This window comes from Schistocerca cancellata, chromosome 2 (assembly GCF_023864275.1).
Source record: "Schistocerca cancellata isolate TAMUIC-IGC-003103 chromosome 2, iqSchCanc2.1, whole genome shotgun sequence".
NCBI lineage: Eukaryota > Metazoa > Arthropoda > Insecta > Orthoptera > Acrididae > Schistocerca > Schistocerca cancellata.
In genome coordinates this window covers 1,006,014,252-1,006,302,609 of record NC_064627.1, presented here as the reverse complement: position 1 = coordinate 1,006,302,609, position 288,358 = coordinate 1,006,014,252, and the positions used below count along the sequence as shown (strand labels likewise).

Below are 288,358 nucleotides of genomic sequence, written 5' to 3'. Positions count from 1 at the left end.
TTCCCTGCTCTCCCGCCCGCCCAGTTTGCTGTCGAAGTTCCTAACGTGACCATCAGTATGGAAGTTATTACAACGAACAAGGGCAGGCCTCCTGCTCATTAGAAAGGTTACGCGTATCTTAAACAGAGGGAATCTAAAGAGGGTGTTGTTACATGGATGTGCTTACGCCGAAAAGCGGATCATTGCAAGGGAAAGCTGCTTTCGAGGAACGGAGGAGTGTTAAACGTATTAGAACATCTCTGTGGACCGCCTGACGATGCGGCTCTGAAAGTGGAAAGAGCGAAGAGAAGGTCTCGAGAAGAAACTACACAGTTATCGGAGATATACGCGGATGAAATGGGAAATCTACATAATAAAGTTTATGATTTTATTACAGTGATGCCTAATTCAGAATCTATAAGAGAACCATGCGTCGTCGATGGAGTCAAGAGCGGGGGAAACAACAAGAGCCTAAGAACTCTTATGAAATTGATCTTCATGAAGATCTATTAAAAATGGGAGATAGCAGTAGTTTTCTTCTGGAAGACGATATATTAGAGGTGAGAATAATGATTTTTAGTGTAAGCAAAGGAAAAGAAAGTTTAAAAACATGTTCACATTTTTTTATGGATGGAACATTTAAGAGATGCAGCAAACAGTTTGCACGGATCTACACCATACACGTAGACTTAGGAGGCCCGATTAAAGAAACAAACATTCTTCCTACTGTATTTGCACTGCTCCCTAATAAGAAGAAAGACACGTATGTTCGTCTGTTTCGTCTGATAAAACAGGTAGTCTCTGAGTGGTGTCCTAAACAAGTTGAGGCAGCTGCGATATCGGCCATTCGTCAAGTTTTTCCCACAACTGAAATAAATGGATTCTGTTTCCATATGAAGAAGAGTTTATGGAGAAGAACTCGAGTTCTCGGTCTAGCTGAGGAGTACCGCTAGAACGAGGATTTAAGACTTCACGTCAGCATGTGTGCAGCGCTGGCAGTTGTAAAACTGGAGGACGTAAGCAATGGATGGATTGAGATTCATGCAGAAGCTCCTGATAACGGAAGGTTCTCTCAATTTTTTGACTACTTTGTGGATAACTGGCTAGACAATGAGGATATCGCAATAGAAATGTGGGATTGTTACGGAAAAAGGCATCGAACGACGAATGCTGTTGAAGGGCGGCACAACAAAATAAATAGTGCAATTTGAAACCCTCACCCTAGAATCAACTATTTGGTGGAGTTCTTGAAAAAGGAAGTACAGCTCACAAACTGTATGTACATGAAATTGGAAATGAATCTTGAAGGTAAGAAGAGGAAGAAGAAGTACTTGAAGCTGGACGGCAGGATAGAGAGAATCACAAAGAATTATGAAGAGACTGGCAACATTAGGCCTTGCTTGAAAGCCATTGCCCATATTCAGAAACTGGACTAAAATACGTTAAAAATAATGTATTAAAAACTGTGAAGACCACCGAGTCCTCGCAGGTTACTGAGATAAAATTATTAAAACATTGAAGCAGCATTATCGGAGCTAATATTAAGTTGTAATTGTAAACAGAGTGTACATTAGTTCAGCGTGCTTAGGCTGATTTTACACACGCCAGAATGGTAGATGGTCATTTATCATTTTCACGGTCCAAAGCCTGTGCAAAGTGTGATGCGAATCAGCCTTTAATGTAAAAATTAAAAAGTGTTTCAAGCCTCACAAAAGTATCCTTATTGTTGTCACGTTAAGATAACTTTTTTCTGCCTTCCAATATTATGACCATACTGTTAAATAATTGTGAGTTCTAAAATAATTTTCTGAAGCTTCAGAATCGCAACTATCACCTAAAATATCATGGTTTGTTAAACTGATAGTATCCGCTTTCGTAAAAGAAAATGGGAACTGAACCTTTGACTTGCACCTAAAATTGACATCCGAAAACTGATCTGATGCTAAGGTAGACATTTTGGCACCTCAAATATTTTTTATTTAAGTTTACCTGCAAACATTTATAGTAGATGTAAATCTACTTAAGTACATTTAGATATAGTCCTTTAAAAATTAAAATTTCTTACTAAATTGTTGATTATCTTTAAACAGGTCAGTAAAAGCAAGGAGCTTACTACTGAAAATTAATTGTTACTAAAGAACATCAGAAACAAATGTATTAGACCTACTTTTCTTATACATTAGAGACTTTTTGAAAAGATATTTGATCATTTCCTCTGTCACTGACAGTGTAATTTCAGTTGCTTTGCAACACCAGGGATATCTACTTCTAAATTATGTTTGCAGCTGTTCTCATTTCGAATTCTGGAATATTTCATCGTCTTCTTTGGTGAAGGAATTTCTGAGAATGCGTTTACTAACTCCACTTTAGTGGCACTGACGTCAGTAACATTACCGTCGCTGTCGCGCAGTAAAGGTACTTATTGAGCCTTTCCACTGGTTTACTTAATATGGGACCAGTATCTCTTTGGATTTTCCGCCACATTTCTAGAGCGAGTTTCGTTGTGGAAACTATTAAATGCATCTCGCATTGAAATCCGCACCAAACTTTGAGCCTCAGTAAAACTTCACCAATCTTGGAGATTTTGCGTTCGTCTAAATTATACGTGCCTTTTGCGGTGCTCCCGCAACAGCATTCTGTCGTGTTTTGTGTACCATGGGAGCCGGCCGGTGTGGCCAAGCGGTTAAAGGCGCTACAGTCTGGAACCGCGTTACCGCTACGGTCGCAGGTTCGAATCCTGCCTCGGGCATGGATCTGTGTGGTGTCCTTAGGTCAGTTAGGTTTAAGTAGTTCTAAGTTCTAGGGGACTGATGACCTTAGAAGTTAAGTGCTCAGAGCCATTTGAACCATTTGTACCATGGGAGATCAGTTCCGTCTCTTATTAATTTATTTGGTATGAATATCTCGAGTGCTGTTGATACTATTTCTTTAAACTTAAGCCACATATAGTCTCCATTTACATAGTTTGGAAGGATTGGAGACTATCTCTTAGAAAGACGTCACCTGAATTTTTAGCTGCTTTTTATAAATAGATATATTTCGCGTTTAGTTTCGGAGAATTTCTTTGTTACGGAAGTGAGCCTCTCTACGACTGCGTGTTCACTAATCCCTGTATCCGTCTTGATGCTCAGGATTATGTGTGGCTAAGAGGTCAAGTGTGCTTTCGTAACCATTTACAATTTGAATGGCCTCATCAACTAATTGTTAAAAATAATTTTTAAAAAAGCATTTAGAACAATTACGGAAGTTGTTTTCTATTTACAATAGGGTATGAAAATGTATTTTTGTCGACATGGGGAAGGTAGATTGAAGTAACTGCCAACTATAATTGTATGAGCAGGATACCTATTTGTGATGAGACTCAAGTTTTCTTTTCTTTGAACCGTTCAGCAACTGTTTCATCTGAGACAGGGGGTCGTTAAAAGGAGCCAGTTATTAATTTATTCCGGTTGTCGAGTATAACCTCTGCCCATACTAAATCACAGGAACTATCTGCTTCAAAGTCGATAGTGAGCTCACATTATTTTTCCTTAAGTTGTCCTCCTTGTTTCTGTTGTAGCACAGATAATTACAATTACGGCTTTTCCCTCCAGAACCTAAGATGCTTTCTCTGTGACCCTGTAAATACCAGAGCTAAACAATGTAGAACAACAACGTACGTTACAAGCGTAGCATTCTGTATTACTTCATTTCCTTATTTCTAACATTTTAAAATTGTAAGTCGACTTTAGATGACATGTCAATCATAGATGTTCTTATCTCTATTTAGTGAACGTGTTTTCTGTTGTTTTGAACATTTTCCCGCTACACTTTATTAACTAATGTTTTTAGAGAGTAAATTAATATGGAGTATGTCGTTCTTCTTTTCAAACATTCACATACCCATTTATTCTTTCCCTAGTGTCTTTTGGGTATGCAGTTGTAGTAATTAAAGTAGGCACAAATGCAGTGATAAAAAAGAAATGATTAGCGTACATTTGCATTCTCGTTTCATCGTTCCTTTCTTATTGCTCCCATGCCAATGGACTGTTTCTATCGCAATCAGGAAGCGTGAAAGGAAGCTACCGTACAGACAGAGGAATCTATATTTATACTTGGCAGAACTAATTACATGCTGACTTGATCGTCGGTATTGCTTTCGTTTCCCAAAAGTTATAAATATTTCTATTTCGGAAAAGAAGCTCTGTATTTGGCCAAGATGTCGAAGAAGAAGGTCCCTTAGGTACTGGTTGTATCGAGTAAGATGTGGAGACGCCGGTTTGAAAGCGGACAGAGGTAGTGCGGGGAAGGGCGTCCCTTACCTGAGGGATCGCTACTCAAGCTACCTGGCGAAGGGGCAAGTGTGGCAAATGTCCGGCGTGGCAAATGTCCGGCGTGGCAAATGTCCGGCATTCGGTCTCCTCTACATACACTGATCTGCCAGAACATTATGACTACCTACCTAATAGCCGATATGTCCACCTTAGTCACGGATAACAGCGGCGACGCGTCGTGGCATGGAATCAGTGAGAGCTTGGTAGGACGCTGGAGTGTGTTGGCACCACCGCAGCACACGCAAGTCAACTAATTCCCGTAAATTCAGGGGAGGGGGGGGGGGCTTGGGCTCTGATGTTACGTTCAATCAAATCTCAGATGTGTTCGATCGAGTTCAGAGCTGGCGAGTTGGGGTGCCAGCATCTCAACAGGAACTCTCCACTTTGTTCCTTGAACCACTCCAACACACTCCTGGCCTTGTAATATGGAACACTGTCTTCTTGAAAAATGCCTTTGCTATCGGCAAATATGATCGTGATGAAGGGGTCTTTGTGATCTGCAACCGGTGAACTATGCTCCTTGGCCGTCATGGTGCCTTGCACGAGCGCTTATTGGATCCATGGATGCCGGCGTGAATGTTCCCCACAGCATAATGCAGCCGCCGCCAGTTTGTCTCCGTCCGGAAGTACAGGTGTCAAGGAGCTGTTCCCCTGGAAGACGACGGATTCGCGCCCTCCCGTTGGCATAACTAAGAACGTATCGGGTTCCATAGACCATGCGACGCTCTGCCACTGCGCCAACGTCCGGTGCCAATGGTCAAGCGCGCATTTCAGTCGTAGATGCCGATGTCGTGGTGTTAACATTTGCACATGCAGGGATCGTCGGCTGCGGAAACCCTTCGTTACGAGCGTCCTATGCACTTCGTGTTCAGACACTCTTGTACTTGGTCCAGCATTAAACTCTGACGTTATTTCCGCCACTGTTTTACCAGTCTTCCCAGCCTATGACGTCCGACACCTGTAATGAGAGGTGGCCGCCCAACCCCACGAAGTCTGGACGTTGTTTCACTTTTGCTTCGCCCCTCGAAAGCCCGATAAGTTGTGCAGTTCCCGAAAATCTGAAGCTGACTTGCAAAAAGGTTCTGCCGCCGCCGACGTACATATTGCGTAAGGGCCACGAAGATACGAGAAATTAGGGCTCATACGGAGGCACACAGTCGTTTTACCCACGCACTATCTGCAAGCAGTAGTAGTAAAGGGGGTACCCACCGCCATGTATCGTACGGTAGCTTGCGGTGTAAAAAGTTTTGCATCACCCCGGTTATCAGAACTCCCGAAGATACACGTTGACTGTGGATATTGTATCACAGTCCCTTTGACTGTTCAGAGATGACATTAAACGCGCCCAAAGCTGAAAAACAATCATGCACCGTGCGTACGTCTAGCAGTCTTGCCTCGCCAGTCGACACTGTTATCGCCTGGACGGGTTTATATCAGAATCATAATGCTCTGGTACATCAGTGTATCTAGGCATAACGTTGCAAAACTACGTAAAATGGAACGAGCACATTAGGTCATTTATAGGTGTAAGGTTTTGGGGTCAGAACAACAACTGTGTAAGCTGTAAATATTTATGGTTTAATGTTGAAATCTTATCACAGAAATACACACAATTACACCGTTGACAATGTGACAATGTTACGACAGTTGTCAAACGAACGTATCTCGTCCTCACAAAGTGAAGTAATCCTATGTGACAATGTTACGACCGTTGTCAAACGAACGCATCTCGTCCTCACAAAGTGAAGTAATCCTAAACATTACAATGGTCAATTTTAACTAGAAGTTTCTTTACAAAATTATTCTTATGACTACGTCATGGTGTTGGCCAGCACTACGATAAATCATCCTATTCCGGTTCAAAGATTGGTACTATTTAGGATGACAATCAAGTCTACGGAGAATGGTTAGTTCTGTGACAAGTTGAGCAAAAGATTACCCAAGGTCGCTCGAGTTTACAGTGGACGCAAGCTCGTGAGCTGTCATCTGCATGGCTGCTCTCGCCCACTGAAATTCCTATTAAACTAATTAAGCCTTTGCTGATTTTTTCAGCAGAAACTCTCCCTGTGTTTCTCGTGATGCAAGAAAACATGTACTCATCCCTAGTCTTGGACTATGGCGATATGCACACGCATGGCTGGAGCAGTGTGTGTATTAAAATGCCCTCTCAGTCCTCACAAGAACAATTAACTAACTGGGCTGGTTCGTTCCTCCACAGTTGGAACTCAACGACGCTACAGCTAATATCTAGCTGAATGACAGCCGCAGTGAACGCAGTCTTCGCTCCAATTTCTCCTCTGTGTCGTACAGAGCATTATCCGCCCCGTTCTGCACTTGACGCCACTTCAGAAAAGAGTCCTCGAAAACTTCGCTCTCATCTTTCTCGTAGCCGAACTGTTTCCTCACCTCGGTTCTTTCGTTCTCCATGTCAAGGCTTTTTTCGACCAATTGGAGCGTTCCTCTTATTTTGTGGGAACTCAATCGCAAGTGCCCTACCATTGAACTGCGTCGAAATCTCGGCACTTTACTCCTTCCTAGTTAGTTTCCGCCAATCGGACGTTTTGTGCCCACTCCAGATGCCTAAAACTTACCTGCGTACATAACATGTGTACCATTCGCTGTTCACGTGATCAACTGCATCACTGGTTTTGTTCGTATCCATTTGGAATTCAGAAACGCTGTTTTCTAAAGATTCTTTCTGTCCTACTTCTGGTGGCCCGTTAATTGCTCCCCAGTATGTGTCACCCGGTCGCTGGTTCCCACCGTGGGACGCCCCCTAAGAGCTTTTCATGGTGCCTCCCGTGGTGTGGCCTCTGCTTCTGCCCGCGCTTGCTTTCACACAAAACGTTTCCTCTCGCTGCTTATTTCACCTTCTGCTGATTGACATGCATTATACAGGGTGTTAGAAAAAGGTACGGCCAAACTTTCAGCAAACATTTCTCACACACAAAGAAAGAAAATATGTTATGTGGACATGTGTCCGGAAACCCTTACTTTCCATGTTAGAGCTCATTTTATTACTTCTCTTCAAATCACATTAATCATGGAATGAAAACACACAGCAACAGAACGTACCAGCGTGACTTCAAACACTTTGTTACAGGAAATGTTCAAAATCTCCTCCGTTAGCGAGGATACATGAATCCACCCTCCGTCGCATGGAATCCCTAATGCGCTGATGCAGCCCTGGAGAATGGCGTATTGTATCACAGCCGTTCACAATACGAGCACATTTGGTACCGGGGTTGTGTAGACAAGAGCTTTCAAATGCCCGCATAAATGAAAGTCAAGAGGGTTGAGGTCAGGAGAGCGTGGAGGCCGTGGAATTGGTCCGCCTCTACCAATCCATCGGTCACCGAATCTGTTGTTGAGAAGCGTAGGAACACTTCGACTGAAATGTGCAGGACCTCCATCGCGCATGACCCACATGTTGTGTCGTACTTGTAAAGGTACATGTTCTAGCAGCACAGGTAGAGTATCCCATATGAAATCATGATAATGTGCTCCACTGAGCGTATGCGAAAGAACAAACTAAAATGAGCTCTAACATGGAAATTAAGCGTTTCCGGACACATGTCCACATAACATCTTTTCTTTATTTTTGTGTGAGGAACGTTTCCTAAAAGTTTGGCCGTACATTTTTGTAACACCCAGTATAGGAGCAGTGTGTTAATACCGTCGATTGAGTGTCATCCCTTTTGCATTACATACTTATGGGCAAATCTGCTCATTCCTGCTGAAGTAAGTTAGGTGTCATATTCACCTTGCCGTTACGATGTATAAAACTCCTATGTAAGGTGCGAAATTGATCTTCATTTGCCGGCTGGGGTGGCCGAGCGGTTCTAGGCGCTACAGCCTGGAACCGCACGACCGCTACGGTCACAGGTTCGAATCCTGCCTTGGGCATGGATGTGTGTGATGTCTTTAGGTTAGTTAGGTTTAAGTAGTTCGAAGTTGTAGGGGACTGATGACCTTAGAAGTTAAGTCCCATAGTGCTCAGAGCCATTTGAACCATTTTGACCTTCATTTATTGTGCCATCTAATATAGGGAAGGCGAATGGTCGAGTTTGATTTATTGGAAAAGGAAATTGTAGCTCGTCTCTAAAAGAAACGAGTACAGGACACTTCTAGCTCCCACTCTCGAATACTGCTCGAGTGTTTGGTACCCCCACCAGATCGGAGGTGTGCTGGTAGATTTGTCACCGGCAACTACTACTATCTGTGGAGGATGCAAATTATGTATGTAACAATTAGCAGTGCAATATATATATCTGGGGTTTGCAGAATAGTAGTCGAGAAACAGTGTATCTTACTAATGAACTGCATGAATTGTACATAGATCGGGGAAAATTCGAGAAGGTCAACTGTTTCTCTGACCTGGGGTCCATTTTCGGAAATGATGGAAACTGAGATTTAGAAATTTGAGATGTTCAGTTCAATATTATGAAGCAGGAATGTGATCAATAGAACGAAAGGAATTTTGAATCGTTGCGCGATCGATAGCTCGTGCCATTTCCTGGAACACAATCTTTGGAGTGAAAGGGGCGCGGCACGTTGCCGTGAGTGCCGTCAGGATTGCGGGAGAGGCAGTGTGTGGAGCGGCACGTACAGCCGAGCCCTGCGGGGCAACGTGCCTGCTGTTTGTTCTGCCGGCCGTGTCACTACCGAGCTGGCGAGGCGCAGCATCTTCCGGACACGAGGGACCTGCACTGGAAACTGGAGTAAACACAACATTTCGTTTGGTCGACCAGGTGGGAGGCGAGCAGCGGGTCGCCGTCATCCACACATCTTCTGGCGGCTCCAAGTTTTTTCACTGTTTTGTCACCGCACAGCGGCTTTGAATGCTCGGAGAGCTACTTCTAGTTAGTTGCTTCGATGTCGAGACCGCGTGGCGTTCGTGAAGATCACGCTGTGAGCGTGATATTTGTGACTGGTTCCCTTCCTGCTCGTGTTTGTGCCCTGCTGCTTCTCTATCGGATTCGCTTCAGCCTTATGTTGTTGTTGTTCCCTGTTCATGTGCCTGGTTAAAGGCGCTACAGTCTGGAACCGCACGACCGCTACGGTCGCAGGTTCGAATCCTGCCTCGGGCATGGATGTGTGTGATGTCCTTAGGTTAGTTAGGTTTAAGTAGTTTTAAGTTCTAGGGGACTTATGACCACAGCAGTTGCGTCCCATAGTGCTCAGAGCCATTTGAACCATTTTTTTCATGTGCCTGGTCAGACAACTTGAGGAACGCATCACTCGTATCAAATCATAATAGCTTCCATTTGGTAATGGTGATCTGATGGTGTGGTTTTGTAAATTGTTTTAAAGTTTAATGTGTCATAATTTAGGGCGTTTAAAGAGCATTTTTCCTACTACTGGTACGTTGAGTACTAAATGGCCAAGTCGCTTTCTTTAGTTATTTGGAGCGCGCAAGCTTATGTGCCTTACCAAGGCAAATCTTGTTGCATGTATTCCGGTGTGTTATATTTTCAAGCCAAGCTTCTGTTTTCGCGTCTTCCTTTCACTCTCTGATCGGGGTATGACAGGGTGACGGAAGAAAATGTTGCACTGGAAAGTAGTAGACAAATGGGGTTGACTGCAATGAATAAAGCATACACTGAAGCTTCTATTGGTATTTTGTTATTGAAAAATATTAATATCTTCACTGTGTAATTGGGTTTTTCCAGAGGCAGCTCTGAGAGGAAGTAGATCGACGGTTGTCGCTGTAACTTCGGTTGTGGTTATCTGAAACATGAAATTAACATATCACCCTGATCGTTACAGGTGTAATTTCAGTTTATCGTAGCGACATGAAAAAAAGTGAAATTATAGCTATTTGAAAAAGAATTGAGATTTTTGGAGCCCTCTTTCTTGCCCGAAAAAATGTAAAATATCAACACAAAAAAATATCGGCTACAATGAACTGAAGAGAATTCAATCTGCTTCAAGGCAGACGAAAAATCATTACAATCATAAAAATTGTAGCATTGGTGACGACAATCATGTCGAAAGACATGGTTTTGAGAGAAACGCGTTTTAAGTTTGACAAGTATTTATCATATAAAAAAAGGGACAAGGCTTGAAATTTACGGGATACCATTGATGCCTAGTCCACAGTAACTATCGCCCCGAATATTAGATGGCCACTTTCAGCTACTTTGACCTGATAGGCCCTCATTTTCATCCTTAAAGCCTTTTCGTCGCTTAGCGCATCGCCGCTGGTGTCTCTATCTTCGCATAATCGACGCATTTCGTAGCCGATTTTTATTTGAAGAGCATTTGCCATATGCGTTAATGCAGTATTGCCTACACTGAATAGGAATACGGCCAGATGTTAAGTAATGTTGATATTTTCGCCTCGGCTGAATGAATTTTTGGAGCGTTTCTCTAAATGAGACTATTGAAACTTTCGTTCGTATTTTGAGTAAAGCCGCCCAAACAATGCTCTAGCAAATCAAGTTTACTCAACTGAGTACAAATAGGGGTGACGGCATCGATAACGATTTGTGGAAATGGCGTTTTGTGCTGTGCCCTCTCAGTTTCAAATGCTCTCAGAATCGTTACTTTTTGGAGTTCGAGCATAATATTTTGGGGAATAATTCTTCAACGTATATACATTCCAATTCCGCAGTAAAAGAAAAAATGAAGTTTTTCGACCGCCACGCTATCGTTTCCCCTGAAGCATTTACCGTTACCGCCTCGTGGCTTGATTTGAAGTTGAATTTCGGCTGGCCGTTGAACTTTTTTACTGTCAGGTATACGTGGGTGCCTTGACCAGTTATCTCGTCTTTTAGCGACTTTTCACAAATCTTTTGTCGATGCTACCAGCGTGTAATCTGATGTCTTAGGTTATTACTTGTTTTATTTAAAGATTGATTCTCTGTTCATGAGGCTATTATTGTATGTGTGCTGTCACCGCCAGACACCACACTTGCTAGGTGGTAGCTTTTAAATCGGCCGCGGTCCGCTAGTATACGACGGACCCGCGTGTCGCCACTGTCAGTGATGGCAGACCGAGCGCCGCCACACGGCAGGTCTAGAGACACTGACTAGCACTCGTCCCAGTTGTACAGCTGACGTTGCTAGCCATGGTTCACTGACAACTACGCTCTCAATTGCCGAGACGATAGTTAGCATAGCCTTCAGCTACATTTGCTACGACCTAGCAAGGCGCCATTACCAGTATAGATATTGAGATTCTATTAATGTATCATCAAGATCGATGTTCTACAAATGTGGATTAAAGTTAAGTATTCCAGAAGCTACGTACTTTTCTTTATAGCATTCATTACGTATCCTGTTTCAGACCTCACGCCAGCCTGCGTGAGTTTAAGCGCGTGCCTTTCGGCTTCCTCTCATTGTGTCTAGGCTGTCTTGTCTAGACACAACAGTATGTGTGTGCCTTCAGGTGTGTTCCCACTGGTTGCTTAAAAAAGTTGTATGTTGAACAACGTATCGGGCTTGACCTAAGTAATTTCGGGTCCGTTTGTTCTGACCACATAGCCCGACGTATGGTGGTTCTATATCAAGGAGCTTTAATTGTTTGTTCTTTCCTTTTAATGAAATCCTTCTTCGGCAAACCTGAATCGCTTGTTGTATTTTAGTCAAACACATTCTATAGTTGTTTGAGACCCGCCTGTTTTATAGACTGTTTTCTTAGAACCTTTGAAGAGATTGTTATCTAACTTCAGTTGCTGAAAGATTATCTTGCTTCTGTTATTGAAACTGGCTGTAAATATTTCAACAACAGCAACCAGTGGCACACAAAAATTGTATATTCTGAAAAGGGAATAACATTTGCTGTAAATTTAAATTTCCATACTTCATGTTTCTATGAATGATCTTATGGAGAGTTGAGTACAAGTATTTCAATTAGCACTGTAACCTTTTGTCATTTGATCTCACTGAAATATTTTTTAACGTTGCTGGTCTTTTGTCAGTAACTGTTCTTAAGTAGTTTTGTCCAATTACATAGTTTCGTCTTAATATGTCAAGGTCCTGTTGACCTAACTTGTAAAGTTATTTTGGCTGAGGAGTGTTAATTAAAGTCTTGACACGAATGATGTTCAGCGCTATTTTGCCCAGTCCCCCATTCCCAGGCAACTTTATGCCAGTAGTGAGAACCAAATTTATTCCAACCCGTTCTGGCCATGGTGCTACAGCAACCATTTGGAATTACTTCTCATTAAAAGACAGTCTGGGTTGCAAGGTTATTTATTTCAGTAACACGTTCTGCCCTTTAGGGACACCGTTAGATTGTGTAAAAAAAACTGGATATAAAACCCATCCTTCATATTCGTACTAAATGAGAGGTGGACCTTAATCACACCAACCAATTTCGCCATAGCAACACAGCACAGGACCACCCTTACGGAAGTATAGACGCGGTATCGGCTGTGCGCGGCACAGTAAGTCCGTTTTTGCGCTCAACAGATATGACTCTATGACGGTTGGTTTTATATCGGGTTACTTTTACACAATCTGATAATGCCCCAAAAGGGTGACGCGCATAGTTGAAACAAATAACTTTGCAACCCGGAGGACTTTTAATCTGGAAGAATGTAAAGACTCATATTCAAGTCGACATTTGTATAGTCCTGTATGGAGCAGAGATACAGCAACTGACCAGATACACATAAACAAGCGGAAAGCATTAGCGATAGGTTTCTGAAGAAGATCAGAAAGGATATCAAGGCAAAACCACGTATGTAACGCCAAAGCGATGAAGGTAATGAGAGTATGTGATGTTATTACAAGGCTATTGACATGTAAGAAGAATGGAGGAAACAAAGATACCAAAACTGATACGGGGGTGAGAAACTGAGAGAAGATGACAAAGCGGACGATAAATGTTCAAATGTTCAAATGTGTGTGAAATCTTATGTAACTTAACTGCTAAGGTCATCAGTCCCTAAGCTTACACACTAGTTAACCTAAGTTAGCCTAAGGACAAACACATCCACCCATGTCCGAGGGAGGACTGGAACCTCTGCCGGGACCAGCCGCACAGTCCATGACTGCAGCGCCTCAGACCGCTCTGCTAATCCCGCGCGGCGGACGATAAATGCCCACCTGGTTCCAAAATTTATACGTAACAATGAGGAGATTTGGTGCAGATGAAGAGAATACATAAAATGTACGTACCTGGAGCAACAACTGGGAAAGATAGTGTTGTGCAGTACTCATCTGGTGTATTTTTATGTTGGAGAGAAATCTCTGAATAGAAGAAAGTCTCGATAAGTAATAGTAATAGCTTCGATCAACACACGAGTATTATAAAAATGCTCTGTGATCTGAAATGCGAATTATTGGAAGGAGCAACATATTATTTTTGCGAAACACTATTGAGAACATTTAGAGAATCAGGATTTATGACAGCGAGCAGAACGTTTGTACCGTTAACGACTACGTCTCGCTAAAGACCGCAAAGAAAATTGAAATTATCGCTCGTAAGGAGAAGTATAAACTGTCATTTTTCTCTCGTTGTATTTGCGAGTTGAACAGGAAATGGAATGACTATCTGTGATACAAGGTAACCTGTGCAATGCACCGTATTGTGGCTTGCAGAGTATGTATATAGTAGGTAAAATGTGCTGACCACCAGAGCAATCAGCGCTAAGAAACTCGTGAAAATGCTACCGACGCATACTAGCGAAATGTCGGAAAGAAGAAATGCTAATGGACGACAGTCAAATGCCTCAGTATTAACCACAAGGTGAAATCCTACAAAGATGGCCGCGAAAAGCCTGAATACTTACGTCACGATGTCTATAGTTTCGTCAGATTCATGTCTTAAATGAAAGAAACACAAGAAATTTATTATTTTCTTTGTTTCAATATTGTTTTGTTTCTGCTACCTTAAGAGGGCAGCTATGTATACATCAGAATTCAACTTCGGCAGTTAGAAGATTCGGAAAGAGATGGCCTGAGGGTTTTGAAATCTGACATGACTGAAGGATAATAAAAAAAGGCAAATAGAAAAGAACAGGCTTTGATAGCGAAAGCAAAATAAGAGTGTTGCATTAAGTTTAGCAGAGAGCGATACAAAGTATACTGGGCTAATTAGTGCGCTAATATAAAAAGCAATGCAAGGTAGAAATTGAAGGTAGAAATGAAGAGGAAGGCTATGTAAGAAGTTAGCTCGGGTCGCATACGCAAATTGGTGCAACGAAAGCAGAAAACGGTAGACTGCATCCTGCATCCAACCTTAGTGAAAGCATGATATCTTTTTAAACATGAAAGAAATTATTGAAAAAGCAAACAAATTTTCTGCGATAGATGGTGGCAGATGGCTCATTAAATGAGTTACTAGTCACGTCTGTGAGGTGTGATCTTTCCGTCTATGAGAGACAGTAGCTCTAAAGGGAGCTTGCGGTGGAGAGGGAAAAATAGCAGCAGGAGAAGGGGTGAGGCAAGTGGAGAGCCGTCCCGCTATTCCTGTGGCGACTTCACTTCAAAGTCTGCCAGACGCGATTTCGTTTTTTCGGTCTCTAATGATCTGTTTGTCGAACGGGCGGTAAAACCAGTAGCAAAGAGGTGTATTCAGTTGAGTTGTGAAACGGCGCACTTCGATACAAAGCTACAACGGTTGCGATATTTATGAATCAATGCGGAAGTCACTGATTCCTGTGGTGGTCGCACTGCCCGGACGTTCGCCTATTAAGACGAGTGCTCACCTCTCTCCCAACATATGTACGTTTCTAACATTTATCGATTCAGAAAGGGCTTTTGACTGGAATACGCTCTTTGAAATTCTGAAGGTATCAGTGACAAAATACTGGGAGTGAAAGATTCACTGCGAGATGTACAGGAACGAGACTGTAGTTATAAGGGGCGTAGATGAAAGAGAAGCAGTAGTTGAGAAGGGAGTGAAACAGGATCCCACAGTATTCAATTTCTACACTGAGCAAGTAGCAGAGGGCGTCACATACGGAGAAGAAATTAAAACATTATGTGCTGTCTATGAAACGTTTGCGCTACTTTAAACTTTAACCTGTAAGTTCATAAGAAACAATAAGATAGGTGTGTATAGCCTGTAGCATTACCTCCGTATAGGTAATCTGTCACATATGTGAATGAACGCGAACTGAATAGCGTAGCTTCGTTTTAAGTTTCTTAGTGGCAAGAACTTTCTCTTAGCGCAACGGAATAATTCGCGGGGTCTAAGGTGTAATTCGTGCGATGCGATTTTGTTTGCACTTTTTGCCCTACAGCGCTTAGTAAATAGAAAAGATCTGAGCTAGTGCGATAGCAGAACTTTGTCTCGGAGTGTCAAATGGTTCAAATGGCTCTGAGCAGTATGTGACTTAACTTCTGAGGTCATCAGTCGCCTAGAACTTAGAACTAATTAAACCTAACTCACCTAAGGACATCACACACGTCCATGCCCGAGGCAGGATTCGAACCTGCGACCGTAGCGGTCGCTCGGTTCCAGACTGCAACGTCTAGAGCCGCAGGCCACTCCGGCCGGCTTCTCGAAGTGTCCATCTCCGCAAGGACATGTCTTGAACTTCAACAGCTAAATTAATTTATCAAGATACCTGAAAATTTCATCCCTGCTTAAGGCAGTCGGCTTTAAATGTAAGTAAAGCGGGCACAGTATGGACGAGAACCTAGTTCTTAAGTGAAAAAGTAGCGATCTGAGTAATAATCAGAGGACTGGAAATAAGTTCGTAAGAATCACAAATTATATGAGAACTTAATAATTATATCGCTCGGAAATCGAATACACAGTCTCACGTTTCATGTACAAAAACCCCTCAACTGATTACGTGCCTTTTCATGACCATTCATACACAAAAGACAAATAAAATCACGATATATTCATATTAACGCACAATATCTTGTGTGATTGAGTGGAACAGTAACTAGATAAAGAACCTGAAAGAACTACTGAATAAAAATTAGGCACTAATTCGCACATGTTCTAATGAAGTTGTGAACTCGAACAAAGACCAAACGTTGCCCACAGTAAACACGTCTGTAATTTATCTCTTGGAAATAAATCTAGTGCTGCAGAGTCTGATGACGCACTTAACGTCTTCTTAGCTCTTCAAATATCAGGTTTGTTACCAGCAGTTCGTCATTCATTTCTGTCTTCGGCCTTCTACTTGACAGCGGTATTAGATGGAAAGGTAAGGTACAATCACGTAAATGCAGAGCAAGCAAGCAGCCATAATCCATAACGGAGCCGCTTTAATGTGGCTCCTTCCTTATCACAAGACAAAGCGTTCACATTGAACATGACTAGCAGATCCCCGCGCCAACAAGCAGAAGAAGAAAGGGTCCGCTGACTATGCGGCGACGCTAACAGATTCTGGAGCCGAGCATTTGCCCGCCTTATGTCCAACTTTAGGCGACTCGCTGAGACAAACTCACAGCTTACCCTCGAACATAACAGACGCTCATAGATAAAGATATGACTACAGATTCTTTGAGACTTACAAGTGACGATCGACGTAGTCGTCAATACGCGGCGTGAAATACACTCCTGGAAATTGAAATAAGAACACCGTGAATTCATTGTCCCAGGAAGGGGAAACTTTATTGACACATTCCTGGGGTCAGATACATCACATGATCACACTGACAGAACCACAGGCACATAGACACAGGCAACAGAGCATGCACAATGTCGGCACTAGTACAGTGTATATCCACCTTTCGCAGCAATGCAGGCTGCTATTCTCCCATGGAGACGATCGTACAGATGCTGGATGTAGTCCTGTGGAACGGCTTGCCATGCCATTTCCACCTGGCGCCTCAGTTGGACCAGCGTTCGTGCTGGACGTGCAGACCGGGTGAGACGACGCTTCATCCAGTCCCAAACATGCTCAATGGGGGACAGATCCGGAGATCTTGCTGGCCAGGGTAGTTGACTTACACCTTCTAGAGCACGTTGGGTGGCACGGGATACATGCGGACGTGCATTGTCCTGTTGGAACAGCAAGTTCCCTTGCCAGTCTAGGAATGGTAGAACGATGGGTTCGATGACGGTTTGGATGTACCGTGCACTATTCAGTGTCCCCTCGACGATCACCAGTGGTGTACGGCCAGTGTAGGAGATCGCTCCCCACACCATGATGCCGGGTGTTGGCCCTGTGTGCCTCGGTCGTATGCAGTCCTGATTGTGGCGCTCACCTGCACGGCGCCAAACACGCATACGACCATCATTGGCCCCAAGGCAGAAGCGACTCTCATCGCTGAAGACGACACGTCTCCATTCGTCCCTCCATTCACGCCTGTCGCGACACCACTGGAGGCGGGCTGCACGATGTTGGGGCGTGAACGGAAGAAGGCCTAACGGTGTGCGGGACCGTAGCCCAGCTTCATGGAGACGGTTGCGAATGGTCCTCGCCGATACCCCAGGAGCAACAGTGTCCCTAATTTGCTGGGAAGTGGCGGTGCGGTCCCCTACGGCACTGCGTAGGATCCTACGGTCTTGGCGTGCATCCGTGCGTCGCTGCGGTCCGGTCCCAGGTCGACGGGCACGTGCACCTTCCGCCGACCACTGGCGACAACATCGATGGACTGTGGAGACCTCACGCCCCACATGTTGAGCAATTCGGCGGTACGTCCACCCGGCCTCCCGCATGCCCACTATACGCCCTCGCTCAAAGTCCGTCAACTGCACATACGATTCACGTCCACGCTGTCGCGGCATGCTACCAGTGTTAAAGACTGCGATGGAGCTCCGTATGCCACGGCAAACTGGCTGACACTGACGGCGGCGGTGCACAAATGCTGCGCAGCTAGCGCCATTCGACGGCCAACACCGCGGTTCCTGGTGTGTCCGCTGTGCCGTGCGTGTGATCATTGCTTGTACAGCCCTCTCGCAGTGTCCGGAGCAAGTATGGTGGGTCTGACACACCGGTGTCAATGTGTTCTTTTTTCCATTTCCTGGAGTGTAGGTCTGACAGCACATGATTTTCACCCACGACACGACAACTCTCGTCAGAGACGTCAGAGTACTGAACGGAATAAATCGTTTCTTCAAAAGAGGCTGTAGGGTAAACAACAACAAAAGTAACGACTGTAATATAATATGGATGAACTAAATCACTCGATGCTGAGGCAATCAGATTAGGAAATGAGGCACTGAAACGAGTAGGTGAGCTTTGTTAACTGGATACTAAAATATGTGACTAAGGCCGAAACAGGATATAAAATGCAGACTGTAAATAGCAAAGAAAGAATTTGTGAAAAGAGTAGTTTGTTAACATTGAATATAAATTTAAATCTTCACAATGAATTTTACCCTCTGCTGTGGCTTGAGTGCTGTTTTGAATCTTCTTGGCGGATTAAAGCCGTGTACCCCACAAGCATTACATTTATCAGAGTATGCTATGCAGGAGTGACTAGCGAGAAGACATTTTTACGCAGCAGTCTTTCCTCAATGGAATACTAGCCTCAAAAGGTACGCAGGAAAACTTCTGTGAGGTTTGAAACAGTACAAACGTACTAGTGGAAGTACAGCTCTGAGAAAGTGTCGTAAGTCGTGACTTGATATCCGTATTGGTAGAGCATACGCCGCGAAACCCAAGGTCTCATGATTCGAATCACCATCCGGCACTGAACTTCTAGGAAATTTCATAAATTTAATTCTGTGAAGGTCTGTGAGTGAGTGCAGCCTCCTATGGGAATGAAACGTGACCGGTAAACAACTAAAAATAAAAAATGTCGTGTGACTAGGGCTTTCCGTCGGGTAGACCGTTCGCCGGGTGCAAGTCTTTCGATTTGACGCCACGTCGGCGACTTGCGTGTCGATGGGGATGAAATGATGATGGTTAGGACAACACGAACACCCAGTCCCTAAGTGGAGAAAATCTCCGCCCCAGCCGGGAATCGAACCCGGGCCCTTACGACTAACATTCTGTCGTGCTGACCACTTTTTTTTTATTTTTGTAATCTCATTTTGTTCGCTTCTGTTCGTTGAATCTGCTCGAGGCGGACGTCGTAAGACATCCGTTTAAGCTTGTTGTTGATCGATTAACTCAGTTTTTTTGTTACAGAGGGCTGCTAACCCTCTGACCGAACACGCTGAGCTACCGTGCCGGCAAACCACTCAGCTACCGGGGCCGGACGGTAAACAACTGAAACAATGGGAGTTTCTGAATTCGTCAAGTGTAGTACTTACACTACAGTTACCAATATGACAAGTGAAGATGAGACGTCGGTGACGAGGATCCATTCCTAATGTAAACATGGAATATGACGTCCACTTTGTATGTGTAAAGAAAAATAATTTGATAATTACAATATGTTATACGTAACGTCACACATGTGCTTGAAACTGACAAGTTGTCGAAATTAGGTACTCGCCCGATTAAAATAAAGTTCGTTCACCTTACAGCCTGTTACAGACCACGTTTCCTTTTATTTTTGAAATTTGTTACAGGAGAATTATATATATTACATAAAGTGTCCAGTCAGGTCAATGTAAGCACCTGTCCAAAGCCTCAATCACTACCTGCTGCAGCGCTAGACGTGCAGGAACAGGTTCTGGAAGATACCGAAAGGCTGCGGGTCCATCTAGACTCCTCTGCCGTGGCCAGCTACGCTGAGTTTCTCGAACAGCCCGATGGAGGTGGTCCCACAGATTCTCTATTGAAGTTTGTCGAGGGAAAACAAAAGGAAACGTGGTTCATAGTATGATGTAATGTAAACGAATTTTATTTAAAGTATCACGTGATTTGTTTCATCTACATTGAATTACAGTTCATTCTACAGCCTCTTTTGAGGACAAGATTTATTCTATTCAGAATTGTGCCGTCGCTGATAGAGTTACCGTGTGAAATCGTCTGCTGTCAGACACATTTCACGCCAGAGAAGTACGGTAAACCCATCCTGTTCTTCGAACTATGCACGTACACTGTGAGCTGTTTGACACGTTGCATTGTCCTCCTGGTAGACGGCATTGTGCCGAGGGGGAAAAAAACTGCATATAGGTGTGGACATGGTCCCCAGGAATAGATGCATACTTGTGTTGATGCACTGTTCCTTCCAGAATGACGAGATCATCCACGGAATGCGACGAAGGAAATATCCGCGATCATAACGTTCTCTCCTGTGGTTTCAGACGTTTCACGCCATAGGCCAACTTGCCCGATGGAGAATAAAATTTGACTCATCTGAAGGACCACTTATCGCCATTCAGTGAACGTCCAGTTGTGATAATGTGTCCAAAAGAACAGATACCATCGTTGACCTTGCAGCTCTCTAGAATGAAATGATAACTAAATCAAGACACTAAGCTGCCGACAGGCGATGATATACATCAACGGGGACAGTTGAAAATGTGTGCCCCGACCGGAACTCTAACCCGGGATCTCCTGTTTACATGGCAGACGCTCTATCCATCTGAGCCACCAATGGCACAGAGGATACTGCGGCTGCTGGGATTTATCCGTTGCACGCTCCCCGTGCGACCCACATTCCCTACTTAAGTCCACACACTACATTCGTAGTGCCCCTGCCCATTACACTCATTACTCGCGGCAGACAATCTGACTGAGTCCCGTAAGAGTTCGGGCAATGCGTGTGCATCCAGCACAGAAGAAGAAGGTCAATGGCCGGTTAGCCTTAACTTTACGAAGATGGTATCTGTTCTTTCGGACATGTCCAAAAGAACAGATACCATCTGTGACCGTGCAGCACACATTTTCAACTATCCCCGTTGATGTTGAAACCTTCCCGTCTCCTCTATATCTCTTTTGCTACGCAACCTTCCCTTCTACAGTAACCTATGAAAACTTCCCTTAGGATTTCTATCTCTTGCTTAATAATAACACGTGGAATCTTCCCTTTGAAATTAATTCTCTTTTTCAATCTTCGCATACAACTTTAAATGCTGCTTATTAAAAGTGATTTTCTGATTATTGCGTTGAAACATAGAATGTGTCGTCGTCGTGGCCCTCAGTCGTTACCTGCAATAACCCAAAACTGTTCCTTACCTTTTTTTACTGTTACTGGATCGCCATCTGACTGCTACATCGAACTGCGACATGAATATACTTATTCTGGTTTACTATACTCTATTAGCTGCTGGTGGGCTGTCATAATAAGTGGCTGTATTTAATACCAAAGCTGACGTTATTCTTTAATTAATTTGACTGAAGTTACGTAATTCATAGTTAAACTTTTTCTTGACAACAATAGTTGTTGCAAAGTTCTACGTTGATGGTTTTTGGGATGGATTATAATCAGTAATGCAATATTGCTGGCAAAAATTAATTATATTCTGAATGAAATGGTTTTACAAACGTTCAAATGGGACTTACTTTTTACAATAATTTTACAACTAGCATTGAGCAAACATACCTTCAGTAGTCTTGAGTTTCGCAAAAAAATAATTAAATAATATTAGTTCCTCTTATGATAATAGTTAGCTGATGTCTCTGTACATCCGTTTATAATCTCTTGTAAATCATAGCTGGTGGCTGGCAGGCACACCGCTCCTCTCAACCTCTCGCTTCAGACCTGCTACCGACTCGCTTCACTTCTCGCTTACTACTGACTTCCTACGAACGCTAAAGTGCGGTCTCTCCCGCCAACAATGCTTTCTGGTGCAGACAATCCCTGCTACCATTACAAAATATATCAATGCGCGGTCTTTCCCGCTCTTTTCTTATAATGCATCCATACGCGGTCTCTCCCGCCCTTTTTAAAATTATATCAATGTGCGGTCTCTCCTGCCAACAATACTTTGGTGCAGACATTCCCTGCTACCACAATTATTTCCAACATGACAAATATTAATTATACCTACTTAATCGTATTAATGAAATGTAAACATGTTTCATAAATTGTGGTTTGACAATAGAAATATACACGTTTTACAGTGTGTATCAACTCTTGTAGGCAGCTTAGGGTCCTGATTTAATTATCATTTCTGTTGTGATAATGGCGTGCAAATTACAGTCTTCTTTACCGATGAACAGTTGTTAGCTTGGGTGCACGAACCAGGCGCGTGTTGCGGAGGCCCATACACAGTGACGTTCGCTGGACGGTCGTTGACTAGACACTATTGGTAGCCCCTTGTTTCATCATGGAGCTCAGTTGCACGTCTATTCGCCCGTACACATCTCCACAGCAGTCGCTCACCCATGCCACCTATGGCCCGTTGTTGTTGTTGTGGTCTTCAGTCCTGAGACTGGTTTGATGCATCTCTCCATGCTACTCTATCCTGTGCAAGCTTCTGCATCTCCCAATACCTACTGCAACCTACATCCTTCTGAATCTGCTTAGTGTATTCATCTCTTGGTCTCCCCCTACGATTTTTACCCTCCACGCTGCCCTCCAATACTAAATTGGTGATCCCTTGATGCCTCAGAACGCGTCCTACCAACCGATCCCTTCTTCAGGTCAAGTTGTGCCACAAACTTCTCTTCTCCCCAATCCTATTCAATACTTCCTCATTAGTTATGTGGTCGACCCATCTAATCTTCAGCATTCTTCTGTAGCACCACATTTCGAAAGCTTCTATTCTCTTCTTGTCCAAACTATTTACCGTCCATGTTTCACTTCCATACATGGCTACACTCCATACAAATACTTTCAGAAATGACTTCCTGACACTGAAATCTATACTCGATGTTAGCAAATTTCTCTTCTTCAGAAACGCTTTCCTTGCCATTGCCAGTCTACATTTTATATCCTCTCTACTTCGACCATCATCAGTTATTTTGCTCCCCAAATAGCAAAACTCCTTTACTACTTTAAGTGTCTCATTTCGTAATTTAATACCCTCAACATCACCCGACTTAATTCGACTACATTCCATTATTCTCGTTTTGTTTTTGTTGATGGCCCGTGGTGCACCATAGATGCCTTGACGCCGGTTTTGGATAGCGTCAATTTGCTGTGCACGGTATACGTTAAACAGGACAGCTCACGAACAATATCCAAAGTTGGCAGTTTCAGAAATGCTTCCACCCTTGTCCAGAAAGCTAATGATCACGCCCTTTTGGACGTCAGATAAATCGCTCCGTGTCCGCAATACGACAACGATTGCACTCTTTCCAGTGCCCCCCCCCCCCCTCCCAGACACCCCTCCCCTCCTCAAAAGCCATTAAACATCCTTCACTGCTAGTGCTACCACCGGCGGTCTGTGACTGGTTATTGCACGTTGACGTCAACGTATGGGGTGGTCACATGAATTTCGGTGGAACGTCTAAGCAGACATAATAACTAAGACTTTTCGCTACTATACTTGCCTCTGGCGGTTTGCTCTTGCACGCGGAAAGGAGCTGAAAACGATGAGCTGGGATTCCCTAATCCTCCTAAACGGGTGGCGGTCGGAGCCGTCTAGGCTTCTTTAACGTCGAATAATTTCCTTACGACAGCCGGTATTTTCCAAAGCGTTGCAGAAAAATTCTTAAAGTCCTGTCAGAAGCACTGTGAACAGGAGCAGCGAGTGGCCGTTGAGAATGTGCCTACATTTCTCCTCCTGATTCGGATTGGTTGGAAGTCCTGAAAGGTACATAATTTCATGAGGATTTATGGAGCTGAAGAAGTGAGGAGTCAGCCGGCGGCCCTCGTGAGGTTGACGCGGCAAGTCACGGGCGCTCTGGGGAGGCGTTTGGATTTGAAGGGTTTACCATCTGGGAGATCTGTAGTTATCCTCCGTGATCAACGAGATTACTTTCCTGGTACAGAAAACTTACAAGGTATTTGCAAGTGCGGTCCCTTGCGTGGACGTCGAATTGTCCTTGGGTAGTTTCCTGCTTTTCTGAGTGAGTCTGGTTGATTTGAGCGTCGAGTCGTTCAGTCGAAAGAGACCTCAGAGCGGAGTGCTGAACCATCACCCCTCTAATCGTGGTGCTTGGTAAAAATGATACCAATAAATTTCAATTACTTCCGGGCAAATTTGAACCTGTTGTTTTTGACTAGCCTTTCCCATGCTGACCTTAAACTGTGTTCCTGTTTTCTTGTTGTGGTAATTATCAGTGACCATTACTAATGGCCACTTGAAGGTGGTGTGCTGAACTACGAGCGGTAAATGTATTCCAATCCAAGGGTCGTACATCGGAATCTTTTTTTGGAAGTACACTGTTCTGCAAAAGTTGATGACTTTACAGATAAAGTAACATTACATATTAACTACTCGGTGGTAATAAATGTCACTGCGGGGGCATGCTGCTAGAGACTTCTGCGTCGTGCACAAAAGTTAGACTTAACAAGGCGTGAGCGCCACCTGGTGCTGTATCAACAACACGAGGCAGTTGAAGGTACGGGAAAAGACAATGTGAGCCAATCAGTGAGCTGTTACGGTGCATATGGTAGTGTACGTCGTTACAACAGGGCCTGGAGACAACATCTCGGAAAAATCATCGGGAAATTGGACCAAATGTGCTCCTGTCGCCCAAGAATTTGGTAGTGTTCACAATGCTGTTTCACTTACATGGTGAGGATACCGGACCACAGGCACTGCTGCCCGAAGTACATGAGGTCGACTACAGCAGCAGACGACCACTACCTTCTACAACAGGGGCTCTACTTGAAACATCGGGTGCAACTGTAACAGCATTTAATAGCACTGCAAGACACGCAATCTCACGCTTCACACTTGTACGGCTACTGCATGGGGTGATCTCTTTGCCCGACGATCAGTACTTCAATTCTCAACAGCACGTGGGCGGCACCGTTTATGGTACCCTCACCGGTCAACGTTGTTGTAATGAAATACTCCTTCATGCGGTGCGTCTTTTCGGGGGTGCATTCGGCCCTGGCTTTATTTTTACGAATTACGATGCGCCACCGCATCGAAAATTATAGGTGCAGGAGGTCTGGGAACCACACGATATTCGGCGAACTGACTGGCCTGACCGATCCTCCGAATTAAATCCCATCGAGCACACGCAGAATACGTTGGGGAGGGGGGGGGGGGCATATTGCAGCACGACCATGTGCAGCAATGAAAATTCAACAGTTGTCAACCGCGAAGATGGGGGATTGGAACGCCCTACCATAAGAATTCACCAACCTTGTAGCAAGTGTGGGAGTACGTTGCAGTGAAAGCATTGCCATCCGTGGTGATCGCACATCCTGTTACGAAACCGTATTCCGCATTCTGTTATGTCCAGTCCAGCATGATAAATCAGTATAATTATTGTTCTACATCTACATCCATACTCCGCAAGCCACCTGACGGTGTGTGGCGGAGGGTACCTTGAGTACCTCTATCGGTTCTCCCTTCTATTCCAGTCTCGTATTGATCGCGGAAAGAAGGATTGTCGGTATGCCTCTGTGTGGGCTCTAATCTCTCTGATTTTATCCTCATGGTCTTTTCGCGAGATATACGTAGGAGGGAGCAATATACTGCTTGACTCCTCGATGAAGGTATGTCTCGAAACTTCAACAAAAGCCCGTACCGAGCTACTGAGCGTCTCTCCTGCAGAGTCTTCCACTGGAGATTATCGATCATCTCCGTAACGCTTTCGCGATTAGTAAATGATCCTGCAACGAAGCGCGCTGCTCTCCGTTGGATCTTTTCTATCTCTTCTATCAACCCTATCTGGTACGGATCCCACACTGCTGAGCAGTAATCAAGCAGTGGGCGAACAAGCGTACTGTAACCTACTTCCTTTGCTTTCGGATTGCATTTCCTTAGGATTCTTCCAATGAATCTCAGTTTCGCATCTGCTTTACCGACGATCAACTTTATATGATCATTCCATTTTAAATCACTCCTAATGCGTACGCCCAGATAATTTATGGAATTTTTGAATAAAAGTGTCATTTCTGTTCGTCTCATTGCTTGCTTCTTTTGAAACGTCCCCTTAGAAAAGTTAATTAATTGTTGTGCTGATAAACCTCTTACATTATATGCTTTTCAAACAGCTGAGCAAAACTGAACGTACTCAAACATTCACTAAAGTGACACACAATATTTTTAGCGCAACGCAATCTGACTTTCAAAAATCCCTACAAAAGAGTGGCCCTGACTAACATTAACCTATACCTTTCACAAATCACTTACCTCACAAAAATCTTCGTTACTCGAACTACTGCAATACAGCGAGCGCCACTACTACCAGCTAAATAAAAGATTCAAACTACTGAAGGCACTAACTACAGATAGGCATAGTTAGCAAATGAAAGATTTTAATAGAGAACAAACAATGTATTTACCTTAATAATCATAATATATATGCCATCTAGTCTTACAAATTTCAAAACTCCGCCATTTCTCTCCCCACATCCGCCACTGCTGGCGGCTCACCTCCAACTGCGCAACGCTTCGCGCTGTTCACATCCAGCTGCCGCTGCCCAACACTACAATGGCAGACAACAATGCAAACTAGCCACAGACTGCACACAGCACAGCCAGTGATTTTCATATAGAGCGCTACGTAACGTTGCCAATAAGAAAACATAAACAGCCTACTTACATAAAGAAAACATAAACAGCCTACTTACACTTTCAGTTACCTTCTGTACTATACTGTAGAATTTCTTGGTCCAACTTTCATCGGGATGTTACTTCGCAGCGACCCATCATGCGAAAGTTACTTTGGACCTTAACGTTTTGCACACGACTGTATATCACCCCCTAATCGTTCATCACCCGCCTTCAATTGAAGGAGACTGATTGTAGAAGGTTTCTCGGCTCTTACATCTGACGCGACTATGTTTAATATCTATTCCACTCCACTGCGCTGTGATTTTCGCAGCAAAATTGAGGCCTCTCCCCGCTCAGCAGGTGGCGCCAAAGCCGCAGGAGTTTCCTTGCTGAGGGCGAGAGGGCGTGGCAATTATCTAGGGAGCATGCTGCTGATATCGTCGGCATTTCGTTACAGAGTAGTAACAGTATTGTCACCTCCGTTTCATGTGATCTGTCGTTTGTCATCCCCAAGCGAGTTATAAATACGGGATTAGCATTGAACCTCACTCTCTTATTGCTATAAGGCAGGGGCGGGCAAACGTTGCACGCGGCTCATGAGCGCACAGCGCTGCTCGCGTGCTCGCGTGCAATCGCCGACTGGGGCAGTGGCGACAGCCGGCAGGTTGCTGCAGTGTAGTACCAGGCTAAGCTGCGGACGTTGATGCGTAGCGACCACTACGTAGTCAACGTTGTATTTCAAGAACCGGAAAATGCAGAGTGAAACAAGGAAACGGAGAAGTGGAGATTTGCTATGTTTTAAAAAGTAATGGGAGAATCACTTTTTCTTTGTGCAAAAACGTGAAAATTCAAAATGTTTAATATGTGACAGTATTCTCGCTGGTCAGCGGAAGTTTATTATTGAAGGCCATTATAACAAATTTCACAAGGACGAGTACAATTTATTGTCGGATTCTGAGCGGATGGGGAAATTGACTGAGCTTAAGAAGAGCGATCTGACGATACTAGATGAATCTGTCGTAGTTGTTGTGGTCACGAGAGATCTGCGACTTCCTTTCGTCACGTCTCTCATGTAACTGATTTAACATTTTATGGAGCACCGTTTTCAGTTTTTCAGGACGACAACAATAATAGCCCAGCGGTACGAGCTTAATATAGCGAGAGCTGGAAAACCATTTGCTGAATTAGTAAGTGTCGGTTAAGAGCAAACATCAGTGATGAAAATTTAAGTAACTGCTTGCGTTTGTCTGTATGCAGAAATTTTGTTCCACTCCACCTGTGATAATTAAATAAAACATATCTTAGGTAATAGGTACTCTTTCAAACCATGATATCTTTCAAGCACTACTGCTACTAATCTTATTCCTACATTCAATAAAGCAAGCTAGGAACCAAAACACATTGCAGAGGAATGAGCGGACAGAAGGTATGGTGGGGAGGGGGGATAAGCGGGTGGCCAGCTTGCCCCTGTGTGCACGCAGAACACCTGTTAACTGCACGCGTGCAAGTGCATCGCACACGTGCAGGATTCCTGCCCGCCCCTGCTATAAGGAGTGTGTGGAGAAAGCGTGAGTGTGATTCTAAACTTATTCGTCACCCACTGATACCTCTTAATGGGCTCTTCACCCTATAAACCTTCCTGAATAAATAGATGAACGAATGTGTTTTAAAATTTCTGTGGGCACCAGACATTTATCTCCACCCTGCGCGAAGTACAGGAACCTTACAGGATATTGATAGTCATAGAGCAGGTTGTGCCAAAGATGTTCCATTGCTTGGAACCTCACCGTCCTGCAGTTGTCAGGGCAGGCAATGGGGAAAACTATTCTCTAACCCCACCCCCAACCCCCATACTACGAAAAGTGTCCAGTTAAACTGGCGGACTCTCCATCATTTTCCGAGCGGCTTTCTTGTGAATATGATACGGTTTTTGCCTTGAGATTACTGCTATAGTTTGGGCTTATGTTTCGAATCGTGACTTCATCGTGTAATACTTTCATCCGATTTCCACTTTGGTGTTACAGTTCAGTTTGTTACTTCCTTTGTTGCATTTTCAGTTATATTTCATCAGTTTCCACTTTAAAAAGGTGCCTTAGTGCCTTTGTCTGTAATGGAATGCTGCCACGTGTACTTAAAAGAGTAGTGAACTTTGTGTTTCATGTTCCAGATTATTTCTAACTTCAAATACGTGTTAGTTCTGTAAAATGATGATACATTTTCTATCGAAATTGGATTGGTTTTAATTAATACACTCATGTCTTAGTGTCGGTCCTCTCCTAGTTACCACGTCATCTGGTAGAGTAGTCGATCGAAGGACACCCTGAAACGTTTGAACGAAGGTCTTAAGCGACTGCTTTTAGTCGTTCCATGGCTATTTCTCTAGCGATGTTTTATCTGAGTTAGGGGATTTTCGCTCGATGTCGAAAGTAAGTCTGGCTCATGTCCTTCGGTTGGAATCCAATGAGCAGTACCACCATGCTTCGTATTGTCCTACATAAAATTACGAACCGCACAAGTGCCAATAAGGCTACAGATATTTCTCCTCATTCGATATTTGCAGAATTTAACACGATTTTCGTCGGTTCGGTACCTAATGGATGACATTCCTGCACTAACCCTATTTTGTCCCTCGTGAACTTAATCGTAGTATTTGAGCAATTGTAAGTCCTTAGTAGTTTCTATCGGTGAATGTGAGCATAGTAAATTACGCGAATTAAAATGTTTGGTTCTGTTAACACAATTTCATTCCACTGTCCCTATCCATCATGCATCTAAAATAAGCTATACCTGCAATAACATCCCCATGTTGTCGAGTGTGAATTACTAATCTTTTTAGAGGACCTTATAATTTTAATATTTTCCACAGTTCACACGTTTCATTGGCGGAAGCCGCCTTTAGTGATCTTTAATTGTTAAGATTAATGCTCATAGTTCGCGCTTAAAGGTAATAAATTTCATTATTGTGATTATTGAATTACTACCTTTCGTCAATGAAGCAGATAAATCCGAACTATGCCCCTCCCAGCAAATCTTGACGTAATGAATGGTTGAACGGTCAATGATAACAATTACTGACACGTCCAGTAAAATTTCCTCCACATACATCCTTGTATTCCTAAGTTCGTGAAATAGTGACAGCATCCGTTACTAGTAAAATGTTTACCATGACATCTGTTACCAAATCAAAATAAAGCAGATTTATATCCTTTACTCTTCCACTTATAATACGCAAGCTTGCGGATAAGTTTGGTATACATTTAAGAAATGAACCCCATCCACGTCGCATTGCAATCCTGGCGAACCGCTCATTTTATCAAAAATAAATGAACGACCATACGAAGTTTAAAATAATATACCTCCCGTTCAATATAATTATGTTTTTTTTTTCAGTTTGTTAACCACGATACCACTGCTTCCGTGGAAATACCTTCAAAACAGTAAAAAGGTTGAAATGATCAAATATGCAAACACAAAACAAATGGCATAATTGTGATACGTTGCCGCTTATTGCGAGAATAGCTCTGCATAGCGACGTTCTGCAACTGTTCCATAGGATTCAGTGCACGCACACGTGAGCTGCATATCGGGAAACTCTCCGCCAGTAAACCTATTCATACATATGTGTATTACTGTCAATACCCAACTAATACAGCCAAGAAAACGAACTCTAGACGAAACTCAGCAGCACGAAATGCGAGACTGAGGGTAGAGAGTAAGGTGAGCTTTACTGTCGTTAACACAAAGTACAGTTTTGAATGAAACTAGTTTGTCTGCGAACAGTTCCTGCAGCTCATACCTTCCGCATTACCATTTCAGTGAAATGCGGATACAATCATAAATGGTGGTAAGAAGTGAAACTAAATACAAATACCTTGGTACGAGCCACCGATGACTACTTCCTTTGTTCATCAGTCTTCTGACTCGTTTGATGTTGCCCACTACGAGTTCCTGTTCTGCGCCAACCGCTTTGTTTAATAGTAGTACTTGCATCCGGCGTCTTTAATTATTTGTTCGATATATTCCAATCACTCTCTTCCGCTACGGTTTTTACCGCCTACAGCTCCCTCAAATGCTGTTATAGTTATTCTTTGATGTCTTAATACATGTTCTACTACCCTGTCTCCTATGAATGACACTATTATTGACATATAATTGCGTAGGTTTCCCCGGCCAGAGTCTGCAAACATAAAAGTTTTCCGGGTATGGTACCGCGTCATAATGTATAAAACTACTGCTGCTGGAGAAAATCCAACGTTTCGGCCACGGTTGGAGCGGCCTTCTTCTGGGTCTACTGGTGGGTTCTATCTGTGCAGTGTCCCTTATATTTTGTTGTTACTTGTCACTGAGCATGCCATTACGTCATAATTTGAAATGATAGTTTCATTGGTCACTTAAGGAAGAAGGAGAGAAAATTTCATTTTAATAGGTTATTGCGGTGGAGGGAGAACGTGACCTCTGTTGTCTATTGGCTCTTGTGTTACTCACATTTTCCTCTCTTCGCCTATTCTCCTATTCTGCAGAGAACCTCATTTCTTCCATCAGTTCACCAAATTTCCAATATTCTTTTTTTCTATGACACCACATCTCTAACGATTCGATTCCCCCCCCCCCTCTCTCTCACTCTCTCTCTCTCTCTCTCTCTCTCTCTCTCTCTCTCTCTGTCTCCCTTTTTCCTTCATGGAATGCAGTGGTCCAAACGTAGTCTCTAATTAAGCTAATATTTAATATCAACAAACTTCTTTGAGCCATGAATACTCTCTTTGCCCTCTGTAATCTGCATTTTTACGTTCTCCTATCTGTGTCCTTCGCGTGTTATTTTGCTTACAATGTACAACAATTCCATCACTTCATCTACTTCGTGGTCACCAGTTTTGATGTTAAGTTTATTGCTAATCTCTTTTCTGTTACTCGTCGCTTCTTTCGTCTTTCTTCGGTTTACTTTCAATCCATATTCCATGCACATTAGGTTGTTCATTCCATTCAACAGGTCCTGCAATACAGTTTCACGAATGACAGTAATGACACCAGAGAATCTCGTTCTTGATAAATTTACGACGTGAATTTTAACTCCACTACTGAACCTTTTTTCTATTTTTCGTCATTGGTTCTTCAATGTATAGACTGAACTGTAGGGTCGAAAGACCATGGGTCCTTTATCCCAAAATACTGAGAGAATATTGGTTAGGAAAGCTTCAAATTGAAGAAAGCCATTTTTATAGCCATCAGTTGTACACATTCAACTTTATTCTTTACCGATTTCTGTTTTTATAACAACAACAGAAAGACGTAACTAGTGGGTGCAAACAAAGAGAACGAAAATTCTTAGAATTAGACTTCTGTAGATCAAAATCATTATCGGTACTTACAAAGCAGCACCATGTGGATCAAAAGTGCGTAATATTAATAAATCACGCAAGTACATTACAGTCCAATGTATAAAAGGTTTCGTGAAGACTGCTAACAGTTACCAAGTACATGACACGGCTAAGATCATCAAAGAGTATAACATCAAAGCTTAAAATATATGGAAATATATACCATAGACAGTAGAGGAAGTCAGAGAGTACAATTAAATACTAGTTCTGTGTTGGTAGCATGTTGTGGTTACTGCAAATAATCGAATTATATTAGTAGTGTGTGACAGTGTCTGTAGAGTCGGATGGAATGTCAAAGAGTAAAGCATATGAAGATCTATAATACAATCAGTGGAAGAAGACAGAGAGAGTAATTAAAATAAAACTACTTCAATGTTGGTAGCATGTTTTGCTTACTGTAAACAATCGAACTACATTAGTGCAGTGTCTGTATTTGATAGTGTCTATAAAGTTCGATGGAATGTTCCTTCAGACATATGTGCATATCTGAAGGAACAGATAATGCTGCTTATTTGTAACCATTTTAAATGGTTGGTTGTTTGGGTGAAGAGACCAAACAGCGAGGTTATCGGTCTTATAGGATTAGGGAAGGATGGGGAAGGCAGTCGGCCGTGCCCTTTCAAAGGAACCATCCCGGCATTTGCCTGGAGCGATTTAGGGAAATCATGGAAAACCTAAATCAGGATGGCCGGACGCGGGATTGAACCGTCGTCCTCCCGAATGCGAGTCCAGTGTGCTAACCACTGCGCCACCATTTTAAATCATGAAATGTATTCGCAAACGTCGAAAATGGTACCATCACAGCTATACAATAACTGGAGAGAAATTAAAATTTGTGCCGGACTGGGACTCGAAACCGGATTTCTCGCTTTACGGAAGTGGTCGCCTTAACAACTTCGGCTACCCTAGCACACTTCACGGACAGACCCAAACTTCCGTATGTCCCTCTGCCTGCTACCGACAATGGCACAATTATGTGATTCCTGCACAGGGCGGGACTTGTTTAACTGTCTCGCGTGCGAGCACTGTGAGTAGCAGACACTGGGAAGCGTTTCCATATTTGGGTCTGTCCGTGAAGTGTGTTCGGATAGCCAAAGTTGTTAAGGCGACTGCTTGCGTAAAGCGGGAAATCCGGGTTCGGATCCCGGTCTAGCACAAATTTTCATTTGTTTATTAAAAAACTAAAAACCCGCCTCGATTGCGAAAAAAGCACCTAGTGTTAAGTGTTAAGCCAAGTTTCGGCGTAGATAACTACACCTTCTTCAGAACAACAATAAAACCCACGAGTGCCTAAGAAGACCTTTGTCAATGATTAAAAGAACACTATAGCTATACATTTATAAACGAAAAAGAAAAGAAAAACAGTACATATGTACAAAGTCAAAACCATTACTTAACTTAATGGATCAACGTATATCAAAAAATGAAATGGACAGAACAAGAGACGAGCTAAATAGGAGATAAAACCTAAAAATAGCTCCACACGGTTGCTTATGCTAGTATAAAGCCAGAAGCTAGCCTGGGGGCGGGGGGGGGGGGGGGGGAGGCTGAGGGGACGTAATCTAAAGACGTCGTCGTAACAAAGATATAGGGATAAAACGTGAGACGTTCAACGGGCTAAAATCACCTTCATCGTAAAAGGAAAATGCACTTGAGAATATTGCTATTGTTGGGAATATATGGGCTATTTAGCCCCGACCCATGTATAAACTTTCTCATATTCGTATGCGCATGAGCATTCAAGTAACTTGCCTTGTCTTGCGCTTGTGCATAGATAGCGGGTCAGGCTTGTAAGTGAGCGACCGTTTGTAGCTGCAGTTTATGGCGGGTCATGGCCCATGGAACGTAGGTCGGTGTGAGGTGCAGCGTACACCATTAAGTTAAGTAGTGGTTTTGCCTTTGTACATATGTACTGTGTTTTCTTTTCTTTTTCATTTATAAATGTATAGCTATAGTGTTCTTTTAATCACTGACAAAGGTCTTCTTAGGCACTTGTGGGTTTTATTGTTGTTCTGAAGAAGGTGTAGTTATCTACGCCGAAACCTGGGTTAACACTTAACACTAGGTACTTCTTTCGCAATCGAGACGGGTTTTTAGTTTTTTTTAATATATTAACCAACGATTGCTGACGCGCAGCGATGTTGAAGGTTCATTCATTTGTTTCCTTTAAATTGTATAGCTGTGGTTGCACGGTACTCGTTATCTGGAAAAACATTTCACAATCGAGCTATGGTGAGTAAAGTAACAGGAGAACTCGGAGAACTCCAGACTGCGTTGGTAGACTATGGTTCACCCTGTAGAAAAGGCGAGAGGTTAATAACTGCGTCGATGAGTCCCGCAGGTCCCACGCTTTAAGGGAATGCAGATTGGTTCACGCTGGTTTGTTGAAGTAATTCCTTGCGGACGGCGGAAGCTGACCTTCAGCGCCGGCAGCTGATGCAGACGCCGCGTGGTGGGAGGCGGCCGTGGCTAGTAGAATCATTACTCGCTGCTTGGTTCCTAATGAGGAGTGCGGCCTACTTCCCCCTAATGACGGCCGCGCAGCTGCAGCGCCGCGTCGAGAGCGAAAATCTCGTCTGAGGGCGGCGGTCGCCGGCCGCCCTCGTGAGTGGGAGCTGCGAGGTTAGGCGGGAGCGCCGACCGCTGCAGCCACCACCGTCGATACGAGCAGCGCGTAGAAATCCAGACACTGCCCGGACACTGTACAGTGCCGAGAGGCGGTTACAGGGGCAGCTGCTAGCCGACCACGTCATTGCGGCACGTAATCAGCGTTTTTGAAGTAATCCGAAAGGAGGAAAGAAGACCGGCGTCTGATGTTCCGTCGATGATAATATCATTAGTGGCGTGGTGCAAGTTCGGCACTAGGCGTAAGTCAGATTGTCAAATACGTTTCATTCGTCTACTTTCCACACTTACACTACCGGTCATTAAAATTGCTACACCACGAAGATGACGTGCTACAGACGCGAAATATAACCGACAGGAAGAAGATGCTGTGATGTGCAACTGATTAGTTTTTCAGAGCATTCACACAAGGTTGGCGCCGGTGGCGACACCTACAACGTGCTGACGTGAGGTAAGTTTCCAATCTATTTCTCATACACAAACAGCAGTTGACCGGCGTTGCCTGGTGAAACGTTGATGTGATGCCTCGCGCAAGAGAGGAGAAATGCGTACCATCACGTTTCCGACTTTGATAAAGGTCGGATTGTAGGCCTATCGCGATTGCGGTTTATCGTATCGCGACATTGCTGCTCGCGTTGGTCGAGATCCTATGACTGTTAGCAGAATATAGAATCGGTGGGTTCCGGAGGGTAATACGGAATGCCGTGCTGGATCCAACGGCCTCGTATCACTAGCAGTCGAGATGACAGCCAATTTATCCGCATGATGTAACGGATCGTGCAGCCACGTCTCGATCCCTGAGTCAGCAGATGGGGACGTTTGCAAGACAACAACCATTCGCACGAACAGTTCGACGACGTTTGCAGCAGCATTGACTATCAGCTCGGAGACTGTGGCTACGGCTACCTTTGACGCTGCATCACAGACAGGAGCGCCTGCGATGGTGTACTCAACGACGAGCCTGGGTGCACGAATGGCAAAACGTCATTTTTTCGGATGAATCCAGGCTCTGTTTACAGCATCACGGTGGTCGCATCCGTGTTTGGCGACATCGCTGTGAACGCACATTGGAAGCGTGTATTCGTCATCGCCATACTGGCGTATCACCCGGCGTGATGGTATGGGGTGACATTGGTTACACGTCTCGGTCGCCTCTTGTTCGCACTGACGGCACTTTGAACAGTGGGCGTTACATTTCAGATGTGTTACGACCCGTGGCTCTACCCTTCATTCCATCCCTGCGAAACCCTACATTTCAGCAGGATAATGCACGACCGAATGTTGCAGGTCTTGTACGGGCCTTTCTGGATACAGAAAATGTTCGACTGCTGCCCTGGCCAGCACATTCTCCAGATCTCTCACCAATTGAAAACGTCTGGTCAATGGTGGCCGAGGAACTGGCTCGTCACATTACGCCAGTCACTACTCTTGATGAACTGTGGTATGGTGTTGAAGCTGCATTGGCAGCTGTACCTGTACACACCATTCAAGCTCTGTTTGACTCAATGCCGAAGGGCAAATTCAAAACGTTGCTGCGGATCGTGAGGTTTCAGTAATTGTACCATCTAGATCTTGTATGGGAATCAGTGTAAAACAGAACGCAAAACCTTCCGTACTGTTGACCATGGGATGGACAATTGTCGTCACACTGCACTAGCCCTGGTACTACCCAGGGCACTTGCTGCATGGTCAGTTATAGCAACAGCGTCCTCGTCATCTAACTTCCACCGGGATAGGACGCCTACCTCTTACAGATGCCACACCAATGTCACCTGCGTTTTAGAATTCCTTATGTTCCTTAAACCATTTAATAACATCTTACCTCTCCTCAGACATTTCATTTGACAATAGTCTCCCAGGGCAGCACCGTTATTTCTACGGTTCACATAAAACTGTATCATTAAGAGCGCACCGTTTCTTCTCTCGACAGTCATACTTGTCACTCATTTTCTGGCTTGTGATATCATACCGTCATAGAAACAGTGAACAGCGCCAAATTTGCAACTGGTGGTCAAAATGTGAACCAATTTTTTTTCCAGAGATATCGGTTCTGCATTAACGCGTTAACATGTTGACCAAGTTTCGCTGCCATATGATAATTACAGCCCACGCTGGACTCCAGTGAGTAGCTGCATCTTAAGTACAACCAATCCGGTGTTACGCTCTCTATGTTATCACAGACACAGTCACTTTGACTGTTCAGAGGCGTCACTAAACTCGTCCAAAGATGTAAACCATGCATGCGCAGCGCCTATTAGACACAGGGGGTGCGACAGCCGATCAGTTCCAGTCATTGCACCAGGAAGGAAGTACATGGCTAGTGTTTCCTGGAATTCAACCATGCCTAGACGGTCAATACCGTGGCGTGATCGCTTCCGCATTGTTTCTTTGTGCCAGGAAGGGCTCTCAACAAGGGAAGTGTCCAGGTGTCTCGGAGTGAACCAAAGCGATGTTGCTCGGACATGGAGGAGATAGAGCCAGGAACTGTCGATGACATGCCTCGTTCAGGCCGCCCAAGGGCTACTACTGCAGTGGATGACCACTACCTACGGATTATGTCTGAGAGGACCCTGAAAGAAACGCCAACATGTTCGATAATGCTTTCCGTGCAGCCACACTACGTCGTGTTACGACTCAAACTATGCGCAATAGGCTGCGTGATGCGCAACTTCACTCCCGACATCCACGGCGAGGTCCATCTTTGCAAACACGACACCATGCAGCGCACTACAAACGGGCCCAACATCATACCTAATGGACCGCTCAGGATTGGCATCACGTTCTCTTCACCGATGACTGTCGCATATGCCTTCAACCAGACAATCGTCGGAGATGTGTTTGGAGGCAACCCAGTCAGGCTGAACGTCTTAGACACACGCAGTGCAGTAAGGTGGAGTTTCCCTGCTGTTTTGGTGTGGCATTATGTGGGGCCGACGCGCGCCGCTGGTGGTCATGGAAGGCGCCGTAACGGCTGTACGATACGTGAATGCTATCCTCCGACCTATAGCGCAACTATATCGGCAGCATATTGGCCACGCATTCGTCTTCATGGACAACAATTCGCGCCCCCATCATGCATATCTTGTGAATGACTTCCTTCAGGATAACGACATCGCTCGACTAGAGTGGCCAGCATGTTCTCCAGACATGAACCCTATCGAACATGCCAGGGATAGATTTAAAAGGGCTGTTTATGGATGACGTGACCCACCAAACACTATGAGGGATCTACGCCGAATCGCCGTTGAGGAGTGGGACAATCTGGACCAACAGTGATTTGATTAACTTGTGGATAGTATGCCACGGCGAATACAGGCGTGTATCAATGCAAGAGTACGTGCTACTGGGTATTAGAGGTACCGGTGTGTACAGCAATCTGAACCACCACCTCTGAAGGTCTCGCTGTATGGTGTACAACATTTAATGTGTGGTTTTCGTGGGCAATGAAAAGGGCGGAAATGATGTTTATGTTGATCTCTGTCCCAATTTTCTGTACAGGTTCTGGAACTCTCGGAACTGAGGTGATACAAAACATTTTTTGATGTGTGTATATAACATTTCTAGAGTTCCGAAGTGATCAGCAAAGTTACTTTTCCAACTAACAAAGATATTGTTGGCGAGGTCTGACAAGGGAACCTCCCAATCGCACCCCGCTCAGATTTAGTTATAAGTTGGCACAGTGGATAGGCCTTGAAAAACTGAACACAGATCAATCGAGAAAACAAGAAGTTGTGTGGAACTATGAAAAAAATAAGGAAAATATACGAACTGAGTAGTCCATGCGCAAGGTAAGCAACATCAAGGACAGAGTGAGCTCAGGAACGCCGTAGTACCGTGGTTAGCGTGAGTAGACGCGGAATGAGAGGTCCTTGGTTCAAGTCTTCCCTCGAGTGAAACGTTTATACACTTTTTTTCGAAAAGTTATGATCTGTCCCTTCGTTCATTGACGTCCCTGTTCACTGTAATAAGTGTAGTGTCTGTGTTTTGCCACCGCACCGCAAAACTGTGCGATTAGTGGACGAAAGGACGTGCCTCTCCAATGGGAACCCAAAACATTTGATCGCAAGGTCATAGGTCAACCGATTCCTCCACAGGAAAACACGTCTGATATATTCTATACGACACTGGTGACGGCATGTGCGTCACATGACAGGAATAAGTTGTCGACCCACCTAACTTGTACACTTGGCGAATGGGTAAAAAGATTGTTCTACCTTGCCCGATTTAGGTTTTCTTGTGGATGTGATAATCACTCCCAAAAAAGTGATGAAAACATAAGAGTTTGTCACATAAACTGCAACAAATGAATGCAACAGTTTCACAGTCTCACAGGTTTCCCTGTGCTCTGTCAAAACATATGTTTTTAACGTTTTCAAATTTTTCCGTGTGCAGACCGTCAAATCCTGCATATGTCCAAGCAAATCTGAACATATCCTGGAATTTTGGAGAGCGAAGTTGATTATGTGTGAGTGCCTGAACTTTTATAATTGACACGGACGGACAATTTGTCTGAAAATAAAAAATTAAAATTTTCACACAAGGAAAGACTTGAACTATGAACCTTTCGTTCCGCAGTTGCTCATGCTAACCACAGGACCACGGCGTTCCCGAACGCATAATCTCCTTGATGTTGCTTATCTTCCCCATGGACTACTAAGTTCGTATATTTTGCTTATTTTTTTCATAGTTCAACACAACTTCTTGTTTTCTCGATTGATCTGTGTTCAGTTTTTCAAGGCCTATCCAGTGTGCCAACTTATAACTAAATCTGAGGAGGGTGCGATGGGGAGGTTCCCTTGTGAGCAACGCCTCGTGTAATTTACGTTGCGCATCAATGAGGCGTGTATTCTGGACAAGGTCACCAAGAGACTTCCCACTACCGCAAACCACCTCCAGGAACGAGGCGAAAGAGCTTCCAGGAGGGTAGACTGTCAACTAGAAGTCAGTAGTTTGAAGCCCGAAACCAAACAGCTCCGCATCAGTATTATGAGCTTTAGAGTAACATTAAACAGTCTTCCTGTATCACTGAGTTGTTAAATTCGAAGTATCCGTGACACAACTTTCTGTTTATGATGTATGAGAATCTCGTCACTCTTTATTTTTTCCAGTAATGTGTATGCCACTGCTATCCATACCTTCTTTACTTTTATGACATGTAACATGAGGCGGCCGAGTATGCTTTCTTTATTATCATGTGCTTTTTGACAGGCATGTGTGTTAAAATAAATTATTGTGGAAATTCTGCCTGATGCAAAACATCATCCATTTACTTTTTTTCACGTTTCAAGACAATTCTTTGCAATTTATAGGAGGTCGATAGCTTAATTTACCTTCCCGATCACTTCCTATAACTGGGAGCAATTTTGAAAAGTTCAGTTTCGTGAAAGTTAATTCTAAATACTTTGTACTGTCTCATTTCTATAACAGGTTGTTAAAAGACATGTTGCACGTTGCATAGATTAATGTCAGGCGTTTGCTAAAGGCAACAGCTTCACGTCTTTAAGGTACTTATGAATACCATCTTTTTTTTGGAGTTAGATTTAGAATTAATAATATGGACATTTATGAGAACGGCAACATTTTGTCAGAATTCTCAAGTAGTACATATTAAATTAAAACCCGTTTAAACGGAGCAAAAATACAGAAAAATGAATATTAGCTTTCATGAGGACAGTATAATAGACATTTCAATTCTATTTTGCAAGCACGAAGTCCAAAAGATGATTAGTACGTAATAAAGTAACAGATTTTGATTTGGGTGCACGTATGATCTATAATGTATTTACTTCACTAGGTGTCTTAAGGCACATCCCTCGCATCCAGGATGAGCGAGGTTCAAGTTTAGATGGGCAATCCACATATAAAATTTTCTGGCAAATTAAAACTTAGTGCCAGGGCCTGAGCCCGGAACGTTTGTTTTAGCAGGTAGTGCTCTTACCCACACAACTATCCAGGCATGCGATATGAGACAACCTCAAATTTATGCTTCGCCAGTACCTCCATCGTACTTTTCTAACTTCGGAGAAGCTCGTCCGCATACGTCGCGAGACTACACTTCTGCGAGAAAGAATACAGAAAGCAAATGATTTAGTCTAGAGGTCGTTTCTACGTCGAAGTTTTCACTCAGCAGTGGAGTGGCTCTGCTTCTGAAACTTCCCGAGAGAAGACGGGAAAGCTTAGTTGGTATCGGCGATTGAGTACTTCATATGCCGTGGAAATATTTTCAAAGTAAAATACAATTTTAAGGTGATGGGATTGGATTAATAGATACTGACGCAAAATGCAAAGCGTCGCAAAACATTCAATCCTACAACAAAAGTGCATTTCGGCCAGAAAGCGAAATGGCAAAATGTATCCAAAGCTCAGCGTTTTTAGAATGGCCGTAGTCGACAAAAGCCACGTAACGCAGAATGTCGAAATCTGGAATTAAAAGAAATGGAACCACCATATTAGGAAAAGATCCGACCCTAAAAGAATGGAAGCTAAACAATGTTCTTGCCAATTGGCCTAAAATGTCGAAGAACATTTACAAAACCACCTTACATCACAAGTTTGGATAATAAGGTGTAAGACATCAAAAAATGGAATCCAGTGGGCACAAACGATATCCGTCATGCGGACTCACCCAATTGTGAAATGTGTAATAAAGAGGATACGCTTATAAAAATGACATGTCACCATGAACGCGGAATCTGGGAATTTACGCGGCAAAGACTTTATGTCAAAAAATGTTTATTTGACACCTCAAACTGTGGTCTAGCCACAGTCACTAAAAAAAATATAATTTTTAAAAGGTTACATTACTAGTTTCGACGCACTGAGTCGTCATGTTCAAATGTAATCACTAACTTGGAAAACAGCATATTAAATTTCATTCAGTCACATTCCTTCGTGAGAGTTATGTCGAAATACAAAATCTTTGTCACTTTGTATGATATCTTTGCATCTGAGATACTTATGGCAAGTGTATAGATTGCTGAGTCCTGTACATGTCATTTTGTCTTTAAGTTTAATATTTTACCCATAAAGTTACTTGTATTTTAAATGTAACTTACGTACTCGAAGTAGGCTAAAGGTGGTAAAAAGAACAGAATGCTATAACGAGGGTGGAGAACTTTAATTATTTATTTCCTTAACAAGAACGATCAACTTTCCTTTTCTATACATGACCGCGTGCTTCGATTTAGGAAAAATGTAAGTGTTTTTACATATATAAACAATCATGAATTTAATTTTTAAAACAAAGAGAATGACGTAAAGGATTGGAGAAGAAAAAGAAATCAGTTCACGTTTGAATAGCGAAGAAAAATGTAGTTACCGAAAGTGAGTTTACTGTATTAATACTTTATTTTCAATTCCACAAAATGGAAAATTTTCTATACATTTAATTTACAATTCGGTTAAACTATAAATTATGCAAATGTAAAGGCTGTCTGTTCAGCTGACTTACAAACAACTTAAATTGCAACGATCATACATATAATGTTGTGGGGAAGGCGAACCAAAGCCTGCGTTTTACTGGCAGAATACTTAGAAGATGCAACAGGACTACGTAAGTTACCGCCTACGCTACGCTTGTCTGTCCTCTTCTGGTGTACTGTTCCGCAGAATCGGATCCTTGCCAGATATGATAGACGAATGACATCGAGAAAGTTCAAAGAAGGGCAGCTCGTTTTGTATTATCGCGAAATAGGGGAGACGAAGAAATCTTTGAGGATGTGCGTTTGGAACACAGCACTGTATGGTAGTCATTCATGGACAGTGGCAAAACCAGAATAGGGGAGAATCGAAACGTTTGACATGTGAAGCTACAGAATAATGTTGAAAATTAGGTGGCCTAATAAGGTAAGGAACGAGGAGGTTCTCGCAGAATAGACGAAGCAAGGAACATATGGGAAACGTTGGAAAAATAAGGGACAGGATGATTGGGCATGTTTTAAGACATCAGGGAATAACTTCCATGGTACTAGAGGGAGCTGTAGAGGGTATGAACTGTAGGGGAAGAAGGAGATTTGGATACATCCAGGAAATAATTGACAATGTAGCGTGGAAGTGCTACTCTGAGACGAAGAGGTCAGCGTAGGAGAGGACCGCATCAAACCAGTCAGAAGACTGATAACTCAGTTAATAAATAAATAAAAGAGAAATAAAAACACAAAGGAGACAAAGTGTAACGGGTATGTTATGCGAGTTAAGGCGGCAGACATTAAAAGAAAGGTGTTCCGTGATTTTTCCAAGAAATTTCAATATTCAGCTTTCTCCTCCTAATGAGAAAATATTTTTTTGAAGCCCGCATATAGAGGGAGATTTGGTCATCGTAATAACATAAGAGAAAGATGTGTTTGTGTTTTCCTCGCGCTGTTCCAGAGTGGAACGGTAGAGAAATAGTTGTCTGAAGGTGACTGAAAGCCAGGCACTTAAGTATGAATTGAAGAGTAGTGATGTAGATGTTGATCTAAGAAGAAATGTAATTTAAACAAATAATAAAAGAGAGACGTTGCCGCATCAGCCGCACCAAAAAAGAGGGGTAGCGTCTTTGACTTAAAAAAAAAAAAGGTGGCAAGACCTTCAACAGCGGAATGCAAGGTTTCTTGTTCAGTCCGTGTCAAGCACATAGTTTTATCTGCCAGAAAACTTCAAAACAGCGCCCACTCCACTGCAGAATGAAAGATTCAGTATAAAACCTCTTTAGTTGTCCGTGGTTTCTCTACATCACTTAATGTGGAGAAGGTACTATAGGAAGACTACTTACACCTACTCTCTGTACGGCCGTCTTTTCAGAGATGGTTGTGGGACTCGTCTGTTCGATACAATATGTAAAAGGAAACACCTTCCAGCCGTCTAGTTTCCAAGCTTATTTTATTTGGCTACTAGTTTCGGCGATTTACTACGCCGTCTTCAGGCCCCTGACCGACGTGTAGGAAGATTCCACCTCCGTTCTGGTCAAAACAGGGGCCAGCAATACTGCTATTAGTAGATTTCTGCTTTCTGCAGCGATCATTTCAACAATCATCTAAGTTAATCAATAATGGTTCAAGTGATCGCTATAGCAAGCCGAAACCTACTAATAGCAGTATTGATGGTCCCTGTTTTGACCAGAACCGAGGTGGAATATTCATACGCTTAGATCAGGCGCCTAAAGATGGAGTAGTAAATCGCCGATACTGGTAGCCAAACAAAATGCACTACTGGCCATTAAAATTGCTACACCAAGAAGAAATGCAGATGAGAAACGGGCATTCAATGGACAAATATATTATACTAGAACTGACATGTGATTATAATTTCACGCAATTTGGGTGCATAGATCCTGAGAAATCAGTACCCAGAACAACCACCTCTGGCCGTAATAGCGGCTCGGATCGACGTCGATGACATGTTGCCGGGCAGCATTCTATGGCACAGTTTATACTACAGGGCGCAGTGAACACACAGAACTGTCGAATTAGGGGTACTAGTAAATCAAGTGTTGTGCACGAAGAGCCATTGCACTCGTCGTATGTGACTCTATGGTGTGGATTCTCAGGCACCATAATTCCCGGTCCGTTGAGGAGAACACATCCACAGGGTGTGTCAGGTGTATCGTGACATTTGGACGATATGGAGACCTCTTTGGTAAGCATGTTATACCAGCTCCGGAAGAGCTCAACTGTGTGGAAAGAACGGTTTTCATGCATTATGGGGCAACACCTCATGTCGACCGTCTAGTGAAATATCTGCTTAAAACAACCTTCCGCGAATGCGTTAGCTCCAGAGGTGTTCCAGATGTGTGGCCTGCAAGATCTGATCTTAATATATGCGGCTCTGGGGATATCGAAATTGTAAGTAGGCTGTTTATGTTTTCTTATTGGCAACGTTACGTAGTGCTCTGTACGAAAATCACTGGCTGTGCTGTGTGCAGTCTGTGGCTAGTTTGGATTGTTGTCTGCCATTGTAGCGTTGGGCAGCGGCAGCTGGACGTGAACAGCGCGTAGCGTTGCGCAGTTGGAGGTGAGCCGCCAGCAGTGGTGGATGTGGGGAGAGAGCTGGCGGAGTTTTTAAATTTGTAATACTGGATATCATGAACTGCTATATATATTATGACTATTAAGGTAAATACATTGTTTGTTCTCTATTAACATCTTTCATTTGCTAACCATCCCTATTAGTAGTTAGTGCCTTCAGTAGTTTGAATCTTTTATTTAGCTGGCAGTAGTGGCGCTCGCTGTATTGCAGTAGTTCGAGTAACCAAGATTTTTGTGAGGTAAGCGATTTGTGAAACGCATAGGTTAATGTTAGTCAGGACCATTCTTTTGTAGGGATTTTTGAAAGTAAGATTGCGTTGCGCTAAAAATATTGTGTGTCAGTTTAAGCACAGTCTTATATAATTTTTCAAAGGGGACGTTTCAAAATGAACAGGTTTACAAGGGACGCATTCGGTTTCTATATCTCTGATCCGAAGACCAGTATACAGGAACAAGTTGCTGGGATTCTACCGGAACGTCTAAGAACAACTGTTGATCACGTTTTTCCACGGATGCAGCATCTCATTGACGTCTCCAGTGCTCATATTCAACAAACAGTGGAGGTGGCAGTTAATAGTAAAATCAACATTACGCATTCATGGCTTATTTCACCTTTTCTACTCATATTCTATTTCTAATCCATTACTTAAGGAAATCTTTCTATACGTCTTTCTTGCATTTACAACGCAAGATATGAAGCTGGTGGCCAAAATTGGAACGATTTGCTTTTCAGTGTAAATGCATGAGTGTATCTACCATGTTTAGCTGCCATACGATTATTACAGCGCACACTGGAACTCTGTGCTTAACCGCTCTTTAATGATAACCACCCGGCACATAGGGATGAAGTTGGTGCGCAGAATGAGTCATGGTCAGTTGGAACCTTTATTTATTTCACAATAGGTCGTCACAGAAGGCTCGTGCTCACGTCTAGCAAGCTCTGGATGGTGGGCCCCGAACCACGGACCACGGTGCAAGAGACATAGCCAGCAGTTACTTTTTGGTTCAGCTTAGCAACAGGGGGACCTCGCGATACTAACACTCTACGGCAACTGGTGATGAGTCAACTGCAGGTAAAGTTACGTCATAGGCGAGGCTGGCTGGCGGACAGCGCCGGTGAGTGTGTAACGCCGGAAATGCATATCCTCCTATTTCCATCTATTGTACTATTTTTTTTCCTTATTTTTGTTACCTGAATATATGACATTTCTGTGTCTTTACATATTGTAATTGTTTTACTATTTGTATATATATATATATATATATATATATTTATGCATTTATGTCGATGTGTAATTGGTTTGTTTCGTAAATATTATTTGTATTTTTACGCTGGGTCTTGCCTAGGGAAAACTGCTATCGAACGATTACATCGATAGGTCGTGTGAAGAATCAAAGTGTGTAGGATCTTTGGTAGTGTTAACTCTGCCGCGTGGAGCGCGGGCTGGGCAGAGGGGAGTCTGGCTGGAGTAGCGAGTGGAGCAGGTGTGTTGTGTGAAGCTCCCGCGAGTTGCCGCGCTTTCGGGGTTTGGCAGCATGTAATTGCGCTCGACTTGCGATGATAGTTTCTGACATGGTGTCGCGGACGGGAAGCATTAGCTGGCGCACATCTAGAGCCCGTTTCGTCCGGTGACCGTGTCGAGAAGAAGGCGCGCCAACATCCAGCTTCTGCAACAGCGACGGCCGACAATGAGTGACTGTCGCCACCTCCTCGATCGACGGCTTCAAACCTTCAATCAACCAACAAGGAAGACTGGAAGCACGTAAAGTTTTAGAATTGTATGGCAGACCTCAGCGTTTTCAAACTTTTAAAATTGTTGCATCACAAAATTACAGCAACTTAGCATGAACCTTTGTTGCTCATTGTCCCAATCGCATTACCAAGCAGGGTCCCTTCCATTTCCGAAATGAACCCGAGTGTCGTTGAAATTCAGACGCCAGCATTAAAGTACAATATAATTCAATTTCGCTGCTTTAATTTCAAAGTTCAGTTAAAGTATTCATAGCTGGCTACAATATTTAGATTACACAAGCACAAATTAAGAGTGCGAGTTTTGTTACCGTATTTTAGCTTACCTGTGACTGCAGCTCAGCTTGGTACGTACTAAATTTTACTATTGTTAATTGTTCAGAATCATTTAATTCAAGTTCAAAGTTAAATCTCTTATTTCTAAATTGCGTAGATTCAAGTAGCTTTTGAAATGATTGTTGAGGTAGTCCAAGACTAACCGTATTTTACTGAATTTCGATGTGCTTCAGAAAGAAAGCTCAATATTAACTTCGGTCACTAAATTAACTTTCGATTTTTCGGTTTTATTAATTCTTTTGCTAAATTAAGTCAGAGTGTAGCGAAATTTATTACTTCTGACAAACTTTCAGTTTTCACACTACACGTGTCTACCTTCAGTTGCCACGCTTCTAGTGCTAATTATATGTGTAATAACCTTTCTTTTTCAGTTACTATAGTAATTGTCCTTAGGACTGGCGACCGTAATTTCCCCCAAATCTCAAATATCTAATTAGTGCCAATTAATTGTTAACGTGACGACCGCACATTTACTTTCTTTATTAACTTTACCCCTTTTTAAAATTAATTTCCATCATTTTCATTTGCATTTTCCCTTTCATTTAGATGGAACCCTTTCCTCCCTCTTTACCGACAGATTAACTTCGGTGACGATTGCTTTTCCCAAATTTCCATTAGGTACACGCGGTTTAATTTTTCACTGTCATTAGGGTCGATAAGTGAGGGGGAGGTTACAAGTGGTGAGAAAGACATAGAGATACGAACCCTGGACCTTGTCTGGCTGCTGGCGCCTGTCTCGTTGCCTGGAACGGTTCCAGTTTGGCCCTCATCCCGTCATTGCTGCGGCTGGACTCCCAGACACGCAGTCCTTTCAGCATGTCAGGTAACGGACGGTGGCCGCACAGCAGACATTGGCTCTTTCACACTCCAATCAATTCCGTGGCCAGCCTGGCAAGGTTGTCAGCTCTTACATGCACCCAGGCGTGCTTGTTGTCCAGTGATCGCCACAGGCGTCATGTGCACCTGTTGAAGGCTACAGTAGCTTCGTTGGTGATTCAGTGGAGTTCCAACAAATCCAGATAAACTGTTGCCATGTGATACGCTCAGTGAAAGAGAACGATCCAATAACTGTGTATTAAGCCACACTACGCATTCATCTGCTGTACCACGACATGTTGATTTTCCGACTCCCAGATCGCAGATACAGACATTATGCCTGTTTACTTTCCCGGAAATGTGAAAAGTCACTTCACTGGAAAATAAACTATTAAGATAGGCATTGTCTGCATCGATTTGCAACAAACGGCGTATCTGTACCTAACACAGTTCCTTAGAAATCCAGTTTTTTTATCAAGGAAATACTTTATCCTCTCCATGTAGTTATGATGACCTCACGTACGTTGCATAATAACTCCGGAAACACTAAATTTCACAATCTAAGCTATAGAAAAGACGCATCGTGGACGCTTGTCGCTCCGAGACACAAGCGATTTTATATCTCGTTGGCAGTTCTTATAGAAGGCGCGTTGGGTGAGCATTCAGGAAAATTGGCACAGTTTGCAAACCCGCCTTAAGTGAACATTCTGGCACAACAACTGAAAACAGTTAATTATGTACTGGATGTTGCATCAACCCAAAACATTGAAATTTTCTATTTGCCTTGCTGAAACTGATAGATTTTTGGTCTTCTCTGACAGAGACACCAAAGGACTTGTAAGAGCAGTTGAACGGAGGATATAAGATGAACATCAACAAAAGCAAAACAAGGATAATGGAATGTAGTCAAATTAAATCGGGTGATGCCGAGGGAATTAGATTAGGAAATGAGTCGCTTAAAGTAGTAAATGGGTTTTGCTATTTGGGGAGCAAAATAACTGATGATGGTCGAAGTAGAGAGGATATAAAATGTAGACTGGTAATGGCAAGGAAAGCGTTTCTGAAGAAGAGAAATTTGTTAACATCGAGTACAGATTTAAGAGTCAGGAAGTCTTTTCTGAAAGTATTTGTATGGAGTGTAGCCATGTATGGAAGTGAAACGTGGACGATAAATAGTTTAGACCAAAAGGGAATAGAAGCTTTCGAAATGTGGTGCTACAGAAGGATGCTGAAGATTAGATGAGTAGATCACATAACTAACGAGGTGGTATTGAATAGAGTTGGGGAGAAGAGAAATTTGTGGCACAACTTGACTAGAAGAAGGGATCGGTTGGTAGGACATGTTCTGAGGAATCAAGGGATCACAAATTTAGCATTGGAGGGCAGCGTGGAGGGTAAAAATTGTAGAGGGAGACCAAGAGATGAATACACTAAACAGATTCAGAAGGATGTAGGTTGCAGTAGGTACTGGGAGATGAGAAGGCTTGCACAGGATAGAGTAGTATGGAGAGCTGCATCAAACCAGTCTCAGGACTGAAGGCCACAACAACTACTATCTTGAATGGATTATCGGGTTACAGATACGACTGAAGTCTGGCCTTTCGGGAGACGTTTTAAGCTGTATTCCCTGCGTTCGCAAGTTGTAGAGCTCATCGACCAAAATGGGACGAGATTTCGGAGCGTTTCTTTATTTTTGAAGGAATTCAAAGTTTCTTTCGCAGCTGTGTAATCAGACAGAACAGACTCTATAGCGTATGATAACCAATATCTCATTACTTCTATTTGTCTATACTTTGAGCTGGAACTGGAGAGATATTCCCGGTTTTTACACTAACCATTCTTTGCTTAGCTGGAGCCAAAAATAACATAAGCACATGAAAGCATAGCTGTCTCCTCGACAAACCTAACTTGCTAGAAAGTGATACTACAATATTTTTGATGGTGATAAACTCGGGGGAATCTGAAACATGTTTTCAAGCAACTTCTTGGCACCACTACATTGACTCAGAAATTTATTTTCATTGTGGGATCGCTCTCATTTCTGTTTTCACACACTTTCCACAAACATGACATTCCCACTCTCTGGCATTTCCGCTGGATACTGTTAAAGATTAGTCTGTTCTAATTATCAACACTGGTGAACGAAGGATCTGCAGTACCCCACGACTTACGAGCATTAATCAAAATGGCTCCAAGTCACACACATTTCGTTGCTGCAGCATTGAAAAGCGACATGAAGTGGAACGATATTTTAGGATAAGCGAATGGGTGACTTCGGTTTCTTGGGAGAATTCTACGAACGTGGATGAATGACAGAGTATACTGAACATTTGTACTACCCTTTATCGATAACATTTCGAGTGCTTGGGTTCCGCAACAGTTCGGATTCAATGAAGACGTAGAGTCAATTCAGATGCATGCTGCTACATTTGTTACCGCTATGTTCGATCAACACGCCAGTGTTACGGATATGCTCTGTCAACTCAAGTAGGAATTCCTGAAAGAAAGAAATTATTTTTGCGAGACATTATTGACAAAGTTTAGAGATCCAGAATTTGCTGTACAACTATTATAATGCGGCTAGTGCACATTTTGCGTACGGATCACGAAAACAAGATAAGTGAAGCCAGGATCTGTAAGAATGCATATAGACAGCTAGTCTTTCCTCACTCCATTTGCCAGTCGAACAGGAAATGGAATGTCTAGCAGTGGTAAAATACAGAGTGAGTCACCTAACGTTACCACTGGATATATTTCGTAAACCACATCAAATACTGACGAACCGATTCCACAGACCGAACGTGAGGAGAGGGGCTAGTGTAATTGTTTAATACAAACCATACAAAAATGCACGGAAGTATGTTTTATTAACACAAACCTACGTTTTTTTAAATGTAACCACGTTAGTTTTGTTAGCACATCTGAACATATAAACAAATACGTAATCATTGCCGTTTGTTGCATTGTAAAATGTTAATCACATCCAGAGATATTGTAACCTAAAGTTGACGCTTGAACCCTCCGACGTTCAGTTGCGTGTTGTAACAAACACGGGCCACGGGCGTTTCATAGGACGTGGAGGACGCATAAATTGGCCAGCCCGTTCTCCTGATCTTACACCTCTGGACTTCTTTCTGTGGGGTACGTTAAAGGAGAATGTGTACCGTGATGTGCCTACAACCCCAGAGGATATGAAACAACGTATTGTGGCAGCCTGCGACGACATTACGCCAGATGTACTGCGGCGTGTACGACATTCATTACGCCAGAGATTGCAATTGTGTGCAGCAAATAATGGGCACCACATTGAACATCTATTGGCCTGACATGTCGGGACACACTCTATTCCACTCCGTAGTTGAAAACGGAAACAACGTGTGTACGTGTACCTCACCCCTCATGGTAATGTACATGTGCGTCAGTGAAAAAGACCAATAAAAAGGTGTTAGCATGTGGACGTAATGTGCTGTTCCAGTGTCTTCTGTACCTAAGGTCCATCACCGTTCCCTTTGGATCGCTACGTAATTCGGTGCTCTCCGATACACACGATCGAACAGCGGAGGAATGGTACTCAAGCGTCAACTTTAGGTTACAATATCTCCGGATGTAATTAACATTTTACAATGCAACAAACGACACTGATTACGTATTTGTTTATATGTTCAGATGGGCTAACAAAACTAACGGAGTTCCATTTAAAAAACGTAGGTTTGTGTTAAAAAGATACTTCCGTGCATTTTTTTAATGGTTTGTATTAACCAATTACACTAGCCCCTCTCCTCACGTTCGGTCTGTGGAATCGATTCGTCAGTATTTGATGTGGTTTACGAAATGTATCCAGCGGTAATGTTAGGTGACTCACCCTGTATACGGGGCGGATAGGGGATGAACCAGAACTCCACCGATAAAGTTTTGAAGGTATTAAGTGGATCTAAACAAGAAAAAAAGTTGTAGAACACTTAGGCTCTAACGCGATTACCGTAATAGCTATGAGGAATTTTTCATCTTCGATACTGTGAAACACATCTCTTCTTCTGAAACCTCTTTCCTTTCCACATTTTGCGAAGTTGGAGTATGAACCAAAACGAAAAAAATGTCCGGTAAGCATGGTCTGTAAAATGCATACCATAATAGCTGTAAGCATTTGCTCACCTTCGCACACAGCTCTTAAGATGCGCATTTTAGAGCCCATATCAAGCGGAGTTTTTTCTTATGTTGCTTCACAAAAACCTCATTACAAAATATAGAAAGCAAAGAGCTTGCAGTAGAAGACTTGTCTTCCACAGTACTGAAGATAAAGAAGTGCTAATGCAGTTTAAAATGTATGTTTACTAGACATTTTTTCTTGTTTTGGTACGTACTACTGCGTCTTAAATTTTATGGGTGGAGTTCCGGTGCTATATACAGGGTGATTCCGTAATAATGTACTAACTTTCAGGGATGATGTAGCGAGGGTAAATGTTGGAATTTGAGGTCAGTGGCACTGGTTCGCAAACGACCGACTCGAAAGCTGTAAGCAAAAATCGTTCTGATACCTCCGGCAGTCGACCTCTTCTATTGTAAGCTCTTTGGTTTCCATATTTTGGGAGCAGGTAGTACAGACCAAAACAAGAAAAAAAATTGTCGAGCAGACATGATCTCTAAAATACATACCTTAATAGCTATCAGCACTTGATCAGTAGAAGAGATGTGTGTCATAGTTTATGAAGTTTACTGGAACTTCTTTGCTTTTTTTATCCATACTAACAACCTCTGAAAATATAGGAAACGAAGAGCTTTCAGTAGAAGATGTCCACTGTCAGAGGTACCAGAACCCTTTTCGGTTGTAACTTTCGACTCGGTCGTTTCCAGACTAGGGTCTCTTACCTCAGATCAATACACATACCTTTCTCCAACATCGAAATCTACATCTACAGCTACATCTACATCGATACTCCGCAAGCCATCGTACGGAGCGTCGCGGAAGGAACCCTGTACCACTATTTGTCATATCCTGTCCTCTTCCATTCACAAGCAGAGCGAGGGAAAAACGATAGCCTCTATGCCTCCTTATCAGCTCTTGTTTCTCGTATCTTATCTTCATGGTCCTTAAGAACAATATATGTTGGCTGCAGTAGAATCGTTCAGCAGTCAGCTTCAGATGCCGGTTGCGAGATAACATCCCAAAGATGTTCGGGCTCACATGCAGTTCCTCTTCGTCAAAATGTCTTGGCTCAAGCTCGTCTAGGGGTTGAACCGCACGTGTCGCATTACAGCCCTAAATTAGACACTTGTGACCCTTTGGTTAAATTGTCTCGCTGATGGCAAATTTGTGAAATACCAAGTTAATATAACATACAGTAACAGTATTAATAATATCGGGAACTAAATTAACGACCACGTAGGCTACACAGTTGCGATTTGGTTAGAATAATGTTTATTCAGACAGCAAACCAATAGCGAATTTAGTTGCATTTAGAGTTACTGTTACACTCGACCGCATATCCCTTTGACAGAGTTCGATCATTCACAATCTTATCGCGAAACACAAGTCCAACACTCCACCTCGTTATTTAGACGAAACGTTAGAATTCACACCAGGAGCGCGGCTGCTCACCGCTCAGAGACTAAGTCCCACGATACCACACAGCGCGAAATTTTCTAATTGTAAATCGTTTCACTTCCTGGCTACCTAAAGACCGACTGTCCGATTTCGCCTCTCAATCCGAACTGCCCCTCTGCTCGTCCACGACCGCGTTTTCCCGCGTGCCGAACCTCCTCGCTGAACTGACTAGGGCAGTTCCCTTTCCTGAAGGTGTCCATCTGATTGGCTACAGCTTATTCTACATTATTTTACATTTTAACATATTTAAATAATCAAAGCTTGACCACTTTCACGTCCTAAATAAAGTAACAATAATATCCATTACATAATAAACGTAAGTTATTTACATAAAACCAATACAATTTCCTTATATGCACTAAACTCTACAAAAAAAAAAATTCTTTTATCTAATGATTCAATAACGTGTCACGCTGTCATCTTTCAATGCGTTTTGTGTGGAGGAAATGATGTTCTGATGCGTAACTGAAAATACTGATAATTTAAATTCACTACATCTTTAAACAAATAAAGTTACAGAGTTGATGTTTCCAACGTTTGACATTTTAATGATGCGCTTCTATATGAAATATCGATCTTTAAGATCGGCCAAACCGTTCAGATTTTAGCATTAAGGTGTTCGTTACAAAACTTGTTAATTTCACTTTAACAGTAAACTATTATAAATACGATCAATATTCAAGTTTTATTGGGATCACCATGAAAATTTATGAAGGCTGGCAGATTAAAATTACTGTGGCTCTATTTCCTGCATTACTACAGAATTAAATAATTCTCATAAATGTTTCCCTTTATGGTGGATCCTAGGTCAGCCATATTTAACACTGCTACATCTCCTCGGCCACAAAAGGATTCTACTGGGTTTCCGTATGACGTAGGTTCTCGTCTCGCACGCGACAGCGCTTCGGCCTCAACAGACAATAGACGCCTGTGAGTTTCCCTATCTTGAGGTGAATCTGCACCCTTTGTGGCAGGCGGTCTTCGACGACAGGGCTAGTTTCACAAATCCTGCAGGCTGACTCTTTCGGCCATATATTTAAATGAGAGCGCAGTGCTCGTTAACTCACACACCTCCACTTCATAACATGTTAGCGTGCCATATATGTTGTGAAGTAGCACCCAAATTTAGAGGACACAATTCGTAATAAAATTACATAAATATCCTAAGAGCCAGATCAATAATGTAATTATTTGTAGTGGCGCTGATACAGCATGCTTTAAATGTAAAGAAACTTATATCTAACATAAATTGTGAACTGCGGCGTATTAATTAAATGCCAAATAAAACTATACATTTATCAACATCGACTGTCTATTGAAATGCCGCAGAAATATCAGCGCAACTGCGCTCACTTTCACAGAACCTTTTCGTCACAACGAAGTCTCCAACGGCGCTACACAGATTCGGAGCCGAATACCCTGCCGAAATTCTGTATGGCAGTGCTTTCCATCGTCGTCGTTTTGCCGGAAAAAATTCTGTTGAAATTCGAATCGGGTTTAGATACCAGAAAACAAACACTTTTTGAAACCACACACGATCTGCAATGAACGCTTCCCCCAGCGGAATCGATACAAACAGATCAAACTACTCTGTAAACAATTGATTTACAGCTTTTGCAAGATGCTCGTAAATTCTTCAATAATTCTGACACGTTATGCAAGTCCCACTAGAGACATATATCTCGTGACAGATTCCCCATCGACTTCATCGCAAAATAATATTTTCTTTTAATTTAAATAACTCCCTGATTCAAAACTAACAACAAATATGAACAAATCTCAAAAAATGGTTCAAATGGCTCTGAGCACTATGGGACTCATCTGCTGTGGTCATAAGTCCCCTAGAACTTAGAACTACTTAAACCTAACTAACCTAAGGACAGCACACAACACCCAGCCATCACGAGGCAGAGAAAATCCCTGACCCCGCCGGGAATCGAACCCGGGAACCCGGGCGTGGGAAGCGAGAACGCTACCGCACGACCACGAGATGCGGGCTACAAATGTCACCCCCCGTGTATTTCCGTGCAGTGAAACTGCGTACACCAATCGTTACTCTATACAACAATAAATTATTTCACCAAAATGTTCTCAGATAAGTAGATAAACATACTTCTGTCTTCCTAGGTAAGCATTATTAATTTTCATTTTCCAAATTTCTCCGACCTGCATGCACCCAAACTGGCGTGACCACAACTTATAACTTGGAAATTACAACAAACATAAAACAATCCAAAAACTTAAGCGTAACACACACATACACATAAGAAAACTCCTTCGATACCCACAAAAACGTAATTTATATGCATGCTGTGCATTGATTTTTGACTTGATACTGTTCACCAAATAATGGAGTTCTCCGGTGTCCTCGCACCCAAAGGTGCGTCTAAACTATCTCTTTATAACTGCACAGACCTTGCGCCACAAAAATCCTTATGCGACGAAACAACAAACAAGCTATAATAAATCCTGAAATAAAACATTTCAAATTACCCCTCCAAATAAGCTTATAATCTACACACAGATTCACTTATTTCTTAACCTACTTCCCTCTTCTAAATGTACAGTCTCAATTCTGTCACATTTCTTAATCCTCGAAGTGTTCCTAGAACAGGGTATTTGAGTCAGTAGGCATTAGGGTGCGGACATTCTGCCACAACAAATGGTTCATACTATACCTCTAACAACTTTTTTATTTCTCCGTCCATTTCTCTGGACTTTTCTTTCGTACGTACTAGGACTTCGTCTCCTATCTTATATTTAATTGGTTTTACCGCCCATCATGAATATTTCTTCCTTTCCGCTGCCAACTTCCCAACACGGGATTTTGCCGCCTGCTCCCTCACAGCGGCCGACTCACGCAGGCGCTGCAAGAACTCTACAATTTCCGTTCACAGAAATTTCGGTTTGACTCCCGTCATCAACTCCAAGGGCGTTTATCCAGTTGCGTTACTTTTCACGCTGTTTAGAACGTCCTCAAATGAACGTACGTATTCCACCAATTTTGAGTGTATATCATTGCTTAAGTCCAACACAGTCGTCCAACTTCTCGCATATACCGCTCGCAAGGGCTACTCGCCGGGTGGTACACGAATATTTTAATGTGTTTTATATCCTGGTCGTTCATAAATTTGTTCCAACCGTTTGATGTAAACTGAGATCCGTTGTCAGATAACAGCCTTTCTGGTCTGATTATGTTCTTAAAGAAATTCTTTTCTAATTTGGCTCTCAGCGTCTTGCTGTTAGCTTTCCGTATCGGATAAAGTTTAATTAATTTTGAAAAGAGTTCCACAACAACAAATATGTACTTCATACCGCCACGTCCTGTGGGCAGTGGGCCAAAATTTTCAACTGGCAGTAACTCCCCTTGTTGAGTTGTAGTGCAATATTTTACTCTCTGACATCGATCACAGGCAGCCAACTGTGCGCGTACTCGTCTGGCGAGGTTACTAAGGTGGATCTGTAAGCTCCGTGCACTTCTGGGCCCCGTAAAGACCGTGACTTACGAGGTGCATTCAAGTTCTAAGGCCTCCGATTTTTTTTTCTCCGGACTGGAAAGAGATAGAAACATGCGCATTGTTTTAAAATGAGGCCGCGTTCATTGTCAATACGTCCCAGAGGTGGCAGCACCGTACGGCAGATGGAATTTTACCGCCAGCGGCGAGAATGAGAACTGTTTTAAATACTTAAAATAGCGACGTTTGCCTTACTTGAACAGCGTGCAATCATTCGTTTTCTGAATTTGCGTGGTGTGAAACCAATTGAAATTCATCGACGGTTGAATGAGACATGTGGTGATGGATTTATGGATGTGTCGAAAGTGCGTTCGTGGGTGTGACAGTTTAATGAAGGCAGAACATTGTGTGACAACAAACCGAAACAACCTCGGGCTCGCACAAGCCGGTCTGACGACATGATCGAGAAAGTGGAGAAAATTGTTTTGGGGGATCGCCGAACGACTGTTGAACAGATCGCCTCCAGAGTTGGCATTTCTGTGGGTTCTGTGCACACAATCCTGCATGACGACCTGAAAATGCGGAAAGTGTCATCCAGGTGGGTGCCACGTATGCTGACGGACGAACACATGGCTGCCCGTGTGGCATGTTGCCAAGTAATGTTGACGCGCAACGACAGCACGAATGGGACTTTCTTTTCGTCGGTTGTGACAATGGATGATACGTGGATGCCATTTTTCAATCCAGAAACAAAGCGCCAGTCAGCTCAATGGAAGCACACAGATTCACCGCCAAAAAACAAATTTCGGGTAAACGCCAGTGCTGAAAAAATGATGATGTCCGTGTTCTGGGACAGCGAGGGCGTAATCCTTACCCATTGCGTTCCAAAGGGCACTACGGTAACAGGTGCATCCTACGAAAATGTTTTGAAGAACAAATTCCTTCCTGCGCTGCAACAACAACGTCCGGGAAGGGCTGCGCGTTTGCTGTTTCACCAAGACAACGCACCCGCACATCGAGCTAACGTTACGCAACAGTTTCTTCGTGATAACAACTTTGAAGTGATTCCTTACGCTCCCTACTCACCTGACCTGGCTCCTAGTGACTTTTGGCTTTTTCCAACAATGAAAGACACTCTCCGTGGCCGCACATTCACCAGCCGTGCTGCTATTGCCTCAGCGTCTTTCCAGTGGTCAAAACAGACTCCTAAAGAAGCCTTCGCCGCTGCCATGGAATCATGGCGTCAGCGTTGTGAAAAATGTGTACGTCTGCAGGGCGATTACGTCGAGAAGTAACGCCAGTTTCATCGATTTCGGGTGAGTAGTTAATTAGAAAAAAAATCGGAGGTCTTAGAACTTGAATGCACCTCGTAAATGGACATAATCTGTCAGCTGTTCCACATATTTGTCTGGGTAGCACAGTCTCCAGTGATCCGTCTTCTCGTCACTTCTGCGGAACAGTACACCCTTGTGGGTCTTGAAACAGCGGGGTATTTTTTGTAGCCCTTGCTGTGAAAGTTGATTTTGATGTTCCTCAGTACAGGGTTATCATTTTGCGCTCTCCGTGTATCCCTGCAGACCGCACGAATTTCCTTTCCCCCGGTACTCCTTTCATGTACAGCAGCTGAAATTCGTTCTTTGTGTCCTCTCCTTCATTGTCTTCCTTTGAAACGGGTAACCGCGAGAGATCATCGGCAATACAATTCTCAGTCCCTTTAATGTAGCGATCTGGTAACTAAATTGCTGCAGGAACACTGACCAGCGTATAAAAACGGTAGTTTAGTCTTCTTCAGTCCTGCAGAAAGCTAAGGGCGTTATGGTCGGACAGCACTGTTACCTCTCTACCTTCCAAATACATACGGAAATTTTTGAATCCATAGACGATTGCAAGCAGCTCCTTTCTGATATGCTGTATCCGCGTTTATTGTTGCTGTTGAGTATGCGGCTGGCGAAAGCCACACTCCGGTGTTCTATCTTCCTGTCGATTTCTTTCTTTCGGAAATTTCCACAGCCTATACCATAATCTGAACTTTCCGACGACAAACAGAACGGAATGGTCATGTCGCGATAATAGAGCATCTTGCTCGCACACAGTTTACCCTTTATGTTCTGAAATTTCCTGTCACATTTCTCGCTCCAATTCCAGGATGCGTTTTTCTTTAATAATTTACATAAATTTGGATTATTCATTCCACCATCCCCCAAGAATTTTCGATAAAACTTACATAATCCGAGGTTTCTGTTGGTTGGCGTTTTACAATCCGTAATTGACTTTAGTTTCTCGGTAATCGATAAAATTCCCTCAGATGTGATAGTGCCGGCCGAAGTGGCCGAGCGGTTAAAGGCGCTACAGTCTGGAAGCGCACGACCGCTACGGTCGCAGGTTCGAATCCTGCCTCGGGCATGGATGTGTGTGATGTCCTTAGGTTAGTTAGGTTTAAGTAGTTCTAAGTTCTAGGGGACTTATGACCATAGCAGTTGAGTCCCATAGTGCTCAGAGCCATTTGAACCATTTTTTTTAGATGTGATAGTGTGTCCTAGAAACTGAATTTCCGCTCGGAAAAATTCGCATTTGGCAATTTTTAACATCATCCCTCCTCGTCTTAAAGCCAGAAGCACTTCCTCCAGTAATTTACAGTGTTCGTGCCAGGATTCCATCGCTATTAAAATGTCCACATAGATCACCAACTTACTCATTAAGCGTTCTCCTAAGACATGGCTTAGCCCTCTCACAGATACTGCTACTGGAATCGTGAGGCCGAACGGTACAACCTTAAACCGATAGCTTCGTCCTTCGAAGATGAAAGCTGTGTAACGTCTGCTTTCTTCTGCCAATGGGAGTTGCCAAGAACCTGAGGTCAAGTCAACACTTGACATCAATTAGATGCTCCTGAAGTTTTGGAGCAGTTTCTCCATATTACCAAGCTGGTCGATTTCTCTCACAATTACCTTATTCATTTTACGAGCGTCTGGCACGATTCTAACTGATTTGTATATTTTCTTTACAATTACAATAGGATTACAAAATCGCTCCTACACTGCCCTATAATATCCCATTCTAGCATTTGCCTTAAACTGGCCCTGACGGCTTTCTAGTCAGCAGTAGGAATTATGTAAGGCTTGCGATTAATAGGCACGTGCTGTTTCACTTTAATGGAGTATTTGAAGTCTGTTACTTTACCGGGAAGATCAGAAAATATGTCCTCATAATGGCACAACAATTCACATAACTCCTTTTTCTCTACCTCCAATATACCTTGATGGCTTCTACTGTTTCCTTTATCGTGTCATACATATTGTTCTCTTCATCCCAACCATGTGTTATTATGGTGTATGCAGTCTGTCAGAGGATTCTTAAATTTTACTTTCCTTTTTTCACCCTCAATTTCAAAATCCAAGCACCTTCCCACGCAGTGAAGCGAAGTTTTATATTTACATAATAAATCTATTCCCAACACCATATCTTTTACAAGTCCATTCACTACAAAGCATCCTATACTAAAATGATTCTCTTCGCACTTGAAATCCAAGAGCACTTGTGCCATTTTAATTTTTACACTATTTACAGGTAGTAATACTAATTTCTTATTCTTTATCCTATGTACAAAACGATTAGGAAATGAGACGCTTAAAGTAGTAAATGAGTTTTGCTATTTGGGGAGCAAAATAACTGATGATGGTCGAAGTAGAGAGGATATAAAATGTAGACTGGCAATGGCAAGGAAAGTGTGTCTGAAGAAGAGAAATTTGTTAACATCGAGCATAGATTTAAGTGTCAGGAAGTCGTTTCTGAAAGTATTTCTATGGAGTGTAGCCATGTATGGAAGTGAAACGTGGTCATTAAATAGTTTAGAGAAAAAGAGAATAGAAGCTTTCGAAATGTGGTGCTACAGAAGAATGCTGAAGATTAGATGAGTATATCACATAACTAATGACGAGGTATTGAACAGAATTGGGGAGAAGAGAAATTTGTGGCACAACTTGACTAGAAGAAGGGATTGGATGGTAGGACATATTCTGAGGCATCAAGGTATCACCAATTTAGTATTGGAGGGCAGCGTGGAGGGTAAAAATCGTAGAGGGAGACCAAGAGATGAATACACTAAACAGATTCAGAAGGATGTAGGTTGCAGTAGGTACTAGGAGATGAAGAAGCTTGCACAGGATAGAGTAGCATGGAGAACTGCATCAAACCAGCCTGAGGACTGAAGACCACAACAACAACAACACTGCCGACATATTACTTCCAGAATCGAGCAGTGCATCTACTTTCTCGTCATTTACTTTAATTTCAATTACAGGCTATAAATTAATCATTTCTCTTCCCTCTGTACACTGTTGCCTCAATAAATCATCCTCTATGTCTCGTCCCTTCTCTTCGATATCCTGTTCGTTCCATCCCTCATTTGCGTACTTGTCCCAAAATAGTTCATTAAATGCTTCTTTCGCCCCAATTTCATTTTTTCTCCCTTCTAGACCTCTCGCTATCCTAAACTTGAGAGAAGTCCACAAAGGAGGCAATAACGATCGTAATATTCTACCGTACCATCGCCAATCAGTTACAGTAAAATCACATTCCTCCTTAAGATACCATTCTGTCCAAATATCACTTCCTATATTAGAATCAGACTCACTGTGTTCTCCCTTAAAATTATCGACATTAGTAGCTACAACATCATTATCATGAAATAAATCAGTACTTTTTACTTCCACGTCATTACAAACACCTTCACGAACAGCACTTTCAACAGCCACTGATACATCATACAACTCCCTACATAAAACCTCATTTACTTTGTAAGTAGGCTGTTTATGTTTTCTTATTGGCAACGTCACGTAGCGCTCTCTGTATGAAAATCACTGGCTGTGCTGTGTGCAGTCTGTGGCTAGTTTGCATTGTTATCTGCCATTGTAGTGTTGGGCAGCGGCAGCTGGATGTGAACAGCGCGTAGCGTTGCGCAGTTGGAGGTGAGCCGCCAGCAGTGGTGGATGTGGGGAGAGAGATGGCGGAGTTTGGAAATTTGTAAGACTGGATGTCATGAACATGTATCTTTTGGTTTTTCAACACCATTAAGGTAAATACATTGTTTGTTCTCTATTAAAATCTTTCATTTGCTAACTATGCCTATCAGTAGTTAGTGCCTTCCGTAGTTTGAATCTTTTATTTAGCTGGCAGTAGTGGCGCTCGCTGTTTTGCAGTAGTTCGAGTAACGAAGATTTTTGGTGAGGTAAGTGATTTGTGAAAGGTATAGGTTAATGTTAGTCAGGGCTATTCTTTTGTAGGGATTTTTGAAAGTCAGATTGCGTTGCGCTAAAAATATTGTGTGTCAGGTTAAGCACAGTCTCGTATACAATTCTTCAAAAGGGGACGTTTCATAACTTCCGTCGACAAATCACCAATATAAGAACCGTTCATAGTTTCACCATCCTCTGTCATTATATCACATAAATTGTAGCTACAGTATTGTGCAATTTTGCCGGCCGAAGTGGCCGAGCGGTTCTAGGCGCTACGGTCTGGAACCGCGCGACCGCTACGGTCGCAGGTTCGAATCCTGCCTCGGGCATGGATGTGCGTGATGTCCTTAGGTTGGATAGTTTTAAGTAGTTCTAAGTTCTAGGGACTGGTGACCACAGAAGTTACGTCCCATAGTGCTCAGAGCCATTTCTTTTGGTGCTATTTCAGAATCATACCATAAAATTCCGCTGCGTTTTGATTCAACCCTGAGCATAATATCTTTTCCTCTCCTACAGAAATCTGCGCCAAATTAATTTCAGATCGCACATCAAATTCAGACCCACATCCAGACTTTTGGGTTCACCTCCATTAGTAGAAAGATACGCACAGATTCCTTCCTCTGAAGTATCAATACCAGCAGCTTCAAGTTTTGTAACTTCTGCACATAAAGCATCATTACTACCTTCCTTCAAAAATAATTCAGCAATATGCTCCGATACACACACAAATTCATCAACAGCTGATGAGACTAATGCTATGCCACCCTTATTAACCTCCTTAACAAGATTCGCCGTTACTGTATGACCTGGAACATCATCATCACTGTAATCGTTACTGCTGGTTAGTACCTCTTTAGAATTTTCAATACCATCTCACTCGACCAAATTCAGCTGCACCTCAACCTCCTTCTGGCACATAGAATCTTTCGTTGTATTAACATTCAATCATTCTTTCATCTCACATTCATAAACTAAATCATTTAGTCCTAAATCGTCATCGGCTTTATTATTATCTCTCATTATCTTAGAATTACACCTTTTATGTACGATCTGATTTGAGAATTTACCTCACCTCTTACTAATTTCATTTAAATAGTCTGACGCCTTTCTGCTCACTGATTGACACCTATTACTTTTCCGTTTACTCGCGTCCTATACATCGCCGGTTTATTCTGCCATCTCTGGACCTGATGAGATTCGGCGAAACTTAGTTTCTCGATCTCCCATTACGCTGGTTCATTTCGCCAGGTGCCGGTCGCTCAGATCTATGTTCTTGGTGTCGGTCCCTGTCACGGAAGTATCCGGTCCCATTACACCTTTGAAATTTATCATTGGCTGTGTCCCTGTTAGTCCGCATCTCGTGGTCGTGCGGTAGCGTTCTCGCTTCCCACGCCCGGGTTCCCGGGTTCGATTCCCAGCGGGGTCAGGGATTTTCTCTGCCTCGTGAAGGCTGGGTGTTGTGTGCTGTCCTTAGGTTAGTTAGGTTTAAGTAGTTCTAAGTTCTAGGGGACTGATGACCATAGCTGTTAAGTCCCATAGTGCTCAGAGCCATTTGAACCATTTTTGTCCCTGTTACCGTTTTCCTTATCAAAACTGCTGTTTGAGTTCCGTTGATAACTTCCCGAATGTCTTTTCATAGTAATCACTCGGACTTTAGTTATGATTTCCACTCTGAAAACTATTTGTCTGCTTACTTGGCAGTTGGCAGTTTAAATTTCAACGCCCATTCTAATTTTTCTCCAAAGTCCAAAAATCCATCTATTGAGTTGCTAGGACTGTGCACTAGATCCCACTGCAGATTTTCCGGTAACCGCCTTTTCAACGTCGTAATTTAAGTAAGCATTCGCAATGGACGTTTCACATGCATTAATCTTGCAAGTTCACGTTTACAAAATTATCACATCGACCCATTCCCGTATTTAAATGTGGACCCGTTCAGAAACTCATCTTGGAGTCGCGTTTGTGTCACTTCACTCCAGAACTTGTTCAGGAAACTCCTCGTAGGTAGTGAACGTATCACTGTGTATATTTGCCCACAATTGCAGCTCGCTTTCCAAATGTCCTTCCACGAATTTTATCTTCGCCTCGTCGGAAATTCCCCTTACAAAACCATCCCTGCATGCTGCTAGAAAATGTACTGGGTGATATTTCCCTTCGTCTCCAAAACATCTGACCGATCCCGAGTTCATCCACGGAACGCTGATCACTGTAGAGTTTTGATGGGCAGCTTAAGAATTCAGCTTCACTATTTTCAGTTTTAATGCCAGACTCTGCTTGTTCCTTTATTTTATCTACTTCTTTCTCTTCTTTGTATTCGAACGGATAAGTTCTAATAGCCTCTGTCGTCTCAGCCATTAGAGCATCTTGCCTACTCATACAGTTTCTTACGTTGCCTCCCAGATCTGCCTGCAGCTTATCACTGAAATTTTTCTCCGCTTGATCTACCTTAGAGTCAAGTATCCCAACTTCAAAAGAAATTTTGCCCATTTCATCCCGAATGGTTCTTAATTTTCCCGTCTATCACTTCCTCGATTCCACTTGCAACTTTACCTACTTCGTTTTTCACAACCAAAGCTATTTCGGATTGAACCGAATCAATTTTTAAATTTACGTCACCCATATCGGTTTTTACAGAGTCAATTTCTAAATTTACGTTACGCTTATCGGTCCTAACAGAATCAATTTTAGATCCCATATCGGCTTTAACAAAATCAATTTTTGATTCCAATCCTCTTATCAATTGCATTAATTGCGACATCATATCTCCCCACATTCATCCCCCTTGCCTGATTCCGGACTATTTGCCCTACTGAATTCACCACCGATCACGCTCTCCCGCTCCGACTTCGGGCTAGGCAGCTCGCTAGTATTTTCGGACCCACACAAACTGGCCGAATGCTTGATATTAGCGACGTCTATTATTGGCGATTGAACTACAGAATCATACATAATCTCGCTATCAGCGTAGGTAGTTAGTTTTGTCGTGCTGGATCCCTCTGCCACGGTATTGCTGCCAATGTTGCAGTTGAAGTAGACGCTGAAGATCTCGTAGACTCTGCTGTGGTACTGCAACCGACGCTGAGCGATGAATCACCGTTGGAGATGCCGTCGCTGGCCAGAACCACGTGCTTTCGATATCGCCTCTTCTTCCGCGTCACATTTTTATCACTCCTAAACACTGCTAAACTCGGTGCACACAACTGTTGCAAAATTCGTAGCTCAGGCCCCCACGCAAACGGCCAAGACCTTGTAATGGTCGCCTGGTCGTAGATATTGCTAATTGCTATAATCGCACTATTTCACTCCCATTTACGGAGCTTGTTAGCACTTGATGTTAGGTTGGCGTCATTAAAATGCATTGTGTTGTAGTAATCGCTGCTACTTGCTGGATCGCTGCTGTCTCTCGATGCTGATGCTGGCTCTACATCTGGTTGTCTAGGGTTAAAAACATGAGGTCCCGTGTTTTTTATGTGCTTTTGATGATAAAGAACGAGCGAAACCAACAAATATGTAAACTTCAAATATTTATTACTCTGGTGGCCATCTTAATTACACTGTCCACCAAAGACCATGACTCAACACCAAGTAGTACTTCCGTTACATGTTCTTTGCATTGTTTATCCACCTCAAACAATAACACACAAACACACTTTACCAAAGGGACATTCCGACTGCCTCCCGACCGTTCTTGCCGCTTGTATTTATAACATTGTCAAAGAACTACTAAAAAGAGATATAGTTTACAAGTCACATGTACATCTGTTATCATAATTTGTGCAGAAAAGTTATTAATTTGCATCGAGTGACATAATTTAACATGTTATTAAAATGACAGACAGATTTGTTGACTTGACAGAATAATTCTTTGTTACAAAAAGGCCGTTTTTTAGAAGTTTGTCAATTGACTTCTCTAACTTGCATAAATAAGTAATTAACATGAATTATTAAGAATTACATTGGTTTTCGTCTAAAACAGGATTGATTTCGTGAATACTGAGTGAAACCGCTCCTAGTGAACAAATAGGTTTCACTGGGTGATTTTTATTTAAGGAGATCCAAAATACCTAAGTTGTCCACTATTTTTCGTACTTCATATTAATTATTTAAGATGAACTCAGTGTTTTTACTTGATGACATTTGCTGTATCAGTGATCAAGTGATATAAACTTTCGTGTGGGTCAGTTATTCAGTATAATTTAATGGGTTGACTGTTTATGCAGACATGTTATGCAATCATTGTTAACATACACAATAACTTTTCTATAATCATAAATACTCGTTAAACTGGTTGAACTTGGAGGGTATCGCATACTTCGGTACAGTAAAGCCTTTAATATGTTCCGTTACAACCTGAATGTCGTTAACTATGAGAATTACAATTGCAGTTTCACAACTATTAAAGAGACCTAATATTTAGTCCTGAAAAGATCTCACATTTAAGTTTTGTGAGACGCCATGCCTATCAGAGATGAGATAATACTTTTGGAACACTTTGCATAATTCAAATCCAGTTGTAAATCTTTCCAGAGTTAATATTCCGCACAAATATTCTCCAAATTCCTATCCTGTTCCAACTCTTTGCAAGATTCTTATCCCTCAACTAACACTTACCAAGTACCTATCCCGGACGAGCCCTCAGTTGCGAGCTAACATCCAAAAGATGTTCGGGCTCACATGCACTTCCTCTTCTTCGAAATGCATTGGCACAAACTCGTCAAGGGTTGGACCGCACGTGTCGCATTACACGCCCTAAATTCTACATCTACATCTACATCTACATTTATACTCCGCAAGCCACCCAACGGTGTGTGGCGGAGGGCACTTTACGTGCCACTGTCATTACCTTCCTTTCCTGTTCCAGTCGCGTATGGTTCGCGGGAAGAACGACTGTCTGAAAGCCTCCGTGCGCGCTCTAATCTCTCTAATTTTACATTCGTGATCTCCTCGGGAGGTATAAGTAGGGGGAAGCAATATATTCGATACCTCATCCAGAAACGCACCCTCTCGAAACCTGGCGAGCAAGCTACACCGCGATGCAGAGCGCCTCTCTTGCAGAGTCTGCCACTTGAGTTTGTTAAACATCTCCGTAACGCTATCACGGTTACCAAATAACCTTGTGACGAAACGCGCCGCTCTTCTTTGGATCTTCTCTATCTCCTCCGTCAACCCGATCTGGTACGGATCCCACACTGATGCGCAATACTCAAGTATAGGTCGAACGAGTGTTTTGTAAGCCACCTCCTTTGTTGATGGACTACATTTTCTAAGGACTCTCCCAATGAATCTCAACCTGGTACCCGCCTTACCAACAATTAATTTTATATGATCATTCCACTTCAAATCGTTCCGCACGCATACTCCCAGATATTTTACAGAAGTAACTGCTACCAGTGTTTGTTCTGCTATCATATAATCATACAATAAAGAATCCTTCTTTCTATGTATTCGCAATACATTACATTTGTCTATGTTAAGGGTCAGTTGCCACTCCCTGCACCAAGTGCCTATCCGCTGCACATCTTCCTGCATTTCGCTACAATTTTCTAATTAGACACTTGTGACCCTTTGGTTAAACTGTCTTGCTGATGGCAAGTTTGTGAAATACAAAGTTAATATAACATACAATAACAATAATAATAATAATATCGGGAACTAAATTAACGACACAGTTGCGATTCGGTTAGAATAATGTTTATTGAGAAAGCAAACTAATAGCGAAAGTGGTCGCATTTAGAGTTACTGTTACAGTCGAGCGCATATCCGTTTGACACAATTCCATCATTCACAATCTTATTGCGAAACACAAGTCCATTACTCCACCTCGTTATTTACACGAAAAGACTTCACGCGAGGAGCGCGGCTGCTCACCGCTCAGAGACGAAGTCCCGCGATACCACACAACGCGAAATTTTCTAAGTAGTTTCATTTCCTGGCTACCTAAAGATCTACTGCCTGATTTCGCGTCTCAATCAGAACTGCCCCTCTACTCGACCCCGACCGCGTTTTCCCGCGCGCCGAACCTCGTCGCTCAATAGACTAGGGCAGTTCCCTTTCCTGAAGCCGTCCATGTGATTGGCTACAGCTCATTTTACATTTTAACATATTTAAATAATGAAAGCTTGAGCACTTTCACGTTCCAAAGAAAGTAACAATAATATCCAGTACATAATAACCATTAAATTCTTTTACATAAAACCTTCACTATTTCCTCCCTAACTTTGAAGGTCACGGCCAGTAGCCTTGCACCAGTGTGCTTTCTGATAAATAAATAAAAATTAACTATTATGCACTAAACTTTACAATGAATATTCTGTTACCTAATAATTCAATAATGTGTCATGCTGTCATCGTTCAATGTGTTTTGTGTGGAGTAAATGATGATATCATGCTTAACTGAAAATACTGATAATTTAAATTCGCTATACCTTTTAAACAAATAAAGTTACAGAGTTGATATTTACAACGTTTGTCATTTTAATGATGCACTTCTATATGAAATGTCGATCGACAAAAGCATTCCGATTTTAGCATGCAGGTCTTTGTTACGAAACTAGATTTCACATTAACAGTAAACCCTAAACTACTTATATATTCAAGCTTTATTGGCAAAACCATGAAAATTTATGAAGGATGGTAGAATAAAATTACTGTGGCTTCAATCCCTGAATTACTACAGAATTAAATAGTTTTCATAAATGTTTCCCTTTATGGCCTATCTTAGGTCCGCCATATTTAACACTGCCACGTCTGCCTGGCCACAGACGGCTTCTACAGGATTTCCCTATGACGTAGGTTCTCGTCTGTCTCACTCGCACACTACAGTGGCTAGGCCTCATTCAACACAACAGATGCTTGTGAATTTTCCCCCATCTCGTGGCGAATCTGCGCTCTTTGTAGCACTGGGTCCTAGACGACAGGGTTCGTTTCACAATTCCTGAAGGCTGACTCTTTCGGCCATATATTTAAATGAGAGCGAAATGCTCATTAACTCACACGGTTCTCTAAATTTTCTCAATAGTGTTTCTCGAAAAGAACCTCACCTTCCCTCCACGGATACCCCTTTGCGTTCCCGAAGCATCTCTGTAACACTTACATCTTGTTCGAACCTACAAATAACAAATCTAACACCCTGGCTCTGAATTGCTTCAATGCCTTCCTTCAATCCGATCTGGTACGGATCGCAAACACTCAAGCAGTACAAAAGAATAGGTCCCACCAGCGTGCTATGTGCGGTCACCTTTACAGGTGAACCACTCTTTCTTAAAATTCTCCCAGTAAACTGAAGTCAACCATTCACCTTCCCTGTCACAATTCTCACATGCTCATTCCACCTCATATCGCTTTGCAACGTTACGCCCAGACATTTAAACGACTTGACTGTGACCAGCAGGACACTAGTAACACTGTATCCGAGCATTACACATCTGATCTTCCTACTCATCCACATTAACTTACATTTTTCCACATTTAGGGCTAGCTGCCATTCATCAAATCAACTGGAAATTTTGTCTAGGTGTATCTTCCTACAGTCACTCAACTTCTACATCTTACTGTGCACCACAGCATCATCACGAAACCACAGCAGATTGCTGCTCGCCCTACCTGCCGAACTACACTCCTGGATATGGAAAAAAGAACACATTGACACTGGTGTGTCAGACCCACCATACTTGCTCCGGACACTGCGAGAGGGCTGTACAAGCAATGATCACACGCACGGCACAGCGGACACACCAGGAACCGCGGTGTTGGCCGTCGAATGGCGCTAGCTGCGCAGCATTTGTGCACCGCCGCCGTCAGTGTCAGCCAGTTTGCCGTGGCATACGGAGCTCCATCGCAGTCTTTAACACTGGTAGCATGCTGCGACAGCGTGGACGTGAACCGTATGTGCAGTTGACGGACTTTGAGCGAGGGCGTATAGTGGGCATGCGGGAGGCCGGGTGGACGTACCGCCGAATTGCTCAACACGTGGGGCGTGAGGTCTCCACAGTACATCGATGTTGTCGCCAGTGGTCGGCGGAAGGTGCACGTGCCCGTCGACCTGGGACCGGACCGCAGCGACGCACGGATGCACGCCAAGACCGTAGGATCCTACGCAGTGCCGTAGGGGACCGCACTGCCACTTCCCAGCAAATTAGGGACACTGTTGCTCCTGGGGTATCGGCGAGGACCATTCGCAACCGTCTCCATGAAGCTGGGCTACGGTCCCGCACACCGTTCGGCCGTCTTTCGCTCACGCCCCAACATCGTGCAGCCCGCCTCCAGTGGTGTCGCGACAGGCGTGAATGGAGGGACGAATGGAGACGTGTCGTCTTCAGCGATGAGAGTCGCTTCTGCCTTGGTGCCAATGATGGTCGTATGCGTGTTTGGCGCCGTGCAGGTGAGTGCCACAATCAGGACTGCATACGACCGAGGCACACAGGGCCAACACCCGGCATCATGGTGTGGGGAGCGATCTCCTACACTGGCCGTACACCACTGGTGATCGTCGAGGGGACACTGAATAGTGCACGGTACATCCAAACCGTCATCGAACCCATCGTTCTACCATTCCTAGACCGGCAAGGGAACTTGCTGTTCCAACAGGACAATGCACGTCCGCGTGTGTCCCGTGCCACCCAACGTGCTCTAGAAGGTTTAAGTCAACTACCCTGGCCAGCAAGATCTCCGGATCTGTCCCCCATTGAGCATGTTTGGGACTGGATGAAGCGTCGTCTCACGCGGTCTGCACGTCCAGCACGAACGCTGGTCCAACTGAGGCGCCAGGTGGAAATGGCATGGCAAGCCGTTCCACAGGACTACATCCAGCATCTCTACGATCTTCTCCATGGGAGAATAGCAGCCTGCATTGCTGCGAAAGGTGGATATACACTGTACTAGTGCCGACATTGTGCATGCTGTGTTGCCTGTGTCTATGTGCCTGTGGTTCTGTGAGTGTGATCATGTGATGTATCTGACCCCAGGAATGTGTCAATAAAGTTTCCCCTTCCTGGGACAATGAATTCACGGTGTTCTTATTTCTATTTCCAGGAGTGTATTTATGTATACAGAGAACAACAGCGGACCTGTCACACTCCCCTGAGGCACTCCTGACATACCCTTGTCTCTGATGAACACTCGCCGTCGAGGACAACATTTCTTTTTATTTCTTTTTTGGGTCATCAGTCTTCTGACTTGTTTGACGCGCCCCACCACGAATTCCTCTCCTGTGCCAATCTCTTCATCTCAGCGTAGCACTTGCAACATACGTCCTCAATTTTTTGCTGATTGTATTCTAATCTCGATCTTCTTATAGAGTTTTTGTCCTCTACGGTTCCCTATAGTATCATGGAAGTCATTCCATCATGTCTTAGCAGATGTTCTATCACCCTGTGCCTCATACTTGTCAGTGTTTTCTGCATGTTTATCTCCTGTCCGATTCTGTGCAGAACTTCCTCATTCCTTATCTTTCAACATTCGTCTGTGGCACCACATCTCAAATGCTTCGACGCTGTTCTGTTCCGGTTTTCCCACAGTCCATGTTTCACTACCATACAATGCTGTACTCCTGACGTACGTTCTCAGAAATTTCTTCCTCAAATCAAGGCCCTCGTTTGATGCTAGTAGATTCCTCTTGGCCAGGAATGCCTCTTTTGCCATTGCTAGTCTGCTTTTCATGTCCTCCTTGTTCCGTCCGTCATTGGTTATTTTACTGCCTAGCTAGCAGAATTCCGTAACTTCATCTACTTCGTAACCAACGACCCTGATGTTAAGTTTCTCGCTGTTCTCATTTCTGTTACATCTCATTACTTTTGTCTTTCTTCGATTTACTCTCAATCCACATTCTGTACTCTTTAGATAGTTCATTCCATTCAGCAGATCTTGTAATTCTTCTTCACTTTCACTCAGGATAGCAATGTAATCAGCGAGTCGTATCATTGATACTCTTTCGCCTTGAATTTTAATTCCACTCGTGAAACTTTCTTTTATTTCCGTCACTGCTCCTTCGATGTGCTGATTCAACAGTAGAGGAGAAAGACTACATCCCTGTGTGCCCCTTTTTATCCGAGCACTTCGTATTTGGTCGTCCACTCTTATTACTCCCTCTTGGCTCTTGTACATATCGTATATTACCCGTCTCTCCCTATAGTTTACCCCTATTTTTCTCAGCATAAAGGGTTTTATTATTTAAGAAGTCTTAGAGCCACTCACATATCCGTGAACCTATTGCATATGCTTGTACCTTCGTTGTTATTGTTGTTGTGGTCTTCAGTCCTGAGACTGGTTTGATGCAGCTCTCCATGCTACTCTATCCTGTGCAAGCTTCTTCATCTTCCAGTACCTACTGCAACCCACATCCTTCTGTATCTGTTTAGTGTATTCATCTCTTGGTCTCCCTCTACGATTTTTACCATCCACGCTGCCCTCCAATACTAAATTGGTGATCCCTTGATGCCTCAGACCATGTCCTACCAACCGATCCCTTCTTCTGGTCAAGTTGTGCCACAACCTTCTCTTCTCCCCAATCCTATTCAAGACTTCCTCATTAGTTATGTGATCTACCCATCTAATCTTCAGCATTCTTCTGTAGCACCACATTTCGAAAGCTTCTATTCTCTTCTTGTCCAAACTATTTACCGTCCATGTTTCACTTCCATACATGACTACACTCCATACAAATACTCTCAGAAACGACCTCCTGACACTTAAATCAATACTCGATGTTAACAAATTTCTCTTCTTCAGAAACGCTTTCCTTGCCATTGCCAGTCTACATTGTATATCCTCTCTACTTCGACCATCATCAGTTATTTTGCTCCCCAAGTAGCAAAACTCCGTGACTACTGTAAGCGTCTCATTTCCTAATTTAATACCCTCAGCAGCACCCGACTTAATTCGACTACATTCCATTATCCTCGTTTCGCTTTTGTTGATGTTCATCTTATATCCTCCTTTCAAGACACTATCCATTCCATTCAACTGCTCTTGCAAGTCCTTTGCTGTCTCTGACAGAATTACAATGTCATCGGCGAACCTCAAAGTTTTTATTTCTTCTCCATGGATTTTAATACCTATTCCGAATTTGTCTTTTGTTTCCTTTACTGCTTGCTGAATATACAGATTGAACAACCTTCGTCAACAGCCTGCAATGGGGCACTGTACCAAATGCTTTTCGGAAATCTGGAAAAATGGAATCTTCCTGGAAGTTCGTAACATCATCACGGAATCGCCTTGTAGACGTATTGGACGAACACTTTCGGTCCCTCAAACAGTGGGTACCGCCGCACCAACAGTGCACTACACTGCTGAACTTCATGGTTGTTACTACAGAAGTCATCCCGTGTTCCCGCCTAGACACTGGGTATGGTGTGTTTGGAGGCGGTATGTGAAAAGACGCGGTGGACTGCCGCATGACGAGAAACACTGGTGGATGAGAGTGGAATGGCTGTGGAAGGGTGGGGGGGGGGGGAGGCGACAGCAAGTGTTTAAATGAACGTCAGCGGCGGGGAGCAGAGCGAGGTGGAACTGCCGATACAGGAAGCGGGCGGCAGGTCGCGGCTGCTCTGGGCGAGCGGAGCGGCCGCAGGGAGGAAGCGCCTTGTTAGCCGCCCACGAGCCGCTGTCAACACTGGACGGCGCTGCGGCTCTCCCCGTCTAGGCCCGTAAAAAACTAACCACCTAAAATTAGACCTTATGTGTCTACACTGATCAGCCTAAACATTATGACCACCTGTTTAAAAGCTTGTTTGTCCTTCTTTAAAACCGTTATTGGTAGGTTTGTAGAGGTATGTGACATTACATGTCTACGCACAGGTCAGGTCGCGTTAATAACGGGCCGCCGATGTACGCACTGTGACCGCCCAACGTCATTCAATACGATCACAACGACACCCCTCGATCTACGTTAGCACTCGTGGTGGCACTCGCCTTCATAGACGGCAGTGGACGTTTGAAAATTCGTGACGCTAGCTCAATGGTCGTCAGTTGATTTATATGTTATTCCTGGCTGACTCTTAATTCAATTACTGCCACGGGGGTGAGGAGAACGAACACATCCTGGTGATACCATCATTATGCGTATTTAGATGTTCGATTAATCTGAATGGTTTGCAATGTTCCAGCGATTCCATTCGAACTCTGTGCTGATGTACCGACAAGGGCCATTTTCGCAGATAAACACGCAAGTACGTAATGGATGTTCAGTTTCTCAATATAGTTCGTTGCACTCACACTTTATACATCCGCTGTAAGAACAATTTCATGCATTTACATTTTTGGTGTCCCACAATATTGATTGGCTAAATATTATGACGATACGTTGTATACAACTTCCACAGATATTGTTTATCATGTAGTCAAGACTACGTAATGAAGCCAAAATCGTGGATAAAATTGAAATGTAGTTTGTTTATTAACACTTTTCTTTTCACTAACTAAATATGAAATACGAATCGGGATTGGAGGTGATGATCGTATCCTTCATATCTGGTAGTTAATAAGCGAACTATTTTTATGCTGGCGCGTTGTTTGTATCAGTTGACCTCGCAACCGTCCAAGGATAAGATTCTCTTAATGTTCCGCGCACACGCGTTTCACAATTTTATAAAATTCAGAATTACGTAAACTCCAGCTTTCCGTTGCATACAACTTTCGTGGGTTCCACAACCATAACAGTTTCCCAAGATTATTTTTCTCAGGTAACACAAATTTCGAATTATGTTGTCGGAATCATTTTCACTTCACCCTACAATAAACGCCTCTGATCACTTCGTCACACGTAATGTATATTAAACGTGCTTGAAGAGTCTTTAAATAACCTCCTTAACGAATTTTGCAGTGGCGTACCACTTTTTCATCGACTAGCCCGATCGCGATAACTGAAGGTAGAGAGCTCAATCATGTGTTACACGTTCTTTTATATGTATTAAAAAACAAACGCGTCCCTATATCTTTCTGTCCCGCTTGGTCTTTGCTACTTTGCTTTTTATTACTTTTCATTATTTTGCTTCTTAATAATACTATGCAGTTATTAAAGTTTCGTATTACTTTCCCCTTTTTAATTCTTCCAAAATAAAGTCTATTTATCCCCGATTTTAATTAATATGATGCTAATTGACACGCCTGCCCGCAAAGTACCGTTATAGCACGCGGTGATGATGCCCGATAGCGACTCAGATGATGATGATGTTTGGTTTGTGGGGCGCTCAACTGCGTGGTTACCAGCGCCCGTACAATTTCCCAACCTTTGCTCAGTCCAATTTCGCCACTTTTCCTGGATGATGATGAAATGATGAGGACAACACAAACACCCAGTCATCTCGAGGCAGGTGAAAATCCCTGACCCCGCCGGGAATCGAACCCGGGACTCCGTGCTCGGGAAGCGAGAACGCTACCGCGAGACCACGAACGGCGGACCGATAGCGACTCAGATGGGTACCATAGGACTTTCATCAGGCGAATTTGGTCGCCGAGACATCAGCGTTAGTTCCCTATAATGCCCGTCAGTGCGCAGTAGTACGGTTCCGGCTACGAGACACGGAAATTTTATAAAATGGTTCAAATGGCTCTGAGCACTATGGGACTTAACATCTGTTGACTAACGTTTAAAATACATTACGTGTGACGAAGCGATCAGAGGCGTTTATTGTCGGCTGAAGTGAAAATGATTCCGACAACATCTGAGGTCATCAGTCCCCTAGAACTTAGAACTACTTAAACCTAACTAATCTAAGGACAGCACACACATCCATGCCCGAGGCAGGATTCGAACCTGCGACCGTAGCAGTCTTACAAATTTACTGCCTCTGATTGAGACACATCCAGATCATCCGCTCTCAAGACTCAGCCATCTCTCTCCCCACATCCACCACTGCTGGCGGCTCACCTGCAACTGCGCAACGCTACGCGCTGTTAACATCCAACTGCCCAACATAATAGCTAATTCGAACAATGCCACCCAGCCACAGACTGCACACAGCACAGCCAGTGATTTTCATACAGAGCGCTACGTGGCGATGGCGTTACCAATATAAGAACCTGAACAGCCTACTTACACAGTGTACTGCGAAACCCTTGTGTATGCACCTGCATTGTGCTCTTTCACCAGAGATGCCACCGATCACTACGTATTCTACTTTACAGAGCAGACGAGCCTGAAAACCTTATGTTCTGTGAAGAATTCTGGACGTCCAACCATTTACCGCCCAGTGCTAGTTTCACTGTCCTTCTATCTCTTTCCGTGATGCTCACGACAGAAGCACGTTTTCGAGGTACTCGCTCACAGGGCTCTGCGTAATAATGATCTACCCCTTGTCAAAGTCGCTTATATCTCAATGGATGGTTCAAATAACCAGGCCGGTGTGGCTGAGCGGTTCTAGGCGCTACAGTTTGGAACCGCGCGACCGCTACGGTCGCAGGTTCGAATCCTGCCTTGGGCGTGGATGTGTGTGATGCCCTTAGGTTAGTTAGGCTTAAATAGTTCTAAGTTCTAGGGGACTGATGACCTCAGAAGTTAAGTCCCATAGTGCTCAGAGCCATTTGAACCTTTTTTTTTTATTTTGATGGTTCAAATGGCTCCAAGCACTATAGACTTAACATCTGAGGTCATCAGTCCCCTAGACTTAGAACTACTTAAACGTATATAACCTAAGGACAGCACACACATCCATGCCCGAGGCAGGATTCGAACCTGCGACCGTAGCGGTCGCGCGGTTCCAGACTGAAGCGCCTAGAACCGCTCGGCCACACATGCCGGCGGAAAATTTATACTGCTGGAAGAGGACATCGCTCTCGGGGCAGACACCAAGCATGAAGGGATGCAGGTGGTGCGCAGCTGTCAGCGTGTCTTCGATTACTACCACAGATCCCATGCAGGCGCAGGAGACTGTCTCCCGTGGCATAGTACTGGTCCCACCAGCCCGCGCTGCACATTTCCAGTTGCCGTTCACCTCGATGGCGGTGTTTTCGCACGCGACCGTCGACCTAGTGCAGCAAAAATACGACTCACCCGAAGGGCCGACAGGTTTCCATTTATTGACGGTCGAATCGTGATGGTCCCATACCCATTGCAGTCGTAATTGACGTTGTCATTGGGTCAACATGTGAACACGTAGAGTTGGTCTGCTGCAGAGCTCCATGTTCAACAATGAACGATGGACAGTTGAAACGTCCCCTTAGAATCATCATCATCATCATCATCATTTAAGACTGATTATGCCTTTCAGCGTTCAGTCTGGAGCATAGCCCCCCTTATACAGTTCCTCCATGATCCCCTATTCAGTGCTAACATTGGTGCCTCTTCTGATGTTAAACCTATTACTTCAAAATCATTCTTAACAGAATCCAGGTACCTTCTCCTCGGTCTGCCCCGACTCCTACTACCCTCTACTGCTGAATCCATGAGTCTCTTGGGTAACCTTGCTTCTCCCATGCGTGTAACATGACCTCACCATCTAAGCCTGTTCGCCCTGACTGCTACATCTATAGAGTTCATTCCCAGTTTTTCTTCGATTTCCTCATTGTGGACACCCTCCTGACATTGTTCCCACCTACTAGTACCTGCAATCATCCTAGCTACTTTCATATCCGTAACCTCAACCTTGTTGATAAGGTAACCTGAATCCACCCAGCTTTCGCTCCCATACAACAAAGTTGGTCGAAAGATTGAACGGTGCACATATAACTCAGTCTTGGTACTGACTTCCTTCTTGCAGAAGAGAGTAGATCGTAGCTGAGCGCTCACTGCATTAGCTTTGCTACACCTCGCTTCCAGTTCTTTCACTATGTTGCCATCCTGTGAGAATATGCATCCTAAGTACTTGAAACCGTCCACCTGTTCTAACTTTGTTCCTCCTATTTGGCACTCAATCCGTTTATATTTCTTTCCCACTGACATTACTTTCGTTTTGGAGATGCCAATCTTCATACCATAGTCCTTACATTTCTGATCTAGCTCTGAAATATTACTTTGCAAACTTTCAATCGAATCTGCCATCACAACTAAGTCATCCGCATATGCAAGACTGCTTATTTTGTGTTCACATATCTTAATCTCACCCAGCCAGTCTATTGTTTTCAACATATGATCCATAAATAATATGAACAACAGTTGAGACAGGTTGCAGCCTTGTCTTACCCCTGAAACTACTCTGAACCATGAACTCAATTTACCGTCAACTCTAACTGCTGCCTGACTATCCATGTAAAGACCTTTAATTGCTTGCAAAAGTTTGCCTCCTATTTCATAATCTTACACTAAACTGACACACAATATTTTTAGCGCAACGCAATCTGACTTTCAAAAATCCCTACAAAAGAATGGCCCTGACTAACATTAACCTATACCTTTCATGAATCACTTACCTCACAAAAATCTTCGTTACTCAAACTACTGCAATACAGCGAGCGCCAATACTGCCAGCTAAATAAAAGAGTCTAACTACTGAAGTCACTAACTACTGATAGGCATAGTTAGCAAATGAAAGATTTTGATAAAGAACAAACAATGTATTTACCTTAATAGTGTTCAAAGGTCGTAATATATAGCAGTCTTACAAATTTACTGCCTCTGATTGACACACATCCAGATCATCCGCTCTCAAGACTCAGCCATCTCTCTCCCCACATCATCACAACTGGCGGCTCACTTGCAACTGCGCAACGCTACGCGCTGTTAACATCCAACCGCCCAACACAATAGCAAATTCGAACAATGCCACCCAGCCACAGACTGCACACAGCACAGCCAGTGATTTTCATACAGAGCGCTACGTGACGATGGCGTTACCAATATAAGAACCTGAACAGCCTACTTACACAGTGTACTGCGAAACCCTTGTGTATGCACCTGCATTGTGCTCTTTCACCAGAGATGCCACCGATCGCTACGTATTCTACTTTACAGAGCAGACGAGCCTGAAAACCTCATCTTCTGTGAAGAATTCTGGACGTCCAACCATTTACCGCCCAGTGCTAGTTTCACTGTCCTATCTCTTTCCGCGATGCTCACGACAGAAGCACGTTTTCGAGGTACACGGTCACAGGGCTCTGCGTAATAATGATCTACCCCTTGTCAAAGTCGCTTGTATCTCAATGGATGGTTCAAATAGCCGTCCGGTGTGGCCGAGCGGTTCTAGGCGCTACAGTCTGGAACCGCGCGACCGCTACGGTCGCAGGTTCGAATCCTGCCTCAGGCGTGGATGTGCGTGATGTCCTTAGGTTAGTTAGGTTTAAGTAGTTCTAAGTTCTAGGGGACTGATGACCTCAGAAGTTAAGTCCCATAGTGCTCAGAGCCATTTGAACCTTTTTTTTATGGTTCAGATGGCTCCAAGCACTATAGACTTAACATCTGAGGTCATCAGTCCCCTAGACTTAGAACTACTTAAACGTATATAACCTAAGGACATCACACACATCCATGTCCGAGGCAGGATTCGAACCTGCGACCATAGCAGCAGCGCGGTTCCGGACTGAAGCGCCTAGAACCGCTCGGCCACACGGGCGACTCTCAATGGATGTCCCAATTTGCAGCCCATATCCTCGCTGGGGTCTATAACGGCTCTTCTTGTCGGCTAAAACTCGGCGGCAGTCGGTAGAGTGTTGAGATCGTTATCAAGTTACGAAGACGACGTTACACAAAATAAGGGCTGAACCGAAATGTCGACGTGCGTGAGATATTTACTTCACCAAGAATCGTAATTAATCGTTCATAATCCATGTTTAACTGATTAATGATGAAATATTAATGATAAAACTAATACTGTCACATCCACAACAAATTCCCTACAAGCTGGTCGTAATTTCAAGTATCTAAGAAACCGTAACAGTGGGCTTGTTACTGAGTCAAAGATTCTACACAAGCGCCGAGCGCTACAGTCAAATATTAGCGCTGCGCGTTATTACTTGGGAGTTTCATGTCAATAATTTGATAGAATTTTAAATCACAAATGCACGACTTGGCACGAGAGGGTGTTTTATTGCACAATATCAGTCATTTCCTAACCGAGCCTTGAGAAGAAAACTTTCCCAGGTGTTGGGGGAATTTAAATTATATGCTTCGGACCTATCACTGAAGTTCCATAAACCACTGGCTATTATGAATGAAAATTGTCTATCAGTGTTCGCTGCCTAAATCACTGTCTAAGTAATGTTTAGTTCAATTATCTAGTTAAAAGTTCACTTTATTCTAGTAGGTAAAAGTCCTCCGTTCGAATTCTAATGCCGCGATATTTGGGGTCAGAAGATCGTATTACTGCGTCATAATAGATCGCAATTATTCAATCTCAAAAACAATCTAAGCGCGCCTACATGTACTAGCATTCAAATATATGACCCGCTTCGGCTAACTCTCGTGTGACAATGCATCGAATTATACTTAGTCATTACTCACGATTCACAAAGAGTACTCACACGGAGTATTCTTTGGCATCGTTGGTTCTACTTTGCGAATGTTAATTTATGCTAATTTTGCGATTTATTATGATTATGATTTTAATTTTACTGAAATATAATCTTTCTTTCGTAGATTGCTAAATTGTCAAGTGTTAGACTCCTGATTTAATTACTTGTTATTGTCCTAAGAACAGTTCAAAATGGTTCAAATGGCTCTGAGCACTATGGGACCTAACATCTGTGGTCATCAGTCCCCGAGAACTTAGAACTACTTAAACCGAACTAACCTAAGGACATCACACACATCCATGCCCGAGGCAGGATTCGAACCTGCGACCGTAGCAGTCGCGCGGCTCCGGACTGCGCGCCTAGAACCGCTAGACCACCGCGGCCGGCTAAGAATAGTGATAAATGGAACTTCATTCGCTTATTCACTTTTCTGGGAATTTGGGACTTGTGGGGGGGGGGGGGGGGGGGAATCTTTGGGGTATTGGGAGCCAATTTGTGATTTTTATTTCTCGTCCGAGGAAGTGGCATTACAGGCCATCCTCATCAGTGTCTGTTCCGCCTGCATATTTTTGCTACCGCGTCATGTAGCCGTAACGCGGTGGGGAGTGGTCATAATGTTTTGGCCTATCAGTGGGTATTTACCAAACGCGCCTGAAACTGTGACCCGGTTCTGATTGCTGTCTTCCAGGGGCATCAAAATTTTAATTTTCAGTGTTTATGCGAGGGTCATTCGGAAACAGAATAACGTTTTGTGATTCTTCAATTTCTCCAGGCGTATTTTATGACGAAATAAGCCTGGTATGAGTGTGCACAGGACACAATAGTTCAAAAATTGTGTCAAATATTGACGATCCCGCCAACTCTGAGGTTCGCAGTGTTACCTGCTTTTTGAACGCGCAGAAAGTCCGACTCACCTAAATTATTAGAAAGGTAAATGCGGTTTACGGAAATGCGATGAACGGAACGTCAATTGTGAAGTGGTGTATAATGTTTAATGGCGGACGAAAGAAAGTCCACGACGAAGGTAACCCGGATCGGCCGTCAGTGGTGACTGAGGGACTCAAAGCAAGGACTGAAACAAACATCCGGGAAGCTAGATGTTTCACAATTCATGAACTGTACTCAACTTTCCAGACAATTCAAGAACTGTGTTGTACGAGATTGTTACTGTAGATCTTGACTATAAAAAAGTGCTTGCCAACTGGGTTCCTCGAATTTCGTCAGACGAATACAAAACCAAACGAATGGCAGCTGTATTGACATTTCTAATTTGCTATGAAAAGGATGATGACGAACTTTTGAATCACATTGTCACTGGTGATGAGACTTAGATATCACATTTCACACCAGAAACAAAGCGCCAGTCAGTGGGTTCAAATGGCTCTGAGCACTATGGGACTTCACTTCTATGGTCATCAGTACCCTAGAACTTAGAACCATTTAAACCTAACTAACCTAAGGACATCACACACATCCATGCCCGAGGCAGGATTCGAACCTGCGACCGCTGCGGTCGCGCGGTTCCAGACTGTAGCGCCTTTAACCGCTTGGCCACCCCGGCCGGCCCAGTCAATGGGACGGCATGATTCGCAACCCCGAAAGAAACGGAAAAAAGTAAAGTAAATTTTGAGCACCAGAAATATTACGGCTACGATGTTTTGGTATCGTAAGGGTGTCCTGTTCATCGATTGCATGCCTAGAGGTGAGACCATAAATGCAGCGGTCTACTGTCAGACAATTCAACGACTTCGCCGCACCATTAAAACAGCAGAGGAGAATGCTAACCAGTCGAGCCATCCTCCTTCACGACTAATGCACGCCTGCATGCAACGGGAGTTGCACAGCACTTGCTTCAGCTGTTTCAGGGGGAAATGTTTCAACATCCGACATACAGTCAGGATTTAGCCCAAAGTGAGTATCACTGATTCCCCAAATTGAACGATTTTTTTAAAGTGGACGATGCTATGGACATGCTTATGTGCTTAAAGAAGCCAATAATCAGAGGTCCATCAGCTTGGCGGCAACTGAGTATGCAGAAGGCATAGCATAGCTCGTAAAACGATACATGTGTCTAAATCTGAACGTTGACCACATACAAAAGTAGCTTCGGTATCAAGTTGAACGTAAAATACAATTTCGTTTCATTTATCAAATAAAAATATCTGTAAAATAGAAAGTTTCTTATTTTCCAAATGGCCCTCGTATTACTATTGCTTGAATTTAAAAAATTAAAATGCTGTCATAATACACTCATCAAGAGGTATAACCTTGCTTTAAGAAAACTTAACACAATAACAAGTATAAAATTTATAAACTATATAGATCTTGATTACACTTATTGGATTCAGAAAAAGTCCGTTATTGGTTAAGATCGCAATTAATTATTTTTTTCATTACTCGTTTCAGCTAAACTTGTTAGCCATCTTCCTGTCACAAGACAAAGTTTTTTCTTCTTCGTACAATCGCCAACCGGAATGACATGCGATCATAAATTTTGTGCAAGCTGCATAGCGCAGTTTTGCTATACAGCTCGAGGTAACATTTGTGTAAAATCGCCCACGGCTAAGAGATTATCGCATCCACTGTGTAATAACATTATATCAAATAGCCCACTATCTGCATAGTGAGGCCCAATTAATACACTACTATAGAGACGTAGCATCAGTAACAATACATACTTTTCACGCAGTTGCAGACCGGTGCTACATGTCATGCATGGATAACTTCACTCTAGAGGCCGTGTTGTTCACACGTGGAAGTACTGTAATAACTGCACAGTGCATACGACACACTCTTATAACTGAGTGAAAATTATGCATTGTTTTCTAGTGCTACTTCTCTAGAGTAACGAAGGGTGTTAATTGTGATGTCGCTACACACTTGTGGAGAGTATTTCATATGAAGTTCTCACACCGTGCAAGCGACGATCCCTTTATCTTGGATGATTCTACACTAATTTTTCATCGAGATGTATAATGAGATTGAGCTATATGATCTGTACAAAATTTATGATGATGTGATGGTTGATGATTGTATACAGGGCCAAAAAATTATTTTATCCTATGGTCCACAGATGGCTAACAAGCTTATCCGAAACTAGTAACGAATAAAAATACACTGCGATCTTGACCATTTACAGATTTTTTCTGAATCCAATAAATGTGATCCGTTACAGATCGTATATATTACAAACACACACACACACACACACACACACACACACACACACACACACACACACACACAATGGAGGCGTAACTCTTCATCGCGTACATTACCCAGATTTTATTCATCCAGTATTTCAGGAGCACTTAGCGGCTTACAACAGCTCTCACACATATTTTCGAACTTTCTCATTGACACCCCAACATAAAGCAATGAAAGGGAAAAACGTATCTCTATAGCATTTTCCTTCCTCATGCAGTAAAACATCAGGTACGACGTTTTAATTTATTACTTGTTTGCTGCTATCTCTATTCGCAATTCTTTTTGCAGACAGTATTCACATATATCACTAAACGTTCTCAACTTGTATCATTGTATAACACGTAATTCAAGAGATATGACGTCATAAACATTGAGATGCGTGAATTCTAGTCTTTAAGTAAACGGCGGGGGGGAAGGGGGGTGTTGATGCTGGTAATGTAAGATTATTTTCACTATAATCAGCTGTGAACTTATTGTTAGCAAGTCGATGTCTATACGAACAGTGAATTATACCACCCTTTGAGCCACGTTCAATAAATTTTAATTTTTCTATATCCGTAATAAGTTGCAATTACGTGCAAATACATGACTAGTTTTCAGGATTCCACGCTAAACCAGGTGATGTCACATTATTGTCTGGATCGAGTTCAAAAATTTCGAGGCAGGGGCACGGAAATGTTCAAAGACGTTGCCCAATAGTAAAATATTGGTTTTCAAGTACAGGGTATCTTTACAACTTCATTCTTTAATAAATTAAAAACTATATTAAATATTAACAAATGGTTTTCAACATGTGATAACTCAAAAAACTCTTTTCTAGCGTCCAGATGACGCAGTTTTGATACAAAATTGACCTTGAAAATCTGATAAAATATGGACTTCTCAGAAGAAAGCTCAGTGTGTGACTTGGTTCATACAGGCGAGGACGACGGTTCAATCCCGCATCCGGCCATCCTGATTTAGGTTTTCCGTGATTTCCCTAAATCGCTCCGGGCAAAAGCCGGGATGGTTCCTTTGAAAGGGCACGGCCGACTTCCCTCCATAATCCGATGAGACCGATGACCTCGCTGTTTGGTCTCTTCCCCCAAACAACCCAACCCATACAGGCGAAGTTCGATACCCAAGTGCAATGAAACTTTCGAACGCGGTATGGAAGACAACGACCGTCCAGACCTACTATTCGGCCTTGGCATATGTCATTTATGGTAACAGGCAGTGCTGTCCATAACATGGGGCAGCTCGCCCATCTTTCTTCAGACACCAATGTGGAAATGGTATGGCAGGCGTTTGGTATGGCTGGAGTCAAATCAAAATCGATTTACGACGGCCAGATAGTTAGGAATGAGACGATCAACAGTGGACAGTGTCTTGCATAAGAAGTTCGGCTATGTCCCTACAAGGTGCAGCTACTTCAGGCGTTAAACCCTGCGGATAAACCTCAGCGCGAACTGTTTGCAGTGGATGTTGTTGTTGCGGTCTTCAGTCCTGAGACTGGTTTGATGCAGCTCTCCATGCTACTCTATCCTGTGCAAGCCTCTTCATCTCCCAGTACCTACTGCAACCTACATCCTTCTGAAACTGCTTAGTGTATTCATTTCTTGGTCTCCCTCTACGATTTTTACCCTCCACGCTGCCCTCCAATACTAAATTGGTGATCCCTTGATGCCTCAGAACATGTCCTACCAACCGATCCCTTCTTCTGGTCAAGTTGTGCCACAAACTTCTCTTCTCCCCAATCCTATTCAATACATCCTCATTAGTTATGGTGGTGGTTGTTGGGATGTTTAAGGGGGACTAAACAGCGAAGGTCATCAGTCCCCCATTCCAAAATCAGGCGAGCCGAAAATCTACGGGGCAGGTAAAAACCAAAGGGGGAGGAGACGTCCCCCCAGGTGCTAAAAGAACACAAATGGAGCAACAAACATTACAGACAAGAACAGGACAGAGGAACACCAGACAGAAAGAAACAGAAGAAAGGAAGACGGCCGGAGACTGGTTGACTGACCACGAGAAAAAAAAAAAAATAAAAAAAAATAAAGGGAAAGAGTCAACCATCTCACGGCACACCAGAACAGCAACAGACACAAGGACAAAAGACACAGAAAGGGAAAGGTGCAGGACCTCCCTAAATCGAACCATAAAACGGACTACCACGGATAAAATTTAAACGTCATCAGCCATGGAGGCATCGTCGGATAAAACCAAAGCCAAAGTGCCCGGGAGATTAAAAGATTGCCGGAGTGTGCGCAGTCGAGGACACTCCAGCAAAATGTGGCCGACCGTCAGCCGGGACCCGCACAGACATAGGGGGGGATCCCCCTGACGCAAGAGATGGCCATGCGTCAGGTACGTATGGCCGATGCGCAGCCGACACAGGACCACCGAGTCCCTACGAGAAGCCCGCAGGGAGGAACGCCACACAGCGGTCGTCTCCTTGACAGCCCGCAGTTTATTCGGGGCTGTCATCATTAGTTATGTGATCTACCCATCTAATCTTCAGCATTCTTCTGTAGCACCACATTTCGAAAGCTTCTATTCTCTTCTTGTCCAAACTATTTACTGTCCATGTTTCACTTCCATACATGGCTACAATCCATACAAACACTTTCAGAAATGACTTCCTGACACTTAAATCTATACTCGATGTTAACAAATTTCTCTTCTTCAGAAACGCTTTCCTTGCCATTGCCAGTCTACATTGTATATCCTCTCTACTTCGACCATCATCAGTTATTTTCCTCCCCAAATAGCAAAACTACTTTACTACTTTGTCTCATTTCCTAATCTAATTCCCTCAGCATCACCCGACTTAATTCGACTACATTCCATTATCCTCGTTTTGCTTTTGTTGATTTTCATCTTATATCCTCCTTTCAAGACACTGTCCATTCCGTTCAACTGCTCTTCCAGGTCCTTTGCTGTCTCTGACATAATTACAATGTCATCGGCAAACCTCAAGGTTTTTATTTCTTCTCCATGGATTTTAATACCTACTCCGAATTTTCCTTTTGTTTCCTTTACTGCTTGCTCAATATACAGATTGAATAACATCGGGGAGAGGCTACAACCCTGTCTTACTCCCTTCCCAACCACTGCTTCCCTTTCATGTCCCTCGACTCTTATAACTGCTATCTGGTTTCTGTACAAATTGTAAATAGCCTTTCGCTCCCTGTATTTTACCCCTGCTACCTTTAGAATTTGAAAGAGAGTATTCCAGTCAACATTGTCAAAAGCTTTCTCTAAATCTACAAATGCTAGCAAGGTAGGTTTGCCTTTCCTTAATCTTTCTTCTAAGATAAGTCGTAAGGTCAGTATTGCCTCACGTGTTCCAGTATTAGTACGGAATCCAAACTGATCTTCCTCGAGGTCGGCTTCGTCTGTAAAGAATTCGTGTTAGTATTTTGCAGCTGTGGCTTATTAAACTGATTGTTCGGTAATTTTCACATCTGTCAACACCTGCTTTCTTTGGGATTGGAATTATTATATTCATCTTGAAGTCTGAGGGTATTTCGCCTGTTTCATACATCTTGCTCACCAGATGGTAGAGTTTTGTCAGGACTGGCTCTCCCAAGGCCGTCAGTAGTTCCAATGGAATGTTGTCTACTCCGGGGGCCTTGTTTCGACTCAGGTCTTTCAGTGCTCTGTCAAACTGTTCACGCAGTATCGTATCTCCCATTTCATCTTCATCTACATCCCACTTCCATAATATTGTCCTCAAGTACATCGCCCTTGTATAGACCCTCTATATACTCCTTCCACCTTTCTGCTTTCCCTTCTTTGCTTAGAACTGGGTTTCCATGTGAGCTCTTGATGTTCATACAGGTGGTTCTCTTATCTCCAAAGGTCTCTTTAATTTTCCTGTAGGCAGTATCTATCTTACCCCTAGTGAAATAAGCCTCTACATCCTTACATTTGTCCTCTAGCCATCCCTGCTTAGCCGTTTTGCACTTCCTGTCGATCTCGTTTTTGAGACGTTTGTATTCCTTTTTGCCTGGTTCATTAACTGCATTTTTATATTTTCTCCTTTCATCAATTAAATTCAAAATTTCTTCTGTTACCCAAGGATTTCTAAGAGCCCTCGTCTTTTTACCTACTTGATCCTCTGCTGCCTTCACTACTTCATCCCTCAAAGCTACCCATTCTTCTTCTACTGTATTTCTTTCCCCCATTCCTGTCAATTGTTCCCTTATGCTCTCCCTAAAACTCTGTACAACCTATGGTTCTTTCAGTTTATCCAGGTCCCATCTCCTTAAATTCCCACCTTTTTGCAGTTTCTTCAGTTTTAATCTACAGGTCATAACCAATAGATTGTGGTCAGAGTCCACATCTGCCCCTGGAAATGTCTTACAATTTAAAACCTGGTTCCTAAATCTCTGTCTTACCATTAGATAATCTATCTGATACCTTTAAGTATCTCCTGGGTTCTTCCATGTATACAACCTTCTATCATGATTCTTAAACCAAGTGTTAGCTATAATTAAGTTGTGCTCTGTGCAAAATTCTACCAGGCGGCTTCCTCATTCATTTCTTAGCCCCAATCAATATTCACCTACTACGTTTCCTTCTCTCCCTTTTCCAACACTCGAATTCCAGTCACCCATGACTATTAAATTTTCGTCTCCCTTCACTATCTGAATAATTTCTTTTATATCATCATACATTTCTTCAATTTCTTCGTCATTTGCAGAGTTAGTTGGCATATAAACTTGTACTACTGTAGTAGGCGTGGGCTTCGTGTCTATCTTGGCCACAATAATGCGTTCACTATGCTGTTTGTAGTAGCTTACCCGCATTCCTATTTTCCTATTCATTATTAAACCTACTCCTGCATTACCCCTATTTGACTTTGTGTTTATAACCCTGTAGTCACCTGACCAGAAGTCTTGTTCCTCCTGCCACCGAACTTCACTAATTCCCACTATATCTAACTTTAACCTATCCATATCCCTTTTTAAATTTTCTAACCTACCTGCCCGATTAAGGGATCTGACATTCCACGCTGCGATCCGTAGGACGCCAGTTTTCTTTCTCCTGATAACGTCATCCTCTTGAGTAGTCCCCGCCCAGAGATCCGAATGGGGGACTATTTTACCTCCGGAATATTTTACCCAAGAGGACGCCATCATCATTTAATCATACAGTAAAGCTGCATGCCCTCGGGAAAAATTGCGGCCGTAGTTTCCCCTAGTACCAGCACAGCAATGCCGTTTTGGTTATTGTTACAAGGACAGATCAGTCAATCATCCAGACTGTTGCCCTTGCAACTACTGAAAAGGCTGCTGCCCCTCTTCAGGAACCACACGTTTGTCTGGCCTCTCAACAGATACCCGTCCGTTGTGGTTGTACCTACGGTACGGCCATCTGTATCGCTGAGGCACGCAAGCCTCCCCCACTAACGACAAGGTCCATGGTTCATGGGGGGGTTGCAGTGGATATGCTAGACAAAACTAACGCAATGAGATTTTGGAAAAGATTTGTTTCTTTGATGTGGCAACTTTTCACGTATCCAGCAAAGTGAATCGTCACAACGTTAGTATAAGGATTCACAGCACCCTCGTTAAACATGAAAACCCCAAAGTCACTGTTTTGAGCGGACAGATGCACAGTTGCATCGTTGGTACGTTCTTTTTCATCGAGTCTGCCGTCAATGGCTGCGTTTACGTGAACAATTTACAATAGTTTGCTGTGCCACAGTTGGAACACCTGCAACCTGATGTCATTTGCTAGCAGGATGGGGCATCACACCACTGGTCCCTTCTGGTACGTCATGTTCTACATGAAAGGTTTCCGGATAGGTGGATTGAATGAGATGGTCCAATTTGATGGCCGCCATGATCCCCTGACCTTCCACCACTAGGCTTCTTCCGGTGGGGTTTTGTAAAAATCTGGTCTTCCGAAGCAATGTTAGGGACCTCCAGGGTTGGAGTCATGCATTTGCAATGCGTTTGAACTGTGGAAATCTCGAATCGTATGTGGAGAAAAATGGAATTCCGACTAGACTATATCTATGCCATAAGAGTGCACACATTGATATGTATGAATGCTGAAACAAAACTGAGATCTCATATCATATGTTGAAAACCGTTTGTTGTCATCTACTATAGTTTTAAAGATTTAACGTCTTAAGTAGTAAAGATAATTTATGGACACCTAAGACACAATAATCTGTCACTGTTTTCTTTGAACTTTTCCGATGTCCTCCGTCAATCTTATTTTTTAACGATTCCATACTAGCCGGCCGGTGTGGCCGAGTGGTTTTAGGCGCTTCAGTCTGGAACCGCACGACCGTGACGGTCGCAGGTTCGAATCCTGCCTCGGGCATGGATGTGTGTGATGTCCTTAGATTAGTAAGGTTTAAGTAGTTCTAAGTTCTAGGGGGACTGATGACCTCAGATGTTAAGTCCCAAAGTGCTCAGAGCCATTTGAACCATTTTCGATCCTATACTGCGCGGGAGAGGATGAGTAGTGTAGAAAGTGCCTTTAGTAGATTTGTTGCATCTCCTAAGAGTTGTGCCACTAAAGGGTAGCCTGTGGTTCGCCTTACCGACAAGATTTTCTGTGTCATGGTTCCAATTTAAGTTGTTCGTAATGGTAGTCCTCAGGTTTTCAACTCAATCGACGTAATTTATGGTCTAGCGGTTCTGTCGCTGCCGTCCGGAACCGCGGGACTGCTACGGTCGCAGGTTCGAATCCTGCCTCGGGCATGGGTGTGTGTGATGTCCTTAGGTTAGTTAGGTTTAAGTAGTTCTAAGTTCTAGGGGACTTATGACCTAAGATGTTGAGTCCCATAGTGCTCAGAGCCATTTGAACCATTTTGAACGTAATTTAAATTTATGTGATTTATCATATAACCAGAATTCAACACATTTTTTTCTTTTTTTACGCACGTGGAGGACACCAAATTTTTTATTGTATAGGCTCAGTTGCCCTTTCCGCAGTATACAGGTATGTTGTATAAACCATTTTGTAATTCCATTTGATCTTCAGATGACTTTTCTGGATGTAAACGACAGCATCATCTGCGAACATTTTAAGAGGGCTGCTCAGATTGCTCCTAATTCTTTTATATAGATTAGTAACTGCAGAGAGCCCGCCCGGGTAGCCGTGCGGTCTAACGCACGGCTTTCTGTATTGGGAAGGAGCGCCTGGTCCCCGGCACGAATCCGTCCGGTGGACATGTGTCGAGGTCCGGTGAGCCGGCCAGTCTGTGGATGGTTTTTAGGTGGTTTTCCATCTGTCTCGGCGAATGCGGGCTGGTTCCCCTTATATCCCCTCAGCTACACTATGTTGGCGATTGCTATGCCAACAAGTTCTCCACGTATGCGTACACCTCCATAACTCTACCACCCAAACATAGGGGTTACACTCGTCTGGTGTGAGACGTTCCCTGGGGGGTTCCACTGGTAGCCGAACCGCACAGTAACCGTGAAGTTGTGGACCACTGGGGCTGCGCGGGAACGGAGCCTCTCCGTCGTTTCTAGGCCCCCGGTTAACATACAATACAATAAAATACAACTGCAGAGAGCTTTTAAAAATTCCTTGAGGAATGCCAGATATCACGCTATACTCGATGACTCCGTCAACTTTTAAGAATTGATAGGAAACCACGAATCCATTGGTACAAGTGAGACGATACTCAGTAGGCTAGCAATTGGATTAAAAGGTGAATGTGAGGAACGGTCATGAAATCGTTCTGAAAATATAGAAATATGGGATCAATCTGAGATCTCCTCTCGAAAGTACTCGTTACTTTGTGTGAATAAAGAGGCAAATGTGTTTAACAAGAACGATACTTTCTAAATCAATACAGGCTACGAGTCAATATATGGTTTTGTCAGTTATTCATCGTGTAACTCAGCCTTGTGCGTAACTCCGACCGAAGCTGTCTATTTGTTTCTTCCTTTTGGGTTTTTCTTTTACTTTAAGTACGTCTGTCTGTATGTTGCGTTTCTCATATTGTAATATGATGTTATTTGCAATATTGTTCTTCTGCTATTGTTGTACGTATTGTACGGTGTTTGCCCTTTCATCCACATCTATGTCTACATGGATACTCTGCAAAAGTGCCTGGCAGAGGGTTCAACAAACCACCTTCACAATAATTCTCTATTATTCCAATCTCGAACAGCGCGCGGAAAAGCCGAACGTCTGTATCTTTCCGTGGCAGCTCTAGTGGCAGAACTCTCTGGAGATGCAATAAATCTATGAAAGATACTGTCTACACTACACTTACCCATCCTCTTCCGGAGTTTTTCTGCGCGGTATGGGATCGTTACAAAATAGGATTAACGGAGAACACAGAAAAAGTTCAAAGAACGGCAGCTTGTTTGTATTATCGCGAAGATACTGTGATTAACTGAAAGATGTATTTCGTTGCGGCGAAATCGTGTCATGAAATTTCAATCACTTTCTTCCTCCTCCGAGTGCGAAAAGATTGTGGTGGCTGTCTCCTAGACGGGGAGAAATGTCCATCGTAATTCTCCCTATGTAGGTCGGCATCAACAAAACATTTTCGCTTTCGGAGGAGAAAGCTGGTGACTGAGATTTCGCGAGAAGATTCCGCCGCAACGAAAAACGCCTTTGTTTTGATGATAGCCACCCCAAATCACGTATCACGTCCGTGACACTCTCTCCCCTATTACGGAATAATAGAAAACGTGCTGCTCTTCATTGAACTTTCTCGATGTACTCTGTTAATTCTATCCAGTAAGGATCCCAGACCAAACAAATTCAAATGGCTCTAAGCATAATGGGACTTAACATCTGAGGTCACCAGTCCCCTAGACTTAGAACTACTTAAACCTAACTGACCTAAGAATATCATACACATCCATGCCGGAGGCAGGATTCGAACCTGCGACCGTAGCAGCAGCGCGGTTCCGGATTGAAGCGCCTAGAACCGCTCGGCCACACCGGCCAGCCAGACCGAACAGCAGTGACATAAAGAGAATGCACAAGCGTAGTATAGGCAGTCTCTTTAGTGGTTCTGTTACATTTTCTGAATGTTCCGTCAGTAAAACGCAGTCTTTGGTTTGCTTTCATGTTCTTCATGTTTTGTCATTTACTTTAAGAGCATATGTAAATTTGTCATAATGTTGTTTTAAAGTTCTGTTTGTAATTCTGCTCGAGTGTCATTGTTATCACTGCCGCCTATGGTCTGGCGCTTGTCTAACTGCGCTTTTATTTTACTCTTAGAGTGTGTTTGTATGACAACTTCGTAATTTTGTTATATTCTGCTTCTTTTCAATTATGTTTCTTTGGAAGTTTACAAGGGTGTTTGGCTGTATGGTTCTTGTAACCTAAAGCCACGATAAAGAAAATTGGTTTATGCGGCAGCCCCCCTCCCCCCCCCCCCCACCCACCAGCCCGCTGCTCGGAGCCGCTGCCAGGTGTGCGATGTGGCCCGCCGGCTCCGGCTCCCCTACCCCTTCCCACTTTCCCCTTCCCCCTCCACTCCCTCCCCCCCCACCAACCCGCTGTGCTGCTCTTCTGTTTCCGGGGCTGTGCAGACCGCGGCGCTGGACCCCCGCCAGCCGTGCAGTCGCGGCCTGCCGCAAAAAAGCCGCCACAGGCGGGGCCTGACGGAAGAGGCGAGCACAGCTGCGGCCACCGGCCGGACTCAGCTACTGGGGTCGCCAGCAGCCCAACTGCGGGTCCACCAGGCGGCTGCCCTCGCGGTCAGCGCTCAGCTGGCAACTCCAGTGGTACACCTCCAGCTGGTGACAGAGTGAAGCTGAGTGCCGGTTCGCAGGTTAAAACATGGATCATTCCCTTTTGTGGACAACGCTCTCACCGTCTGAGCTGCCCGTGCACTGCTAGGAGTCGGTAAAATATCGATATATCAAAATATCGATATTCCACGGAATAATATCGATATGCGTCGGCGCGGTCTAAATTACCATTGTATCGATTAATGAAGATTTGATATTGAATATCGACAGCGATATTTTTATTGTCTGTCTTCTCTTGATTCATAGGCACTATAGTTCTCATCAGTAGACTTCTTGCCCATTCCGACTACCATCAATCTTTGCGATCTGACAATAAATATTTTACAATGGTGAGCCGGTACGGCTCACTATTCAAATTTCTTTTGTTTGAAATCACCCGCCTTTACAGAAACCGATGTCAATATCGAGATCGGATTGGAGACTTTGGTCGCCGGATATCTTTGGCGAGTTGGCTTCCCGCACGCAGCGGGGCGACAGAACGACGAAGATTTCCTCAGAAGTGGCTTCTAATCAAACTGCGTGCCTACTGAGGATCGTCTCAGTTGTGCAACTGCATTGACGATTTCTTGTCAGAAAGGTCACGGTTCATAGTAACTGAAAGCGAGTCATCGATTCAAACAAAATCGTTATCTGGCTTTTCCCAATGCCGTGTTATAGGCCCTCTGCTGTTCCTAATCTATATAAATGATTTGGGAGACAATCTGAGCAGTCCTCTCAGATTGTTTGCAGATGGTGCTATCATTTTCCGTATAGTAAGGTCATCAGAAGATCAAAAGCAATTGCAAAAAGATTTTTAAAAAAATATCTGCACGGTCTTAAAAACAAGTGTCGTATTCTTTGAGAGGCGTTGGTACCCATCGAAACAAGAAAAAAAGTCCAGTAAACCTGGGTCCGGAAACGCATACTTTCCGAGATAAATAATTGTTTATACGAGGTGCTGCGCGACGCTGGATTCCGGAAATTAGCTCAGTCGTTGCGTTGGCGCTTCGTCGGCAGGGTATTATGGTGTCTTACTCACAGTACTCTACCTACCTTAGGCGATCAGCAGTCAGCTGTGTGGCTCGAGTCATATAGTAAGCTACGTTAGTTTTCGTCGTGTTTGTGTGCCTTATTGTCCAGTACTGTCAACCCTGGGTGTTTATCATGGTGTTTACCTTCTTCTAAATGCGAATTCACTTACCTGTTTACTATTATTACGCTCTTTGTACGTAAAAATGGTGTAGTACATTTACAGTTTTTTCTCTTCCACCACTTGTTAGCAATGGAAGCCTACTACTCGACTAGTGAAATGGAGGATATGACATTTGTAGTGGGACGTGAAATTGAAGGGTCCTCCATCCACCAGTGTCAGCCCAGTTTGCAGGTCAATATAAGTTTAATTTACTGTTTTGTTTATGTATTTTTGCAATATTTGTAATAGCTGTGAATTATCTAAAGTTTTGTATTTATTTTTTATGTTTCATATACGGAGAGGGCGGCGCAACGAACGGAGACAGCATCTTCGCTGCCGGGACCAGAGAGAAAACTGCTGGCCACTGTACGTCGCGGGTCGACAGCCAAAGAGCAACAGAAGATCCTGAAACCGAGTTTTTGCGTCGTGCTTCTAAAAATTAAATAATTGAGAATTTGTAATGTTTGTACAACAATGACGTCATAGAAAGTTTAATCTTGTTGGAAATGTTCAGTTCTGTCTTGTCGAGGCTCAGGTTCACGTCTATATGTAGGAAGAGAATAAACTAGTGGATGCTACTAAAGTTGAAATACGTGTTCCGAGAATTTATTTATGAAGAATTATGTTACGTAATTTATTTGACAAGATTATTAATTTTTGACAACGTCCATCGCGAGTTTGAATCTCGAAAGTTTATTCAATGTGGTCCTAATATTTATTAAATCAGATAATGTGCATTACTATAATTTCTGAGGAGAAACAAACGACATCTAAATTGAAAAATTTTACGCAAACCAATTGGACTGAGTGACGTAATTCTGCGTATACGACTCAAATGATGATGTTTTAATTACAGTTTCGTTCAAGAACCATTTAGAGACAATTTAAAAAAGAACTTAAATAATTTTGAAGTGTGTTGTAACTGACGTAGGTGACGAAGTCTGCACATGGTCATATATCAAAAGAAAACCATTTATACAAAACTTACGTCGTTACACTACACATTCTGCTATGGTTTAGCAAATGGACATAGTCTGCTAGCCCATACCTTCTATGGTGAAAAATATTCACAGCTCCGAGTGCCCCCCCTGATGAGCTGTTCGGCAGACTTCTCCAGCGTCTGAGAGACACAGATGCCCCTGCACCTCGGAAGACTGACAGTGGAAGGCGCTGCACAGTCCGGTCGCGTGACATGGAGGAGCGTGTGCTACGTTTGGTGGAAGAAACCCCTGAGACCAGTGTGCGACGATTAGCAGCAGCAGGAGGAATGTCTCACACTTTTATCTTGGGGGGCACTTCATGAAAAATTACTGTACCCATATCATCTACAGCGCGTTGAGGCCCTAAGGCCGCAGGATCATCATGGCAGACGGCGGTTCTGTCAATGGCTTTTGCAGAAGTGTACAGCAGATCCACTGTTCACATCCAAGATTTTCTTTACTGATGATTCAGGGTTCGCAAGAGATGGTGTTGTGAATTTTCATAACCAGCATGTATAGGCAGAAGTAAATTCCAAAACAATTCAGGAAAGAGGGCATCAGCACCAGTTTTAAATCAACGTATGAGCAGACGTACTCGGCGGTAGATTAATAGGGCCATACGTGCTGCCACAAATGTAGCATTAATGTATTGCCGAGCTTGCAGGAGACTGTGCCGTTGCAGCAACGAATACAAATGTGATTCATGCATGATGACGCACCAGCTCACTTTCGTCACAATGTGCACCAACATCTGGCGCAGACCTTTCAGGGCCACTGGATTGGTCAGGGGACGGAGGTAGGGGGTGGGGGCATACCTTGGCCTGGCGTGCCCTTTGTAAAGTACCTACAATCAAAGTGTAACGTACCTACAACCAATGTGTAACGTTCCTACAACAAAAAAATAACGTAGTTACATCACATATGCCTAGGTTCGACACTAAAAATGGACTCGGTAATCAACCTGAGCTATCAGTAATCGAAATCTAACCTGCATAACACTGTGTATGTCAGTTTCACTGTCATTTAAGCCCTCAACAGAATGTCACATGAAAAATTTAAAACTAACTTTTGGATAAGCTATCTGACTGCGTATTTGAATAAGAATTTGCAAGTGAGACAGAATCTGGCTCGTGCAACGGAATTTACTGGATTGGAGTACATGACATGTTGTGGTGTGTCAGTGTCTGTTTTGGCCCTAAGTTTTGCACTCATTTCTTTAGACGACTGCCTTTTTCCATGTGGTTTACAGAAACTCGCAGCAGCATGCAGCATCAGCGGCTAAAACTTATTGATACAAAGAATGAATTTAATAAAAAGTTTCTTGGGTTCTGTTAACTACTACGTAACTTGTGAGAAGGGATTTCATAATGAAGTCTGTTTGAAACTTCAGAATCATTATAACCCATAACCAATAATAGACAATGACATTTACGAGTTCCTAACCGATATTTATGAGTTCCTATTCAGGAGCCAATTTTATTGTATCATCTACACTCCTGGAAATTGAAATAAGAACACCGTGAATACATTGTCCCAGGAAGGGGAAACTTTATTGACACATTCCTGGGGTCAGATACATCACATGATCACACTGACAGCACCACAGGCACATAGACACAGGCAACAGAGCATGCACAATGTCGGCACTAGTACAGTGTATATCCATCTTTCGCAGCAATGCAGGCTGCTATTCTCCCATGGAGACGATCGTAGAGATGCTGGATGTAGTCCTGTGGAACGGCTTGCCATGCCATTTCCACCTGGCGTCTCAGTTGGACCAGCGTTCGTGCTGGACGTGCAGACCGCGTGAGACGACGCTTCATCCAGTCCCAAACATGCTCAATGGGGGACAGATCCGGAGATCTTGCTGGCCAGGGTAGTTGACTTACACCTTCTAGAGCACGTTGGGTGGCACGGGATACATGCGGACGTGCATTGTCCTGTTGGAACAGCAAGTTCCCTTGCCGGTCTAGGAATGGTAGAACGATGGGTTCGATGACGGTTTGGATGTACCGTGCACTATTCAGTGTCCCCTCGACGATCACCAGTGGTGTACGGCCAGTGTAGGAGATCGCTCCCCACACCATGATGCCGGGTGTTGGCCCTGTGTGCCTCGGTCGTATGCAGTCCTGATTGTGGCGCTCACCTGCACGGCGCCAAACACGCATACGACCATCATTGGCACCAAGGCAGAAGCGACTCTCATCGCTGAAGACGACACGTCTCCATTCGTCCCTCCATTCACGCCTGTCGCGACACCACTGGAGGCGGGCTGCACGATGTTGGGGCGTGAGCGGAAGAAGGCCTAACGGTGTGCGGGACCGTAGCCCAGCTTCATGGAGACGGTTGCGAATGGTCCTCGCCGATACCCCAGGAGCAACAGTGTCCCTAATTTGCTGGGAAGTGGTGGTGCGGTCCCCTACGGCACTGCGTAGGATCCTACGGTCTTGGCGTGCATCCGTGCGTCGCTGCGGTCCGGTCCCAGGTCGACGGGCACGTGCACCTTCCGCCGACCACTGGCGACAACATCGATGTACTGTGGAGACCTCACGCCCCACGTGTTGAGCAATTCGGCGGTACGTCCACCCGGCCTCCCGCATGCCCACTATACGCCCTCGCTCAAAGTCCGTCAACTGCACATACGGTTCACGTCCACGCTGTCGTGGCATGCTACCAGTGTTAAAGACTGCGATGGAGCTCCGTATGCCACGGCAAACTGGCTGACGCTGACGGCGGCGGTGCACAAATGCTGCGCAGCTAGCGCCATTCGACGGCCAACACCGCGGTTCCTGGTGTGTCCGCTGTGCCGTGCGTGTGATCATTGCTTGTACAGCCCTCTCGCAGTGTCCGGAGCAAGTACGGTGGGTCTGACACACCGGTGTCAATGTGTTCTTTTTTCCAATTCCAGGAGTGTATGTGCTTTAATAGTTTTTTCCTTGAGTTTCTGTGTGTAAATTTAACGTCTAATAGTCACAGTTCTCGCGTTTTCGTTTGCGTCAGAAAGTAAATAGATTTTGTGACATATTACAAGTTCCTTATCAGGAGCAAATTGTTTTGTTCCACCTGAGTGCTTCGGTAGTCAGATTTTTGAATATCTGTGTATTACTAGACACAGTTCGTGCGTTTTCGTCAGGGTCTACAGTAGAGTTGCGCAGCACGTGCCGATAGTCCGTTTATCTGCATAGTTTAGTTTTACACGGTCTTTAGTATGGACAGGGACTGTGATTGTTGTGTGCGGATGCGAGCTGAGTTGGTGACACTTCGCTCTCAGCTTCAGGCTGTGATGACTTCGGTTACACAGCTTGAGGCTGCAGTGGATGGGCACCACTGTTGTGGGCCGGCCGTGGGTATCCAACGGACATCCAGCACGTCAGAGTCCTCCGATCCGTCCTCACCAGTGGCCTCCCCAGTTACTGAGCACACAGATGTTGACCCCTCACCTGTAGTTGGGTGGGGGTCGCCCCAGGGCGAAGCAGGCGGCGGAAGACTTCCCAAGCGGCCGCACGTAGGGCCTCCCCGATTTGTCTGACAAACAGGTTCCACGTGCTGTCTGTGGCTGACACTGTCCCTGGGTCAGATGCTGTCGCCAGTCCTGTTTCAGAGGAAACCACTCAGCCTGCAAGATCCGGGCAATCACAGAGGGTGGGATTATTGGTAGTTGGGAGCTCCAATGTTAGGCGCGTTATGGGGCCCCTTAGGGACTTGGCTGACAAGGAGGGTAAGAAAACCAATGTGCACTCCGTGTGCATACCAGGTGGAGTCATTCCAGATGTGGAAAGAGTCCTCCCGGATGCCATGAAGAGCACAGGGTGCAGCCAACTGCAGATGGTTGCTCACGTCGGCACCAATGGTGTGTGTCAGTTTGGATCAGAAGAGATTCTCTCTGGTTTCGAGCGGCTAACAGAAGTGATAGAGGCTGCCAGTCCTGCTTGCAAGATGAAAGCAGAGCTGACCATTTGCAGCATAGTCGACAGTATTGATTGCGGCCCTCTGGAACAGAGCGGAGTGGAGGGTCTGAATCAGAAGCTCTGACGGTTCTGCGACCGTGAAGACTGCAGATTCCTCTACTTGCGCCAAAGGGTGGTTGGGTTTCGGGTTCCGCTGAATAGATCAGGTGTCCACTATACGAGGAGGCGGCTACACTGGTAGCACGGGCTGTGTGGCGTGGACTGGGCGGTTTTTTAGGTTAGAGGGTCTCGGGAAAACACAAGAAGGGCTTCAGTCACAAAGGGTGTAGGCTGAACACAGGAAGAACATAGATACAGGAACCATTGATACAACAGTTGTAAACTGTCGTAGCTGTGTTGGGAAAGTACCAGAGCTCCAAGCGCTAATAGAAAGCACTGATGCCCAAATCGTTATAGGCACTGAAAGCTGGCTAAAGCCGGATATAAGCTCAGCCGAAATTTTTGCGATGAGCCTAACGGTGTCCCGAAAGGATAGGCTAAGCACGGTTGGCGGTGGCGTGTTTGTTGCTGTCGGAAGTAGTTTACCTTGTCGCGAAATTGAAGTAGATACTTCCTGTGAGTTAATATGGGCAGAGGTCATTGTTGGCAACCGAGATAAAATAATAATTGGATCCTTTTACCGACCTCCCATTTCAGATGATACAGTTGCTGAAAGGCTCAAAGAAAATTTGACTTTGATTCCAAATACGTACCCGACTCATACGATAATAGTTCGTGGTGACTATAATTTACTCGATATGTTGGCGAAAATATATGTTTAATTCAGGAGGTACGCATAAAATATCATCCGAAATTGTGCTAAATGCATTCTCTGAAAATTAATTCGAGCAGTTACTTCATGAGCCCACGCGAATAGTAAACGGTTGTGTAAACACACTCTTAGCAACAAATAATCCTAAGCTAATAACGACCATCAAAACAGATTCAGGGATTAGTGAACACAGAGTTGTCGTAGCGAGATTGAACATTGCAATCCGCAAATCCTCGAAAACTAAGCGAAAAATATGCCTATTCAAAAAAGCAGGTAAAAATTCACTTGACGCCTCCTGAGAGACAATCTCCACTCATTCCAAATTAATAATATAAGTGTAGACCAGATGTGGCTTGAATTCAAAGAAATAGTATCGGCAGCAATTGAGAGATTTGTACCAAATAAATTGGTTGCAAGGAGCAAACTCCTCCTTGGTACACAAAACGGGTTAGAACACTGTTGCAGAAACAACGAACCAAACATGCCAAATTTAAACAGACGCAAAATCCCCAAGATTGGCGATCCTTTGCAGAAGCTCGAAATTTAGCACGGAGTTCAGTACGAGACGCCTATAACAGTTTCCACAACGAAACTTTGTCTCGAAACCTGGCAGAAAATCCAAAGAGATTCTGGTCGTATGTGAAGTATGTTAGCGGCAAGAAACAATCAATACCTTCTCTGCACGATAACAATGGAGATACTATCGAAGACAGTGCTGCCAAAGCAGAGTTACTAAACACAGCGTTCCGAAATGCCTTCACAAATGAAGACGAAGTAAATATTCCAGAATTCGAATCGAGAACAGCTACCAACATGAGTAACGTAGAAGTAAATATCCTCGGAGTAGTGAAGCAACTCAAATCACTTAATAAAAGCAAGTCTTCTGGTCCAGACTGTATACCAATTAGATTCCTTTCGGAGTATGGTGATGCGTTAGCTCCATACTTAGCAATCATATACAACCAATTGCTCGACGAAAGATCCGTACCTAAAGACTGGAAAGTTGCACAGCTCACACCAATATTGAAGAAAGGTAGTAGGAGTAATCCTCTAAATTACAGGCCCATATCGTTAACGTCGATATGCAGCAGGATTTTAGAACATATATTGTATTCGAACATTATGAATTACCTCGAATGAAACGGTCTATTGACAAACAGTCAACATGGGTTTAGAAAACATCGTTCCTGTGAAACACAACTAGCTATTTATTCACATGAAGTGCTGAGTGCTACTGACAAGGGATTTCAGATCGATTCCATGTTCCTGAATTTCCCGAAGGCCTTTGACACTGTACCACACAAGCGGCTGGTAGTAAAATTCCGTGCTTATGGAATATCGTCTCAGTTATGTGACTGGTTTTGCGATTTCCTGTCAGAAGGGTCACAGTTCGTAGTAATTGACGGAAAGTCATCGAGAAAAACAGAAGTGATTTCAGGCTTTCCCCAAGGTAGTGTTATAGGCCCTTTGCTGTTCCTATCTATATAAACGATTTGAGAGACAATCTGAGCAGCCGTCTCCGTTTGTTTGCAGATGACGCTGTCGTTTATCGACTAATAAAGTCATCAGAAGATCAAAAGATTGGCGATCCTTTGCAGAAGCTCGAAATTTAGCACGGAGTTCAGTACGAGACGCCTATAACAGTTTCCACAACGAAACTTTGTCTCGAAAGCTGGTAGAAAATCCAAAGAGATTCTGGTCGTATGTGAAGTATGTTAGCGGCAAGAAACAATCAATACCTTCTCTGCACGATAACAATGGAGATACTATCGAAGACAGTGCTGCCAAAGCAGAGTTACTAAACACAGCGTTCCGAAATGCCTTCACAAATGAAGACGAAGTAAATATTCCAGAATTCGAATCGAGAACAGCTACCAACATGAGTAACGTAGAAGTAAATATCCTCGGAGTAGTGAAGCAACTCAAATCACTTAATAAAAGCAAGTCTTCTGGTCCAGACTGTATACCAATTAGATTCCTTTCGGAGTATGGTGATGCATTAGCTCCATACTTAGCAATCATATACAACCAATTGCTCGACGAAAGATCCGTACCTAAAGACTGGAAAGTTGCACAGCTCACACCAATATTGAAGAAAGGTAGTAGGAGTAATCCTCTAAATTACAGGCCCATATCGTTAACGTCGATATGCAGCAGGATTTTAGAACATATATTGTATTCGAACATTATGAATTACCTCGAATGAAACGGTCTATTGACAAACAGTCAACATGGGTTTAGAAAACATCGTTCCTGTGAAACACAACTAGCTATTTATTCACATGAAGTGCTGAGTGCTACTGACAAGGGATTTCAGATCGATTCCATGTTCCTGAATTTCCGGAAGGCCTTTGACACTGTACCACACAAGCGGCTGGTAGTAAAATTCCGTGCTTATGGAATATCGTCTCAGTTATGTGACTGGTTTTGCGATTTCCTGTCAGAAGGGTCACAGTTCGTAGTAATTGACGGAAAGTCATCGAGAAAAACAGAAGTGATTTCAGGCTTTCCCCAAGGTAGTGTTATAGGCCCTTTGCTGTTCCTATCTATATAAACGATTTGAGAGACAATCTGAGCAGCCGTCTCCGTTTGTTTGCAGATGACGCTGTCGTTTATCGACTAATAAAGTCATCAGAAGATCAAAACAAACTGCGAAACGGATTAGAAAGAATATAGAATATCTGAATGGTGCGAAAGGTGGCAGTTGGCCCTAAATAACGAAAAGTGTGAGGTCATCCACATGAGTGCTAAAAGGAACTCGTCAAACTTCGGTTACACGATAAATCAGTCTAATCTAAAAGCCGTAAATTCAACTAAATACCCAGGTATTAAAATTACGAACAACTTAAATTGGAAAGAACACACAGAAAATGTTGTGGGGAAGGCTAACCAAAGGATGCGTTTTATTGGCTTAGAAAATGTAACAGACCTACTAAGGAGACTGCCTACACTACGCTTGTCCGTCCACTTTTAGAATACTGTTGCGCGGTGTGGGACCCTTACCAGATAGGACTGACTGAGTACATCGAAAAAGTTCAAAGAAAGCCAACACGTTTTTTATTATCGCGAAATATGGAAGAGAGTGTCACAGAAATGACACAGGATTTGGGATGGACATCATTAAAAGAAAGGCGTTTTTCGTCGTGACGGGATCTTATCACGAAATTCCAATCACCAACTTTCTCCTCCGAATGCGAAAATATTTTGTTGACACCGGCTTACATAGGGACAAACGATCACCTAGATAAAATAAGGGAAATCAGAGCTCGTAGGGAAGGATACGGGTGTTCATTCTTCCCGCGCGCTGTATGAGATTGGAATAATAGAGAATTGTGAAGGTGGTTCGATGAACCCTCTGCCAGGCACTTAAATGTGATTTGCTGAGTATCCATGTAGATGTAGACGATGACATAGGTATCAATAATGGATGAGTTGCAGATTAACAAGTTATTTCAATTTCAAAGTTACATTAACGTTTAATAACTGTAGCGTATTTATTAATTAGATGCGGAGAATAATTATTATTATTTGGAGGATAAGGAGGCATCATTAACTGACAAGCAAAACATAGGATTATTGCAAACTCGGGCTAACAATCACGAGCCTAAGCCTGCAATTGCTTTTGCCCTATGCCTGCGAATTTTACCTTGAAGTCCATCTTCAAGCGTAGTTACACCATCTAAATCTCTCCTCGCTATATAAATGAAAGCAAGCCTTCAGTGACGTGAGGGCAGCGTGACACGTCTTCTGTCTCCGAGCTCTGACCGACAGTATTACTTCCACTCTCGCAGACAGACCTCGTCTCACAACAATGCTTAGAATCGCGCTCCCATGTTTCGCCCTCAGATGCTGCTATCGACATCTTGAGTGCTTACAAGATGCAAAGAATAGCGTTAAGTTAGCTATATTGTTTTCAATATAACGGAGAGTTCTGACACACTCCTAAAACGGTTCATCAGACCACGATCCCCTAGAATTTCGGTTATGAGGACAGTTGAAGGAATTGGTCTACACGAGGCCATTCAGCGATGTGCGGACAACACAGGGTCGCGTCTTCAAGGCGTGCCAGAAGTTGCAACAACAACCGGTTGTACTTCATTTCTCGCACTTGTCATAAATGGGCGCCACGTTGAACGCCTCCTGTAAACACGTGTTTATCGCAGAAACTATGCATTTCAGCACCATGTTTATTGGACTTGTCTCGGAAAGTATGTATTTCCGGACCCATGTTTACTGGATTACCACCTCTCAATTATTCGATCCTTTTTAACACCCGTACATGGCGCGAAAAGTCCAGTGGAGATCCCAAATAATGAAAGAAATCGATTGAATCTCGTTCCACGACAAATCATACAAGTCTAAAGGCTGTCAAGTCAACTAAATATCGCCGGCCGAAGTGGCCGAGCGGTTCTAGGCGCTACAGTCTGGAGCCGCGCGACCGCTACGGTCGCAGGTTCGAATACTGCCTCGGGCATGGATGTGTGTGATGTCCTTAGGTTAGTTAGGTTTAAGTAGTTCTAAGTTCTAGGGGACTGATGACCTCAGATTTTAAGTCCCATAGTGCTCAGAGCAATTTGAACCATTTGAATCAACTAAATATCTACTGATATGAGTTACGAATAACTTAAATTAAAACAATGTTACAGGTAACGTTATAGGGAAAGCGGACCAAGGCGAAGACGCAACAAATCGACTAAAGCAGGGCCGCACAAACACGGAAAACTGCACGCGTGCAAAGCGAGGTGCAGCGAGTGCCTGCACAGTGCATCGGTTCAACTCGGCACACTTCGCTGAGGCGAAGGTGAGGTGAGGTGAGGCTAGGTGAGGCCGACGCTGTGCGCTGCCGAATGCGCTGCCAGACGGCTTAGTCAACATTGGAATACGTAAGCGCAAGACAATTACCGGAATAATGGAACCATCTGCTTCAAAAAAAAGGGGAAAATTGCCGATAGTCGTTTCAAACCGGAATGGAAACTCTCCTACTTTTTTGTGCGTTGTAACGATAAAGCCAAATGTCTAATCTGCGGTACACTAATTACGTGTATCAGAAAATCGTCTATTGAAAGGCACTACAGCAAATTGCATTCAGAAAAGTATAGTGATATAACAGGGGATGCCAGAGAGGAAGAATTGTGGAAGTTGCAAACTCTTGCATAAGAGAATTCTGTATCTCCAAACGAGGTTTGTTGCAAGTACTTTAGCGTGTATATTTTTGTTAAAGGTCATGCGAAACGAAATAACATTTGTTTGGATTCCTTAGTTTTCGTTTTCGCATAAATTATTTCTAACATATCTTTTTTTCTCTACTTTAGGGTGAAGAAGATGAGGGGTGTTGCGAAAGGACTCTCAGAGCTAGTTACAAAGTTGCACTACGTTTAGCAAGAGATGGGAGGCCATTTATGGATGGACCATTAATAAAAAACATTATGTTGGATGTAGTAGAGACAATGAATCCCACATTAGCTCCCGCGTACAGCAGAATACCACTTTCCAGAATGACAATACATTTGAGAATCAACGACATTGCTGAGAATTTGCATGAACAACTGGCAGCCAAAATTGAAACCTTCCTAGCGTACTCCATCGCACTTGATTGAGTCCACGGATATTAACGACACGGCTCAGTTAGCAATATTTTCGCGTGGCGTGGACGACGACCTACATGTAACGGAAGAGCTCCTGGATATGATTTCGTTGAAGGACACTGTTACAGGGGCGGATATTTTAGCAGCTGTTGAAATGGCAGCTGAAGGAATAGGACTCTCCTGGGAAAAGCTGTTTTCCGTAACCACAGACGGGGCACCAGCAATGTGCGGTAAAGCAAAAGGGTTTATTGGCCTACTGCGGAAAAAACTTAACATGCCGAATTTACCTTCCGTTCATTGTTTTGCACACCAAGAGGCTCTTTGTGCGAAAGTTATCGGTCTTCAAGATATGATGAAGGTAGTGGTGCGTATCGTGAACTACATTCGTTCTCATGGACTCACTCATCGTCAATTCAAATAATTTTTTGATTTCCTTTGAAGAGGAGTATCCAGATATTCCCTACCACGCTGAGGTGCGCTGGATGAGCAAAGGGAAAGTGATTTCCCGAATTTTTCGACTACGCCACACTGTGGCTCAGTTTTTGGAGAGCAAAGGACGTCCGGAGCCACTTTTTCATGACCCTGAATGTGTAGCTGTTTTAGGATTTTTAGCAGACATTATGGCTCTCCTAAATGATTTAAGCCTGAAGCTCCAAAAAGAAAACAATCTCATCAACGATATGATCAGCAAAATAAACGTTTTCCAGTATAAACTGAAGCTCCTCAAAAGCAACCTTTCAGATATAAATACGCAACACTTTCCTGAACTAGGTAAGCGAGATATAAATTGTACCTTTATTAAAACAGCCCGATTTTTATAACCGCTCTAATCAAAACGGTACTATGTTTTTGTTTGACAGCATCTGTGCAGGAAGGAGCGCGCTTTGAAAAATACGTCGGAGTGCTACAATCCGTTGAAAATGCGTTTAACGACCGATTCCAGGTAATGTGCCGGTATATGACATACAGCTAAATAAAGGAGATTGCGTTACATATGCAAGTGTAACATTACATTAAAACCAATGGTACACATTACATGTTTATTAAAATCTATCGCATTTTAGTACTTCGAAACAACGGCTTACATTACTTTCATTTATTAACATTGGCTTTGTTATTGTTTCAGGAAATTACCTACCTGCAGCCAATTCTCGATGTTTTCGTGAAACCTTTTTCGATGGATATTGAAAGTGCGCCTTCAGATTTACATTTCGAACTAATTGATTTGCAAAGCGATGTTCACCGAAAGGATGTGTTTTACAATACAAAAGGTTTGCTCCAATTCCACTAGAATTTGCCGAAGGAAGAATTTCCCAAGTTACACAGAGAAGCAGCGAAGATTATTTCTATGTTTGGTTCCACTTGTGTATGTGAAAGGTTTTTTCTGTTTTGTCTTGTACAAAAACTAGATTGCGTGCGAGTATTTCTAATTGTAATTTAAAAAATTCTCTCAGAATTGCTGTCAGTTAATCTCTTGTTCCAGATCTTAGTAACATAATTGCAAATAAAATAAAGAGCACATAGGAAGATACATTTGTGTTGAAACCAAATTTAAAATTGTTACCATTACAGTTATTATATAAATCTCTTTTGTACCGGTACACGAAACTAACTGCATTAGTGTTTGGCAATGACGAAGACAACAGGGTAAAAGCTTTGAAACAGGTCGAGACAGGCGGCGCGAGCGACACGAGCTAACGAAGTGAGAGGCAGCGCTGTTGCGCAAACCCGAGGGGTGGGGGGTCTGCACCGTCGTCCACATAGCGCAGCCATCGTCTGCGCTCTGCACTGTGCGATGCACCGGTGCATGCACCTTGTGCGGCCCTGGACTAAAGAGACTTTCTGCACTAAGCTTGTCCGTCCTCTGCTGGAGTACTGCTGTGCGGTATCGGATCCTCAGCAGAGAAGATTGACGGAGCAAATGGAAAAAATTCAAATAAGGGCAGATCGTTTTCTACTAACGCGAAATAAGGGAGACAGTGACACGGACGTGATATGCGAGTTGGGTTGGCAATCTTTAAAATAAAGGCCTTCTTCGTTCCGGCGAAGTCTTTTCACGATACTTTAGTCTCCAACTTTATCCCAGAATGTTAAAATATTGCGTTGACACACACCTACATAGGAAGAAATGGTCATCGAAATGTAATAAGAGCAATCAGAGCTCGCACGGGAAGACTTTGGTGTTCACTTTCCCCGTGTGTTGTTCGAGAGTAGAACGGTAGGGAAAGAGTGTGAAAGTGGTTCGATGAACCCTCTGCCGGGCATTTAAGCGTTGCAGAGTAATCTTGTGCAGACGTAGATGTGTGTCATAAAACAAGGAAAAGTAGGATAGAAACGTCAAAACAAGTAGAATCAGTGTCATAAGCGTGTGTGCGATGGAATATCGTAAGCAATTGTTGGCGACCTTGCGGTTCATCCGGTAACAGGATATTCGGTTTACGTTGTTCATCTGCAACGCCTTGCAGATATGACTCGGAGAGGGCCGCACAGCACCCACTGCAGGTGTGGGGGAGGGGATGATCATGGACTCTGGATGCAGGCAGGCTGTGACGTAGGAGCAGGTAGTTTGCAGGTTGCACTGGCTGTGACGTAGTGAGCAGATAGTTTGATGTTGCACTATTTCACGTATTTCTCGCTGTGTGCAAATTTCATTGGGTGCAGTTTTGATACATACAGCCAGGTTAGCGTCCGGGGAACCCCAAGCCATTGTAAAAGCGAGGAGGGCCGTTCCGCCATAATCCTTCTGGCGGACCGGTGGTTTCTCTGTTTGAGGGGATTAAAGTTTCCTCGTTCTGGCGACGCCTGGACTGGTGTGGTCCGCCAGCCACCACCTATACTTCCCCCACGCGGCAATGTTTTCTATATAGCGTCTCCAAATTGCTATTGACCGTCCGCATAGTAGGCTGTTAAAGGCGAGCGACTCCGGGCACCTCGGCAAATAAGATCGCTTTGTAGTGTGCGAAGAGCAGAAATTCACTGTTAGGAAAACACTGTCCATGTGGACTACAGGCAGGGTACGTGAGGCTGGGCTACGGTTTGTCTGCTTTCGCAAACTGTGGGAAGGCTAGCTAACAATTCGTCGGAACTAGCAACTTCCCAAAAATTATCAGACTACCATGCATCACAAGAGCACAGTTTTTGAGACAGGATTTCCCATTGACAGAACTACCGACGTTCATCTAGCTCGGCTTACCAGCAGTTTTTGCGGCTTCGTGAGGGCAGAAGCGATGAGCTCAACTTTTTAAGACACTTAGGAGGGAGTCTTCTTTCGAGACACTTTGAGGTTTTTCGGAGACACTTGTGGAAGACAGAGCAGAGCACTGAAGGTGATGTGACGCGTGCGTAGCAGTCCATCACCTGCTGTGATTTGGTCTCAGCACAGCTCAGTGTTAACTTGCGTTAAGTTCACACAGCAATATGGCAACCGAGCCAGTAAGCGCATTGTGATCTTACCATTAAATATTCACGCTTTGTGCTTGACCTCTTGGCCCCGACTTCCTTGTAGGGTTCTCTCGCATGATTACTCACCTGACTTCATAAATCGACGCAGTTACCACAGTCAGAACGACCCCTCATTTAAATTCAATTAGACACTGCGTGAAGCTTTGTTAACAGAATAATCTCAGTTCCTTTGTGAGCTATACTGTCTACTGTAGTAGTTTCCGTGGTTATTTTCGTGAACTCATGTTCTGCACTGATTTCTTCTAAGAGAGAGAATTGTTTACTTGTTTCGTCAGGTGATAATTTACATACGATTTGTCACTAAATACAGGGTTATTACAAATGATTGAAGCGATTTCACAGCTCTACAATAACTTTATTATTTGAGATATTTTCACAATGCTTTGCACACACATAAAAAAACTCAAAAAGTTTTTTTAGGCATTCACAAATGTTCGATATGTGCCCCTTTAGTGATTCGGCAAACATCAAGCCGATAATCAAGTTCCTCCCACACTCGGCGCAGCATGTCCCCATCAATGAGTTCGAAAGCACCGTTGATGCGAGCTCGCAGTTCTGGCACGTTTCTTGGTAGAGGAGGTTTAAACACTGAATCTTTCACATAACCCTACAGAAAGAAATCGGATGGGGTTAAGTCGGGAGAGCGTGGAGGCCATGACATGAATTGCTGATCATGATCTCCACCACGACCGATCCATCGGTTTTCCAATCTCCTGTTTAAGAAATGCCGAACATCGTGATGGAAGTGCGGTGGAGCACCATCCTGTTGAAAGATGAAGTCGGCGCTGTCGGTCTCCAGTTGTGGCATGAGCCAATTTTCCAGCATGTCCACATACACATGCCCTGTAACGTTTTTTTTCGCAGAAGAAAAAGGGGTCAACCGTTTCTTCGCTCACTGCAGGCCGACCTGTTGATTTCCCCTTACAGAGGCATCCAGAAGCTTTAAACTGCGCATACCGTCGCCGAATGGAGTTAGCAGTTGGTGGATCTTTGTTGAACTTTGTCCTGAAGTGTCGTTGCACTGTTGTGACTGATGTGAGTGCATTTCAAGCACGACATACGCTTTCTCGGCTCCTGTCGCCATTTTGTCTCACTGCGCTCTCGAGCGCTCTGGCGGCAGAAACCTGAAGTGCGGCTTCAGCCGAACAAAACTTTATGAGTTTTTCTACGTATCTGTAGTGTGTCGTGACCATATGTCAATGAATGGAGCTACAGTGAATTTATAAAATCGCTTCAATCATTTGTAATAGCCCTGTATTAACGTTTCGGGAATCCAGTGGCCATCTCTAACCGACGCTTTTCTCATGCTTATAAACTTTATACAAGACCTACAGCTACGGTTCATACACTGATCAGCCACATCACCATGACCACCTACCTAATAGCCGGTATGACCACCCTTGATGATTATTAAAAGAGGCGACGCGCCGTGACATGGAAGCAATGAGGGATTGGTAAGTCGTTGGAAGAAGTTGACACCAAATCAGCACACACATGTCATCCAATTCCCGTAAATCCCGAGGGTGCGGTGGGGGGTGGGGGGTGGGGGGTGGGGTGTGTGTGTGGGGGGGGGGGGAAGAGTTCTGACGCCACGTTCAATCACATTTCTGATTTGTTCCATCGGTTTCAGATCTGATGCGCATCAGGTCTCACCACTGTTTTCCTCTAACCACCCCATCGTACTCCTGGCCTTGTGACATGGCCCCTTTATCTTGCTGAAAAATGCCTCTGCCGTTGGGAAACGTGATCGTCAGCAAGAGGTGTACGTGGTCTGCAACCAGTGAACGATACTCCTTGGTCGTCATGGTGCTTTGCACGAGCTCCACTGGACCCGTTGATGCCCAAGTGAATGGAGCCACCTCTAGCTTGTCTCCGTCCCGCAGTGCAGGTGTCAAAGAGCTATTCCCCTGGAAGACGACGGATTCGCACCCTCCCATTACCGTGATGAAGAAGGTATCGGGATTCTTCAGACCATGAAACTCTCTGCCACTGCGCTAACGTCCAGTGCCGATAGTCACGTGCCCATTTCAGTCGTAGTAGCCGATGTCGGGGTGTTAACATTGGCACGCGTGTGGTTCGTCGGCTGTGGAGGCCCACTGTTATGAACATTCGGTGCGCTGTGTGTTCAGACACATTGGTACCCTACCTAGTCTTAAAGCCTGATGTTAGTTAGGCCACAGTTCGCCGCCGTTCCTGGCCATGTCGGTATCCCTGGGAACGAAGCTGCAGATGCAGCAGCCAAGGCTGCGGTCCTCCAGCCTCGGACAGCTTCTTGTTGTGTCCCTTCGTCAGATTGTAGCAGGGTCATTTGTCGGCGCATTTTATCGCTGTGGCATGCCGATTGGGCTGCACTTACAGACAACAAGCTTCGGGCCTTGAAACCTCTTCCCGTGGCTTGGACGTCCTCCTCCCGCCCTTCTCGGCGGGAGGAGGTCGTTTTGGCCCGGTTACGAATTGGACACTGCCGGTTCAGCCATCGCCATCTGCTGACGGCTGCGCCGGCGCCGTTCTGCCCATGTGGGCACTTGCTGACGGTCCGCCACATTTTAACGTCCTGCCCGGTTTTTAACACACTGCGTCTTGATCTTGGCCTGCCCTGTAGTCTAGATGCCATTTTAGCGGATGACCCACGAGCAGCTGCTCGCGTTCTTCATTTTATCAACTTGACCAACCTCTCTCAGGACCTTTGATTATGCTGTTTTTTTTTTTTAATCTTATGCCTGTCAGTCTGTCTTTTATCGTGTTTTCCCTTTTAGTTGCTGTTTTAAACTTGTGCCTGGCGGTGCATTCCTAACGTAGTCTTGGCGCTAATGACCATGGAAGTTTTGCGCCCTAAAACCACAAAAAAAAGTTCGCCGCGTGTCCCATTTTACCGGTCTGCCCAGCCTACGACGCCGGCCGCGGTGGTCTAGCGGTTCTAGGCGCTCAGTCCGGAGGCGCGACAGCTACGGTCGCAGGTTCGAGTCCTGCCTCGGGCATGGATGTGTGTGATGTCCTTAGGTTAGTTAGGTTTAAGTAGTTCTAAGTTCTAGGGGACTGATGACCATAGATGTTAAGTCCCATAGTGCTCAGAGCCATTTTGGAGCTTACGACCTCCGACATCTGTAATGACGGTCGCCGCCGAACCCCTCGGCGTCTGGGCGTGTTTTCACCTCGATTTCGCCACGTGTTGAAGACACTCACCGTAGTACCGCTCAAACACCCGCAGGTCATGCAGTTTCCGAAATGGTCGTGCCGAGCCTCCGGGCCATGACAGTCCGTTCTCGGTCGAACTCAGATCGCGCGCCTTCCCCATTCTACACACAGACAGCTCGCTTACTGACACAACACGTACCGTTCGTGTGTCTGAGTAGCAGTTATTCCTAGCCAGGTGGCGCTGCTATCGCCTAGACGTGTGAGTGTATAGCTACTAGGTTGGTGATCTGAAACGTCCCCTTTGAACAATTTATGCAAGACTGTGCTTAAACTGACACACAATATTTTTTTAGCGCAACGCAATCTGACTTTCAGAAATCCCTACAAACGAATGGCCCTGACTAACATTAACCTGTACCTTTCACAAATCACTTACCTCACCAAAAATCTTCGTTACTCGAACTACTGCAATACAGCGAGCGCCACTACTGCCAGCTAAATAAAAGATTCAAACTACAGAAGGCACTAACTACTGATAGGAATAGTTAGCAAATGAAAGATTTTAATAGAGAACAAACAATGTATTTACCTTAATATTCATAATTGACATCCAGTCTTAGCAAGGGACTGGATAACAGCATTGCTGGTTCTAAGGACAATTCCAAAAAAACTTTGTGAGTGCACAAGTGGTGGTTATGGACTTGCTATATTCTCCGCAAGACTCTTCGATGGTGAATGTGCACCTGCACAGTCGCAACAGATGGCTGCTGGCCGTCTCTACATGGACTACAGTGGGTGTGCATCTTTGATGACTCACCAATATCATTATTTCTACAAGGACTGCAGTGGGTCTGCACCTCTGGTGGCCCACCAATACCGTAATCTCTACCAGGACTACAGTGGGTCTGCTCTGTGATGACCTACCTACCAATATTCTTCAAAACTTCGACTGACTCTGCTGTGGGTTTGCTCTGTTGTGGCCCATTACCTGTCTGCATGTCAAGAGTCAGCACTGTCTTTCCGTTGGAAGGACAACACTACTTCTTCAAGACTGCATGGAAATCCACTACTTCTGTGTGCAATTTCTTTTACTAATGAGACTTTGTGAAAAAAACTGTAATTACTATTATGATGAATGATCAGGACTATCTTTATGGACTGTGAGAAAATTTTAGCTTTTGACCAACATTGTATTAATAAGTGTGTGCATTTGATATTTTTCTTACTGTAAATATGAAAAATTTTTTCAAATCTGTATTGGCCAGTGCCCAAAACAATTTGTAAAATTTTCTGTGGGGAGCATGGGGGCTATGTAAGTAGGCTGTTTAGGTTTTCTTATTGGCAACGTTACGTAGCGCTCTGTGTGCTAGTTTGCATTGTTGTCTGCCATTGTAGTGTTGGGCAGCGGCAGCTGGATGTGAACAGCGCGTAGCGTTGCGCAGTTGGAGGTGAGCCGCCAGCAGTGGTGGATGTGGGGAGAGAGATGGCGGAGTTTTGAAATTTGTAAGACTGGATGTCAATTATGAATATTAAGGTAAATACATTGTTTGTTCTCTATTAAAACCTTTCATTTGCTAACTATTCCTATCAGTAGTTAGTCTCTTCAGTAGTTTGAATCTTTTATTTAGCTGGCAGTAGTGGCGCTCGCTGTATTGCAGTAGTTCGAGTAACGAAGATTTTTGGTGAGGTAAGTGATTTGTGAAAGGTACAGGTTAATGTTAGTCAGGGCCATTCGTTTGTAGGGATTTCTGAAAGTCAGATTGCGTTGCGCTAAAAAAATATTGTGTGTCAGTTTAAGCACAGTCTTGTATAAATTGTTCAAAGGGGACGTTTCAGGTCGTAATGTTCTGGCTGATCAATGTATGTCAGGACTAACTTTCCCTTACGTTTCCTTGCGCTTACATCATTGCCATTGCTTATCGGGATGGAATACTCGGATGCATGTGAAAGGCATTTAGTAAAAGTATAGCCATAACCAAAGTGGCGTCTTGCACTACTAACAAGGAAGTATGTGAGAGAACTGCTCTTACTTTAGCATAGTCTCGAGATGAATACTGCTCTGCTGGAGACTGGCTAGTGTCCATTTGCTCCACACAATGAGAATCATCTGATAGTCTCTCTCCATAACTGCTCAACGCTTGACCATACTGAGCAACATTCAGCATCCACAGCAAAACGACTTTGCCAAATTGTAGTCTAGAATAAAGGAGCAAACTGAAAATGCTGCAGTATGGCTGTAATCTCACAAAACTTCCCAGAAAAGAGTGGAAGAATTAGCTCACTTGCCTTTTACAGCTGATGAAGCGTGAACCAAGAATGGTCTTGTAGTACACGTAACCCGCTATTGGAGGCCATAGCCTGATAGCCGCGAAGCCGCCACCGACTGCTGAAAACTGCTGCTTCAGTTTTACGCCACCAGCCAGCTCGACCCGACAACCTGAAAGTCTGCCAATCCTTTTGAAACTGAACCTTGATATTTACATTGCATTACGAACCTGATCTGTGCCCTGTACTGCCACTGACTGTACATGACCGATTAATAACGGAATCTGTCTATAAGTCGAAGTTTTGCAGGTGGGAAATATTTCACAAAGGGGAACGAAAAAGTGTTTGTATGTTGAGTGGGGGGGGGGGGGGGGGGAGTTACTGGACAGTAACAAAGGTGAAATTTTAAATCAGAACATTGACTGCGATAAGCTGATCCTTACAGGAACAACTAGTGCAGGATAAACATACGTGTCATTTGTGACTTATGCTTCTTAAGAACATGTAAATCTGTGATCTAGTGTGATGGAAGAATAAGTGCCGATAATGCAGTCCCTACCGCCGATTCTCCCGAAGTGCTACATTGTACAGTATTATCTGTAGTTCCGTGACTTGTCCGCGGATCGCTAACCTTAAATTAAATGCAAAGAAAATGAACGGGGCATGTTTTTTTATGAAGATATCTCACGTAGAGATGTGGGACACTTGGTGCAATTAGTGAACAAGGTGTGAGATAAGTGCGACATAACTGATTCGCGAAAACCAAATGCATAAAAAAAATCCAGTATAAAGTCTGAAAATTCAACGTAAATAAGAGCTTCCGCTATGGACATGCGAAAGCATCAGATCAAGCCGTTTAACGTCCCTATTGGACATAATAGCTCAAAGCAAATTAAGAATAAGTTTACAAGCTTCTAAACATGACCTTGCGAGTGAGATAAACTGCTTGTATGTCTTACTCACTGATAGTTAAATTAGGAACGGATACCGCACACCAAGTGTTCTGATGAAATTTATACAGAGAACAAAGGCATAACGTTCTCTATGGCAAGCCCTAATGGAAAATGCAACGTCGAAGGAGCACTATTCTGTGTAACCTTGAAGTACACTTGAGTTCCAGCCACGTAAATGCAAGCAGAAAACTCGGTGCTTGCTGGGATCTCATCGTATTGCTGAAAGTTGTCTGTTGAATGTGTCCATTACAAGCGTCTAAATCACGCCCATTCATGGTGCTGCCGGGAATCAGAGTGCTTTGTGCATAGATCCACGGGGCGTCCATCGCTCTGGTTGGTCGATCCCGGTCAAAGCTTCCACGTGTCTCTAATAAACACCTACCCATTCCTTTCAATACTGACTCTTCTAGGATCTGACTGTCTTTGAACTGACAAGTTAGTTTATGGATGGCACGCCAGTGTACTATCTGAAAGATGTTCGAGCGAAAAAGGGTGTGTTTCAAGCAATAAACAATATTATCGAAATTTAGGACGTCAGTTAGACAGTACGAGATGTAGACACATTCAAACTTCCATGCATGTCCAAAGGAACATTACATAGTAATTCGGAATAACCGGAATAACACAGGCATTACAGTATCGTACTTATCCGCCGATACTGGGCAAGCAACTTTCAAGTAAACTGTCTCGCCTGTATGGGAATATACATAATGGATGTACGAGCACAGGTTGTAGGCACATAGTTGAAGTTTGGATCTGGCGGTGAGTCGTCCTCATACAGCCCAATGGTAAGGCCACCGCTGACGACAGGCGGGAAATCCGGGTTGGAGTTCCAATAAAGCGACGACCACCATTCACCTTCCCTGCCACACTACTGACATGCTCCTTCCATTTCATATCGCTATGCAACGTTAAACGACGTAACTATATCAAGTAGGCCGCTACTAATGATGTATACTAGCATTACGTGTTCGTTTTTCCTACTCGTCAACATTAACTAATATTTTCTTAGATTTAGAGCTGACTCCCACCCATTACACCAAATAGAAAATCTTGCATCTTTGTATTGTCACTCAACTTCGACTCCTTCCCGTACGTCACAGCATCTTCAGCAAACAACCTCAGATCGCTACCGATCCTTACGCCAGATCATTTATGCGTATAGAAAATAATAGCGATCCTATCACACTTCCCTGAACCACTTCCGACGATACCCTTGGCTCTGATGAACACTCCCCGTTAAGGAGAACAAACTCGGTCCTGTTTTTTAAGAAGTCTACGAGCCACTCACTTACCTGGGAAACTACTCCACATGCTCGTATAAGGTGCCGACTGTGCTTTTAAATTTGGTAGCATGGAGCGGTCTGTTGGTAATATACTGATTTCAGTATGTACTTCTGGCTGAAAACAGACAAAAACGAGAGAGTGATACCCTTAATCACTGATTCCTATTGTTACTTTAAGACATGCACTGATGTTGGGATCGTACTCCAGAAGTGCAATGGCCACGCTTTGGTTAACTACAGTATGAGGCATTTCTGCCCTGGAAACAAGTGAGTTTCTTTAACCTAACGCAATTGAAACAGCACAGATTGCCTTATGGAGATAAACACAATGCTTAGCCGTACCTCATAATAGCCTGACGAACCTTAAAATGACCTTGGGGCCGGAGAGGGGTCGGGGGGGGGGGGGGGCATTGAAGTAAAAGAGAGAATTCAAACGTTTGGATTTATTGGTAGTTACTTTTACATGAAGGAAATTTGAATCGTGTAACAAGCAATGTTCTTAAACGCTACTGTCCCTCCTGATATGAAGACTTGACGGTAACTTCAGCAAACAAAAGGATCAGCATAGGGGGAGCCTCAATGGGAAGAAGGAAAAGTATTTTATAAGCTTGTGCGTGATCCAACAAGGTGCAACAGATATAAACATTGCTGAGGACAAAGAACAAGACAGAAAGTTATTATTACTCATTCACAGAGAATAAGGGGGCTGATGAACTTACAGTTGCGTTGACCGATTTGCAAGGGGCAGTTATCGAAGCAAGGGAACTAACATACAGGGCAACTTAAAACAGAGCGGTGTATAGAATTTAGCTTACGACATACGAGGTACTGATCTCTACATCTACATACGTCTACATAGATACCCCGCAAGGCATTGTGCGGTGCGTGGTGGAGGGTACTCTGTACGACTACTTGTCATTTCCTTTCCTGGTCCACTCGCAAGTGGAGCGAATGAAAAAGGAATGCCTATATGCCTCCTTATGAGCCGTAATCTGTCGTAGCTTACCCTCGTGGTCCTTATGCGCAATGTATGTTGGCGGCACTAGAATCGTTCGGCAGTCAGCTTCAAATGGCGGTTCCCTAAATTTTCTCAATAGAAGTTCTCGAAAAGAACGTAACCTTGCTTCCAGTGATTCCCATTTGAGGTCCCGAAGTAACTCCGTAAAACTTCTGACCTACAGGTAACTAATCTAGCTGAACTGCTTCGATGTCTTCTTCCAGTTCGATCTGGTATGGATCCCAAACGAGCGGTACTCAAAAATCGGTTGCACCAGCGTCCTATATGCGGTCTCCTTTACAGGTGAACCACTCTTTCCTAAAATTCTCCCAATAAACCGAAGTCGATCATTCGCCTTCCCTACCACAGTTCTCATATGCTCGTTCCACCTCATATCGTTTTGCAACGTTACGTCCAGATATTTAAATGACTTTATTGCGTCAGGCAGGACCCTAGTAATACTGTACCCGAACATTACAGGTTTCATCTTCCTACTCATCCGCAATAACTTACATTTTCCCCACATTCAGGGCTAGCTACCATTCATCACACCAACAGGAAATTTTTTCTAAGTTATCCTGTATCTTCCTACAGTCACTCAACTTCGACACCTTACCGTAAACCGAGCATCAGCAAACAATAGCAGACTGCTGTCCACTAAAGCACTCCAGACGATACCCTTGTCTCTGATGAACACTCGCCGTTGAGGACAACAAACTGGGTCCTGTTATTTAAGAAGGCAACGGCCTTGCCACAGTGGATACACCGGTTCCCGTGAGATCACCGAAGTTAAGCGCTGTCGGGCGTGGCCGGCACTTGGATGGTGACCATCCAGTCGCCACGCGCTGTTGCCATTTTTCGGGGTGCACTCAGCCTCATGATGCCAATTGAGGAGCTACTCGGCCGAATAGTAGCGGCTCCGGTCATAGAAAACCATCATAACGACCGGGAGAGCGGTGTGCTGACCACACGCCCCTCCTATCCGCATCCTCCATGAGGATGACACGGCGGTCGGATGGTCCCGATGGGCCACTGGTGGCCTGAAGACGGAGTGCTTTTTTATTTAAGAAGTCTTCGAGTGACTCACATATCAGTGGACTTATTCCATATACTCGTACCTTCGTTGACAGCTTTTTTGTGTCAAATGTTTTCTGGAAATCCAGAAATATGGAATCTACATGTTGCCCTTCATCAACAGTCCTCAGAATATCACTGGAGAAAAGGGCAAGCTGAGTTTCGCACGAACTATGCATTCTAAAACCATGCTGATTCGTGGACGTAAGCTTCTCAGTACTAAGAAAGTTTATTATATTCGAAATCAGAATATGTTCAAGGATTCTGCAGCAAACAGAAGTTACGGATATTGGTCTATCATTTTGCGGGACTGTTCTTTCACCCTGGAGTCACCTGCTCTTTTTTTCAGTCACTTGGGACTTTGTGCTGGGCGAGAGATTCACGATAAAAGCAAGCTAGGTAAGGGGCCAGTGCCATAGCGTACTCTCTGTAAAATCGAACTGGGATTCCATTTAGACCTGATGATTTATTTAATTTGGAAAATTGGAAATTTGTGGTAATGGCTTATGGGACCAAACTGCTGAGGTCATTGGTCCCTAAGCTTACACACTATTTAATCTAACTTAAAGTAACTTACGCTAAGGATGACACTCACACGCATGCCCGAGGGAGGACTCGAACCTCCGACGTGGGGGGCCGCAAGGACCGTGACAAGACGCCCCAGACCGCTCGGCTATCCCGCATGGCCACTTATTTACTTTCAAATATTTCAATAGTTTCTCTACACCAGGGATGCTTATTACTATGTCGTCAATGCGGGGGTCTTTCCGATGCTCAAATGGCGGTATGTTTATACGCTTCTTCCGTGTGAACGATTTCTTGAACGTGAAATTTAAAACTTCAGCTGTCATTTTGCTATCTTCAGCTGCCACACCAGACGGAGATGCTGAACAAGCTCCAGTGGCGGACACTTCAAGAAAGGCGTTACGCAATACGGAGAGGTTTATTATCGAAATTACGAGAGAGCACATTCCGGGAAGAGATGGGCAACTTATTACTACCGCCCACATATATCTCGCGTAATGATCACAACGAAAAGATCCGAGAAATTAGAGCAAATACGGAGACTTACAAGCAGTCGTTCTTCCCACGCACAATTCGTGAATGGAACAGGGAAGGGGGGATCAGATAGTGGTACAATAAGTACCCTCCGCCACACACCGTAAGGTGGCTCGCGGAGTATAGATGTAGATGTAGATGTAGATGTAGACTGGTCAACAAGGGATTGAGTGGAAGCCTTAGACCCGCTTAGCAGTTTCACTTAAGACCAGAGTTTTCTCGGGTTCTCTGCCAGTTCTTTTGCTAAGGCGCGACGGTGAGTTGTTATACGCTTCGCGCATAGATCTTTTCACAGACGTACGAATCTCTACTAACCTTCGATTGTCGTCATTTGTGCGTTCCCTTTTGAACCGAAAATACTACGGCCTCTACTTCCTCAGCAACAACTATTCGTAAACATTCTGGTACACAGAACTGAGACTACTAACAAGCTCTGTTTGTACCTAAGTAGCAGTACTCCAGCAAGCAGTTGCATTGCGTCTCTCCGACTTGGCCGCGTGGCACAGTTGCACAACGTGTAACCGCAGCATCTCCAACACGTCCAGACTGTAACTCGTCACACCGATCGCTCATCAGCACCCCCTAGAGGACGCAGTTTTTTGGCGGACATTCCAGCCAGGCACGGCCCTAGCTTCCGGCTCTACAAATGGTTCAAATGGCTGTAAGCACTATGGGACATAACATATGTCATCAGTACCATAGACTTAGAACTACTTAAACCTAAAGGACTGAAGCGCGTAGAACCGCTCGCCCCAGCAGCCGGCTCCGGCGCTACAGAACGGCCCACTCGGCTTGCGTCAAAAGTGCGCCCTGCGGATCCCTTTAACTGACAGATTTTCTAGAAAGAACTCGAAGCTTCTACTGCGAACTGCAAGCAACCAATAAAAACACTCGACCACGAAAAATCGTTTCTCCAACGCGCTCCAACTACGAGTATGCTGAGGTCCTCTGTTGCCATTTCTCTCCTTTCTATTGTCCTGTGAATTACAGTATTTCACTCTTCCGTTTCCTGAGCTCGGACAAGGCAGAAAATTCGTGTTAGCCCACATTCTGACAGACTAGAGTTCATCCAAGACAGGGCGCTGTTCTCTTCAGAAATCTAGGAATGTTGAGTCTGCCTGTTGCCTTTTATCCATATATTTTGCAGCATAGTATATTAGAAAAGGGCAAGCTGAGTTCTGCAAGAGTGACGCTTTCTAAAACCGTGCTGTTTGTTGGGCGCAGGCTTCTGGGTCTCAAGAAAATTTATTTTATTCGAGCTGAGACTATGTTCAATAATTCTGAAGAAAACCGATGTTAAGGATATTGGTCTGTAATTTTGCAGGTCAGTTGTTTTACCCTTCTTATATACAAGAGTCACCTGCGCTTTTTTCCAGTTGCTTGGGATTTTGTGCTGGACGAGATTAATCTCCCAAAAAGACTCATCATAACTGTGAGACTGGAACCATGCTATTTATTTGAAATTGTTGCCCATAATCCCAGACAAAAACTAAAAATTTGGAAGAATTTGGACGTTTTGCATAGACAGACCGACATAGTAAATATATAGGATGATTATAACTAAAGTTGAACTTTCAAACAGCTGCAGGAATAACACCACTAGTCACAATGATGTCAAATTGCAAACGGAATATTATCGCAGAACGGGGCAAACGTATGGCAGAAGAGAAAAAAATAGTTACAAAATGTAGCAAGAGTTGGCGCTGTAACTATCATAATTTAATAGTGGTCGACTACAAACGACAAATAAATCATACACCAATGCCTCAGGTGTAAATCTGACGTTAAAGAAACTGTACTACTCATTTTGCATGGGTGTACAGGTGTGAGACTGTTAGTTACTTAAGCCCATCCACCACGGCAAGGTCATATCACATCGTGTAATGTCCCCACAGCAAATACCCTCTACCACGCACCAATTAATCATTTTCATTCAAACTATCCACATTCAGTCACATTGGAAAAGTTAAATGATCTGATTTTCTCGTAATATATGCGGCGACAGCTCGTCGACGCCAAAGTATTTTCTAGTGCATTTATTCTTTGAAAAAACAGAGATGCATATATGCATTCTCCATGGTTGTTGGAGGGCTAACTAGGACAGCTTCTGGAGTATCTGTTGAAGGATTGACGTGTTTCTGAGAGATACATATTCTGCTTTTCTTCTCGCTAAAGCGAGCCAATTAACATTTGTGCCGCTAGCGGTGTGTTTTGAAGAGAAAGAGATTGTAAAAGGAAAATAATTAAGGCGTGGAATCAGCGTAGATCTGGACATGTAATGGAGATGGATTTAATACACGATTTCCTCCATAAATAAGGTTTGTGACTTTTTTATTCTGGAGTGAATGAACGAATGAGTTTTTTCTGAATCATTTGCTGATCACGTTGGCCCTGTAATTAGAGGGGAAGTTTCAGCTGTGTCGAAGAGAGCCTGCAATCACTGAGTCTGTGTTAAATCGTCCAAAAAGGCTTCGTACACATCTGGAATTCGCAATCTTTCGTAAAAGGAACAAATTGCCCAAACGATTGATTCTCCCGACTGACTGCAGTGTTTAACAGTAATAATAAATGTAAAGATCTCTTACAGCAAGCCAGCCGCTGATTACCAAGACGAAGGACTCCACAAAGATTCTATTTGGCTGTTTCCTTTTATCACTACATCACGTAATGAAATATTATATTAAAAACTGTACATAGATAAAGGAGAGAAAGAGAGAGAGCGAATGAAAATAGAGATAATACTAATAATCCTCCATTAGTCTAATTTTTCGCCTGTCTTATCACGGATCAGCCAAGAACTCGGAGGGCCTTACTTTACTGTATAGACTTGTGTGTGAAGGTGAAGGGATCTTAAAGACAACAGACACGTCTATACAGACAAGACATTACACAGAGATAGCGGCTAGCTGCATTGATAATCTATTCTTAGATTATAGAGACGGCAACTTATTATCCGAACATTAAAATGTTAAAATCGGATGGGAAAAATCGGTTTTTAATTGTCCTGAAGCCAAAAACCGCATGAAAAACAACAATCAAAGTCAAATCGGATTATTAATTTCCGTGTGACTGGCGCAAAATGTGTTCAATTTGTGGTCCACCATTTTCTGAACAAGTTGAAATTGTGAAACAGCATGTTCCACAACTGATCGAAGTGTTTCCGGTGTCACGTTCAGAATGTGTGCGCAATGCGTGCCTTTAATACACTTAAGTTTGAAATCGGAACGCTGAACACGTCTTTCAGATACCCCACAGCCAGAAGTCACTTGGATTGCGATCAGGTGATCGGGACAGCCAGGCTGTAGTCAAATGGCGGCTGATAATTCTAGCATTTCCGAAATGGCGCTTCAGCAGTTGCTTAACTGGATTTGCAATGTGTGGAGGTGCGCCATCTTGAACAAAAATGATCCAAGCCACACATCGATGCTGTTGGAGAGCTGGAATGACGTGGTTGTGCAAAAGACACGCACAGCGCATACCAGTGACGGTACAGGCAATAGAACCGGAAGCACCTGTCTCTTCGAAAATATATGGTCCTTTGATAAATGATGCCGTAAAGCCGCACCACACAGTGACCTTTTCAGGATGAAGTGGTGCTGGTTGATTTGCGTGTGGATTTTCCGTTGCCCATATTCGACAATGCTGTGTATTGACATATCTTGTCAGACGGAAGTGGGCTTCGCCTGCCCACAAAATCTTCCACAGTCGATCATTGTACACTTCCATGCGATCAAGAAATTCTAAAGCAAAGGTCTCTCTTGCTGGCAGGTCAACAGGAAGCAACTCGTGCACAAGGGTAATTTTGAATGGATAGCAAAGAAGGAGGTTTCGTAGGATTTTACGCACCTTGCTCACGGATATGTCCAATTTTAGGCATTTCTCCGAGCACTACACGTTTGCACGCCACCACTCGTCTCCTCCTGCAATGCTGTGGCCAATCACGTTATCTCGGTAATGGTGGAGCAGAGAGTGCAGGGAGACGCAGTTCGTCCGCGCTGCAGGCAGCGGTGGCGCACGCGTGTACTTACACGGCGTGAGGTCCGCGGTGTGCGCAATGAGGCCAGGGAGCGACCGGGCCCCTGAGGCGGGACCTCATCACCAGAAGCAACGGTCCCAGCGTAAACAAGAGCAGTGTGGCGCGCCGGCAGCCGCCGCGGGCTGGTTGTTCTTTTCTCCAGGAAGCCAGATTCCGTGCGCTGCCAGAATAGCTCACACGTAAATTGGATGCAGTAAAAAAAAAAAAAATACTTCGGGATCAGTCACGATTACTACTTTAAGATTACTCTTTTGTCCTGAATCTCTTATGTCGACCTCCAGTTAATCTCAGTTCGCTGCGGGAGTGAAAAATCATGTCTCGGAACTTACTTAACAAACTGATACCAACAAAGGACCTGTACTGTCCACAGTACTAATCCAAAAACTCCAGGACAGAAAACTTTGGTTTATACGGTCATCCAGCCGTTCACCACAATCATTCATATTTGTCTAACAGTCCGTAACATGATCGAAGCCATCTGTGTCAAACATTTTTGGATACCAGCCATTGAAAAAAAATGGTTCAAATGGCTCTGAGCACTATGGGAGTTAACTGCTGAGGGGATCAGTCCCCTAGAACTTAGAACTACTTAAACCTAACTAACCTAAGGACATCAAACACATCCATGCCCGAGGCAGGATTCGAACCTGCGACTGTAGCCGTCGCGCGGTTCCAGACTGTAGCTCCTAGAACCGCTCGGCCACTCTGGTCGGTCAGGAGGCCTGAAGATGGCGTAATATGTCACGGAAACTGGTTGCTCAGTAAAATGACAATTGGAAATTTAGGCGGCTGAAGGGTGTTTTCATTCGACATTCTGTACTGCACAGCCGATGTTCCGCGGTCATCTGTATAAAGATGGACATACAGAAATATAAAGAAGGTAGTTACAGATAAGACATACCACTCGTCTCACTGATTCATAATTCCTGGTTTTATAAAGTACATACAAAATCTAAATATTATCTACCATACATAATTCAAAAAATGAAACTATTCAAAGAAAATTCTTTTTCATTCTACAGTAAGTTTGGCCCTAATGTTGGGTGGGAGAGGAGGGAGATGGGGATATTGTTGTGATCTTCAGTCCGAAGACTGGTTTGATGCTGCTCTTCATGCTACCCTAACCTGCACAAGACTCTTCATCTCCAGATAACTACTGCAGCTTGCATCTTTTTGAATCTGCTTACTGTATTCATTCTTGAGCTTCAATTTTTACCTCCCACACATCCCTCCAGTACTAAATTGGTGATCCCTGGCCGCCTCAAAATGTGTCCTATCAACCGATTCCTTCTTCCCGTCAGTTTGTGCCACAAGTTTCCTTTCTCTCCTACTCAGTTCAGTACCTCTACATTAGTTATGTGATATAACCATCTAATCTTCACTATTCTTCTGTAGCACCACATTTCAAAAGCTTCTATTCTCTTATCGTCTAAACTGTTTATCGTCCATGTTTCACTTCCGTACATGAATAAATTCCACACAAATACTGTCACCTAAATCTACATTCGATGACCACAAATTCCTTTTCTTTAGAAATGCTTTTCTTGCCTTTGCGACCGTACACTTTATCCTCTCTAGTTCGGCTACCGAAATCACAAAACTCATCTACTACTTTAAGTGTCTCACTTCCCAATCTAATTCCCACAGCATCACCCGATCTAATTCGACTATACTCCATTATTCTTGTTTTCCTTTTGTTGATGTTTATCTTAAATCCTCCTGTCAAGATACTGTCCATTACAATGTCAACTTCAGAGATTTTATTTCTGCTCCATGTACTTTAATTTTCTTTAATTTTCAGAGTTTTTTAAAAAATTTTATTTGCTTACTGCTTGCTCAGCGTACAGTTTGAATAACATCAGGGATAGGATGCAAACCCGTCTCGGCTGAACATTTAGTTTCGATGCGGTGCTGACGGTATCCTCTTTATCTGCACCCGGCACACCGCGCTCCTCTCACAGCTACACGGCAGACGTACTTTTAAACATCCCACCGGCGCGCACCGGGGCAAGTTCGTGCTTCTATCGCTCGCTCCTCTCTGATGGGCGGTGCCACGCGTAACGCCACCAGAGGGCGCTAAATTGACGCGACTTCGCTGCCCGCGGCTCTGAACGCCAGGCGCATCTTTTTAAAGCAGTTCCCACTCACAGCTCCACCCCGTATTCAGGACAACCATAGGCTTACCAACATTAACACAGAAGACTGCGCTGGGGACAATACGTCGAAGTAGTACGACGCTACTACACGTTACTAATATTCAGAGACTCACAGGACGTATCAGCTTTCAAGTCTGTATCTATCAAGAACTTTAGCAGTCTTAATCTCACTATATACAACTCAGCAACACAAAAGAACCTGAAGTTATACAAAGTTATGTACACTACTGGCTATTGAAATTGCTACACCAAGATGAAATGCAGATGATGAACGGGTATTCATTGGACAAATATACAGGGCTATTACAAATGATTGAAGCGATTTCATAAATTCACTGTAGCTCCATTCATTGACATATGGTCACGACACACTACAGATACGTAGAAAAACTCAAAGTTTTGTTCGGCTGAGCCGCACTTCAGGTTTCTGCCGCCAGAGCGCTCGAGAGCGCAGTGAGACAAAATGGCGACAGGAGCCGAGAAAGTGTATGTCGTGCTTGAAATGCATCCACATCAGTCAGTCATAACAGTGCAACGACACTTCAGGACGAAGTTCAACAAAGATCCACCAACTGCTAACTCCATTCGGCGATGGTATGCGTAGTTTAAAGCTTCTGGATGCCTCTGTAAAGGGAAATCAACGGGTCGGCCTGCAGTGACCGAAGAAACGGTTGAACGCGTGCGGGCAAGTTTCACGCGTAGCCCGCGGAAGTCGACGAATAAAGCAAGCAGGGAGGTAAACGTACCACAGCCGACGGTCAACAGGATGGTTCTCCACCGCAATTCCATCATGATGTTCGGCATTTCTTAAAGAGGAGATTGGAAAACCGATGGATCGGTCGTGGTGGAGATCATGATCAGCAATTCATGTCATGGCCTCCACGCTCTCCCGACTTAACCCCATGCGGTTTCTTTCTGTGGGGTTATGTGAAAGATTCAGTGTTTAAACATCCTCTACCAAGAAACGTGCCAGAACTGCGAGCTCGCATCAACGATACTTTCGAACTTATTGATGGGGACATGCTGCGCCGAGTGTGGGAGGAACTTGATTATCGGCTCGATGTCTGCCGAATCACTAAAGGGGCACATATCGAACATTTGTGAATGCCTAAAAAAACTTTTGAGTTTTTGTATGTGTGTGCAAAGCATTGTGAAAATATCTCAAATAATAAAGTTATTGTAGAGCTGTGAAACCGCTTCAATCATTTGTAATAACCCTGTATTATACTAGAATCGACATGTGATTATATTTTCACACAATTTGGGTGCATAGATCCTGAGAAGTCAGAACCCAGAACAACCATCTCTGGCCGTAATAACGGGCTTGATACACCTAGGCATTGAGTCAAACAGAGCTTGGATGGCGTGTACAAATACAGCTGGCCATGCAGCTTCAACACGATACCACAGTTCATCAAGAGTAGTGACTGGCGTATTGTGACGAGCCAGTTGCTCGACCACCACTGATCGGATGTTTTCAATTGGTGAGAGATCTGGAGAATGTGCTGGCCAGGGCAGCAGTCGAACATTTCCTGTATAAAGAAAGGCCCGTACAGGACCTGCAACATGCGGTCGTGAATTATCCTGCTGAAATGTACGGTTTCGCAGGGATCGAATGAAAGGTAGAGCCACGGGTCGTAACACAACGAAATGTAATGTCCACTGTGCAAAGTGCCGTCAATGCGAACAAGAGGTGACTGAGACATGTAACCAATGACATCCCATACCATCACGCTGGGTGATACGCCAGTATGGCGATGACGAATACATGCTTCCAATGTGCGTTCACCGCGATGTCACCAAACACGGATACGACCATCATGATGCTGTAAACAGAACCTGGATTCATCCGAAAAAATGACGTTTTGCCATTCGTGCAGCCAGGTTCATCGTCGAGTACACCATCGCAGGCGCTCCTGTCTGTGATGCAGCGTCAAGGGTAACCACAGCCATGGTCTCCCAGCTGATAGGCCATGCTGCTGCAAACGTCGACGAACTGTTCTTGCAGATGGTTGTTGTGTTGCAAATGTTGTGGATTGGCAAGACAGCCAATCCACTATGAGGAAGCCGAAAGGCACGCGTTTAAGCTCACGCAAGCTGGCGTGAGGTCTGGACCAGGACTTGAGACTAGCAAAAAAGGTACGTAGCTTCTGGAATACTTAACTTTATTCCATAATTAGTGAACATCGCTCTTGACGGTACATGTTTTACAGCATCAATAGTAACTGGTAATGGCGCCTTGCTAGGTCGTAGCAAATGACGTAGCTGAAGGCTATGCTAACTATCGACTCGGCAAATGAGAGCGTAATTTGTCAGTGAACCATCGCTAGCTAAGTCGGCTGTACAACTAGGGCGAGAGCTAGGAAGACTCTCTAGACCTGCCGTGTGGCGGCGCTCGGTCTGCAATCACTGATAGTGGCGACACGCGGGCCCGACGTATACTAACGGACCGCGGCCGATTTAAAGGCTACCACCTAGCAAGTGTGGTGTCCGGCGGTGACACCACAGCAAATGTCACAATCTGTTAACTCAGGGATCGAAACGTGGCTGCACGATCCGTTACAGTCATACGGATAAGATGCCTGTCATCTCGACTGCTATTGATACGAGGCCGTTGGGATCCAGCACGGCGTTCCGTATTACCCTCCTGAACCCACCGATTCCATATTCTGCTAACAATCATTGGATCTCGACCAACGCGAGCAGCAATGTCGCGATACGATAAACCGCATTCGCGATAGGCTACAATCCGACCTTTATCGAAGTCGGAAATGTGATGGTACGCATTTCTCCTCCTTACACGAGGCATCACACTAACGTTTCACCAGGCAACGCCGTCAACTGCAGTGTGTGTATGAGAAATCGGTTGGAAACTTTCCTCATGTCAGCACGTTGTAGGTGTCGCCAAAGGCGCCAACCTTGTGTGAATGCTCTGAAAAGCTAATCATTTGCGTATCACAGCATCTTCTTCCTGTCGGTTCAATTTCGCGTCTGTAGCACGTCATCTTCGTGGTGTAGCAATTTTAATGGCCAGTAGTTTACAATGAGGTGACAAAAGTCATGGGATAGCGTCATGCACATATAAAGGCGGTGGTAGCATCGCGTACTCAAGGTATAAAAGAGTAATGCATTGGCGGAGCTGTCATTTGTACTCAGGTAATTCATGCAAAAAAGTTTCTGACGTGATTATGGCCGCTCGACAGGAATTAACAGAATTTGAACGCGAATGGTAGTTGAAGCTAGACGCTTGGGACATTCCATTCCGGAAATCGGTAGTAAGTTCAATACTCCAAGATCCACAGTGTCAACAGTGTGCCGAAAATACTAAATTTCAGGCCTTACCTGTCACCGAGGACAGTGCCATTGCCACCGGCCTTCGCTTAACGACCAAGAGCAGCGGCGCTTATATAGGGTTACCAGTGCTAACAGACAAGCAACGCTGCGTGAAATAACAGCCGAAATAAATGTGGGACGACGAATGTATCCGTTGGGACAGTGCGGCGCAATCTGGCGTTAATGGGCAACAGACGACCGACGCGAGTGGCTTTGTTAACTGCGTGACATCGTTTGTAGCGGCTCTCCTGGGTTCGTGACCATATCGGTTGGATCTTCGACGACTGAAAAACTGTGGCCTGATCAAATGAGTACCGATTTAAGTTGCTAGAAGCTGTTGGTAGGGTTAGAGTGTGGTTCAGGCCCTACGAAGCCATGGACCAAAGTTTTCGACAGGTACTGTGCAAGCTGGTGGTGGCTCCATAATGGTGTGGACTTTCTTTTCATGCAAATGATGGGTCCCTCTGGTCTAACTGAACTGATCACTCTCTGGAAGTGGTTATGTTCGGCTACTTGTAGACCATTTCCAGCCATTCTTCGACTTCATGTTCCCAAACAACGATGGAATTTTTATGGATAACAATGCACCATGTCACTGGGCCACAATCGTTCGCGATTAGTTTGAAGAACATTCTAGGCAACTCGGGCGAATGATTTGGCCACCAACGTCTCCCAAAATGAATCCCATGAAACTTTTACGGGACATGCGAGCGGTCAGTTCCTGCACAAAATCCTGCATTGCCAATACCTCCGCAATTATGGACTGCTATAGAGGCGCCGGCCGGAGTGGCTGAGCGGTTCTAGGCGCTACAGTTCGGAACCGCGCGACCACTACGCTCGCAGGTTCGAATCCTGCCTCGGGCGTGGATGTGTGTGATGTCCTTAGGTTAGTTAGGTTTAAGTAGTTCTAAGTTCTAGGGGACTGATGACCTCAGATGTTGAGTCCCATAGTGCTCAGAGCCATTTTGAACCATTTTTTGCTATAGAGGCAGCATGGGTCAATACGTCTGCAAGGGACTTCCACAGACTTGGTGAGTCTATGTTAGGTCGAGCTGCTGCACTAAGCCGAGGAAAAGGAAGTCCGACTCGATATTAGGAGGTATTCCATGACTCTTGTCACCTCCATGTACATGTCCATTACCATAAATAAACTTATTAATCTGTAACCTTTTGTTAATTTCTGGTTGTGTTTACGAGCCACCTCCACTAGTGACACCTGCACCTCACGTTTCTATCTTTTTCTTGTAGAAGACATACGCTTGTGAAATCAGACGAATACTTTTGAAACGTCGTATACTCTACAGTACGATTTAGAATTGAATAGTTAACAGTAATTCGTCTTGACATTAATTCTCGGTGTAGAATTAATTAGTTAACAGAAACTGAACATATCGAACATATCATGGAACACAAACTGCCAGTTATTTATCTGTAAAACTCAAGTGTTGGTATAACAGAATTGCCATCCTTATTTCTCCATACCAAACCCATCACTGCCTGTAATTGAAACATAACCGGCCTCAGCTTGGACAAGTCTCGCCGTTTGGATTCGTGATTTATGTAATTACTCTTCTTTTCTGGATTGCGCTACATTTTTTGCCATCGATTGTAGGGTTTCTCATTTGTTTTGATCACTTGGAGTACCTTTTAGTCCACAAATAAAATTTTAAAAAAGCATCAAGCAACTGTTGTTAAGCTACTAGCCAGGGACTTTAACCAACATGACTGCCTTTCCTTGTTCCTTTTCAAGATATGACTTGTTCTGACTACTGAGCATTCCATTTATATTGTAATAAAGCTCATCGAACAAAAGTACACAAGCAGGAGGCATTTTATTGATCATTAATTTTTTGAGGGCCTTTGGATTGTGTGTGCACTACCTCTATGAGCCGGCCGCGGTGGTCTCGCGGTTAAGGCGCTCAGTCCGGAACCGCGCGACTGCTACGGTCGCAGGTTCGAATCCTGCCTCGGGCATGGATGTGTGTGATGTCCTTAGGTTAGATAGGTTTAAGTAGTTCTAAGTTCTAGGGGACTGATGACCACAGATGTTAAGTCCCATAGTGCTCAGAGCCATTTGAACCATTTTTTTACCTCTATGAAATCTCTCATTTTTGCTTCGTCAGCGTAAATGAATTTACGTGGTGCGATTTCTGAAAGGTCGTGGACATACAACTTGAAGAGGGCTTCTGACGGGATGAAATCCTGTGGCCAGACATAAAGTTAACGCAGTTTTCTACGGGTTTGTTCCATATGAATTTACATTAAAAGTTTTTCATATTTGTAATCGTAAGGAAGATCTTGTGACGTTGTATGGCCTTTGTGAATTCCAAAGCGCCTTTTACCTCACAGCGCCATAACTAGGAAGGTAGTAACACTCCATGTCACGAGTCCGTGAAATGAGAAGGCATGATGGCTAAAAACGTTTCTTTGTAAATCACATCCACATAAGGGACTAATTACAGTACGCACAGAGCCGTGTATCCAATCTGTATTTCCGTACTCCACCTGCCACTGGAACAAGAAGAAACTTTAACACATGATACAATGCTGCGTACGCTCTGGCACGCAGTTTCCTGTGGCCTGCATACTCTGTACAGCATATACCTTTAGAGGGGCCAGATGTCAGATGAAATTTGTTTGGCATATCAGCTACGAAACTGGATTCTTGTCTCCAACGAAATTCAACGATAGTTTCTTGGTCTCGTAAATTTTAATTTGCCAAATTAATTGATAAAGACGAACTCCCCGAGAACAGTAGTTTAATTGCATACACATTCTTTTCGTGCCTTTTCACCCAACCTACAGGAAATATTATGTCGCAGCATGTATCAGTCTGTCACGGCGTGTGATACACAATGCCATTTAGACACAAATGAGGATATAGAACTGCAAATAGTGATATATAAGCCTGATCTACGAGTGGACTTCAGAATGTAAGTTACACTTTGTTATAAAAGGGCAAGTAATTTTTATTGAATACTGCATTAAATTTAAAAGTGACACAGATACATGACTGTCTCTCAATACAGACGCCAAATCTCTGTAAACAATGGTCAAAACGATCTACCAAAGTTCAGTTCCTCGACGATAGAAATCCGCTCCTAGATCACGGAGTCAGCAGAGAAACGCTGCGTGAACGTACTCATCGTTGGAAAATCTCTTCCCGCACATGTTTTTTCAGCTTACGGAAAGATGGAAATCGCACAGTCCAAGATCTGGACTATATGGTTGCTGCTCCCAAATCTCCCATAGAAAACGACGAAGCAAAGCTAGTTTTGTGTACACTAGAGCTACTGATAAAATATCGATATATCTGTATAAAGATATCGATACAGGTGTATCGATACTTTCTCGAATGTTATCGACATCTACAGTCAGCGTATTTTCCACGTGTATCTATACAGGGATATCTAAAGGGCAATATGGAGTGAAAATATTTTTATTTTATATTTTTTTTCGCAGTTTTCGATAAATATTTGAAATTGTGTTATTGAAATCACAGAACAAAATTTACATTAAGTGTGTAAAGGTGCCTTACTACTTTTTGAGCTTGCATCATGTCCAGTCTTTCTCTTTTTACTGTGTGAAGCAAGTATAGGGGGCACAGAGAAGTCAGGTTTCACTGGAGGGTAGCGGTGTGAATGGAATAACAAGATGAAGAAATAGAACACTAGTTGTGTTAAAAAACACATTGGCATTCTTCAAAAAGTGAGAACGATGAACAGAAATCTAAATGACAGTACTGGTCTTTTCGGCAGGAGGAGACGTGTTAGGGGTAAAACTGACGTAATCGGCGCTCGGCGGTACCAACAGAAACTGCAATGTTTAACTTCTGCACGCAGTTTTGCCCTAGAAACGCTAGCTCGCTGGCGTTTGCAGAAATGAGAAAACAGGGAAGCCGACGGAAGCGTTCCGGACAAATTCGATATTTGACGAAACCGAACGACAGAACCCTCGGACACCTATTATTGTATATATATGAAAATGGTATCTGTTCTTTAGGATTTGTCCGAAAGAACAGATACCATATTCATACACAGGACTATTCCAAATGATTCAAGCGATTTCATAAATTCACTGTAGCTCCATTCATTGACATATGGTCACGACACACTACAGAGACGTAGAAAAACTCATAAAGTTTTGTTCGGCTGAAGCCACACTTCAGGTTTCTGCCGCCAGAGCGCTCGAGAGCGCAGTGAGACAAAATGGCGACAGGAGCCGAGAAAGCGTATGTCGTGCTTGAAATGCACTCACATCACGATGTTCGGCATTTCTTAAACAGGAGATTGGAAAACTGATGGATCGGTCGTGGTGAAGATCACGATCATCACTTCACGTCATGGCCTCCACGATCTCCCGACTTAACCCCATGCGATTTCTTTCTGTGGGGTTATGTGAAAGATTCAGTGTTTAAACCTCCTCTACCAAGAAACGTGCCAGAACTGCGAGCTCGCATCAACGATGCTTTCGAACTCATTGATGGGGACATGCTGCGCCGAGTGTGGGAGGAACTTGATTATCGGCTTGATGTCTGCCGAATCACTAAAGGGGCACATATCGAACATTTGTGAATGCCTAAAAAACCTTTTTGAGTTTTTGTATGTATGTGCAAAGCATTGTGAAAATATCTCAAATAATAAAGTTATTGTAGAGCTGTGAAATCACTTCAATCATTTGTAATAACACTGTATATATATATATATATATAGTTAAGGCTCACCGGCCATTTGACCACCTTCTTCTGTGCGGATGCACAAACAGTGCCCGAACTCTTACGGGATTCGGCAGTAAAGCCGTGAGTAATGAGTATGATGGGCAGGTGCACTATGAATGTAATGCGGGACAAAAAGTTGCGAATGTGGGTTTCACGGGAGGCGTGCCAGAGATAAGTTCCTGCAGTCGCACTATCCTCTGTGTCCTCTGTGGCTCAGATGGATCGCCATCACGGTAGCTCAGCGTGTTCGGTCAGAGGGTTAGTTACCTTCTGTAACAAAAAAAAAAAAAAAAAAAAAAAAAAAACTGAGTGAATGAATAAGCGAAGAACCTAAATGGGTATCATAGGACGTCCACCTCGAACAAATTCAACAAACAATATAGAACAAAATGAGATAAAAAAATGGATAGAAGGTCTACCATGTAAGCAGGAGATCCCGGGTTCGAGTCCCGGTCGGAGCACATGTTTTTCAACTGTCCGTGTTGACTTATATCAACGCCTGTATGCAGCTAAGGGTATTCATTTAAAAAAAATGGTGCAGATGGCTATGAGCACTATGGGACTTAACATCTGTGGTCATCAGTACCCCTAGAACTGAGAACTACTTAAACCTAACTAACCTAAGGACATCACACACATCGATGCCCAAGGCAGGATTCGAACCTGCGACCGTAGCGGCACGCGATTCCAGACTGAAGCGCCTAGAACCGAAGGGCCACAACGGCCGGCCTATACATTTCATTGTAACCTTTTATAGTGCCACTTACATGCAGTGGGCATTGTTAGCAGAGTGGTTATCGCCAAGCGTGAACGTGCATGGTTTTCCTTTCAATTCTTGCTCATCTGCTGCTGATGATGATTGAAATAATCGCTGTATCACTCAGAAATCTACAGATACCAGTATCTCAATGCTGGTTACTATTTTGACCGAAACTGGGGCTGGAATCTTCCTACACGTCGGTCAGAGGACTTCAGATGGCGTAGCTAATCGCCGGAACTGGTAGCCAAATAAAATAACAGTTTGTGAATTGGATGGCTGGAAGGTGTTTGATTTGACGTACAGTGAACAGCCGAGTCTCGGTCTCGCAACCATCTCTGAAAAGATCGGCATAAAGATCAAATGTAGTAAGTTCTTTCACTGGCGCATCTGCACTGCTTCGTACGACGGGTCAGCAGCCAGCTAGCTACTGAATTCTGCTGCTGTGGCTGCCTGCACACCACGTGATGCAGATGTGGTACTCCACCATGCCGTTGGCCTCGTTACGCACGGTGGTCATGAGGTGGCGTCTGCGCCAGCAGCGTGCACTCGACGATGTATCTGCTGCAGTCCCTGGCACAACACTGTGGAGTCACAGCGGCAAATGCCCAGCACGCTGAGACATGTGTCCAGCGTTGGTGGACGACGGCTGGTGTGCACAGGGTGCAACCCACTGCACCCTGGGCAGGATTCGGCCTTTCTGCTGAAGGTAACCTGTACCGTGGCACTAAGTCTGGGGTGGGGCTTAGCGCATAGGGCTGTTGCCCTGCTGTGGCCTCGAACTGGTGACGTATGAGAAGGAAGGAAGGAAGACTGGGTTTCACGTCCCGTCTACATCGAGATCACTAGAAACGTAGCACAAGCTCAGACTAGGTCACAGATGAGGAAAGAAATCGGCCGTGCCCTTTTCAAAGGAACTGTCCTGGGATTTGCCTGGAGTGATTTAGGGAAATCACGGAAAACCCAAATCTGGGTGGCCGGACGCGCATCTGAACCGTCGTCCTCCCGAGTGCGAGTCCAGTGTGTGCTAACCACTGCGCCACCTCGCTCGGTCTGGTGACTCCTTCTGGAAGATCCATGTCGAGTCTGTTGTGGATTGGCAAGAGAGCCAACCCTGTATGAGAGGAAGCCGAAAGGCACGCGCTTTAGCTCACGCAGGCTGGCGTGAGGTCTGGAACAGGTCAAGGAAATTAGACTAGCAAAAAAGGACGTAGCTGTGGAATACTTAACTTTAATCCATAAATGGTGAACATCGCTCTTGACGGTACATGTTTTACAGCATCAATAGTAACTGGTAATGGCGCCTTGCTAGGTCGTAGCAAATGACGTAGCTGAAGGCTATGCTAAACTATCGTCTCGGCAAATGAGAGCGTATTTGGTCAGTGGACCATCGCTAGCAAAGTCGGCTGTACAACTGGGGCGAGTGCTAGGAAGTCTCCCTAGACCTGCCGTGTGGCGGCGCTCGGTCTGCAATCACTGACAGTGGCGACACGCGGGTCCGACGTATACTAACGGACCGCGGCCGATTGAAAGGCTACCACCTAGCAAGTGTGGTGTTTGGCGGTGACACCACAGAGTCCTCATGTGGCACAGTCCCATCTTATTAGCTGGGTCGCGAGACTCAGAATAATTTTTTTACAGTCGGCAGCAGCACGCTTCTTGTGATTACGCATTACTAGTCATGTGCCTTGAAACATCACTGCCGTTTCCGGTGTGGGAACCTGCCTGGCCCCTTGCTGCGCTTGACTGTGCGGTACAGCTGAGTTCACTGTCTCAGCAAGCTACCCTGCCTCGCAGCATTGCAACACTGCGGTGGCCTTGGTGAATTATTACTGTGACAACACCCCTCACTCACCTGCCGCCGGCAATGCTGTAATACAAGCCAGGGCTCGCATTAATATGCCCATATATGGTCCTTACTCGGTCCATAAAACTACACTACTGGCCATTAAAATTGCTACACCAAGACGAAATGCAGATGATAAACGGATATTTATTGGACAAATATATTATACTAGAACTGACATTCGATTACATTTTCACACAATTTGGGTGCATAGATCCTGAGAAGTCAGTACCCAGAACAACCTCATCTGGCCGTAATAACGGCCTTGATACGCCTGGGCATTGAGTCAAACAGAGCCTGGATGGCGTGTGCAGGTACAGCTGCCCACGCAGCTTCAACACGATACCACAGTTCATCAAGAGTAGTGACTGGCGTACTGTGACGAGCCAGCTGCTGGGCCACCATTGTCCAGACGTTTTCAATTCGAGAGAGATCTGGAGAATGTGCTGTCCAGGGCAGCCGTCGAACATTTTCTGTATCCAGAAAGGCACGTACAGGACCTGCAACATGCGGTCGTGCATTATCCTGCTGAAATGTAGGGTTTCGCTGGGATCGGATCAAGGGTAGAGCCACGGGTCGTAACACAACGAAATGTAACGTCCACTGTTCAAAGTGCCGTCAATGCGAACAAGAGGTGACAGAGACGTGTAACCAATGGCACGCCATACCATCACGCCAGATGATACACCAGTATAGCGATGGCAAATACACGCTTCCAATGTGCGTTCACCGCGATGTCGCCAAACACGGATGCGACCATCATGATGCTGTAAACAGAACCTGGATTCACCCAAATAATAACGTTTTGCCATTCGTGCACCCAGGTTCGTCGTTGAGTACACCATCGCAGGCGCTTCTGTCTGTGATGCAGCGTCAAGGGTAACCGCAGCCATGGTCTCAGAGCTGATAGTCCGTGCTGCTGCAAACGTCGTTGAACTGTTCGTGCAGATGGTTGTTGTCTTGCAAACGTCCCCATCTGTTGACTCAGGAATCGAGACGTGGCTGCACGATCCGTTACAGCCGTGCGGATAAGATGCCTGTCATCTCGACCGCTAGTGATACGAGGCCGTTGGGATCTAGCACGGCGTTCCGTTTTACCCTCCTGAACCCACCGATTCCATATTCTGCTAAAATTTATTGTATCTCGACCAACGCGAGCACCACTGTCGCGATACGATAAACCGCAATCGCGATAGGCTACATACCGACCTTTATCAAAGTCGGAAACGTGATGATACCCATTTCTCCTCCATACACGAGGCATCATAACAACGTTTCACCAGGGAACGCCGGTCAACTGCTGTTTGTGTGTGAGAAATCGGTTGGAAACTTTCCTCATGTCAGCACATTGTAGGTGTCGCCATCGGCGCCAACCTTGTGTGAATGCTTTGAAAAGCTAATCATTTGCATATCACAGCATCTCCTTCCTGTCGGTTAAATTTCGCGTCTGTAGCACGTGATCTTCGTAGTGTAGCAATTTTAATGGCCAGTAGTGTATTTTCATATCCCACTACATGTGAAACGTCCCCTTAGAATTATTAATGAATTACTGTGCTGGTAAGCCCCTACGTTATTTGATTTTCAAACAGCTGAGCAGAACTGAACGTACTCAGACATTTCGCGTTTCGCTCTTTACCTATTCTGATCAACACTAAAATGACACACAATATTTTTAGCGCAACGCAATCTGACTTCCAATAATCCCTACAAAAGAATGGCCCTGACTAACATTAACCTATACCTTTCACAAATCACTTACCTCACAAAAATCTTCGTTGCTCGAACTACTGTAATACAGCGAGCGCCACTACTGCCAGCTAAATAAAAGATTCAAACTACTGAAGGCACTAACTACTGATAGGCATAGTTATCAAATGAAGGATTTTGATAGAGAAAAAACAATGTATTTACCTTAATATTGTTCAAAAGTCATATTATATATATCAGTTCATGACATCTAGTCTTACAAATTTACTGTCTCTGTCGAGATCATCCGCTCTCAAAATTCCGCCACTGCTGGCGGCTCACCTCCAACTGCGCAACGCTACGCGCTGTAACATCCAGCTGCTTAACACTACAACAGCCTACAACAATGCAAACCAGCCACAGACTGCACACAGCACAACCAGGGATTTTCATACAGAGCGCTACGTGGCGTTACCAATAAAAAAACCTATACAGCCTACTTACTCATGCTTGCAAAAAATACAGACAGTTTTTTAACCACAACAAATGTTGACCTGTCCACACAGATTAGATACTGCTGCACCCAATCTTACTCACCATGCTGCCTATGCTACTTTACTTAAGGGGCTCCGGAACGCCCTATACTTGCAATGTTAAAATAACGCTTATAAATTACATCTTTCCTCACAAAGTATTTGAGGTACGAAGTTGAACTTTTTACAGATTATTTATTGGAATATGGGCTACAACTTAACACAGGGATTTTACAAAATTTTAGTTCAGTTATTAAAGATGATTTTTTTTTCAATTGTAATGAAAATTCACAACATTTTTTTGCAATTTTTTATTTATATATTCAAAAATATACAGTTTTTTGGAAAAAGGCTGTGTTAAATTATGAAGAAGGTACTGTGTAACATTTACTGAAAGTTTGAAACAAATATGTTTGGAAGATTCTTAGAAAACATGTAATTAGTATGAGAAAATAAAAGTTTTGGGAATCGAGCGACAAAGATTGAATTAACTTTTTAGTGCATTCCAGGTCCATAGGATGGATTATGTTCATCCTCTGCAAACTCCTCCTCCAGCTTCCTCTTGTTCCTCCTCCTGTATTTCTAGACTCTTTACAGTCCTGTCTGCAGCCCGAAGGCGTTCCTTGTCTAAAGCAAGCATCGCTCGTACCATGTTAGAACCTATCGTCTTTATTGTTTACAGTAATAACACATACCTTTGGCTTTCCAACATTTCTCCTTTTCTTAAAAGCCTTCAGAGGATTTCTAATAACTTTACTTTTACTCATTATTATATTTCAACAAAACAGAGACTCAAGAAACAGAATTAATTACGAATATTTTCGAGATAACGACAGAGTAAATAAACATGAAACAATCGACAATCACACCAGCGATATATATTGAACCATCACAGGTTAGCCACAACACATACTTTATCTCACATCACTAAAATGTACCTGATGAACACGGACGTTAATAATAACACCATTTGACAGCAGTTTAACAGCGCCACAGTTGGTCACGCCCATGTAGAACACATTTCAAAAAAAATTTAAAAATAGTTGTAGTCTTCGGAATTGAATAAATTATATAACTATTAAAAGGTAATAGTCTGCAGATTCAGAAAACGCAAAAAAAGTAAAAATTGAACTTTTCATGATTTTGAGCCTTTCCGGAGCCCCTTAAGAGTCTTCATCAGAGAGCCGTGCGGACGCGCCAGCAGTGGTGGCAGCAGCAGCATTTGCCTGATACCCGGTAATTCAGTTTAGTTTCTGGTCTTTTTCAGATGCATCTGCATAGGAGTGAAGTGTGGCTGTATATTTTACAGTGTAGACTGATGGTTAGCAAATTACCATATGTTTTTGTTTTTAAGTACATGCCCTTGTGTAAGGCGGCTGCCTTGTGTAATTTTCCCGACATCAGACCGCCACGTCATACCCCTAAGTTTAAAACTCGCATTGGTACATGGTATGTAGTTTAGATCAGAGCATTCTAGTTTGCATACTTAGTTCGTGCAGTAGTTTCCGGGTAAGCAGAGTATCCAGTAATCGGTAACTGTAGATACGAGGGCTATCCGGAAAGGAAGGAACGATAGGTTGCGAGATGGAAACCACAGTGAAAATCAAAACTGTTTTATTTGCAACGGCAGGCGACACCTTCCAGCTACTTCTCTACACAGTCACCGCTCAGCCTTAGACAGCTGTCGTAGCGTTGTAACGACTTTTCAACTCCCTCGTTATAGAAGACAGCCACCAGTGCTTTCCGACAATTTTCTACTCTGGACTGCAGCTCGCTGTCTGTGTCAAAATATTGTCTTCATAGCCAGCGGTTCGTTTGAGCAGAGATGAACCTCAGGGGTAGCCAATCAGCTCGCTGTCTGTGTCAAAATATTGTCTTCATAGCCAGCGGTTCATTTGAGCAGAGATGAACCTCAGGGGTAGCCAATTACGGGCTGTATTGTGGGTGATTTAACACTTCCCATCGAAACGCTGCAGGAGCATCTTCATTGCCCCTGCAGAGTGCGGCCGGGAATTGTCGTGTAGAACGAACAGCATGACATTTATACTATGTGGATTGCATAGCTTCAGGCGAAATCTTTCGCCAGGCCCTCATACCTGGCGGGAGACGCTAATTTCTAGCCATCTTTACGTTTTCACCGTGAGCTCAGAACTGAAAAGAGTGACATGATGTGATCGGCGGGCGTACTAGACAGTGTGCCCAACGCGTCTGTGCAAAGCTTCATCAGATTTTCACTGTATTTTCCATTTCGCGACCGATCGTTTCTTACTTTGCCAATAACCCTCGTATATCCCCCATGAACCATGGACCTTGCCGTTGGTGGGGAGGCTTGCGTGCCTCAGCGATACAGATAGCCGTACCGTAGGTACAACCACAACGGAGGGGTATCTGCTGATAGGCCAGACAAACGTGTGGTTCCTGAAGAGGGGCAGCAGCCTTTTCAGTAGTTGCAAGGGCAACAGTCTGGATGATTGACTGATCTGGCCTTGTAACAATAACCAAAACGGCCTTGTAACAATAACCAAAACGGCCTTGCTGTGCTGGTACTGCGAACGGCTGAAAGCAAGGAGAAACTACGGCCGTAATTTTTCCCGAGGGCATGCAGCTTTACTGTATGATTAAATGATGATGGCGTCCTCTTGGGTAAAATATTCCGGAGGTAAAATAGTCCCCTATTCGGATCTCCGGGCGGGGACTACTCAAGAGGATGTCATTATCAGGAGAAAGAAAACTGGCGCTCTGCGGATCGGAGCGTGGAATGTCAGATCCCTTAATCTGGCAGGTAGGTTATAAAATTTTAAAAGGGAAATGGATAGGTTAAAGTTAGATATAGTGGGAATTAGTGAAGTTCGGTGGCAGGAGGAACAAGACTTTTGGTCAGGTGAATACAGGGTTATAAATACAAAATCAAATAGGGGTTATGCAGGAGTAGGTTTAATAAAGAATAAGAAAATAGGAAGGCGGGTAAGCTACTGCAAACAGCATAGTGAACGCATTATTGTGGCCACGATAGATACGAAGCCCACACCTAGCCTTGTATGGAAGTGAAACATGGACGGTAAATAGTTTGGACAAGAAGAGATTAGAAGCTTTCGAAATGTGGTGCTACAGAAGAATGCTGAAGATTAGATGGGTGGATCACATAACTAATGAGGAAGTGTTGAATAGGATTGGGGAGAAGAGAAGTTTGTGGCACAACTTGACCAGAAGAAGGGATCGGTTGGTAGGACATGTTCTGAGGCATCAAGGGATCACCAATTTAGTATTGGAAGGCAGCGTGGAGGGTAAAAATCGTAGGGGGAGACCAAGAGATGAATACACTAAGCAGATTCAGAAGGATGTAGGTTGCAGTAAGTACTGGGAGATGAAGAAGCTTGCACAGGATGGAGTAGCATGGAGAGCTGCATCAAACCAGTCTGAGGACTGAAGACCACAACAACAACAATCCACTAGAGTAGAGAGATTTATTTCTGTTTAAGATTGTGCCGTCTCAGAGCATAGTGAGAAATCTGCAGAGCAGTTTTTAGTGTTTCTTTATTCTCCTTGTTATATTTTGCGTACATTCCAAAATCGGTATCGCCATTTGCGTCTTCCATCTATTTTACACCCTACGATATGTTTAGGGACTCTGCTTGTCGTGAGGGAACGCAAGGAGAATTGGCTGTTGTCCGTAAACAGCTGGAAGCATCGTTCGCAACTGCCGACATGCTTCTGGCTAATGTTCAAAGTTGCGGCGGAATCGGGGCTTTGGCGACGAGCCCTTTGGTGCCTTTGGAATCCCCTGGTGACCCGGATGTCACTGTATCTTCTGATTCGCAGCATCTGACCGGTCCGTCCTGACACGAGAGTGAGATAGTGGTGGATTAGCGTGTCACTGGACGGAATGCGAAAGAGGTAGCAGGTCGTACGGCTTGCTCCCTACGCCTCAGCAACAGTGTCGATGACAACTCTGAGCCTGCACGAAATGCCACTCCTGTCGGGACAGTGGGTGTATGTTTGTCACTGGGAGCGCTAATGTTAGGCGGATGATTAAGCTCCTTAGGGAAATAGCAGGCAAGGCAGGAGAGAATGCCAGCACGCGGTATGTTTGCCGGCGGGTCTCGTCCGTGATGTGGAAGAGGCGCTGTCGGCAGCTATCGAGCGTACTGGGTGCAACCGGCTGCATACACTCCTGGAAATGGAAAAAAGAACACATTGAAACCGGTGTGTCAGACCCACCATACTTGCTCCGGACACTGCGAGAGGGCTGTACAAGCAATGATCACACGCACGGCACAGCGGACACACCAGGAACCGCGGTGTTGGCCGTCGAATGGCGCTAGCTGCGCAGCATTTGTGCACCGCCGCCGTCAGTGTCAGCCAGTTTGCCGTGGCTTACGGAGCTCCATCGCAGTCTTTAACACTGGTAGCATGCCGCGACAGCGTGGACGTGAACCGTATGTGCAGTTGACGGACTTTGAGCGAGGGCGTATAGTGGGCATGCGGGAGGCCGGGTGGACGTACCGCCGAATTGCTCAACACGTGGGGCGTGAGGTCTCCACAGTGCATCGATGTTGTCGCCAGTGGTCGGCGGAAGGTGCACGTGCCCGTCGACCTGGGACCGGACCGCAGCGACGCACGGATGCACGCCAAGACCGTAGGATCCTACGCAGTGCCGTAGGGGACCGCACCGCCACTTCCCAGCAAATTAGGGACACTGTTGCTCCTGGGGTATCGGCGAGGACCATTCGCAACCGTCTCCATGAAGCTGGCCTACGGTCCCGCACACCGTTAGGCCGTCTTCCGCTCACGGCCCAACATCGTGCAGCCCGCCTCCAGTGGTGTCGCTACAGGCGTGAATGGAGGGACGAATGGAGACGTGTCGTCTTCAGCGACGAGAGTCGCTTCTGCCTTGGTGCCAATGATGGTCGTATGCGTGTTTGGCGCCGTGCAGGTGAGCGCCACAATCAAGACTGCATACGACCGAGGCACACAGGGCCAACACCCGGCATCATGGTGTGGGGAGCGATCTCCTACACTGGCCGTACACCACTGGTGATCGTCGAGGGGACACTGAATAGTGCACGGTACATCCAAACCGTCATCGAACCCATCGTTCTACCATTCCTAGACCGGCAAGGGAACTTGCTGTTCCAACAGGACAATGCACGTCAGCATGTATCCCGTGCCACCCAACGTGCTCTAGAAGGTGTAAGTCAACTACCCTGGCCAGCAAGATCTCCGGATCTGTCCCACATTGAGCATGTTTGGGACTGGATGAAGCGTCGTCTCACGCGGTCTGCACGTCCAGCACGAACGCTGGTCCAACTGAGGCGCCAGGTGGAAATGGCATGGCAAGCCGTTCCACAGGACTACATACAGCATCTCTACGATCGTCTCCATGGGAGAATAGCAGCCTGCATTGCTGCGAAAGGTGGATATACTCTGTAGTAGTGCCGACATTGTGCATGCTCTGTTGCCTGTGTCTATGTGCCTGTGGTTCTGTCAGTGTGATCATGTGATGTATCTGACTCCAGGAATGTGTCAATAAAGTTTCCCCTTCCTGGGACAATGAATTCACGGTGTTCTTATTTCAATTTCCAGGAGTGTATAATGGGACCTGTCGGCACGAATGACGCCTGCCTTTTGTGTTCTGAGGGCATCCTCTGCTCCTTTAAACGGATGGCTGATGTGGTGAATGCACGCGGTGTGCAGGCTAAGCTGTCTATTCGTAGCATCGTTCCCAGGGCTGGTCGCAGTCCTCTGGTTTGGAGCAGAGTGGAAGGTCCAAACCAGAAGTTCAAGACGAGTCCGCGACTGTATCGGAAGCCAATTTCTCGAGCTCCGCAATCGGGTACAGAGTTGCCGAGTTCCCTATAGTACATCAGGCGTGCACTACACGCGGGAAGCGGCTACACGGGTAGCGGACTACGTGTGGCGTGCACATGGGGCTTTTTTAGGTTAGAGAAACTCTCCCTTGAGATCAAAGACGATTTGCCTGATAGATTAGCCACAATGTCCTCAGAGAACGTTCGTCCTCCCAGACCAGAGATAGAAAAGGTTAATATGATTTTAGTAAACTTCAGGAGCATCCAAGGGAAGATCTCAGAATTAGCATTGCTGGAGGAAGGTTAGTATTAGGAACATGGAGTTGGTTGCAACTGGACTTGAATGACAACGAAACCGCAAGTCAGATTGGAATATTTATCCTAAATATAAGTTAGTCCCCAATAGTGGCGGCGTGTTTATTGTAGTAAAGAATTCGATAAAATCTAGCTCATAAGGAACCATATAGACAATCGTTTTTCCTCGCTCTTTTTTGCGAGTGGAACGGGAAAGGAAATGACAAGCAGTAGTACAACGTATCCACCGACCTGCACCATCTGCTGGCTTGCGGAATACGTATGTAGATGTAGATTAAACGTGTTTTGTGCTTCTTTCAATTTTACCTTCTTAAACTTTAAACAATACATTTCCGTATTGTGCTACAAGTTCCCTTGCCATGGTTATCGTCACCTTGGAATCTCTTCTCGTACTGCTTAATTTCACATCATTTCTCAAGGGTCCCTTGCCTGGCTCATTATCTCAAAAACTACGAAACATTTATCCTGCTACGCCTTTTGCCATGCTTATGAACTCACGATTTCTAACTGCCCGGTCCGTACTTACAAACTAGAAATGACACTCTTTCTTTAATAACTTATCCTTTACAAATCACGTTTGACAATACATGATCTGACTCCATTAAACTCTTATCTTTAGCATCCTTTCTGTCTACCCGGAGTATTTTATAACCCTTCATTTTGGATCAACGCACGGAATTATCCTTGCGATAATACTTCGTCTTGTGCTTTCCCAGCAAACATATTCTCAAAGCTATCCTTACGAGAAACCTACATACAGCACTAGCACTCACAACACTTCGACAAGTAGTCCCACTTATTCCTCCCCCTGTATTCTGCTCATTACAGACTGAATTCCACTCGAAATGTTTGGTTTTCTCATACTACTGCTCCCCCAAAAGAACTTCCTGGTGCCCGGTGGCACTATGCCATGAAAATTAACTTTGGCATGATGTTCAGTCAGAATGTTCCTTTCCGGCTTCAGTTGCACCCTTCACTAACTTCATACTGCGGCTGCGCTGTAAACATTTCGCTGCACATGTCAGCTGCTTGCGCTGAAAAGCTGTGACCCAGTACATGCGCTCGCATTGCGTGTTTACCCTTTGGCGTATACTCTTCAACAGATTCAGGCCTGTTGATGTGGCCATCAACTCTACGAAATCCTCTTCCTTTTCCTCCATTCGCGTTGCTTCTGACGATATATACTCCTGGAAATTGAAATAAGAGCACCGTGAATTCATTGTCCCAGGAAGGGGACACTTTATTGACACATTCCTGGGGTCAGATACATCACATGATCACACTGACAGAACCACAGGCACATAGACACAGGCAATAGAGCATGCACAATGTCGGCACTAGTACAGTGTATATCCACCTTTCGCAGCAATGCAGGCTGCTATTCTCCCATGGAGGCCATCGTAGAGATGCTGCATGTAGTCCTGTGGAACGGCTTGCCATGCCATTTCCACCTGGCGCCTCAGTTGGACCAGCGTTCGTGCTGGACGTGCAGACCGCGTGAGACGACGCTTCATCCAGTCCCAAACATGCTCAATGGGGGACAGATCCGGAGATCTTGCTGGCCAGGGTAGTTGACTTACACCTTCTAGAGCACGTTGGGTGGCACGGGGTACATGCGGACGTGCATTGTCCTGTTGGAACAGCAAGTTCCCTTGCCGGTCTAGGAATGGTAGAACGATGGGTTCGATGACGGTTTGGATGTACCGTGCACTATTCAGTGTCCCGTGCATCCGTGCGTCGCTGCGGTCCGGTCCCAGGTCGACGGGCACGTGCACCTTCCGCCGACCACTGGCGACAACATCGATGTACTGTGGAGACCTCACGCCCCACGTGTTGAGCAATTCGGCGGTACGTCCACCCGGCCTCCCGCATGCCCACTATACGCCCTCGCTCAAAGTCCGTCAACTGCACATACGGTTCACGTCCACGCTGTCGCGGCATGCTACCAGTGTTGCGATGGAGCTCCGTATGCCACGGCAAACTGGCTGACACTGACGGCGGCGGTGCACAAATGCTGCGCAGCTAGCGCCATTCGACGGCCAACACCGCGGTTCCTGGTGTGTCCGCTGTGCCGTGCGTGTGATCATTGCTTGTACAGCCCTCTCGCAGTGTCCGGAGCAAGTATGGTGGGTCTGACACACCGGCGTCAATGTGTTCTTTTTTCCATTTCCAGGAGTATATATATATATATATATATATATATATATATATATATATATATATATACACTCCTGGAAATGGAATATATATATATATATATGTGTGTGTGTGTGTGTGTGTGTGTGTGTGTGTATCTTTACCGTTTCTACCACAACGTCTGCAACATATCAACAATGTCTAGTGCATTCCCTATAATATCTGAAACAACGTCATCTGCAATTCCAATAGGCCCAACATCACAAGTACATGAACTTCTCTGTGCATCTCGCCCATGCTCTCCGGCCTGAGCACAACACCCAGTGTTATGAGACGGCGCAGTTACTACGCCTCTTCAGTCACTCACTTGCTATGCACACACTCCACCAGTTCGGTACAACCCCCACCCGTTCCTACTGTCTCAAACTCCACAGTTCCACACGATATCGTAGTTGATACATCCACATTACTCTTCTTAAGATTCACTACATTAGTATTCTCAGGAAATTGTACAACGTCACCACTACCTTTAATTATCTTAATTTTCCACATTAAAATAGTTTCACCGAGTTGATAAATTCCGATCTCTTCCTCACAGGTCGGCAAGGCTTAACTGCACCTACGGTAACCGCACGTCTTGCAAGAACAGTTAAACTAGATACAAGTCTGATCCTCACTCTTTCAGCTTTTTCCTTTTCCCAATAACGAATCGCTTTTAACATATCTAATTCAGCAACTAAAATTTTAACAGCTCCTCCGTGGTAGACCCTTGCAGTATTTAAAGCCCATCTACCAGTGGTACAGGCCACGACATGATTCCTCATATCAGTTGGAAAAAAAAAAGAAAACCAGAAGAAGAAGCATACCACTATCCAAACACTTATCACTGTTTACGCTACATTAGTGATGATTTTTTTTTTGTTTATGATTTGATTAGGACCACTTAATCAGGGACACTTGAAGGAAAATTTATAGAACAATTCTGGATTGGCGTGGACATCTAAAAGTAATGGATACACAATGGGCATCGAATATGAAACTTCTTGGCAGATCAAAACAGTGTCTCACACCGGAATTCGAACCTAGGACTTCAGAGCAGTTGTCAACAAAAGGCTAAGGTCTCTAGTTCTAGTCTCAGTTTGCCACACACTACTGAGACTCTTATTCATCCACAGAAGGTTCAGTGGTTGCATCAATGACTACAAGTGTAATAAGAAATGCCAAGAAAGGAAGGAAAATATATTTGCTTAACAAGAGTGATAGGGCACAAATCGCAGAATATCTGAGTGACCACCATCAAACGTTCATTTCTGAGGAAGAGGATGTGGAACAAAAATGGAAAAAATTCAGAAACATCGTCCAGTACGCCTTAGATAAGTTCGTACCGACTAAGGTCCAAAGCGAGGGGAAAGATCCACCGTGGTATAACAATCATGTACGAAAGGTACTACGGAAACAAAGAAAGCTTCATCATAGGTTTAAGAGTAGTCGAATCATAGCTGATAAGGAAAAGCTGAACGAAGCGAAAAAGAGCGTAAAGAGAGCAATGAGAGAAGCATTCAACGAATTCGAACATAAAACATTGGCAAACAATCTAAACAAGAACCCTAAAAAGTTTTGGTCATATGTAAAATCGGTAAGCGGATCTAAATCCCCTATTCAGTCACTCGTTGACCACGATGGCACCGAAACAGAGGACGACCGAAGAAAGGCAGAAATACTGAATTCAGTGTTCCGAAACTGTTTCACTGCGGAAAATCGTAACACGGTCCCTGACTTCAGCCGTCGCACGGACGCCAAAATGGAAAATATTGAAATAAACGATATCGGAATTGAAAAACAACTGCTATCACTTAGTAGCGGAAAAGCATCCGGACCAGACGAGATACCCTTAAGATTCTACAGTGATTATGCTAAAGAACTTGCCCCCTTTCTATCAGCAATTTATCGTAGATCGCTGGAAGAACGTAAAGTACCTAGCGACTGGAAGAAAGCGCAGGTCGTTCCCATTTTCAAGAAGGGTCATAAATCAGATGCGAATAATTATAGGCCTATTTCGCTTACGTCAATCTGTTGTAGAATAATGGAACATGTTTTGTGTTCTCGTATTATGACGTTCTTAGATAATACAAATCTCCTTCATCATAACCAACATGGATTCCGCAAACAGAGATCATGTGAAACTCAGCTCGCCCTATTTGCCCAAGAAATTCACAGTGCCGTAGACACTGGCGAGCAGATTGATGCCGCATTCCTGGACTTCAGGAAGGCATTTGATACGGTTCCGCACTTACGTTTAGTGAAAAAAATACGAGCTTACGGAATATCGGACCAGGTTTGTGATAGGATTCAGGATTTCCTAGAAGAAAGAACACAACATGTCATTCTTAACGGTTCAAAATCTGCAGATGTAGAGGTAATTTCGGGAGTATCGCAAGGAAGCGTGATAGGACCTTTATTGTTTACAATATACATAAATGACTTAGTTGACAACATCGGTAGCTCCGTGAGGCTATTTGCAGATGACACGGTTGTCTACAAGAAAGTAGCAACATCAGAAGACTCGTACGTACTCCAGGAAGACCTGCAGAGGATTAATGCATGGTGCGACAGCTGGCAGCTTTCCCTAAACGTAGATAAATGTAATATAATGCGCATACATAGGGGCAGAAATCCATTCCAGTACGATTATGCCATAGGTGGTAAATCATTGGAAGCGGTAACGACCGTAAAATACTTAGGAGTTACTATCCGGAGCGATCTGAAGTGGAATGATCACATAAAACAAATAGTGGGAAAAGCAGGCGCCAGGTTGAGATTCATAGGAAGAATTCTAAGAAAATGTGACTCATCGACGAAAGAAGTAGCTTACAAAACGCTTGTTCGTCCGATTCTTGAGTATTGCTCATCAGTATGGGACCCTTACCAGGTTGGATTAATAGAAGAGATAGACATGATCCAGCGAAAAGCAGCGCGATTCGTCATGGGGACATTTAGTCAGCGCGAGAGCGTTACGGAGATGCTGAACAAGCTCCAGTGGCGGACACTTCAAGAAAGGCGTTACGCAATACGGAGAGGTTTATTATCGAAATTACGAGAGAGCACATTCCGGGAAGAGATGGGCAACATATTACTACCGCCCACATATATCTCGCGTAATGATCACAACGAAAAGATCCGAGAAATTAGAGCAAATACGGAGACTTACAAGCAGTCGTTCTTCCCACGCACAATTCGTGAATGGAACAGGGAAGGGGGGATCAGATAGTGGTACAATAAGTACCCTCCGCCACACACCGTAAGGTGGCTCGCGGAGTATAGATGTAGATGTAGATGTAGAAGGCGATTGTAGGCGTTGTCGCTCGGTATGCTGTCACCTAACAGTGTGGTGATGGGCTCAAAGATTCGACTGCTGACACCAAGCTACAGTGCATCCCGTTGCAAAGTAGGGCGTGTATGGGCAAGGATGTTGCGAGCTGATGGTGGAGGTTAAGCTGTCCCCAGCAGCATGGCTGACTCCTGCCCAGTACCCATGCACACCAGCCGTAATTCAAACAAAAATAGCAAACAAATCTGCAGGGTGCCAAAAGTTAAGATGTTCACGTGCTCTCGAGCTCTTACACAACAACCGCCACTGGCCGTTATGCCGACGTGGCACTCCATCTCGCCAGCGGCCTCGTTATGTAAGTCTGCCGTGCGGTGTCCGCGCCACAGGCTTGCGTCCCGATGTATCTATCCACTACGGACTCTTGCGGCGCCTGGCGGACTCATGGCGGGTGATGCCCACGATGCTGAGATGTAATGTAGATGCGGTAATCTGAAATACGAGGCATTAAGTCTCCCGCGAGAAACTTAACATCAGGATTGATGGTCACGAAGTCAATGAAGTTAAGGAATTCTGCTACCTAGGCAGTAAAATAACCAATGACGGACGGAGCAAGGAGGACATCAAAAGCAGACTCGCTACGGCAAAAAAGGCGTTTCTGGCCAAGAGAAGTCTACTAATATCAAATACCGGCCTTAATTTGGGGAAGAAATTTCTGAGGATGTACGTCTGGAGTACAGCATTGTATGGTAGTGAAACATGGACTGTGGGAAAACCGGAACAGAAGAGAATCGAAGCATTTGAGATGTGGTGCTACAGACGAATGTTGAAAATTAGGTGGACTGATAAGGTAAGGAATGAGGAGGTTCTACACAGAATCGGAGAGGAAAGGAATATGTGGAAACACTGATAAGGAGAAGGGACAGGATGATAGGACATCTGCTAAGACATGAGGGAATGACTTCCATGGTACTAGAGGGAGCTGTAGAGGGCAAAAACTGTAGAGGAAGACAGAGATTGGAATACATTAAGCAAATAATTGAGGACGTAGGTTGCAAGTGCTACTCTGAGATGAAGAGGTTAGCACAAAAAAAAAGTCTTCCGCACTGTACTACACTGCTCCTCTAGACTCGGTGAAACTTGGCATTAGGGTTGTGAGAACACCTTCAGTTGTGCGCGTTTGTTGGAGCCTTTGCGCATGCGCGACTGGCGTGACGTAATTGCCTTAACGGCCAGATGCGTACGGATTCGATAACCAACGTGCACGGTTCATGGCGTACCCAGCTAGCACTTACTACTCAACTTCAAGCTCAAGACAATGCAATCAGGGGGTAGCATACTGCAGCGGACTTTTATCCCCATTCGCTTGGCACAGATCCTGATGGACAGTAGCACATTCCTCAGATTTGCCAGTTTACTCGCTAAATAGTAAAACTAGATCTGACATGAGCATATGTTATAGTTATATTAATAGAAATACCTATTATTTGGCATTATGAATGAGATGCAATATACAGAACTTTTGATTTTATCGCGCAATAATAAGTTTGAGGCGATCAGAACCATAAAGCACATCTTACTCGATTGTGAGAAAGTAGCATTTATTCACACTTCTGACATCTGTTGACCCTACGGTGCGTCAATTTATATGTACTGTAAGGCGACAGTGTATATATAAACTATTCACATGTGGTCTATACAAATCAGGGGCTGAGAGCTGTAAGGGCCAAAGGCACATCGTGTTCGAACCAACATTTAGTGAATATGTATATAAACTATTCACAAAAAACTCTTACTGATTTCTCTGATATTCACTAAATGTGGGGTCGAACACGATGTGCCTTTGGCCCTTACAGCTCTCAGCACCTCATTTGTATTCTAGTCATGTGGTCTACTTGGTAGATACTGTTACTTGGATTTAATCATTTCCGCAAACGGCAGTTTGTGTTTGGAGCTGGTTACTTACTGTGCAGGAATTGTGTCCTGTGTAGTGTCAACATGAACTCTACTGAATATGTTTCAAGTGTTAACAGAAATAAAAATTTCCAGGGAAAGTTAGCCGAAAAGGAAATAGACCAGATCCGTTCTCTGTGAAAGTGGTGAAATCAGATAAGCATGACCACAAGCGAACATTTAACAGAGAAGCATATAACAATGGTAAACTGTTGTGTGACTGTAACATAAAAATATCTGATTTTTACCCTGAAAGTTAATTCGTTAACTAACACTTGTATTAGGATCTTCTACATATGTCCAAAAAAAGAAAAAAAGAAAAATACGTAAATAATAAAAGCACGAAAACACCACTTAAATAAAAATGTGAAATCAAGAGTAGTGAAAGCTTAAACATTCTTTCGTTCTTGCCATAAACTGTACATAATTATGTACAAAACAAGAAAATTCCACAAAAACAGATCTTCTTCTGTTGAGACAAGTTATGCATATTATTATTATTTCTTTCTATTCTCAGACGTTATGTCTGGTCAAAAATGGACAGTGACGCGGACCTTGATCAAGCGTGACTTCCTTTTAACTGTACGGTATATGTTATATTGCATTTAGGAACTTTCGGGTCATTGAACATGTATCTATAATTACAGATTTTTGTAGTTGTATATATATGTTTGGATGTAGCTGTATTGCATTGATGTACTGGTGGATATTGTTAGGTATGACTCCTGTAGTTGATAGTATAATTGGTATAATGTCGACTTTATCCTGATGCCACATGTCCCTGACTTCCTCAGCCAGTTGGATGTATTTTTCAATTTTTTCTCCTGTTTTCTTCTGTATATTTGTTGTGTTGGGTATGGATATTTCAATTAGTTGTGTTAATTTCTTCTTTTTATTGGTGAGTATGATGTCAGGTTTGTTATGTGGTGTTGTTTTATCTGTTATAATCGTTCTGTTCCAGTATAATTTGTATTCATCATTCTCCAGTACATTTTGTGGTGTGTACTTGTATGTGGGAACGTGTTGTTTTATTAGTTTATGTTTTATGGCAAGTTGTTGATGTATTATTTTTGCTACATTGTCATGTCTTCTGGGGTATTCTGTATTTGCTAGTATTGTACATCCGCTTATGATGTGATCTACTGTTTCTATTTGTTGTTTGCAAAGTCTGCATTTATCTGTTGTGGTATTGGGATCTTTAATAATATGCTTGCTGTAATATCTGGTGTTTATTGTTTGATCCTGTATTGCAATCATGAATCCTTCCATCTCACTGTATATATTGCCTTTTCTTAGCCATGTGTTGGATGCGTCTTGATCTATGTGTGGCTGTGTTAGATGATACGGGTGCTTGCCATGTAGTGTTTTCTTTTTCCAATTTACTTTCTTTGTATCTGTTGATGTTATGTGATCTAAAGGGTTGTAGAAGTGGTTATGAAATTGCAATGGTGTAGCTGACGTATTTATATGAGTGATTGCTTTGTGTATTTTGCTAGTTTCTGCTCGTTCTAGAAAGAATTTTCTTAAATTGTCTACCTGTCCATAATGTAGGTTTTTTATATCTATAAATCCCCTTCCACCTTCCTTTCTGCCTAATGTGAATCTTTCTGTTGCTGAATGTATGTGATGTATTCTATATTTGTGGCATTGTGATCGTGTAAGTGTATTGAGTGCTTCTAGGTCTGTGTCACTCCATTTCACTACTCCAAATGAGTAGGTCAATACTGGTATAGCATAAGTATTTATAGCTTTTGTCTGGTTTCTTGCTGTCAATTCTGTTTTCAGTATTTTTGTTACTCTTTGTCTATATTTTTCTTTTAGTTCTTCTTTAATATTTGTATTATCTATTCCTATTTTTTGTCTGTATCCTAGATATTTATAGGCATCTGTTTTTTCCATCGCTTCTATGCAGTCGCTGTGGTTATCCAATATGTAATCTTCTTGTTTAGTGTGTTATCCCTTGACTATGCTATTTTTCTTACATTTGTCTGTTAAAAAAGCCATATTTATATCATTGCTGAATACTTCTGTTATCTTTAGTAATTGGTTGAGTTGTTGATTTGTTGCTGCCAGTAGTTTTAGATCATCCATGTATAGCAAATGTGTGATTGTGTGTGGGTATGTTCCAGTAATATTGTATCCATAATTTGTATTATTTAGCATGTTGGATAGTGGGTTCAGAGCAAGACAGAACCAGAAAGGACTTAATGAGTCTCCTTGGTATATTCCACGCTTAATCTGTATTGGCTGTGATGTGATGTTATCTGAATTTGTTTGGATATTAAGTGTGGTTTTCCAGTTTTTCATTACTATGTGTAGAAACTGTATCAATTTAGGATCTACTTTGTATATTTCCAATATCTGTAGTAACCATGAGTGGGGTACACTATCAAAGGCTTTTTGGTAATCAATGTATGCGTAGTGTAGGGACCTTTGTTTAGTTTTAGCTTGATATGTCACCTCTGTATCTATTATCAGTTGCTCTTTGCATCCTCGTGCTCCTTTGCAGCAGCCTTTTTGTTCTTCATTTATAATTTTGTTCTGTGTTGTATGTGTCATTAATTTCTGTGTGATGACTGAAGTTAATATTTTGTATATTGTTGGTAGGCATGTTATGGGGCGATATTTAGCTGGGTTTGCTGTGTCTGCTTGATCTTTAGGTTTCAAATAGGTTATTCCATGTGCAAGTGTATCAGGGAATGTGTATGGGTCTGCAATGTAACTGTTAAATAATTTAATTAGATGTGAATGTGTTGGGGTGAACTTCTTTAGCCAGTAATTTGCTATTTTATCATTTCCAGGGGCTTTCCAATTGTGTGTAGAATTAATTGCTCGGGTGACTTCATGTTGCAAAATTATCACTTCAGGCATTTGTGGTATCATCTTGTATGTGTCTGTTTCTGCTTGTATCCACCGTGCATGCCTGTTATGTTGTACCGGGTTTGACCATATGTTGCTCCAGAAGTGTTCCATGTCTGTTATGTTTGGTGGATTGTCTATTTAAATGTGTGTGTTATCCATTGTTTGCTAAAATCTCTTTTGGTTTGTGTTGAATGTTTGGTTTTGTTTCCTTCTATTTTCACTTTTTTTGTATCTTCTAAGTCGTTTGGCCAATGCTTGTAATTTCTGCTTTTTTTCATCTAATTGCTCTATTGCTTCTTGTTGTGAGATTTTACCTAACCTTTTTCGTTTTTTGTCTGATATTTCACATCTTATAAATTGTGTTAGCTGTCTGATGTCTTTTCTCAGTTTTTCTATTCTGATCTGTAGCCTGTGTTGCCTTGCTGGTTTTGTGGGTTTCTTCTGTGTGTTGGTTTGTTCTGATCTCTGCCTAGTGTGTATATTTAGTGTAGTGAGTGCTCCTATATAAACCAGTAGTTGTAACTCTTCCATAGTTGTGTTTTCATTTATTTTGTTGTGTATGATTGTGTTGATAGTTTTTATTGTTGTTTCGACTTGTGGGTTATTTGGCGGTCTACGCAAGAATGGTCTAATGTCTGTATTTGTGTCTTTGTATTCTATATATGTCAGCTGAAATTTCTCTTCTATATCTAACACGTGTGTCTCTTCGTGTTCTATTTGTGCTTGTTCTGGTGGCTGTCTTAAGATTTCGTTTTCCTCTGATTATTTAATTGATGCGTGTTGGTCTTTGTTTGTTTGCTCTGGGATGTTTGAGTCAATTACTGTATTTTCTTCTTCTTCTGATTGCACATTATTTTGTTCCAGTATTTGTTGTACTTGTTGTTTGATGTTTTCTAATCCTGACTGGGGTATCCTGTTATTTTTTATTATTACACGGATCTGATCAGCTAGTCGTTGTTCTGTTAAAAATTTTAATTCCGGGTATCTGGTAATAAATAATTATTAGATAATTATTAGATAATAATAATAATTATTATTATTATTGACAGTGGCTCAATTTGTATGAATATGTTGATAAGCATTACAGTTACACAGTAGATACTATTAATTTCGCACTCTCATATTTATCTGAGATTAAAAATTTGTCAATACCCTGAGTGTATACTTACGAACCGCCACTGATTACTGGATGTGCCGGCATCCATACCAGCAGAATTCGGTGGCCACTGTGAGGCAACAGGAGAGTTGCGGCACCCTGAAAATATTCTAAGTTCAGTGTTGGGGTGGCCGCACGACCCGCTCGGCAAGCTGGGGCTAGTCAGCAACCGCGTTGTGCCGAACATTAGCCGGAGCAAGAGGGGGAGCCCGAGCGCGTGGTCCAGGCCGACCGCGTGGCTGGGAATTCCATGTTGACACTGTGTCGAGGACCGTGCTTTGTTTCGATGAAGGAGATACGTATGCAGGGAGTGCCACAGATGGCGGACTTTGTGAATCCATAATGGCAGACATTTCACAGTTCATGTAGATACTAATAATGGCCAGAGGAATCATGATACCTTAAAAAGAAACATGCACATTACCATTATTTCCACGACGATTCCTATGGTGTTATCAGAGTTTCATTATTTTTATTATTAGTTAGTATCTGACTCTAAATTGCACAAGTAACACCCAGCAACGCGTTTCCAAAATCTAAACGGTTCATCCGATTTTGTCGATCGATGTGCCTTTAGAAAGCTATTAGTGTAAACCTAAATTGGCATGAATTACAGGCATGTACCTTGAATAGTACATGAGTTATTGGATGTCAGAGTGGCCGATTACTATTTATTGTGTCAGGTCATAAGAATTCCACAGTTACACGAAAAACGGTAGCAGCATGCTCATAAATATTATTTATTCGTCTATGTCTTTCTTTATATCCGATATATACTATTCATGAAGAAATTGGTCAAATATTTACTGTGTTTTAGAAAGCACAAGACATTAGGCCACTGGCCTACTTTTGTTTCTATTCATTTGGTATATTTTTATTTGATATGTTTATGTATTTAATACTGTGTGTTAGAGCATGTTTATGGTCCAGCCGTCGGAACATTTATTTAATTTCAAGTTATTTAAATGTAAATCCAGTATTTCGTATGTGTTTCAATATGTTTGTGAGTGTGCGTGGGCTTGGAGACATGGCGGGATCGCTCTAGCCAATCACAGCGCTCGTTGCTACGGTAGGCGACTACAGAGGTCAATGAAGAGACTTGGTGGAAGTGGGGGAGTGCTGGACGGGAGGGCGTCGCAGGAAATACTTGGAGAGTGTTGAGCAGTTTGCGCGTGGTCGCGGGAGATAGAAATATTTCGTAGTGCCGACTTGTGCACTTGTGAGATTTCCATGGCTTCTGCAGTGATGATGTAGTATGCATTTAGAAGTGAACATCTCGCGAGCTATGTTGTTCTTCATAACTGATTACGTGAAGTAGGAATCTATCGTTTCCCTGTTATTAAACTTATATTTTGTTTCATTCGTGGACCACCGACACCAATAAATGTTTTACAGTAATAAACGGCATGATTAAAGGTACTTCTGCTATCGTACTCATCATTTAAAGTCGTTAAAAATAGTACCTGCGGATTTTATTTAATTGCAATCTTTCATTCATAAATTTCTATGTTACATTCAAAATTGGCAACTGTCGAGTGACAGGAACCTTCGACCATTCGATTCATGTGTATATTCATATTGTATACCCTAGACTCAGCAGTATTTGGCTTGTAATGTGGCAACTACGTGTCCCAGCCCCTAGATTACGAAATCAGCCAAAACTTTTAATATTTCAGCTCTGAGTCTGAGGGTACATAGTTGAGAGTCACATTTTTTATTCGAAATCTCGCACCACCCACCATTGACCCAGTGTATAAAGCAGTGCAGATGCATCAGTAAAAGAACTTCTTACATTTGCGGTTCGGTATTTCAGCTTATCTGACAAGAAGTTTCAAATCAGTGCACACTCCGCTGAAGGGAGAAAATTCATTCTGGAAACAATTCCTTAGGTCGTAGCTAAGCCTTTGCTCCTCCATATTCTTTGTTCGGTCAGATGAACACTGTGTGTGGGACCTGAACGTGGGACCTTAGACTTTTACGGGCAAGTGTTCTACCAACTGAACTATCCAGGCATGACTCACGACCCGCCCTCACAGGCTTACTTCCGCCTTTACGTCGTCTCCTACATTCCATACTTTACAAACGTTCTCATGAATATATTGTGGGACTAGAACTCCTCAGCACACACTATCCATTGCAGAGTCAACATTCTGGGAATATTGGAAATTAAAGGGGAAAAAGGTAGAGAAGAAGACCAAGTAACAGATGGTTCAAGAGAGGCGTGGAGGGGGGAGAAGGGGCAGTGCTGAAATGAGGAATGAGTGGTGATCAAGAAAATGGAGGCTGTACACTATTAAAGGAGATGGTAATATTGTGTAAGTATATGTGCGCGCGCGCGTGTGTGTATGTGTGTGTGTGTGTGTCCATGTACGTTTTTTTTCCGAATTGAAACGAAATCCACAATTCAGCCCCCAGCATTCGACATCTGAAGGCTGGACTGGATACGTTCAGTAGGTACATACAACATCGAATAAGTTAACTAAAGTCTGTACTTATCATCTGTACATGAAGTACAAATAACGAAAGAAGGCATGATATAGGGACCGTGAGAAGGGTTCGAATGGCGCACTGCAAGTGGACAGTCGACAAAATAAAGTGGTGTGTATTCGAGTACCGGTTACTCTTCTTTGTAGCACGATCAGTTTCGAAACATCGAATTTAATTTTCGGGTACAGTCATGACCTGTACAAGTGCACCTGAAAATGATTTTGATATTGGGAAGCTTACCGTGCTCTAGAATAAAGATTAATTACAGTAAATATTACATGGAAAATGAGTGCTCCACAAGAGAGAGGGACAGAGAGACGGAGAGGGGGAGAGAGAAGAAAAGTTTTAACTTGTCACAATCAACTACACAGGACAGAAATTACTCAATAGGCAGAGTATACGACTTCTATGCAAACTGATGTGACGTTATGACAGCAGTAACAGATACAGCAGTAAGTAGGAAATACAGGTAGCCAAATTTTATGTGTAAATTTTAACAGTAGTAGTATCTGTACTATTCACTTACAAAACTAGCAGAAATCAAACCAGCACAGACAGGTATTTTTTTCAATACGAGTTAACGCTTTTATTACTGAACATTTATGTGCACATTGTGGCTAGTCCAATTTGTTTTATGGCGGACCTGATTGCTTTTTCTTTTTATTGCGTAAATTAAATGACCAGCAAAAACGCTCTCGAGTGTACCGCAGCAATGGAAATCGACTAAACAAAGTAGTCTTTCAACAGTATTTATACAGTTACATTAAGATCTAGGTCAGATGTTTTAGCTTCCTTTTTTAGCGTTCCATACCTTAATCGGTAAAAACGGAGCCCTTATGGGATCAGTATGTTACCCGTCTATCTGTCTGTATGCTAAGAACCCTTTTTCTCAGCAACGGGAAGACGTGTAAAGTTGAAGTGTGTGTCACGTACTAAGACTTAAAGACCCTTGATGGCCTAAGAATTTCAAGCTTCTACGTCAATGCAATCAAAAGATACCTCGATTTATATAACGTATTCTGATATTCGCGAACTCACTTACCAAAACCTAAAGGGTTTCTCCCCCTGACCTAGATTCATGACATTTTGCATGCAGCAAGATTTCACGAAACACATAAAGTACAAAATCCGAAAAGTCTTAATTTTTAATTATGTCATATGTTTTTTCATTTGTTATCCGACTGTCGCTCCGTCTGATAAGATCTCATTTTTTTCAGGAACAGGTTGACATATGAAGTTCAAATTTAAGTCACATTCTAAGGTTTACGGTATCTTTGCTGAGTAAAACATTCAAACTTCTAAAACAATGCGTTGAAAAGATACGTCCATTTATGTCAAATACTTTGATACTCGCAAACTCACTCGTAGAAACCTATATGTTACTTCCCGTTGACCCAGAACCTTGAAATTTAGCAGGAAGCAGGTTTTTCACAGTACAAGTGAGGGAAAAATCCTAAAACTGTTACTCTGTCATTTGTTATCCGACCACATATCTATCCCTCTGTTGACACCCGTTTTTCTCAGAAACGGGTAGATGAATCAAGTTCAAATTTATGTCACATATTAAACTCCATGTTCCTTTGGCAGTGTAAGAATTTTAGCTAATGTGTCAATGCAATCAAAAGATGGGATCATTTATATCACATACTTTGATATCTTGCCAGTATCGATATCGGTAACAGGCAAAATCGCAGAAATTGTCAACTCCCAGGATGGATGAACTACCTACATCCATACCCGTAATTAACTGTTTGCTGAACTCTTGGTGTTAAAGTCCTACTCGCATTTAGCTGGATTTTTTCCAACTACATCTTCAGTTATCGTTTATAGTATTACCTTTTTATTAGTTCCTCAATTATTTTAATTAGTTTTATGCTTAGTGTTTGTAATACACGACTCAGTGGCTCGCACGTGAATCAGTCTCACGTTTTCCGTAACTAAAATTTTGGCCAAAGCATTCCTGGGTTAAAAGGCTGAGTGGGGGGTTCCAAACACCAAAGCCAGTACGAGACATCTATACTGTATGACTCAAAGTGCAACCTAGCTCACCTACCGTAAGAAATTAACTCCCGACATTCGTAATCATGATAGATAGTTTCAGTGGTTCATGGCGTAGCGGAATAGACACTGAATCATATGTGCCGGCTACTGTCTCTTAATCTAATTTGTATACCAGTTTACAATAACATTATTTATTCTATTATTGAAAAAAGTACCAGAATCTGTGTAATTTTAAGATAGCATTTATCGCTTCTACGAAATTTAATAATGTTTAGGCCTATATGTGTCTGTTGATTTTTGGCAAGTAAAAAACTGGACTTCAGGTACGAATGAAACCGATATCGATACGATCTCAGATTCACAGTCACCAGTTGTTTCGAAGTTGCAGTATCATAAAACAACAGGGGGATACGACTTCATTAATACTTTACTCACGAGAAACTTTGCTAAATTAATTTTTGACTTTCTTAAAGACGTTCACTAGTCCTATTTTGGCGTTGGCTTACGCTTACTATTCCTTTACTCAGCACTGTGTAGTAAATGAAGTGATATATAGCACTAATAATGGACACTTTCATGCTTTCATTATCGTAATCAGAAATAACCAAATAGTCTATTCCACAGAAAATCACGATTAAACAATGATGTCACACTAGGAGACTTCAAGATGAACTTCATCTACACTGGTAGCAGCGCCATTAGTAAAGATGTGAAGTACACACTAAAAACAATAATCATGAGCAAGAAAAAAAGACATAATGCATTACTATTAAGTGTCGTTTCCAAACACTTTTCATTGAGACTTTAAAGCAATTACTTATTTTCAAGTAGCAAGAAAAAGCAAGTTTCCTCTTTCCTTTTACACTCATAAAGTGCCCAAGACCATTTACTTTACAGCATTCAACTACGAATAGAAAACTCCTTTTGTGAAAATGTCACAAAATCCTAATATGCAATTTTTAAACTTTCTTATACCCTTCATAGTTTAGCTGTTATGATACTACAATTCATAACTGAAGATGTGGATGGGAAACCCATCCCAGGTGACATGAAGTGGTTTACTCAATGCTTCATCAGGAAGATGAAATAGCACTGCTAAATATATTGTAACTCTGATTAATCATATACAACTCCAATTGCTACTTTACCTGATGAGACATTGCATCAAATAGAATGCAGATTGAATACTAGTTCGATTAAATTTGTTTACTATGAGTTCTCTCATGTGACACTCTTATTCCAAAAATTTCAGTTTTCCATTCTAGTGCACTGTCTTCCAATATACCCTGGAGTTCATAGACTCTCAGGAATGTCCATACGATACTTTGCTGTAACTTTATTGCTCCAAAACACGTCTCCTTTGAAATAACTCGTAACATTTAACGATACACATCGCTGGGTGATTTTACTGATAAGCATGTCACTTTGACACTTTTTTACCTGACTAATGCAGAAGGACTTCCCTCTCCGCCCTCCCCTCCTGCTTTCACTTCCTAATTTTGCACTACTTGTACTATGTTTAAATCTTACACAAGGACCAGTAAATACACATTAATAGGTACAAAAATAACACCAAAAATCATAAATAGTTTCCAATAATTAATACAAAAATACTTTTACAAAATTAGTTCTCAAGTTTCATTTCACATCTACATGCATACTCTGCAAGTCACACTTAAGTGGACGGCAGAGGGTTCATCGAACCACCATCACAATAATTCTCTATTATTCTACTCTCGTACAGCGCGCGGAAAAAACGAACACCTATATCTTTCCGTGCGAGCTCTGATTTCCCTTATTTTTTTATGGTGATTGTTTCTCCCTATATAGGTTACCGACAACAAAATATTTTCCCATCCGGAGGAGGACGTTAGTGACTCAAATTTCATGAGAAGATTCCACCGCAATGAAAAACGCCTTTGTTTTAATTATGTCCACCCCAAATCTTGTATCATGTCCGTGACACTCTCTCCACTACTTCTCGATAATGCAAAACATGCTGCTCTTCTTTGATTTTTCTCGATGTACGTTTGTCCTATCTGTTAAGGATCCCACACCGCACAGCAGTACTCGAAAATAGGACGGACAAGTGTAGGTAGACGAACTCCTTACAAGGGAACATCCCCATCGCACCTCCCTCAGATTTAGTTATAAGTTGGCACAGTGGATAGGCCTTGAAAAACTGAACACAGATCAATCGAGAAAACAGGAAGAAGTTGTGTGGAACTATGAAAAAAATAAGCAAAATATACAAACTGAGTAGTCCATGTGCAGGATATGCAACATCAAGGATAAACTGAGCTCAGGAGCGCCGTAGTTTCATGGTTGCCAGCACGGTAGCTCAGCGTGTTCGATGAGAGGGGTAGCTACCCTCTGTAATAAAAAAAACTGAGTTAATCGATCAGCAACGAACTTAAAAGCGTGTCTTACGACGCCCGCCCCGAGCAGTTGCGACGAACAAAAGCGAACAAAATGAGATTAAAAAAAAAAAGGTTAGCGACAGCAGCTGCGGAGCAAGAGGTCCTTGGTTCAAGTCTTCCCTCGAGTGAAAAGTTTAATTTTTTATTTTCAGACAATTATTATCTGTCCGTCCGTCCGCTATATTTGATGGATTCATATTGCCCACGGAATACATCTCACGTATTTAATGCACTCTCGTCCAAAGTAGCGAACAGTCAACTGCCAGCCATGGAGCCTCGTTAGCAGGAATACTCTCTCTTCCGTGCGTTGTAGTCGACTGACGTCGTGTGTTTCGATGATTGTTTAGGTGTAGAGTCCCCATACTACGGCGCAGTTAACTCGCATCGGACGGAGGCACGGACAGATAACTGTCTGAAAATAAAAACTTAAAATTTTCACTCGAGGGAGACTTGAACCCATGACCTTTCGTCCGGCACCTCCTCATGCTAACTACGGGACCACGGCGCTCCTCAGTTCAGACTGTCCTTCATGTTGGCTATGTTGCACATGAACTACTCAGTTCGTATATTTTCCTTATTTTTTTCATAGTTCCACACAACTTCTTCCTGTTTTCTCGATTGATCTGTGTTCAGTTTTTCAAGGCCTATCCACTGTGCCAACTTATAACAACATCTGAGGGGGGTGCGATGGGGAGGTTCCCTTGTTAGTAGATCTGTTGCATCACCTAAGTGTTGCGCCAATAAGTCACAGTCTTTGGCTCGCCTTCCCTACAACATCTTCTACATGTTCTTTCCAAATCAACTTGTTCGTAATTGTAGTTCCCCGGTACTTGTTGAATTTACGGCCTTTGTATATGACTGATTTATCGTGCAACCGAAGTTTAACTGATTCCTTTTAGCAATCATGTTGATGACCTCTCACTTCTCATTATGTAGGGTCAAATACCAATTTTCGCACCATACATATAGCTTTTCTAAATATTTTTGCAATTTGTTTTGATGTTGTGATGACTTTACAGTACTAGACGATAAATGACGGCATTGTTCGAAGACAACCGAACGTAGCTACTCAGATTGTCTCCTAAATCGTTTATATAGATAAGGAACAGCAGAGGGTCCGTAGAACTACCGTAAGGAACGTCAGAAATCACTTCAAAAAAAAGTTTGTGAAATATTATGGAACTTAACTGCTAAGGTCATCAGTCCCTAAGCTTACACACTACTTAACCTAAATTATCCTAAGGACAAACACACACACACACCCATGCCCGAGGGAGGACTCGAACCTCCGCCGGGACCAGCAGCACAGTCCATCATGACTGTAGCGCCTCAGACCGCTCGGCTATTCCCCCGCGGCAATCACTTCTAGTTTACTCGATTACTTTCCATCAGTTACTATGAACTGTGACGTCTCTGACAGAAAATCACGAATCCAGTGGCATAACTGAAAGGATATTCCACAAGTACGCAATCTGATTACAAGCCGCTTGTGAGGAACTTTGTCAAAAGACTTCTGGAAATCTAGAAATACGGAATCAATCTGAATACCCTTGCCGATGGCACTCAACACTTGTGTGAGTAAAGAGCTATATGTCTTTAATAAGAACGATGTTCTCTAAACCCGTGTTGCCTATACGTCAATAGACCATTCTCTTCCAAGTAATTCATAATGTTCGAACACAATATATGTTCCAAAATCCAGCTGCATATCGATGTTAATGATATGGTTCTGTAATTTAGTGGATTACTCCTATTGCCTTCCTTGAATACTGTGTGACCTGTGCAACCTTCCAGTCTTTGGGTACGGATCTTTCTTGGAGCGAGCGATTGTGTATGATTGTTAAGTATGGGACTACTGCATCAGCATACTCTGAAACGAACATAATTAATACACAGTCTGGACTAGAGGGCTTGATTTTATTAAGTGATTTAGGTTGCTTCACTACTACTAGGATATCTACTTCTAAGTTACTCATGTTGGCTGCTGTTCTTGATTCGAAGCCGGCCGCGGTGGTCTAGCGGTTCTGGCTCTGCAGTCCGGAACCGCGGGACTGCTACGGTCGCAGGTTCGAATCCTGCCTCGGGCATGGGTGTGTGTGATGTCCTTAGGTTAGTTAGGTTTAAGTAGTTCTAAGTTCTAGGGGACTTATGACCTAAGATGTTGAGTCCCATAGTGCTCAGAGCCATTTGAACCATTTTGAACCTTGATTCGAATTCTGGGATATTTACTGCGTCTTCTTTCGTGAACGCATTTCGGAAGGCTGTGTTTAGTAAGTCTGCTGTAGCAACACTGTCATCGTAGTATTTCCAGTGTTATCGCGCAGAGAAGACATTGATTGCGTCTTACCGCTAACATACTTCACATAAGACCAGAATCTCTTTGGATTTTCTGCCAGGTTTCGAGACATAGTTTCGTTGTGGAAACTATTATAAGCATCTGGCACTGAACTCCGCTCGAAATTTCGAACTTCTGTAAAAGAATAACGAAAATTATCTGCGTGTAAAGAACACGTGACTCACGTGATAACGTTAAGCCCTCGGCCCAGGGGACGTACATTCGAACGTCAACATTCAGCATACCGAGTTTTTGACATCATAGTCTGAGAAAAGCGTGTTGGTAAGTCATTCCGAACGTCTAGAGCCCTGACAGATATTCTGAAAATACGTTTGGACGTACATCAATGAGGCGGAAGAACGTCACCTATGTCATGTGCACGCCATCTGTCTTCAGTCAGTCTAGAGACGCCATATCAGCTTTCAGTTAACGCCCATACTTGATGGGTTTTATACAATAACTCACGTCACACAAATGTATGCCGTTTCAAAGAGCCAGCACGTTGATCTCTCGAAAATCCGTCGTTTTTTGGTACGATTTTTGTGATAAAATGACAGGAAAGGTAATGTTTTCCTGGTAATATTTATTACAACTAAATGTAACATACAAGACAAGCACACGTGTTACGGACGTTCACTGTCGCGTAATGGAGAGACAAACACAGTTACAAAACGATGCGTCATATGTTGCAGGTTTGAGTCTCCCTACATCCAGTTTCTACTTACTCACCATAGCGATACTGCTGCCGCCAGATGTGGAACGTCACGTTGCAGAATACAATTCCAACATTAATGCAGCATACAGTTCGAGAAATACATCAGTAGCCGGCCCACAGACCGTTTCTCTGATTATTGTGTAAGGCTGCTGGGAGCTGCTGCCGTAACTACATTCTTATTTCCACGCATTACACACAGTAACTTCAACTTACGGAATCTGGTCAAATGCACCGAAATTTAAGGTAAACAACAGTGTGTTTTCATAAGGCATCCGGGTACCCGTTTCGTTCAAAAATGGTTCAAATGGCTCTGAGCACTATGGGACTCAACTTCTGCGGTCATCAGTCCCCTAGAACTTATAACTACTAAAGCCTAACTAACCTAAGGACATGACACACATCCATTCCGATGCAGGATTCGAACCTGCGACCGTAGCGGTCGCGCGGTTCCAGACTGTAGTGCCTAGAACCGCTCGGCCCCTCCGGCCGGCAACACGTTTCATCGTGGAGGTCTAGCTGCCGCGGTATTCAGACGAAGTTCATCAAAGTTCGACGAACTTGAACCTCAGCCGTGTTAACTGTTATGCTATTATGATGAACGTTGTTGTCTGTCTACATCGCTAAGGTATTGAGAGTCGATACAGGAGCGGATCTAAGGTTGTTTCTGGAAAAGCGGAGTGGCGGGCGGGTGAGGGGAGGGTCTGTACTCACAGTTTATCTGTTGCCCCAAATACAATTTTCCGTCATCCTCACATTTAATAATCCACATATGCCTAAAATTCAATCAATAATTAAGACGTATTATTATTATTATTATTATTATTATTATTATTATTATAGTATTAAAATTTTGCATAATTTGTTTACGTTAGTGTTTAGTAAATCGCTTCAGCGTAACTTTCAAGCTGTTGCAATTTAAATAAACATATCAGTTGTTAACCATTAGTCCAAGACTTTTTGAAGTAGCCTACCTGTCTTATACATTTGTTTTCAGAACTGTAACAGCAACAAAGTTTCACAATTATGTCACCTTGTTAGTTTATACGGAATAAAACAGAAGTGTGCATTCACTGTTCAGCACTTAGCTCTAAGACTGTGGTCTGAGGTACGCACGCTAAGGCTGTAGGAGCGTATCGATTGGAGAAAGCTGTTTCTGCCGGTTCCACCTAGAGACTCACGAACCTTGTTAGATCTGTTGCTGTCAACAGGTAATGCTTAGCCTGTGGATGGTCGTCTTAATATGGCAGAAATGATTCCAATAGGCAGTCAGGCGGCAAACCTTTCCACATGGGCCAATACTCAGCGATGCAACTGAAAAGTACCCTGCGTCAAAAGGAGATTGCATTTCTTTTCTTTTTTTAGATTTTCTTGCCATTTTATAGGCCCTGGTTTTAACGATACTGTATTCTCCGAAATTTGCTGAGAAGTATGAAAGCTAGTAATATTTTTAAATATAAACGGTTTTAGTAAAATGTTTGGGGGAAGTCATAAGTTCCCTGACCCCGCCTTCACCCCATCCCATCCCACCAGATCTCCGTTTGAGGTGACAGCACACTTCACCTATGTACCGTAAACAGCCTTCAGGCCTCACTGCCTAACTGAAGAGCTTGCATAATGGCCACTTTATGAACAGTGTAGCATGAGATCAATGGTAAAGAAGAGAGGGTTGAGCTAGGTCGATCATCTAGTAGAAATCTGTGAGGGTATGCAGCTTCATACAGCTGGGGCTCGAGGAAGGGAAAGAACCAGAAGTAGATGGCCGGATGTATCTGAAATGAAGCAGCCGGTATCATTATCAACACCGAAAGAATTATCAACTAGTTGGGCAAAGAAAAATGGTGGAGAAATTATATGGTCGCCGACGTTCTTGCAAATAAGAGAAAGGAAATACATCAAAAATATCGATCTATCGAATTACGTGACTATTGTTCAGCAGAGTTTGTGGATTTCCTTGCGCCTAGGAATTTCTTGACGATTCTTTATTTTTTATACTTTCTCTAAAATGGTATTGCAGCAACCCACACTTCCCGCGCCCATCGCAAGAGCACTCGAATAACTGAAACTGTAGGACGCAGCCCACGAGTAACAAAGAATATGTTTCCAGTCCCGATCTTCTATGGAGCCTCAATTTGTCACCAAGGTAAAATCTGGAAAAAATCTTGTCAGTATTTCTTACACTGCGAGGCATAGCGCCTTCGCATCGCTCCTGTCACTTGTTAGGACGATATCGTTATAGGCATGAGTCATCGACACATGTCACCAGCTGACACGGACCTGAGTTACAGAGCTGCACGTAGTTGTACTAGTAGGCGGCAGAGGTCAGCAGTTGGCGGATAGTGCTAGCAGTCGTAGTCAAAACAATGTTGTAAAGTTATGTTTTATTAATATTTAAAGTATTTGCATAATTACAATTGTTTTATATGTGTATTAATTAGCAGTGTGAGTGTTGTATGAGTGAAGAAGAACAGAAGTAAATTAAAATTGTTTTGCTTATTCACGAAGTACCAGTTAAACTATACAGGGGATTTACTATAATTAAATGTGCAGTCAGTTTATGGTACTAATAAATCGTGAGTAGAACACAAATAAATAGGTAATTTCAGAAGGAGTAATTTCATATTTGATACTTTTCTAAATTTATTTATTTAGCAATTGCCATAGAAGAAATGTTTTACTATGATTGGTCATTGAAGTAAAGCGCGGGTTAGCGCAGGATAATACTGCAACCTGATATGCTGTTTGTGACATCAGCCAATCAGAAAAATGCAGGCTCGCGCCAATCTATGTTGGGAACAAAGCCTTTGGTGTGATCTAGGTCGGTCGGGGCTGAGGGTTCGAACTAGTAACATCTCATTGAAAGCAGCTCCGCGAAAGTACTGTAAAATCGCGGAAAAATGCTAATTACGAGTTCGCGAAGTACTACAAAGTGTATTTAAGTGAACCGTATAGAGGAAATCTTGTGGAATTTCGTACGGAATGTGTTGTTGTGGTCTTCAGTCCTGAGACTGGTTTGATGCAGCTCTCCATACTACTCTATCCTGTGCAAGCTTCTTCATCTCCCAGTACCTACTGCAATCTACATCCTTCTGAATCTCCTTAGTGTATTCATCTCTTGGTCTCCCTCTACGATTTTCACCCTCCACGCTGCCCTCCAATACTAAATTGGTGATCCCTTGATGCCTCAGAACATGTCCTACCAACAGATCCCTTCTTCTAGTCAAGTTGTGCCACAAGCTCCTCTTCTCCACAATTCTATAAAATACCTCCTCATTCGTTATGTGGTCTACCCATCTAATCTTCAGCATTCTTCTGTAGCACCACATTTCGAAAGCTTCTATTCTCTTCTTGTCCAAACTATTTATTGTCCATGTTTCACTTCCATACATGGCTACACTCCATACAAATACTTTCAGAAATGACTTCCTGACGCTTAAATCAATACTCGATGTTAACAAATTTTTCTTCTTCAGAAATGCTTTCATTGCCATTGCCAGTCTACATTTTATATCCTCTCTACTTCGACCATCATCAGTTATTTTGCTCCCCAAATACAAAACTCCTTTACTACTTTAAGTGTCTCATTTCCTAATCTAATTCCCTCAGTATCACCCGATTTAATTCGACTACATTCCATTATCCTCGTTTTGCTTTTGTTGATGTTCATCTTATATCCTACTTTCAAGACACTGTCCATTCCGTTCAACTGCTCTTCCAAGTCCTTTGCTGTCTCTGACAGAATTACAATGTCATCGGCGAACCTCAAAGTTTTTATTTCTTCTCCATGGATTTTAATACCTACTCCAAATTTTTTTGTTTCCTTTACTGCTTGCTCAATATAGAAATTGAATAACATCGGGGAGAGGCTACAACCCTGTCTTACACCCTTCCCAACCAATGCTTCCCTTTGATGTCCCTCGAGTCTTATAACTGCCATCTGGTTTCTGTACAAATTGTAAATAGCCTTTCGCTCTCTGTACTTTACCCCTGCCACCTTCAGAATTTGAAAGAGTATTCCAGTCAACATTCTCAAAAGCTTTCTCTAAGTCAACAAATGCTAGAAACGTAGGTTTGCCTTTCCTTAATCTAGCTTCTAAGATAAGTCGTAGGGTCAGTATTGCCTCACGTGTTCCGATATTTCTACGGAATCCAAACCGATCATCTTCAAGGTTGGCTTCTGCCAGTTTTTCCATTCGTCTGTAAAGAATTCGCGTTAGTATTTCGCAGCTGTGACTTATTAAACTGATAGTTCGGTAATATTCACATCTGTCAACACCTGCTTTCTTTGGGATTGGAATTATTATATTCTTCTTGAAGTCTGAGTTATTTCGCCTGTGTCATACATCTTTCTCACCAGATGGTAGAGTTTTGTCAGGACTGGCTCTCCCAAGGCTTTCAGTAAATATAATGGAATGTTGTCTACTCCCGGGGCCTTGTTTCGACTCAGGTCTTTCAGTGCTCTGTCAAACTCTTCACGCAGTATCGTATCTCCGATTGCACCTTCATGTACATCGTCTACCATTTCCATAATATTGACCTCAAGTACATCGGCCTTGTATAGACCCTCTATATACTCCTTCCACTTTTCTGCTTTCCCTTCTTTGCTTAGAACTGGGTTTCCATCTGAGCTCTTGATATTCATACAAGTGGTTCTCTTTTCTCCAAAGGTCTCTTTAATTTTCCTGTAGGCAATATCTATCTTACCCCTAGTGAGATAATCCTCTCCATCCTTATATTTGTCCTCTAGCCATCCCTGCTTAGCCATTTTGCACTTCCTGTCGATCTCATTTTTGAGACGTTTGTATTCCTTTTTGCCTGCTTCATTTACTGCACTTTTATATATTCTCCTTTCATCAATTAAATTCAATATTTCTTCTGTTACCCAAGGATTTCTTCTAGCCCTCGTCTTTTTACCTACTTGATCCTCTGCTGCCTTCACTACTTCATCCCTCAAAGCTACCCGTTCTTCATCTACTGTATTTCTTTCCCCCATTCCTGTCAATTGTTCAATTTTTTGCAGTTTCTTCAGTTTTAATCTACAGGTCATAACCAGTGGAGTGTGGTCAGAGTCCACATCTGCCCCTGGAAATGTCTTTCAATTTAAAACCTCGTTCCTAAATCTCAGTCTTACCATTATATAATCGATCTGAAACCTGTCAGTATCTCCAGGCTTCTTCCATGTATACAACCTTCTTTTATGATTCTTGAACCAAGTGTTAGCTATGATTCAGTTGTGCTCTGTGCAAAATTCTACCAGGCGGCTTTCTCTTTGATTTCTTACCCCCAATCCATATTTACCTACTACGTTTCCTTCTCTCCCTTTTCCTACTGACGAATTCCAGTCACCTATGACTATTAAATTTTCGTCTCCCTAATCTATCTGAATAACTTCTTTTAACTCATCATACATTTCTTTAACTTCTTCGTCATCTGCAGAGATTCTTGGCATGTAAACTTGTACTACTGTGGTAGGCATGGGCTTCGTATCTATCTTGGCCACAATAATGCGTTCACTATACTGTTTGTAGTAGCTTGCCCGCATTCCTATTTTCTGTTCATCATTAAACCTACTCCTGCAGTACCCCTATTTGATTTTGTGTTTATAACCCTGTAGTCACCTGACCAGAAGTCATGTTCCTCCTGCCACGAATTCCCACTATATCTAACTTTAACCTATCCATTTCCCTTTTTAAATTTTCTAACCTACCTGCCCGATTAAGGGATCTGACATTCCACGCTCCGATCCGTAGAACGCCAGTTTTCTTTTTCCTGATAACGACGTCCTCTTGAATAGTCCCCGCCCGGAGATCCGAATGGGGGACTATTTTACCTCCGGAATATTTTACCCAAGAGGACGCCATCATCATTTAACCATACAGTAAAGCTGCATGCCCTCGGGAAAAATTACGGCTGTAGTTTCCTCTTGCTTTCAGCCGTTCGCAGTACCAGCACAGCAAGGCCGTTTTGGTTAGTGTTACAAGGCCAGATCAGTCAATCATCCAGACTGTTGCCCCTGCAACTACTGAAAAAGCTGCTGCCCCTGTTCAGGAACCACGCGTTTGTCTGGCCTCTCAACAGATACCCCTCCGTTGTGGTTGCACCTACGGTACGGCTATCTGTATCGCTGAGGCACGCAAGCCTCCCCACCAACGGCAAGGTCCATGGTTCGTATGGAATAGCAAAATTACTGCTTTTGACTGTTAGTTAAAACTGTGTGGCGTGTTGTGCGATCTAAGACTGGAACAGGTGTTACATGTAGGGCAGAGTGCACAACATTTGAGCGAGCATTTTCGTAACTAAACGATCCGGTGAACTTCGGTAACTGGTGTAATACCATAAACCGGCTACGTGTGTGACTGTGGTGTGCGTGTGAACTTTACATCGTGTTGCCACTTAGTACGGACTTGGCAGTATTAACTGTGATCTTTATCGTAAAAATACACCTGAAAATTTACATTGCCAAGTTAAAACTTCTAATTCAGTAGCTAGCCACATCCCGTTTACCGGACAATTCTATGTATGTTGCGACCTGGAGTAGGCAGTAGTGGTCTAGTATTTTCTACTACAGCTTTTAGCTAGACAAATGAACATTGCTGGACACTGGCAGGGCGGTAAAAAGAAACGTGCCGCGGCGCAAGTGGCTGAATAATTTCTATTGGAAGGTGACTAATGCGCTTGTGCAAGCTGCTAGCTAGTCCCCCGCTTTACTAGCTCAGTATCAGCGTTGCAGACGGTCAGTGAACAGGGATGCCAAACAGCTGTGAACACGAGCAAACACGAGAAGCAGTTTGCTTGCAGTCAACAAGCAAGTACCTCCGTGCGCCAGTTTAATTAGAGCGGAATCAGTCGCCCACAGCCGTAAGGCACTGTCGCTTTGTGCTTTGTCACAGATCTGTCGACGTTCGTACTGCGTCCATAGTCTGTGAACAGCACTCAGGTTATATCGAGGCATATAAAGCGCACATGACAAGTGTGATTATCTCAGTACCAGTTAAAACAGAATGTACAAAAAACCAGTGACAAGACGTGGACGAAATTATAGAACAGAGAGAAGAGTACGATCTACTACAATGGTTAGAAAACTTTAATGGAGAAAGTAGCTTTTACATGACGTTTCAGTGCCAAGTAACAAAGCTCGATGAAACGTGGACAATACGTAGAAAGAACTTCTACTTTACAGAACAAAATTCGTGATGACTGGGTGTTGTGTGATGTCCTTAGGTTAGTTAGGTTTAAGTAGTTCTAAGTTCTAGGGGACTGATGACCATAGATGTTAAGCCCATAGTGCTCAGAGCCATTTGAACCATTTTTGAACAGAACAAAATGTAACTGAAAGAAATTCGCAATAAGACGAACAGAAATGGTACTTCTATTTAAAGACAATAACTGCACTGAAATCGCCGCAACTTATGACAGTCCCCTGGACTATAAAGGGTTGGTAAGGGGATCTTATGACAGGGCGTTCGATTTCTCAATCGGTGCGGTGAACAACTTGTTGCATTCCCCTTCCTAATCGGCCTACTGGATTGCAATGTAGCTGACAGTGATCGGGTATGCCTAATGAAATTTTATATGAGTAAGCGTATCGTTATCGAAGGAAAATAATACCGGTTAGTAGGAGGAAAGTGTACAATAAACAGTTCTGAAGGAAGCATCTATTCGAAACGTAATATAAATACCGACGACAATTTTTAACTGGGTGTAAGATAGTGCAATCGCTCACGAACCACACAGATAGGAAATCGGTATCAGTGCTGATTGTTAACAAGTGCACAAACATATAAATACAGTCTGCGGCTGTTTACTGATGATGCTGTGGTGTATGTGTAGGTGTAGGAGGACACAAAATGACTTACACAAAATTTCTAGTTGGTTTGATGAATGGCAGCCAGCTCTAACTGTACAAAAATTTAAGTTACTACAAATTATGAGGACAAACAAACCCATAATGTTCGAGTACAGCATTAGTAGTGTGTTGCTTGATACACTCTGGAAATGGAAAAAAGAACACATTGACACCGGTGTGTCAGACCCACCATACTTGCTCCGGACCCTGCGAGAGGGCTGTACAAGCAATGATCACACGCACGGCACAGCGGACACACCAGGAACCGCGGTGTTGGCCGTCGAATGGCGCTAGCTGCGCAGCATTTGTGCACCGCCGCCGTCAGTGTCAGCCAGTTTGCCGTGGCATACGGAGCTCCATCGCAGTCTTTAACACTGGTAGCATGCCGCGACAGCGTGGACGTGAACCGTATGTGCAGTTGACGGACTTTGAGCGAGGGCGTATAGTGGGCATGCGGGAGGCCGGGTGGACGTACCGCCGAATTGCTCAACACGTGGGGCGTGAGGTCTCCACAGTACATCGATGTTGTCGCCAGTGGTCGGCGGAAGGTGCACGTGCCCGTCGACCTGGGACCGGACCGCAGCGACGCACGGATGCACGCCAAGACCGTAGGATCCTACGCAGTGCCGTAGGGGACCGCACCGCCACTTCCCAGCAAATTAGGGACACTGTTGCTCCTGGGGTATCGGCGAGGACCATTCGCAACCGTCTCCATGAAGCTGGGCTACGGTCCCGCACACCGTTAGGCCGTCTTCCGCTCACGCCCCAACATCGTACAGCCCGCCTCCAGTGGTGTCGCGACAGGCGTGAATGGAGGGACGAATGGAGACGTGTCGTCTTCAGCGATGAGAGTCGCTTCTGCCTCGGTGCCAATGATGGTCGTATGCGTATTTGGCGCCGTGCAGGAGAGCGCCACAATCAGGACTGCATACGACCGAGGCACACAGGGCCAACACCCGGCATCATGGTGTGGGGAGCGATCTCCTACACTAGCCGTACACCACTGGTGATCGTCGAGGGGACACTGAATAGTGCACGGTACATCCAAACCATCATCGAACCCATCGTTCTACCATTCCTAGACCGGCAAGGGAACTTGCTGTTCCAACAGGACAATGCACGTCCGCATGTATCCCGTGCCACCCAACGTGCTCTAGAAGGTGTAAGTCAACTACCCTGGCCAGCAAGATCTCCGGATCTGTCCCCCATTGAGCATGTTTGGGACTGGATGAAGCGTCGTCTCACGCGGTCTGCACGTCCAGCACGAACGCTGGTCCAACTGAGGCGCCAGGTGGAAATGGCATGGCAAGCCGTTCCACAGGACTACATCCAGCATCTCTACGATCGTCTCCATGGGAGAATAGCAGCCTGCATTGCTGCGAAAGGTGGATATACACTGTACTAGTGCCGACATTGTGCATGCTCTGTTGCCTGTGTCTATGTGCCTGTGGTTCTGTCAGTGTGATCATGTGATGTATCTGACCCCAGGAATGTGTCAATAAAGTTTCCCCTTCCTGGGACAATGAATTCACGGTGTTCTTATTTCAATTTCCAGGAGTGTACATTCACGTCAGTTAAATATCTGGTAGTAACGCTGCAAAGCGATATGAAGTGGAAGGAGTATATAGGGATTGCAGTAGGGAAGACAAATGGTCGACTTCAGTTTATTAGAAGAATTTTAGGGTAGCGTGGTTCACCTCTAAAGGAGACCGTATATAGGACGCTGGTACGCCCCATTATTGAGTACGGTTCGAAGGTTTGGGATCCACACCAGATCGGATTCAAAAGAGACATCGAGACAGTTCAGAGGTGGGCTGCTAGATTTGTTACTGGTAGCTTCGAACACCACGCAAGTATTACTGAGATGCTTCAGGAACTCAAATGGGAATCGCTGGAGGAAAGGCGAAGTTCTTTTCGAGTAGCAGTATTGAAAAAATTTAGAGAACTGGGATTTGTGGCAGACTGCCGAACGATTCTACTGCCGCCAACGTACATTTCACTGAAGGACCACGAATGTAAGATTAAAGAGGCATACTGACAGTCATTTTTCCCTCGCTCAGTTTGCGAGTAGAACAGGAAAGGAAGTGATTAGCGCTACACATTAAATTGTTACATTTGTTTAAGGTGTGGTAGTCGTAAAAAGATATATCACGAAGTTGGAAGAAATCGATGTACAGACAAGGAGAAAAATATGTGGAAACTGCAAAGGGATAAGCTTACTTGACACCGCATATATACTTTATGCAAGAATATTAAACACAAGGTTAAAAACAACAGCAAAATGTTAACTGGTGGAAGTATAGGTTGAATTTAAACGACTGATAGAGTTTCAATTTTCTCACAGGTTACTGAAAAGCAGAGGGAGACTAACGAAGAGAAACATACTCTTATAGAGTTTGAAAAGTCTTTTCCGATAATGTTGCTGGGAGAAGCTTGGGAGAATATGGACAGCAGAGACTACCGTTTACATCTATCAAAAGACTGTATAAGAACACCTCAGTAACCTCTGACATGGAATGCATATACAGGGTGTTACAAAAAGGTAAGGCCAAACTTTCAGGAAACATTCCTCACACACAAAGAAAGAAAATATGTTATGTGGACATGTGTCCGGAAACCCTTACTTTCCATGTTAGAGCTCATTCTATTACTTCTCTTCAAATCACATTAATCATGGAATGGAAACACACAGCAACAGAACGTACCAGCATGCCTTCAAACACTTTGTTACAGGAAATGTTCAAAATGTCCTCCGTTAGCGAGGATACATGCATCCACCCTCTGTCGCATGGCATCCCTGATGCGCTGATGCAGCCCGTTGAGAATGGCGTATTGTATCACAGCCATCCACAATACGAGCACGAAGAGTCTCTACATTTGGTACCGGGGTTGCGTAGACAAGAGCTTTCAAATGCCCCCATAAATGAAAGTCAAGAGGGTTGAGGTCAGGAGAGCGTGGAGGCCATGGAATTGGTCCGCCTCTACCAATCCACCGGTTACCGAATCTGTTGTTGAAAAGCGTACGAACACTTCGACTGAAATGTGCAGGAGCTCCATCGTGCATGAACCACATGCTGTGTCGCACTTGTGCAGGCACATGTTCTAGCAGCACAGGTAGAGTATCCCGTAAGAAATCGTGATAACGTGCTCCATTGAGCGTAGGTGGACGAAACTAAAATGAGCTCTAACATGGAAATTAAGCGTTTCCGGACACATGTCCACATAACTTCTTTTCTTTATTTGTGTGTGAGGAATGTTTCCTGAAAGTTTGGCCGTACCTTTTTGTAACACCCTGTATACAGATTCGATACAAAGAAATAAAGGAGTGAGATGCAGGTTATCCTCTACAGTGTTTGATATCAACATTGTCGGCGCAGGTCGCAGCTGGGATCCTAGGATAAAAATTACTCATATATGCTAAAAAGAAGATGTCGTGTGACTAGGGCCTCTCGTCGGGTAGATCGTTCGCCGGGTGCAAGTCTTTCGATTTGATGCCACTTAGGCGACTTGCACGTCGATGGGGATGAAATGATGATATCAGGACAACACAACACCCAGTCCCTGAGCGGAGAAAATCTCCGACCCAGCCGGGAATGCACTTGCTCGGGGCGGACGTCGTAAGACACCCGTTACGTTCGTCGTTGATCGATTCAGCTACCGGGGGCGGACACTGCTATATGCTGATGATTTCACATTAATTCTTTCAAGAGAAGACGACTTACAAAAAGGATTTGATGAACTAAATAAAATAGATACAGAATACAATAACAAAATATTTTCAAGTAAATCTAAGTCGATGGGATTCTGTGAAAAATATTCAGTGAGAACTGAGATAGTACTTAACGGAGACAGTTAAACATGAAAAATGGGAAAGAGGGATCCTGGCAGATCGAAAAAAAGATGGGAACCGTAACGGAGCACAATTGACCTTGTGGATATTGTAGTCCTTATTTCCGTTCGCTGAGAAGGGTTGGAGAGGAATTCTGCCTATGCAGAACGCCTTTGTAGTTTTTTGTTTTTTTTCACCCAGACATGTTTCAGAACTTTTGCACTATTTTCAATGGTATGAAACTTCCTGGCAGATTAAAACTGTGTGCCCGACCGAGACTCGAACTCGGGACCTTTCCCTTTAGCGGGCAAGTGCTCTGCCATCTGAGCTACCGAAGCACGACTCACGCCCGGTACTCACAGCCTTACTTCTGCGAGTGGGAGACGAGATACTGGCGGAAGTAAGGCTGTGAATAGCGGGCGTGAGTCGTGCTTCGGTAGCTCAGATGGTGGAGCACTTGCCCGCGAAAGGCAAAGGTCCCGAGTTCGAGCCTCGGCCGGGCATACAGTTTTAATCTGCCAGGAAGTTTCATATCAGCGCACACTCCGCTGCAGAGTGAAAATCTATTCTATTTTCAATGGGTTTTTATTTGTTTTTGATTCCATAGTAGATCTAGAGCTAATAGGATTAACATCCAGTACCTTCATGTGAGGTATGTAAACAAATGTATACATTCATTTTATTTCCAAATGTACTAAGAAACTAGAGCCTTTAGACACATCGTAAATAAACACCATCGAATGCTTCAACTCAGTGATACATATCTCAGCTCTGTACTTTACACAGATCACTGTAAAATATTTGACAATAAACGCTCACATTTTTACCAAATGTTTGATTGAAAGTTAACATGTATCAATGATTTTTCAGAATAAACAAACAAACCAAACCACTGAAGGTAACAGAAACTTGTCTGGACCAAAATACAAATACAAAGGTGTATTGCATAAGTTGGGAAGTAAAATTAGTGATTCGAGCTCGCCAACAGTTGTTCTTTAAGCACACCATTCGCAACTGGAACAGGAAATAGGGGTAACTCACTGTGGTTCACTAAGTACCCTCTGTCACACACCATTAAATCACTTGTCGAGCGTAGTTGTAGACGTAAATGTAGACGTAGAAGTCTTTACCGACAGCGATGGGAGATTCCAGCAGGATAACAATCGGTGTCATAAGGCCGGAGTAGTGCTAGTGTATCGAGGGTCCTGATAGTGAGCTAACGTTGACGTCTTGGCCTCCAAATCTACCTGATCTGAACCCGATGGAGCACATGAGGGTCACTATAGTGCGCCCGCTCTGAAACAGCAAACCACTGCCCTGAAGTTTACGGGTATCACATGACCTGTGTGTAGGCATCAGTTTCCATTCACTACCGAAAACCTAACTAAAACTTGTCTAATCCATGCCGCGTTGAATCACTGCTGTTTTGAGTTCCAAAGGTAGGCCAAAACGCTATTAAGCAGGTGACCATAACGTATTGAGTCACTAGTGTACATCTGGCACAGAAACTTTCATCACTTCTTTACTGAAGCCAGTCCCTACTTCTAGCAAATCTTCCAAGAACGGACTATTATTATTTTGTGCTTGTGTGTTTGTATAAGTGAGAGAGTGTAATTCACAATGGGTTTTAAGGCTTCGTACCTCAATCTGTAGAAACGGAAGCCTTATAAGATCATTTTGTTTTCCATCTGTTTGTCTGTCTGTCTGACTGACTGTTCAAAACCTTTTTTCTCAGGAATGGGCAGACATATCAGCTTGAAATTTATATCACAAATTAAGGTCTACACCCCAATGGCGATGTAAAAAGATATGGCCATATATGTCTCATATTTAGATACTCGCAAACCCCTTCATCAGAACTTACAGGTTACCTCCCGTTGACCTAAATTCATGAAATTTGGCAAAAAGCTAGGTTTTACACTACATCCCAAGGGAAAAATCCGAAAACTGTTTATTTATAAATACACAGTATCACACGAAAAAAGTTTTTGTTTTTTGTTACCAGACTGTCTGTTTGTCCGTCCGTCTGTTGTGCCTCTTTCTCTCAGGAACGGGTACACACTTCGTGGTGAAATTTATGTCACATACTAGGATTTATAGTCCTTTGGTGGTGTAAGAATGGTAAGCATCTAAGTCAACGCCATCAAAACATACGGCCATTTATGTCACATATTTGGTACTTGCAAAGTCACTCACCAAAACGTATAGAGTGCTACCCGTTGACCTGACCTAGAATCATGAAATTTGGGAGAAGGAAGATTTTACACTACAACCAAAGGGAAAAATCCGAAAATTGTGAATTTGTAATTATGTCGCACGAAAGAAAGTTTTATTGTCATTTGTTATCAGACTGTCTGTCCGTCCGTTTCTCATGAATGGACAGACTTATTAAGTTGAAACTTACGTCACATGCTAGGTCGTATAGTCCGTTGGCGACGTAACAAAAGTTAGCTTCTAATCAGTGCAGTCAAATCGTACCGTACAGCCATTTGTATCAAGTATTTTTATACTCGCAAATCAATCGTCAAAACCTATAGGGTAGTTTCCGTTGTTGATAATCATGAAAATTGGCAAGATTAAATGTCTCACGGTATAAGTAAAGGAGAAGAATCAGAAAATTGTTAAATTGTGATTATATCACACGAAAAAAATATCTCTTTCGTCATTAGTTATCCGATTTCAAACTTGAAATTAAAACATTCTAGCAAATCCTTGGGACCGATCTCTTGCCAGTATCAATGCCGATAACAGGCAGAAATCGTCGAGATTCCCGATTCCCGGAATGGATGAGATGTCTGTACACTGGGTGGTTACAGTTAAACTTTCCCCATTCGAGACATTATAACAATTAAACCAACTACCGCACGAGGACCAAACTTGGTAGCATTAATGTCAAGAACATGCGGAAGAGAAATAATGCAGAATTAATTAAAATGAAACACTTTTAATGTGCTGCTTCGGTACACTATACCATTATATACTGGCACCATTACTGCTACAAAAGGGGATACATATCGCCCCATAATTGTCCGGAAGGGTCTGAAAGCGCAGGATTGCATTCTGCACAGCAGAACGAAGCATGTCCGTAGATGAGCTGGCTACCTCTAGCACATCTGTCAATGTTCCCCTGGTAAACCGGGTCCCGCAGGTAGCCCCACAATCAGAAATCGCTGTGAGTGAGATCAGGCGATCGTGCCGGCCAAGCATTTGGAAACGATCGGCTGAAAATTCGATCGTTTCCAAGTGTGTTTCGGAGAAGCAGGTGAACTTCACGAGCAATGTGCGGTGGAGCCCCATCTTCCATGACAACTGTTGGGTCCAATGCGTTTCTCTCCTGTAGGGCGTGTATGACAAGCTGGCGATGCATATCGCAGTAAAGCTGGCCAGTCACACTGCACGTCTTTGGTCCTTCAGCGCCTGCCTGTTCAAAAAAGAATGGGCCAATGATGAACGCAGCCGTGAAGCCACGTCGTAGGTGACATATTCACCATACAGAGGAACGTCCTGCACAGCGACTGGAGGTGACGATCCCCACACTCGGAAATTCTGTGTGTTCAGCTCACCTGTCAGAGAAAAATGAGCTTCGGTCGTCCGTAGGATGGTCCAGGGCCAGCCCTCGTCGACTTCAGTCCTTGCGAGAACGTGGAGAGCGAAGTCAATGCGTCGTTGTGCATCCTGTGGTGTAAGCTGATGTACGATATGGATCTTGTAGGGAATGGTTCGAAGCCCCTTCCGTACAGTGGACCACGGATTTTCAACTGTCGTGACACACGATCGGCAATTGCGCGCAGCGTTGTCTGTCTTATCAACAACGATTTCATCAACCACCTGTGGTGCAGCCGTCGGCCGGTGTGGCCGAGCGGTTCTAGGCGCTTCAGTCTGGAACCGCGTGACCGCTACGGTCGCAGGTTCGAATCCTGCCTCGGGCATGGATATGTGTGATGTCCTTAGGTTGGTCAGGTTTAAGGGGCTCCGGAAAGGCTCAAAATCATGAAAAGTTCAATTTTTACTTTTTTGCGTTTTCTGAATCTGCAGACTATTACCTTTTAATAGATATATAATTTATTCAATTCCGAAGACTACTTCTATTTTTAAATTTTTTTTTGAAATGTGTTCTACATGGGCGTGACCCACTGTGGCGCTGTTAAACTGCTGTCAAATGGTGTTATTATTAACGTCCGTGTTCATGAGGTACATTTTAGTGATGTGAGATAAAGTATGTGTTTTGGCTAACCTGTGATGGTTCAATATATATCGCTGGTGTGATTGTCGATTGTTTCATGTTTATTTACTCTGTCGTTATCTCGAAAATATTCGTAATTAATTCTGTTTCTTGAGTCTCTGTTTTGTTGAAGTATAATAATGAGTAAAAGTAAAGTTATTAGAAATCCTCTGAAGGCTTTTAAGAAAAGGAGAAATGTTGGAAAGCCAAAGGTATGTGTTATTACTGTAAATAATAACATTCTAACATGGTACAAGCGATGCTTGCTTTACACAAGGAACGCCTTCGGGCTGCAGACAGGGCTGTAAAGAGTCTAGAAATACAAGCAAGACTAAACAGGAGGAGGAACAAGAGGAAGCTGGAGGAGGAGTTTGCAGAGAATGAAGATAATCCATCCTATGGACCTGGAATGCACTAAAAAGTTAATGCAATCTTTGTCGCTCGATTCCCAAAACTTTTATTTTCTCATACTAATTACATGTTTTCTAAGGATCTTCCAAACATATTTGTTTCAAACTTTCAGTAAATGTTACACAGTACCTTCTGCATAATCTAACAAAGCCTTTTTCCAAAAAACTGTATATTTTTGAATGTATAAATAATAAATTGCAAAAAAATGTTGTGAATTTTCATTACAATTGAAAAAAAATCATCTTGAATGACTGAACTAAAATTTTGTAAAATCCCTGTGTTAAGTTGTATCCCATATTCCAATAAATAATCTGTAAAAAGTTCAACTTCGTACCTCAAATACTTTGTGAGGAAAGATGTAATTTATAAGCGTTATTTTAACATTGCAAGTATAGGGCGTTCCGGAGCCCCTTAAGTAGTTCTAAGTTCTAGGGGAATGATGACCTCAGCTGTTAAGTCCCATAGTGCTCAGAGCCATTTGAACCATTTTGTGGTGCAGCCGGTCGTTGGCCTCTTCTTGGAGCGACGCCCAGTTCTCTAGTTGATTCGAACTCCTTCATAATGCTCCACACAGCAGGTGGAAAAAACGGATCCTTCCGTAATCCATTCAGCTGGCGATATTCTCAAAGTGCAGCTGCAGCATTACTGTTGTATCGCTTCATCAATAACGCCCTGCTCCTTTTATCCATGTTGACGCGTCACCAAGTGCACTGCGACTGTCAGGTGTGCGAGACTGTGAATCACGATGACTGATCGCGGCACCTGGTGGCCATAGTTGGAACTGGGCTGTGGCGCTCTGACGCGTGAAAATCGTGCACCCCCATACTCTGGACATCAACTTTATCAAGTTTGGTATTCGTACGGTAATTAGTTCAGTATTATAACGTGTTAAATAGTGAAAGATTAATTATAACCACCCGGTACATAGTAGGGAATCCTCAGCCGCCATCCTACTGGAACGTCCCCTTTGAACAATTATACATGACTGTGCTTAAACTGACACACAATATTTTTTTTTTTTAGCGCAACGCAATCTGACTTTCAGAAATCCCTACAAAGGAATGGCCCTGACTAACATTAACCTGTACCTTTCACAAATCACTTACCTCACCAAAAATCTTCGTTACTCGTACTACTGCAATACAGCGAGCGCCACTACTGCCAGCTAAATAAAAGATTCAAACTACGGAAGGCACTAACTACTGATAGGCATAGTTAGCAAATGAAAGATTTTGATAGAGAACAAACAATGTATTTACCTTAATAGTGTTCAAAAGTCATAATATATATAGCAGTTCATGACATCCAGTGTTTCAAATTTCAAAACTCCGCCATCCCTCTCCCCACATCCACCACTGCTGGCGGCTCACCTCCAACTGCCCAACGCTACGCGCTGTTAACATCCAGGTGCCCAACACTACAATGGCAGACAACAATGCAAACTAGCCACAGACTGCACACAGCACAGCCAGTGATTTTCATACAGAGCGCTACGTAACGTTGCCAATAAGAAAACATAAACAGCCTACTTACATAGCCTGCTTACACTACTCGCACCTCGCCAATTTTTTTGTCTTCGAGCCATTTTAACTACGCTCGTATTGTCGTCCTCGGCTCCGATCACCCACGTGATCCTATCTTAATGATCAACATCATCATCATGTAGGCTATCTGCAGCTCGTTGTCTACTGATTCGGGTTACTGGCTATGGCACCTGAAATCCCGTGTTCGATTCGCGGCCGGGTCGGGGATTTTCCCTGTCGAGGAGTGGGTGTGTATGTTGCCCTCATTGTTTCACCTCATCTTCATCGACATGCAGTTGCCCGAAGTAGGATCAAATAGAAAGACTTTCACTAGGTGAACAGACTACTTCAGAGGGGGTTCCCAGCCAATAACGTCATTCGATCATTTTGTTTCACCAACCTTCGTTGAGGAATACGGAACAGATTGGTGGCAAAGCGAAGGCACGTCCGTCAGGACACATTTCTGGAAGTGGTGCTTCAGACTTATCACTGACTCGAAACGGGGTCTCCAGCCAATACCGCCGTACATCATTTCGTTTCAACGCTCGATGAGGGATACGGAGCAGACACAGATCAGCGAGAACTTACTTTTGGAACAGGTGCCTGCGATTTGTTTGTTCTCGTGGCCGTGAATCAGTGCACCCGACTAGCTCTCTTCTTACCCACCGCACCTCTCTCTCTCTCTCTCTCTCTCTCTCTCTCTCTCTCTCTCTGTGTGTGTGTGTGTGTGTGTGTGTGTGTGTGTCTTTGTGCCGTTTACGATCGAGCTGAAATCCCAGTATCGATTTGGCGGGCGGGCACGCGATGCCAACCACTCTGGGGCGTTCACGACCCGCCAAGGGATGCCCTATCGGCGATGGCGCGCCTGCCAAATGCTGACTGGGGGAGGGGGGGCAGGGGTGCGAGGAGGGGGGGGGGGGCTTTGGGAGAGAGTCGGAAACTGCTGGCTGACAGCCCACGAGTGTTTAGGTTTCATTCTCCCGGGGCTCTGGAACGGCAAGCAAAGGTCTCGCAACCCTCTCGTGGCTCGGGGAACAGCTAGAATTTCGGGAGGCTAGCAATCACCAACCAGAGGGTCATGTATGTTTAGTTTGCCCGTCTCTTGGGCCGCTACCGATGTGATTCAGACAGTGTGCAGGATCGTGCCTGAACGTTTACTTAAATTACAATCAGAGGCTAACAAGGCTAAAACGCCTAGTTGAGGACAATAGGTGTTTTGTTTGTTTTAACATCATTTGATTTTGTGGACAACGCTGAACGAGTATTTCTGCTTAAGTCCGAACATTATTGGATTTTGAAAAATGATGAACAATGATACATTTCATATATAGACCCAGGAAGCACGGTGTTTTCTACCACTGGTAAGGAAGAGGAAAGAGGTTGGAGTCTGCTCAGGGTCATCTACAGTGATAGGTGCCACAGATTCGGTTATGGATCCGTTGTTTTTCCTTGATACGAGTACACATCAAGGATCTATCACTAAGTAAGACAAATTACTAAAAAAATTTATTCATGGATGCGACAAGTTTTCTAAACCGGACTGCGAGCTTGCGGCTTATAATTCGGATTCTTAAGAGTTTTCTGTTCCGAGCTTCTCGTTGGTATTTTGTAATGAATTCAAATCCACACCATCCGTAATAAGTTGCCTTGCTTGGAACGTGGCTATCGAGAATCTCTTTCTTCATACTGTAATTACAGTTCCGCTCAAACCCAAACGCAGATGTTCATACTGTAATCTTTGAACCTCGACATCATTCTGTATACTCTTACATAGTTGGCATATAACCAGGGGCACGCGGGTTTTTCAATTTTCCAGTACGGCGTCCCGAGGCTGCTGCGTGAAGCGATGTCCACAATATAAGGGCCAGTTTAAAAAAAAAAATTATCGTCTTGTAAAGCAGTAGTTGAATATCAAGAGCTCAGATGGGAACCCAGTTCTAAGTAAAGAAGGGAAAGCAGAAAGGTGGAAGGAGTATACAGAGGATCTATACAAGAGCGATGTACTTGTGGATAGTATTATAGAAATGGAAGAGGATGTAAATGAAGATGAAATGGGAAATATGACACTGCGTGAAGAGTTTGACAGAGCACTGAAAGACCTGAGTCGAAACAAGGCCCCGGGAGTAGACAACATTCCATTAGAACTACTGAAGGCCTTGGGAGAGCCAGTCCTGACAAAACTCCACCATCTGATGAGAAAGATGTATGACACAGGCGAAATACCCTCAGACTTCAAGAAGAATATAATAATTCCTATCCCAAAGAAAGCAGGTGTTGACAGATGTGAAAATTACCGAACTATCAGCTTAATAAGTACAGCTGCAAAATACTAACGCGAATTTTTTTTACACATGAATGGACAAACTGGTTTGAGCCGTCCTCGGGGAAGATCACTTTGTATTCCATAGAAATGTTGGGACACGTGAGACAATACTAATCCTATGACTTACCTTAGAAAATAGATTAAGGAAAGGCAAACCTACATTTCTAGCACTTCTAGACATAGAGAAAGCTTTTGAGAATGTTGACTGGAATACCCTTTCAAATTCTGAAGGTGGCACGGGTAAAATACAGGGAGCGAAACGCTATTTACAGTTTGTACAGAAACCAGATGGCAGTTACATGAGTCAAGGGTCATGAAAGGTGAGCAGTGGTTGGGAAGAGAGTGAGACAGGGTTGCAGCCTAACCCCGATGTTATTCAACTTTTATACTGAGCAAGCAGTAAAGGAAACAAAAGAAAAATTAGGAGTAGGAATTAAAATCCATGGAGAAGACATAAAAACTTTGATGTTCGCCAATGCCATTGTAATTCTGTCAGAGACAGCAAAGCACTTGGAAGAACAGTTGAACGGAATGGACAGTGTCTTGAAAGGAGGATGTAAGATGAACATCAACAAAATCAAAACGAGGATAATGGAATGTAGTCTAATTAAGTCGGGTGATGCTGAGGGAATTAGATTAGGAAATGAGACACTTAAAGTAGAACAGGAGTTTTGCTATTTGGGGAGCAAAATAACTGATGATGGTCGAAGTAGAGAGGATATAAAATGTGGACTGGAAATGGCAAGGAAAGCGTTTCTGTAGAAGAGAAATTTGTTAACATCGAGTATAGACTTAAGTGTCAGGAAGTGTAAGTAGGCTGTTTAGATTTTTATATTGGTAACGCCAAGTAGCGCCCTCTATGAAAATTACTGGCTCTGCTGTGTGCAGTCTGTGTCTGGTTTGCATTGTTGAAAAATTTTCTATTGTAGTGGGCAGTTGGATGTTAACAGTGCGTAGCGTTGCGCAGGTGGAGGTGAGCCGCCAGCAGTGGTGGATGTCGGGAGAGAGATGGCGGACTTTTGAGAGCGAATGATCTGAACGTGTGTCCACCAGAGACAGTAAATTTGTAAGACTGGATACCATGAACTGCTATATATATATATATATATATATATATATATATATATATATATATATATATATATATATTATGACTTTTGAACACTATTAAGGTAAATACATTGTTTGTTGTTTATCAAAATCTTTCATTTGCTAACTGTGCCTATCTACATCTACATCTACATTTATACTCCGCAAGCCACCCAACGGTGTGTGGCGGAGGGCACTTTACGTGCCACTGTCATTATCTCCCTTTCCTGTTCCAGTCGCGTATGGTTCGCGGGAAGAACGACTGTCTGAAAGCCTCTGTGCGCGCTCTAATCTCTCTAATTTTACATTCGTGATCTCCTCGGGAGGTATAAGTAGGGGGAAGCAATATATTCGATACCTCATCCAGAAACGCACCCTCTCGAAACCTGGCGAGCAAGCTACACCGCGATGCAGAGCGCCTCTCTTGCAGAGTCTGCCACTTGAGTTTGTTAAACATCTCCGTAACGCTATCACGGTTACCAAATAACCCTGTGACGAAACGCGCCGCTCTTCTTTGGATCTTCTCTATCTCCTCCGTCAACCCGATCTGGTACGGATCCCACACTGATGAGCAATACTCAAGTATAGGTCGAACGAGTGTTTTGTAAGCCACCTCCTTTGTTGATGGACTACATTTTCTAAGGACTCTCCCAATGAATCTCAACCTGGTACCCGCCTTACCAACAATTAATTTTATATGATCATTCCACTTCAAATCGTTCCGCACGCATACTCCCAGATATTTTACAGAAGTAACTGCTACCAGTGTTTGTTCCGCTATCATATAATCATACAATAAAGGATCCTTCTTTCTATGTATTCGCAATACATTACATTTGTCTATGTTAAGGGTCAGTTGCCACTCCCTGCACCAAGTGCCTATCCGCTGCAGATCTTCCTGCATTTCGCTACAATTTTCTAATGCTGCAACTTCTCTGTATACTACAGCATCATCCGCGAAAAGCCGCATGGAACTTCCGACACTATCTACTAGGTCATTTATATATATTGTGAAAAGCAATGGTCCCATAACACTCCCCTGTGGCACGCCAGAGGTTACTTTAACGTCTGTAGATGTCTCTCCATTGAGAACAACATGCTGTGTTCTGTTTGCTAAAAACTCTTCAATCCAGCCACACAGCTGGTCTGATATTCCGTAGGCTCTTACTTTGTTTATCAGACGACAGTGCGGAACTGTATCGAACGCCTTCCGGAAGTCAAGGAAAATGGCATCTACCTGGGAGCCTGTATCTAATATTTTCTGGGTTTCATGAACAAATAATGCGAGTTGGGTTTCACACGATCGCTGTTTCCGGAATCCATGTTGATTCCTACATAGTAGATTCTGAGTTTCCAAAAACGACATGATACTCGAGCAAAAGACATGTTCTAAAATTCTACAACAGATCGACGTCAGAGAGATAGGTCTTCAGTAGTTAAAATCTTTTATTTAGCTGGCAGTACTGTCGCTCGCTCTATTGCAGTAGTTTGAGTAACGATGATTTTTGTGGGGTAAGTCATTCATGAAAGGTATAGGTTATTGTTAGTCAGGGCCATTCTTTTGTAGGGATTATTAAAAATCAGATTGCGTTGCGCTAAAAATATTGTGTGTCAGTGTAGTGATGATCAGAATAAGTAAAGAGAGAAATGTCTGATTATGTTTAGTGTACTGGTTGGTAGGACAGCTTGGCTGTGGAAGTGGAAGGGTAGCCCACAACATAGACAACAGTATTCACAGTTACAAGCACCCAAGCTTTAATGATTATCCAGCAATAACGGCTCTTAACACATCTCAACTGAGCAAGGACATAAACTTGGTTTCAAACATATGTTAACCTTCAACCAGTGAATGACACCAATAAAGAATTACCAATCAATAAAACGTAGATAAAGGACTGCTTTACAAGAATGCTTAAATTAAATAAAATCATGAAAGCTAAGTTACAATTTCTATGTCAAGCTCCAACAGGTGAATAACCCTAATAAATAATTCTCATTGAAATAAAACAGATAGGAAAATGCCTTACCAAAATACTTGAATTGTGTAAAATCATGAAAAGCTCAGTTACAACCTTTCTCACAAACTACTTAGGAATTTACTGCAAATAAACAAGTTTGATCTGTTTAACCAGAAGGTAACTGCCAAGTCCAAGCGACCGAAGCCACTCAGAGCGGACGATCGCCCCAACGCTGGTCATCAACCGACGCCGTCACGGCCTAGTGGCCACCGTGCTAAAACAGACTATCGTTTCGGTAAGCGACCGACAGCAACACAGGAGTAACAGTGACTGAAAGTCGGCGTACGCCTTACGAAACACGGCACACCCTGAAGCGGGAGCTGGCACAGCTGACTAGCGGCCAATCAACCGCGAGCAAACAAATCTCACGCCGCTCGTACTAACGCGGGGAATAATAGCGAGCGACAAGACGCCACGCGCAAAGCAGCAACCGTGCCTACCACAGAATGTGCCCTGTCTCCTTGTCTATGGTAATACAATTTATAGCACACAAGAAACGATTTAATAATGGCATTAGTTCAACGCTAGATCAGTTAACAGTCAGGTCCAGTAAAGATTTAACAACGGATTCACCTTCAAACCAACTTCCGGACCAGAGGCGGAAATTAGTAAACTTGGCATAAGTTTTCACCAGATCGATAAACAAGAAATCAAATTAAACAGTAGCCAAAATACAGTCACGATACACAAGCCCTTCAAGACCTTGCTATCTTACAGTTATCATTAACGGCGAAACATACACAAATGAATGACAAGAAATTCACCATTGAAAGCAAAAAACACACCACAAATGTTAAATTAATTAATTTGCAGACGAGCAGTCACTGAAAGCTCAGTTTCACAACATTAGGGCTAACCTCACTCGGCAGCAATACATTTGTGTGCGTCATAACTAGGTTGCCCAAACAGGACTCCAAAACCCAAAACAGGTCACACGTTAGCTGTCTTGTTCTCGGACACTAGGCGCCACCGTGCTAAGACAATAGCGACGAAAAAAAATCTCTGAAATTACGGCTGCCTGCAGCAAAACAAATGAGTCGGGGTGCATGAACGTAAAACACAAGCCACTGTTCCAGCCAGAGCGTAACCTCTTCAGTGCACATACGGACAGAACAACACACGTGGGCATAAGGGAGCAGCAGATGCGTGCCAAGCAAACTATACGGCCCCAAAATACGACCCACGTCACGTCCACAAACCGGAGCACTGCTCCCGGTGCTGGTGTCTGCTCGCTGACTGCCACCTCGCTCAACCCTCCCATCTCGGCCGTGCACAACAAGTCTTGTCGCCTCAGAGTGCGGCCCCAATGTCCGTTCTCCTCTGCTGTCCGCCCCAGACTCCTTTAGTTTCAGGCACACTTCCCACGCATCGAACTTTTTGTTGATGACAATGGCATTCAGGAGACCCTTTCCTCACACAATCGACACAATGTCTTTGGGAAGTTGCGAGACTTCGTTACGCGAAAGCTTCCCCATTTTCGCTGCATTTGCCGCTAGATTTTCTTCCAGCAACGCCTTCAAAGCAGCAATGCCCACACGGCACGCCAAAGGATTGCCATCATAGGTGGAGCCGTGCTCTCCAGGCTTTATGCACAGCATCACGTCGTCGTTGGCCAACACTGCCGACACCGGGTAAACGCCGCCAGAGAGCGCCTTCACTCAGCACAGGATGTCCGGCTCGACTCCCTCGTGGTCGACGGCCAGCATCTTGCCCGTGCGCGCCAGACCCGTCTGCAACTCGCCGGCGACCCACAGCACGGTGTGGCGCGAGCACAACCCCCGGACGCCCCTCAGGTAGCCCTCTGCGGGCACCACCACGCCAGCCTCGCCTTGTATTGGCTCCACCATAAAGTCGCACACGTTGCCGTCCTGGACAGCCGAGCTGTCCTACCTACCTGGAATAATGAGTAGTGGTTGTTGTTGTGTTGTTGTGGTCTTCAGTCCTGAGACTGGTTTGATGCAGCTCTCCATGCTACTCTATCCTGTGCAAGCTTCTTCATCTCCCAGTACCTACTGCAACCTACATCCTTCTGAATCTGCTTAGTGTATTCATCTCTTGGTCTCCCCCTACCATTTTTACGCTCCACGCTACCCTCCAATATTAAATTGGTGATCCCTTGATGCCTCAGAACATGTCCTACCAACCGATCCCTTCTTCTGGTCAAGTTGTGCCACAAACTTCTCTTCTCCCCAATCCTATTCAATACTTCCTCCTTAGTTATGTGATCTACCCATCTAATCTTCAGCATTCTTCTGTAACACCACATTTCGAAAGCTTCTATTCTCTTCTTGTCCAAACTATTTACCGTCCATGTTTCACTTCCATACATGGCTACACTCCATACAAATACTTTCAGAAATGACTTCCTGACACTTAAATCTATACTCGATGTTAACAAATTTCTCTTCTTCAGAAACGCTTTCCTTGCCATTGCCAGTCCACATTTTATATCCTCTCTACTTCGACCATCATCAGTTATTTTGCTCCCCAAATAGCAAAACTCCTTTACTACTTTAAGTGTCTCATTTCCTAATCTAATTCCCTCAGCATCACCCGACTTGATTCGACTACATTCCATTATCCTCGTTTTGCTTTTGTTGATGTTCATCTTATATCCTCCTTTCAAGACACTGTCCATTCCGTTCAACTGCTCTTCCAGGTCCTTTGCTGTCTCTGACAGAATTACAATGTCATCGGCAAACCTCAAGGTTTTTATTTCTTCTCCATGGATTTTAATACCTACTCCGAATATTTCTTTTGTTTCCTTTACTGCTTGCTCAATATACAGATTGAATAACATCGGGGAGAGGCTACAACCCTGTCTCACTCCCTTCCCAACCACTGCTTCCCTTTCATGTCCCTCGACTCTTATAACTGCCATCTGGTTTCTGTACAAATTGTAAATAGCCTTTCGCTCCCTGTATTTTACCCCTGCCACCTTTAGAATTTGAAAGAGAGTATTCCGGTCAACATTGTCAAAAGCTTTCTCTATGTCTACAAATGCTAGAAACGTAGGTTTGCCTTTCCTTAATCTTTCTTCTAAGATAAGTCGTAAGGTCAGTATTGCCTCACGTGTTCCAGTATTTCTACGGAATCCAAACTGATCTTCCCCGAGGTCGGCTTCTACTAGTTTTTCCATTCGTCTGTAAAGAATTCGTGTTAGTATTTTGCAGCTGTGGCTTATTAAACTGATTGTTCGGTAATTTTCACATCTGTCAACACCTGCTTTCTTTGGGATTGGAATTATTATATTCTTCATGAAGTCTGAGGGTATTTCGCCTGTTTCATACATCTTGCTCACCGGATGGTAGAGTTTTGTGAAAAAGGATGTTGGAAACCAAGAATCGTACTTTAAGAGTTACGAAATGTGTGTATATGCGTGAATGTATCAAAATGCCGGCGAAAATTTTCTGGACACTGTTATATTTAGAGGATTTTGTTTCTACACATTTGTAACGCAAATTCTCGACCTGTGACATTTTTTATGAGACTGTCACTGTAGCGCAAACTGCGTCGTAAATATTTCGTTACGGAAGGTAAGTGACCTTGACGTAATGCTTAATGGGCACCCAGCTGTGCCACCTGCCTGGAGAAAAAGCCATTAGGTGAAAAAAAAGAGACCATTATCCTTGCTATTGACATTTCTTTGTAGAAAGCATCACATATACGACACGCTCAAATTGGAAACATATGATTACAGTTTTGAGCTCATACTTTCTGATATTTACTGAAATGCCTAATGAAATGATGAGAAATATTTTACGTCTATATACCTGATTATGACTACTGTCTTTCTAGTTGGGAGATTTTTCTACTGCCTTATGAAATGCCATATGGCTAGTGAATGATGTTTAATGCTTTGCTTTGTATTCATATTTGCCTATTTTGTTTAATACATAGTTTCTAGTTGCACTGCAGCATTGGTTAAAATAAAATTTAATAGATGTACTAATATCATTATTTTCTGTCCACAGACCCAGTAAAGAACAATATTATGATGTACTTTCTTAGAAAAGAGAGCACAAATAGACATTTCCCTTCACAGGAATTGCAAACATAATTTTTTCAAATGGTTCTGAGCACTATGGGACTTAACTGCTGGGGTCATCAGTCCCCTAGAACTTAGAACTACTTAAACCTAACGAACCGAAGGACGTCACACACATCCATGCCCGAGGCAGGATTCGAACCTGCGACCGTAGCGGTCGCGCTGTTCCAAACTGTAGCGCTTAGAACCGCTCGGCCACTCCAGCAGGCTTAATTTTTTCAACGATTTGGTAACTTTTTTCGTAGAGTAAGTCAAGGTGATGCATCACTCTATTGTTAAGATGTGACATAGGTATTAGACATGGCCATCTTTAGTGTACTATTTTTTCTGCTTGTGGGTTTGTCACGTTTAGATATAAGTTATTTCATTTGCTGCTGCTGTGTGCCAGGCATAGCGCTACTGAATTTCACTTAGTATTACTCTGTTATGCCAGTTTTACTACTGATTTATTTTTCTTGTTGCTGCACATTGGCTTATATTAGTTCTAATGTTGCATTTGCTTTGCTAATTTAGATATACTGCTGCTTGCTTTGCCAATTTGCATTTTGTCATTCCTGTTTGTGTTAAATCTTTTGTGCTGTTGCGTATCCTCGTCCCTTAGTTTAGCATCTGAGCTCAGTAGATTTAAGTTAGCTTAAGAGGGGGTAGACTGTGCAAGAGAATGAGTTTCGATGAATTGGAAGAAATGCATTAGAAAGTTATATGAAAAAGATTTTGGCAAAAATGAGTATTGTACAATGAGAAATATTTATTTTAAAAGAGGATGAATAGAATACAGAAAGCAGGTTCAGATAGGACTTCTTGGGAATAATGATGAACGAAGGGAGATCTCCAAGAAAAAGAAAGTTGTGTTTGCAAAATACTGCAGTAATACAAACCCTGTTCTTTCCTTTTGTGTTACTCCACTGTGTTTCTGTACCCTTGTGTATTTGTGTTCTTCCTGTCTTTATGTGTTTAGCTAAAACGAGTTATGTTGTAGAATTTTTCTAATAATGTTATTTTCTTTGTAAAGATGTTCAGACATTATTTATTCTCTTCTGTTTTTATGCTCACGTGTGAAGTTGATGTTTCGAAAGTTATTCTGATCTTTTATGTATTTACTTATGTCATAATTCCTGTAACACTGATGTATATATCTATTTCTATTCTTTTGTAAAGCCTGTATTACTAGAAATGTTATCTGTATTATTATGTTTTTAATGATGTTTTCTGTACCTTTGCTATTGTATTCTCATCTCATGTTATAAAATTGTAATTGACACCAGTTCATCAAATTAAGTAACTTGTAAGCATTCATTTCAGTGCATACATTTCTGTTGGTCATAGTATATGCACAATATGAGAGAAGGTGGGACTGTTACTGTTTGCACGTGTGTTGATAATTCAGCAAGGGACTGGTTCACAGCATTGCTGGTTCTAAGGACGATTCCAAAAACTTTGTGAGTGCACAAGTGGTGGTTTATGGACTTGCTATTTCTGGTTCAAAGGACAATTCCAAAAACTTTGTGAGTGCACAAGTGGTGGTTTATGGACTTGCTATTGCTGGTTCAAAGGACAATTCCAAAAACTTTGTGAGTGCACAAGTGGTGGTTTATGGACTTGCTATATTGTCCGCAAGATTCGTCGATGGTGATTGTGCACTTGCACGGCAACAGATAGCTTCTGGCCATCTCTACAAGGACTGCAGTGGGTCTGTACCTTTGATGGCCCACCAATACCATTATTTCTACAAGGACTGTAGTGGGTCTGCACCTTTGATGGCCCACCAATACCATAATCTCTACTAGGACTCTGTGATGACCTACCTACCAATATTCTTCAAAACTTCGACTGACTCTGCTGTGGGTTTGCTCTGTTGTGGCCCATTACCTGTCTGCATGTCAAGAGTCAGCACTGTCTTTCTGTTGGAAGGACAACACTACTTCTTCAAGACTGCATGGAAATCCACTACTTCCGTGTGCATTTTCTTTTACTAATCAGACTGTGAGGAAAACACCGCAATTTTCCTGTGATGAATGATCAGGGCTGTCTTTATGGAATGTGAGAAAATCCTTGCTTTTGACCAACAGTGTATCAATAAGTGTGTGCATTGGATACCTTTATTATTGTAATTATGAAAAATTTCTTCAAATCTGTATTGGCCACTGCCCAAAACAATTTGTAAAATTTTTTGTGGGGAGCATGGGGACTATGTAAGTAGGCTGTTTAGGTTTTTATATTGGTAACGCCAAGTAGCGCTCTGTTTGAAAATCACTGGCTGTACTGTATGCAGTCTGTGTCTGCTTTGCATTGTTGAAAAATTCTCTGTTGTAGTGAGCAGTTGGATGTTAACAGCGCGTAGCGTTGCGCAGTTGGAGGTGAGCTGCCAGCAGTGGTGGATGTGGGGAGAGAGATGGCGGAGTTTTGAGAGCGGATGATCTGAACGTGTGTCCACCAGAGACAGTAAATTTGTAAGACTGGATGCCATGAACTGCTATATATATATATATATATAATGATTTTTGAACACTATTGCCGGCCGCGGTGGTCTAGCGGTTCTGGCGCTGCAGTCCGGAACCGCGGGACTGCTGCGGTCGCAGGTTCGAATCCTGCCTCGGGCGTGTGTGTGCTGTCCTTAGGTTAGTTAGGTTTAAGTAGTTCTTAGTTCTAAGTTCTAGGGGACTTATGACCTAAGATGTTGAGCCCCACAGTGCTCAGAGCCATTTTTTTGAACACTATTAAGGTAAATACATTGTTTGTTCTTTATCAAAATCTTTCATTTGCTGACTGTGCCTATCAGTAGTTAGTGACTTCAGTAGTTAAAATCTTTTATTTAGCTGGCAGTATTGGCGCTCACTGTATTGCAGTAGTTTGAGTAACGAAGATTTTTGTGAGGTAAGTCTTTCATGAAAGGTATAAGTTATTGTTAGTCAGGGCCACTCTTTTGTAGGGATTATTAAAAATCAGATTGCGTTGCGCTAAAAATATTGTGTGTCAGTTTAGTAATGATCAGAATAAGTAAAGAGAGAAATGTCTGAGTACGTTCAGTTTTGCTCAGCTGTTTGAAAATCAAATAACGTAAGGGGTTTAACAGCACAGTAATTCATTAGTTTTTCTAAGGGGAAGTTTCAGAAGTCGTTTCTGAAAGTATTTTTATGGAGTGTAGCCATGTATGGAAGTGTAACACCGACGATAAATAGTTTGGACAAGAAGAGCATAGAAGCTTTCGAAATGTTGTGCTACAGAAGAATGCTGAAGATTAGACGGGTAGATCACATAACAAATGAGGAGATATTGAATAGAATTGGGGAGAAGAGAAATTTATGGCACAACTTGACTTGAAGAAGGGATCGGTTGGTAGGTCATGTTCTGAGGCATCAGGGTATCACCAATTTAGTATTAGAGGGCAGCGTGGAGGGTAAAAATCGTACAGGGAGAACAAGAGATGAATACACTAAGCAGATTCAGAAGGATGTAGGTTGCACTAGGTACTGGGAGATGAAGCTTGCACAGGGTAGAGTAGCATGGAGAGCTGCATCAAACCAGTTTCAGGACTGAAGACCACCACCACAACAACAACAACAACAACAACAAAGCAGTAGTACGCGATCATACAATGTTAACATGATAATTGAGTGGTTGAGAGTACAAGTGGTAAAAATGACATTTCACAAGAATATGATCTAAACGCTCATTTGGGTAGCTAAAGTCTGGATCTCTTCCGAGTAAAGAAGTACAAGGAATTTTCTGCACAGTGCTGCACTGGATGATGATCAAGCTTAAGCTCTAAGCCAGAGCTTGTACTGCATTTAGAACACAACTAATGCAAGTGGCTGTCAGAAGGAAGTGCTGCAGTCTTTAATGAAGTTTCAGGTATATATGGTCTCTCTTACATGGCAAAGATATGGTTCAAATATGTATTTGTTTCCAAAACAGAAGAGAAGCAGTCAAGGTCAGCAGATAGTTTTCCGAGGTGGAAATGGAAACAGAACATTTTCTTTCAATTAAAGCCATGGATTCCATGGCGAAGGACAAAGCTGTTAAGGACACAGTAGGAAACAAAATACAGTGAGGAATATGTGGTGGAATTGAATCAGAAAAGGAAAGCCTCTAACAATGCAGTTCACCCATTCACTAACCATATTCTTGAGTTTTTAGAAGCAGATTTTAGAAGGCTCAATACCGGTTCCCCATCAATGCCTCTTAGAGAAATGCTAAATCTTCAGGAGATACTCTTTCTATATCCCATCCCCAGACAGTAGTTACCATAGGACTAAGAAAATTGAGTAGAGAAATAAGACAAGGGCAAAGAAGGGAACGAGGAAGACCGACAAATGTACAACAAAATGGTGCAGCATAAAGAGCACATTCTTTCTTCAATATATCACTGAAGGAATTGATTATGATTCAGTAGACACTGACTGTGGCAAGATTATACAAAGTGACTGTGAATAAGCTCTCTTATGTTTTGGAACCAACCCAATATATTTTCGTTTTGGTATTTTTTTAATCTTATGGGACTTAACTGCTAAGGTCATCAGTCACTAAGCTTACAGACTACTTAATCTAAATTATCCTAAGGACAAACACACACACCCATGCCCAAGGGAGGACTCGAATCTCCGCCGGGAGCAGCCGCACAGTCCATGACTGCAGCGCCCGAGACCGCTCGGCTAATCCCGCGCGGCGGTATTTTTATTTTATTTGATATTTACCTATTTTTACGGCTTATTACATTACTTTTGCTTTAATTGCTCGTATATGCTTATTTTATCATAGACATGATATTGTAATATGCATATCATGTGTCTTTTACCTAAACAATCTTCAAAATAGAACACAAGTAAATAAAATGTTTTTTTGCACTGTCAGGTTTTGTTCTAAAAAGCTTTGGGATGCAAGGATTACAAGTATTTTTAATATATTATAAAAATAATGCAGGGGCAGTAAAATCTATAACGATACTTAAATCTACACACAGACTAACTGACCGCAAAAAATTCTGATATTTAGATTGTACCGTAGTATATAAATGGCTGTTTCACTTTGGCAGTCATTTACTCAGTTTGCTTCAGCAAGCACTTGTACCGCTTGAACTCTGAACTTCCCAATTCATTACTTCAGATTCGCCTAATTATTACAGTATTCACGTTACTGGTTTCGGAAATTTATTGCCGTCTTGAGACGTGATAACTAACCCACAAAACCCTTCGTCGTTGTTGTTGTTGTTGTTGTTGTGGTCTTCAGTCCTGAGACTGGTTTGATGCAGCTCTCCATGCTACTCTATCCTGTGCAAGCTTCTTCATCTCCCAGTATCTACTGCAACCTACATCCTTCTGAATCTGCTTAGTGTATTCATCTCTTGGTCTCCCTCTACGATTTTTACCCTCCACACTGCCCTCCAATGCTAAATTTGTGATCCCTTGATGCCTCAAAACATGTCCTACCAACCGATCCCTTCTTCTAGTCAAGTTGTGCCACAAACTTCTCTTCTCCCCAATCCTATTCAACCTATTCAATACCTCCTCATTAGTTACGTGATCTACCCACCTTATCTTCAGCATTCTTCTGTAGCACCACATTTCGAAAGCTTCTATTCTCTTCTTGTCCAAACTAGTTATCGTCCATGTTTCACTTCCATACATGGCTACACTCCATACAAATACTTTCAGAAACGACTTCCTGACACTTAAATCTATACTCAATGTTAACAAATTCCTCTTCTTGAGAAACGCTTTCCTTGCCCTTGCCAGTCTACATTTTATATCCTCTCTACTTCGACCATCATCGGTTATTTTACTCCCTAAATAGCAAAATTCCTTTACTACTTTAAGTGTCTCATTTCCTAATCTAATTCCCTCAGCATCACCCAACTTAATTTGACTACATTCCATTATCCTCGTTTTGCTTTTGTTGATGTTCATCTTATATCCTTCTTTCAAGACACTGTCCATTCCGTTCAACTGCTCTTCCAAGTCCTTTGCTGTCTCTGACAGAATTACAATGTCATCGGCGAACCTCAAAGTTTTTACTTCTTCTCCATGAATTTTAATACCTACTCCAAATTTTTCTTTTGTTTCCTTTACTGCTTGCTCAATATACAGATTGAATAACATCGGGGAGAGGCTACAAACCTGTCTTACTCCTTTCCCAACCACTGCTTCCCTTTCATGCCCCTCGACTCTTATAACTGCCATCTGGTTTCTGTACAAATTGTAAATAGCTTTTCGCTCCCTGTATTTTACCCCTGCCACCTTTAGAATTTGAAAGAGAGTATTCCAGTCAACATTGTCAAAAGCTTTCTCTAAGTCTACAAATGCTAGAAACGTAGGTTTGCCTTTTCTTAATCTATTTTCTAAGATAACTCGTAAGGTCAGTATTGCCTCACGTGTTCCAATATTTCTACGGAATCCAAACTGATTATCCCCGAGGTCGGCTTCTACCAGTTTTTCCATTCGTCTGTAAAGAATTCGCGTTAGTATTTTGCAGCTGTGACTTATTAAACTGATAGTTCGGTAATTTTCACATCTGTCAACACCTGCTTTCTTTGGGATTGGAATTATTATATTCTTCTTGAAGTCTGAGGGTATTTCGCCTGTCTCATACATCGTGCTCACCAGATGGTAGAGTTTTGTCATGACTGGCTCTCCCGAGGCCATCAGTAGTTCAAATGGAATGTTGTCTACTCCCGGGGCCTTGTTTCGACTCAGGTCTTTCAGTGCTCTGTCAAACTCTTCACGCAGTATCTTATCTCCCATTTCATCTTCATCTACATCCTCTTCCAATTCCATAATATTGTCCTCGCCCTTGTATAAACCCTCTATATACTCCTTCCACCTTTCTGCCTTCCCTTCTTTGCTTAGAACTGGGTTTCCATCTGAGCTCTTGATATTCATACAAGTGGTTCTCTTCTCTCCAAAGGTCTCTTTAATTTTCCTGTAGGCAGTATCTATCTTACCCCTAGTGAGACAAGCCTCTACATCCTTACATTTGTCCTCTAGCCATTCCTGCTTAGCCATTTTGCACTTCCTGTCGATATCATTTTTGAGACGTTTGTATTCCTTTTTGCCTGCTTCATTTACTGCATTTTTGTATTTTCTCCTTTCATCAATTAAATTCAATATTTCTTCTGTTACCCAAGGATTTCTATTAGCCCTCGTCTTTTTACCTACTTGATCCTCTGCTGCCTTCACTACTTCATGCCTCAGAGCTACCCATTCTTCTTCTACTGTATTTCCTTCCCCCATTCCTGTCAATTGTTCCCTTATGCGCTCCCTGAAACTCTGTACAACCTCTGGTTCTTTCAGTTTATCCAGGTCCCATCTCCTTAAATTCCCACCTTTTTGCAGTTTCTTCAGTTTCAATCTGCAGTTCATAACCAATAGATTGTGGTCAGAATCCACATCTGCCCCAGGAAATGTCTTACAATTTAAAACCTGGTTCCTAAATCTCTGTCTTACCATTATATAATCTATCTGATACCTACTAGTATCTCCAGGATTCTTCCAGGTATACAACCTTCTTTTATGATTCTTGAACCAAGTGTTGGCTATGATTAAGTTATGCTCTGTGCAAAATTCTACAAGGCGGCTTCCTCTTTCATTCCTTCCCCCCAATCCATATTCACCTACTATGTTTCCTTCTCTCCCTTTTCCTACTGACGAATTCCAGTCACCCATGACTATTAAATTTTCGTCTCCTTTCACTACCTGAATAATTTCTTTTATCTCGTCATACATTTCATCTATTTCTTCATCATCTGCAGAGGTAGTTGGCATATAAACTTGTACTACTGTAGTAGGCATGGGCTTTGTGTCTATCTTCGTCATGGTGCATAAAAACTCATCACTATACGTAGCATGTTAAAATGTCGCAGAGCAAAAGAGACAATGTGACGATTCGATGCATATCTCATTGGTGTATTCTATATCATTTCACGACGTGCAGAATGCATGTAACTCAAAATATTTTATGTATCATGACGAAGCTGTTTGTAGATTATCTCATCGGAAGAGGACTGTAAATTGCCGAGACCGGTAATGTGAAAGCTGTAGTAGACGAAGTAGGTGACCTTGACGTAATGAACTATTATATAGCAAAATTTTCTTTCATCCATTTCCCTATTGCCAGTGTTGCACAAGTCAACTGTCTGGGCTCTACTGAGTCTCGCAATTTTCATGACTGATGCGTGGATGAGAGACCAACTTCCATTTCGAAGACTTTACTGTTTGTTGCGATTTTTCTATGCATCACTCTGTACCCCATCAGACAGCTTCCAACCCATCAATGAGATGTGTATACTAAACCAAATGTGTTTCCAATTACTGTTTAGTGAGCATTTTGCATTTTTACATGATTTTTCGTTGTGATGCAGTAAAATTTAATTTTTTTCTTTCATTTTGGTTTGTGGTTCTATAAATATTGTGATGTCGTCAGTCATACGACCACACCGCCGCCTGAGAGATCGATCCGCCCGATGCGATTATCTCGATAAACGGAACAGAAGAACGGCTGTGTTAGCCAAACAGTACACAGCCAGCCGCAGTACTTATACTCGCCGCGAGGCCACTTCATGTGCAGCAGGAGCGTAGTACACATGTGCCAGTCTGCAGTTCGTAGCCGCGCTCAGTGGTCAGCCAGCGCCGATGTTAGTCAGTCATCGTCTGCAGCTCAGTCACTGATGCCATCATGTCTTTGTAACTCCGTTCCAAGTTAGTCTTCAAATTCCCCGGATTCGACATTCAAGATTACGAGAGATTAATTCGTCACTGCAAGATTTGTGACTTGTAAATTATGTCATTGTACAGACGCTTAGTCTAGTCGCGTCTTCTATAACTGTCAGTCAACTGATCATGGACTACAGCAAAGTTAACTAATAAATAATTTCTTCTTTTGTACTCCTGCTAATTAACTGAGTTTTCTTGTTGTAGCTACCAAGCAGTTTTGACATAGTAGAACCCACATGTCCACCTCCTTGGCTACCTCATACACTCCTGGAAATGGAAAAAAGAACACATTGACACCGGTGTGTCAGACCCACCATACTTGCTCCGGACACTGCGAGAGGGCTGTACAAGCAATGATCACACGCACGGCACAGCGGACACACCAGGAACCGCGGTGTTGGCCGTCGGATGGCGCTAGCTGCGCAGCATTTGTGCACCGCCGCCGTCAGTGTCAGCCAGTTTACCGTGGCATACGGAGCTCCATCGCAGTCTTTAACACTGGTAGCATGCCGCGACAGCGTGGACGTGAACCGTATGTGCAGTTGACGGACTTTGAGCGAGGGCGTATAGTGGGCACGCGGGAGGCCGGGTGGACGTACCGCCGAATTGCTCAACACGTGGGGCGTGAGGTCTCCACAGTACATCGATGTTGTCGCCAGTGGTCGGCGGAAGGTGCACGTGCCCGTCGACCTGGGACCTGACAGCAGCGACGCACGGATGCACGCCAAGACCGTAGGATCCTACGCAGTGCCGTAGGGGACCGCACCGCCACTTCCCAGCAAATTAGGGACATTGTTGCTCCTGGGGTATCGGCGAGGACCATTCGCAACCGTCTCCATGAAGCTGGGCTACGGTCCCGCACACCGTTAGGCCGTCTTCCGCTCACGCCCCAACATCGTGCAGCCCGCCTCCAGTGGTGTCGCGACAGGCGTGAATGGAGGGACGAATGGAGACGTGTCGTCTTCAGCGATGAGAGTCGCTTCTGCCTTGGTGTCAATGATGGTCGTATGCGTGTTTGGCGCCGTGCAGGTGAGCACCACAATCAGGACTGCATACGACCGAGGCACACAGGGCCAACACCCGGCATCATGGTGTGGGGAGCGATCTCCTACACTGGCCGTACACCACTGGTGATCGTCGAGGGGACACGGAATAGTGCACGGTACATCCAAACCGTCATCGAACCCATCGTTCTACCATTCCTAGACCGGCAAGGGAACTTGCTGTTCCAACAGGACAATGCACGTCCGCATGTATCCCGTGCCACCCAACGTGCTCTAGAAGGTGTAAGTCAACTACCCTGGCCAGCAAGATCTCCGGATCTGTCCCTCATTGAGCATGTTTGGGACTGGATGAAGCGTCGTCTCACGCGGTCTGCACGTCCAGCACGAACGCTGGTCCAACTGAGGCGCCAGGTGGAAATGGCATGGCAAGCCGTTCCACAGGACTACATCCAGCATCTCTACGATCGTCTCCATGGGAGAATAGCAGCCTGCATTGCTGCGAAAGGTGGATATACACTGTACTAGTGCCGACATTGTGCATACTCTGTTGCCTGTGTCTATGTGCCTGTGGTTCTGTCAGTGTGATCATGTGATGTATCTGACCCCAGGAATGTGTCAATAAAGTTTCCCCTTCCTGGGACAATGAATTCACGGTGTTCTTATTTCAATTTCCAGGAGTGTATTTGCCACCTCATGCTGATGGACTCGACTATGGTGGAAGATCGAGAGCCATCAAATATAGTTCTATAAATAACGGTCGGAAGTGTTGTGAGTGACAACTGATAGCTGGTAAGTTAGTTAGGGGCTCTATACTTTTCAGTGCTCTTTCTTTAATTAAATGCTGCGTACTTCCGGCGATACAACATATTTTTCATGATAACAACAATGTGCCTCGAGTTTTTCAAACGGAATATGGCGGGAATCTGTATTTTAGTATTTCCTTTTTTTGTTTGTTCTTCACAGGGAAGGAGTTAATTTCCCAGTACGATACTTACTTATCAGTTTAAGTTTATAGATCTAAAAAACCTGTGAAATACATTGGAAGAAAACACACTCTCTGAGAAGCTTATTAGAAGATATGTAAGAAATTCTCCACTCCATATTTCATCTTTGTCTTCGTCCTGAATTAGCGCCAGCGTCAATAATTCTTCTTCTTCATCACACATGTAATCGTGACATAAACGAACTTAAATCCTAGTTAAATGAAAACACTGAGCCATTCAATGAATGTTATCCAAATGAAAGCTATCGATAAATTTCCTAACAGTAAGACAATAGCGAACGCACTTTAGTTGCTATCGATGAAATACACCATCGTACCAAAATCTCGTACATAAGGAAAAGAAAAAAAACTACAGGAGTTCAATAGTTTGCAGTTCCTGCTGTCAGCGCATGAGAAGTATAAAAGTGGTACGAAAGTAAAAATAAATCATTGGCAGAAATATCACACTCATTTAACGTAAGCTATGAGGGGATTTCGGAAAATGGCTATTTGAAGTGTATTGCGCAGATTCTAATGAATTGAACGTGCAGTTTCGATAACGTACAAACAGATTAGATCAAAGGTATTGAAAGGAAAAGCAACGAGCATTCAGTCATCTTTCCGTCGTTCCATTCTCAGGTTAAAGTGAAGGCTATGGCTGAAAACGGCAACAGAAGGCAAATTCGGTTTTCATTTGTTGTTGTTGTGGTCTTCAGTCCAGAGACTGGTTTGATGCAGCTCTCCATGCTACTCTATCCGGTGCATGCTTCTTCATCTCCCAGTACCTCCTAAATCCTTCTGAATCTGCTTAGTGCGGTCATCTCTTGGTCTCCCTCTACGATTTTTACCCTCCACGCTGCCCTCCAATACTAAATTGGTGTCCATTGATGCCTCAGAATATGCCCTACCAACTGATCCCTTCTTCTAGTCAAGTTGGGCCACAAATTTCTCTTCTCTCCAATTGTATTCAATATCTCCTCATATATACGTTATCTACCCATCTAACCTTCAGCATTCTTCTGTAGCACCATATCTCGAAAGCTTCTATTCTCTTCTTGTCTAAACTATTTATCGTCCACGTTTCACTTCCATACATGACTGCACCTCATACAAAACGACTTCCTGACACTAAAATCTATATTCGATGTTAACAAATTTCTCTTCTTCAGAAACGCTTTCCTTGCCATTTCCAGTCTACATTTTATATCCTGTCTACTTCGACCATCATCAGTTATTTTCCTCCCCAAATAGCAAAACTCATTTACTACTTTAAGCGTCTCATTTCCTAATCTAATTCCTGCAGCATCACCCGATTTAATTCGATTACATTCCATTATCCTCGTTTTGCTTTTGTTGATGTTCATCTTATATCCTCCTTTCAAGACCCTGTCCATTCCGTTCAGCTGCTCTTCCAAGTCCTTTCCTGTCTCCGACAGAATTACATTTATGGGCTCAAATTATGCCTAAAGAAAACACAACTGAAGTTCACGTCAGTTCTAGATGTAATCACATCGAGCGATGAAGTGTAGTGATGAAGTGGTCGACTGCAGTGTGGAACGTGTTGAAACTGAGATTACCAGTCGATCCTTTTGTGACTAAGTCAATGACGAAGGGTGGGATGATTTTGCAACAAACGCGATGAGCAATACATTTTTCCTTTCTCGTATAATCCGAGCCTCTAATAACACTAACATCAACAGTATTTTAACGAATTTCCTTTCGTCCTTCCTTGTCTTCTTCCAATTAAATCTCTGTGCATAATACAAGTGAAATTAGACTTCAGTTGTAGTTTCGTATCAAACACAACCTCAGTCACATTGTTTTCTAATTCCAGAGATTTAAAAAAATCGTTTTATAACCTTATCCATATTGGCACTTGTTCGTGACAGCAAAGAAAATTCCAAATCTACCACGCTGTCCCTTATTAATGGGCTCTTGATCCTACGCTTGCTGGTGCCACGGACAAACTAAATTGGGAGGCGTAAAGATGGGAGGTAAACCCTCCGAAACTGGTAGCTTATCAACGAAGGGCATTGTGGCAAAGTTGAAACTTTAGTTGTTGAAATTAGTTCCAGTTTGATTTGTTCTTAATTTCCTACACTGTACAGCTTTGTCACGTAAGCATGAATATAAAGAAAGGAAGTTATCATAAACTTTATCAGCTGGTAGCATCAGTTCTGTAGGCTTAGCAGCAAAAAACTAGAATATGACTTTACATGAACTTTCACTAGATTAAGACACATGTTTGCACTATGCTGAGTTCAAAGACAAAGGTAGGTCGTGGGTCACCAGTTTCAAAAAGAGCATTTAGAAAGCATATCAATCAGCTACCGGTATTGTCATGGGAGCATAACATCTTCTTCTGATAGATATGCTGGGAAACATTCGGCTAGCTAATTACAACTAATACAATTATTGTTAAGATATACTCACAGACCATGACGACTGTGACTACGATGGCGATTAGGTGAAGATTAGTTACCTGAAAAAAAATAATAATATTTTAGTGTGTAATATTATTAGTTCAGCTAAAAGAAGGCGTTCTTCATATAGAAGGCGCTGTTATCAAGTAAAGAGAGGGGAACTTCAGTTGTTAAAAATGAGAACCTAAATATTCATGTTCATTAGGAGAAAATTAACAGCTTTCTCCTAAAACACTATTTATTTTATCAATGCTACTTTTTCAGGAAAAGTGAAAATCGTTCAAAACCCCGGTGAAAGAGAATGACATTTCAGTTGCTAAAAATGGGAAGCCACATTTTAACTGCATATTCGTCTTCAAAAGAAAAAAAATAACTTTATATTAAGGCAGTTTTCATTTTGCATGTATTTATTTTATAAATACTATTTTATCAATCTCTGTAAAAAATGTTAAAAATTTATGTCATATTTTGATTAAAGTTTGTGGGATACTTCCCTTTAATGGAGAATGATGCAATTTGGCAAGAAACAAGTTTTCACGCCTTACATGAACGGAACTCTCACTGCTCTAGTCCCACACGCTTGTATTATTATTATTATTATTATTATTATTAATTATTTATTTATTTATTTGTCATATGAGTAGTTTGATGCAGCCACCGCCACTAATTCCTCTCCTGCGCTAAGTTCTTCATCTCAGAGAAGCACTTGCAATCAATGTTCTCAATTATTTGTATGTATACTCCGGATTCTGGCCTTCCCTTGCAGTTTTTGCACTCCAGTCAAAGTTTTCCACATTCCCATTTCCTCACCGATTGTACGGGGAGCCATCTCATTTCTTATCTTACTGCTACAACACCAGTGGCGAAGGCCGTTTACGCTTTGTGAAATAATGAAACCACATTAGCAAGACAGACTTCACTGTGGCTGTGGCGGGGCCAGTGGACAGCACGCAGTCCTGGATTGAACTGACTCGACCACTTCAGCAGATTCTCGTGGCCGTTATCTACGTCGGGGCCGCCCACGTTGACATCGCGGTGCCGCGTCCGCAGCTCGTGGTCTAGTGGCTAGCGTTGCTGCTTCTGGGTCATGGGGTCCCAGGTTCGATTCCTGGCCGGGTTGGGAATTTTCTCTGCCCAGTGTGTTGTCCATATGATTTCATTATCTTCATCATTTGTGACAGCGTCTAGATTGGATTGCGAAAAAAAATGTACTGTGTAAGAATTGGGACGGGAACTGATGACCGCGCAGTTGAGCGCCTCACAAACCAAACATCACCGCGGTCCTGCCCCGTGCAGAGCAACAGGCGCCCGGCGTATCTCGTACAGCGGTGTCGACCACAAGATTCTCGACAGCTTTTTACGAGGGTACTCTCGTGGACGGATTGAGTGCCAAATAGGAGGAACAAAGTTAGAACAGGTGGACGGTTTCAAGTACTTAGGATGCATATTCTCACAGGATGGCAACATAGTGAAAGAACTGGAAGCGAGGTGTAGCAAAGCTAATGCAGTGAGCGCTCAGCTACGATCTACTCTCTTCTGCAAGAAGGAAGTCAGTACCAAGACTAAGTTATCTGTGCACCGTTCGATCTTTCGACCAACTTTGTTGTATGGGAGCGAAAGCTGGGTGGATTCAGGTTACTTTATCAACAAGGTTGAGGTTACGGATATGAAAGTAGCTAGGATGATTGCAGGTACTAGTAGATGGGAACAATGGCAGGAGGGTGTCCACAATGAGGAAATCAAAGAAAAACTGGGAATGAACTCTATAGATGTAGCAGTCAGGGCGAACAGGCGTAGATGGTGGGGTCATGTTACACGCATGGGAGAAGCAAGGTTACACAAGAGACTCATGGATTCAGCAGTGGAGGGTAGGAGGAGTCGGGGCAGACCGAGGAGAAGGTACCTGGATTCGGTTAAGAATGATTTTGAAGTAATAGGCTTAGCATCAGAAGAGGCACCAATGTTAGCACTGAATAGGGGATCATGGAGGAACTGTATAAGGGGGGCTATGCTCCAGACTGAACGCTGAAAGGCATAATCAGTCTTAAATGATGATGATGATGATGATGATGGATGATGATGATGATGATGATGATGATGATGATGATGACTCTCGTGGACATGGAAAGGGGTGTAGAAGGCTGTCTAGAATTACAGCGCGGCCTCTCCACCAGAGGACGTCTTGGACGACAGTGTCCACTCACAGATGCATGTCAGGGACATGCCTTTGGCACGCCTCCTTGATACAGCGATAGGTTGACAGTGCGCCAGACAGTATCAGTTTGGCTCTCAGCTATCTGGAGGGAGAAGCCCCTTAGAATTCACATCAAAAGATGATGGTCGCTCATAGCAATTCTCTGCACCATGTCTCCAGGGGTAACTCCGCCGAGCCCCTCCAAAACATTGGAAGAATGAAACCTCTATCCAGGTTGGCACGAGACTCGGCAACGATGGTCATCAAGGCTACTGCAGACAGGTGGTTCATCATTGACCAGTATGACACCACTCCAAACATAGCCATTTGTGTTGCGGTGTTAGCAGCTGCGTACTCGTGGGACGTTGAAACCCTAGTCTGGATGCTGCTACTCTTTGACCAGTGGTGCGGAATGACACGAAATGTCGCAGGAGGTCCACTACTCGTTGCCTGATGGTAGCCGCAGATCCTAGGATGTGCCTCGTGCACAACACAGTAATCCTCTCTGGTGGTGGTCAGACCTTGATGACGAGTACGTCTGCCCTCACACTATCACGCACATCAACATAGGACCAGCGTCACATCTGAATGACCCACAAATCTGGATATTGCACGATTCGACCAGCCGGCCAAATGGAGACCCACAATGGGGCCCCTTTCTAACGCAGTCAGGTGCTGATTACGCTGTCTCACACGAGTAGACGGCAACTCCCTGTCCTCCACAGTGATCACGCAACATCTGACGCTGTTCACTCCCCTTATATATCCTGCTGGGCCAGGTATCAACACTAAACACGAACAACCAAAATGCACTCCGGTGGACGTTCTATGTGTCACAGAGAATTGCAGCTCTAATCGTTTACATAGCAGTCTACGGTATGTATGTGTAGGAGGATAACTGACATCCGACTATGTCTCCTGGTTCCTTTACTTCTATTGTCAGAGTGTGAATTTTCTGTAATTTTGGGGTATTCTCTGTGATTTTGGTTACTTTCTGTGTAGATATTTTCCTGTTGCTCTGTGATTTTGGTTATTTTCTGTGCAGATATTTTACTGTTACTCTGAAGTCTACACGAAGTAGTACGGAGAGTGGATTTTTATTCTTTAGAAAAGGTTGTCTTGCGAAATTCATAACAGTTAAGATTATATGGAGGTTACGCTACGTTATTATTATGATGTCACTTACTAGTCTGTTCCTTTTAGTTTTCGCTATGTTCATTACATCAGATAATTCCAAAGTTTTGAGTACGAACTCCGACTTAACTCAAAATTTTGTGATTTCTGGTATGAGTATTTACTACTCCCAACGTAATGACCGATGCCATCAACGAAGGTGTTAGTGGTTGTCGCGTGAACTCCAGTAAATTATAAGCAACTGGTTTCAGAAATAAATTTTCCGTTACCTAATTATTTCATTATCCGATTCAAATATCACTAAACTACAAGTTTTAAATAGTTTTACGTTACACTAACCAATCTAAACTGGTATTGGTAACTGTTCGCTGTTTCACTGAGCTGAGCCTTTTTAGTCATTTTGGTAATTATTAGATTGGTGCATAAGTTCGTACCGGTTTTCCATAAGTTTACTAATCACAACAGACCACACAACAGAAACGTTAATCATCAAATGGCTCTGAGCACTATGGGACTTAACATCTGAGGTCGTCAGTCCCCTAGAACTTAGAACTACTTAAACCTAACCAACCTAAGGATATCACACACATCCATGGCCGAGGCAGGATTCGAACCTGCGACCGTAGCGGACGCGCGGTTCCAGACTGAAGCGCCTAGAACCGCTCGGCCACACCGGCCGGCCTTTAATCATCATTAATAAATTCTGCATCACTATTTAGAACTTTCTGCCAAGGCTGGGGTAACTTTTTGATTCCGCGTCTGTAAAATTCACGTGGCTCTAAGGCGAAAAAGTCGTAGAGCCATGTTCGGGCCGTATTTTTATCCGGAAAGGAAGTTCCGTGAAGGTTGCTCGACAGAGAGCACAAGATCAGGTAAATAAGGTGGGTGCGGAATGTCTTCCAGAACCAACTCCTGTATAGTGTTTTTGTCGCTGCACCAGAATGCGGGCGGCCGTTACCCTGGAGTAGCACCACTTCACCCAGTCTTTCTGGTCGTTGTTCCTGGACTTCGTCTACAAGACGTCAAAGTTGTTGATAACAAATATCACCAGTGATGGTTACACCTGGAGCAAACAGTTGGTAGTACACCACGCCGGCGCTGTTCCACTACAGGCATAAGATAATCTTTTGTAGATGCGCGCAGGCCTTTGTACGAGCAGTTGCTGCTTTGTTTGGACTCAACCATTGAGTTCTTTTCCTTAAGTTAGCATAAAGACACCATTTCCCGTCACTAGTAATGTTACAGGATAGAAGTGGTCGTAGCTGTTCACGAGCCAATTGATGACGAGCAAGCAGAGAAGCACATAATACACTACTGGCCATTAAAATTGCTACACCAATCAGAAATGCAGATGATAAACGGGTATTCATTGGACAAATATATTATACTAGAACTGACATGTGATTACATTTTCACACAATTTGGGTGCATAGATCCTGAGAAATCAGTACCCGGAACAACCACCTCTGGCCGTAATAACGGCCTTCACACGCCTAGGCATTGAGTCAAACAGAACTTGGATGGCGTGTACAGGTACAGCTGCCCATGCAGCTTCAACACGATACCACAGTTCATCAAGAGTAGTGACTGGCGTATTGTGAAGAGACAGTTGCTCGGCCACCATTGACCAGACGTTTTCAAATGATGAGAGATCTGAAAAATGTGCTGGCCAGGGCAGCAGTCGAACATTTTCTGTATCCAAAAAGGCCCATACAGGACCTGCAACATGCGGTCGTGCATTATCCTGCTGAAATGTAGGGTTTCGCAGGGATCGAATGAAGGATAGAGCCACGGGTCGTAACACATCTGAAATGTAACGTCCACTGTTCAAAGTGCCGTCAATGCGAACAAGAGGTGACCGAGACGTGTAACCAGTGGCACCCCATACCATCACACCGGGTGATACGCCAGTATGGCGATGACGAATACACGCTTCCAATGTGCGTTCACCGCGATGTCGCCAAACACGGATGTGACCATCATAATGCTGTAAACAGAACCTGGATTCAAACGAAAAAATGACGTTTTGCCATTCGTGCACCCAGGTTCGTCGTCGAGTACACCATCGCAGGCGCTTCTGTCTGTGATGTAGCGTCAAGGGTAACCGCAGCCATGGTCTCCGAGTTGATAGTCCATTCTGCTGCAAACGTCGTCGAACTGTTCGTGCAGATGGTTGTTGTCTTACAAACGTCCCCATCTGTTGACTCAGGGATCGAGACGTGGCTGCACGATCCGTTACAGCCATGCGGATAAGATGCATGTCATCTCGGCTGCTAGTGATACGAGGCCGTTGGAATCCAGCACGGCGTTGCGTATTACCTCCTGAACCCACCGATTCCATATTCTGCTAACAGTCATTAGATCTCGACCAACGCGAGCAGCAATGTCGCGACACGATACACCGCTATCGCGATAGGCAACAATCCGACCTTTATCAAAGTCGGAAACGAGATGGTACGCATTTCTCCTCCTTACACGAGGCATCACAGCAACGTTTCACCAGGCTACGACGCTCAACTGCTGTTTGTGTATGAGAAATCGGTTGGAAACTTTCCTCATGTCAGCACGTTGTAGGTGTCGCCACCGGTGCCAACCTTGTGGGAGTGCTCTGAAAAGTAATCATTTACACATCACAGCATCTTCTTGCTGTCGGTTAAATTTCCCGTCTGTAGCATGCCATCTTTGTGGTGTAGCAATTTTAATGGCCAGTAGTGTATGACCACCCGCTCATTCTTGTCATATTGGCTTAAAGCATGTGGTACTCATACACCCGACTTGACAACATTCCCCACTGTATGCAGATGTCGCACGACGGTGGTGTGATAACATCTCACCACAGTTGCCAGTTCTCTAGTACACTGACGTGAATCATTGTGGATTAATACATTTATACGATCTTCAGCAAATCCCGCATGTCGTGGGAAGTCACTAATGTCAAAACGATCCTCCTTATAAAGAGAAAACCGTTTTCTTTTGTCCTGTCTATTGGTATTATCGGCATACACGGCGCAAAGTTTCTGGCTGCATCTACTGCTGTCATTCCTCTGCTGAACTCATACAGAAGAATGTGACGGATATGTTCCGATTTCACCACTCCGTACTCCATTTTCTAGCGTCCACATCTGCACTCACTGTCTCCAGATGACAAAATGACAAATCAAATAGCAATGATGAACTACGACTAAAAAATGTTAGTTCATAAATAACTTTTTGTACTTTCAACATTGCAACACTGTCAGCAATCGTGATAACATAGTATATAAGAAACTATCTGCACGAACTAACCGATTGCGGTAATGAAACCAACCTTTACCTAGGTTTTAGCCCAAATAATTAAGCTTTCTTCAGAATATGTACCTGAATCTATAATTAGTCTAAAAGACCATGGTCTAGAAGTAAATCTAAAACAGCCTGAACAGGCGTAGTCACATTTTGAAAATGTGACTACGCCTATTAAGACTGTTTTAGTTTTACTTCTAGACCATGCTCTCTTAGACAAATTATAGATTCAGGTATATCTTCTGAAGTGGGCTCAATTATTTGGCCTGAAACCTAGGTAAAGGTTGGTTTCATTACCGCAATTGAGGCTGATAGTTTCTTATATATTTCATAAATAAACTAATGACAATCGGAATACCAACATGCAAATCAAAAACGCTATGAACTTAAGCACCATGCTAATAATTGTACAGTTATCCAAATCGTTTCACTCAAATTCCTTCGAAATGGATGACCTTCTGACATATTAGGTACAGGTTATCACGACTGATTACATCATATACCAGAATTAGTGAGAGGATTACAAACTGCGCAATGAATTAAGAGTTTTATATGCATGACGTTGCTTCAGTCGTTGGGGGCGATCTGAAAGCTGTATTATTCTTGAAGAATCTTATCATTACTGTGACTGATTTCGACAGATCTACTCTGTCATCATCGGATCTTGTAACATTTTTAGTTATACACGCTTGTTACAATACTGTCAGTGTTCTAACAAGTACGTACATATAACGATGTCGCCATATCCGATAATGACAGCGTAGATCTGTGAAACCCGTCATAGCAATAAAGAGAGTTGCTAGCGATCCAGGTAAATTGATTCCTCAAGAATAATTTAATTATGAGTTTAGTGAATGTTCTGACCAGATATTTCGCGGGAAAGGTGGAAGAAGTATATACAAGGTCTGTACAACGAAGATGTATTTGACAGCAATAAGAGGGCGTAATGAAGATAAAATAACAGATAAGATACTGAGTGAAGAATTTGACAGAGCACTAAAAGACCTAAGTCGAAACAAGGCTCCGGGAGTAGACAACATTACGTTAGAACTACTGACTGCCTTGGGAGAGCAAGCCATGACAAAACTCTTCCATCTGCTGAGCAAGAGGTATGAGGCAGGCGAAATACCTCAATAAGAATATAATAATTCCAATTCAAAAGAAAGCAGTTGCCTACAGTTGAGAACATTACCGAACTATCAGTTTGCTAACTCGAGTTCCTTACAGAAGAAAGGAAAAACTGGTGGAGATCGACTTTGGGGAAGATAAGTTCAAATCTCGGAGAAATATGGGAACCCGTGAGGCGACATTGACTCTACTACATATATTAGAAGACAGGTTAAGGAAAGGCAAATCTACGTTTATTTCATTTGTAGACTTGCCCAAGCTTTCGACAATGTTAATTGGAACATTGTTTTTGAAATTCTGTGTGCAGCAGGGCTAAAATACAGGGAGCAAAAGGCTGTGTACCACTTGAACAGAAACTAGATGGCAGTTATAAGAATCGAGGTTCATGAAAGGGAAGCAGTGGTTGAGAAGGGAGTGAGTCAGGGCTGTACACTGTCCCGGATGTTATTCAATGTGTGCACCGAGCAAGCAGTAAAGGAAAGAAAAGAAAAATTAAGAGCAGGATTTAAAATCCACGGAAAAGTAATATAAAGTTTAAGGTTTGCTGACGACATTGTAATCCTGTCAGACACAGCAAAGGACAGCAGTTGAACGGAGCGGACACTGTCTTGAATAGAGGGTATAAGATGAACATCAACAAAAGCAAAACGAGAATAATGGAATGTAGTCGAATTAAGTCGGATGATGCTGAGGGAAATAGATTAGGAAATGAGACACTTAAAGTAGTAAAGGAGTTTTGCTATTTGGGGAGCAAAATAACTGATGATGGTCGAAGTAGAGAAGATATAAAATGTAGATTGCCAATGGCAAGAAAAGGTGTTCTGAAGGAGAACAACTGGTTAACAGCAGTATAGACTTAAGCGTCAGGAAGTGTTCTTCTGAAAGTGTTTGTAAGGAGTGTAGCCACGTTTGGAAGTGAGCGATAAACACTTTAGACAAGAAGAGAACAGAAACTTTTGAAATGCTGAGCTACAGAAGAGTGCTAAAAATAGATGGGTAGAATACGAAGCTAATGAGGACCTACTGAGTAGAATTGGGGAGAAAAGAAATTTGTGGCACAACATGACTAGAAGTAGGGATCGGTTGGCAGGAGACATTCTGAGACATCACGGGATCACCAACATAGTAATGGAGGGAAGAGTGGGGGGGGGGGGGGTAAAAATCGTAGGAGAGCAAGACAAGAATACAGTTAGCAAATTCAGAAGGATGTAGGTTGCAGTAGTTACTCGAAGATGAAGAGGCTTGCACAGGGTAGGGTAGCATGGAGAGCTGCATCAAACCAGTCTCCGGACTGAAGGCCACGATAACAGTATTTCGCGAGAACTTTTTTTCTTTTTTTAATGAATCGTGTATTTTTGAAGAGGCTCCACAGTTTTTGTGGAAGGCGAACACGTGTACTCTACGAGACGGCAAAATTATCCTCCGAAACATTAGCGTTTGCAGATGTTGCCCGCCTAGGTCGAGTTGGATGAGAGAGCTGGATTGACGTCCTAACTGCGCATCTGTCACGAAGTGGACTTCGGCAGTTCGCGAGATGGGCGCAGTCCGGTGACCGGCTGTGGAAGCGACAGCAGGAGACAAGCGACCCCGGCCTGGGGAAGAGCGGTGGGCAGCCGTAATGAGCCGTCGCGCCGCTTCCCGCCTCCGCATTTGCAAGTTGCGGCCCCTTCCTCCTCCCCTTTCCCCAGCGGCCATTGTGCGCCCCGAGCGCGTGACGAATAACGGGCCGCCGCGATGCGACTGCCCGCCAGCTCCGGCGCGGCGCGCTTTTGTTTCTGTCTCCGGCGCATGCGCACTGCGGCTCAGCGCTTCCTGCTCGCTAGCGTCGGAACCTCATTGTTGGCACTGCGCGCTGGAGAGGGAACAGTGTGTCATTTGTGAGCGGCTGCATTTCTTCCCGAATACCTGCAAGTTCTTCAGTGTCTAGTACCTGTAACTTTCAAAATAGATTTTTTCCTGCACCTTCCAGTTCGTGGCTAAAGGCAACTCACTCGTACGAGGAAAGGCCACAAGACTAGTCTGTTAGATACCCGACAGAACATACAGATGATATGGCCCTTAAAGCACTGATTTAATGGGTCGTTTGTAACGCGTAATTACTGTTTGTATGAAAACTAAAACTAAAATCCGTCCGAATAGTCCTTGAAGGCGCAACGGTGCCGACCGATCCTCGTGTCGTCCTGAGCCCATAAGCGCCAGCGGAATGGCATATTGCCACCACACCGCTTCCCGGACCAACAGCTCTTAATTTCGGTGTTCTGGCGGGATACGAAAAGGCCGTTAGCAGTAGTTATACCTACAGAGGTGGGGCAGTGGTTAGCACACTGGACTCGCATTTGGGAGGATGACGGTTCAAACCCGTGACCATCATCATCATCATCATGATCATTTAAGACTGATTATGCCTTTCAGCGTTCAGTCTGGAGCATAGCCCCCCTTATACAGTTCCTCCATGATCCCCTATTCAGTGCTAACATTGGTGCCTCTTCTGATGTTAAACCTATTACTTCAAAATCATTCGTAACCGAATCCAGGTACCTTCTCCTCGGTCTGCCCCGACTCCTCCTACCCTCTACTGCTGAATCCATGAGTCTCTTGGGTAACCTTGCTTCTCCCATGCGTGTAACATGACCCCACCATCTAAGCCTGTTCGCCCATGACCGGCTATCCTTATTTAGGTCTTCCGCGATTTCCCTAAATCGTTTTAGGCAAATGTCGGGATAGTTCCTTCCACATTCTTCCCTAATCGAATGGTATCGATGACATCCATGTTTAGCCCCCTCAAAAAAATGGTTCGAATGGCTCTGAGCACAATGGGACTTAACATCTATGGTCATCAGTCCCCTAGAACTTAGAACTACTTAAACCTAACTAACCGAAGGACATCACACAACACCCAGTCATCACGAGGCAGAGAAAATCCCTGACCCCGCCGGGAATCGAACCCGGGAACCAGGGCGTGGGAAGCGCGAACGTTACCGCACGACCACGAGCTGCGGACTTTAGCCCCCTCAAAAATGGCTCTGAGCAGTATGGGCCTTAACATCTGAGGTCACCAGTCCTCTAGAACTTAGAACTACTTACACCTAACTAAACCTAAGGACATCACACACATCCATGCCCGAGGCAGGATTCGAACCTGCGACCGTGGCGGTCGCGCGGTTCCAGACTGAAGCGCCTAGAACCGCTCAGCCACACCGGCCGCCCCAAAACAACACGTCAAGCAATATTAATATATATTGTACTGTGACGTGACTGTTATGGCCTTTAAAACTTAAATATTTTTGGGCAGAATTCGCGAAGAGGAATAAAACAAACTTTAGCTCCAAATAGAGTTGCTGAAGAGTTTAGATTTCAATGGAATAACTAATATTGTTTCATTAGGAAGGGTTAAAAATTGTTTCAAAAGGCAACTTGGTTGAAATCGCTTCTAATAAATGAAATAAATCATTGACAGCTGCATTTATGTAATTTATTGGCTGACTTATATGAATAAAACCACTGTTAAAGTGGGTTTTATGACTTTGGTATCAGGCTGGTATATAAATATCTCTCTCTCTCTCTCTCTCTCTCTCTCAGGATCTCCATGACGATAAATATCGTCCTCCGTCATCTCAATACATCTTCACCACACATACACCAAGCCACACGCTTTTCACAGTAATCGCACACATGTACGGTATATTCGAAGCACACTGACTCCCCCACTGCCAGCAACAGACTGCAACTGCTCCATTATTTTAGCAATAAATGTCTTTCGCTATCTAGTGCAGTTCTCTTTCAAACCTTAATAAAAATCGTTACGTATATATCTGATAGTGTACTAGTCATTCTACTTTTTGTATATTACGTGTTTCAGAAAAAGTATGATAAAAAAAATAAAAAATAGATGTACAACTTTGTAGCAGACAACATAAAATCGTTTACATAAATAATTCCCCACGCCGCTAATGGTTATGTTTACCGAACATCTGAGCATATATTGAGATGCTTCAAAATGAATTATTCAAGAAATTGACGAACAAAAGAAAGCAAATTAAATTATGTCGTGTAACTGCGTCGCATTTAGTGCGCCATCACACGTTCCACGAGACTGGAAAAACCCGTAACTAGCTAGCTATTCGTGTCACTGTACATCGTCTGGGAAGTGGAGGATTTCCCTTATGGGACTGCTTGCAACAATCTTGGGTCGAGTTTGAAATTACCTTCTGTGGTGTTGCTATGTCGTCTCGTTAGTGAGTGATGCTAGGATTTATATTTTCTTGTGGTAGCCGCATATTTAAAGAATAAGGTAACTGACCGCTTATGTCATCGACTGGCTGACGCAGTTGCCGGATTAGATGATATATGAATTATCTGGTGCAGCAGTACCGCGTTCTTCTTAAACATTCAAAAATATCTCTGTCATCAGCTTCTTCATATAAGTATCTGAAAACTCGACCGGAAATCCACGTCAACGCTTTTGTTTACAGTGTCTGAAGCCTCTGCAGGTGTTTCTTCGCCATGTAATCCCCATACAGCGCTTCCATCATTGGCCACTTGCACAGACGGTAAACGGCCAAGTCACATTTGATGGACAGAGCTGACTTCTCGTTTTGTAGTGGATGTAGTGCGCCGAGTCGTTGTTTAGTCTTTCACTGCCTTCCAAGACTACTGATATCAAGTCAACTTGCTGTCTAGGACGACTCCTAGGCATCTGGCTGTCTCCGGCCTTTGTACGGACTGCGCAGCTGAACAACCGGGAGATCGGGTTTGGCCTTCGGGTGAATAACATGGCTCGTCTGCATTGATTGGTTCCTCCGTAGGTTGTTGGTAGAATATTTTACACATATGAATCAAAGACACACAAAAATGGTGTCATATCCTACAGTATTTATTAATTGTTACACTGACCGAATTTCGGCTGTTACGCCATCATAAGGTACAAAGATAAGTATGTTATGGAGCGAAAATTTACTAATTTTTCATAACTGGGATTCACAGTCATGTGAAGACATCATGTTTACGCCAGAGACTGTTAAACTTTTTATTTCCACAAATGCAATTAAGGCCTAAGGCCATTATGAAGTGCAGATGTTTTGGCTTTAAGCCACGTCAACTTTATACAGGCTGACACATTGATATGTTGTTGTCATTTGCTGTTATATACATTCTTAATGCTGCTAAGTAGTGCGAGCACACATGCCCGTATGTCGTAAAACAGCACAGTCGGTACATACACATGTTCTTTCCACCATCACTAGTCACTTTTGCACTCAACTGTGTATGTACAGACTGTGCTGTTTTACGACGTATGGACATGTGTGCTTGCACTACTCAGCAGCATTACGAATGTATATAACAGCAAATGACAACAAAATAGGTGTGCGTGTTATAGGAAGAGACGGGGCATGTATACTATGTACAAGAATCAAGAGGGAACAATAACACTGAAAGACCAAGAACGAAGTGCTCGGATGAAAAAGTTGCCGGACAGGAATGTAGCCTTTCGCCCCTATTGTTCAACCTTCATATCGAAGAAGCAATGATGGAATTAAAAGAAAGGTTCAAGAGTGGGAGTAAAATTCAGGGTGAAAGGATTGTTGTTGTTGTTGTTGTCTTCAGTCCTGAGACTGGTTTGATGCAGCTCTCCATGCTACTCTATCCTGTGCAAGCTTCTTCATCTCCCAGTACCTACTGCAACCTACATCCTTCTGAATCTGCTTAGTGTATTCATCTCTTGGTCTCCCCCTACGATTTTTACCCTCCACGCTGCCTTCCAATACTAAATTGGTGATCCCTTGATGCCTCAGAACATGTCCTACCAACCGATCCCTTCTTCTGGTCAAGTTGTGCAACAAACTTCTCTTCTCCCCAATCCTATTCAATACCTCCTCATTAGTTACGTGATCTACCCACCTTATCTTCAGCATTCTTCTGTAGCACCACATTTCAAAAGCTTCTATTCTCTTCTTGTCCAAACTATTTACCGTCCATGTTACACTTCCATACATGGCTACACTCCATACAAATACTTTCAGAAATGACTTCCTGACACTTAAATCTATACTCGATGTTAACAAATTTCTCTTCTTCAGAAACGCTTTCCTTGCCATTGCCAGTCTACATTTTATATCCTCTCTACTTCGACCCTTATCAGTTATTTTGCTCCCCAAATAGCAAAACTCCGTTACTACTTTAAGTGTCTCATTTCCTAATCTAATACACTCAGCATCACCCGACTTAATTCGACTACATTCCATTATCCTCGTTTTGCTTTTGTTGATGTTCATCTTATATCCTCCCTTCAAGACACCATCCATTCCGTTCAACTGCTATTCCAAGTCCTTTGCTGTCTCTGACAGAATTACAATGTCATCGGCGAACCTCAAAGTTTTTATTTCTTCTCCATGGATTTTAATACCTACTCCAAATTTTTCTTTTGTTTCCTTTACTGCTTGCTCAATATACAGATTGAATAACATTGGGGAGAGGCTACAACCCTGTCTCACTCCCTACCCAACCGCTGCTTCCCTCTCATGCCCCTCGACTCTTGTAACTGCCATCTGGTTTCTGTACAAATTGTAAATAGCCTTTCGCTCCCTGTATTTTACCCCTGCCACCTTTAGAATTTGAAAGAGAGTATTCCAGTCAACATTGTCAAAAGCTTTTTCTAAGTCTACAAATGCTAGAAACGTAGGTTTGCCTTTCCTTAATCTTTCTTCTAAGATAAGTCGTAAGGTCAGTATTGCCTCACGTGTTCCAGTATTTCTACGGAATCCAAACTGATCTTCCCCGGGCTCAGCTTCTACTAGTTTTTCCATTCGTCTGTAAAGAATTCGTGTTAGTATTTTGCAGCTGTGGCTTATTAAACTGATTTTTCGGTAATTTTCACATCTGTCAACACCTGCTTTCTTTGGGATTGGAATGATTACATTGTTCTTGAAGTCTGATGGTATTTCGCCTGTTTCATACATCTTGCTCACCAGATGGTAGAGTTTTGTCAGGACTGGCTCTCCCAAGGCCGTCAGTAGTTCTACTGGAATGTTGTCTACTCCGGGGGCCTTGTTTCGACTCAGGTCTTTCAGTGCTCTGTCAAATTCTTCACCCAGTATCGTACCTCCCATTTCATCTTCATCTACATCGTCTTCCATTTCCATAATATTGTCCTCAAGTACATCGCCCTTGTATAGACCCTCTATATACTCCTTCCACCTTTCTGCTTTCCCTTCTTTGCTTAGAACTGGATTTCCATCTGAGCTCTTGATGTTCATACAAGTGGTTCTCTTATCTCCAAAGGTCTCTTTAATTTTCCTGTAGGCAGTATCTATCTTACCCCTAGTGAGATAAGCCTCTACATCCTTACATTTGTCCTCTAGCCATCCCTGCTTAGCCATTCTGCACTTCCTGTCGATCTCATTTTTGAGACGTTTGTATTCCTTTTTGTCTGCTTCATTTACTGCATTTTTATATTTTCTCCTTTCATCAATTAAATTCAATATTTCTTCTGTTACCCAAGGATTTCTACTAGCCCTCGTCTTTTTACCTACTTGATCGTCTGCTACCTTCACCACTTCATCCCTCAGAGCTACCCATTCTTCTTCTACTGTATTTCTTGTTTCCTTATGCTCTCCCTGAAACTCTCTACAACCTCTGGTTGTTTCAGTTTATCCAAGTCCCACCTCCTTAAATTCCCACCTTTTTGCAGTTTCTTCAGTTTTAATCTACAGGTCATAACCAATAGATTGTGGTCAGAGTCCACATCTGCCCCTGGAAATGTCTTACAATTTAAAACCTGGTTCCTAAATCTCTGTCTTACCATTATATAATCTATCTGATACCTTTTAGTATCTCCAGGGTTCTTCCATGTATACAACCTTCTATCATGATTCTTAAACCAAGTGTTAGCTATGATTAAGTTGTGCTCTGTGCAAAATTGTACCAGGCGGCTTCCTCTTTCATTTCTTAGCCCCAATCCACATTCACCTACTACGTTTCCTTCTCTCCCTTTTCCTACACGCGAATTCCAGTCACCCATGACTATTAAATTTTCGTCTCCCTTCACTATCTGCATAATTTCTTTTATATCATCATACATTTCTTCAATTTCTTCGTCATCTGCAGAGCTAGTAGGCATATAAACTTGTACTACTGTAGTAGGTGTGGGCTTCGTATCTATCTTGGCCACAATAATGCGTTCACTATGCTGTTTGTAGTAGCTTACCCGCATTCCTATTTTCCTATTCATTATTAAACCTACTCCTGCATTACCCCTATTTGACTTTGTGTTTATAACCCTGTAGTCACCTGACCAGAAGTCTTGTTCCTCCTGCCACCGAACTTCACTAATTCCCACTATATCTAACTTTAACCTATCCATTTCCCTTTTTGAATTTTCTAACCTACCTGCCCGATTAAGGGATCTGACATTCCACGCTCCGATCCGTAGAACGCCAGTTTTCTTTCTCCTGATAACGACATCCTCTTGAGTAGTCCCCGCCCGGAGATCCGAATGGGGGACTATTTTACCTCCGGAATATTTTACCCAAGAGGACGCCATCATCATTTAATCATACAGTAAAGCTGCATGCCCTCGGGAAAAATTACGGCCGTAGTTTCCCCTTGCTTTCAGCCGTTCGCAGTACCAGCACAGCAAGGCTGTTTTGGTTATTGTTGCAAGGCCAGATCAGTCAATCATCCAGACTGTTGCCCTTGAAACTACTGAAAAGGCTGCTGCCCCTCTTCAGGAACCACATGTTTGTCTGGCCTCTCAACAGATACCCCTCCGTTGTGGTTGTACGTACGGTACGGCTATCTGTATCGCTGAGGCACGCAAGCCTCCCCACCAACGGCAAGGTCCATGGTTCATGGGGGGTGAAAGGATATGAATGATAAAATTCGCTTGTAACATTGGTATACTCAGCAGAAGTGAAGTGGTAAGGGGTGTGTTGAAGGGAATGAACAGTCTAGTGATCACAGGATGTGGACTGAGACTAAATCGAAGAAAGGCGACAGTAATGAGAGAAAGCAGAAATGAGAACAGCGAGCAACTTAAAACCAGAATTGGGGATCACTAAATTAAGGAATTCTGCTACGTAGGCAGACGGAGCAATGAGGACATAAAAAGCAGACTAGTACTGGCAAAACGGACATTCCTTGCCAAGAGTATTCTATAAGTTTCAAACATAGGCCTTAACTGGAGCCAGTATTTTACGGCAGTGAGACATGGACTGTGAGGTAAACGCATCAGAATCGAAGCATTTGAGATGTGGTGCTACAGAAAAGTGTTGAAAATTAGATGAACAGGGATGGTAAGGAATGAGGAGGTTCTCCGCAGAATCGGAGAGGAAGGAATAAATGAGAAACACTGACAAAAGAAGGTACAGTATGATAGGACATCTGTTAAGATACCAAGAAATTATTTCCATTGTACTAGAGGTAGCCCTAGACAATAAACACGGTAGATCCAGCAACTAATTGAGGACGTAGGTTACAAGCGCCACAGAGACGTGAAGAGCTTGGCACAGGAGAGGAATTCGTGACGGGCTACATCAGAACAGTTAGAAGACTGGTTATCCGATAGGCTGCCTGAAATTGCAGCATAGGGCAAACATGAAGTGACATAGTGGTGGTTACCGCGGCTACAGCTCTCGTGGGATTGGCTGAACATCCGCCATACCAACCTCGAGAGCCTCACACCATTCGCAACTGTGAAACATAGAGTAATTTTGTACATGTCATCAGTATTCTCTGAGAATCCCTCAAGTCTTCACAATAACACTCCGTATCTCGTGCGATAATCGAAAACTGATAATACACATTGTCTGTAACCTGACTGTTTCAGATATATTAGACGCTCCTTTTTGAGAACACTAGGTTACAAAAACACTTCAGTCCATTTTTTTTTCAACCCGTCTACCCATTGTCTTCAGTTTCCCTAAACACAAACATCAACAGATTCTCTGATTTCGTTATTAATCTATATAATTTTCGCTTCAGTGTGCTCATTGTTGTATTATTGTTGTTGCTGTTATCTTCAGATCAAAGCTCCACCATGATCTATACTGTGCAAGTCCCTCCATCACTGCATGACTACTAGGACCTATATCCATTTGAACCAGAGTACTATATCCCTCCACAATTTTTACGAGTCCCATGCTTCCCTCCATTACCACACAAACAATTCATCGATGCATCAGGATGTGTCCTATCAACCGATCCCTTCTTTTAGTCAGAGTGTGTCATAAATTTCTTTTTGCACCAATTCGAATAAGCACCTCTTCATCAGTTATTCGATCTGCTCATCTAAGCACATTCTCCTGTAGCACCACATTTGAAAAGATTCTATTTCCTTCGTGTCTGAACTGTTTTGTCGTCCACGTTTTTCTTTCGATCTATAAAAATACCTTCAGAAAAGACTTACTAAGAAATTTACTTTCGATGTTAACTGATTTCTCATTCTCAGACATGCTTTCCTAGTTTGTCCTTTATGCAGGGTGAGTCACCTAACATTACCGCTGGATATATTTCGTAAACCACATCAAATACTGACGAATCGATTCCACAGACGGAACGTGAGGAGAGGGGATAGTGTTATTGGTTAATACAAACCATTCCACTTCGTAATTGAAAACGGAAACCACGAGTGTACGTTTACCTCACTCCTCATGGTAATGTACATGTGCGTCAGTGAAAAAGACCAATAAAAAGGTGTTAGCATGTGGACGTAATGTGCTGTTCCAGTCTCTTCTGTACCTAAGGTCCATCACCGTTCCCTTTGGATCCCTATGTAATTCGGTGCTCTCCGATACACACGATCGAAAAGCGGAGGAGTGGTACTCAAGCGTCAACTTTAGGTTACAACATCTCCGGATGTAATTAACATTTCACAATGCAACAAACGGCACTGATTACGTATTTGTTTATAACAAAACTAACGGGGTTCTATTATAAAAAACGTAGGTTTGTGTTAAAAAAACATACTTCCGTGCATTTTTTAATGGTTTGTATTAACCAATTACACTAGCCCCTCTCCTCACGTTCCGTCTGTGGAATCGATTCGTCAGTATTTGATGTGGTTTACGAAATACACTCCTGGAAATTGAAATAAGAACACCGTGAATTCATTGTCCCAGGAAGGGGAAACTTTATTGACACATTCCTGGGGTCAGATACATCACATGATCACACTGACAGAACCACAGGCACATAGACACAGGCAACAGAGCATGCACAATGTCGCCACTAGTACAGTGTATATCCACCTTTCGCAGCAATGCAGGCTGCTATTCTCCCATGGAGACGATCGTAGAGATGCTGGATGTAGTCCTGTGGAACGGCTTGCCATGCCATTTCCACCTGGCGCCTCAGTTGGACCAGCGTTCGTGCTGGACGTGCAGACCGCGTGAGACGACGCTTCATCCAGTCCCAAACATGCTCAATGGGGGACAGATCCGGAGATCTTGCTGGCCAGGGTAGTTGACTTACACCTTCTAGAGCACGTTGGGTGGCACGGGATACATACGGACGAGCATTGTCCTGTTGGAACAGCAAGTTCCCTTGCCGGTCTAGGAATGGTAGAACGATGGGTTCGATGACGGTTTGGATGTACCGTGCACTATTCAGTGTCCCCTCGACGATCACCAGTGGTGTACAGCCAGTGTAGGAGATCGCTCCCCACACCATGATGCCGGGTGTTGGCCCTGTGTGCCTCGGTCGTATGCAGTCCTGATTGTGGCGCTCACCTGCACGGCGCCAAATACGCATACGACCATCATTGGCACCAAGGCAGAAGCGACTCTCATCGCTGAAGACGACACGTCTCCATTCGTCCCTCCATTCACGCCTGTCGCGACACCACTGGAGGCGGGCTGCACGATGTTGGGGCGTGAGCGGAAGACGGCGTAACGGTGTGCGGGACCGTAGCCCAGCTTCATGGAGACGGTTGCGAATGGTCCTCGCCGATACCCCAGGAGCAACAGTGTCCCTAATTTGCTGGGAAGTGGCGGTGCGGTCCCCTACGGCACTGCGTAGGATCCTACGGTCTTGGCGTGCATCCGTGCGTCGCTGCGGTCCGGTCCCAGGTCGACGGGCACGTGCACCTTCCGCCGACCACTGGCGACAACATCGATATACTGTGGAGACCTCACGCCCCACGTGTTGAGCAATTCGGCGGTACGTCCACCCGGCCTCCCGCATGCCCACTATACGCCCTCGCTCAAAGTCCGTCAACTGCACATACGGTTCACGTCCACGCTGCCGCGGCATGCTACCAGTGTTAAAGACTGCGATGGAGCTCCGTATGCCACGGCAAACTGGCTGACACTGACGGCGGCGGTGCACAAATGCTGCGCAGCTAGCGCCATTCGACGGCCAACACCGCGGTTCCTGGTGTGTCCGCTGTGCCGTGCGTGTGATCATTGCTTGTACAGCCCTCTCGCAGTGTCCGGAGCAAGTATGGTGGGTCTGACACACCGGTGTCAATGTGTTCTTTTTTCCATTTCCAGGAGTGTATATCCAGCGGTAACGTTAGGTGACTCGCCCTGTATAATCTCTACTACAGCTATCATCAGTTATCCTGCTGCCCGAGTATCTGAACTCAACTACTATTTTAATGTGTCAAAAAAAATAAATACCGTCCGGACAGGCCGTGGTGGCCGAACGGTACCGACCAGCTGTCGTGTCATCCTCAGCCCTTAGGCGACATCGGGATGCGGATATGGAGGGCCATGCGGTCAATACACCGCTCTGCCAGCCGTTGTTAGTTTTCGTGACTGGCGTCGCTACTTCTCAGTCAAATAGCTCTTCAATTAGCCTCACAACGACTGGGTGTGTCTCGGTAGCCAACAGTACTCGGCAGACCGGACGGTGACCCTTCCAAGTGTTACCTAAGCCCGACAGTGCTTAATTTCGGCGATCTAACGGGAACAGGTGTTACCACTGTGGCAGGGTCGTTGGCATTTTAATGTGTCATTTCCTAATATAATTTCCTCACCTTCACCTGATTTACTGTGGCTATGCTTCATTACACTTCTTTCACATTCGTTAATGATCACCTTCTATTTTCTAGACGTTATCCAATCCTTTCAGATTGTTGTTCCAGGTTCTTCACCATCTCTGTCAGAATTATGATTTCATCAGTAAGCCTCAAAGATTTTTTTCTTTCTTCTTGAGCTTTAATTCAGTTTACAGTTTTTTCCTTGTTTTCGTTCGCAGCTTTCTCACTGTATATGTTGAATAATATCGGAGATAGGCAACAATTGTGTCTCACTCCCTTCTCAGCCACTGCTTTCCTTTCATGTCCTTCGACTCTTCAAGCTGCAGTCTGGTTTCTGCACAAGTTGTGAATAACCTTTCGCTCTCTATATTTTGTTCCTGCTACATCAGCATTAATATCATAAATGAATCCAGCAGCACCTTCATAAACATCCTTCAAAGTTTTGGCATGTTCCTATTGGTCAATGGTGCAACAAGGGTTAATACAATTATTGCATCAGTAACTGACCATGTGGCCACAAATGCGGACAGGGAAAATTGTGATGTAGCTGTAAAATATCTCGGACTATCAGACCATCCTGTCAAATAACAACAGTAAAATCAGGCATCGAATCATTCCCTAAACTACAAGCCTGCAAACGACGTCTATCAGAAATAAAAAAAAGAGGATTTTTCAAAAGAACTAGAAAAACAAAGCTGGGATGAAGTGCCTAAGGAAAACAATGCGACTATGAAATTCTCGAAATTCTCCACATTGTTTAAACTGAGCTTTGAAAAGCCATTTCCAAAAGTATGCATGTCTGTATCAACATCTCACAAAAACAGATGGATAACATCAGGTATTAAGAAGTCCTCCCAAACACTTAAGCACCTCAGTTCCATGAAAATGATTCGCAAAGATACAGAATTCTTAAATTTCTATCATAGATACAAAAAGATCTATAGGAAGGTGCTGATTGCTGCAAAAATGTCATTTAATGACAAAATAATATATAATGCAGGGAATAAAAGCAAAGCAGTCTGGGATGTTATAAAAAAGAAAATGGGGAAAGGCAAACAAACGCAGAATAACATACTGCTAAGGGAGGCAGATAAGGTAATAAATGATCCACAACACTTAGCAAACTATGTAAACGAGCATTTTTCGAGTACTGCAGAGAAGTTACAGCAAAAATTCCCCAAAACAAATCTAACACCTGCAAATAATGTTGTACTAAATACAATGATGTTACTTCCAACCACAGAGAATGAAGTCAATAAAATTGTTCAAAAACTAAAAAATAAAAAAGTCAGTAGGCTTAGATGAAGTGCCAAGGGATGCATAGGGATTATACAAAACCCCTTAACAAATGTAATAAATGAATCCTTCACATCAGGGACATTTCCAGAGCAGTTAAAACAGGCAAGAATTGTACCTTTGCTTCAGAACGGTAATGCAGAAGACATAGAAAATTACTGACCCATTTCCCTGCTGACATCGTTCTCAAAAATAATACAAGCAATTATGAAAGACAGATTAATTAATTACCTAAATAAGTAGAACCTTTTAAGTGAATCACAGTTTGGTTTCTGTAGTGGCAAAAATACAGTCAGCCATAGTAGAATTCACAAAAGTTGTACTTGATGCTCTTGATAAAGGTGAGTGTGCCACAGGCATATTTTTGGATCTTTCTAAGGCCTTCGATACAGTTGACCACAAGATTCTATTAAGTAAATTAGAAGCATTAGGGATAATAATAACGACTGCTTTCGATCATACCTAGCAGATAGGGTTCAAAGAGTGGAGATAACACATACTTCAAATAGATCTAAACATTTAGTAAAACACTTATCAGAACCAAAATACATTAATACAGGGGCTCCGCAAGGTAGCATATTAGGACCAATACTATTCCTGATATACATAAATGACTTTCCCAGTAGTGTTACTCATGGTGAAAAATTTCTCTTCGCTGATGACAGCAATATTATAATCACTGAGAAAACAAGAGAACTCCTTGCTGAGAAAGCAAATGAGACTCTCAAGGGAGTTTATGATTGGTCAGTAAGCAATAAAGTGACATTGAACACAAAGAAAACTAAGGCCATTAATTTCAGTTTGAAGAGGAAAAATGACAATGATAAATTAAATGTAGATGGGACCTCTATAGACTGTGTAACAAATGCAAGATTTCTAGGAATGAATATTATTTCTCAGTTGAAGAGGTGTGAATACACAAAGGTACTTGCAAACAGAATGTCATCAGCATGTTATGCCCTTAGAATCCTATCATCAGTGTGTAACATGCAGTGTCTTTTAGTTACATATTATTCATATGTACACTCAGTTCTTAGCTATGGCATTCTTTTTTGGGGAACAAACGCACAAAATATGAACACAATTTCCAAACTCCAGAAAAGAGCCATAAGTACAATAACCAAAAATACTAGTCGAGGTCATTGGAAAGATCTGTTCGACACACTGGGAATTTTAACTGCTCCATGTGAATACATTTACCAGTCAGTTGTACACATCAAAAATAACATTGGTAACTACTGCACAGACAGCTGTGTCCCGGACCATTCAAAAAGAGATAAACTTAAATTTACCAAGAAAAATAAACATAAAACTCAAAACAGCATTTTCTACCAAGGAATAAAACTGTACAATAAATTACCGAAAGAGATTAAAGAAATTGAAAAAAATACTTATTTAAAAAGGCAGCTAAAAACTACCTGTTATGTAATACATTTTATACATTGAAGGCTTACTTAGATACAACAGAGTAGGGGTTTGATAAAAAATTTTATGCAAATAAATAATAATAATAATAATAATAATAATAATAATAAAACCCGTGGAGGCCCGGGAAAAGAATAGGCCTCTGGTATGTTCTGCCAGTCGTAAAAGGCGACGAAAAGAACAAACCACTAGAAGGGCTAACCCCCCTTTTAGTGTGATTACTTGGTTCAGGACAGAACTAAAGAAGCCTCGGACAAGCGCCGTCATGGTCGGGGACGACGCTTGAACCCTATGCCCGCCCACAATGGTAACGACAATGCTAGCCAACTGGAAAACGATTTAAATCCAGATAGAGGTGTTTTGCAGGATATGCTTCCTGCAACCACCCTAGAAGGAAAACAAAGACAGAGGATGAGATGGTCAGATGAAGTTAATAGACACCTCATGTTCTGCTATTACCAAGCAACAAACCTAGGAACCAACACAACTGTATACAGATCACAAGTTTACACAACATATATTGCCAGATACCCGGAATTAAAATTTTTAACAGAACAACGACTAGCTGATCAGATCCGTGTAATAATAAAAAATAACAGGATACCCCAGTCAGAATTAGAAAACATCAAACAACAAGTACAACAAATACTGGAACAAAATAATGTGCAATCAGAAGAAGAAGAAAATACAGTAATGGACTCAAACATCCCAGAGCAAACAAACAAAGACCAACACGGATCAATTATACAATCAGAGGAAAACGAAATCATAAGACAGCCACCAGAACAGGCACAAACAGAACACGAAGAGACACACGTGTTAGATATAGAAGAGAAATTTCAGCTGACATATATAGAATACAAAGACACAAATACAGACATTAGACCATTCTTGCATAGACCGCTAAATAACCCACAAGTCGAAACAACAATAAAAACTATCAACACAATCATACACAACAAAATAAATGAAAATACAACTATGGAAGAGTTACAACTACTGGTTTATATAGGAGCACTCACTACACTAAGTATACACACTAGGCAGAGATCAGAACCAACCAACACACAGAAGAAGCCCACAAAACCAGCATAGCAACACAGGTTACAGATCAGAATAAAAAAACTGAGAAAAGACATTGGACAGCTAACACAATTTATAAGAAATGAAATATCAGACAAAAAACGAAAAAGGTTAGGTAAAATCTCACAACAAGAAGCAATAGAGCAATTAGATGAAAAGAAGCAGAAATTACAAGCATTGGCCAAACGACTTAGAAGATAAAAAAAAAGTGAAAATAGAAGGAAACAAAACCAAACATTCAGCACAAACCAAAAGAGATTTTACCAAACAATAGATAACACACACATTAAAATAGACAATCCACCAAACATAGCAGACATGGAACACTTCTGGAGCAACATGTGGTCAAACCCAGTACAACATAACAGGCATGCACAGTGGATACAAGCAGAAACAGACTCATACAAGATGATACCACAAATGCCTGAAGTGATAATTTTGCAACATGAAGTCACCCGAGCAATTAATTCTACACACAATTGGAAAGCCCCTGGAAATGATAAAATAGCAAATTACTGGCTAAAGAAATTCACCTCAACACATTCACATCTCACTAAATTATTTAACAGTTACATTGCAGACCCATACACATTCCCTGATACACTTGCACATGGAATAACCTATCTGAAACCTAAAGATCAAGCAGACACAGTAAACCCAGCTAAATATCGCCCCATAACATGCCTACCAACAATCTACAAAATATTAACTTCAGTCATTACACAGAAATTAATGACACATACAACACAGAACAAAATTATAAATGAAGAACAAAAAGGCTGCTGCAAAGGAGCACGAGGATGTAAAGAGCAACTGATAATAGATACAGAAGTGACATATCAAGCTAAAACTAAACAAAGGTCGCTACACTACGCATACATTGATTACCAAAAAGCCTTTGATAGTGTACCCCACTCATGGTTACTACAGATATTGGAAATATACAAAGTAGATCCTAAATTGATACAGTTTCTAAACATAGTAATGAAAAACTGGAAAACCACACTTAATATCCAAACAAATTCAAATAATATCACATCACAGCCAATACAGATTAAGCGTGGAATATACCAAGGAGACTCATTAAGCCCTTTCTGGTTCTGTCTTGCTCTGAACCCACTATCCAACATGCTAAATAATACAAATTATGGATACAATATTACTGGAACATACCCACACAAAATCACACATTTGCTATACATGGATGATCTAAAACTACTGGCAGCAACAAATCAACAACTCAACTAATTATTGAAGATAACAGAAGTATTCAGCAATGATATAAATATGGCTTTTGGAACAGACAAATGTAAGAAAAATAGCATAGTCAAGGGAAAACACACTAAACAAGAAGATTACATATTGGATAACCACAGCGACTGCATAGAAGCGATGGAAAAAACAGATACCTATAAATATCTAGGATACAGACAAAAAATAGGAATAGATAATACAAATATTAAAGAAGAACTAAAAGAAAAATATAGACAAAGACTAACAAAAATACTGAAAACTGAATTGACAGCAAGAAACAAGACAAAAGCTATAAATACTTATGCTATACCAGTATTGACCTACTCATTTGGAGTAGTGAAATGGAGTGACACAGACCTAGAAGCACTCAATACACTTACACAATCACAATGCCACAAATATAGATTACATCACATACATTCAGCAACAGAAAGATTCACATTAAGCAGAAAGGAAGGTGGAAGGGGATTTATAGATATAAAAAACCTACATTATGGACAGGTAGACAATTTAAGAAAATTCTTTCTAGAACGAGCAGAAACTAGCAAAATACACAAAGCAATCACTCATATAAATACATCAGCTACACCATTGCAATTTCATAACCACTTCTACAACCCTTTAGATCACATAACATCAACAGATACAAAGAAAGTAAATTGGAAAAAGAAAACACTACATGGCAAGCACCCGTATCATCTAACACAGCCACACATAGATCAAGACACATCCAACACATGGCTAAGAAAAGGCAATATATACAGTGAGATGGAAAGATTCATGATTGCAATACAGGATCAAACAATAAACACCAGATATTACAGCAAGCATATTATTAAAGATCCCAACACCACAACAGATAAATGCAGACTTTGCAAACAACAAATAGAAACAGTAGATCACATCACAAGCGGATGTACAATACTAGCAAATACAGAATACCCCAGAAGACATGACAATGTAGCAAAAATAATACATCAACAACTTGCCATAAAACATAAACTAATAAAACAACACGTTCCCACATACAAGTACACACCACAAAATGTACTGGAGAATGATGAATACAAATTATACTGGAACAGAACGATTATAACAGATAAAACAACACCACATAACAAACCTGACATCATACTCACCAATAAAAAGAAGAAATTAACACAACTAATTGAAATATCCATACCCAACACAACAAATATACAGAAGAAAACAGGAGAAAAAATTGAAAAATACATCCAACTGGCTGAGGAAGTCAAGGACATGTGGCATCAAGATAAAGTTGACATCATACCAATTATACTATCAACTACAGGAGTCATACCTCGCAATATCCACCAGTACATCAATGCAATACAGCTACATCCAAACATATATATACAACTACAAAAATCTGTAATTATTGATACATGTTCAATTACCCGAAAGTTCCTAAATGCAATATAACATATACCATACAGTTACAAGGAAGTCACGCTTGATCAAGGTCCGCGTCACGTTCCATTTTTAACCAGACTTAACAGTCTGAGAGAAAAATGTCAATAATAATAATGATTATAAAACATCCAACATACCACATAACACGTTCACTTTGGTTTTACCTTCTTTTTCCCTTTCTAGAAATATTTACTGCCAAGCTATGCATAGCTCAATACTAATACCTCTTCCACTTTCTGAGCTCAACATCTCACTTATTATGGAGAGATGCTGACTTACTTTTTCAGAATAGCAAATGGGAAGTTGCGGTACAGAAAATGGCCCAGAGATCACCAGAGTGTGTGTGTGTGTGTGTGTGTGTGTGTGTGTGTGTGTGTGTGTGTGTGTGTGTGTGTGTGTGTGTGTGTTTGTGTGTGTAGTGAGTGAAGTGTTATGAAACAATGTGTGTATAGTGTGTGCAGTGACTGATTGTGAGATATGAGTGAACAGTGTGGCATTTCATTATTTAATAAGTTATATGTAAAAAAAGTATTGTATACCAGGAGTAACTCTAATGGTTGTCTCTAACTAGAAGTCTGTAAATACATGTGTGTACGAATTAACTTATTTCAAATTGGTCTAAACTTGTAAATACTTTGACATGTCCTATATCCTTGTAAAAAGAGATCTATGGATGAGTACAGCTACTACCACCACCACCACCACCACCACCACTACCACTACTACTACTACTACTACTACTACTACTTTCAGAAGAGTGTAGTCCAGTCAACATTGTCAAGAGCTTTCTCAACAAATAATATGATCGTAAGTTCGCTTTCTTTAACCTATCCTTTAACAACAGTCATAGGGTCAGTAGTGTAACGTATGTTCCAACATCCTTTCGGAACACAGAAAGGAAAAATGGAATGCATGCAACAGGCATTAGACTGCTTAAAACGGGCGATTCATAATATTGGCTTAAGATAAAACATTTCAGTTTACTAATTTATTGTTTTTGCTCCATATTTTGTGCTTTAGGAGACAAAACATGTATGGTCATCTGTTTGTGTCTGAGTCAATCCGATGTGCAAGAGTGACGAAGTTTTCTAAACCTCAGAATAAATTTTTACTCTGCAGCGGAGGGTATACTGTTATGAAACTTTCCAGCAGATTAAAAATATGTACCAGGCTAGAGGGCCAACCTGGAACTTTTGTCTTTCGCGAGAAAGTGCTGCACAGTATTCCTTTTTCCAGGAGTGCTGGTCCCGCAATTTACGCACGATAAATTCTGTGAAATTTGGAAGGTAGGAGATGAGATGTTGGTGAGGACTGGTCTTGAGTCGTGCTCGGGGAACTCAACTGGTAGAGCCCTTGCCCATGAAAGACAGAGGTTCCGGGTGTGAGTCCCGATCTGGCATATAGTTTGAATCTGACAGGAAGTTTCAGTTTCCTAAATGTTTTAGTAGAGGAAATCTGAGGCGGGATGTTGGTACCAAATCGGTATTCACCAAGGGGAGTGTGCGAAACCGCCCAAAAACCACATCCAGAGGGTCTGGTACAACGGCCCTCATCGTTAAAATAACGGGCGGATTCGAACCTGTGCCGGCGCGCCTCCCATGTACCGGAAACGGGAGTTTTAATGCACACAGCTATCCGGGCGGGTCTTATTGACATTTATGAAGAGCTATTTCGTTAGAACTACACTGAATAAAATGAATGATCTCTGAAGATGCTTAACAGTTATTGAGGAATTCGATAACAGTGCAGAACCAATCAGTTTCCATGCGAGTTTCCTATTATTCAGAAAAAAAACACGATATCAACAGGCTTCAGAAGAGTGGAAGGAAACGGATTAAAACTTGACACCGACGTGTGACGTACAAAATGGGACACGGCTCCTTGGTAGTCGGCGTTTTGCATGACACCATAAATGATAAGGTCAGCTACAACTGTAAAATGTTTAATTTTCTAAAAGGAAGTGGACTCGCTTACGTTATGGCTATATGGCCATCCTTAGCGGCTTTTGAGCTTTGGTGTGAGCTTGTCAAGGGCTTTATAGAAGCAAGCGGCAACCTTTTCTCAGGGGTCACATTGCGCTTTCACGTACGCCTACAGCTCCACAGACTACATATTCCCTTTTTTATTCGTTTGAGTGTTTGAAAAACTGCGTATCTTACATCTGGCGGACCCATGTTCGGCAGCCCCTTAAGCCCGGAACTTTGTGAGTTTTGGAATATGGATTATTGGATGCTGGGTCGTATAAAAGTTATTTTTATTTATGATGGTTCCGCTAATTTAACTGGGGGACCTTGTGGTTTTTTTTTCTCTGAGAGGCTTTTCGGCGAGCCTAAGAATTAAGAGGGTCTCCTGTTTTATATCACGTACCAGCGATGCAATATTTTAACCTAATTTAAACTCTGTTATTCTTACGAACTCTGATTTCGTATTAGTACAAGGTTTTTTCCCCTTAAGAGCTGTACATTAAGCTCTCTTTAGGTTTTTAATGCTAACAGTTTGGATAGGCATCACTGTTTATTTATTACGTTGCAGATGCATCTGAAGATTGGTCACAGGTCCCGAAAGCGAATTTTACTTTATTTCTAGGAAATAAAACACTTAACAGCTTATCATTCATGATAAATATCAGCAGTTGTGGATGTCCCGTCAGGATAAGCTTGTAGTTTTCGGAGGCCTATTTCGCGTACGAGCATATGCCAATGAATTCTATCCAGCGGGCTTTGTGCAGAAAGAAGGTGCTTATAAATCACCCAGTGTTAGCGTGCCTGCAAAAACGTTTGTGAACAAAGAGTTCATTTAACCCGTGACAGTAAATCCTGCTGTCCAGTAGCTACAGGCCCTTGGGGCATTTGGCAGTCCCATAAAAGCGCAATTGTGCGTGCGAGGCCCTCTGTGTTACACGCAATTCAGGTTGCGCTGGAAGGAGGACAAACAGAAGCGACGAGCAGGGCAGACGGCAATACATCCGAGGCAATGGCGTTCATTTGGTGTCGCAGGGAATTAGTGGCAAATAGTGGCGGACAATGCTCATTTTATTGCAGGCGACAATTAGGCGGCTGAACGGTTTCGCTGCGCCTGCTGGCATGCGTGCGGCTTGCCCGCGTAGCACACGGCCTTCAGACCTGCTTGCTATACACCTGCGCAGGGGCAGGGGGTAATTGCCAGAGCTACAGACAGGCGGCGCCACATTCGCGAGAGAGAGAGAGAGAGAGAGAGAGAGAGAGAGAGAGAGAGAGAGACAGAAACAGAGAAAGAGGGGGGGAGGGGGGGCAGGAAGAGAGGGAAGGGGTCCTCGAGCACGGCACTCGAGCAGCCAAAGTGTGCGCCAATGCGCGACTGCACGGGTGCTGAACTTGTGTCGCGCCATCAAAGCGCTGGCTCTCCCCTGCGGCTTGGGAAAGGTACCGCGCAAACCCCAGGACTCTCCTCTCCTCTCCTCTCCTCTCGCTACCTCAGTCAAGCACTCGGCGACCTCGTACGCTACTGGCTGTGCAGTTTCACACTGGTTCCCGTAACTCGAGGAAAAAGTCAGGAAAACAAGGATTTCTTACGTAGTGATCACTTTATGTATGTCACTGATTTGTTACTTTATTCAGTTGCTGTATCTACACTGTTGGCAATGAAATCTGCGACACCAACAAGATTAGCGAAAAGCGAAGAACGAGATTTCATTTATATACAGGGTGGTCCATTGATCGTGACCGGGCCAAATATCTCACGAAATAAGCGTCAAACGAAAAAACTACCAACGAAACTTGTCTAGCTTGAAGGGGAAAACCACATGGCGCTATGGTTGCCCCGCTAGATGACGCTGCCATAGGTCAAACGGATATCAACTGCGTTTTTTTTTTAAAAACCATTTTTATTACATATTCGTGTAGTACGTAAAGAAATATGAATGTTTTAGTTGGCCCATTTTTTTCGCTTTGTGATAGATGGCGCTGTAATAGTCACAAACGTATGGCTCACAATTTTACACAAACAGTTGGTAACAGGTAGGTTTTTTAAATTCAAATACAGAACGTAAGTTATTTCGGTTGTTCCAATGTGATAAATGTACCTTTGTGAACTTATCATTTCTCAGAACGCATGCTGTTACAGCGTGATTACCTGTAAATACCACATTAATGCAATAAATGCTCAAAATGATGTGCGTCAACCTCAGTGCATTTGGCAATACTTGTATCGACATTCCTCTCAACAGCGAGTAGTTCGCTTTCCGTAATATTCGCACATGCATTGACAAGGCGCAGACGCATGTTGTCAGGCGTTGTCGGTGGATCACGATAGCAAATATCTTTCAACTTTTCCTACAGAAAGAAATCCGGGGACGTCAGGTCCGGTGAACGTGCGGGCCATGGTACGGTGCTTCGACGACCAATCCACCTGTCATGGAATATGCTATTCAATACTGCTTCAACCACACGCGAGCGATGTGCCGGACATCCATCATGTTGGAAGTACATCGCCATTCTGTCATGCAGTGAAAAATCTTGTACTAACATCGGTAGAACATTACGTAGGGAATCAGCATACATTGCACCATTTAAATTGCCATCGATAAAATGGGGGCCAATTATCCTTCCTCCCATAATGCCGCCCCATACATTAACCCGCCAAGGTCGCTGATGTTCCATTTGTCGCAGCCTCAAGGATTTTCCGTTGTCCAATAGTGCATATTATGCCGGTTTACGTTACCGCTGTTGGTAAATGACGCTTCGTCGCTAAATAGAACGCGTGCAAAAAATCTGTCATCTTCCCGTAATTTCTCTTGTGCCTAGTGGCAGAACTGTACACGACGTTCAAAGTCGTCATCATGCAATTCCTAGTACATATAAATATGGTACTAGTGCCATCGATGTTGATGTAGCATTCTCAACACCGACGTTTTTGAGATTCCCGATTCTCGCCCAATTTGTCCTCTACTGGTGTGCGGATTAGCCGTGACAGCAGCTAAAATACCTACTTCGGTATCATCATTTGTTGCAGGTCGTGGTTGACGTTTCAATTGTGGCTGAACAATTCCTGTTTCCTTAAATAACGTAACTATCCGGCGAACGGTCCGGACACTTGGATGATGTCGTCCAGGATACCAAGCAGCATACACAGCACACGCCCGTTGGGCATTTTGATCAGAATAGCCATACATCAACACGATATCGACCTTTCCCGCAATTGGTAAACGGTCAATTTTAACACGGGTAATGTATCACGAAGCAAATACCGTCCGCACTGGCGGAATGTTACGTGGTACCACGTACTTATACGTTTGTGACTATTACAGCGCGATCTATCACAAAGTGAAAAAAGAGGTCCAACTAAAACACTCATATTTCTTTACATACTACACGAAAATGTAATAAAAATGGGGGTTCCTATTTTAAAAAACGCAGTTGATATTCGTTTGACCTATGGCAGCGCCATCTAGCGGGCCAACCATAGCGCCGTCTGGTTTCCCCCTTCAAGCTAGACGAGTTTCGTTCTTTGCAGTTTTTTCGTTTGCTGCTTATTTCGTGAGACATTTGGTCCGGTCATTATCAATGGACCATCCTGTATAGTACACTTTACATCCAAAAAGTTCCGAGACTTATTTTATTTCTGTGGCATAAGCGACTTCAGCGCAGCAGTTACGCTGGCAACTTTAACTACTGTAAACAACAGGTACATTCGACAAGTTGTGAGCAAGCAGTGTTAACGAGGGGAACATGGCTAGTGCCATAACCGGATTTCCCAGAAGCTTCTCTCAGTGGAAGTGGGGTCAAAATAAGCGAAGACGTTTCTTTGCTTATCCATAGATGCCCGACTGTTTATGGGAAAACGACAGTCAAAGTTTTCTAAGGAATTTAAATGCCTTTAGCGCGCTATAATCTCAGCCAAAAAGATGGCACTTTGGTTAACATCGCGCAGGGGCCGGGGTGTCGGGGGCAGCTTATAGCACCTGAAGCATCACACTCACCAAATCACCGTCTCAGCTTGTTTACTGTTCCAGTCTCTAAACATTTTGGACTGTCGGATTGTAGTATGAAGAATAAATTGTTAAATCTGTGCGTGATACGAATATACAGACGATGTGAAAATTGCAACAAAGTTAAAATGGTTCCAACGCGGCAGGGTATTAAATCGAACTGAGCTTGGATGACATGCGTGCGAGTCGTTCCTTGCTGCTTCAGCTTTATGTGAGAGCTGTCAGTCGTAGTGACTGGCGCGTGGTGGCGTGCCGGTCTCTCAGTAAGCCATGGCTACATGTTTTCAGTGGGTGTGACGTCTGGAGAACGTCCTGCACCAGCGCAACTCTCTGAACCGTGATACTTCATAACAGCGTGGGCAACGTACTGTAATCGGTCATCTCGATGAAAGTTAACGTAGTGGAGACCTCAATGATAGGGCACAGTGGTTAGGCTGAATACATCAGAAAACTACAGGGTGTTTCAAAAATGACCGGTAAATTTGAAACGGCAATAAAAACTAAACGAGCAGCGATAGAAATACACCGTTTGTTGCAATTTGCTTGGGACAACAGTACATTTTCAGGCGGACAAACTTTCGAAATTACAGTAGTTACAATTTTCAACAACAGATGGCGCTGCAAGTGATGTGAAAGATATAGAAGACAACGCAGTCTGTGGGTGCGCCATTCTGTACGTCGTCTTTCTGCTGTAAGCGTGTGCTGTTCACAACGTGCAAGTGTGCTGTAGACAACATGGTTTATTCCTTAGAACAGAGGATTTTTCTGGTGTTGGAATTCCACCGCCTAGAACACAGTATTGATGCAACAAGACGAAGTTTTCAATGGAGGTTTAATGTAACCAAAGGACCGAAAAGCGATACAATAAAGGATCTGTTTGAAAAATTTCAACGGACTGGGAACGTGACGGATGAACGTGCTGGAAAGGTAGGGCGACCGCGTACGGCAACCACAGAGGGCAACGCGCAGCTAGTGCAGCAGGTGATCCGACAGCGGCCTCGGGTTTCCGTTCACCGTGTTGCAGCTGCGGTCCAAATTACGCCAACGTCCACGTATCGTCTCATGCGCCAGAGTTTACACCTCTATCCGTACAAAATTCAAACGCGGCAACCCCTCAGCGCCGCTACCATTGCTGCACGAGAGACATTCGCTAACGATATAGTGCACAGGATTGATGACGGCGATATGCATGTGGGCAGCATTTGGTTTACTGGCGAAGCTTATGTTTACCTGGACGGCTTCGTCAATAAACAGAACTGGCGCATATGTGGAACCGAAAAGCCCCATGTTGCAGTCCCATCGTCCCTGCATCCTCAAAAAGTACTGGTCTGGGCCGCCATTTCTTCCAAAGGAATCATTGGCCCAGTTTTCAGATCCGAAACGATTACTGCATCACGCTATCTGGACATTCTTCGTGAATTTGTGGCGGTACAAACTGCCTTAGACGACACTGCCAACACCTCGTGGTTTATGCAAGATGGTACCCGGCCACATCGCACGGCCGACGTCTTTAATTTCCTGAATGAATATTTCGATGATCGTGTGATTGTTTTGGGCTATCCGAAACATACAGGAGGCGGCGTGGATTGGCCTCCCTATTCGCCAGACATGAACCCCTGTGACTTCTTTCTGTGGGGACACTTGAAAGACCGGGTGTACCGCCAGAATCCAGAGACAATTGAACAGCTGAAGCAGTACATCTCATCTGCATGTGAAGCCATTCCGCCAGACACGTTGTCAAAGGTTTCAGATAATTTCATTCAGAGACTACGCCATATTATTGCTACGCATGGTGGATATGTGGAAAATATCGTACTATAGAGTTTCCCAGACCGCAGCGCCATCTGTTGTTAAAAATTGTAACTACTGTAATTTCGAAAGTTTGTCTGCCTGAAAATGTACTGTTGTCCCAAGCATATTGCAACAAACGGTGTATTTCTATCGCTGCTCGTTTAGTTTTTATTGCCGTTTCAAATATACCGGTCATTTTTGAAACACCCTGTACTACTGCCCAAATTAGTTGCTAGGCGTGATAGTGTTGTCTATTCAACGGAACCACAAGCCCTCGCACAAGGTGCAGAGGTGCTATGGTGACGACTGTAGTCTGGTAAGATTCGTTGTCTTCCGCTCCTCCGTACATGGGTACGCCCATCGTGATGTTACACACAGAACTGGGACACATCTGAAAAGACAGTGTCGTGTCACTCCCGTATCCGGTGTTGTCCTTGTACCTTACTTGCTTTCACTCTGTGTTCGATCGTCAGACGAGCATATAATTTTGTATCACACATGTACAGAAGTTTGAAACTTCTTAGCGACTTTAAACGGTGTAAAATACCAGGACTCCACCGTAAATCTTCCTTTTTTTTCCTTTATTGGGTTTCTTATTACGCCGCTCATCAGCCTACAGAATTTGTTTTAAAAAGATGAAGATAAAAAATAATAACAGTTGGCGATAAAATCGGTGACTTAAAGGTAAAAATGGCAGAAAATTCTGGAGCGTAAAACATAAAACACAGGGTTGATGAAGCTAATAAAACACACAGGAAGCAGAAAAACAATAGACAGACAATTAAAAAACACGGCGACAGTCTGGGTTCTGTTCGCAAGAGATATAAAAAGCACACCCAGCGACAGCATGATTTCTGTTCGCAACACTGTGGAAGGACGCACAACACCGAACACTCACTTAAACACTGCGCTAAAAGTTGGCACAAATACGACATACCACACCCGAGAGCAGGTGGGGGGAAACTGGTCAGATGACGGGAAAAAGGGGGGGGGGGAAGGAGAGGAAAACTGAAGGGGGAGGGGGGAAAGGAGCCAATGGAAGAGGAGGATCCAGAAGAGGGGTGGGGGGTGCTGAGCAGATGGGCCAGGGATTGGGGAAGGCAGAGGAGGGGAGTACAAAAGGACTCGGGGGGGGGGAGAGAAAGGAGACGATAGGCGGGGAGAAAACACAGGATGGAAGGGGGGAGGAAGAGGGAGCCCAGGGAAAGGACGGAGGAAAGGAGGGGGGGGTTGAGGATCAGAGTTGATAGGAAGGATAAATGGAGGAGAGAGGGCATCATCCGGGAGGGGGAGCTGATGGAAGCCACCTTGGGAAAGGAGGTGTAGGGTGTAGAGATGGAGGGTAGGGGTGACACAACGGTGAAGACGTGGCAGGGGGCGGGGATGGGAGAGGAGAGGAGCAACTAGGGGGTGAGGGGGTTCAAGACGGCGGGAGGTGTAGAGGATGCGGATATGTTCGAGGAATAGGAGCAGATGGGGGAAAGGAATGAGATCATAGAGGATCCGCATGGGGGACGGGAGGCGTATACGGAAGGCGAGGCAGAGTGTATGACGCTCAAGGATTTGGAGGGACTTATAGAATTGGGGGGGGGGGGGCAGATATCCAGGCAGGACTGGCATAACAGAGGATGGGACAGATTAAGGATTTGGAGGTGTGGAGGATGGTAGAGGGGTTCAACCCCCACGTCCGGCCAGAGAGGAGTTTGAGGAGTCGGAGGCGGTTGTGGGCTTTGGATTGGATGGAGCGGAGGTGAGGGATCCAGGTGAGGTGACGGTCAATGGTGAGGCCAAGGTAGGTGAGGGTGGGGGTGAGGCGGACAGGACGTGCGCAGACAGTAAGGGAGAAATCCAGGAGCCGGAAGGAGCGAGTGGTACGACCTACACTGATTCTTCCTTCTCATGGGCAGTGCTCTTACTGTAAAGCAATCCAGGTGCGAACCGTTACCTGCACTCAGATCTTCACTTCTGACAGCGTCCCTGCATACCTGTAGGAAGAACGGATATCGCCAACGAGTGGCTCATGCTGAATTAATCTTTCACTCCGCCCCTGAGTGTGTTTCTTTATGATTCCTACTAGAAGAACAAATATGTGTGGCAGCCGGATTCGAAGCTAGAATCCTGCGTTTCGCGATTAAGACGATGTAATGAGTGGCAGGACCAAGTTGCACTTGCGGCTACTAGATGGCACTCTCGGTGCGATGTTCACCTGCCCGCAGTTGTTAACGCGGGTGCCACAGTCTCAGGCACGACATATGCGGGCACCCCGTAGTAGCTCGCCTCTCACACATTTTACTTTAAATTGTGACTAAAGATGTTTCGCTTTATATTTATTTTATACGTGACGCGTAAGTACTGCTTCTTTTTGTACTGTTAATTAGTTTTCAGTTTTCAGTTTTTAGTTTTTTTAGTTATTTCTATGTTTTTACATAAGCAAAATGTTACCATGTCTGCTGTTGTCATACAAAACCTTGCCTGTGAGCTCAAGTACTAAATACTGTTCTTTTTAACATTCATCTGTCTATATTTTAAATGTTAAGTAGCCTACTTATATTTACGGCTACCAGATGTCACTCTTCGTGTCATGTTCACCTGCCCGCACTTGTTATCGCGGGCGCCTTAGTCCGTTGCTACCTGCGGCTTTACGGATATGAGCATCCCATACTGGCTCGCCTTCATGCATTCTTTTCAGAAATATTTTGTGACCAAAGCCCTTCCGGACTGTTATTTATTTTATACGTGACATGTAAGTACTGTCTCTGTCTTGTATCGTTAGTCAGTACTCACACTTTTATACAAAAAATTTTCTTTTCCCACAAATTTGTAATTACGTTATAGGCCACTTTCAACATTTAAATTCTGATGAAGGCACTCTTAGAAGTGTTGAAACATGGTTGTTAAAACTAAAAATTGTGACCGAGGGCTCATTTGTTTCAACTTTAATTTATAAACGGACACTGAATCAAGCAGCCATGTTTAAAACCTTGCGATACGTGGCCTTGTTGCTTGAATATTATCAGAGCATTAACCTCTAGAGCTGAAGGCTCACAACAACACATGGCTTGCGTCAAGATTCGCTCAAAGTCATAGCAATCAGACTACACTCTCTCCACAGAATATACAGGAAAATAATCAAAATCAAGGACCATCGGAACACTCTGGCACAGGTAAGTCTGAAAGAGGACGGAATAACTAAATTACTCATCCTGATACCTGACCCCAAATACTAGCAAGACGATATAACACAGCGACTGATCACTTATCAAACAGGAGACCAAATGCCTATCATGACAGATGTCGAGAAAACTGCTACCCGCTCAAACAAATGGTGATGATGGGGAGACCTGATCTGGTGTCTGTGACCAACAACGCGACGCCAGAATTCCAGCTTACTGTATATCTTTGACTTATCCCCTAGTCTCCACCCTTTGAAAAACTTGACCATGAAGTCAGGTTGGCAGTGATTCTGCCCTACTCACACGTCTGTGGTTACCTCCCACAGTCACACAAGAAGGAACGGAGAAGGGCGATACAAGGATCAGGATAGATGCGTACAAGTACGTACATGTGCTGCTTAACGCCGAACAGTTAAAATACACAGAAAGAAACTCAATACTGAATATACGCAAGTAGCTTCGCATGAGTTCATGAATGAAGCGGTACACGTGATCCCTTTTCAGTTTCGTTTACCAGAAGTTTCAGGACAAAACATATTGTATTGCAGATTAGTTTCATTCTGATTCCAAATTTGTTTCATCATTAAAACGTGTTCTCAAAGAGATTTATTCACAAAGTACAATAATATGAAACTTTTAACTGGGGAAAGGAGAAAATATAAAAATTCGCCAGATGTAGGGGGCGAAAGAAAATGCAGCCACCTAAAAAATGAAACTGGCAGAAGGTGGAAACCGCTAAGCAGTAATAGCAAGACGACAGATGCATGCATTTGCTCCGGAAGCATGTGTAACTAGCGGAAAGATAAACAATACCTATATGAAGATTAAAGAAGCCTTTGCAAAGAACAGGAGAAGCAGTTAGAAAATCATTAGTTCAGATGGCAAGTTAGTACTATGTAAAGAAGGGAAAGCAGAAAAGTGGAAGGAATGTATATAGGGGCTCTACAAGGAAAATAAATTTGAAGACAAGATTATAGAAAGGGAAGAAGAAGTAGATGAAGATAAGGTGGGAGATATGACAGTGCGAGAAGAATTTGAAGGAAAAGGACATTACGTTTAACAGCCTGTTGGAGAAGAATTTGAGAGTGTAGTGAAGATACTACTGTCTGTGCTTCGTGTTGTGAGATCAGAGCAGCCAACCCCATCGTGAAATTGTTACGGGCACACTTGTGAAACTGCGCCAATTATCAAAAGCAGAACTGAGTTTCAAATGATCGAGGCGCTGGTAAATGAACCGCGTGACAGAACAGCACGACAACAGATCGCAAGGCATCCCACAGATTCCTGTGGTGATTGGAGAGATAATCTTACCTTATAACTGTGCACTGCTGAAACAGTTTGTGGACAGGGCAAAACACACATTCATGCGTTTCCCGATAGAATATGCATTATCTGTTCAATAATACACTCCTGGAAATGGAAAAAAGAACACATTGACACCGGTGTGTCAGACCCGCCATACTTGCTCCGGACACTGCGAGAGGGCTGTACACGCAATGATCACACGCACGGCACAGCGGACACACCAGGAACCGCGGTGTTGGCCGTCGAATGGCGCTAGCTGCGCAGCATTTGTGCACCGCCGCCGTCAGTGTCAGCCAGTTTGCCGTGGCATACGGAGCTCCATCGCAGTCTTTAACACTGGTAGCATGCCGCGACAGCGTGGACGTGAACCGTATGTGCAGTTGACGGACTTTGAGCGAGGGCGTATAGTGGGCATGCGGGAGGCCGGGTGGACGTACCGCCGAATTGCTCAACACATGGGGCGTGAGGTCTCCACAGTACATCGATGTTGTCGCCAGTGGTCGGCGGAAGGTGCACGTGCCCGTCGACCTGGGACCGGACCGCAGCGACGCACGGATGCACGCCAAGACCGTAGGATCCTACGCAGTGCCGTAGGGGACCGCACCGCCACTTCCCAGCAAATTAGGGACACTGTTGCTCCTGGGGTATCGGCGAGGACCATTCGCAACCGTCTCCATGAAGCTGGGCTACGGTCCCGCACACCGTTAGGCCGTCTTCCGCTCACGCCCCAACATCGTGCAGCCCGCCTCCAGTGGTGTCGCGACAGGCGTGAATGGAGGGACGAATGGAGACGTGTCGTCTTCAGCGATGAGAGTCGCTTCTGCCTTGGTGCCAATGATGGTCGTATGCGTGTTTGGCGCCGTGCAGGTGAGCGCCACAATCAGGACTGCATACGACCGAGGCACAAAGGGCCAACACCCGTATGTGTGTTTGGCGCCGTACAGGTGAGCGCCACAATCAGGACTGCATACGACCGAGGCACACAGGGCCAACACCCGGCATCATGGTGTGGGGAGCGATCTCCTACACTGGCCGTACACCACTGGTGATCGTCGAGGGGACACTGAATAGTGCACGGTACATCCAAACCGTCATCGAACCCATCGTTCTACCATTCCTAGACCGGCAAGGGAACTTGCTGTTCCAACAGGACAATGCACGTCCGCATGTATGCCGTGCCACCCAACGTGCTCTAGAAGGTGTAAGTCAACTACCCTGGCCAGCAAGATCTCCGGATCTGTCCCCCATTGAGCATGTTTGGGACTGGATGAAGCGTCGTCTCACGCGGTCTGCACGTCCAGCACGAACGCTGGTCCAACTGAGGCGCCAGGTGGAAATGGCATGGCAAGCCGTTCCACAGGACTACATCCAGCATCTCTACGATCGTCTCCATGGGAGAATAGCAGCCTGCATTGCTGCGAAAGGTGGATATACACTGTACTAGTGGCGACATTGTGCATGCTCTGTTGCCTGTGTCTATGTGCCTGTGGTTCTGTCAGTGTGATCATGTGATGTATCTGACCCCAGGAATGTGTCAATAAAGTTTCCCCTTCCTGGGACAATGAATTCACGGTGTTCTTATTTCAATTTCCAGGAGTGTACAATTCTGTGACAGAGGTCATGGGTACCTCGTTTTGTCTGTTGTAGTGCAGCAGCTCGACGTGGCAGAGAATCAACAAGTCGTTGGAAGTCTCCTGCAGAAATACTAATCCATGCTGCCTCTATAGCCTCCCATAACTGCGGAAGTGTTTCCGGTGCTAGATCTTGTGGACGAACTGAACTGTCGATTATGTCCCTTTGATTGGATTCATGTCGAGTGATCTGGGTGGCCAAATCATTCGCTCGAAATGTGCACAACGGTCTTCAAACCAATCACGAAAAACTGTGGCCCGGTGACATGGCGGATTGTTGTCTTTAAGAATTCCATCGTTCTTTGGGAACATGAAGCCCTAGTAGCCGAACATCCCGGTGACATGGCGTGATGTTGTCCGTAATAAGCCCATCATTATTTGGGAACATGAAGTCCTAGTAGCCGAACATAACAATTTCCAGTAAATTTCCGGATCAGTCCCTTTCATGTAAACACATCCCACACCATTACATCAGCTTGGACAGTACCTTGCAGATAACTTGGGTCCCTCAAGTCACGGGGTCTGCACCATACTCGAACCCTACCGTCATCTCTTACCCACTGAAATCGGGACTCATCTGACCAGACCACTGTTTTCCAGTCGTCTATGGTCCAACTGATATGGTCACGAGCCCTTGAGAAGCGTTGCAGGCGATGTCGTCCTGTTAGCAAAGAAACTCACGTCGGTCGTCTGCTGCCATAGCCAATTAACGTCAAAATTCGCCGCCCTATCCTAACAGATACGTTCGTCCCACATTGATTTCAGTGGTTATTTCAAGCCGTCTGTTAGCACTCGGAATTGTGAATTTCCTCTTGTTTTCCGAAATGGAATGTCGCATGCCTCTAGCTCCAGTTACCTTCCCGCGTTCCAAGTCTGTTAATTCCTGTGGACATAAATAAGTCGGACACCATTTCACATGAAATAACAGCCTGGCCAATGCACTGCCCTTTTATACCTTGTGTACGTGATATTACCGCCCTTCGTATACGTGCATATTGCTGTCCATGACTTTTGTCATGTGTCCAAGACAACTGTTTATGATGTGATCTTACAACGGAAAGGTGAAGCAACGAGAATAGCTAAATCTAGACAAGGCAGACCTCATGTACTGAGGGACAGACACCATTGAGCATTGCGGGGAGCGGTTGTAAAAATATGAAATCAACAGAAGGAAAGATTCGTGAGTTCCGAAGTGCTACGAGCAGTCAGGCCGACTCAATAGCTGTCCGAAGAGGTTTAAAACGAATGAGGTACAGTGATAGAGCACCTTCCCAAAGGCCACACATTTCTGTAATCAATGCTAAGCGACGCTTGAAGTGGTGTAAAGAATGACGCCACCGGACATTAGCTAACTGCAAACGAGTGATGAACCATGCTACACCCTGTGGCACTCCTTCAACTGTAGTGCCAAGAACAAAGTACAGATGAAATGATTACCGTATGGAAGTGCTACGTATAGTGGAAGAATAGTTCGGAGACGATGACTTTATCAGCATGCTAATGCACCGTCATTAACTAGCATGTGTGAGACAATGGTTTGTGGACAACAACATTCCCGAATTTTTTTATTTGTTTGTTTCACACGTCTAGTTATGTAAGACCAAACGAACAAATCTCCACGATCAGGGAACGTGTCAACAGATGAGCTTAAACAGAAAAGTAATAACTGGATTTCTTCTAAATCTTGGGAATAAGCTGATATTGTTAAAAAGAAACGACAGTAAAGAAGGTATACTTTGAGAGGCCAATGTCGGAATACCCAGGGGTCGACAAGAGGTTCGCGAACTTACATCATTTATTGCTCGAACCGTCAGTTTCTGAGAATGGACTGGCCTGCCCGAAAATTTTCATTTGTAAACACAAGTCCGCTTAAAAAGTTTATCTAAAGTGTGCCCCAAACTCAACTTTATTGCTTTTCTTATCGAGTCGGGGCATGGAATGTCATAAGCTTGAACGTGGTAGGGAAACTAGAAAATCTGAAAAGGGAAATGCAAAGGCTCAATCTAGATATAGTAGGGGTCAGTGAAGTGAAGTGGAAAGAAGACAAGGATTTCTGGTCAGTTGAGTATAGGGTGATATCAACAGCAGCAGAAAATGGTATAACGGGAGTTGGATTCGTTATGAATAGGAAGGCAGGTCAGAGAGTGTGTAACTCTGAACAGTTCAGTGATAGGGTTATCAGAATCGACAGCAAACCATCACCGACAAAGATAGTTCAGACACACATACCGACGTCGAAACATGAAGATGAAGAGATAGAGAAAGTGTATCAGGATATAGAAAGGGTAATACAGTATGTAAGGGAGATCACAATCCAACAGTCACGGGGGACTCGGATGCAGTTGTAAGGGAAGGCGTAGAAGAAAAGGTTCCAGGAGAATATGGGTTTGGGACAAGAAATGAGAGAGTAAAAAGATTGAGTTCTGCAATAAATTTCAGCTAGTAATAGTGAATACTCTGTTCAGGAATCACAAGAGGGGGAGTTGCACTTGGAAAAGGCCGGGTAATAGGGGAAGATTTCTGTTAGATGACATCATGGTCAGACAGAGATTCCGAAATCAGATACTGGATTGTAAGGTGTACCCAGGAGCAGATATTGACACATCACAAAATAGTAGTGATGAAGAGTAGGCTGCATTTTAAGACGTTAGTTAGGAAAAATCAATGCGCAAAGAAGTGGGACACGGAAGTACTAAAGAATGCCGAGATACGCTTGAAGTTCTCTAAGGCTATAGATACAGCAATAAGGAATAGCTCAGTAGAAAGTACAGTTGAAGAGGAATGGACATTCCTAAAATGGGCCATCACAGAACTTAGGAAGGAAAACATAGGTACAAAGAAGGTAACAGAAGAAATACTTCAACTGATCGATGAAAGGAGGAAGTACAAAAATGTTCCGGGAGACTCAGGAATACAGAAATACAAGACGCTGAGGAATGAAATAAATAGGAATTGCATGAAAAATGTGAAAAAATCGAAAAGGAAATGATTGTCAGTAGGACTGACTCAGCATACAGGAAAGTCAAAACAACCTTCGGTGACATTAAAAGCAAAGGTGGTAACATTAAGAGTTCAACGGGATTCCACTGTTACATGCGGACGAGAGAGTGGATATATGGAAAGAATACATTGTAAGCCTCTATGAGGGAGAAGATTTGTCTGATGTGATACAAGAAGAAACAGGAGTCGATTTAGAAGAGATAGGGGACCCGGTGTTAGAATTTAAAAGAGTTTTGGAGGACTTAAGATCATATAACGCAGAAGGAATGGTTAACATTGCATCAGAATTTCTAAAATCGTTCGGGGAAGTGGCAACAAAACGACTATTCACGTTGGTGTATAGCATGTATGAGTCTGGCGACATACCATCTGACTTTCGGGAAAACATCATCCACACAATTCCGAAGACGGCAAGAGCTGACAAGTGCGAGAATTATCGCACAATCAGCTTAACAGCTCATGCATCCAAGTTGCTGACAAGAATAATATACAGAAGAATGGAAAAGAAAATTGAGGATGCGCAATATGACGATCAGTTTGGCTTTAGGAAAGGTAAAAGCACGAGAGAGGCAATTCTGACACTTCGGTTAATAATGAAAGCAAGGCTAAAGAAAATGCAAGACACGTTCATAGGATTTATCGACCTGGAAAAAGTATTCGACAATGTAAAATGGTGCAAGATGTTCGAAATTCTGGGGTAAGTTATAGGAAGAGAGGGATCATATACAACAAGTACAACAGCCAAGAGGGAATAATAAGGGTGGACGACCAAGAACGATGAGCTCGTATTAAAAAGGGTGTAAGATAAGGATGTAATCTTTCGCCCCTACTGTTCAGTCTGAACATTGAGCAAGCAATGATGGAAATAAAAGAAAGGTTCAGGAGAGGAATTAAAATTCAAGGTGAAAGGATATCAATGATACGATACGCTGATGACTTTGCCATCCTGAGTGAAAGTGAAGAAGAATTACATGATCTGCTGATCGGAATGAACAGTCTAATGAGAACAGAGTATGGATTGAGAGTAAATCGAAGAAAGACGTAGGTAATGAGAAGCAGTAGAAATGAGAACAGCGAGAAACTTAATAGCAGGGTCGATGGTCACGAAGTAGATGAAGTTAAGGAATTCTAGCATCTAGGCAGAAAAATAACCAATGATGAACGGAGCAAGAGAAACATAAAAAGTGGACTACCACATTCCTGACTAAGAGAAGTCTACTAGTATCAAACGTAGGCCTTAATATGAGAAAGAAATTTCTGAACATGTGCGTTTGAGGCACAGCATTGTATGGTAGTTAAAAATGGACTGTGGGAAAATCGAAATAGAAGAGAATTGATGAATTTGAGATGTGGTCCTAGAGATGAATGTTGAAAATGAGATGGCCTTGTATGATAAGGAATGAGGAGGGTGTGTGCAGAATGAGAGAAGAAAGGAACATGTGGAAATCACTGACAATGAAAAGGGACTGGATGGTAGAACATCTGTTAAGACGTCAGGGAATAACTTCCATGGTATAGAGAGAGAGCTGTAGAGGACAAAAATTTTAGAGGAAGACGGACATTGGAATACACCCAGCAAACAACTGAATACATGGGTTGCAAGTGCTACTCTGAGATGAAGAGGTTGGCACAGGAGAGGGATTCGTGAGGGACCGTATCAAACTAGTGAGAAATTACTATATGCCATCTGAGAACGAGGACTTCAGTAATGTTTTCAGCCGCTAGCCATAGACGGGTAATCCTGCATTACGTTTAGGTTACTCGATAGGGGAGTGTGTGGTGCCATTTACTTCCGCATTAGCCTTTCAATCTAATATAACTGTCAAACGAACATTGTTTTCCGTGAGACCTCGGTGACTATAATTTTAGTCCTTATTCCATGTTTGTTCTTCTTCACCTATGCCGCTACCACTATTCTGTCGTTTGCTTCACTGGTCGCCTGTGATCGCTGCTGCCTGTACTCTTCATGCAGTGATGGGCGTAATCTGTCTCCACCGTCATTGAGATCGGACCACAAAGTCTGGTCTGTAAGTGATTGTGGTATGCCGTCGTGTGGGTATGATAGTCGCCCTTCCTGTGACCAAAGATCACAGCCAGCCTCCGGACTGAGGCTTACACGCAGCAAACGCGTGCCCGGTTAAGAAATGAATCAAGCACCGGCTGGTATTGACATGTTTAGTTCTCAAAAGCTCCGTGTTATTGGGGGAAGAATACGTATACCCTTCGGGCCTTGTCCCACTCAGTTTCCCATGAGTTCACTCTCCAGGTTCTGACCTCTCTCGTAGACTATGTTTCCTCCTCCATGAGGTCTTTCACTGTGTCTGGTCTGCACGTTTTCAGCGAATATGTCGCCGTGCCGTAATAAATAAATATGTCTATTGAGTGCGTCACGAGCACCAGGAACAGTGGCACATGTTTACAGTGCCGGACAAGGCTCGGGACTAAATACCATGGTGGCCTCCACTTTCCTCACCTACAGCGGTAAAAAGACGTTTCTTCGCGATGCATATGTCTAACTTGTGCGAGGCACTGAAAGGCACCTGGGTACCATGAAGAGTCTTCCAACTATAGACAACAACAACAAATCAACAGGTTACCAAGAACATGATCATGGCGTCACGGAGGCTGAAGTCCCGCACGTGGCAGTCAGACACGCTGCAAGTAAAGTGACTATGCCAGGAAATTATGTAAACTGAAATTGAAGGGGGAAGAAAGGAAAGGAAAGAATTGATGATATCAGCTGATTCGGGACTTCATGCGGAATCTAGGCAGCTGCGTTAAGGGGCTCCGGAAAGGCTCAAAATCATGAAAAGTTCAATTTTTACTTTTTTGCGTTTTCTGAATCTGCAGACTATTACCTTTTAATAGTTACATAATTTATTCAATGTCGAAGACTACAACTATTTTTAAATTTTTTTTGAAATGTGTTCTACATGGGCGTGACCCACTGTGGCGCTGTTAAACTGCTGTCAAATGGTGTTACTATTAACCAATTATTAATAATTATTAATAATAATTAATAATAATAATAATAATAATAATAATAATAACTGAACTGTTGAAAAAGTGTATTCACGGAAAAACTCAAAACCCCAATGAAAGTGTAAATAGTGTTATATGGTCGAGAATCCCCAAGACTGTATTTGTTGGAATAGAAACATTTCACTTTGGTGTGTATGATGCTGTTGCGACTTTCAATGATGGCAACATTGTAAGGTGCAAGGTATTTAGAAATATGGGAATGAAGATAGGTTCTAACATGGTACGAGCGATGCTTGCTTTAGACAAGGAACGCCTTCGGGCTGCAGACAGGGCTGTAAAGAGTCTAGAAATACAAGCAAGAGTAAACAGGAGGAGGAACAAGAGGAAGCTGGAGGAGGAGTTTGCAGAGGATGAAGATAATCCATCCTATGGACCTGGAATGCACTAAAAAGTTAATCCAATCTTTGTCGCTCGATTCCCAAAACTTTTATTTTCTCATACTAATTACATGTTTTCTAAGGATCTTCCAAACATATTTGTTTCAAACTTTCAGTAGATGTTACACAGTACCTTCTGCATAATTTAACACAGCCTTTTTCCAAAAAACTGTATATTTTTGAATATATAAATAAAAAATTGCAAAAAAATGTTGTGAATTTTCATTACAATTGAAAAAATATCATCTTTAATAACTGAATTAAAATTTTGTAAAATCTCTGTGTTAAGTTGTAGCCCATATTCCAATAAATAATCTGTAAAAAGTTCAACTTCCTACCACAAATACTTTGTGAGGAAAGATGTAATTTATAAGCGTTATTTTAACATTGCAAGTATAGGGCGTTCCGGAGCCCCTTAACTACTGCACCACCCGGACACAGTGCTTATTGCAGATGCACGGACTACCTTGGTATGCTCCCTGGCACACTCATACTACCACCTAGTGCGACCTATCCGTAGTCTCTGTCCATGTCCTCTAGCTTGTTAAGTTTTTCATTCCCGCTGGAGGTCGAACGTAACTGTGCGTCCACACTGACGGTTGTGGATTCATTGCCCATCGAGGCGAATCAATTATACACTCCTGGAAATTTAAATAAGAACATCGTGAATTCATTGTCCCAGGAAGGGGAAACTTTATTGACACATTCCTGGGGTCAGATACATCACATGATCACACTGACAGAACCACAGGCACATAGACACAGGCAACAGAGCATGCACAATGTCGGCACTAGTACAGTGTATATCCACCTTTCGCAGCAATGCAGGCTGCTATTCTCCCATGGAGACGATCGTAGAGATGCTGGATGTAGTCCTGTGGAACGGCTTGCCATGCCATTTCCACCTGGCGCCTCAGTTGGACCAGCGTTCGTGCTGGACGTGCAGACCGCGTGAGACGACGCTTCATCCAGTCCCAAACATGCTCAATGGGGGACAGATCCGGAGATCTTGCTGGCCAGGGTAGTTGACTTACACCTTCTAGAGCACGTTGGGTGGCACGGGATACATGCGGACGTGCATTGTCCTGTTGGAACAGCAAGTTCCCTTGCCGGTCTAGGAATGGTAGAACGATGGGTTCGATGACGGTTTGGATGTACCGTGCACTATTCAGTGTCCCCTCGACGATCACCAGTGGTGTACGGCCAGTGTAGGAGATCGCTCCCCACACCATGATGCCGGGTGTTGGCCCTGTGTGCCTCGGTCGTATGCAGTCCTGATTGTGGCGCTCACCTGCACGGCGCCAAACACGCATACGACCATCATTGGCACCAAGGCAGAAGCGACTCTCATCGCTGAAGACGACACGTCTCCATTCGTCCCTCCATTCACGCCTGTCGCGACACCACTGGAGGCGGGCTGCACGATGTTGGGGCGTGAGCGGAAGGCGGCCTAACGGTGTGCGGGACCGTAGTCCAGCTTCATGGAGACGGTTGCGAATGGTCCTCGCCGATACCACAGGAGCAACAGTGTCCCTAATTTGCTGGGAAGTGGCGGTGCGGTCCCCTACGGCACTGCGTAGGATCCTACGGTCTTGGCGTGCATCCGTGCGTCGCTGCGATCCGGTCCCAGGTCGACGGGCACGTGCACCTTCCGCCGACCACTGGCGACAACATCGATGTACTGTGGAGACCTCACGCCCCACGTGTTGAGCAATTCGGCGGTACGTCCACCCGGCCTCCCGCATGCCCACTATACGCCCTCGCTCAAAGTCCGTCAACTGCACATACGGTTCACGTCCACGCTGTCGCGGCATGCTACCAGTGTTAAAGACTGCGATGGAGCTCCGTATGCCACGGCAAACTGGCTGACACTGACGGCGGCGGTGCACAAATGCTGCGCAGCTAGTGCCATTCGACGGCCAATACCGCGGTTCCTGGTGTGTCCGCTGTGCCGTGCGTGTGATCATTGCTTGTACAGCCCTCTCGCAGTGTCCGGAGCAAGTATGGTGGGTCTGACACACCGGTGTCAATGTGTTCTTTTTTCCATTTCCAGGAGTGTATGAATGCATAGTCTCTGTTCTTTCGGACATGTTCTAAAGAACAGACACCACGCACCGGTATAACGTGGCAGGTAAGTTTACTAGAGCACGGGGAAGTGGCGGATTTCTACGGCAGCGCCTACAAAGCGGCCGAGTCCTCCTATGGGGGCAGGCACAGCGCACGTGTCCTCACCGGCGGCTGCAGCTCGGGGCTTCTCTGTGCAGCTGGCCGGCCGAACAGGCCGCAGGTGTCGGGCAGACAGCGCTCGCTAATTACCCCGTTGTGGGGACGGGCCACGTGTTTTGCCCGACCGGCCCCGGGCTGGCCTGGGCTGGGGTAATAACGCCTCCCGGGGTGCTGCTGCCATCTACATTACCCCCACTGGGCGACAGCTGCCGGCACACAGCTGGGCGGCTTCCTGGCGTCCTACTGCTCTGCAGTGATGCCGACAGTACTCGGGGTTCGTATACCACAATCACTGTCCTCGTATCCACGTACCCAGTAACCTATCGAAAACACCCAAGACTTGAACAAACCCGAATACAGATTTATTTATTTATTTATTCTTTTTTTCTTTTTTGTTCGATTCGGCCCGCTACGAATTTCTCCCTTGTGCCACCCTCTACATCTCAAAGTAGCACTTGCACCCCCAGTCCTTAATTATTCGTTGGATATGTTCCAGTCTCTGCCTTCCCTTCAGTTTTCACCGTCTACAGGTCGCTCTACTAGTACCACAGACGCTATTCCCTGATGTCTTATCACATGACCTACCACTACTGCCCTAAAGTATTTCACGCCCTTGATTACAATGATGTTCTTTTTGTTAGTTACACCCCTTCATGCAGAAATGTATTTATCTTTTTCTTGGAGGGGGATGGGGGGGGGGGGGGCTTGAGGAGACAATGCCTAGCAACAATGTGATCTTATACTGTCGATTATTGTCTCAGAAAGTGATTGTGTTAACTGAGGTTTTGCGTTCGCTTGTTCTGGTCAGAAAGTTTTGCTGGGTGACTTAAATTTTCTTCCTATGGGAGTGGGTGTATTTATTCTCATGGTGAAAACTCACGAAATAATCCCTAGAAAGTAAAAGTGCATCGAGATTTTACACAAGGAGGGCCTAAACAAGATTGATATTGCGGAGAAGGTTAATTGTTCGAGGTTAGCTGTGTGTCAAAATCTGCAAAAGTTGAGGGCCAAAGGAAATATGGAAAACTTACTACGAAGCAGGCGTCTGCGCATATATTCTCCCCAGGATGACAGAATACTTCGTTGACTAAGTCAGGAAAACAAGAATGCTACTTCAGTTGAACTGGTGAAAGCATGGCAAGAGGCAATAGCACTTGATTCCAGCTCATTAGTAGTTAGGAAAAGGCTCTGCGCAATGGGAATGAAGGCTACAGTTGCCAAAAAGGAAGCTGTTTTTAACTGCCACAATGAAAAAAAAAAAAAGACAGACTGGCATGGGCCAGCCTGTACGTTAACTAGACGGAAAAGCATTGGAAAATAGTGGTATTTTCAGCTGAAAGCCGATTTCCTATGATGAAGGACCACAGCTCGCCAAATGTGAACCCAATGAAAGGATGGATCCTGACTGCCTTGTGTGAGCCATGAAACATGCTCCATCGATAATGGTCTGGGGAGCAATGACATAATAAGGTGTTGGAGGGCTGCAGTTTGTTCAAGGAACAATCAACAGACATCAATACAAAGCTGTGATTCAATTCAAAGAACTGTGACTGACGCCCAAACGACAGGCAACTGACATGCATCGAGACTATAAAATAGTGCATTGATAATGGCTAGGCACTAGCCGAAATCTGGATTTGCCAAATAAAACCTGCAAAAAAGGACGATTGATTGCTGCGCTTTATAATTTATAAATTACATCACAGTCGCAGAGTGTACCCACTTTCATAATGGAAGGTAACTTGATGTGCTGGTTTTCTGTTTGTTTTGGCAGGGTGCATGGCTTATGTGCCTTGCAGCTCTCCTGGACGGTTCTGACAGCCTGTCCCACATAAGAAATGTCGCATTCGCATGGAATGCAGAGCATACACATCCGGATTTTGGAAACCTGGATCACACTTAATATTACAAGGAAGACTTTTCATCTTTTTTGACCGGAGCAAAATAATCTTGACGCCATATTTATGTAAGAGCCTAACGGTCTTTCCAAATACTGGTCCACGTAGTTACGCAATTCTTGGTTTCCGTAGAGTAGACGTTGCGGTCAAAATCGGCAAGATCTGAGAAAGAAGTTGAGACTAACAGAGAAAGCTGGGGATTGCAGTTGTATAGTGTGCACTATCTGAAATACGTGGCATTGACGGATCTACGGAGTATATTTGTCCCTCTCCGTGGTCAGATCTCCCCAGATCAGATCGATGGTGACAAGATACAGTTCAGAACTTTTCGCATCATATCCTCGTAATATTCAAATCTGATATAGTGCACACGTATTGTTTTACCAACGGCTCACCGATTTGCATCCATTGCGTACTCAGAAACAGTCTTAGATCATCTAATATACAAAAATCAATGTATGTTTGTTCGTATTTTATGCGCTGCTATAATGTTCATGAGATTGTGATACAACTATTTCAACTTATTGTCTGCACTTGTGCGAAGGTTATAGGAACAGTACTATTAACTTACAGTGTAAGGTGGCGTGGTCTCCTGACCTTCATTTCTCACATATTCCGTCCTCACAATCGTATTCTGCGCATCAAGACACTTCATTCGAACCCAAACACGATAAGGTAGAATCAATTTTTCATGAAATCATGTAAGCGATATGAAAATCTAATAAGTAAATCACAAGTGCGCACTGAGGTTGAAAAAGTCGAGGTTGGCGTACACAACATGACGGCCACATGTGTTTTCGTTCTAAAGAGGCAACCAGCCTGCTGGGAGGCCCATCCCTTCAGAGGGGTGAGTCAACACACACCTACTTCGGCAGGAGTGACCGCCCAGAGAGAGGACAGGTTTTGCCAGAGCAAAGGGATAACGACCTCCGTGTTCGACTTAAAAGCAAATTCTGCTGCATTGTGTGGGAGCACCCAGAAAACAAATTTTTTGACGGACCGACTGCGGAGTTACGGAATTCTCACAGGAGGCACAGTATACGCCTAATGGAGATGCTACATATTTCCGCATTGGTCGACTTAAACGAAACGTAATTCTCCCTTTTCAAAGAGCAACGCCTATTGGCGGAATATTTCTGATGCAAAGAGCCAGAGGAGTGAGAGAAGACAGCAAATATTACACCCTTGCAATTTTTCCAGGAAAAGGGGCCGTTCCGTTGTCGCTCTTGGAGCAGGAACACGTAACAAGAGCGAGTGAGCTCGTACGTGTACACAAAGAGCGAGGAACAAAGTCTCTCCTCAGTACTTCACTGGGAGAACACCTCTGCCTTTAGCGAATCGGAGTGACACTCTATATTGAGTCGCTCACGATTAAGCGTTGTTCACTGTGTTGGCCTCCACACTTATTGTGCACTGTGAACACGGACAGCGTACGAGTTAAGCATCTGCGAGCGAATATTGAGTGGCATCGCAGTGGACTGGTTATCTGGTTGCTGTACCACACCAGTAGTTAGTCTAGGGGCGGATAGGAGTCCTTGACTTCATTAAGGCATAGAGAGAGTTGTGTAATTTGTCAGCAGCGAGTGACGCAGGCAGCAGTCGTCGCAGCTCACAGTATTGTGTGCGACAGTGTATGCGAGCCCCATCTGTCCTCCATAACACTACACTCCATTACATTTCTCACACGACAGACTTGACCGTAACTATAAAAGTTATTCAAGTTGCGTAGGCGCGGCTCTCAGCCATTCTGCCGAGTAAATAACATTCTTAAAGAAAAGGGAGAAAAGAACCTTTCCATACTTTGTAAAATAATAGCATTCCTATCCATAAGAGGCAATCTACTGTTCCGAAAAGAACGCGTAAATTTATTATTTTATAAGAAAAAGTTTCACTTGATTTCTCAGAATTTATTGCACTAAATAATATTTTTCGTTCGTTTAATCTTTTTCTTACACTAACTAGCAATACCCCAGCACCCAAGTATTTCACTAGTTACGTAAGAATATAGAATATTTTTGTGTCTTCTCCTTACAGCAGACAACTCCAGAAGATATTTGTTGCTGAATGTTTTTCAAGCACTTCTTGTTGGTACATTAGGAGCGTCTGTCTAGCTTCTGTAGTAGTGTGAGGTGTAAATTGTTTCTTACAGGAGCCAAAGGGTTCTTGTTGGATCAATCCATTGCACAATTTGACAAAATAAAACCCACACACTCACAACAGTAGGTGCCATGTGTGTCATACCTGTTAAGTGTATTTGAAAGATCTTGGAAACAGTGAAATGTCTGAAGGTAACAGAAACGAACATATCAGCGTTTTATTGGGTCTTATTCATTTCGATGCTGATAATTGTGAGTTATATCGAATCGAAAGTTTCCAGAGGAAATAGTAATTTTTCAGTTTTTTCAGTGAGTCGACGAGTGGTATTTTGGTTATACAAGAGTATATATTGTTAACTGTTTCGTCATAAAATATAACTCCCCAACGTTTGTCACTTAGTAGACCCAACAGTTAGTGCAACACATATAAATAAGCGACTTCGAGCATCTCAAACAAACGAAGAACAACAAGTCAGCAATGAAACAGATCGTTTACGAAATGCACATTCAAGTGCCTCAACTTCTCAAGATCGGCATGCGGCAAGAATCGAAAGAAAACATGTACGTACTACTCGATCACGTACATCACAGTCACAAGGTCAACATGGAGCAAAAAATTAAGCAGATCGTTTACGAATCGCTTATTCACGTGCATCACAATCAGAAGACCGACATTTTGCAACAATCGAAAGAAAACGTTTATATGCTACCCAATCGCGTGCACCGGAGTCAGAGTCAGAAGACAAACATACAACGAGAGTTCAAGAGAACGTTCACGAGATACTCGATCTCGACGAAAGGTATTTCAGTTTGATGTTAACTACGGTTACAGTTTGCATTCCAATGTAAATATTGGCAAAGTGGATAAGGTGCGTGGGCACTGTGGTTCACTTAAATTCAACAATAAAAAACCATGAACGTGCTGCACGAAGGGCGAAGTTAAGTTGCCGACATTGCATCCACCATCTGACGCACTGTTCTCACTGCTTTCGAGTGACTCACCTGATTCCAAACACTTTCAGCGTTTCAAATGACACCTTTTGGAACCGGAAAGTTTTCCAAGGTCAGTACATGCCTACTTTCAAAATTCAAGAACAAATATATCACTGCGTTGGTTCGTTTCTACCCGTTTCCGACGCTGAACATAAATTTCTACAAGTTTACTTTATGGGTGGCGACGATGCACAAGTTGATCAACGCAGCGATGCAATTCCAGGCACTAAATGTCACGTTATATCCTATTTGCAAAACATATTTCCAGCAACATTGCATCGATAAAATTATTCAAAGTTCAGGTGACAATTTACCGGCGGATAGTTAAGCAATTCAGATATGTGCCGACAAAACACCACTCGGACAGCATGCCGGGCGCTACAACGTACGTACAATCAATGAAGGTGCGATTGTCATAGTTGGTGATTGAACGTGATAAATGTGATATACTGCCTCAGTGACGGAATAACACAATTTAACGTGTCGTTGAAACCCATAGATCATACAATGTGCCGCTGAATCCTATAAATTATTATATTTCTTTTTCTGAGGGGGGAGGCTCGACGGATATCACTTATCATTGTGCAAACTAATTACAGGCACATTCGTATACTTTATTTTATCTTAACAAGTGAAAATATTGTTTTCTTCTTAGCCTTCGAACATTCGTAAGTGTAATTTACATTTTTACTCTCTTTCATCTTCTTTATTCTTTCAGTGAACATCTCATCAAAAAAAAGTATCAGGGATGAATTATTATTCATACTACATAATGATACATCAGAATGGAATAAGTTTTATTCTGCAATGCCATAAACTATTCCGGCCAGAGTGGCCGAGCGGTTCTAGGCGCTTCAGTCTGGAACTTCGCGGCCGCTACGGTCGCAGGTTCGAATCCTGCCTCGGGCATGGATGTGTGTGATGTCCTTAGGTTTGTTAGGTTTAAGTAGGTCTAAGTTCTACGTGACCAATGACCTCAGATCTTAAGTCCCATAGTATTCAGAGCCATTTAAACCATAAACTATTTTATCAATACATGGTAGACATGTATATCAAAACTGAATCCGAACGTTTTTTATTCATTCGCTTACCTCAAATATCGTTGCGTTCATAAGAATACATTCATTTACGAAACGCAACTGCAAACGATGGAAATGTTTCTGACATTGGCAAAATCGTCATCCTTCCAAAGACATTCAATGGCAGCCCACGGCATACGCGTGAATATGCACAAGATGCCACGACATATGTGCATTCATATGGCTGCCCCGACTTTTTCATCACATTTTTATGCAGTCTAGCATGGGACGAGATAAAAGAGCTTCTGTTGCCCAGTCAGTGCCCACCCGACCGACACGATTTGACTGAGCGAGTATTCAAACAAAAACTGACTAAACTGAAGCATCTCATTTATGATGAAACTCGCTGCTGGATGTGTGCGATTGACCAGCAAAACGGAGGACTTCCACATATTCATGTTATCATACGGCTCAAAACGAAATATACGTAGGTCGAATCGATAATACTATTTCTGCCAAAAATCCTATTTCTGAAGAAGATCCACTGCTGTTTGATATTGTGGCGAAGAACATGGGGCAAGGACCAAGTGGAGTAATGAAACCACAACGTCCTTGCATGGAGGATAATAAGTGCATGAAAAAGTGTCCCAGATACATAGTTCACGAAACACGCACTGGTGTTGACGGATATCCGCAATACAGACGACGAAAGCCTGAAGATGGAGCTGATACAACAACAATCAGAATGAGAAATGTTGTTGAAGTCGAAACAGATGGATTGTGCCATATTCTCCTTTGTTATCGAAAACATTTAAAGATCATATCAACGTCGAATATTGTCATTCAGTCAAAATGATCAAATATATTTGCAAATACGTCAACAAAGGCAGCAATATGGCAGAGGTCAGTATTGATAGACCTGGTGCTCGCGAAGTTGAAGTGAGTCTGTTTCAAAAAGGTCGATATACCAGCAGCAACGAGTCTGTTTGGTGTTTTTTCCGTTTCCCAATTTACAGTCGCCATCCCAATGTAGTTCATTCCAGTGTTCATCCAGAAAATGGACACAGAGTCTATTTCGCGTCAGACATTCCACGAAATGTTGTTGATGAAACAGTGCACACAACACGTACAACATTTTTTGCGTTGTGTGAAGAAGATGTATTTGCAAAGACATTATTGTAAGCAGAAGTTCAAAATGGAATTCTACAGCCAAGAAATTCAAACGATGTAAGCAAGGCATGCATGCTGAAGCCTATCAAAATCTGTATTCTTCTGGCACATTGGATCGTATTTGCACAGTACGTCAAAGTTACGTCGAGTGTTATCAACTGAGAAAACTGTTGGATAATGTCAAATGTCCTACTTCATTTGCAAATTTGAGAAGGGTTGATGGCATCGAATGCCAGGCGCACAGAGTAGCTTGCCAAAATCTTCATTTACTCGGAATGACCAATAATGGGAAGCAACATGCCAGCTGTCATTTGTGACAAATTCGAACATTAAATGCCATCATTCTGACAACATGTTCGCCATCGAACACGAAACATTTTTTGAGAAAATTCAGAGAGGATTTGACAGAAGACTTTTGCACCGTATTCGAACCGTTAGCAATGACAGTTCTAACGATTTCTCCATTTTCAATCAAGTTCTGATCGAAATCTAGACACATCAACAGCAAAGTACTCGTTCACAAAGGCTTGACGGGGCCAGAACGTTCTGCAATTGATCTTTACGACAGAGATTTAGTGAGAGAACAGCAGTAGAATGCTAGTGATTTGCTTTAAAGCAAACGAACAACTTATGCTTGCGGAACAAAAATTGGCCTACGACACTATTATATATTCCGTCTCAAATGGTAGAAGTGGTCAGTTCTTTCTTGGTGCTCCTGGTAGCACTGGTAAAAAGTCCTCACAAGTTTCCTGTTGGCTCAAAGTCGATCTCAAAATGGAACTGCATTACCTCTTGCTTCATGGAATATTGCAACTACGTTACTAAATGATCGACGAACGGTACATTCGGCGATCAAATGGCCATTGGATAGGCATTTCTCGGAAGCTCCAACATGTAACATTTCAAAAGTATTTGGCGTGGCTAAAGCTATGAAACTTTGCAACTTCATTGTCTGAGACGAATGCACCATGGCTCATAAGTAATCGCTTGAAGCGCTTGAGCGAACTATCAAGGATTTACGATCAAATGTATAATCGTTCGCTGGCGCTCTCATTTTATTATTGGGCGACTTCCGATTAACTATTCCAGTAACACCTACATCAACACCAGCTGATCAGTTCAATGCTTGTCCCAAAGCATCGCATCTTTGGAGACAGGTGCGGAAACTCACTCTAAAGATCAATATGCGCTTACACTGGCAGCTCGATGTGTCGGCAGCCACATTTTCAAAACAGCTATTGAACATTGATGAAGGAAAAGTACCAGCTGATGCTACCACAAAATATTATTTGATTTTCATGAACTTTTACGTCAGTGTGCCATCCATCGAACAGCTCATGCACAAAGTTTTTCCGCAAATTGTCACCAATTGTAAAACTCGTAAACAGCTTTGTGAAAGTGCCATTTTGGCAGCAAAAAATACAAACAATGCAATCGACCATGCAGTTGAAGAACAAACTGCAGGAGATTCTGTTACCTAAAAATCGATTGACAGCGTCATGAATGCGGACAAAGTCGTTAAAAATCCAATCGAGTTATTAAATTCGTTGAATCTGCCTGGTGTGCCACCATACAAACTGTCATTCAAAGTCGACGTGCCAATTATTCTCTTGCGGAGCATTAATCCAGCCCAACTGTGTAATGGAACAAGACTCGCCGTAGAGAAACATGCCGAATGTCATCGAAGCAACTACTCTTAAAAGAAAGTCGAAACGAGGAGAAGTTCTCATTCCATGCCTTCACATCACTGCCAATGACATCCGCGGCTCGTGGTCTTGCGGTAGCGTTCTCGCTTTCCGCGCAAGTGGTCCCGGGTTCGATTCCCGGCGGGTTCAGGGATTTTCTCTGCCTAGGATGACTAGGTGTTGTGTGTCTGTCATCATCATTTCATCCTCATTCACTCGCAAGTCGCCGGAGTGGCGTTAAAGAACTTGTGGAGCGGCGGCCGAACCGCCCCACGAGGCGTCTCCCGGCCACCAATGCCGTACGCTCACTATTATTCATTATTACTCCCACCGACTTGCCATTTAATGTCAGACGACTGCAGTTCCCATTCGACTCGCATTGTCAATGACTATTGAGCCGTGGGGGAGACGCCGGCGCCAGTGATTCTCTGATCTAGTAGGTACCGTAATCCCATTCGTTCTGGCATGCGCGCTTTCTCTTTGGTTTTCCTCTTCTGGCCGCTATTTAAGCGCGGCACTTCCGGCTGTGGTCTTCTCCCCGCCTATCATCTCCTTTCTCTCCCCCCCCCCCCGAGTCCTTTTGTACTCCCCTCCTCTACCTTCCCCAATCCCTGGCCCGTCTGCTCAGCATCCCCCACCCCTCTTATGGATCCTCCTCTTCCATTGGCTCCTTTCCCCCCTCCCCCTTCACTTTTCCTCTCCTCCCCCCCCCTTTTTCCCGTCATCTGACCAGTTTCCCCCCACCTGCTCTCGGATGTGGTATGTCGTATTTGTGCCAACTTTTAGCGCAGTGTTTAAGTGAGTGTTCGGTGTTATGCGTCCTTCCACAGTGTTGCGAACAGAAATCATGCTGTCACTGGGTGTGGTTTTTATATCTCTTGCGAACAGAACCCAGACTGTCGCCGTGTTTTTTTAATTGTCTGTCTATCGTTTTTCTGCTTCCTGTGTGTTTTATTAGCTTCATCGACCCCATGTTTTACGTTTATGCTCCAGAATTTTCTGCCATTTTTACCTTTAAGTCACCGATTTTGTCGCTAACTGTTATTATTTTTTATTATCTTCATCTTTTTAAAACAAATTCTGTAGGCTGAAGAGCGGCGTAATAAGCTGCTGCCAGCCCGCCCCCTTTAGGGGGAATCGAAACCCAATAAAGGAAAAAAAAAAAGGCTGTGGTCCTCTTCGTTTTCCGCTCCGAGACCCTAGAGGTCGTGCTTGCCCATTGCTTGGGCATATGTTGTGTTGGCGAGTCTTGGAGTGACCGTTACGGATGACCGTTGGTTGCTCGCAGAGCTGTGTTATGATGTGAGGAGTGTGTCGGCGGCGGGCTGGTGGTGATGACCTCCAATGCACTAGCAATTGTGTGTATTGGACTACCTCATGCTAGATGCCTATGTATGCTACGTGGATTCTCGTCTTTTGCTGCTACTATCGGTGGGAATCTGCTATTTCTTTGAAGCTGTGTTTTGTGATCAATCTGATCGTAATTTACGTTCATAGAAGGAAACAATGATTTGTATGTGATTATCCCCGCCTCGGCGGGAATAAGGAATCCACTGCTGGTTCCGGTATATGTTGAGTAGTGGCGTTGAGAGTGTAAAACATTACTCAGTGACGGGAGCACTAAGCGTGGGTAGCGCGAAGGCTGCATGAGTCATTCCAGGATAGTGCGAGGGCCATGTTTAGTGGTAATACAGTTACTTGAGTATCTTAAGATTTATTGTGTGTCTCCGTTTGCAGGGGCCGTGACTTTGGCGTCTTATACTATGGGTTTTTATGCCCTTGGTTCGGCAGGCCGTTAACTTCTCCAGACTTTATGCTTATTATTGAGGTCTGCCTTAAGAGTAAAGAATTATGAGCTGTAAGAAGTGTATAATTTTCCATGCTATTTGTTTGAGGTATTTCATGTGTTAAGGGTATTAAATTTAAAGAGGAGGGGGGGGGGGGAGCATAACGCCGAAATAAAAGGGTTTGTGCTGTGTCCTTTGGTTTGGTTGACTGTCTTCTTTTTTTATATGTTACAGTGTGCTACGAGCGGCGGGCACAATCAGTTCCGGATTGACCAATACTGGGGGCGGCGCCTTGATTGAAATACACTCATGGAAATGGAAAAAAGAACACATTGACACCGGTGTGTCAGACCCACCATACTTGCTCCGGTCACTGCGAGAGGGCTGTACAAGCAATGATCACACGCACGGCACAGCGGACACACCAGGAACCGCGGTGTTGGCCGTCGAATGGCGCTAGCTGCGCAGCATTTGTGCACCGCCGCCGTCAGTGTCAGCCAGTTTGCCGTGGCATACGGAGCTCCATCGCAGTCTTTAACACTGGTAGCATGCCGCGACAGCGTGGACGTGAACCGTATGTGCAGTTGACGGACTTTGAGCGAGGGCGTATAGTGGGCATGCGGGAGGCCGGGTGGACGTACCGCCGAATTGCTCAACACGTGGGGCGTGAGGTCTCCACAGTACATCGATGTTGTCGCCAGTGGTCTGCGGAAGGTGCACGTGCCCGTCGACCTGGGACCGGACCGCAGCGCCGCACGGATGCACGCCAAGACCGTAGGATCCTACGCAGTGCCGTAGGGGACCGCACCGCCACTTCCCAGCAAATTAGGGACACTGTTGCTCCTGGGGCATCGGCGAGGACCATTCGCAACCGTCTCCATGAAGCTGGGATACGGTCCCGCACACCGTTAGGCCGTCTTCCGCTCACGCCCCAACCTCGTGCAGCCCACCTCCAGTGGTGTCGCGACAGGCGTGAATGGAGGGACGAATGGAGACGTGTCGTCTTCAGCGATGAGAGTCGCTTCTGCCTTGGTGCCAATGATGGTCGTATGCGTGTTTGGCGCCGTGCAGGTGAGCGCCACAATCAGGACTGCATACGACCGAGGCACACAGGGCCAACACCTGGCATCATGGTGTGGGGAGCGATCTCCTACACTGGCCGTACACCACTGGTGATCGTCGAGGGGACACTGAATAGTGCACGGTACATCCAAACCGTCATCGAACCCATCGTTCTACCATTCCTAGACCGGCAAGGGAACTTGCTGTTCCAACAGGACAATGCACGTCCGCATGTATCCCGTGCCACCCAACGTGCTCTAGAAGGTGTAAGTCAACTACCCTGGCCAGCAAGATCTCCGGATCTGTCCCCCATTGAGTATGTTTGGGACTGGATGAAGCGTCGTCTCACGCGGTCTGCACGTCCAGCACGAACGCTGGTCCAACTGAGGCGCCAGGTGGAAATGGCATGTCAAGCCATTCCACAGGACTACATCCAGCATCTCTACGATCGTCTCCATGGGAGAATAGCAGCCTGCATTGCTGCGAAATATGGATATACACTGTACTAGTGCCGACATTGTGCATGCTCTGTTGCCTGTGTCTATGTGCCTGTGGTTCTGTCAGTGTGATCATGTGATGTATCTGACCCCAGGAATGTGTCAATAAAGTTTCCCCTTCCTGGGACAATGAATTCACGGTGTTCTTATTTCAATTTCCAGGAGTGTATGTTCGGACGGCGTTAGCTCGGCCACCTACGTCTTGCTGACGCTCGGCGCTACTTGGCTGTATCCTGTCAAAGTCGCTGCTCGCCCCAGTAGTTGACAGAAGTTGAGTATTCTCTCTTGTAATTACTGGAGATTCCTCTCGTTAATGTGTTCGGACTGCACCAAGATGCGCCCCTTGTTCCTAGTAGTTTGGTCACTCTTGTATTAGGGTGGGTCATCCGTTGGGGTGTGCCCGCTGTTGCGCGGAATTTAAACTGACTCTTAAGGTAACTGTCCTTTCTGCCTAAATATTGTTGTACTTGAAAGTGATTTCACGAGTGAGTTCAGTGGAATAAGTCACTATATAATTGGTGGCATTCCGTTGTTCTATCATCTGTTTATTGGTCTACGGTTCCCGTTGGAGAATTTGCTCTTTTACTTAAAATTTCTTATTCAATATTCTATACTGTTGCTTGTTTTACTAATGGGGCTTTAGTCCCGGTAAATTCCGGTTAAACTTGTGGGCAATTAAGCTTGTCATCTATGTTTACCTGGGGCTATTTGTTATTTATTTAAAAGGAAAGATCTTTACTTAACTTGTTTCATTCCATATACTCTTGTAAAGACAAAATAAGGTTTTTAATTATATTTGTTATTGGTGGCTATTGGAAGGCCGGTTTTGTAAAATATCTTGTAAAATTGTTTTTACGGATAGGTATAATAAATCTTTGTGAACTACAAGCCTCTGTTTGCGTTTCCTTGTGATTGGCCTTTGTGATTGGTTTTAGGATTGTAAATTTCACGTCGCAACTATCAACAGGGCACAAAGTCAGTCACTTAAATTGTGTAGACTGAATCGAGAAGAAGTCATGTTTTTCATACACTCAGTTGTATGTTGCATACTCAAAGAGTCGGACAGCCAAGAAATTTGTTTTTGCTGAATACTTAAAAACAAAAATATTGTCTACTGTGAAGCACTTGAATAATAATGTCAACAAAATAAAATGAATAGCATTTATATTATTGCTTATATATCATTCAATTTCAATAAATGTATTAATTATCGACAGTAAAATAGATATGGTTTCTGTCATTTCTAATTAAATAAGACAACTCTCAAATTTCAAACAATATTTCCACAACTATTTCTTCTGCTGCAGCAACGCGCTGGGTACCAGGAATAAAAACGCAGTACGCAATTCAGAGTTTACACAATGGTAATCACTTTCTGGATTTTGCACTGAATGCAATATACATTTTAATTTAAATGTTTTATCCGTGTTCTCACACACGAAAGTCACCTCACCTGTCATGCTGTCACGGTAACAATATCCCTCACTCGTCAGCAATCCTATCACTCGCTTGTCCACTATCGACATTTGAAACAGACTCTCTTATCGCAACGTTAAATAAAGATAAATTCAAACACTCATGCACAGGTCGATTTATCTGTAATATTTGAATGTAACGTTATTTAATATAATGAATAAAATCAAATAATAAAATGAGAAAAGAATATTTATTTCTGCTCATTTGAGATATACAGGGTGATTCATAAAGAATACCACAACTTTAAAAACGTGTATTTAATGAAAGAAACATAATATAACCTTCTGTTATACATCATTACAAAGAGTATTTAAAAACGTTTTTTTTCACTCAAAAACAAGTTCAGAGATGTTGAATATGGCCCCCTCCAAACACTCGAGCAATATCAACCCGATACTCCAACTCGTTCCACACTCTCTGTAGCATATCAGGCGTAACAGTTTGGATAGCTGCTGTTATTTCTCGTTTCAAATCATCAATGGTGGCTGGGAGAGGTGGCCGAAACACCATATCCTTAACATACCCCCATAATAAAAAATCGCAGGGGGTAAGATCAGGGCTTCTTGGAGGCCAGTGATGAAGTGCTCTGTCACGGGCTGCCTGGCGGCCGATCCATCGCCTCGGGTAGTTGACGTTCAGGTAGTTACGGACAGATAAGTGCCAATGTGGTGGCGCTCCATGCTTCTTGTTCGAGCTGAGGGAACAGCCAATTCTCTAACATCTCCAGATACTGTAGTCCAGTTACAGTAGCACCTTCGAAGAAAAAGGGACTAAAAACTTTATTGGCTGAAATGGCACAGAAAACGTTCACCTTAGGCGAGTCACGTTCATACTGAGTTGTTTTCCGCTGATTCTCAGTGCCCCATATACATACATTGTGACGGTTGACTTTCCCGTTAGTGTGGAAAGTTGCTTCATCACTAAACACAATCTTTGAAACTAAAGATTCATCTGTTTCCATTTGAGCAAGGATAAAATCACAGAAATCGATTCTTTTAATCTTATCAGCTGCAGACAGTGCTTGAACCAATTTCAGACGATAAGGTTTCATAACTAACCTTTTTCGTAGGACTCTCCATGCAGTTGATTGTGGAATTTGCAGCTCTCTGCGAGTCGATTTTCCTGGGCTGCGAACAAATGCTTGCTGAATGCGTGCTACATTTTCATCACTCGTTCTCGGCCGTCCAGAACTTTTCCCTTTGCACAAACACCCATTCTCTGTAAACTGTTTATACCAACGTTTAATACACCACCTATCAGGAGGTTTAACACCATACTTCGTTCGAAATGCACGCTGAACAACTGTCGTCGATTCACTTCTGCCGTACTCAATAACACAAAAAGCTTTCTGTTGAGCGGTCGCCATCTTAGCATCAACTGACGCTGACGCCTAGTCAACAGCGCCTCAAGCGAACAAATGTACAACTAAATGAAACTTTATAGCTCCCTTAATTCGCCGACAGATAGTGCTTAGCTCTGCCTTTTGTCGTTGCAGAGTTTTAAATTCCTAAAGTTGTGGTATTCTTTTTGAATCACCCTGTACTTTTACAGGGTCTCACAACCATGACCAATATTGTTAAGATGAGACGAACAAGTGATTTGCAGCCAGTCTTCTTTGCACAACAACAGAACATTCCCAGTATACTGGGACGACTATGTGCTCATTCCTTTTCATATCCCTAAAGATTCTTGCATCATGGCATTTGTGCGACCCTGTTGATTCCAGTTGTTACTCACAGACGTTGTGGACATAGCATACTTCGTTTCTCGGTTTTGTGAAGCACTCAGTTTTACATCTCTGCACATATTAAACAAGCTGCCCATCGTAACGCCCCTTTGAAACCTTATCAAGGGCTGAATGGATACTGATGGACTAGTCAAAACAATCTTACCGAAATATGACAGTTCATGTAGTAATTGCCTTTCGTAGACCGAAGGGCCAAAGAAACTGGTTCACTTGCCTAATATCGTGTAGCGCCCCTGCGAGCACGTCGTGGCATGGACTAGATTAATGTCTGAAGTAGTGCTGGTCGGAACTGAAACCATGAATCCTGCAGGCCTCTCCATAAATCTGTAAGAGTACGAAGAGGTGGAGATCTCTGCTGAACAGCACGTTGTAAGGCATCCCAGATATGCTCAGTAATGTTCATGTCTGGGGAATTTGATGGCCAGAGGAAGTGTTTAAACTCAGAAGAGTGTTCCGGGAGACGCTCTGTAGCAACTCTGGAAGTGTGGGGTGTAGCATTGTCCTGCTGGAATTGCCCAAGTCCATCGGAATGCAAAATGAACATGAATGGATGCAGGTGATCAGACAGAATACTTCTGTGCTTGTCACCTGATAGAGTCGTATCTAGACGTATCAGGGATCCCGTATCATTCCAACTGTGCACGCCTCACACCATTACAGAACCTCCATCAGCTTTTACATTCCCCCACTGACACACAGGGTCCATGGGTTCATGACATACAGGGTCCATGGGTTCATGACATTGTCTCCATACCCATACACGTCCAACCGCTCGACACAATCTGAAACGAGAATTGTCCGACCAGACAACATGTTTCCAGTCATCAACAGCCCAATGTCGGTGTTGACGGGCCCAGGCTTGGCGTAAAGCTTTGTGTCGTGCAGTCATGAAGGTTACACGACTGGGCCTTCAGCTCCAAAAGCCCATATCGATTATGCTTCGTTGAATGGTTCGCACGCTGACACTTGTTGATGGCCCAACTTTGAAACCTGCAGCAAAAGGGTTGCACTTCCGTCACGTTAAAGCATTCTCTTCAGTCGTCGTTGGTTCCTTTTTTGCAGGATCTTTTTCTGGTCGCAGCGATGTCGCAGATTTGATGTTTTACCGAATTCTTGATATTGATGGTACACGCGTGAAGTGGTCGTACGGAAAAATCATCACTTCATCGCTACCTCGGAGATGCTGTGAGCTATCGCTGGAGGCGCCGACTATAACACCACGTTCAAACTCACTTAGATCTTGATAACCTGCCATTGTAGCAACAGTAACTGATATAACAACTGAACCCGACACTTGTAGTCTTATACAGGGCTATTACAAATGATTGAAGCGATTTCATAAATTCACTGTAGCTCCATTCATTGACATATGGTCACACTACAGATACGTAGAAAAACTCATAAAGTTTTGTTCGGCTGAAGCCGCACTTCAGGTTTCTGCCGCCAGAGCGCTCGAGAGCGCAGTGAGACAAAATGGCGACAGGAGCCGAGAAAGCGTATGTCGTGGTTGAAATGCACTCACATCAGTCAGTGATAACAGTACAACGACACTTCAGGACGAAGTTCAACAAAGATCCACCAACTGCTAACTCTATTCGGCGATGGTATGCGCAGCTGATAGCTTCTGGATGCCTCTGTAAGGGGAAATCAACGGGTCGGCCTGCAGTGAGCGAAGAAACGGTTGAACGCGTGCGGGCAAGTTTCACGCGTAGCCCGCGGAAGTCGACGAATAAAGCAAGCAAGGAGCTAAACGTACCACAGCCGACGGTTTGGAAAATCTTACGGAAAAGGCTAAAGCAGAAGCCTTACCGTTTACAATTGCTACAAGCCCTGACACCCGATGACAAAGTCAAACGCTTTGAATTTTCGGCGCGGTTGCAACAGCTCATGGAAGAGGATGCGTTCAGTGCGAAACTTGTTTTTAGTGATGAAGCAACATTTTTTCTTAATGGTGAAGTGATCAGACACAATGTGCGAATCTGGGTGGTAGAGAATCCTCACGTCCTCACGCATTCGTGCAGCAAATTCGCAGTTCACCAAAAGTTAACGTGTTTTGTGCAATCTCACGGTTTAAAGTTTACAGCCCCTTTTTCTTCTGCGAAAAAAACGTTACAGGACACGTGTATCTGGACATGCTGGAAAATTGGCTCATGCCACAACTAGAGACCGACAGCGCCAACTTCATCTTTCAACAGGATGGTGCTCCACCGCACTTGCATCATGATGTTCGGCATTTCTTAAACAGAAGATTGGAAAACCGATGGATCGGTAGTGGTGGAGATCATGATCAGCAATTCATGTCATGGCCTCCACGCTCTCCCGACTTAACCCCATGCGATTTCTTTCTGTGGGCTTGTGTGAAAGATTCAGTGTTTAAACCTCCTCTACCAAGAAATGTGCCAGAACAGCGAGCTCGCATCAACGATGCTTTCGAACTCATTGATGGGGACATGCTGCGCCGAGTGTGGGAGGAACTTGATTATCGGCTTGATGTCTGCCGAATCACTAAAGGGGCACATATCGAACATTTGTGAATGCCTAAAAAAACTTTTTGAGTTTTTGTATGTGTGTGCAAAGCATTGTGAAAATATCTCAAATAATAAAGTTATTGTAGAGCTGTGAAATCGCTTCAATCATTTGTAATAACCCTGTATAGGCGTTGCCGACCACGACGCCGTATTCTACCTGTTTATATATCCACGTATTTGAATACGCATGCCTATACCAGTTTCAGTTTCTTTAGCGCTTCAGTGTATATTGTTCTGTTTTATATTATGTCTTCAGTGGAGCATTGCAGGTATAACTGGATGAAATATATTGTGCTGGACTAAGCCGGCTATGACTAAAGGCCAATAAAAGAAAGAGAAAAAGTAGTTAGTAGAGGGCGTAAGTTCCTTGTCTTCGACAAATTAAATAATTTGATTTATTTAATCGTATGGCTAGGGCTCCCCGTTCGGCATACCGTTCGCCGGGTGCTGGTCTTTCAATGTGACGCCACTTCGGCGACCTGCAGTCGATGAGAATGATAGGGTGATGGTGACAGCGCAACACACAGTCCCTGGGCGGAGAAAATTCTCCCGACTCAGCCGGGAATCAAACTCGGGCCCAGAAGATTGACAATCCGTCACGCTGACCATTCAGCTATCGGGGAAGGACAACTAAATATTAATTTACGATCATCAAATCATATTCTCAAACTGTGTAGTTTAGGATCATCTACAGTCCCCTTAACTCGAACATAAGAGATTGAGGATACCCTTGATATGAAACGTATAGTGAGCCGCACATGTTACAGTTTTTAAAATACAGACGCAAACGTACGAGGGAGGATCGGAAAGTAACGCACAGTAATTTTTTTCTCCCCTGGTAATGCAGTTTGGAATAATGAAATTTCACGACGACGTAGTTTGAAGTTTGCGCTACAGAAAAGCGAAAACTACGAAACAAACATGGCGCGCGTTTTACTGTCGTCAACTTGTGAAGAGCAGCGAAGTGTAGTTCGATATTTCTGGACCAAAGGGCAAAAATTAATGATTCTCCACGCTCTGCGCGACCAGTAACAGCTGCAAACCCGTAGAATGTTGGAGGCATTGAGGCAGCAATGGTGTGTGCAAGTGCGAACCTTGTCGCAGCAGTTCAACATTTACTGTGGCGATGTTCGATGTTGCTCACAACACGTTGCAATTTCGTAAAGTTAGTGCTCGCTGGGTGCCTAAGAACCTGACGCACAACCAAAATGGTCAGCGAATGATGTAGTAGTAGTAGTAGTAGTAGTAGTAGTAGTAGCTCTATTCATCTGTAGATCTCTTTTTACAAGGATGTAGGACATGTCAAAGTATTTACAAGTTTAGACCAATTTAAAATAAGCTACTTCGTATGTACATACATTTAAAAACTTCTAGTTAGAGACAGTCATTAGATTTACTCCTGGTATTCAATACTTTTTTTTACAAACAATTTATTAAATAATATAATGCCACACTGTTCACTCATATCTCACTATTAGTTACTGCACACACTATACACACATTGTTTCATAACAATTCACTCACCACCCACACAAACACACACACCCCGGTGGTCTCTGAGCCATTTTCTGTACCACAACTTCCTATTTCCTATCCTGAAAAGCCGGCCGAGGTGCCCGAGCGGTTCTAGGCGCTTTAGTCTGGAACCGCGCGACCGCTACGGTCGCAGGTTCGAATCCTGCCTCTGACATGGAAGTGTGTGATGTCCTTAGGTTAGTTAGGTTTAAGTAGTTCTAAGTTCTAGGGGACTGATGACCTCAGATGTTAAGTCCCATAGTGCTCAGAGCCATTTGAACCATTTATCCTGAAAAACTGAGTCAGCGTTTCTCTATAAGGAGTGAGATGTTGAGCTTAGAAAGAGGAAGAGGTGTTAGTATTGTGCAATGCATAGTTTGGTGGTAAGTTTTTCTGGAGAAGGAAAAAAGAAGTGGAAAAACATGGTGTGAAGGTGTTACGTGGAATGTAAGTAATCCACCAATGTATAAAATGTATTGTATAACAAGTACTTTTTAGCTGCCTTTTTAAATAAGTGTATTTTTGCACTTTCTTTTATCTCATTTGGTAATTTATTGTACAGTTTTATTCTTTGATAGAAAATGCTATTTAGAGTTTTATGTTTATTTTTTCTTGGTAAATGTAAGTTGGGTCTAGCTCTTGTTCCATGGTCACGGACAGAAATGTTTGTGCGGTAATTAGCAATGTTATTTTTGATGTGTACAACTGACCGGTAAATATATTAACACGGAGCAGTTAAAATCCTCAATGTTTTGAACAGATCTTTACAATGAGCTCGACTACCATTTTTGTTTATGATTCTTGCGGCTCTTTTCTGGAGTTTGAAAATTGTGTTCATATTTTGTGCATTTTGCATGGGGGCTTAATAAAATGCAAATGCAAATACTTTTTAATTATCTGTCGCTGTATGTCCGATTACGCAAGTCTCGTAAACGGATGGCCCTGACTAGTATTATTACGCTATCTGACTGCATAGAATGACAACAAAGAATGTAAGAAAATTTCAGTTAATACAATTAATTAATTAAGTCCCCAGCAACTATAAAACCCACGAAACCAACAAAGCACAAGTGTAGCTGTTCTGTATGTGGTAGTATGACTCAACGCACATCTGGCACGGTTCTTCTTCAACAAGACAAGAATTTTTAAATAGCAATTATACTGACGTGATAAAAGAAAATTACAAATACTATAATTGTGCAAGAAAACCAAAATTACACTCTAATACAAGAACACACGCCAGATGCTTTGTTGACTGAACCTGTAATGAAGCATTATTCATGACACACAAATAATAAAAAAATAAAGAACAGTAGTTAGTTACCTTAATTTATATTGACGAAAAGCACTCAGATCATTACAATATCTCCATTAGAATAACATCTGCTATCTCTCCCATCACATATCTGCATAACATGGAACAACACTCACTACTACCCCATCTCATTCCAACTTCAGATACAAGCAGTGTCCACCACGACTACTCGGCAAGACCTGCCTGCCGCTACCTCTCAACACGCACTGCCAGTGGAGGCGGCGAAACAATACTCTCTCTGGCGCGATTTTTGGCGCTGTGGCTCAGTGTAGCCACCTTTCAATTTGTTTCCCAAAAAAGAACTCCATAGCTACGAACTGAGAGTATGAATAATATGTAACTTAAAAGCACTGCATGTTACACACTGATGATAGAATTCTAAGGTCATCACATGCTGAAGACATTCTATTTGCATGAACCTTTGTGTGTTCACAACACTTCAACTGAGAAACAATATTCGTTCCTAGAAATTTTGCATTTGTTACACATTCTATAGAAGTGCCAGCTCCATTTAATTTAACAGTGTCATTTATCCTCTTCAAACTGAAATTCATTGAATTAGTTTTCTTTATGTTAAACGTCAAACTTCCTTGAGAGTTTCATTTGCTTTCTCGGCAAGGAGTTCTCTTGTTTTCTCAGTGACTATAATATTGTTGTCATCAGCAAAGAGAATTTTTTCACCATGAGTAACACTACTGGGAAAGTCATTGACGTCTATCAGGAACAGTATTGGCCTTAATATGCTACCTTGCTGAACCCTTATATTAACGTATTTTGGTTCTGATAAGTGTTTTACTAAATGTTTGGATCTATTTGAAGTATGTCTTATCTCTACCCTTTGTACCCTATCTGTTAGGTATGATCGAAACTAGCTACCCCTCTTATTTCCAATGATTCTAATTTACTTAATAGAATCTTGTGGTCGACTGTATCAAACGCCTTAGAAAGATCCAAAAATATGCCTGTGGCACACTCATCTTTATCAAGAGCATCAAGTATAACTTTTGTGAATTCTACTATGGCTGACTCCGTATTTTTGCCACTTCGGAAACCAAACTGTTATTGGCTTAAACGACTGTATTTATTCATTAATCTGTCTTTCATAACTGCTTCTAATATTTATGAGAATGGTGACAGCAGGGAAATGGGCTGGTAATTTTCTGTGTCTTTTGCATTACCTTTTTCAAACAAAGGTACAACTCTTGTCGTTTTAACTGCTGTGGAAATGTCCCTGATGTTAAGGATTCATTTATTATATTTGTTAAGTGGCCTTGTATAATCTCTATGCATTGTTTCAGTACACACACTGGTACTTCACCTAAGCCTACTGACTTTTTAAGTTTTAGTTTTTGAACAGTTTTATTAGCTTCATTCTTTGTGGTTGGATGTAACATCATTGTATTTAGAACAACATTATTGATCTGTGTTATATTTTTTAGGGGGAATTTTTGCTGTAACTTCTCTGCAATACTTGAAAAATGCTCATGTACATAGTTTTCTAAGTGTTGTGGATCATGTATTACCTTATCCCCCTCCCTTAGCAGTATGTTATTCTGCGTTTCTTTGCCTCTGTCCGTTTCCTTTTTAATAAGATCCCAGACTGCTTTGCTTTTATTCTCTGCATTATACATTATTTTGTCATTAAATGACTTTTTTGCAGCAATCAGCACCTTCCTATAGATCTTTTTTTTTGTATCTATGATAGAAATTTAAGAATTCTGGACAATTGCGACTCTTTTTTATGGAACTGAGGTCTTTAAGTGTTTGGGGGGACTTGTTAATACCTGATGTTATCCATATGTTTTTGTGAGATGTTGATATAGACACACATACTTTTGGAAATGCCTTTTCAAAGTTCCATTTAAATAATGTGGAGAACATAGAGAATTTCATATTCACATTGGTTTCCTTATACACTTCATCCCTGCTTTGGTTTGTTAGTTCCTTTGAAAAACCTTTTATTTTGATTTCTGATAGATGTCGTTTGAAAGCTTGTAGTTTAGGGAATGATTCGATGCCTGATTTTACTGTTGTTATTTGACAAAGATGGTCTGATAGTCCGAGATCTTTTACAGCTACATCACATTTTTTCCTGTCCATATTTGTGGCCACATGGTCAATAACTGATGCAGTCCTTGCAGTAACCCCTGTTGCACTATTGACCAAAACGGATATGCCAAAACTTTGAAGGATATTTATGAGAGTGCTGCTGGATTCATTTACGATATCTGTGTTGATGTTAATGTCCCTACACAGAATTATGTTCACGTTTGTATTTGAGACTTTATGTAGAACTTGTGTCAATTTATTGTAAAAAGTGCCCACACTACCATTGGGAGATCTATGCACACATGTTTTTGTGAGATGTTGATTAATTTCTTGGTGATATCAACTCCTGTTAATTCAATAGCTAATATTTCAATGTGTTCGTCTTCACTTGCTGTACTGATGTCATGTCCTGCTTTGATGCATGATCCTCCACCCATTGAAGCAGTTCCGCAGTAAGAGTCTGCCCTTTCATACGATGGTAAGACTACATGTTGGATTTCTGTCTCTCTACACCAGTGCTCAGTAATACTAACTACTGTGCAGTTCAAAGATTGGAACTCAACTTTTAATAGCTGTATATTATGTTTTATTGATTGCACGTTTTGATGGAGGATTGTTACGTCTGTGAAATGTCCCCTGGTACTCTTCCCAATTGTTTGTTTTTCTTTGTGATATGTGGTATGTGTGATATTTAGTGTGTTGAAATCTGTCTTGTGAGTGATTGTTTCAGTGTTTTTTAAAGTGCTGGAGATATTCTTTAGGCAGGGTAACCTGTTTTCTGGATTTATCCTAGAAAAGACTTACTTTTCCTACCCATGACAACAGGTATTTGACCATGTGTGGCCCAAGAACAGCCCCTATACTTTCATGAATCAGTTATACCAATCTTCACTTCCCAGTCCTGTTTAGGTTTAGGCCATGGCTAGTGAAACCCCATCTGTTGATAGTCCCGACGGCACCAGAGAAACATTAGAAAAGCTGGATGCCCTCGGCGACATCCCGAACCCCACATTGATTCGCCTCACAGCTCCATCAAGGTGTGGCCAATCATGACGCCGGAACAGCTCAACAAAGTGTTCGTTGGTGCCATGAGTCAGGGAAGCTATCTTGTCCAGGTCACCACCTATGTCATACGCCCCATCCCTGTCCAAACTGTTTCCCACCCCACCCACTATCACTACATGGTCCTCTTTTGTGAAGTCCTTACATAAAAACCACAAGTCCTCTATCACATGACTTAGCCCTGCATTTGGCTTGAAGATACTGGTGGCCTCGCACTCTGCCCCTAAACTTCCTGTAACTGAGGGCCTACATCTCGCTCATTGCTACTAACAAGCAGTAGCACTTTCTTCCTAACACTTTGTACACTCCTAGGCTTCTTGGCCTCAGTTGAAGTGTGCTGCACATTTTCTGCCCCTCGTTCTACCTGAGGCTCTTCTCCACTTAACTCTGGCAGTGGTAGATACCTGTTTTTGGTGTTGATGATACAACTGTCAGATCGCTTTCTCTTTCTTCCTATCCTCCTACCAGCTGCTGGTTCCCAACCACCTCCATCCCCCCTATCTCTCTTGATCCTTATCGGATCCTTCCTTGCTTCCTCCAACTGTGCCTGAAGGGCACAGATTTTCCTTTCCCGTTTCCCAATCAAAATGTTCCTACTGCATACTCTGCACTTCCAGGAGAGAGCCTCTTCTGTTCTCGCATCTCAACATTCTCCCCACTGCATCTCCCCCCCCCCCCTGCCACCCCCACCAGTGAAAATATTTCCTATAAGACTGGCAGCAAATCCCTCTGCTCACTATCTTATAACAGCTCCCACATTTCTCACTCATGGCCAGTTTCGAAAGAATAATTAAGTTTAAAGAATGGTTTAAACTTGTCAAGGACGCGAGATTGGCTGTATGTTGTCGTTTGTGTACTGGTTTAGAGGTACAATGACAGAAGAATGAACTAATAATTACTTTGCTTTCAGAGAATTTACGTATGAAGCATGTTTGGTCAGGTTTTTAAACGTTTATAACATGGAAAATTTAGGCCCAGATCGCGTCTATCTAACTACTAAACAATACGAAATGTGTTCAGTACGATTTAGAAACCTTTAATCACACTTTTATTGCGACAACAGACACTGATGAAAGTAGTAGCTGTCTTTTTTTAAACGAATTTTGCACTATCAACAAAACTTGAATACAATTTTTTGTGTTTGTCACACAAAATTTCGGTTTATTTCTTGATTATCGGGACTTAAGATGACACGAAGTTTTTTTCAAGAACAACCTCTGCTGGGACGTTACACTCAGTTATGCGACAAGAGCGGACATTACAGCAAGTATAAGAAACAAAGAAAATTAAAATTTGACACTATTTCCTCTTAAATTAGTTATTTTAGCGGCCGAGGAAAATACCTGTGATCTCACTTGCGGCCATTTGGAAGTGATGACAGACTTGGATGACTTGACGCGTTACACTGCAGAAGGGCATGGCTTTCTGAAAGGTATTGTCACTGGTGATGATTTGTGGACATGCTACTAAACACCCGAAATCAAGTAGGCCTCCATGGAGTTAAAACGTGCTGGTTCCCCAGTATGAAAAAAAAAAAAATATATTCTGTGACTCAACCTGCTAGAAAACTGCCTGTGACAGTGTTCTGGGATATGCATGATGTACGAGGTGCATTGAAGTTCTAAGGCCTCCGATTTTTTTTCTAATTAACTACTCACCCGAAATCGATGAAACTGGCGTTACTTCTCGACGTAATCACCCTCCAGACGTACACATTTTTCACAATGCTGACGCCATGATTCCACTGCAGCGGCGAAGGCTTCTTTAGGAGTCTGTTTTGACCACTGGAAAATCGCTGAGGCAAATAGCAGCACGGCTGGTGAATGTGCGGCCACAGAGACTGTCTTTCATTGGTGGAAAAAGCCAAAAGTCACGAGGAGCCAGGTCAGGTGAGTAGGGAGCATGAGGAATCACTTCAAAGTTATTATCACGAAGAAACTGTTGCGTAACGTTAGCTCGATGTGGGGGTGCGTTGTCTTGGTGAAACAGCACACGCGCAGCCCTTCCCGGACGTTTTTGTTGCAGTGCAGGAAGGAATTTGTTCTTCAAAACATTTTCGTAGGATGCACCTGTTACCGTAGTTCCCTTTGGAACGCAATGGGTAAGGATTACGCCCTCGCTGTCCCAGAACATGGACACCATCATTTTTTCAGCACTGGCGGTTACCCGAAATTTTTTTGGTGGCGGTGAATCTGTGTGCTTCCATTGAGCTGACTGGCGCTTTGTTTCTGGATTGAAAAATGGCATCCACGTCTCATACATTGTCACAACCGACGAAAAGAAAGTCCCATTCATGCTGTCGTTGCGCGTCAACATTGCTTGGCAACATGCCACACGGGCAGCCATGTGGTCGTCCGTCAGCATTCGTGGCACCCACCTGGATGACACTTTTCGCATTTTCAGGTCGTCATGCAGGATTGTGTGCACAGAACCCACAGAAATGCTAACTCTGGAGGCGATCTGTTCAACAGTCATTCGGCGATCCCCCAAAACAATTCTCTCCACTTTCTCGATCATGTCGTCAGACCGGCTTGTGCGAGCCCGAGGTTGTTCCGGTTTGTTGTCACACGATGTTCTGCCTTCATTAAACTGTCGCACCCACGAACGCACTTTCGACACATCCATAACTCCATCACCACATGTCTCCTTCAACTGTCGATGAATTTCAATTGGTTTCACACCATGCAAATTCAGAAAACGAATGATTGCACGCTGTTCAAGTAAGGAAAACGTCGCCATTTTAAGTATTTAAAACAGTTCTCATTCTCGCCGCTGGCGGTAAAATTCTATCTGCCGTACAGTGCTGCCATCTCTGGGACGTTTCTATCTCTTTCCAGTCCGGAGAAAAAAAATCGGAGGCCTTAGAACGTGAATGCACCCTGTATTATTGTTTGACTTTGCTAAACTAGGAAACACTGATAATGCCTACAATAAAACTTTGGTTTAGTGCGACGTGTCGTTCGGTACAAACGCCCGAACATTTATGCTGGCTTTGTCCAACTTCATGACAATCCTCGGTCCCACGTTGCTGCTCATGTTCGTGAGAAAATCGTCAAATTTGAGTGGGAGGTGCTCTGGCATCCACCACACAGACCGAACTTTGCATCTCGGACTTTCATCTGTTTGGTCCCATGAAGAAATTCCTGGCCGGCCAAAGCTTTGGGAGAAATGTGGAAGCGAATTCAGCAGGCCGTAGATGGATTTACTCCAAGCAAACAGACTTCTACGAAAGGGGCATATTGAAACTGTTACCACGATGGGTCTAAGTAGAAATGTTAATTTGCAATTTTTTGCTTTGTTATCTATTAAACCTTTAGCTCGTAAAATCACTGTGCATTACTTTCCAATCTCCCCTCGTATCAACTCGAACATATCTTTTACAAGTATATCAATTTTCTGAAGTAGTGTGACGCAGTTCTACAAAAAAAAATTCCAGAACATTTAACTTATTTTCTAACTTCGTTCACCGTTGTCGATGTTATTTTAAATTCTGTACCTGTGTCATTCATCATTTAAATATAAAACAGAGAAATAATTACATTTTTTGAATGAATAGCACGATTCGGTTCGAGAACTTAATTTCATTATCAAGTGCAAATGTTATGTAGGTATTTAACTTATTTCGGTGAAATCGTCGATAGCGTATTACTCCAGTGATGATAAAATCGCTGGTTCGATTTTCGCCGGTAGTAACATATTTTTACTTTTAATTCAGTTTACTATTTATTACCAAATTAGAATGGCCATTAACCATCACTGAATCACAATTTTTAGCAAAAAGAGAAAGTTTAATTTTTAATTATAACACTATGGAATTAAACTTAAATTTGTTACAAACGAAACAAAAAATTAAGTACGTCAATAATACTTCACACCTTTTAGAAAGAAAGTAGTATTTTGTTTTCTGTTTAATGTTTCACATTTTTGTATCAAACTTTAAAATTCTGTGAATACTGACATTTTCATGACGTTATTAACTAAAAATTAAAAGATGGGGCTCTATTTTAAAAAGGATAGCATTTCGTAGTTAATATTCCCATGATATTAAATATAGGATTTGAATAAAAGTATTTAAAAAAGTTGCTACTTCCGAGATTCAACCTAACAGTTCGTTAATGTACTACTCACATAGCTTTCGGAGATTTCATTCAGATAAGTCCAATGCAGTGTACCTAACAGTGGTGGATAACCTTTTGTTTTAGCTTGGTTACAGTGTAACGAGTCAACTTCGTCACTCTATATGGCTGTCTCGACATTAAGATACTCTAGAAACACTACATCTGCCCATATAATACCAGCACAAGAGGAATAGAAGGAAGAAAGATCGGAGAAACTGCTACGAGTGTAACTACAAATGTGCAAACTGAACATGATGAGAGGTTGATGTTTCAGAATCTACCTGTATGCTGATCGCCACGTAGATCATTCTCTTTGCAGTACCCCATTATATTTGAGGCTAGAGTATATTCTATGATTCTACAACAAATTGATGTCGACAAGTTGATGTTATAAACAAGGTAGTGTCTGGCTGCAAGGAAGGTTAGAATTTCTTTAATACATTTCCGACTCCGGGCCATTCAGTTCCATTTTCAGATGCTCCTTGTGTGTATACAGATTGTCCTTGTCAGGCGCATTTTCTCTGATGATCAGCAGATATTTGCACCTTAGTTTGTGAAATGTGTAGGTGGAGTCAGCCAAAATGAATACTGCTCATCATCTCTTTCATGCGGCGCCCAATGCCAAAGGAAAATGTCATTTGGTTTCCCATCACACAAAAAATTATTTTTAAAGCGGAATTTTTTGTGCCCATTCGACAGAGCTGTCCAAAATTAGTCCCGTACTTAATTTGCTTTTTCAATAAGTATTAACAGGAACAGTAACACACGAAGAAAAGGTAGTATTCCAGCATCGACTGAGCAGCATTGCAGCATGGCCGTAGCAGTCATCGCATGGCAGGACAGGGCAGTACTTTGCAGCTGGAGTACTAATTACTCTTCCTGTTTTACTGTACTTGTTAATCGACAGTGCAATAAAGAAACTGACAATCATCCTTACAGACAGAAGCTAATATACACTCCTGGAAATGGAAAAAAGAACACATTGACACCGGTGTGTCAGACCCACCATACTTGCTCCGGACACTGCGAGAGGGCTGTACAAGCAATGATCACACGCACGGCACAGCGGACACACCAGGAACCGCGGTGTTGGCCGTCGAATGGCGCTAGCTGCGCAGCATTTGTGCACCGCCGCCGTCAGTGTCAGCCAGTTTGCCGTGGCATACGGAGCTCCATCGCAGTCTTTAACACTGGTAGCATGCCGCGACAGCGTGGACGTGAACCGTATGTGCAGTTGACGGACTTTGAACGAGGGCGTATAGTGGGCATGCGGGAGGCCGGGTGAACGTACCGCCGAATTGCTTAGCACGTGTGGCGTGAGGTCTCCACAGTACATCGATGTTGTCGCCAGTGGTCGGCGGAAGGTGCACGTGGCCGTCGACCTGCGACCGGACCGCAGCGACGCACGGATGCACGCCAAGACCGTAGGATCCTACGCAGTGCCGTAGGGGACCGCACCGCCACTTCCCAGCAAATTATGGACACTGTTGCTCCTGGGGTATCGGCGAGGACCATTCGCAACCGTCTCCATGAAGCTGGGCTACGGTCCCGCACACCGTTAGGCCGTCTTCCGCTCACGCCCCAACATCGTGCAGCCCGCCTCCAGTGGTGTCGCGACAAGCGTGAATGGAGGGACGAATGGAGACGTGTCGTCTTCAGCGATGAGAGTCGCTTCTGCCTTGGTGCCAATGATGGTCGTATGCGTGTTTGGCGCCGTGCAGGTGAGCGCCACAATCAGGACTGCATACGACCGAGGCACACAGGGCCAACACCCGGCATCATGGTGTGGGGAGCGATCTCCTACACTGGCCGTACACCACTGGTGATCGTCGAGGGGACACTGAATAGTGCACGGTACATCCAAACCGTCATCGAACCCATCGTTCTACCATTCCTAGACCGGCAAGAGAACTTGCTGTTCCAACAGGACAATGCACGTCCGCATGTATCCCGTGCCACCCAACGTGCTCTAGAAGGTGTAAGTCAACTACCCTGGCCAGCAAGATCTCCGGATCTGTCCCCCATTGAGCATGTTTGGGACTGGATGAAGCGTCGTCTCACGCGGTCTGCACGTCCAGCACGAACGCTGGTCCAACTGAGGCGCCAGGTGGAAATGGCATGGCAAGCCGTTCCACAGGACTACATCCAGCATCTCTACGATCGTCTCCATGGGAGAATAGCAGCCTGCATTGCTGCGAAAGGTGGATATACACTGTACTAGTGCCGACATTGTGCATGCTCTGTTGCCTGTGTCTATGTGCCTGTGGTTCTGTCATTGTGATCATGTGACGTATCTGACCCCAGGAATGTGTCAATAAAGTTTCCCCTTCCTGGGACAATGAATTCACGGTGTTCTTATTTCAATTTCCAGCAGTGTATTTATAGTTTCAACTCATCACACAACTGATTAGCTGGAACGGATGTAAAGGATATTGCACGATAGTTTTGTGGACATCTGCTACCCTTCATGTCGACCGGTTTGGCCAGAACTCACTTCCAAGCATTGGGCACAGTTTTTTTCGTTTTTGAGTCGTCAGTCTTCTAACTGGTTTGATGTGGCCCGCCATGAATTTCTCTCCTCTGTCAACCTTTTAATCTCATAATGCCACTTGCAACCTACATCCTCATTTATTTGCTGGCTGTATTCCAATCTCTGTCTTCCTGTACACTGTTATGGAAATTATTCCGTGATGTCTTAACAGTTGTCCCACCAGCGTGTCCATTGTTCTTGTCAGTGTTTTCCACATATTCTTTTACTCGCCTTTTCTCTGGAGAATCTCCTCATTCCTTACCTTATCAGTCCGTCTAATTTTCAACATACTTCTGTAGCGCCACATCTTAAATGCTTCGATTCTCTTCCTTTCAAGTTTTCCCACGGTCCATGTTTCACTGCCATACAATGCTGTCCTCCAAACGCACATTATCAGAAATATCTTCCTCAAATTAAGGCCTATTTTGATACTAGTAGACCTTTCGCCAGGAATGGTAGTTCGACCCTGATGTCCTCCTTGCTCCATCCATCACGGGTTATTTTATCTGCCTAGGTAGCAGAATTCCTTAACGTTGTCTACACCATGATCATCGGTTAGGACGTTAAGTTTCGTGCTATTCTCATTTCCATGGCTTCTCATTACTTTCGTCTTTCTTCAATTTACTCTCAATCCATATTCGGTATTCATTAGACAGTTCATTCCATTCAACAGATCCTGTAATACTTCTTCGTTTTCACTGAGGGTAGCAATGTCATCAGCGAATCTTATCGCTGATATCCTTTCACCTTGAATTACAGTTCAACTGCTGAACCTACCTTTTATTTCCGTCAGTGCTTCGTCGATGAACAGATTGAACAGTAGAGGCGAAATACTACATACCTGTCTTACAAACTTTTTAATCCGACCACTTCCTTCTTGGTCTTCCACTCTTATTGTTCAGTCTTTGCTCTTGTACGTATTGTATATTGCTCGTCTTTCCCTATAACTTACCCCCATTTTGCTCAGAATATTGAACATCTTGCGCCATTTTACATTGTCGAACGCTTTTTCCAGGTCGACAGATCCTATGAGTTTATCTTTAGTCTTGCTTCCATTATCAACCAAGATGTCAGAATTGCCCCTGTTGTGCCTTTACCTTTCCTAAAGCTAAAATGACCATCTAGTACATCAACAATTTTCTTTTCCGTTCCTCTGTAAATCATTCTTGTCATCAACTTGGAAACATGAGCTGTTAAGCTGATGGTGCGATAATTCTTGCAATTGTCGGCTGTTGCTCACTTCGGAATTGTGTGAACGAAGTTTTTCAGATAGTCAGATGGTAT

General features: G+C 43.4%; 1 pseudogene; it reads right to left on the bottom strand.

The window, feature by feature from the left end:
- Positions 1 to 93,024: 93,024 nt before the first annotated feature.
- LOC126160554 (ornithine aminotransferase, mitochondrial-like) lies at positions 93,025 to 210,541 on the bottom strand (annotated as a pseudogene).
- Positions 210,542 to 288,358: the final 77,817 nt, after the last annotated feature.